The 288,358-nt window shown below is 41.5% G+C and overlaps 1 protein-coding gene across 15 annotated transcripts; it reads right to left on the bottom strand.

Annotated features, from left to right (window-relative positions):
- Positions 1-119,666: 119,666 nt before the first annotated feature.
- BEND7 (BEN domain containing 7) lies at positions 119,667-259,385 on the bottom strand. Of its 15 annotated transcripts, none has more exons than XM_066385415.1 (11): positions 258,769-259,385; positions 256,023-256,106; positions 254,779-254,833; positions 203,432-203,734; positions 200,264-200,386; positions 196,046-196,311; positions 182,524-182,749; positions 142,372-142,491; positions 133,513-133,566; positions 132,294-132,466; positions 119,667-120,671 (listed from the first exon to the last, which is right to left on the bottom strand). In XM_066385415.1, the coding sequence occupies exons 4-11, from the start codon at positions 203,721-203,723 to the stop codon at positions 120,528-120,530; spliced, it is 1,398 nt and encodes a 465-aa protein (XP_066241512.1). In that variant the 5' UTR covers positions 203,724-203,734; positions 254,779-254,833; positions 256,023-256,106; positions 258,769-259,385; the 3' UTR covers positions 119,667-120,527. The 15 variants fall into 15 exon arrangements, with proteins under 15 accessions (XP_066241512.1, XP_066241513.1, XP_066241507.1 ...); XM_066385416.1 differs by having other exon boundaries at positions 258,759-258,778; XM_066385410.1 differs by lacking the exon at positions 254,779-254,833 and having other exon boundaries at positions 258,759-259,384.
- Between the last annotated feature and the right edge of the window lie 28,973 nt (positions 259,386-288,358).

Here is a 288,358-nt window from a genome sequence, read left to right as displayed (position 1 = left end):
GGCTGCGCGCACAGGCCAGGATATCCGGCCAGCAGTCTCACGCTCTGAGTGAAACCCCCAACCGCAGGGAAAAGTTGTAGCGTTGGAATTGAGTCTCGCTCCGTCCCCGTGCGTGGCTTTTGCAAGGCGCTGGGGCGGCCCGAGATTCCGCTTTGGCCCACACAAAGGCCCCTGACTCTGCTCCTCTGTGCGATAACACGGGCGCGCACTGCCGAGGCACTCGGAGGAATCTCTCATTCGCTATCTGCGCGGGCAAACCAGGATATGAGGCCGGCCGCGTTTCCCTCTGAGTGAAACCCACTCCAGCACGGAAAATTTCCACCGTTGGAATTAGTTCTCACTCCCTCCCATGCATGGCTTTCCCAGGGCGCTGGGGCTGCCCAGAGACTCTGCCCTCGGCCCACAGAAAGGCCTCTGACCCTGCCTCTCCGTGGGGCAACACAGTCACCCACTCTCGGGGCCTAGGAAGAAATCTCTCGCCCACTAACTGCGCGCACGCCGACCAGGAGACCGGGTAAAATGGCCGCCCCGCTTGTCTTTCTTTGTTTGGGTTTGGCGCGAGTGTTAGCTTGTATTGCCCGGGTTGCCACAGGATCAGTTTTTCCTCGGCTTGGATCTCCGTGCCACAGCCTGGTTCAGCCGTTTGTGCCGTGGCCTGAATCTATTCACCCCCTTTGCCCACCTCAGTTTCTATATTCACAGTTACCAGAGAAAGCCGCCCTGTTTAGGTTAGTGAGGAAGGCGGAGCATTTCTTACTCCCTATTTCCTTTGGGGTTTGGTTATATATTTAGCCAATTTTTCACTCGACCATACCTTTGGGTGTATTGCGAAGCATCTGGAGGCTCCAAGTATAGGTTTTTCTGTTTCTGGTTGAAGATCTTGTTGAGTTTTGGGGGAGATTTATCGGAATCGCTTCCTACCCCGCCATTACTCTGACGTCATCTCCAAGGCTGGTTTTTTTATGACTGCACACACAAATTGCTAGGTCAATATCTGTTGTCCAATTGGCTGATGACTTGCTAACAGGAATTAGCAGAGAACAGCTTTTTTTTTTAAATTAATTTTAGTCATCGTACAGAATAGTTTAGTACAGAATAGAAGAGGGAGTAGAGACAGTCCGATGTTAAAATGAGACTTGGGAGAAGAGAGGAAAAGCTGTATTTACTGAGAAAAGTTGGAGGTCCAAAGTTATTAGCTTCTTTCATTTTCTATAAGAAAAAAGAAAACTCACCACCAAAGGAAAAAGGGAGTTAGTTATACAAGTTATTGGTTGATTTGAAAAGAACTGATCTCCCAGTCATTTAGAAAGGATGTTTTGTCATCTGAAAAATATTCCGAGACAGGAATTTTGTTTACAGAATCTCTCAACTGCAATCCCAAAAGACATATTTGTGAAATTTTGTTTCCTAGAATAAGTGTGTTGCTAAGCCTTTGGAGAAGGACAATACATAGCACATCTTAAAAACATTTAGGAGTAGAAATGGGAGCCTCTGAATTAATTTTTTCCATTGCACTTCACCAACCAGGATGAAAAACAAATGCTTTTACGTCTTCAGTGAGAAATAACATGGTTACAAAAGATGCTGTTTTAGTAAGAAGAACAAGCAGCTACAATGCCAGCCAAGTGAAATACCGAGGCAGAAGCGGGTGTGGACAGAGGAATGTGATTGCACACTGCAGAGAAATGGTGGAATAATCCTTCCACCTTTGAGAGCACAGCCAGGTTACGGGACTATTGTGCTGAGCCTGGGCAGTGACACAGCCTGCAAACCTATGTTGATTGAGCATTTAAACTGGGGCTCCTGAAACTGACCAGCTCAGTGTGCAGGCTGCTGAGAAGTCCTCCCTCCAGGTGGTGAAATAATCTCTGTACACTGTGGGATTAAAGAACATTGTAGTTTGCCCAGGGTCAGAATAGAAGAGGTGGGTGGGCGAGGTAGCCCACACAATGAAGACCAGAGAGCAATGGGAAAAAAAAAAAATGAAATACTGGATGATGAGTACAGACATAAAGGAAGAAATTTGGTTAGCTGAAAGGAGGGAGAAAACCCAGAAAGAGGAAAATGTGTTGCATCAAGAATCTGTGAAAACTGGTTATTCTTCTCCCTGGGCAGCAGTTCCAGCCAGGCCAAGGAATCCAAGCCGGTAGCCAAAAACCAAAGGAAAAGACTCAAGAAGAGTTCAGAAGTTCAGGAAAATAAAGGAGGATTATCATTCAAGGTCCTGTGAATCAGGAAATGGTGACCGAAGCCCTAGGTGTGGCTGGGGCCTAGGTGGCCAGTGGGCCAGAGGTGTGGGGGCGCTCATTTAGAGGGAGCCCCACTAGTGGGGACAGATAAGGAGAAGGCAGAGGACCTGATGAAGATTGAAGTGGGCCTGCCTTTCTTCTCTCAAAGGGGCTAATCAACCATATAAGACCCTAAAAAAACAGGTTAGAGCACAGTGGAGAACTATTTCTGGGTAGATTCCATTGTTATATTGTACTTTTGCAGAGAAAACTACCGCCAAGGCATTTTAGCTTTTTGGTTAAAAATGTTTAAGTGCAGTGTACGCACACACCTGGACACACACTTCTATTTTCAAGGAAACCACACCAGGTTTGAAAAGGAGCTCAGAGACTGGATGTGAGGAGGGAAGGCAGAGAGGTGGGGAGGCAGCAGGGAGTGCCCAGTGGTCCCCTGTAAAGCCAGTAGCCATAGCCACCATCACAGCCGCCTGGCCCATGCAGATTCACATGGTAATGAAACAACAGAGCCAAGAACTGGTGGGCCATTACCTTTAATCCTAGCTTGCACCCGGCGGGGCAAGTAATACACACAGTGGGCTCCAAAACCTACTCATTCAGTGCTCACAAAGCTACTGACTTATCCGAGTATTCCTAGAATAAAAGGTTTCTACCTCACTAGTCTTATTCACCTCTGTTCCCCATCTCCTTCTCTCTGCACAAACTGGCATCTCCTTTTTCATTCTGCCATCTTGGCTACTTCTCTTCTCCTCCATGTGGCCTTTATCTACTCTCCTCTCTGCTCTCCTCTCTAATGCTAATCTCAGGAACTGAGAGAGCAAGCTCCAGGCCTGTCCCACTTTATAGTGTAGAAATTAAAACCTTTAATCCAATATACAAACAAGGAAGTCTCTGATACAAAGTCACTTATCTGAGGCATAATGGGATTCCTCATGAGAGCATACCACCCACATCATGCAATCAGTCAAGGGTGTGAGGAAAAGCTTAGTCTTAAAACTAAGCCTTAGCCTGACCAGGCGGTGGCACACTGGATAGAGCATCAGACTGGGATGTGGAGAACCCAGGTTTGAAACCCTGAGGTCTCTGGCTTGAGCGTGGGCTCATCTGGCCTCAGCGCAGGGTTGCCGGCTTGAGCGTGGGATCATAGACATGACCCCATAGTCGTGAGCCCAAAGGTCACTGGCCTGAAGCCCAAGGTCACTGGCTTGAGCTCAAGGTCACTGGCTTGAGCAAGGTGTCACTCGCTCTGTGTAGCCCCCCCCCCAAGGCACATATGAGAAAGCAATCAATAAAAAACTAAGATGCCACAACGTAGGATTGATGCTTCTCATCTCTTCCTGTCTGTCTGTCTCTATCTGTCCCTCTCTGTCTTTGTCAAAAAAAAAAAAAAAAAAAAAAAGAGTCAGTTCAGGAAGAGAGGTAAGGCAGGTCCTGCTGAAGGCCTGGAGTTTGAAGGGCTATTGAAAGAGAGGAAGAAAGTTAAAATGTTGATAAAAATGAGAATAAATAAAGTTAATGAAAAAAAGTTTTAAAAGATAAAGTTTTTGGTATACTCAGAGGTTTTAGACTATGTTAAGATGTTACAGATGGGACAGACTTTAGATTTAAAGACCAACATTGGATCTTGAGAGGTAAGAAAAAAGATAAAGAATGTATTTCTTGTTTAAATAGACTCACTATTGTCAGACTTACTATTGATTAATTTTTTTTCAATATTTGGTCAAAGGGTTTTAATGCATTTCAGAAATTTGAAATGATAACAAAATGCAAATTCAGAAGTCATTTTTAAAAAGATATATATGCTCTATTTCTTTCTATTTCTGTGCACACACATATACACCCAAACTCACACATTCTTTTTCTTTTAACGTTTTATTTGTTAATTTTAGACAGAGGTGTGGTAAGGTGCCAAGGAACTGTAAAACTTACTATCGGCAATGCTATTTTAAAGAGGAAAAGTCAGGCTTTCTGTCCTGTCCTTTCTTTGGAAAATGGAGGGAGAAGAATGAAAGTCTCCTGACTTACAAGAATAACTGGATCATTTAGTTTTAGTTCTCTGAAAGGATTAACGTTATTTGAAGAACTTCCTTTCTCTTTCAATAAGAGATAAAATTTACATACCACCCTACACTGATTTTGGCTCTCCCTCCCTTCCTGGAATCCTGAGATTAACGTGTACCTCTAGGCAAAGGAAGGGAGATAGGCACTGAAAGGTTTATGAATGTATTTTGATATGTTAAATGACATCACCATCGTGTTACCTTGAAAGTTTTAACGTTTTTTTAAATCCCCTAGACAAATGTTATAATTTTGTTAATGATTGTGTCATGCTGTCATGCTCTGCCCAATCTGTATGTGGGTCAAAGAGTATATGTATGGCCAGTAGCCACAGCCACCATCACAGTCGCCTGGCCCATGCAGGTTCGCATTTGGTTCGGACAGATGGTAATGAAACAATGGAGCCAAGAACTTGTGGGCCATTAGCTTTAATCCTAGCTTGCACCTGGCAGGCAAGAAATACACACCCTTTCCATTCAGGGCTCCCAAAGCCACTGACTTATCCGAGTTTTCCTAGGATCAAAATTTGTACCTCACCAACCTTATTCACCTCTGTTCCCCATCTTCTCTCTGCACAAACTCTGCACAAACTAGCTTCTCCTTCAGCTCTTCACCATCTTGGCTGCTTCTCCTCTCCTCCACGTGGCCTTTCTCTGCTCTCCTCTCTAATACTAATCTCAGGAACCGAGAGAGAGCAAGCTCCCCATCTTCCACATTTTATAGTGTAGAAATCGAAACCTTTAATCTAATATACAAACAAGGAAGTCCCTGGTACAAAGTCACTTATCTGAAGCATAATGGGATTCCTCATAAGAGTGCACCACCCCTTATCATGCAATAGTCAAGGGTGTAGGGAAAAGCTTAGTCTTAAAACTAAGCCTTAGGCCAGGGGTCCCCAAACTATGGCCCGCGGGCCACATGCGCCCCCCCCCCAGGCCATTTATCCAGCCTCCTCCTCACTTTCGGAAGGGGCACCTCTTTCATTGGTGATCAGAGAGAGGAGCAAAGCACGGCATCAGTCACATACAGTACTACTCCCAGGGACGTGGGACGCACACGTCACGGCTCCAGAAACACGTCGTAACACTTGTTACGGCTAGCAGTGACAAATATGGAACTGGACATTGACCATCTCATTAGCCAAAAGCAGACCCATAGTTCCCACTGAAATACTGGTCAGTTTGTTGATTTAAATTTACTTGTTCTTTATTTTAAATATTGTATTTGTTCCCGTTTTGTTTTTTTTACTTTAAAATAAGATATGTGCAGTGTGCATAGGGATTTGTTCATAGATTTTTTATAGTCCAGCCCTCCAATAGTCTGAGAGACAGTGAACTGGCCCCTTGTGTAAAAGGTTTGGGGACCCCTGCCTTAGGCTATAAGGACCCTGACTGCTTACAGCCTGTCCCCCACACCCAATGCAAACTATAAGCAAGCAAATATATATATCATATTTACAAACTTATTTGACCAACAGTATATAACCAGTCTCTGAGACATATTTGGGGCTGCACGATTTGGGTCTGCAATGCCCCGTGTCAGTCATATGTGGCTGGCATATTTAATAAATCACCTCCTTTAATAAAACCCTTCAAAATTTATCTGGACTTGGTTTCTCTACATAAACCCATGGAAGAGAGGTATGGTACTTTACAACATTTGGGGTATAGTACTTTACAACAGAGGAAGAGAGAGAGAAAGACAGGGACATTAATCTTTCTGTTCCTGTATGTGCCTTGGGATCAAACCAGCATTTTCTATGTTTTGAGACAATGTTCTAACCAACTGAACCATTTGGCCAGGGTAACTCACATATTCTTTTTCCTAAACATTTGCAGCCATCATGATACTTCAGTATGCATTTCCTATGAGTAACAACATTCTATATGCCCCGGAAAACCACATCATGCCTAAGAAAACTAATTCCATAATATCTAATAGGCAGTAATATTTAAATATTAGCAAAGCCAAAAATAGTTTTAGCTGTTTTTGTTTTGTTTGTAAGAATCTAATGGAGATTCGCCCATTGCCTTTGTTTTAGCTCTTGGGAGTCTATAGCCTAACCTCATCTTTTCTGACAAGAGAAAAACCCTGTTGGGATAAGGGGATCTGCCCAAGGCCATTGCAAGGAGCAGCCGCTCCTGTTTTACTTAAGTAGGATTTTATAGTTAAAATGGATTAAAATTTAAGATAATTTGGAAATGCTAAGTATAAAGAAGTGGTCCCCATGCAGGAATGACTGCTCCTCTCTTAGCAATACTGAGCCCTCAGGGTGTGTCAGAAAGTTTTCTAGACAGTTGTACTCCTATAATGAGTATGTCTTCGGGAGCCTTGGCAGTTCCTGTCACTCAGGAGAAGGTCACTGCTGTTAGCCATCCTGTCCTAGGTCTGGTGGCTGGCTCAAGACCCAGAAGGGAGGGACTCTGCTGGGCCTTTTTAACCACTTTACTGCTCTGTGGATGAAAAGGGGGCCACATGCTGAACCTGACAAGCTCAGGGAAAGCCTGCATGGTAGCCTTGCGAACTTAGACCTAATAGGGTAGTCTGAAATTAAAACTTTCTAATTAAAAGCAGTTCATGGTGGGTGGTCATGTCCTAAGGAGGTATCTTTCTCTAACAAAGGTCCATGCTTACCTTAAGAGAGCCTATCTGTTGTCCTTTGCATCTACAATAATGTACCTGATAAAATGCTTTTGAAATGTAAGAGCAATCTTTTTTTCTGTCCCCCCTCAGGGTGTAGCCCTCCCCACCAGAGCAGAAAACACAAATCCCCTCATTGTCATTATAGTGTTAATTAACTTTGAACTATCTTGTTCCTGCCTATTGAAAAGAAATTTCACTATACACATTCTACCCTTTATCCAATCCCAGATTGCTTTCTCCCACCTCCCTGATCTAGCAACAGTCCAACCAATTTCATGTTGTATAAAATAAGTAGTAAAACCATCATTTTTGGAAGCACTTTCTCAATCTGTTGATATTGTGCTTCCAGCAATTGCCAACAGTTTGGCCCAAATTAACTCATTAAAAAATTCTTACGTGGTTTGGAAATTTCTTACGTTGACATTCTGATACTCCAGTGCACTTAAACATGCTGTCTCTGAGTATATTTTGAAACATTATATTTGTAAACTGTAATTTTTTGAAGGAAGTTTTGAAAACAGCTGGTACACGCTCACCTTGCAGTTGTCTGTTTCCCTGTAGGTGTTGGGCGGATAAAATGTATTATGCTCACTTTGTTAAAGAGGCCATTGCCCAGGTGATATTAATGTGTGTTGAGAATTGTTGTAGCCTGGGGCTTGGTTTTGGGATTAAGCCTTTCCTACACTTTTTGCTGTAGGGTGGTACAATCCAATCATGCCTCAGAGAAGTGACTTTGTATTAGAGACTACCCTGTTTTGTATATTGGATTAAGAGTTTGGATTGCTACACTATAAAATGGGGACGAAGTGGGAGCTTGGGCTCTTGGTTCCTGAGGTTAGCATGAGAGAGTGGAGAGAGTAGAGCCAGCAGCTAAAGGAGGCCACGTGGAGGAGGCCAGGAGAAGCAGCCAAGATGGCGGAGTGCTGAGTGAGATGCCAGTTTGTGTAGAGTTTGTATCTGGGATAAGGAAGGAAATGGGGAACTGAGGAGAAGAAGGCTGGTGAGCTAGAAACCTTTGATTCTAGGAAACTCGGATAAGTCAGTGGCTTTGTGAGCACTGAGTGTGACTGGGTTTTGGAGCCCAGTGTATGTTTTTACTTGCCCGCCGGGTGCAAAGTAGGATTAAAGGCTATGGCCCATCAGTTTTTGGCTCCGTTGTTTCTTTACCGACTGTCCGAATCCAATGCGAACCTGCATGGGCCAGGCGGCTGCTGTAGTCGTGGTCCTGGCCTTGGCTCCTGGCTTTACAGTAGGAGAGGCAATCAGATGCCACTTTGGAGAACAGAGAAAGGCTAGGGAAAACCTTCAGCCTTTGATTCTTTGGCCAGCAAATGGATTGGAGTCCTACACCACATTTTTGTCAATAAAGGAAGATCATGCAAATAAGAAATACTGATTGTGCCACTAAGTGAACCTAAATTAAGAGTAACGTTAATAAAAGTGGATCCTTCTCTTCCTGACTTTTTTTTTTTTTTTTTTTTTTTTTTTGGTAAACTATGTGAAGATACTAGAAAGATTGGGTAGATCCAATGCTTAATTTACCTTTGCATTCCAAGGACTTTGCATAATTCACAAATAAGTAGGCATTCGAACAATACATTATTTCCTGAGTGCATCCTCTGTGCCAGGTGCTGTGCAGGTCCCTGCCCAAAGGCAAGGAACAAACAGGTGATTTTCACTCTTCTGGATAAGCATGAGGATGGGGGAAGTCCCTAGAGTCATGAGCATGAAGGGGGTCACCTGACTGAGGGCTAGAAAAGGACAAGACACACTTCCAAGAAGTGGCACTTTAGGGACACTGAAGGTGGAGTAGCATTCGAGTGTGCTGAATTGAATGGGAGACTTTTCTTTTAAGTAGCCTAAAGCCACAAAAAAGAAAGTATTTACACAGCCCTGTTTGAATTGGCAAATGCCATCAATAGTTCATGAGCTGCAAAAAGTGTTAAAATTGTGTTGGGCAGATAAAATGTATTATGCTCACTTTGTTAAAGATGACGCTGCCCACGTGAAGGCCGTTGCCCAGGTGATATTAATGTGTGTTGGGGGCGGGCTGTGGGCAGGCAGAATCCTTGTAGCCTAGGGCTTGGTTTTGGGATTAAGCCTTTCCCACCCTTTTTGCTGTGGGGTGGTACAATCCCATCATGACCCAGATAAGTGACTTTGACTTCCCTATTTTGTATATTGGATTAAAGGTTTGGATTTCTACACTATAAAATAGAGGCAGAACGGGAGCTTGCGCTCTTGGTTCCTGAGATTATCATTAGAGGAGAGAGCAGAGAGGAGTGCAGAAAGAGGCCATGTGGCCAGGAGAAGCAGCCAAGATGGCGGAGTGTTGAGTGAGAAGCCAGTTAGTGCAGAGTTTGTGTAGAGAGAAGGAAGGAAATGGGGAACAGAGGTGAATAAGTCTGGTGAGCTACAAACCTTTGATTCTAGAAAACTTGGATAAGTCAGTAGCTTTGTGAGCACTGAATGTGAGTGGGTTTTGGAGCCCAGTGTGTGTTTTTACTTGCCCGCCGGGTGCAAACTGGAATTAAAGATGACAGCCCATCAGTTTTTGGCTTTGTTGTTTCTTTACCTACTGTCTGAATCCAGTGAGAACCTGCATGGGCCGGGCTACTGTGATTGTGGCCTCGGCCTCTGGCTTTACAGATTGGTAGCCTGTGTGTAGGAAGGCGAGTGGCTGGGACAGAGAGGTGTACCCTGTTACATCTTTTGAATTATCTACTACATATTTTGAGTAATTAAAAATGAATTTATGTTCTAGACAGAAGGTCACTGCAGGGAACAGACAGGGAAAGCCATAAATATATCATCCTTTGGTGTAGCCAAATTTGAGGATGCTGTGAAACTGACAGTGGGCTCAGAGAAAGAGCTGTGCTTTCCAATCTGTGGCCACTCTGTGGGCTGTTGAGAAAGAGGGGATGAAAGTTCATGGATTCACCTAACCTGGGTTGGCACAGTGGATAAGAGCACTGACCTGGAACGCTGAGGTCGCCGGTTCAAAATCCTGGGCTTGCCGGGTCAAGGCACATATGGGAGTTGATGCTTCCTGCTCCTCCTCCCTTTCTCTCTCTCTCTCTCTCTCTCTCTTTCTAGTGCACGTGTGCGCTTTCTCTCTCTCTCTCTAAAATAAATAGTCTTAAAAAATAAATAAAATAAAAATTGTTGGAATTTATGGGAAAAATTAAAACAATAAAGACAGTTGATGGATTCATTAAAAATCATGGCAATTTTAAAAAGAAAACCTCTAGAGACAGAAATGGGAAGAAAATCTGAGAAAACAAGTGGAAAAAAAGACTACAGGAAACATGGCAAATGCATCCCTGAAGCGATACTTTTCAATCCTTGGTTTTTATATATTGTTGGGCAGATAAAATGTATTATGCTCACTTTGTTAAAGATAACACGAGGAAGCCGTCACCCAGGTGATATTAATGTGTGTTGGGGTGGGCTCAAGGCAGGCGGAATCCTTGTAGCCTGGGGCTTGGTTTTGGGATTAAGCCTTTCCTACCCTTTTTGATGTGGGGTGGTGCAATCCAATCATGCCTCAGAAGGTGACTTTGGGTTGGAGACTTCCCTACTTTGTATATTGGATTAAAGGTTGTGAAGCTACACTATAAAATGGGGGCAAAACGGGACTTGGCTCTGGGTTCCTGAGATTATCATTAGAGGAGAGAGCAGAGCAGAGAGCAGAAGGAGGCCACGTGGAGTAGGCCAGGAAAAGCAGCCAAGATGGCGGAGTGCTGAGTGAGATGCCAGTTTGTACAGAGTTTGTATCTGGGATAAGGAAGGAGATGGGGAACTGAGGAGAATAAGTCTGGTGAGCTAGAAACCTTTGATTCTAGGAAACTCAGATAAGTCAGTGGCTTTGTGAGCACTGAATGTGACTGGGTTTTGGAGCCCAGTGTGTATTTTTACTTGCCCGCCGGGTGCAAGCTAGATTAAAGAAAATGGCCCACCAGTTTGTGGCTCCTTTGTTTCTTTACCGACTGTCCGAATCCAATGCGAACCTGCATGGGCCAGAAGGCTGCTGTGATAGTGGCCCTGGCCCTGGCTGCTGGCTTTACATATATTATACTTGTTGCACGTCATGATGCAAACCAAACACAGGGTAGTTTCGACGAGAAATTTCTGTAAAGGCAACACATCTAATATGATTATAAGAAAGCATTCACGGCCTGACCAGGTGGTGACGCAGTGGATAAAGAATCGGACTGGGATGTGGAGGACCCAGGTTCAAGACCCTGAGGTTGCCAGCTTGAGCGCAGGCTCATCTGGTTTGAGCAAAGCTCACCAGCTTGAGCCCGAGGTCGCTGGCTCGAGCAAGGGGTCACTCTGTCTGCTGTAGCCCCCTGGTTGAAGTTTCTCATCTCTCTCCCTTCCTGTCTGTCTGTCCCTATCTGTCCCTCTCTCTGACTCTCTCTGTCTCTACCTCCCCCCCCCAAAAAAAAAAACAAAACAAAATTAAATTACATTTTAAAAAAAGGAAAGCATTCACGTATGACTTTATTTTATGGAGCTATTTATTTTTACTTTTAAAAAATTGTGTCAGGGCGGCACATTAAAGACAATTTACATCTTCTACCCACAGTGTGAAGTATGAAGATGCTCTGTAGCATCTAGAACCACACCTGGAGGAGAGGGGGTTTGAGAGGGGACTTTCAGCTGGCAGAGTGAGATCTTAGAGAGGAAAGGATTGAGTTATGAGAGTAAGAGTTGGTGAAGAAGGCCTGTTGCTGGAGACCTCCTTGCATATTGCAGAACAGTAGTTTATCCTAGTCTTGGCTCAGGTCTAAGTTCATGAAAAATCTGAAGTACGGCTCTACAATGCCTCACTTTGGCCATTACTGCACTAAAGGCAAATTTAGAAGGGACAGAATTGGTGAGGTAACAAATTGCAGGAAGTGTGCAGGACATTCCTTAGCACTCACTGTATTCAAATTTACTAAAAACTATTGCCAATGGAAAAGGCCATGTCCATTTTACTGCAGGTGATGGTGGGTAGAGCTATTAAGCTTTCACTTTGGACTGGTTTTGTTTGCATCGATGAAAAGTTCTGGGGAAAAACGTGTTATGTTTCAGCCCACATTTCTCAACCTATTCTCCAAGAATAAGAGATATATTTATTACATGTCTTGTTAAAGTCATGATCCAGTATGTTTAATACTGTTATTCAAATTTACTGGTTTAGCCATAGAAAGCAATTTAATTAATATTACATTGACGCAATTGTACCTTAGGAAGATTTTTTTAAAAAAGATTTTATATATTCATTATAGAGAGGGGAGGGGGGGTGTAAAGCCAGCAGCCAGGGCTGCCATCACAGCAGCCTGGTCCCTGCAGGTTCATATTGGCTTCGGACAGTCGGTAAAGAAACAATGGAGCCAAAAACTGGTGGGCCATAGTCTTTAATCCTAGCTTGCACCCGGCGGCAAGCAAAAACACACACTGGGCTCCAAAACCCACTCACATTCAGTGCTCATAAAGCTACTGACTTATCCGAGTTTTCTAGAATCAAAGGTTTCTAGCTCACCAGACTTTATTCACCTCTGTTCCCCATCTCTTTCCTTCTCCCTGCACAAACTCTGCACTAACTGGCTTCTCACTCAACACTCCGCCATCTTGGCTGCTGCTTCTGGCCTCCTCCATGTGGCCTTTCTCTGCTCTCTGCTGTGATAATACATTTTATCTGCCCAACAGGGGGGGGGGGAGGAGCAGGAAGCATCAACTCTCATATGTGCCTTGACCAAGCAAACCCAGGGTTTTGAACTGGCAACCTCAGCATTTCCAGGTTGACGCTTTATCCACTGCGCCACCACAGGTCAGGCCACCTTAGGAAGATTAATTTGTCGATGTTGGGCAGATAAAATATATTATTCTCACTTTGTTAAAGATGGCGCTGCCCACGTGGAGGCCGTCGCCCAGGTGATATTAATGTGTGTTGGGGGTGGGCTAAAGGCAGGCAGAATCCTTGTAGCCTGGGGCTTGGTTTTGGGATTAAGCCTTTCCCACCCGTCTTGATGTGGGGTGGTACAATCCAATCATGCCACAGAGAAGTGACTTTGTATTAGAGACTTCCCTATTTTGTATATTGGATTAAAGGTTTAGATTTCTACACTATAAAATAGGGGCAGAATGGGAGCTTGCGCTCTTGGTTCCTGAGATTATCATTAGAGGAGGGAGCAGAGCAGAGAGCAGAAAGAGGCCATGTGGCCAGGAGAAGCAGCCAAGATGGCGGAGTGCTGAGTGAGATGCCAGTTTGTGTAGAGTTTGTGTAGAGAGAAGGAAGGAGATGGGGAACTGAGGAGAATAAGTCTGGTGAGCTAGAAACCTTTGATTCTAGGAAACTCAGATAAGTCAGTGGCTTTGTGAGCACTGAATGTGAGTGGGTTTTGGAGCCCAGTGTGTATTTTTACTTGCCTGCTGGGTGCAAGCTAGAATTAAAGAAAATGGCCTATCAGTTTTTGGCTTCGTTGTTTCTTTACCGACTGTCTGAATCCAATGTGAACCTGCGTGGGCCAGGAGGCCACTGTGATGGTGGCCATGCATACTGGCTTTACAGTTGACAGTGTGTGGCATGTATTAGGAGGGTGAATAGGGAAGTGACAAGGAATTTCAAGGAGACTGTGCTTGTCAGTAGTTGTGCAGTTGACAATAACAGTTGACAGTATAAGATGTTACAGACAGGTACAGTAGGATGAGGTGAGGGAAGGCTTTCAAATAGAGTATATAGAAGTTCACTGGCAGAAACTAGACTAGAGGAGTGTTGCTCAAATAAGTTTGTCAATATGGTGTCTGTGTTTTCTTGCTTGTAGTTTGCATTGGGTGTGGGGGATAGGCTGTAAGCAGGCAGAATCCTTATAGCCTAAGGCTTAGTTTTAAAACTAGGCTTTTCCCACACCCTTGACTGTTGCATGGTGGGGGGTGGTGCACTCTCATGAAGAATCCCATTATGCCTCAGATAAGTGACTTTGTATCAGAGACTTCTGTTGGGCAGATAAAATATATTATGCTCACTTTGTTAAAGATGGCGCTGCCAAGTCAGGGGCCTTTGTGTGGGCTGAAAACAGAATCTCAGGCCGCCCTAGTGCCTTGAAAAAGCCACACACGGGGACGGAGCGAGAGCCAATTCCAACGCTGGAACTTTTCAGTGCTGGCGGGGGGTTTCACTCAGAGGGCGAGACTTCCAGCCTGACATCCTGGTCTGCGCACGCAGATAGTGAGCGAGAGTTTCCTCCAAGCACCCCAGGAGTGGGTGCCCGCCCGTGTTACTGGACAGAGTGGCAGAGCCAGAGGTCTTTGAGTGGGCGGAAGCCCTGGCTGATTATGCTAGCAGCTCTGACTGACTGAGCCTTACCCAGAGCCCTGTGCTGAGTGGGAATAGAGTGGGGAGTGGCCAGCTCTTTGAGCCTCTTACTATCCAGGCAGAGACAGCAGCAACCCCATAGCTGGATTATCAGGCTACTAATTGAGGAAGGAAAGACTAGGAGAGAGGCTCCAGGAACACGGACTCTCTCACTGTCGGAGCCTATAAATGCTAATGAACCTCGACTGCCAACGTGACTAAAGCACAATACATGACATCGCCATAGAGACTTATCAATTGCAAACCTCTACCTGAGCGTGCCAAAGGGGCAGAACCCGGGGTACAGAGTCACCGACCAGGAAGAGGGAAAGAAAAGAAAAAGCAAGAAGATAACCTCTCAAAATCAAGAATAATCCGCAGACTTTATAACCTATCCCATTTTATTATATTTGTTCGTTTCTTTCTCTTATCTTCATCCTTGATTTTTTTTTCCCCTCCTCCAATTTGGTCGTTTAACTCTCTACCGGTCTTACTCTCACCTCTCCTTGAACTACATTACCCATAAGTGTTACATCTCCCATTATCTTGTCTTTCCTCTTCCTTTCTCTCTATGAGGGTTGCACTCCAAAACTCTTAACTCTCTCTCTCTCCTCTTTTTTCTTTTTTCTCTTTTAGTGGTTCCCTCTTTTTTTCTCTCTCTCTCTCTTTCTTTTCTCCCTCTATATTAGTTTCTTCCTTTCTCTTTTACGTCTCCTCTCATTCAAACCTCAATAACGAACAAATTATCTTATCTGGGACTCAAACTTATGTTTGTGGCATTTTGGGGGGTTTTTACTTCACCTTTTTAACTCACTAGCAGTGCTCCCATCTCTGGCTCTCCATCTTATCAAGCTCTTGTTCCACTAAATACAATAGTAATTTTTTAATTTGTCCCCCCATTTTCCTGTTTCCCTCTTATTCCTCTCATCATAACTCTTAGTCAACCAACACCTAAACGCAAATCATTTTATTCTTGATCCAAATTTTTTCATTATTTGCTTTTTGTGGGTCCATACCCCCCTTTTCTGTTTATTTATATATTTATTTATTTATTTATTTTGCCCCTTTCTTACTTTTCCCCATTTCAGGCCCTCCATTACAAGCATTGTTTGTTCTATTAAATACAATATAATTCACAGTTCACCACAAAATTTTCTCAAGAAAGAGAAAGGAGAGGAGAGGAAAAAAAGGAGGGGGGGGGGAATAATTTCCTTTTTTTTAAATTTTTATTTTATTTTTCTTTATTTCATTATTAATTTAAAAAAAACAACTTTTTTGGATTTTTAATTTTTTTAACTTTATTCTTTATTAAATCTCATTAATACTATTTTTTTAAATAAATTTTTATTAATGGTAATGGGATGACATTAATAAATCAGAATACATATATTCAAAGAAAACATGTCTAGGTTATTTTGTCATTAAATTATGTTGCATACCCCTCGCCCAAAGTCAGATTGTCCTTCGCCACCCTCTATCTAGTTCTCTGTGCCCCTCCCCCTCCCCCTAACTCTCCTCCTGTCCTCCCTCCCCTCACCCCTGGTAACCACCACACTCTTGTCCATGTCTCTTAGTCTCATTTATATGTTCCACCAATGTATGGAATCATGTAGTTCTTGTTTTTTTCTGATTTACTTATTTCACTCCTTATAATGTTATCAAGATCCCACCATTTTGCTGTAAATGATCTGATGTCATCATTTCTTATGGCTGAGTAGTATTCCATAGTGTATATGTGCCACATCTTCTTTATCCAGTCTTCTATTGAAGGGCTTTTTGGTTGTTTCCATGTCTTGGCCACTGTGAACAGTGCTGCAATGAACATGGGGCTACATGTGTCTTCACGTATCAATGTTTCTGAGGTTTTGGGGTATATACCCAGTAGAGGGATTGCTGGGTCATAAGGTAGTTCTATTTGCAGTTTTTTGAGGAACCACCATACTTTCCTCCATAATGGTTGTACTACTTTACAGTCCTACCAACAGTGAATGAGGGTTCCTTTTTCTCCACAGCCTCTCCAACATTTGCTATTACTTGTCTTGTTGATCATAGCTAATCTAACAGGGGTGAGATGGTATCTCATTGTAGTTTTGATTTGCATTTCCCTAATAACTAATGAAGCTGAGCATCTTTTCATATATCTGTTGGCCATTTGTATCTCTTCCTGGGAGAAGTGTCTATTCATGTCCTCTTCTCATTTTTTTATTGGATTGTTTGTTTGTTTGTTGTTGAGTTTTATGAGTTCTTTGTATATTTTGGATATTAGGCCCTTATCTGAGCTGTTGTTTGAAAATATCATTTCCCATTTAGTTGGCTGTCTGTTTATTTTTATATCAGTTTTTCTTGCTGAGCAAAAACTTTTTATTCTGATGTAGTCCCATTCATTTATCTTTGCCTTCACTTCTCTTGCCATTGGAGTCAAGTTCATAAAATGTTCTTTAAAACCCAGGTCCATGAGTTTAGTACCTATGTCTTCTTCTATGTACTTTATTGGTTCAGGTCTTATATTTAGGTCTTTGATCCATTTTGAATTAATTTTAGTACACAGGGACAGGCTGTAGTCGAGTTTCATTCTTTTGCATGTGGCTTTCCAGTTTTCCCAACACCATTTGTTGAAGAGGCTTTCTTTTCTCCATTGTGTGTTGTTGGCCCCTTTATCAAAGATTATTTGACCATATATATGTGGTTTTATTTCTGGGCTTTCTATTCTGTTCCATTGGTCTGAGTGTCTATTTTTCTGCCAATACCATGCTGTTTTGATTATCGTGGCCCTATAATATAGTTTAAAGTCAGGTATTGTAATGCCCCCAGCTTCATTCTTTTTCCTTAGGATTGTTTTGGCTATTCGGGGTTTTTTATAGTTCCATATAAATCTGATGATTTTTGTTCCATTTCTTTAAAAAATCTCATAGGGATTTTGATGGGAATTGCATTAAATTTGTATATTGCTTTGGGTAATATGGCCATTTTGATTATATTTATTCTTCCTATCCAAGAACAAGGAATATTTTTCCATCTCATTGTATCTTTTTCGATTTCCCTTAACAATGCTTTGTAATTTTCATTATATAGGTCCTTTACATTCTTTGTTATGTTTATTCCTAGGTATTTTATTTTTTTTGTTGCAATCGTGAAGGGGATTATTTTTTTGAGTTCGTTTTCTAATATTTCATTGTTGGCATAGAGAAAGGCTATGGACTTCTGTATGTTAATTTTGTATCCTGCGACTTTACTGTATTGGTTTATTGTTTCTAATAATCTTTTTGTGGAGTCCTTCGGGTTTTCGATGTATAGGATCATATCATCAGCAAAAAGTGATACCTTTACTTCTTCTTTTCCGATATGAATGCCTTTTATTTCTTTGTCTTGTCTGATTGCTCTGGCCAGAACTTGTAGCACCACGTTAAATAAGAGTGGAGAGAGTGGACAACCCTGTCTTGTTCCTGATTTAAGGTAGAAAGTCCTCAGTTTATGCCATTTAAAATGATGTTGGCTGATGGTTTATCATATATGGCCTTTATCATGTTGAGATATTTTCCTTCTATACCCATTTTGTTGAGAGTCTTAAACATAAAATTGTGTTGTATTTTATCAAAAGCCTTTTCTGCATCTATTGATAAGATCATGTGGTTTTTGTTCTTTGTTTTGTTGATATGGTATATTACGTTAACCGTTTTGCGTATGTTGAACCATCCTTGAGATTCTGGGATGAATCCCACTTGATCATGATGTATTATTTTTTAATATGTTCTTGTATTCGGTTTGCCAGTATTTTGTTTAGAATTTTAGCATCTGCATTCATTAGAGATATTGGTCTGTAGTTTTCTTTCTTTGTGCCATCCTTGCCAGGTTTTGGTATGAGGGTTATGTTGGCCTCATAAAATGTGTTTGGAAGTATTGCTTCTTCTTCAATTTTTTGGAAGACTTTGAGTAGAATAGGAACCAAGTCTTCTTTGAATGTTTGATAGAATTCACTAGTATAACCGTCTGGGCCTGGACTTTTATTTTTGGGGAGGTTTTTAATAGTTTTTTCTATTTCCTCCCTGCTGATTGGTCTGTTTAGGCTTTCTGCTTCTTCATGACTCAGTCTAGGAAGGTTGTATTGTTCTAGGAATTTATCCATTTCTTCTAGATTGTTGTATTTGGTGGCATATAATTTTTCATAGTATTCTACAATAATTCTTTGTATATCTATGATGTCTGTGGTGATCTCTCCTCTTTCATTTTGGATTTTATTTATTTGAGTCCTGTGCCTTTTTTCCTTGGTGAGTCTTGCCAGGGGTTTGTCAATTTTTTTGATCTTTTCAAAGAACCAGCTCCTTGTTTTATTGATTTTTTCTATAGTTTTTCTGTTCTCTATTTCATTTATTTCTGCTCTGATTTTTATTATCTCCTTTCTTCTGCTGGTTTTGGGTTGTCTTTGTTCTTCTTTTTCTAGTTCCTTAAGGTGTGAAGTTAAGTGGTTTACTTCGGCTCTCTCTTGTTTGTTCATATAGACCTGAAGTGATATGAACTTTCCTCTTATTACTGCTTTTGCTGCATCCCAGAGATTCTGATATGTCGTATTTTCATTTTCATTTGTCTGTATATATCTTTTGATCTCTGCACTTATTTCTTCTTTGACCCATTCATTTTTTAGAAGTATGTTGTTTAGTTTCCACATTTTTGTGGGGTTTTCCCCCTCTTTTTTGCAGTTGAATTCTAGTTTCAAGGCTTTATGATCAGAAAATATGCTTGGTACAATTTCAATTTTTCTAAATTTGCTGATATTGTCTTTGTGGCCCAACATATGGTCAATTCTCGAGAATGTTCCATGTACACTAGAGAAAAATGTATACTCTATCGCTTTGGGATGAAGTGTCCTGTAGATGTCTATCATATCCAGGTGTTCTAGTATTTCATTTATGGCCACTATATCTTTATTGATTCTCTGTTTGGATGACCGATCTAGAGCTGTCAGCGGAGTATTGAGGTCTCCAAGTATGATTGTATTTTTGTTAGTTTTTGTTTTAAGGTCAATAAGTAGCTGTCTTATATATTTTGGTGCTCCTTGGTTTGGTGCATATATATTAAGGATTGTTATGTCTTCTTGATTCAGTGTCCCCTTAATCATTATGAAATGACCATTTTTGTCTCTGAGTATTTTTTCTGTCTTGTAGTCAGCATTATCAGATATGAGTATTGCTACACCTGCTTTTTTTTGGGTGTTGTTTGCTTGGAGTATTGTTTTCCAGCCTTTCACTTTGAATTTGTTTTTATCCTTGTTGCTTAGATGTGTTTCTTGTAGGCAGCATATAGTTGGATTTTCTTTTTTAATCCATTCTGCTACTCTGTGTCTTTTTATTGGTAAGTTTAATCCATTTACATTTAGTGTAATTATTGACACTTGTGGGTTCCCTACCGCCATTTTATAAATTGCTTTCTGTTAGTTTTGTATCTAGTTTGATTCTTCTCTTTTTTTTTTCTATTATTTGTTTTTGTTTGTTTGTGTTCCATACTTCTTTCCTCTGTTGCTACCTTTTTTAAGTCAAGTGTTTTTGTGGTGGTTTTTTCTAGGGTGGTTACCATTAAGTAATGAAAAGGGTACCTACCATATTCATTGTAGTACCCTTTCTTGTGAGTATTTCTGCACTTCATCGTCCTTTGCTACTGTTAATCTCCATTCCCTCCCCCTTTTTTTTCCTTTGTTGTCACAGTTTAAGTTTGGTTTTATTGTGTTCTTGGTGGAGCTGTTACTTGTGGTGTTGTTTTCTTTTGTTCTTTGAATCTGGTTGGAAAACCCCCTTTAGTATTTCCTGGAGTGGGGGCTTTCTGTTGATAAATTCTCTCATCTTTTCTGTATTTGTGAATGTTTTTATATCTCCTTCATACTTGAAGGATAGCTTTGATGGGTATAGTATTCTTGGCTGAAAGTTCCCCTCTTTCAGGGCTTTAAATATTGGGGTCCACTCTCTTCTAGCTTGTAGAGTTTCTGCTGAGAAATCTGATGATAATCTAATAGGCCTTCCTTTATATGTTGTACTCTTCTTTTCCCTGGCTGCCTTGAGAATTTTTTCTTTGTCATTGGTTTGTGTCATCTTCATTATGATGTGCCTTGGAGTGGGTTTGTTGGGGTTAAGAAAACTCGGTGCTCTGTTTGCTTCTTGAATTTGAGGCTTTAGTTCTTTCCACAGGCTTGGGAAGTTCTCATCTATTATTTGTTTGAGTATATTCTCCATTCCATTTTCTTTCTCTTCTCCCTCTGATATACCTATTATTCTTATGTTATTCTTTCTGATGGAGTCAGACAATTCCTGTAGGGATTTCTCATTTTTTATTATTTTTGAGTCTCTTTCTTTTTCTCTCTGTTGCGCCTCAAGTTGTTTGTCTTCTATTTCACTAATCCTATCTTCAATCTAGGCTGTTCTGCTAGCTAAGCTTGTTACCTCGTTTTTCAGCTCGTGAATTGAGTTTTTCATTTCTGTTTAATTTGTTTTTATAGTTTCAATTTCCTTGGTAATATATTCTTTGTGTTCATTGAGTTGTTTTCTGATCTCCCTATATTGCCTTTCTGTGTTTTCTTGTATATGTCTGAGTATTTTTAAGATTTCTATTTTAAATTCTCTGTCATTTAGCTCCAAGGCTTCCAATATGTTAAGTCTTTTCTCCATAGATTTTTCCACATCTATTTGTGTTACCTCTCTTTCTTTTGTATCCATAATATTCGATTTCCTCTTTCTTATTGGCATCTGAGGGTGGTCTTGTTGATAGCACTAATTAGAATTAATAAAGAGTAAAAAGTAAAAAAAAAAAAAAAGGTAAAACACCCCACAAAAAAAAAACAAACAGTAATAATTTATTATTTCCCCCTTTTTTTCTTTCTTCTCTTTCCCTCCTCTCCCCTCCTCAGGGAAATGTCGTGTCTATAATGGAGGGCCTGATTTGCGGTGAAGAGTTCAAGGGGCAAAAAAAGGGGAGTAGGGTCCTACTAAATGCAAAAAGAAAAAAAAAAAGGAAGAAAATCTTAGACAAGCATAATATGATTTGCTTGTGAGTGATGGTCAACTAAGAGATATAATGAGAGGGATAAGAGGGAACCAGAAAAAAGGACAAAAAAAGGAATAATAAAGAAGAAAAAAATAAAAATAATAAGTAAAAATCTGTTGTATTAAGTGGAGCGAAGACTAAATACAATGGAGACCTTGGGTTGGGAGGACCCAAAATGCCGCAAAAATAAACAAACAGGAAAAAAAAAAAACAAAAGCGAAAAAGAAAAATAAAGCCAAAAAAAGCCTTGAGTCCCAAATTAACTAATTTGTTCATGATTGAGGATTAAATGGGAGGAAAGTAAAACGAGAAAAGAAAAAATGAATAGAAAGGAAAAAATAAGAAAAAGAGAAAAACGAAGGAAGAAATAAAAAAGGAAGAGAAAAAAACAAAATACAGCTAAACAAAAAAAAAAACAAAAGAGGAGAGAGTGAGAGTTAAGTGTTTTGGAGTATAACCTTAAAGGAGGGTGAGGATGAAGAAGAGAAATAAAATGTAACACTTATGGGTAGTGTAGTTCAAGAAAAGGGAAGCATAAGATGGGCAGAGAATAGAAGGACCGAGGTGGAGGAAATAAAGGCAATAAGATAGAAGAAACAAACAACAACAACAAAAAAAATTAGTGGAACAAGTTGTAAAGTCTGTGGATTTTTCTTGATTTTGAGATGTTAACTTCTTCCTTTTTCTTTTCTCTCCCTCTTCCTGGTTGGTGACTCTGTACCCCAGGCTCTGCCCCTGTGTCACACTTAGGTAGGGATTTGCAGTTGATGGGATTCTATGGCAATGTCATATAATTGGCTTTAGTCTTGCTGGTAGTCAAGGCTTGTTGGCATTTGCAGGGTCCAATGATGAGAGAGTTTGCTTTCCTGGATTCTCTCTCCTAGTCCCCCCTTCCTGAATTAGAAGCCTGGTGATCCAACTATAAGGCTGCCACTGCTTCTGCCTGGGGAGTAAGAGGCTCAAAGAGTTGGGAAATCCCCTCTCTATCCCTACTCAGTGCAAGGCTTTGGGAAAGGTTCTGGCAGTCAGGGCCTCCAGTGTTATCAGGCGGGGGTGGGAGTCAATTGTTGTCAAGGTGACTGTTCAGCGCCTAGCATTCAGTTGGACTTCTCAACCCAGGCTTTCCACACTTTGTAGCCTGTTTTGGCTGGGAAGTAGAGGCACTAGTCTCTGCTTGCGACTAGTGTAGTATAGATCTTATTATCTGCCAAGTCCTTCTTGTTAGCGTTTATCCCTGAATATGGAGGCTCTATCAATCAGAAGTTGCCCCCGCCCCTTTAGCGAGAGGCACTAAAAAATATCACGCCTCTTGTCTTGGGTCGCTGAACTGAGAGAGACCTTATCAATTAGAACCGAGGGTGCGCAGATTTCACGGGTTAAGTTAATTTCAGTAATTGGGTCGCAGCTGTGCTCCCGAAGGTATTTCAGGCTGCCTGCGCGTGCCCCACCCCCAACGCTTGATTGTTAGCTTGAATGGCTGGGTGAGGTACCCCACCCACGGAGAGAATCTCCCAAGTAGGGAATACCGCCCTGGGGCCTCTCCCGCTCCCCCCACTGCTGGCGGCTGGGGCGCTCTGGGCGCGTGGAATGCCCAGGGTACACGCGCGAATGGGATGCTACGGGCACCGGTGGCTGGCGACTCTCACTCACACTGCGCGGGCCGCTGGGAACGTTAGCGGTGCTCAGTCTGTAACCGGACCGGGCGCGTGCCAGTGGCTTCTCGCCGCTCCAGAGTGTGGGCGGTGCTCGCTCTGCAACCGAACCGGGCGCGCGCCTGCCGCTGCTCGCGGCGGCTGCTCTCGGCTCCCAGGTGTGGGCTGACTCACCACCACCACAGGCGCACTTCCTCGAGGCTTGAATGAACGTCCCTGCAGTAGCTTCCTCCACACCCTCGTCTCTCAGATTCAAGTGATAACAGTCCTTTCGCTTTCAGTTTGTGTGGAACTCCGGAATGCTCCGAGGATAAATTTTCCTGTTTCTAGTTGATAAATTTGTTGTGATTTTGGGGAGATCTGTTGGACGCGCTGCTCACGGCGCCATTTCCGTGACGTCACCTCCTCATTAATACTATTAACAAAACCACCCTCAGATGCCATTAAGGAAGAGAAAATCGAATATCATGGATACAAAAGAAAGAGAGGTAACACAGATAGATGAGGAAAAATCTATGGAGAAAAAATTTAATATATTGGAAACCTTGGAGATAAATGACAGAGAATTCAAGATAGAAATCCTAAAAATACTCAGAGGTATACAAGAAAACACAGAAAGGCAATTTAGGGAGCTCAGAAAACAACTCAATGAACACAAAGAATATATGTCCAAGGAAATTGAAACTATAAAAACAAATCAAACAGAGATGAAAAACTCAATTCACGAGCTGAAAAACGAGGTAAGAAGCTTAGCTAATAGAACAGGCCAGATAGAAGAGAGGATTAGTGAAATAGAAGACAAGCAACTTGAGGCACAACAGAGAGAAGAAGAAAGAGACTCAAAAACTTAAAAAAATGAGATAGCCCTACAATAATTATCTGACTCCACCAGAAAGAATAACATAAGAATAACGGGTATATCAGAGAGAGAAGAGAGAGAAAATGGAATGGAGAACATACTCAAACAAATAATAGATGAGAACTTTCCAAGCCTGTAGAAAGAACTAAAACCTCAAATTCAAGAAGCAAACAGAGCACCGAGTTTTCTTAACCCCAACAAACCTACTCCAAGGCACATCATAATGAAATTGGAACAAACCAATGGCAAAGAAAAAATTCTCAAGGCAGCCAGGGAAAAGTAGAATACAACATATAAATAAGGCCCATTAGATTTTCATCAGATTTCTCAGCAGAAACTCTACAAGCTAGAAGAGAGTGGACCCCAATATTTAAAGTCCTGAAAGAGAGGAACTTTCAGCCACGAATACTATACCCATCAAAGCTATCCTTCAATTATGAAGGAGAAATAAAAACATTCACAGATACAGAAAAGATGAGGGAATTTATCATCAGAAAACCCCCACTCCAGGAATTACTAAAGGGGGTTCTCCAATCAGATATAAAGAACAACAATAACAACAAAAAAAACAAAGCCACAAGAAAAAGCTCCAAGAAGAACACAATAAAACCAAATTTAAACTGTGACAACAACAAAAAGAAAGGGGGGAGCATATGGAGATTAACAGTAAAGGACGATGGAGTGCAAAAGTACTCACAAAATAGTGCACTACAATGAACAGGGTAGGAACCCTTTTCATTACTTAAAGGTAACCACCATTGAAAAAACCACCACAGAAGCACATGAGATAAAAAAGATAGCAACAGAGGAAAGATGCATGGAATACAACCAAATAAAAACAAAAGATAGAAAAACGAAAGAGAAGGATCAAACAAGACACAAAACTAACAGAAAGCAAGATATAAAATGGCAATAGGGAACTCACAAGTGTCAATAATTACACTAAATGTAAACAGATTAAACTCATCAATAAAAAGACACAGAATAGCAGAATGGATTAAAAAAGAAAATCCAACTGTATGCTGCCTACAGGAAACTCATCTAAGTAACAAGGATAAAAACAAATTCAAAGTGAAAGGCTGGAAAACAATACTCCAAGCAAATAACATCCAAAAAAAAGCAGGTGTAGCAATACTCATATAGGATAATGCTGACTACAAGACAGCAAAAGTACTCAGAGACAAAAATGGCCATTTCATAATGGCTAAGGGGACACTGAATCAAGAAGACATAACAATTCTTAATATATATGCACCAAACCAAGGAGCACCAAAATATATAAGACAGCTACTTATTGACCTTAAAACAAAAACTGACAAAAATACAATCATACTTGGAAACCTCAATACATCGCTGACGGCTCTAGATTGGTCATCCAAACAGAGAATCAAGAAAGATATAGTGGCCTTAAACAAAACACTAGAACACCTGGATATGATAGACATCTACAGGACATTTCATCCCAAAGTGACTGAGTATACATTTTTCTCCAGTGTACATGGATCATTCTCAAGAATTGACCATATGTTGGGCCACAAAAACAACATCAGCAAATTCAGAAAAATCAAAGTTGTACCAAGCATATTTTCTGATCATAAAGCCTTGAAACTAGAATTCAACAGCAAAAAAGAGGGAAAAAATCCCACAAAAATGTGGAAACTAAACAACATACTTTTAAAGAATGAATGGGTCAAAGAAGAAATAAGTGCAGAGATCAAAAGATATATACAGACTAATGAAAATGACAATACGACATATCAGAATCTCTGGGATGCAGCAAAAGCAGAGGGAAGTTCATATCACTTCAGGCATATATGAACAAACAAGAGAGAGCCCAAGTGAACCACTTAACTTCACACCTTAAGGAACTAGAAAAAGAAGAACAAATACAACCCAAAACCAGCTGAAGAAAGGAGATAATAAAAATCAGAGCAGAAATAAATGAAATAGAGAACAGTAAAACTATAGAAAAAAATAATAAAACAAGGAGCTGGTTCTTTGAAAAGAACAACAAAATTGACAAACCCTTGGCAAGACTTACCAAGGGAAAAAGAGAAAGAACTCATATAAACAAAATCCAAAATGAAAGAGGAGAAATCACCACGGACACCGTAGATATACAAAGAATTATTGTAGAACACTATGAAAAACTTTATGCCAATAAATTCAACAACCTAGAAGAAATGGATAAATTCCTAGAACAATAGACTGAGAACAATAGAACTTCTAGACTGAGTCAAGAAGAAGCAGAAAGCCTAAACAGACCTATTAGTAGAGAAGAAATAGAAAAAAACCATTAAAAACCTCCCCAAAAATAAAAGTCCAGGCCCTGACGGCTATACCAGCGAATTTTATCAAACATTCAAAGAAGACTTGGTTCCTATTCTACTCAGTCTTCCAAAAAATTGAAGAAGAAGCAATACTTCCAAACACATTTTATGAGGCCAACATAACCCTCATACCAAAACCAGGCAAGGATGGCACAAAGAAAGAAAACTACAGACCAATATCTCTAATGAATACAGATGCTAAAATACTAAACAAAATACTAGCAAATCGAATACAACAACATATTAAAAAAATAATGCATCATGATCAAGTGGGATTCATCCCAGAATCTCAAGGATGGTTTAACATACGTAAAACGGTTAACATAATACACCATATCAACAAAACAAAGAACAAAAACCACATGATCTTATCAATAGACGCAGAAAAGGCTTTCGATAAAATACAACACAATTTTATGTTTAAGACTCTCAACAAAATGGGTATAGAAGGAAAATATCTCAACATGATAAAGGCCATATATGATAAACCATCAGCTAACATCATATTAAATGGCACAAAACTGAAGGCTTTCCCCCTTATATCAGGAACAAGACAGGGCTGTCCACTCTCTCCACTCTTATTTAATGTGGTACTAGAGGTTCTAGCCAGAGCAATCAGACAAGACAAAGAAATAAAAGGCATCCATATCAGAAAAGAAGAAGTAAAGGTATCACTTTTTGCAGATGATATGATCCTATACATCGAAAACCCCAAAGAATCCACAAAAAGACTACTAGAAACAATAAGCCAATACAGTAAGGTCGCAGGATACAAAAGTAACATACAGAAGTCAATAGCCTTTCTATATGCCAACAATGAAACATTTGATTACGAACTCAAAAGAATAATCCCCTTCACAATTGCAACAACAAAAAAATAAAATATTTAGGAATAAACATAACAAAGAATGTAATGGACTTATATAATGAAAACTATAAACCATTGTTAAGAGAAATCGAAAAAGATATAATGAGATGGAAGAATATTCCTTGTTCTTGGCTAGGAAGAATAAATATAATTAAAATGGCCATATTACCCAAAGCAATATACAAATTTAATGCAATTCCCATCAAAATTCCATGACATTTTTTAAAGAAATAGTGCAAAAAATCATCAGATTTATATGGAACTATAAAAATCCCCGAATAGCCAAAGCAATCCTAAAGAAAAAGAATGAAGCTGGGGGCATTACAATACCTGACTTCAAACTCTATTATAGGGCCACGACAATCAAAACAGCATGGTATTGGCAGAAAAGTAGACACTCAGACCAATGGAACAGAATAGAAAGTCCAGAAATAAAACCACATATATATAGTCAAATAATTTTTGATAAAGGGGCCAAGAACACACAATGGAGAAAAGAAAGCCTCTTCAATAAATGGTGCTGGGAAAACTGGAAAGCCACATGCAAAAGAATGAAACTGGACTACAGTTTGTCCCCCTGTACTAAAATTAACTCAAAATGGATCAAAGATCTAAACATAAGACCTGAAACAATAAAGTACATAGAAGAAGACATAGGTACTAAACTCATGGACCTGGGTTTTAAGAGCATTTTATTAATTTGACTCCAATGGCAAGAGAAGTGAAGGCAAAAATTAATGAATGGGACTACATCAGACTAAGAAGTTTTTGCTCAGCAAGAGAAACTGATAACAAAATAAACAGAAAGCCAACTAAATGGGAAATGATATTTTCAAACAACAGCTCAGATCGGGGCCTAATATCCAAAATATACAAAGAACTCATAAAACTCAACAACAAACAAACAAACAATCCCATATAAAATGGGAAGAGGACATGAACAGACACTTCTCCCAGGAGGAATTACAAATGGCCAACAGAGATATGAAAAGATGCTTGTAGGGCCAAGATCCTCATCGTGGCCATTCACATGCAGGTTCCCATTGGATTCGGGCAGACGATAAAGAAATGGCGGAGTCAGAGGACGGGGGGCCATCCTTTTATTGGTGTCTCACCAAGACAGGCAAACCACAAAAGAAGACAAGGGAAAAGCAGAAAACCATCTCTTCCCATGAAGGGCAAGGGATCAGGGAAGCCCCTGCAATTGTGATAGCAGGAACTGTGTGTCCAAGCTCCTGGTCTGTCCCACTTTATAGTGTAGAAAACCAAAATCTCTTAATCCAATATACAAACAAGGAAGTCTCTGATACAAAGTCACTTATCCAAGGCATAATTGGATTCCTCATGAGAGTGCACCACCCAGATCATACAATCAGTCAAGGGTGTGGGGAAAAGCTTAGTCCCAAAACCAAACCCTAGGCTACAACGACCTGGCCTGCTCACAGCCTGTCCCCCACACCCAATATAAGTCACAAGCGAGCAAACATATATATCATATTTACAAACTTACTTGACCAACATTCCACCCCTTTTGCTTGCTTTACAATCTAAACCACAGGCATCTTCCATGATGGTCACTGTGCAAGGAGTAGGATACATTGCATAAACAGAAATAGTACCAACTACAGCAATAGGATTAACAGATCAAAAGCTATGGGCGAAATGAGAGAGCTGTCAGTGGCACCAAGAGAGGCAAATCTTTTCCCTCTGGCAGAATACAGGCCAGAGTTTTGTCTGCAGACAGCACCGTAGCTGGCACCAGAGGCCGCCCTGAGCGGGCATACCAAACCTTATTGGCCAATACACCAGCATCTGCTGGTTCTATGTGTAGTAAAATAGGGGAACTCATTATTGGCCATAAAGAAATTACAAAGGTGCCCTTCAAAATGCTGTCCCCTTGAGCACTCAAGGGATAATACACTTCTACCTTAGGTGGCCAGGTGCTGGTTGCCCAAGGAGTTAACTGGAGGTCCACCTCTAACCCCTTTCCCCATGGTGCCAACAAGGCCACCCATCTCAGATGGGGGGCCTGTACAGTCCAGGGCCAAGTCCATTGAAGCCGTTGTCCTTTAAGAAGGGCTGTTGGAGCAGGCAAGAGCACGTTGCCCTGCTGTTCGAAACCTGGCTTGAGTAAAATATCCTTGGTGCGTATCTGCAACTGAATGGGGGCAGCTGTCTGATGCAGGAGGGCCTCTACTGGAGCTGGGCTTCCCCGTCGAGGTCGCTCATTCAAAATCCGAAGTACTGTCCATAAGCGGCGTGTCCATCCAGTAAGAGAGCCGGTGCCCCCATCCTGTCGCAGTACCTGCTTTAAGAGTCCATTATACCGCTCAGTGATACCAGCAGCCTGGGGGTGGTAGGGAACATGGTACTTCCAGTCCACCCCCAGCTTTTGAGCCCATTGCCTCACCGTTGAACCAGTGAAGTGGGTACCATTGTCACTTTCAAGGACCAGCGGTCGCCCGTATGCAGCACTAAGGCGGTCCAGAGCCTGTATGACTGCCCTCTGGTCAGGGATATGAGCGGGGTAAACAGCAAGCAGCCCAGTGGCAGTATCTACACAAGTGACTGCATACTGGTACCCTTCTGACTTTGGTAAGGGTCCAATAATGTCTATCTGCCATCGTGTCAGTGGGACATGACCCCTCTGGATCTGTCCAGGTGACACCAGTGGTCTCCGAGGGTGTTCCTTGGAACATACTGACATTGCTCACAGGCTGCAAGTACCTCTGCATAGGACACAGGCAAGTTCCAAGCCTTAACCGTAGCCCACATAGTTTTCTGTCCTGCATGGAGCAGGCGCCGGTGGAGCCACTGTGCCACATCACCTGCAGGGGCAGTCTCCAACCATCGCACCCTTGCCAACGTATCTGCCTCATCATTCCCAGGATGGGCTAGAGGGGCATGTCCTGTGACATGATATACTGTCACCTGCTTCTGGTGTCCTATTTCCCATAAGTCCTGCCACATGGCCTGACCCCATAATGGACGGTGCATTACCATCCACTGGTTAATGTGCCAAGTAGCAATCCAAAGGGTCAGTCCACGATAGACAGCCCAACTGTCAGTACAGATCACCAGAGGTGAAGGTTCATTATGGGCAACTAGCCAAACAGCTCTTAATTCTGCCCATTGGCTGCTTTGGCCTGTACCCGTGTCCATCCAAATAGTCTCAGTGGCTGGATGGAAGGCAATAGCCGTCCATTTGGCAGGTTGGCCCCTGCTGGAACCATAAGTATACCAGGCATCTTCGGGGATTGGCACCCGCCCCTCCTGGTAGGGACTGACCTCAGATTCTGACTCCTGAGCCCCAGTTGCACCTGACTCTAAGGTCACATAGGTGACTGGACCCAAGACTTCCTGCAGTTCTGCCCTCAATGGGCTGGTGCTAAGAGCACAGCGTTGTTGCAGATAGGCACCCCACTTGGCCAGGGTAGACATTTGGGCCATACCACTACGTGGTTTAGTTGCCCAATCTCTCACCCATCCAGCTATAGGGTATGTTGTTTTGACTGTAACTGGTGTTGTGGTTGTAATACTCTCAGTTGCCAGGAGGGCAGCATACACAGCTGCCAGCTGCTTCTCTACTAATGAGTAATGAACTTCAGCACCTTTCCACAATTGGGACCAAAATCCAATAGGTTGCCGTAGGCACTCTGTCCGCTGCCACAAGCCCCATCCAAACCCCTCCGAGGTTACATGAACATCCAGCTCACAGGGCCTGGCAGGATCAAACACATTCAAGGCCTGTGCCACCTTGACAGCTCTCTTAGCAGCTGCAAATGAACCTTGCGCCTGCTCAGTCCAATTCCAATGAACCCCCTTTCGAATAAGGTTGTACAAGGGGCGTAGTAACTGAGCCAAATGCGGTATAAATGCTCGCCAATACCCCAACAAACCTAAGAATTCCTGTAACTGTTTTACCGTAGTGGGCACGGGGTATGCTTGAATCTTATCTATAACTGCGTCAGGGATAACTTTTGTCTTACCTGACCAGACAACTCCCAAGAATTTAACAGATAACCCAGGTCCTTGTAATTTGTTCTCGTTAACTGCCCAGCCACATGCTTTCAAATGGGATAGCAGGGTAGGGACTGCTTGCTCCAATTCTGAAAGAGAATCACTAGTTAGCATAATATCATCAATATAATGGTACATGCGGACTACCTCTGGCTGTTTCCATTTAGCCAGGTCAGCAGCCACCAGCCCATGGCACAAGGTGGGGCTATGCAAATAGCCCTGGGGTAACACTGTAAAGGTCCATTGTCTCCCTTTCCAACTGAAGGCAAATTGGTCTTGACTCTCTGCGGCTATATCGATAGAGAAAAAAGCATTGGCCAAGTCTGCCACAAAGTGGTATGTCCCCAACTCATGGCTTAGCCGATCCACCATGTTAGCTATTGAGAAAACAGCAGCGTGCAAAGGGGGAACAACTTTATTAAGTTCCCTGTAATCTACTGTCATTCTCCAGGTTCCATCTGCTTTGCGCACAGGCCATACTGGGGAGTTGTAAGGACTGTGTGCAGGCCGGATGATCCCCACCTTTTCTAGTTCGAGGATTGTCCCTGTGACTTCTTCATAACCACCTGGCAGGCGGTACTGCTTGGTGTTAGTCACACGCCGAGGGACGGGTAATTGCAAAGGGGAATGTGATGCGTGTCCCCACAATACTGCCTTCACAACCCTGATCCGCAGCCAGAACTCCCCAGCTGTAGTTTCCAACCACAGTCCTTGCAAGACATCTACCCCCAAAATATATTCAGGAATAGGAGATACATACACCTTATATGGCTTAGGAGGCAGTCTCCCTATCCCCAATGGAATAGTTATTGGCTTCACTTGAACAGTTTGGCCCCCATAACCGTCAATGGCCACTGGGGTCCCAGCAAACCGCTCTGGGTTTCCATAGAGAAGGGAACATTCTGCACCTGTATCCACCAAGGCCAACACCCGTTGTACATTGGAAGGGGACCAGTGGATAGCCAGTTCCACATGTGGCCTCCGGTCCCCGCCCATCCCCGTTAGACGGGTCCCTCGGCCTTTTTCCTATTCAAACTGGTACAATGGGTCTTGGGAGTTCTCCTCTCCCTCGGCCGTCTCTATCATATAATCTTGTAACCGAGCTGTACGTGCACCAAACGTTTTATTGGTAGCTTCTAGGGCCTTTCGTCTCAGTGGCTGGAACTTCTGTTCCGGTTTAAGCTGCCGCCAAAGCTCCAAAAGAATTTTATTAGACTGGCCATCCAGTTTCCCCTTATCTGCTCCAGCCGCAATCAAGTCTACCCACATCTGCGTTCTGGTAACCTTTACAGGCCCGTTTCCCTTGTTAGTTGGGGGGGAAACATAGGCAGCAGCCCTCACTGCTTTATGATCCCGAGCGGCCTCCAGCTCTCCCAAATCTGCTACCATCTGTGTAACTGCATTGATAGGCTACCCCACATAGGGGCCCAATATAGCCACAAGTGACCCAAAAAGGGCTGACGGGGCGCTAGCAAGGACAAATTCCCTCATTTTTGCCGTAAACACTTCCTCGTCTGGCCCACGAGACCCAGGGTTGAAAACAGCATTCTTCATACCTAGTTCCCGAAGGACATTTACTAACTCACTGTAGCACTGCCACCGACTCATTGCCCCCGGCAGTTCTCCAGCATTCTGCCAGACCATACGAATGGCAGCCATCACCCATTCTAATAGGGTATGGTCTCCTGGGTTGCCATGGCAGTTCTGAAGACGCTGCCTCAAGGAAGAGTGTGTGGTAATGGCGGCCAATTTCTCCATCTCTGTTCCGGAGAGCATGATGCCATCCACCCCTATATCCCATAATCGTAGTAACCAGGTTACCAGGGATTCAGTAGGTTTCTGCCTAAATTGTGCCCCCAACTCCATCAGCTCTGCCTGGGTATAGGGCCGGACCACAGAGTGTTCCATTACCTGAGCAGGAGGCTGTGGCTGCCCCTGAGGGACTTTTTGTTGCTGGGTTTTTACCTTCTTGGCGACAACTGGTCGGGCTTTCAGTGTGCATATGGCAGCTTCAGCCTGAGCCTTCTCATCCTCAGAAGAGGAGTTGCAAGCGCCTGCTCCCGCTGACTCAAAGCCAATCCACCGGCACGGATGCTGCTGCTCCTTTGGTGACTGTTTAGGCTCCTGTGTCTGCTGGCTTTTGGCCGGAAGCTGAGACTCGAGCTCTTGAATCTGCAGTTGTTTCTCCAACAACTGCCGGTGAAGACGTTCAGCTTCCAGGGTAAACTGCAACTCGCGAACCCTTAATTCCTTCTCCAGTGCTCGCTCCAATTCTAGCCTTTTCTGCCGTTCTATTTGCAATTCATACTGAAGCTTTTGACCTCGGGCAGTTTCCTCTTGAGTAAAAAACATGTAGCCCATGGCCCCTAATAGGACAGCCATGGGGAGCCAGAGCAGCAACCAGTACTCTATCCCACCCATCAAGGGTGGTGGCTCCATACCAATCTCTGAATCCTGCCGGAAACTACGCCAGTTGTAGGGCCAAGAGCCGCCATCGTGGCCATTCACATGCAGGTTCCCATTGGATTCGGGCAAACGATAAAGAAATGGCGGAGTCAGAGGACGGGGGGCCATCCTATTTATTGGTGTCTCACCAAGACAGGCAAACCACAAAAGAAGACAAGGGAAAAGCAGAAAACCAGCTCTTCCCATGAAGGGCAAGGGATCAGGGAAGCCCCTGCAATTGTGATAGCAGAAACTGTGTGTCCAAGCTCCTGGTCTGTCCCACTTTATAGTGTAGAAATCCAAAATCCCTTAATCCAATATACAAACAAGGAAGTCTCTGATACAAAGTCACTTATCCAAGGCATAATTGGATTCCTCATGAGAGTGCACCACCCAGATCATACAATCAGTCAAGGGTGTGGGGAAAAGCTTAGTCCCAAAACCAAACCTTAGGCTACAACGACCTGGCCTGCTTATAGCCTGTCCCCCACACCCAATATAAGTCACAAGCGAGCAAACATATATATCATATTTACAAACTTATTTGACCAACAATGCTCATCTTCGTTAGTTATTAGAGAAATGCAAATCAAAACTGCAATAGATACCACCTCACACCTCACACCTGTTAGATGAGCTATTATTAACAAGACAGGTAATAGCAAATGTTGGAGAGGCTGTGGAGAAAAAGGAACCCTCATCCACTGTTGGTGGGAATGTAAAGTAGTACAACCATTATGGAGGAAAATATGGTGGTTCCTCAAAAACCTGAAAACCTTATGACCCAGGAATCCCTCTACTGGGTATATACCCCCAAAACTCAGAAACATTGATACGTAAAGACACATGCAGCCCCATGTTCATTCCAGCATTGTTCACAGTGGCCAGGACATGGAAACAACCAAAAAGCCCGTCAATAGATGACTGGATAAAGAAGATGTGGCACATATACACTATGGAATACTACTCAGCCATAATAAATGATGACATCGGATCATTTACAGCAAAATGGTGGGATCTTGATAACATTATACGAAATGAAATAAGTAAATCAGAAAAAAACAGGAACTGCATTATTCCATACGTAGGTGGGACATAAAAGTGAAACTAAGAGACATTGATAAGAGTGTGGTGGTTACGGGGGGGAGGGGGGAAAGGGAGAGGGAAAGGGGGAGAGGGAGGGGCACAAAGAAAACTAGATAGAAGATGACAGAGGACAATCTGACTTTGGGTGATGGGTATGCAACATAATTGAAAGACAAGATAACCTGGACTTGTTATCTTTGAATATATGTATCCTGATTTATTGATGTCACCCCATTAAAAATATAAAATTATTATAAAAAAAAGATGGCGCTGCCCTCGTGGAGGCCATCGCCCAGGTGATATTAATGTGTGTTGGGGGCTGGCTGTAGGCAGGCAGAATTCTTGTAGCCTGGGGCTTAGTTTTGGGATTAAGCCTTTCCCACCCTTTTTGATGTGGGGTGGTACAATCCCATCATGTCTCTGATAAGTGACTTTGTGTTAGAGACTTCCCTATTTTGTATATTGGATTAAAGGTTTGGATTTCTACACTGTAAAATAGGGGCAGAACAGGAGCTTGCTCTCGGTTCCTGAGATTATCATTAGCAGAGACAGCAGAAAGAGGCCATGTGGCCAGGAGAAGCAGCCAAGATGGCAGAGTGCTGAGAGAGAAGCCAGTTTGGGCAGAGTTTGTGCAGGGAGAAGGAAGGAGATGGGGAACAGAGGTGAATAAGTCTGGTGAGCTAGAAACCTTTGATTGTAGGAAACTGGGATAAATCAGTAGCTTTGTGAGCACTGAATGTGAGTGGGTCTTGGAGCCCAGTGTGTGTTTTTACTTGCCCGCCGGGTGCAAGCTAGAATTAAAGATGATGGCCCACCAGTTCTTGTCTTCGTTGTTTCTTTACCGACTATCCGAATCCAATGCAAACATGCATGGGCCAGGCCTCTATGACGGTGGCCCTGGCCGTGGATACTGGCTTTACAACTTCCTTGTTTGTATATTGGATTAAAGGTTTTGATTTCTACACTATAAAATGGGGCAGAGAAGCCCATGCTGGAGGAGAGCAGAGAAAGGCCACCTGGAGGAGAGGAGAAGCAGCCAAGATGGCAGAGTGCTGAAGGAGAAACCAGTTTGTGCAGAGTTTGTGCAGAGAGAAGGAGATGGGGAACAGAGGTGAATAAGGCTGGTGAGGCAGAAACCTTTGATTCTAGGAAACTTGGATAAGTCAGTGGCTTTGGGAGTCCTGAATGGAAAGGGAAGTGTTTTCCCACTGTGTGTATTTCTTGCCTGCCGGGTGCAAACTTGGATTAAAGATTATGGTCCACAGTTCTTGTCTCCATTGTTTCATTACCATCTGTCCGAATCAAACCTGAACCTGCATGGGCCAGGCGGCTGTGATGGTGGCCACAGCTACTGGCTTTACAAGGAGGTTAAGAAAAAAGGATATGGGGAGGAGATGAAATAACAGGTATAAACTTCTCTTTTGATCAGATTGATATGAAGAGAAGGGAAGAGATTGGATAGTGGTGTGAGTGAGAAGGAGGATTTTTAGGTTGGGGTAGTTTGAATACAGTCATAAAGAGAAAGGAAGGGATTAATATATCAGAAAAGACTGAATATATGAATAGAGAAGAGATAACTGATGGAGTAGAATTCTAGGGAGCTTGGAGGGACCACCATTAGGAGCAGAGCACAAGGAGGAAGGAACCCCAAAGGGAAGGAGGATTTTTGTTTCTGAGAAAAGCAAGATGTAAATGAAAATTCACAAATACATTAATGTAAAGTAAAAGTGTGTTGAAATAGGTCACTTCAGATGCTCTCACATTTTTTAAGGCAAGGAAATCTAAGGGTGAAGAATGGAGTGAGCTGAAGCGCCCATTACTTCCCTATTCTGAGGTCTTCATTCTGCACTCACTCTTTGGTGCCCTCACACCCTTGACTCCACTGTGTCCAGTCTGCTGAACTCTCCCTGTGAGTAAATCTAACATTGTATTTATCTGAGTATATGTCAGCAGCTGCATGACACTAAAGGGAAAATTACATAGTCATGCCAAGAATGCCTTTCAAATGCTTCTAGTCCTAGCTGGAATATCAGTAGTAGTGGTGGGATTCAAATGATTTCACAACAGGTTCTCTGCCCCAATGATCGTTTTAAGTACAGTATAAAAAAAATGATATACCGAAAGGTAGTTTGTTACTTCCTGCATTTAATTCTTAAATAAGAACAATAAAAGAGGTACACAAAACCAGATTATGTTATAAGAAAGAGTTTTAAAATATTAAGGAATAAATATTAAATAATACCTGACAAAAAACAAAACTGTTATTTAATATATTTTCATATTGCTTTTTGATTGGCATCCTCATTTGCAATTGTTTTCACCTGTGGACAGAATGAACATTACTCTGGGTCCTTAGAGTATGTTGTTGTGCCTAACCTGTGGTGGTGCAGTGCATAAAGGGTCGATCTGGAATGCTGAGGTCGCTGGTTCGAAACCCTGGGCTTGCCTGATTAAGGCACATATGGGAGTTGATACATGCTGCTCCTCTCCCCTTCTCTCTCTCTCTATTCTCTCTAAAATGAATAAATAAAATCTTAAAAAAAAAAAAGGAATTTCTCAAAAAAAAAAAAAAAAAAAGGAATATGCTGTTGCACAGATAAACATTAAAAAGGAGTAAGAAATGTAAATTTCTGACTTCTGCCCACCTTAGAGAGAATCCTGATTACAAGTGCCATTTGTACAACTGGTTCACTGAACTCAACAAAAAATTCAGTATCGGTTCTGCCGAACCGGTGAGAACCAGCTGAATCCCACCACTGATCAGTAGTGCCCTTCATTTTCCAAGGCCCATTCCCCCAAGTTTCTGCTTTGAAAATTACTAGGGGAAAAATGAGTCTGTGGTTGAGTCAAATGGAGATTAATTTTGAAATCATGAGTGTTTCAGATAGTCTCTTTGGGGGTCTTGTTAATAGAATGCTTTTTACAATAAATAAAAATAATGCTTTTGAAGCATCATATATGTATTATATATTATATATTTAGAAGAAAAGCCTGAAAGATGACACACTGAAGTGTTTACCTATTCATTTAACAAATATATATTGAGCACTGTTCCCTGTGCTCAGGGAAATAAACTCCCTGCCTTCATGGATTTTATGTTCTACTGAGGTAGATAGACAATAAGTAATAATAATAATAATAATAATACAAAGCTATGAACAAAAATAAGGCACAGTAAGAGTATAGAGGGTGTTGGAGAAGGGATAGTGTCTCATCTGAAGACATGATTTATATCTTTTTCTTTGTGTCTTTCTCTGTTTCCAAATTATTTACAGTAAATATGCATCCTTTTTGTAATTAGAAAAAAATGTAAGTGATTTGGAGAAGTGTTCTATTAAGTGGCAAGGACAGATTGCCAGACTGCTTTTACTTTCTACCTAGTTCTAGTTTGTTGTTTACCAAGCTACTGTATATGAGGTGTGATTTTCCTGGGAGAAAAGGAAGAGAAAAGGGCAGGTAGATTTACCACTTTTTCTATATTTATCTTAGCCTGTAAACAAAGTGCAAGAAACCAAAGGCTGACCGGCTAGCTCTTGGGAAGAGATGACTTGGCAAAGTGCTAAATAATACCTCGGGCAGCTGTGGTCCTGCCTGGCCTCACTATTCCTTGGCTATGTGTGTCTCATCACAGTAAAAAAAGGGGGGGGCACCTCTGGGATTGTGGAAAAAACTGCTGCCTCTACCACGCGCCACTGGTTGACAGTCCCTGCCAGCAGAGCTCCTATACCTGCCTGTGTTACTTGCCATCTCTGAAGGACATCTGCAGTCCCTGGCTTGGAGTTCAGGTAACTGAGCCTGCTGCACCTGTCTGTAACCTGATTAGCAGTTATCAAGTTCATGGAGCAAAGTCATGTAAGAGTGATAAATGAATGAGTAAGAAGCAAGTTTGGAATTCAGCATAGAGAATTTTAGGAATTGAAACTAACTGTAGGCTTGTGTTTTCAGAGAAACACCACCTGGATAAGCCTAGGAATAAAGATCTTGATGTTAAGAGAGATGTTGGAGAGAGATACTAGAGCCATCTATGAAAGTTCTGTAGGTTTTTAGAAGTTAATGCTATTGTATCTCTAAATATCAGTTATTAGGATGTGCAGATGTCCTTGGGACATCCTGTTTTGTTTCAGTGTTTTAGGATACTCTTTAGAACACTATCTCCACACCTAGTAGATTATCAGATAGAAGGCTTTTCATTCCATAACTAGAGATAAGGATGAAAATGTAAATTCTGTGTTATGGATCTGGTCCCAGCCCTCAAGGGATTGTTGGTATGATAAAAGGTCTGGCCAGATGCTTTGGAAGAAACAAGACACAGGAGGCAGCAAACACATGAATATGCTCCTTAAATACAGTCCTGCTGTGTCACACAAGAATAATCTTTACAAATTATACAATTCAAGTGATTATACAATTCAAGTGTACATGGATTTGCAGGGTTGTTTTTGGAGGCAGAAAAAGATTCCATGACTTTTTATAAAAGGGCACCACCCTCTGACAGCCCAGGTCACTCAGCGAATTCTAGTCAGATCACAGGGCAGTCACACGCAAAGTGGGCCCCTCCTGCCAGCCATCAGTACTGTACCCAAACTGTGGGGTTCTTTGATGTGAAACTTTAGAAGTCATGTGGAAACTGAAAATGGATTAGTGTATTGTGCTTAGTGAACTATAGTAGTGTAATAAGGTTTTACACCCTTGCACTAGTTTGCTATGGCTGCTATAACAAATTGCCACAATCTTAGTAGCTTAAAACAACCCAAATTTATTATATTATGGTTCTGGAAGTTGAAAGTCCAAAAGGAACCTTAGAGGTAAAATCAAGATGTCATCAAGGTAGCATTTCTGCTGGAAGCTCCAGAGGAGACTCTATTTGTTTACTTCTCTTACCTTCTAGGCTGGCTGCCTGTATTTCTTGGATCCTGGCCCCTTCCTCCATCTCCTTAGTGTGTTACTCCAATCTCTGCTTTCATCCTCGCATCTCTTTTTTTTGTTGTTGGAATCCATGGGAGTCCAAAAAGACCAGAGCAACAGGCTTTATTGAAAGGAAGAAAGGGACCCTGCCGGGCACTTCTCCAGGGAGAAGGGCACCAGTACAAGCTAGGGGGATGAATTTTATAGGGTACAGGAGAGTCTCGAGCAAGTGGGTGTTGAATAAAAAGTCCTGGTATGTCCGGAATGCTCCTACTTGGGGCTGCTTGCCAGCTTCCTGGAATTCCTCTACCTCAGGGGCGATAGTGCAGTGAGTAAGGGTGAGGCTGACAGATAAGTGGAACATCAAGAGGGCAGTCTAGAATTCCTGGTAAATTCATGTATTTATCATTTCTCAACTCTGTGGTATGATAAAAAAGAAAAAGAGGTGGGGGAAGCAGAGGGTATGGGGTTCAGGAAGGAGGTTTGTCTTGGACCGGCCATCTTCTGGAGCTACTTCCTGCTGTTATTCCTATTGGGGGCCTACTTCGTGAACCCCCTTGGGGTAGTTGGAGTAGGGTTTGTAAAAGCATTTGATTGTAAGTAATCCTAGAGATTTCTCTCATTCAAGCTTGCAAGAACTTGGTAAAGAAAGAGGCAAGCATTAAAATTAGGCACAGAATTAGGATTGGTCCTATAATTGGTGCTAGCATTGAGAATAAGAGGTTTTTTCACCATTTTCAGAGTAAGGGTGTATTTATAGGGGTCCAGATTTTTCTGTTTCACAAGGGCAGGTTTCAGGGTTGGTGTGTAGGGTTAGGTAGATTTTCCCACTTTTCTGATTGGCAAAGGTCTGCATGCAGTTCTGTAAGAAACTAGTGAACAAACGTAAGAGGCAGGGTCCAAAAGTGAGAAAAATAAATAGGAGAGTGAGTGGACTAATGAAAGGCAATAGTCAAGACACCCAGAGTGTATGAAACCACTGATTCCATGTTTATGAATTCACTGGGCTTCAGAGAGAGAGAGAGAGAGAGAGAGAGAGAGGATAAGACAGGGCAGTGGCCAATCCCCCTGCCCCTAGACCTATTTTGTCTGAATTCGATCTAGGGTGAGACCTCAGGTGGCCCAGATAGACTCCGGACTAACAGTGAAGTTGAGCCTTAGCAGAGAAGACATGATATCACTTCATAGTGAGGAAGTTAAGAAAAGTGGCGGTGTGTCTCCTTGAGGCAGGCAGGGAGGAGCTGCAGAGGAATAGGTTATTTACATATTGTAAGAGGGTACTAGTTTTGAGATTGCATGCTGCTAAATCTTGAGCTAGTGCCTGACCCAACAGGTGTGGGCTGTTTTTGATCACCTGGGGTAAGATAGTCCATGTAAGTTGCTGGGCTGCATTAGTGTCCAGGTCAGTTTAAATAAAGGTTAACAGAAAGTAAGAGTCAAGGTGTAGAGGAATGGTAAAGAAGGCATTTTTGAGGTCTAGGACTATGAAGTGAGTGGTGTTTGAGGAAATGTGTGACAGTAATGTGTAGGGATTAGAGACTACTGGATGGAGGGGAATTATTGCCTCATTGATTAGGTGTAAATCTTGTATGAAGTGATAAGCCCCTGAAGGTTTTCGAACGGGAAGGATGGGGGGTATTGCAGGGAGAGTCCGTGGGGATGAGTAAGCCTGGTTTAAGAGGTAAGAGGTGGGTAATTATTGGTTTAAGGCCTTAGAAACAGACGCAGTTACACATTAAACAAAGACTTCACAGCCCTGGACGGTTGGCTCAGTGGTGGAACGTCGGCCTGGCGTGCAGAAGACCCGGGTTTGATGTCCAGCCAGGGCACACAGGAGAAGCGCCCATCTGCTTCTCCACCCCTCCTCCTCTCCTTCCTCTCTGTCTCTCTCTTCCCCTCCCGCAGTGAGGCTCCATTGGAGCGAAGATGGCCCAGGCGCTGGGAATGGCTCCTTGGCCTCTGCCCCAGGCACTGGAGTGGCTCTGGTTGCAACAGAGCGATGCCCCGGAGGGGCAGAGCATCGCCCCCTGGTGGGCAGAGCGTCGCCCCTGGTGGGCATGCCGGGTGGATCCCGGTCGGGCGCATGCGGAAGTCTGTCTGACTGTCTCTCCCCGTTTCCAGCTTCAGAAAAATACAAAAAAAAATACAAAATACAAAAACAAAAACAAAAAAACAAAGACTTCATGTACAGATTATGAATTAAGGAATTTAAATGAGCGTGCTTTACTTGTTTCAATTAAAATTATACTAGAGACATTTTCTGACAAACAAAGAGACAAAACAGATTACTCATTCACACTGCTCAATAGACAGCTCTGCTTTTTAAAGTTTTTTGAGATGGCAGGGAGTTGTCAGCATAGAGGGGAGGAAGAGAGAAAGCAGACAGATGGACAGTGTGAGCAGCTGGATGGAAAGAAGGAGGGTCAGAATCCACAGGAGGAGGAGATTAAAGTGCTGGTGGTGACACCACATGGTCAGAGGAGTCAAAAAGATTTAGAGCTCTGAGGAAAGGGGAGGGTAGTGGAAGGCACAGTCAGTCTCTGAGGAGAGGAAAGGATGTGTCAAAGAAAAAAAAGAGACAGCTGAAAGCTGGTGGGGTGGGAGGATGGGTCAAAGAAGAAAAAGAAATAGAGCTGCCAGTGTCTATAAAGAGGGAGGAGGAATTTAAGAGCGCAGTGGAGAAAGGAGGGGCCCCTGGCCAGCAGGGGAGGAGAAAGAGATACTGGTATTTGCAGGTGAATGAGAAACAGGATTTTGCAAAGGGAAGGAGCTTTCTGGAGGGAAGAGACTCAAGTGAAGAGATTTTCAGAAGGACCAGAGAGGGGACCCAAGAGAGGGGTGTCCCCGGGGGTCAGGCAGGAGGGGGAGAGAGTCTGGAGTCCGTGGAGAAGGAAAGATTAGGAGCAGAGGTTTTAGGTGAGGTTTCTCTCACCAAAAACGGCCTGCGTGTAGAACAAGTGGCATGGAAATTAAAGACAGGAGCGAAAGTAAAAGGAAGCCTGCACGTAAGGGGTTTCAGAAGCTCTCTCCTTCCGGTGGCAAAGATTATCAAGGTTTCACAGGATGTTGTAATCAAAGGTCCCGTTTTCAGGCCAGTGGGAGTCTTTGTCTAATTTGTATTGGGGCCACGCCATATTACAGAAGAAAATGAGGATTTTTGGCTTAAGGTCAGAGAGGCCCAACTTAGTGAGGCTTTTTTATGAGACATCCTAGAGGGGTCTGGTCAGAAGGCTTAGACTCTGAAGAGCTGTGGAGACAGGTGAGCAAGAGGGGGCATCTCCACCTTTTGTCACTGTCCCAAGAGGAGAAAATCTCCATGTGGGGGAGTCGTTTCTGATAGAGGTTGTTACCACCTGTCAGGGAGTTCCGAGAGAGAGAGCGGAGAGGTTTGGCTAGGCGCCTAGTCTTCCATGCAGTCTACTGAGACTAAAAGTCAAACCCCTCAAAATCTGAGGCGTGTAAGAGAAAATCATCTGACCAGGAAGGGGTATTTTTAGAGAGAAATTTGGAGGCCACCTGCGGAAGGGGAAGGGAGACAACTCCTTTCCTTCTGGTCCAGCAGGGGTTCAGGACAGGGACAGATCACTGGCCAATCAACCTACAATTACACGTCCAAACAGAATCAGGGAGTAAGCCTGGGATGAGCTGCCACTGTGCATTGCTTCCCTGGTTGTACGTTTGGACAGCAAAGAGGGATTGTCCAGGCAGTTATTACCCTGTCCCAGGTTTCAGCACCAAATGTTGGAATCTATGGGAGTCCGAAAAGACCAGAGTAACAGGCTTTATTGAAAGGAAGAAAGGAACCCTGCCGGGCACTTCTCTGGGGAGAACAGCACCAGTACAAGCTAGAGGGACAAATTTTATAAGGTAAAGGAGAATCTCGAGCAAGTGGATGTTGAGTCAAAAGTTCTGGTATGTCCGGAATGCTTCTTCTTGGGACGGCTTGCCAGCTTCTTGGAATTCCTCTGTCTCAGGGGCGATAGTCCAGTGAGTAAGGGTGAGGTCTGATAGATAAGTGGAACATCAAGAGGGCAGTTTGGAATTCCTGGTAAATTCACGTATCTATCATTTTTCTGATTAGAACTCTTGTCTCCTTTTTTTTAATTGTCATAAAATATATATAACATTAAAGTTGTCAATTACTTTTTAAAATGTACAATTTAGTGGCATTAATTACATTTACAGTGTTGCATAACCATCACCACTATTTCCAAAACCTTTCATTGCCCAAGCATAACTCAGTACCCATTAAGCAGTAACTCCCCATTCTGTCCTCCCCTCAGTTGATAGTAACAGTGAATCTACTTGCTGTCTTTATGATTTATTCTACATATGTCAAGTAAATGGAATCTTGCAATATTTGTCTTTTTGTGTTAGGTTATTTTACTTATGGTAATATTTTTAAGGTCCATCCATGTTGTAGCATATATTAGAACTTAGTTTCTTTTATAGCTAAATAATATTCCAATAAATGTATATATCACATTTTACTTATTTATTCATCTGTTGATGGACACTTGCATTGTTTCTGTTTTTTAGCTATTGTGAAGAATGCTGCCCTGAACATTGAAGTACAATATCTGTTTAAGTTCCTGTTTTTAATTCTTTTGTGTATGAACATAGGAGTGGACTTGTGGGATTATATGGTAATTCTACGTTTAGCTTTATAAGGAACTGCCAAATTGTTTATCATGTTAGTTGCATCAGTTTACATTTCCACCACCAATATGCCTGAGGTCCAATTTCTTCACATCCTTACCAACAATGATTATTGTCTGCTTTCTGATTTATAGTTATCCTAGTGGGTATGAGGTGATTTCTCATTGTGGTTTTGATTTCTCTAATGACTAATGATATTGAGCATCCTTGCTTATTGGACACTGGTGTATCTTCTTTGGAGAAATGTCTACCCAAGCCCTTGGCCCACTTTTCAATTATTTGTCTTTTTTAAGCTGTTTAAGTTATTTATATATATTTTAGATGGTAGTTCTTTATCAGACATATGATCTGCAGATATTTTTTCTCCCATTCTTGGGCTCTTTTCATCCTCATTTTTTGTTTCTTTTCATCCTCTTGATAGAGTTTTTTGACATACACAAGCTTTGCCTCCCTTTTTTAAGGATTCTTGTGATTACACCCAATAATCCAGGATAATCTTCCCATCTCAAAAGTCTTTCTTTTTTTTTTTTTTTTTTAGCAAGAGAGAAACACAGAGAGGGACAGACAGATGAAAAGGGACAGAGATGAGAAGCATCAACTCCTCATTGTGGCACCTTAGTTGTTCATTGATTGTTATCTCATATGTGCCTTGACCCTGGGGGTTCCAGCCAAGCCAGTGACCCTCTGCTCTACCCAGCAACCTTGGGCTCAAGCCACGAACCTTGGGCTGCAAGCCAGTGACCTTTGGGTTCAAGCCAGTGACTATGGGATCATGCCTATGATCCCACGCTCAAGCTGGCGACCTCGGTGTTTCAAACCAAGGCTCTTCAGTGTTCCAGGTCAATGCTCTATTCACTGTACCACTGCCTGGCCAGGCTCCCCATCTCAAGGTTCTTAATCACATCCACAAAGTCTGTTTCATTGCCATGTAAGGTAATATATTCCCAGTTCTGACAATAGAGCATGGATATCTTTGTTATTCTGTCTACCACAGTCCATTTCAAAAATGTCAACAAAGTGAGAAAGTTTGAATGTGTTTATACAAAAAGGTGAAAGCAAGCAACTTTGAAAGAAAGCAACCTGTCCTGTGTGCAGCTTTCAATTAGGGCTTCTTTCCTGAATTTCCCATTTTTTTCTGCAGAGAATGCCCTGTGCTTGGTTACTTAACTTTTTTTATTTGTAAAATGGGACTAGTTGTCCTTCCTTTTTCCTTCTTATGGGTCTTAAGGGTGAGAGAAAAATTGGCCTAGTTTGGTGCTTCTTGTCATTTCCAAGAACCAGAAGTCCCAAATATAAAATCTATTTGAGAAAATGTTTGGAAAATCAGAGCACAGTAAATGCATAAATATAAGCCAACAAATAAGGCTTATGTTTGGGTCTGTATCAGAGGGAAAAATAACAGACCTGTGGAGATTAATGAGACCATGTCTCAAATGACCTTTGAGCTCTTAAGAGAAAAAATGCTTCATAAATGCAAGCATTTTTTAAAATTTATTTATTGATTTATTTTTTATTTTTTGTGACAGAGACAGAGAGTCAAAGAGAGGGACAGGTAGGAACAGACAGACAGGAAGGAGAGAGATGAGAAGCATCAATTCTTCCTTGCGGCACCTTAGTTGTTCATTGATTGCTTTCTCATATGTACCTTGACGGGGGGGGGGGGGGGCTAGAGCAGGCTGAGTAACCCCTTGCTCAAGCCAGCGACCTTGAGCTCAAGCTGGTGAGCTTTGCTCAAACCAGATGAGCCCATGCTCAAGCTGGCGACCTCGGGGTCTTGAACCTGGTTCCTCCGCATCCCAGTCCAATGCTCTATCCACTGCACCACCACCTGGTCAGGCAGTGCCAGCATTTCTAGGCTCCTCTTTACTCTTTTTCCATACTAGTGGCTGTATTGACTTTTTATTCCTTGTACCTGTCATAGTATCCTGCAATTACTGGGAGTAAAAATTGTGCTTGGTTGGAAAGCTGGGCAGAGGGTGAGGATACCCTGGTAAGAATATAAGACCAAATGTTTGCTTAGCATCAGGGGAAGAGCCTGATAGATTATTCCCTGATCCACAAAGCCACAGAACCTGAAAAGACAGCTATTTTCCTGTGTTCCAAAAGCCTTAAAAGCAAATGAGTGTATGTGAGACATAGTCATTTCAAGGAACCTAACCTAAAGAAATCACCAGAAATACAGACAAGGATCTATGCTGAAGATGTTTGTCAGCAATTTCTTGTAATTGTTAAAAACTTTAAACAACCTAAATATCCAACATTGTTAAGCAAATGATGGCATGAAAACCATGTAGTAGGATGCCACCGTTCAACAAGTCAATGAATAATTTTTAAGGATGTTAAGAAATGAGTATGATAAAAAGTGACAGAAAAAAAAAAGGCTCTGCCTGACCTGTGGTGGCTCAGTGGATTAAACATTGACCTGGCACACTGAGGTTGCTGGTTCGAAGCCCTGGGCTTGCCTGGTCAAGGCGCATATGGGAATTGATGCTCCCCACCCCCGCCAAAGTGAATAAAAATAAAATCTTAAAAAAATAAAAATAAAAAATGACTCTGATTTCAATACAAAGGGTGTTCTCAACAATGCAAAACACCAATGCATAGGAATAAACAAGGGTGCACACCTAATGTTACCCACCACTTGTCATTTCCTCTCAGCTGGCATTCTGGGTGATGTGAGTTCACACTCCTGCAAACCTGCATTCCTTGCTTGCTATCTTGCTGTTTGCTGTGGATAATGGTAACAAGTTGGGGTTATTTTTTTATATCTGCCTTGCTTTTGGGGAAGGATTACAGAGCTGAAGTAGTAAAATAATTTTTAGGGAAAACCAATGCTAAGATTTATACTACTGTAAATATTATTTTTGAAATTATATTTAAAAGCTGTGAAAGTAGAATTGAGGATGACAAAGCAATGCAGTTCTCCCCCCCCCCCCCCGCTAAAAATTTAGCTATTTCCACTAATTTAAGCAAAGTTGATTAGGTTTGTGCTAATGCTGTATTCAGCAGATCCTCTTCAGTCATTTACATGCTGGGTGGTATCACCTTGCCCTCAACTTCGTATATTGACACTCTAACCTCCAGTATCTCAGAATGTGACTGTATTTGGAGAGAGTACCTTTACAGAGACAATTTAGGTAAAATCAGGTCATATCAGTGAGATCTAATACAATATTACCAGTGTCTTTATAAAAAGAGAATATTAGGACATAGATACTGCTCTAGATTGAATGTTTGTGTCTCCTCCACCACACCCACAAAATATGTAAAATCCTAACTCCCAAGGTGATGATGTTAGGAGGTTGGGTGCTTGAGAAGGGATAAGATCATGAAGACGAACCTTTGTGAATGGGATTAGTACCTCAATAAGAGAGGCCTGTGAAAGCTCTCTTTCATTTCTACCAAGTGAGGACACAGACAGAAGCCAGCCATCCAGAAACCGGAAAGCCAGTCTTTACCAGACATTGTGATCCTGGACTTCCCAGAATCCAGAATTGTGAGTAAGCAAAATTTCTTCTGTTTACAAGTCACATATTTTATGATAAAGTAGGTGGCTGTACAGCCCAAACTGACCAAGACAGACACCTATTGAGAGGGAAGACCCTGTGGACACAGGGAAAAGGCAGCCATCTGCAAATGAAGCAGAGAGGTCTCAAAAAAACCCAACAATGTACATACCTTGATTTTGGACTTCCAGCCTCCAGAACTATGAAAAAATAAATAAAGTTATGTTGTTTAAGTCCCCTAGTGTGTGGTATATTGTTGTGGTCACTCTAACAAACTCATACATATATCTGTGTCTATTTCTGAGGACCCCAAACACTTCAAGTTAGGAAGAAAGGAGCATGGCATGGTGGCCCACTGAGTGGAGGAATCTATGCCCAAAGCTCTGTGCATAAGATGGTAAAGCAAGGGGAGTTTTTCGTTTTTTTATTTTTATTTTTTATATATTTTTCTGAAGTGAGAAGTGGGGAGGCAGAGAGACAGACTCTAGAATGTGCCCAACCAGGATCCTCCTGGCATGCTCACCAGGGGGCAATGCTCTGCCCATCTGGGGCTGCTGCTCCATTGCAACTGGAAAAATTCTAGTGCCTGAGGTGGAGGCCATGGAGCCATCCTCAGCACCCAGGCCAACTTTGTTCCAATGGAGTCTTGGCTGTAGGAGGGGAAGAGAGAAATAGAAAGAAAGGAGAGGGAGAAGGGTGGAGAAGCAGATGAGTGCTTCTCCTGTGTGCCCTGGCTGAGAATTGAAACCGGGACTTCCATACACTGGGTGGATGCTCCACCACTGAGCCAACCAGCCAGGGCCATCTTTCTTTCTTTTTTAAACTAGAACTTAAATTGCCCTCTTTGGAGTCAGGACTAGAGAAGTGCACCCTGTTGCCACCCCCTTTCTTTTCGTGTGCATGTAGCTAGTTTGGGGCCCACTAACCAAGAGAAGTCTCAGACTTGCTGATCCAGTGCATCTGACCCAGTTCCTGTAACAGATCAAAGGTTTTCCCAACACAGAAAGGGTTCTAAAAGGTAAGGAATACCTCAAAGGCAATGGTGATCGATGAAGTTAAGTTCCGACTCGGGGATGAAGGTATGAGAAGGGGCTGCCTGCTCACGGGCTGTGGGGCCAGCCCCTGCTTGGGCCTTTCTGGGTCTCAGGCAGTCATTTAGATTTTGAATTCTGCCATCTCCTGCCCTCGAGATCAATCTAAGGCCACTCCTGATTTTTTAACTGACTAGAACCTGAACTAGGAAGGCATTTGGCCTTGTCATCTGGCCCTTTCCTGCTTTTCATCTACTTCAGCAACTCAGGCCTGCCCAGAGCCAGGACTGGCTTCTGAATTCCTGATAGTTTGGGATATGTTTCTGAGCAAGAGAATGCTGATCCCTTAACTAAGTCCAAAAGAGTGGTTAGCACCTTCCTTTCTGCCAGCCAGCTCTAACTCTGCTTCACAAAGGAGAACTTTTGCACTTCCTTGGTCATTGACTTTAAAAAAATAGACAGCCATCCATTTCTCCAGCAAAATAGGTTTATTTGGGAACAAAAGAATTGCAATTTTGAACATGCAGTTTAATGGCAAACCATACAAAAGTCCAGAAACAGAGGAGAGGAAGGTTCTTTTGTGGACCTGGAAGGGGCTGTTGAAAACAAAGAGTTCACTGGAGGAAACTGAAAGTTCACAGTATAGTGGCTTCTCATTGGTTGAGCTGTCACTGGGAATCTTTTCTTCCTCCTCCCATTGATGTAGTAGAGTAGTGTCACTTCCTGTCAGAGATGCAGATACCTCTCTTTCTGTTGGGATCTCTTCCTATTGGGGACAATGGTGTTTGCTGAGTGACATATGCATGAGAGTTTCTCTTTTAGCTCCCAACAATGAGATTTCTATTTTAATGTTCACATGGTCCAATCACTGCCTTGTTCCCAGCTGCAGGCCTGGCATTTCCATGGCATTGGCATGCTTCTGTCTTTGAAGTTTAATTGAAAACAACAGGATAACCTAAAAATAAGGTGACCAATTGTCCTCCTTTAGGGAGGACAGTCCTTCTTTTGTAAGTTCCTTCCTCCCTTGAAAAGTGTCCTCCTAAATGTCCTCCTTTTTGATATTGGAAGATTAATCTGTAAATGTTCGTATTTGATCTATGCAGAGTTGATCCATTGTGTGTGAGGTGACGTATTTGTATCTAACTGAGTACTTTTTTTCTTACAATTATTATTAAAAATTAATAGGCATGTAAGCATAATTACAATATAAAATATTGCAAATGTTTTTATTATGCATTTATCATATTACAGTGTATTATTTTTGCAATGAATAAAATGTTTCTTTTATTTATGATATTGTTTTATTAAATTCATTTTTGTCCTCCTTTTCATTGTAAAAAAGTCGGTCACCTTACTAGAAATAGCACAGTGACTCTACTCTCCAATATCAAGGAACTGCAAACCTACTTCCCAGCTCCACCTGCCCTGGGATTGGGGTGCTTTCCTTCAGGCCTTGTGTGCTGGCTGCATCCAGGCCAGATCTTCCTAAGGGCCAAGAACAAACCTGCAGGCAGTCATGTCCTTTTCGTTCACAGCAGGAGGTCCTGTGGAATATATTTCCAGGAGTGGGGGCTGGGCTTCCTCTGGTCATAGAGCAGTTTCTTCAGAGATGATAAAAGGTCTCTTGCCCATAACTCTCCTTCCTCCCTTCACCCCTCACTGGCTGAGTTCTCAGCCCCTCTGAAGCACCAGGCCCTGTGCTAGGACGCCATGTTGGAATATGATAAGAGGCGAGAAACTTGCAGCTTGTGGGCTGTAAATTCAGCCTTTAATCTTAAAAAAACCCACTTTTTTATTGTGAAGCATGCATTCTTGTAATATATGGCATAATCTCTGTTGACAAGTAGTACAGTATGTTTAAAAAAAAAAAAAAACTTGAGCTCTGATACCAGACGACTTGAGTCCAGATACTGGCTCGGCCAGTTTGAAGCTGTGTGTGCTTTAGACGTGTTACTTAACTTTTCTGGTTTGGTCACTAGTTTCCTTGTTTGTAAAATGGAATGGATAACGTTCGTACCGTAAAGATTGTTTTGACGATTATATGAATTATAAATAAGGAAGTACTTAGAATAGCACTGGGCATATAGGAAGCATTCAATAAATAATAATTGCTTTTTTATTGTGGTAAAAATATACATAACATAAACTTTACAATTTTACACATTTAAGTGTATAGTTCAGTGGTATTAAGTACATTCACATTGTTGTGCAACCACACCCACCATCTAGCTCCAGAACTTTTTTAATTTCCCAAACTGAAACTCTATACCTGTTAAGCAATAACTCCCCATTGTCCTCTCCTCCCAGCTTCTAGCATTCACCTTTCTATGAATTTGACTACCCTAGGTTCCTCATACAAGTGGAATCATAGAATACTTGTCCTTTTGTGACTGGCTTATCTCACTTAGCATCATGTCCTCGAGGTTTGTCCATGCTGTAGTGTATGTCAGAATTTCTTTCCTTTTTAAGGCTAAATAATATTCCATTGCACATATATATTATTTTTTGTTTATCTGTTCACCTGTCAGTGGACATGTGAGTTGTTTCCACATTTCAGCTATTGCAAATAATGTTGCTATGCATATGAATGCACAAATATCTGTTCAAGTTTCTGTTTTTACTGCTTTTGGGTATATACCCAGAAGTGAGATTGCAGAATCATATGGTAATTTTCTATGTTTAATTTCTGAGGAACCATCATACTGTCTTTCAGAACAGCTGCACCATCATTCTCATGGCTTTAAACACTACCTACAAGCTGATGAATTCCAGCTTTATACCTACAACATTATACTTTGTCTGAGATTAAACATATCCCATAGTGTATTGTTTACCCAACCCTACTTCTCTCCATTTTTGGTAAATGGCACTAACTAAGCACCTAGTTGCTCAAGCTGGAAAACTTCAAGCAGCGTCAGCTGCATACTTTGCCAGACCCAAGGCAAAATGATGATGTGGAGCCCCAGCTAGGATCATGGAAGGCAGTTCCCCCTGCCCACAGGTCTATTGACCCAACCCACCGTGGAGAGGTCAACCCAGAGGTGCTGTAGCCTCTGTGCTGGAATGTGCTCAGTACCTGGATCCGGGACATCTGAGAACCCCTCACTAATGTCACTGCCAGCTCAGGGTGGGGACAGCTGCTGCACTGGTCACAAATCTATGAAGCTGGCTGTGCCTTCAGCTAATCCTCAATTCCTCTCTTTTCCTCACCTTTCACATTTACTTCGTCTGTAAAAACTGTGAGTTCTACCTCTGAAATATAACTCCTTATGTCTTTATCTCTACTGCTGTCACCTGCATTAATCCCCCATCACCTCTACTATAAAAACCACCCATCTAGTCTTTTTCATTTACCCCCTCCCACCACATTTCACACAAAAGCCAAAGTAATGGTTTCCAAAAGTAAATCAGTCCATGCTTACTACCCATTTATAGGCTCCTTCCCACATTTAGGGTAAGATGCCAGCTCCTTGCCATGGCCTACAAGGTGTGCACAGTCTGGCCTCAGCCTACTTCCCTGACAATTCTTAGCTCTGCCCTCTCTTCTGTTCTTCTCTGGGCTTGATGGCCTCAGGGGAGTGTTTTTCAACACGGCCACCATTAATCTTTTGGATAATTCTTTGCATAGGGGTGAGTCCTCTGCACTGTCGGATGGTTAACAGAATCCCTAGCCTCTATTATTAAATGCCAGTAGCACCACCCTGAACTACCTCCTGTGACCAACAAATCATCTGCAGACATTGCTGAATGTTTGCTGGGGGCAACCCCTTCCTATTCAGAATACTTCCTTGGAGATGTAGGGCACTGGTCCTTCTCTCTGGTAGATCGTTGTCCCCACACACCCTCTACTAGCACTTCTAGCACTTTCTTGTCTTTCATGTATCAGTTCCTGACCACCCAGTATAAAGCCACTCAATCACACTCTTGTCTATTTTAACTTGCAAAATAGACACTCACCAGTTGCTGATATCTCTTGTCTAATTATTTATTTGTTTATCTCCTACCTCCACCAGGACCCAAGCTCTTTGAGGGCAGTAATTTCCTTAGTTTTGTTGAGTACTGTATTCCTAACACCTAGAACAGAACCGACACATAGTATGTGCTCAGCACATACTTGGTGAATGAATAAATTCACAACACTCTGAACTCTGTATCTTGTTTTTGTGTCCTTATTAGGGCATTTTCATTGATTTCTAGATCTTCTTCTTCTTTACTTTTTATAGCCTCCACTTTCTCTTTCTTAGCCCCATTTCTGCTCTCTGTTGCCTTTTTTTCCTCTCTTCATCATACCACAAGTGGTACTTCCTTACATTAATTTTACTTAACATCATTCATAATAGAAACCCAAGCTAGAAAAGCATGACACAGGTAAGTTTTGGTGATGCAGAACCTAACTGGTGGTACCTCATGGTCTGGTCTCTCTGCACTACACAGAACAGGAGGGCCTCCCAGGACATAGGATCCCAGGATTGACTGGAATCAGAAAGGACAGCCCTGGCAGGAGTCCAGGAGGGCTTCTCACTCTGTCTCTTGTCTTTCCTATACTCTGAAAGTTGGTGTCATTCTTCCGTCTTATTACAGACCAGTCCCCATGGCTTACAACCAGTAAAGGGGTTGGTGAGGTGAATCCAGTCAGAGCCCTCACTACAGTATTTCTACAGATGGCTCTGTGGGAAGACAATACAGCTGAAAGAGGAGGTGGAGCAGCTCAAAAGTGGAGGCAAATCTTACAAAGCTTGGGGCTTTTATGGAGCTGCTGTCATCTCTAAGGAGAAGGAAGCTGATCCTTATACACAAGTAGCCCCTCCCACACTACCCAGGCACAGAAAACACAGGCACAAACAGCAAAAAGAGCAATAGCTCCATACAGGTAGACCACAGCACATTACAAAAAATGGCTGATGCCAACCCAAAAAGATCTAGAACCAACACAACTGGTAGTGGGTGGCAGACAGCACCAAACCTTGACTCAGCTAGTTACACAAGCAGCACACTCAAAGGAGGAGTCCAGCAGGCACCAGACACTGTGGGGAATAAATACACCCAACAGGACAGACATTGCACAGTGTGTAATACACATGATCAAGGTTGACCCTTAGAGCCAGCCAGCCTGAAGTAATAACCATACCTATTAAATAACCAACTGCATTCAATACTTACATACAACAGAGGAAAAATCTTAACCTGAAGAGTCATTTCTAAAACAAGGAAAATAGGTGGCCTGGAGGTCACTACCACCCATCTTTCTCATAAAGACACCACAAAGATTTCAAAGTCAGACAGCTATACCTAATACACAGACAAAATGGGCAGACAGAGAAATGTGACCCAAATGAATCAACAAGAGAAACTCCCAGAAAAAGAACGAAATGAAATGGAAGTAACCAAACTACCAGACAAGGAGTTTAAAATAATGATTTTTAGGATGCTCAAGGATCTTAGAGCAACAATGGATGGTCATAATGAGCACCTAAATAGATAGCAAGCATCAAAAAGACATTGAAATCATAAAAAAGAACCAGTTAGAAATGACAAATACAATATCAGAAATGAAGACTGCACTACAAGGAATCAATAGCAGGCTGAATGAAGCAGAGGATAGAATCAGCAATTTAGAAGACAAGTAAACTTAAGCACAGAAACAAAGCAGCAAAATGAAAAGAGGTGCAAAAAGACTGAAGAAATTATAAGCGACCACTGTGGCAACATGAAGAGAATCAACATCCACATTATAGGGGATCCAGAAGGAGAAGAGAATGAACAAGGGATAGAGAACCTGTTTGAAGAAATCATAGCTGAAAATTTCCTTCTAAATTGATGAAGGATAGGGTCACATAAGTTCAAGAAGCGCAGAGAGTTTTATTAAAGAAGAACTCAAAGAGGTCTACACCAAGACACATCATAATTAAAGTGTCAAAGTTAAGAGACAAAGAAAGAATACTAAAAACTGCAAGAGAAAAGCAGTAAATTACCTACAGAGGAGCCTCCATAGGGTGACATCTGACTTCTCAACAGAAACACTTGAGGCCAGAAGGGAATGGGAAGAAATACACAAAGTGATGCAAAACAAGCACCTACAACCAAGGCTACTTTATCCAGCAAGGCTATCATTTAAAATGGAAGGAGAAATAAAATTCTATAAGATCTATATGCCAAAAAATTGGACAACCTAGGTGACATTGATAAATCCCTAGAAACATACAATCTTCCAAAACTCAATCTGGAAGAATCAGAACACCCAAACAGACCGATTCAACAAATGAAATTGAAACAATTATCAAAAACTCTCAGCAAACAAAAGTCCTGTACCAAATGGCTTCACAGGTGAATATTACCAAACATTCAAAGAAGAAATAACACCTATCATTCTCAAGCTATTTCAAAAAATTCAAGAGGAGGAAAGACTTCCAAACTTCTTTTATGAGACAAGGATTACCCTCATTCCAAAACCAGGTAAAGATACTACAAAGAAAGAAAACTATAGGCCAATATCCCTGATGAACACATGCTAAAATTCTTAACAAAATATTAGCAAACTGGATCCAGCAATACAGTGGTTCCTCATCTGTTGAGGGATTAGGTTCCAGAACCACCACCCCCTCCCCCCACGCTATAGGTGAAAATCTGCAAAACAGCAAACTTGTATTTATTTTATTTTTTATATATATACAGAATACAGTGCTATGGCTGGTCAACCCCCATCCATAAGCCAATAGTGTGCAATGTATGATCTCACGTGGCAAACCAGCTCAAGCGGAAGTGGCCATAGCTCTATTTTTCATATGTGTGAGTCTTTGTCTACTCATCTGCTGTACACTATGTATTTTATTTTGATTTAATATTCATTTAATATGTTTTAATTAAAATTTTATGTATTTTTTAATTTTTCAGGCTAGAAAATGCTTATTTTACCAATAAAGTAATTAAAATAATAAATATACAAAAATACCTAAATCCTGAAAAATCCCAAGATATAGTGAAAAAGCTGCAATACAAAATCAGATATATAAAATTTTAAATTCCATGATACAGTGAAACTACGACAAGTGAACTGTGATATGGCGAGGGATGACAGTACATCAAAAAGATCATACACATTAGAAACGATAGTGGAGAAATAACAACTGACATGACAGAAATACAAAATATTGTATGAAAATACTATGAAGAACTGTATGTCAAAAAACTAGACAACCTAGATGAAATGGACAAATTCCTTGAAACATATAATCTTCCAAAAATTAATCTGGAAGAATCAGAAAACCTAAACAGACCAATTACAACAAATGAGATTAAAATAGTTATCAAAAAACTCCCAAAAAAGAAAAGTCCTGGGCCTGATGGCTTCACAAGTGAATTCTACCAAATATTCAAAGAAGAACTAACTCCTATCCTTCTAAAGCTATTTCAAAAAATTCAAGAGGAAGAAAGACTTCCAAGCTCCTTTTATGAGGTGAGCATAATTCTGATTCCAAAATCAGGCAAAGACAACACAAAGAAAGAAAATTATAGGCCAATATCCCTGATGAATTTAGAAACAAAATATTAGGGAACTGGCTCCAGCAATATATGAAAAAAATTATACACCATGATCAAGTGGGATTTATTCTTGGGAGGCAAGGCTGGTACAATATTCACAAATCAATCAATGTGATTCATCACATAAACAAAAGGAAGGAGAAAGACTACATGATAATTTCAATAGATGCAGAAAAAGCATTTGATAAAATCCAGAAGCCATTCATGATCAAAACTCTCAGCAAAGTGGGAATACAAGGAACATACCACAACATGATAAAGGCCATCTATGACAAACACACAGCCAAGATCATACTTAATGGGCAAAAATTAAAAGCAATCCCCTTAAGATCAGGAACAAAGCAGGGGTGCCCCCTTTCACCACTCTTATTTAACATAGTCCTGGAAGTCCTAGCCCCAGCAATCAAACAAGAAAAAGAAATAATAGACATTCAAATTGGAAAAGAAAAAGTAAAACTATCATTGTTTGCAGATGATATGATATTGTATATAGAAAACCCTAAAGTTGCAGTAAAAAAAACTACTAGACCTGATAAATGAATTCAGCAAAATGACAGGATATAAAATTAATACTCAGAAATCAGAGGTATTTTTCTACACTAAAAATGAACTGTCAAAAAGAGAAATTAAGGAATCAATCCCCTTTGCCATTGCAACCAAAAAAATAAAGTACCTAGGAATAAATTTAACCAGGGAGATTAAAGACTTGTACTCAGAAAATTATAAAACATTGATAAAAGAAATCAGGGAAGATACAAACAAGTGGAAGCATATACCATGCTCATGGTTAGGAAGAATAAACATCATTAAAATGTCTATATTACCCAAAGCAATTTATAAATTCAATGCAATACCAATTAAAATACCAATGACTTACTTCAAAGATATAAAACACATATTCCAAAAATTTATATAGAACCAAAAAAGAACACGAATAGCTTCAGCAATCTTGAAAAGAAAGAATAAAGTGGGAGGTATCACACTTCCAGATATCAAGTTATACTATGAGGCCATTGTACTCAAAACAGCCTGGTACTGGCATAAGAACAGGCATATAGATCAATGGAACAGAACTGAGAACCCAGAAATAAACACACACTTATATGGACAACTGATATTTGACAAAGGAGTTAAGAACATACATTGGAGTAAAGACAGCCTCTTCAACAAATGGTGTTGGGAAAATTGAACAGCTACCTGCAAAAAAATGAAACTAGACCACCAACTTATACCATTCACAAAAATGAACTCAAAATGGATAAAAGACTTAAATGTAAGCCGTGAAACCATAAGCATCTTAGAGGAAAACATAGGCAGTAAGCTCTCTGACATTTCTCACAGCAATATATTTGCCGATTTGTCTCCACAGGCAGGTGAAATAAAAGACAGGATAAACAAATGGGATTATATCAAACTAAAAAGCTTCTGCACAGCTAAAAACAATAGGAACAGAATAAAAAGAAAACTACACAATGGGAGAATATATTTGATAATGCTTCTGATAAGGAGTTAATAACCAAAATTTATAAAGAACTTATAAAACTTAATACCAGAAAGACAAACAATCCAATCCAAAAATGGGCAAAAGAAATGAATAGACACTTCTCCAAAGAGGACATACAGATGGCCAATATGCATATGAAAAAATGCTCAACATCACTAATCATTAGAGAAATGCAAATTAAAACCACAATGAGATATCACCTCACACCAGTCAGAATGACGCTCATCAACAAAACAACACAGAATAAGTGGTGGCGAGGATGTGGAGAAAAGGGAACCGTCCTGCATTGCTTATAGGTGGGAATGCAGAATGGTGCAGCCACTGTGGAAAACAGTATGGAGATTCCTCAAAAAATTAAAAATCAAACTGCCTTTTGACCCAGCTATCCCACTTTTAGGAATATACACCAAGAACACCATAACTTGTTTGAAAAGAAGAAATGCTCCCCCATGTTTATGGCAGCATTGTTCACAATAGCGAAGATCTGGAAACAGCTCAGAGGACAAGTGGATTAAAGAGTTCTGGTACATATATACTATGGAATACTACTCAGCCATAAGAAATGATGACATCAGATCATTTACAACAACATGGATGAAACTTGATAACATTGTACTGAGCGAAATAAGTAAATCAGAAAAAACTAAGAACTATATGATTCCTTACATAGGTGGGACATAAAAATGAGACTCAGAGACATGGACAAGAGTGTGGGGGTTATAGGGTGGGGAGGAGGAGAGGGAGGGGGTTGGGGGAGGGGAGGGGCATGAAAAAAACCAGTTTGAAGGTGACGGAAGACAATTGGTTTTTGGGTGATGGGAATGCAGCATAAGCAAATGTCAAAATAACCTAGAGCTGTTTTCTCTGAACATATGTACCCTGATTTATCAATGTCACACCATTAAAATAAAAATAAAAAGAATTTGTCTCACGGCTAATTCACACAGTTAGAAGAATGCTAATTCTGCTTCTCAGGCCACATCATGCAAAAGGGGCCCCAAGAAAATTGGCAATTTGGCTCCTCTGATTTTGTCAATTGGATTAAAAAAAAGAGGTCAGGAACACCCTGAAATGGAACTAACAATACATGGGCATAAATTTAAAGGACTTTTAGATACTGGAGCTAATGTATGTGTTATTACTAAGCGACATTGGCCTCCTTCCCGGCCCACTCATGCAGCAGCCACAGAATTACAAGGTATAGGGCAGAGTAAATCCCCTCAACAAAGTTCTAGTTTTATACATTGGGAAGATTAAGAAGGTCATTCTGGATTTTTTAAGCCTTATGTGCTCCCTGGATGGCCAGTTAATTTGTGGGGTAGAGATGTTTTGAAAAATATGGAAGCATTGCCTGTCAGTCCTAATGGTTTAATCAGTACTCAGATGCTTGATCAGGGATTTTTGCCCACTAAGGGATTAGGGAAAGAACAGCAAGGAATTCTCACCCCCATAGAAATGGCACCCAATATCAGAAGGTGTGGATTAGGATATCAAATTTTAGCATAGGAGCCTTGGTAGCTCCTGCTACCCCAATAATGCATTGTGCAGACCCAATTACTTGGAAATCAGATAATCCTGTATGGGTAGACCAATGGCCCCTTTCTGAGGAGAAAGTTAGGGCAGCTGCTCAATTGGTACAAGAGCAGCTACAGCTTGGGCACATTGAACCATCTAATAGCCCATGGAATACACTTCCATATTTTGATCTTGTTGCCTCCTTGATTATCAAGGGGCATAGGCAACCCTTACAGCTTATAGGTTTTAAGCCTCAAAATTATTGTTGTTCCTTTTTTCAAAGGATCAACAACAATGGCTCTGGGAAACTTCCACTAAATGGGAAATTGCTTTTGCAAATCAATGGACAACTTTATACTGAAACTGTCAACTTAAAATTAGCTCAAAGACTAGAATTATATGCCATTATCATGGCTTTTCAGCATTTGACATATTCCTTCTTTAATCTATATACAGACAGCAAATATTTACTTATGGATGTTTCCACTATAAAGACTGCTGTCTTAGGGACAACTGCGGATGAACTATTTCAGCAGTTTCTCCTTTTTCAAAGACTTGTATGTCAGCATAGAGCTCCATGTTTTATAGGACATACTCGAGTTCACTCCATGCTCCCTGGAACTTTAGCACAAGGGAATGCCCTTGTTGAACAAACTACCCAAAAGAAAATTATTTGGAGCAAACATGACAGATCGAACAATTCAGTCTCATACTATTCATCACCAGAACACTGCAGCCCTGTGTAAACAGCTTCAACTTTCTCTGAAAGCAGCACAGCAGATTGGTAAAGTCTGTCCAAGGTGTCCTATACTACAATCTGTCCCTTCATTTGGAGTTAACCTTCAAGGACTCCTACCAGGACAACTTTGGCAAATGGAGGTTACTTTTATACCTTCATTTGACAAACAGCCCTATGTCCACGATACAGTGGATACTTATTCTGGATTTATATACATAGTAACCTCTTCCAGAACAGGAGAGGATGCTAAGCAGGTTATAGCTCATTTTCTGTATGCATTTTTCTATTATTGGATTTCCTAAACTGGTTAAAACTGACAATGCTCCTGCATATGTAGCAAAAGCATTTACTGTATTTTGTCAAACCTTTCGAATTATGGGTATTTCTTACAATCGTTAAAGTCAAGGTATTATTAAAGCATACCCAGCAAATATTTTAAGGTCAATTTAAAAAAATTTAAAAGGGGAGAGTCAAATCTTGGCACTCCTATGTGTCTACCATATCATGCTTTTTACTTTAAAAATTTTGGGCCTGGCCGGTTGGTTCAGTGGTAGAGCGTCGGCCTGGCGTGCGGAAGTCCCGGGTTTGATTCCTGGCCAGGGCACACAGGAGGGGCGCCAGTCTGCTTCTCCACCCCTCCCCCTCTCCTTCCTCTCTGTCTCTCTCTTCCCCTCCTGCAACCGAGGCTCCATTGGAGCAAAAGATGGCCCGGGCACTGGGGATGGCTTCTTAGCCTCTGCACCAGGCACTGGAATGGCTCTGGTCGTGACAGAGCGACGCCCCAGATGGGCAGAGCATCGCCCCCTGGTGGGCGTGCCGGGTGGATCCCGGTCAGGCGCATGCGGGAGTCTGTCTGACTGCCTCTCCGTTTCCAGCTTCAGAAAAAATTTAAAAAGAAATTTAATTTCTTTTGAATGCTGATGAACAGGAGACACCAAATCTTCTTCTTCTGCAAACTTCTACCTTCTTTTATTTGATCCAACTAATAACACTGTTTTGTCTTTTTCCAAATAGCTCCAGATATACGGAAAAGGTTTATATAGGCGGATGGGGATCCTCATAACCCTCAGTGAGATCTTCTGAGCATGGCTTTTAAGGTACCAAGAGGCAGAAAAAGCCCAATAGAGATCAGGGGGACTACCAGCTTTTAGGATATGCCTTTAAAGGCTCCAACGCCCCAAAGGGGTCTCATAGGATGCCATCTGGGTCCTGCTTTAATAGTGAAAAGGAATGTCATTGAGCTAAAGCCTGCCAGGCTTACATGCCTTTGCTGTGAGGAGAAAGGGACACTGGAAGGTAGGCTCCCCCCCCCCCCACTCTTCTAAGGGAGGGTTCAGTCTCTTCCAGCCTTGCTCCAGCCACCTATGACCTAACCTTGCCCAGAATGCTGGGGTTTGCCACTGAAGGCTGAAGGGGCCCAGGGTCATTGCTGCATCTATGACACGGTGGATGAGCCTAGGGTATTTATTCCATGAAACAGGTAAACTGATCTCATTTGCACAAGGGCCACTTAACTATGTCTTGCCTGAATAGTCAGGTTTTTTATTCTTCCCTCAAAGATCTCTGTTGTGGGTGTTGATAGTCCTATTTTCTGCTGCTTTGTTTAATATATAGTGTTTCCTTTATTCCTCCTACCTCAATGCCCCACTCATATTTCAGGCTGAGACCCACTCCTAATTTAGAGCTCTCTCTCCCCCTTTTGGCAACTTCTATTGTGAATTTACCTTTGCCACCCAGCTTAGTGTATCCCAAGGTTCTCTTTACCACGCCACAGTTGCAGAGCTTCAGGGAAAAGCACCCTGGTCTCATCTTTCCAGGCAGAGGAGAACAGAGGCTCCATCTCCACACATGCTGCAGATGGCTTTTCCAGTCTACTTGAATCATTACCAGCTAGAAGCAGTGGCCATTGGGACTTGGATGTGAGCTGCAAAGTATAGAATTGTGACAAGAATTCCAGTGCCATGCGAACTTTTCCTGGATGTGGACTTTTCCTGGACTCCTTCTCTTTGTGACAGCTCCTAACAGACTGAACTGGGGTTGAATTGCATTCGCAGGGATTTGGAATGGTGTTGGTGCCAACTTGGACTTGGTGAACATGTTAAGGACACTACTCTTTTATAGATTCTTGTTGTATTGGCCAAGAGTTTGCTTAAAGGCTTTAATCATTGTAAAAAATATATATATAGAAGACTGCATAAAGAAGATGTGGCACATATACACTATGGTATACTACTCAGCCATAAGAAATGATGACATTGGATCATTTACAACAAAATGGTGGGATCTTGATAACATTATATGGAGTGAAATAAGTAAATCAGAAAAAACCAAGAACTGCATAATTGCGTACATTGGTGGGACATAAAAATGAGACTAAGGGACATGGACAAGAATGTGGTGGTTATGGGGGGGGGAAGGAATGAGGGAGAGGGAAAGGGTGAGGGCGAGGGGTACAAAGAAAACTAGATAGAAGGTAACGGAGGACAATTTGACTTTGGGTGATGGGTATGTAACAGAATTGAATGACAAGATACCTGGACATGTTTTCTTTGAATATATGTACCCTGATTTATTGATGTCACCCCATTAAAATTAATAAAAGTTAAAAAAATCATACATTATGATCAAGCGGGATTTATTACAAGGCTGGTACAATATGCACAAATCAAGAAACGTGATTTATCACATAAACAGAAAAGAGGGTAAAAATCACAAAATTATATCAATAGATGCAGAAAAAGCATATGATAAAATCCAGCACCCATTTATGATCAAAACTCTCAGTAAACTGGGAATACAGGGAACATACCTCAACATAAGAAAGGCCATCTATGACAAACCCACAGCCAACATCATACTCAATGGGCAAAAATTAAAAGCAATCCCCTTAAGACCAGGAACAAAGCAGGGGTGCCTCCTTTTACCACTCTTATTCAACATAGTTCTGGAAGTCCTAGCCAAAGCAATCAGACAAGAAGAAGAAATAAAAGGCATCCAAATTGGAAAAGGAAGTGAAACTATCATTATTTGCTGATGACATGATACTGTACATAGAAAACCATAAAGTCTCAATCAAAAAATTACTAGAGTTGCATGATTTGGGTAGGAGGATTGAGCTGTGTATGCCACCGGCTTTTTATAATAAAACTCCTCAAAATTCATATTGGACTTGGTGTCTCTACATGAACCCATAGAAATAGGGAATTTTCATCAGAACACTGTTTGCCGCATCCAAGCCAGCTTTAAAGATCAGAGCAGACAGAGCAGCAAAAGAAAATATGGGTGTTGCTGGATGTGTCCCCAGGCCATCTTCCCCAAATCCAATTCATGCCTGGCCTGTGGTGGCGCAGCGGATAGAGCATTACTCTGGAACGCTGAGGTTGCCAGTTCTAAATCCTGGGCTTGCTCATTCAAGGCACATAAGAGAAGCAACTACTATAAACTGATGCTTCCTACTCCTACCATTCATTCTCTCTCTCTCTCTCTCTCTCTCTCTCTCATCAATAAATAAAGTCTTAAAAAAATTAGTAGACCTGATAAATGAATTCAGCAAGGTGGCAGGATATAAAATTAATATTCAGAAATCAGTGGAAGTTTTATACACCAACAGTAAACTGTCTGAAAGAGAAATTAAGGAAACAATCCCCTTCACTATTGCAACAAAAAAATAAAGTACTTAGGAGTGCCTAGGAGGTAAAAGACTTGTACTCGGAAAATTATAAGACATTGAAAAAAGAAATCAAGGAAGATATAAGCAAGTGGAAGCATATACCATGTACATGGATAGAAAAAATAAACGTTATTAAAATGTTTATACTACCCAAAGCAATCTATAAATTCAATGCAATTTCTATTAAAATACTAGTGGCATATTTCAATGATACAAAATAAATATTCCAAAAATTTATATGGAACCAAAAAAGAACCTGAATAGCGTCAGCAATCTTGAAAATAAAAAATAAAGTGGGAAGAATAACACTTCCTGATATAAAGTTAAACTGCAAGGCCATAGTAATCAAAACAGCCTTGTGCTGGCATAAGAACAGGCATATAGATCAAGGAACAGAACAGAGAGCCCAGAAATAAACCCATGCCTTTATGGTCAATTGATATTTGACAAAGGAGGTAAGAGCAAACAATGGAATAAAGTCAGTCTCTTTAATAAATGGTGTTGGGAAGATTGGACAGGTACATGCAAAAAAATGAAACTAGACCATCAACTTACACCATTCACACACACAAAAAAAATCATAATGAATAAAAGACTTACATGTAAGTCGTGAAACCATAAACATGTTGGAAGAAAACATAGGCAGTAAACTCTCCGATATCTCTCATGGCAAAATTTTTTATTGATCTATCTCCACAGCCAAGTTAAATAAAGGACAAGATAAACAAATGGGACTATATCAAACTCAAAAGCTTTTCAACAGCAAAAGACACCATTAACAAAATAAAAAGACAACCCACACACTGGGAGAATATATTTGCCAATATGTCTGATAAGGGGTCAATAACCAAAATTTATAAAGAACTTCTAAAACTCAACATCAGGAAAGTAAACAATCTAATTAAAAATGGGCAAAGGAACTGAATAGACACTTCTCCAAAGAAGACATACAGATGGCCAATAGGCATATGAAAAAATCTTCAATGTCACTAATCATCAGAAAAATGTAAATTAAAACCACAATGAGATACCATCCCATAGCTGTCAGAATGGTGCCCATTAACAAAACAACACATAACAAGTGCTGGCGAGGATGTGGAGAAAAGGGAACCCTCCTGCACTGCTGGTGGAAATGTGGCCTTGTGTAGCCACTTTGGAAAATAGTATGGCTTCTCAAAAAACTAAAAATGGAACTGCCTATATCCTACTTTTAGGAATATAGCCTAAGAATCCCAAAACATTAATTTAAAAGAAGAAATACACCCACATGTTTATTGCAGCATTGTTTACAATAGCCAAGATCTAGAAACAGTGCATGTGTCCATCAGTGGACGAGTGAATTAAAAAGCTGTGGTACATATACACAATGGAATACTATGCGACCATGAAAAAGAAGGAAATCTTACCTTTTGCTATGGCATGGATGGACCTGGGGATTATTATGCTAAGTGAAGTAAGCCAGGCAGAGAAAGACATATATCATATAATCTCACTTATATGTGGAATCTAATGAACAAAGTGAACTGAGGAATGGAATAGAGGCAGAGGCAGAGTCACAGGGAGCAGAGGGACAGCTGTCAGAAGGAAGGGGCATGAGGGGATGGGATAAGAAAAGGCAAAGGGATTAGTGAAATTACATATACATAACACATAGATACAGATAACAGGACAGCTAATCCCAGAGGGAAGGGGTGGAAGGAGTTAGGGGGAGGGGGCTAAGGGTGTGTAATGAGAAACATGAGGTTGAGGGTGAGGGTGTTATATGGAGTGGAACACTTAAATATACGTTAACACATTAAATTAAAATTAATTTAAAAATTTAGAGAAAGAAGCAACATGAAAATAACAGTTTTATTGTTTTTTGACAGCTATTACTTTATATTTATTTATTAATATATTTAATAATAAAATATTATTAAATAATATTTATTATTTTATATAACATAATCTAGTTTTGTGTGCCTCTTTTATTGTTCTTATTTAAGTATTAAATGCATGAAATAATAAACTACCTTTTGGTATATCTCTTTTTATACTTAAAACAGTCATTAGGACAGAGAACCAGTTGTTAAATTATTTGAATCCCACCTGTTGGGCAGATAAAATATATTACGCTCACTTTGTTAAAGATGGTGCTGCCCACATAGAAGTTTGTCGCCCAGGTGATATTAATGTGTGTTGGAGGCAGGCTGTGGGCAAGCAGAATCCTTGTAGCCTGGTGCTTGGTTTTAGGACAAGCCTTTCCCACCCTTTTTGATGTGGGGTGGTGCAATCCCATCATGGCTCAGATAAGTGACTTTGTATTAGAGACTTCCCTATTTTGTATATTGGATTAAAGGTTTTGATTTCTGCACTATAAAGTTGGGCAGACCGGGAGCTTGCTCTCTCTTGGTTCCTGAGATTATCATTAGAGCAGAGAGCAGAGAAAGGCCACGTGGAGGAGAGGAGAGGCAGCCAAGATGGTGGAATGCTGAAAGAGAAGCCAGTTAGTGCAGAGTATGTGCTGAGAGAAGGAGATGGGGAACAAAGGAGAATGAAGTTGGTGAAGTAGACACCTTTGATTCTAGGAAACTTGGATAAGTCCACTGAATAAGTGGGTTTTGGAGCCCAGTGTGTTTTTACTTGTCCTCTGTGTGCAAGCTAGATTTAAGACGATGGCCCACCAGTTTGTGGCTCTGTTGTTTTATTACCATCTCTCTGAATCTAATGTGAACCTGCATGTGAATGGCCACAATGGTGGCTCCTGGCTTTACAGGGGCTTATATACCATTAACAGAGAAAAGGGGGCTTAGGCTTTGTTAGGTTCGGGCAGGTGTGCTGTGGCTGCCAGAGTCTAACTCTTGGAGCAAGAACAGGGAAGTGCTGATAGGGTCCCTGTGAGGCCGAGAACAAAGAGATCAGCACAAAGCTGGGCAAACATCCTGCATTCCATTGGTTAGAGACCCTTATCAGAAGTTTATGTTTGAAATTCACCACTGAGCTAAACCCTTCCCCTGTTGCTATGTTGTGCGCGACCCCCCTAGCAAATAGCGAACTGCCACATCTGCTTCTGTATAATGCTTGCTCCCTTAGGATATATAAGGACCTAGTTGTAAGCGCCAGGTGCGACTCTCGTTTGCAGCCCTTTGTGGGTACAGTATCTCCGAACGCTTTGAGAGTTTGCCCCTGCGCAGGTTAAACTTGGCCAATAAAGCAAGATCTAAACCCCTGAAAGTCTCCAACATTTGTTCTCGTACCCGGTGGATGCAACATTTTGGGGGCTCGTCTGGGATCTCCCTTGGCGGAGTTCTGGTTCGGAGACTGGAGGGACAGCTCAAGCTGAGTAAGTACTCACTGAGGATCCTCTTTTGGTTTGGCTTTTGGGTTCCGGAGCAAGCAATCCTGAGGTAGTAGGTGGGACACTGCTGGCAACCTACCCAGGACTTTCAGAAGTGGGATGCCACTCTCTGAAAATTTGTATTTGTTAACTCTAGAAGTGACTGGTCACATTAGGAATCTCTCTCTTTGCGCCACACTGCGTTCTTTCTGAGTTTGAATGACTGAGTTGAGTGTGAGAGAGGCAAGTGTGTTCCTTGTGTTAATAGTGTGTGTTGCCTGTATCCTGCTCCTCCTCATTATTCCTGAATCATCTAGGATGGGACAACAGGAGTCTGTGCCGGGATCCCCGCTCGAGTGCCTGTTGAAGATTTTTTCCGATTTCCAGAAGAGGACTCAGGGGTACGGAGGTCTGTCACCAAGTCCAGGTTTCCTCCAGACCCTGAGCCAGCTAGAATGGCCTACATTTAATGTAGGCTGGCCCTCAGAGGGCACTTTTGATCTTCCAACTTTATTTGCTGTCAGAGCCACTGTCTATAGGACACCCCACCCAGACCAATACCTATATATAGATGTGTGAGTAAATATAGCCACTGAGTGGCCTGGGTACATTAGAAAGTGTCTGAAGGACAGCCAGTGAGGCAAACGGGTGGTTTGTCTCGCTACAGGAAATAGGAAAATTGGGAGAGTCAAAGAAAAGGAAAAGGGAGAAGCCCATCTCCCGACATGGCCTGGTGAGCTGTCCAGGCTTTACCTTGTTTTGCCTGGGCCACCAGAGGACCACCTAGACCTGGTGAATTCCCCTCCACCCTATCGGCAGCAGGAGGAACCAGATTCCTTGCAGCAGGAAGTGAGCAGGCTCTCAAGCCCACCCCATACCCAAGGAGGGGCGATCTATGGTACGGAAGGCACCGCCATCTTGCCTCCTTCAGCGGGAGGCACTGCCATTTTGCCTCTCCGGGAGGCACCGCCAGCACCAGATGCTGGCCCACGGGCACCTCCTCGCCTCATCTATGTGCCTTTTTCTACTAGTAATTTATACAATTGGAAGCATCAGAATCCCCCATTTTTTGAGAAACCTCAGGGATAAATATCTCTCCTTGAGACCATTTTTAGGACCCATCAGCCTACATGGGATGATTGTCAGCAAATTTTACAAACCCTCTTCTCTTCTGAAGAAGGGGACAGAATAATGAGAGAAACTGCAAAAGCAGTATTGGGAGAAGAGAGGGAAACTCGGGAGGGAAGAAGGGAAATAGAAGATATTCTCCCATCTCAACCTCCTACCTGGGACCCTAATACCGCTGGGGGAAGGGACATGCTCCTCCAGTATCACTGGGCTCTGTTGAGGAGACTCAAGGCAGCAGCTAGAAAGCCAACCAACTTTAGTAAGGTAAGTGAGGTCATCCAGGGAAGGGAACAATCCCCAGCAACCTTTTTAGAAAGACTCATGGAGGCATATAGAGTGTACACCCCCTTAGACCCAGAAGCAGAAGAAAACAGGAGGCCAATAAACATAGCCTTTGTGACTCAAGTCGCTTCTGATATAAGGAAAAAGCTTCAGAAAATTGAGGGATTTGAGGGAGAAATAGGAGTAAGCTATTAGAAATAGCCCAGAAGGTATACATCAATAAGGATGATCCGGAGATTGGCAGAGCAAAGGAGGTGGCCAAAATCCTGATTGCTGCCCAGAAACCTCCCCCCAAAGGAAAAGGGGGACAGCAAAAGGGTCAAGGACAGCGAATAGCCAAAGATCAATGTGCCTAATGTAAGGAGAAAGGGCACTGGAAGAGAGATTGTCCAAGGTTGAAGGCCAACAGCCAAGGGACAAAACAGGGCCCAGAGGGCTTGCTCCAAACCTTAGACTGATGGGGCCAGGGCTCCATTCCCGTCAGCTCCCAGGAGCCCATGGTCACCTTGACAGTTGAAGGAAAGCCAATAGACTTCCTAGTCGACACGGGAGCCACCTACTCAGTCCTAAAGCAACCACAAGGGCAAATTCAGAAGGCAACCACCAAAATAATAGGGGCAATGGGCAAAGCAGAAGCCTATCCATGGGCTACTGCAAGAATTACTAACTTAGGCCGAGGCACCATTACTCACTTTTTCCTAGTCATTCCAGACTTAACCACTACTTGGCAGGGACTTATTGCAGAAACTTCAGGCCACCATTACCTTCTGACGAGAGGAAAGCCCTACAAGGGACAAGGAGGCGAAGGTCAGCTTGGAGATAACTACCCCACTGTCTGAGGAATACTTACTTACCATGATCCAAGGAGGTAAGGAGGAAGGATCAGGGGTTCCTGATGCCCTGTGTGCTCAGGTACCTGAAGTTTGGGCAGAAATCAACCCACCAGGTTTGGCAACCCACCAACTGCCTGTCCTAGTACAGCTGTTGAGCACTGCCACCCCTGTTAGGGTCAGACAATACCCGGTCCCGGCCCGAGCCAAACAGGGCATTGCACAGCACTTGCAGCGCCTGCTGAAAGCAGGCATACTCCGAGAATGCCAATCAGCCTGGAACACCCCGTTACTCCCTGTCCAAAAGCTGGGGACCCATGACTACCACCCGGTGCAGGACTTGCGGGAGGTGAATGTACAGGTAGAGACTATCCATCCCACGATGCCCAACCCGTATACCTTACTGAGTTCATTGCCCCCAACCCATACCTATTATTTGGTCTTGGATTTGAAGGGTGCCTTCTTTTGTATTCCCCTGGCACCTCAGAGCCAAGAGATCTTTGTCTTTGAATAGAATGACCCAGAAAATGGACTGGTGGGGCAGTTCACTTGGACCAGACTACCACAAGGGTTTAAGAATTCCCCCACCATTTTTAATGAGGCCCTCAGCAAAGATCTGCAGGCTTTCCGCTCTTCCCATCCATCAATCGTATAGCTCCAGTATGTGAATGACATCCTCATAGCTGCCAAGAATAAAGGAGAGTATGAGGAAGCTACCTCGGACCTACTACAAGATCTCGGTCGAATGGGGTATCAAGTCTCCACCAAGAAGGCCCAGATTGTGATGCAAACTGTAAGTTATTTGGGGTATAATTTACAGGGCGGGCAAAGGACATTGTCCAGCCAGTGAATCCAGATGGTCTTGCAGATCCCCGAGCCTACCAGCAAGAGGCAGGTACAAGAATTCCTGGGTGCAGTAGGATACTGCCGACTGTGGATATTAGGCTTTTCAGAACTAACTAGACCCCTACATGAACTAACCAGGAGAAAGGAAGAACAATTCATATGGACAGATAAGGAAAAGCAAGCATTCCAAGCACTCAAGGAGGCCCTAGTGACTGCCCCGGCTTTGGCCCTACTGGATATGGCCAAACCCTTTCAGCTATTTATAGCAGAAAAGGGAGGGGTAGCTCTAGGGGTACTGAGTCAGGAGCTCGGGCTGTGGAACAGGCCCGTCGCCTATCTGTCCAAGAAACTTGACCCTGTAGCCTCAGGATGGCCAACATGTCTGAGGGCACTTGCTGCCACCTCAATACTAGTCAAGGAGGCTAGTAAGTTGACTTTGGGTCAGGACATCCAAGTGATTGGAGAACATTATGTAGAGCAAGTGCTATGAGCACCTCCTGAAAGGTGGCTTTCAAAAGCAAGGCTGACACAATATCAGGCTCAGTTGTTGAACCCTCCGTCTGTTCAGTTCCTCAAAACAACCACCCTGAACCCAGCGACCCTGTTGCCAATACCAGAGTCCACAGTGGATCATAGTTGCAAGCAAATCCTTGACACGGTGACTGGCTCCCACCCGGACTTAAGGGATCAGGCCTACGAAAAGGCAGACCTGACTCTCTTTACTGATGGGAGTAGTTTTGTCAAGGATGGACAACGGTATGCAGGGGCAGCAGTGACCATGGGAGATGAGGTCCTATGGCAGAAAGCGCTGTCCTCAGGGACATCTGCACAAAGGGCAGAACTGATAGGACTTTTACTTTTCTTTTTTTTTTATTTTATTTTATTTTATTTATTTTTTTTTTTTTTTGTATTTTTCTGAAGCTGGAAACGGGGAGAGACAGTCAGACAGACTCCCGCATGCGCCCGACCGGGATCCACCCGGCACACCCACCAGGGGCGACGCAGAGCTGATAGGACTAACCAGGGCCTTGCAGATAGCGGAGGGAAAAGTTGCCAACATCTACACTGACAGCTGTTATGCATTTGCCACCGCCCATGTCCACAGAGCCATATACAAGGAGAGAGGCCTCCTGACAGCAGGGGAGAAGGACATTAAGAATCACAGTGAGCCCTGGCTGGTTGGCTCAGTGGTAGAGCGTCGGCCTGGCATGCGGGGGACCCGTGTTCGATTCCCAGCCAGGGCACATGGGAGAAGCACCCATTTGCTTCTCCACCCCCCCCTCCTTCCTCTCTGTCTCTCTCTTCCCCTCCCGCAGCCAAGGCTCCATTGGAGCAAAGATGGCCCAGGCGCTGGGGATGGCTCCTTGGCCTCTGCCCCAGGCACTGGAGTGGCTCTGGTTGTGGCAGAGTGATGCCCCAGAGGGGCAGAGCATTGCCCCCTGGTGAACAGAGCGTCACCCCTGGTGGGTGTGCCAGGTGGATCCCGGTCGGACGCATGTGGGAGTCTGTCTGTCTGTCTCTCCCCGTTTCCAGCTTCAGAAAAATACAAACAACAACAACAACAACAAAAAAAAACTGCAGTGAAATTCTTGTCCTCCTCGATGCTATTTGGCTACCTACTAAAGTTGCCATTATCCATTGCAAAGGACACCAGAAGGGGGATTCTCCTATTATAAGAGGTAACAACCTAGCAGACTCAGCTACAAGAGAAGCAGCCACTAAGCCACAAGAAAGCCTTCTGCCATTGCTGCCTAAGCCAACGCTACCTCCGGATCCTAGATACTCTCCAGAAAAAGAGCAGGAAGGGATACAGTTAAAGGGGAAGAAAAATCAGCAGGGATGGATAGAAATTCCTGACTCCCGGCTCTATTTACCCCAGGGAATAGTAAGGGAAATAGTGAGAGATATTCATACTAGCACTCACCTAGTGCAGAATAAGCTAGAACAACTTGTCAAGAAATATTATTCTGGGCCCAACATCAGGAATATTGTCCACTTCATTGTCTCTAGATGCAGCATCTGTGCCAGGGTAAATGCCCAGAATAAGAAGTTGCCTCCCTTTGTGAGGTATCGGGGGAAAGCTCCTGGAGAGTTATGGGAAGTAGATTTCACAGAGATGACCCCTAGGAAGTTAGGTTATAAATATCTATTAGTATTATTAGACACCTTCTCAGGATGGGTAGAAGCATTCCCCACGCGAGGAGAGGCTGCTTCCACAGTTTGCAAAGTCTTATTAAGGGAAATCATACCTAGATATGGCATTCCTTTAGCCCTAGGATCAGACAATGGACCTGCATTTATCTCTAGAATATTTCAAGAACTAGCCGCTAAGTTAGGCATTAATTGGAAATTGCATTGCATTTATAGGCCCCAAAGTACAGGACAGGTAGAAAGAATGAACAGGACTCTGAAAGAAACTATAATCAAGCTAAGGGAGGAGACCGGTGAAAACTGGGTTGAGCTCCTCCCTTTCACCCTTTTTAAAACCAGATGTACCCCCTATCTCAATAAATGGACCCCTTATGAAATCTTATTTGGGCAACCTGTGCCCCTTGTACCCCGATTAACCAGAGGGGAACTAGAGGTTTCTAATTATAATTTCCTCAAGTCCTTGCAGGCCCTGCAAAACATCAGAAGCAAGGTGCGAGCCCTCCAGAGATCAACCCAACCGGACCAGAAACATGGCTCCCGGTTACCAGAACCACCGGAGCCTGGACAGTGGGTGTGGATTCTTAACCACAAACGGGGAAACCTTGAGCCGCGTTGGAATGGACCATTCCAGGTACTTCTGAGTACACCCATGGCCATTAAAATAACAGAAAAGCCTTACTGGATCCATCTCTCCCACGTGAAACCAGCTCAACTTGACGAGGTAACAGGAGCCCAGCACTCAGACCTGAGGAAATGGAGGGTCCGCGCAGATCCCAAGGACCCCTTAAGATTGCGGTTCACATCTGCATCCAGATAATAGGGGAACTGATGAATCCCAAAAGGAAATTCATCATCCTAGGAGGACTACTGTATTTGTTAAAATTTACAGAGCGTGGATTGGGGCCAACACTAACCGCTGAAGAGCTACTCAAAAGGCTGTATGGCCCCCCTTGTGAGTGCAGAGGAGGAACCTCTTCCATTATACCAAAGCAGTACTCAAGACAGGTTGATTGTTCTAATAAAGTAGCATACCTCACCTCAGAGAAAAGTATAGGGGGAGGTTACACACAAGAGTGGAGATGCCGTAACAAACCTCGCATAATCCCCACTGTATTAGGCAAGCCAGGACCCTGTCCTGCTGAGTGCGCTGACTTTCTATATCAAATGCACTCCTCTTGTTATGAAAGTTTTCAGGAATGCACTAGTGGTGATAATACCTATTTCACTGCCATCCTTCAGAGAACCCAAGCTGGCGTGAGGCCGGAAATAGGATCACATGGCCCAATGCATGCCTCATGCAGAGGGGAGCCCAGAAAGCCTGTATGTTGGTCCAAGGTACCCCCTCTACATGTTTCTGATGGTGGAGGACCCCAAGATACTATCAAGGAATCTGTAGTACAAGAAAGAATTGAACAAATCATTGACCTTATGTATCCAAAAATTAGTTATCATCCTTTAGCTTTGCCAAAGGCACGAGGTATCGACTAAGACACTCAATCCTCTGATATACTCCTAGCTACCCATCGGGCACTAAATGCCACAAATCCTGCCCTAGCTACTGATTGCTGGCTCTGTATGACCCTAGGCACCTCCATGCCAATTGCTTTACCAGCAGCATTCAATGAGTCTTTGCTTACCCCACACCCAAACTGCAGTGCTAGCATTCCTTTTAGAGTTCAGCCCATGGACTTCCTTAATACCTCTTGCATCTCCAGTCAACCACAAAATAACAGCTTCGATATAGACATTTGGGTTTGCAGATTTTGCTAAATGTAGCAAATTCATTAATTTCAGCTCCCCCCTCTGCCCTAGCAGGGGGCAAGTATTGCTATGTGGAGGTAACCTAGCTTTCTCTTATTTGCCCGCTAATTGGACCGGGGTCTGTGTGTTAGCCACTCTACTACCAGACATAGACATTATACCTGAGGAAGAGCCTGTTCCCGTCCCCACTTTGGACTATATCGCAGGACGCTCTAAGAGAGCTGTTACACTCATCCCACTATTAGTAGGCCTAGGTATTACCGGAGCCATAGCTACTGGTACTGCCGGACTAGGGGTTGCCATCCATTCCTATGCCAAGCTTTCTAACCAACTAATAGATGACATCCAAGCTGTATCTAGTACAATTCAAGATATTCAAGATCAATTAGACTCGCTTGCAGAAGTAGTCCTGCAGAATAGGAGGGGTCTAGACTTACTTACAGCAGAGCAGGGAGGCATCTGTTTGGCTCTACAGGAACATTGCTGCTTCTATGCCAACAAATCTGGTATAGTCTGAGACAAAATCAAAAGGCTACAAGAAGATCTAGTAAAAAGAAGAAGAGAGCTTTTTGAAAGCCCCTTATGGAGTAGCCTCAATGGTGTTTTGCCTTACCTTCTCCCTTTACTAGGTCCATGTATTGGTTTCCTGTGCCTCTTGTCCTTAGGGCCCATTTTGTTCAACAAGCTACTCAGTTATTTTAAAGAAAGAATAGAAGTAGTGAAGTTAATGGTTCTGTCCCAACCTTATACCATTCTTCCCACTGATGAAGAATCAAGGGTTTGATTTATGCCCAAAAGAGATGAGGGAATGTTAGGTTCGGGGAGGTGGGCTGTGGCTGCCAGAGTCTAACTCTTTTTTTTTTTTTTTTTTTTTTTGTATTTTTCTGAAGCTGGAAATGGGGAGAGACAGTCAGACAGACTACCACATGTGCCTGACCGGGATCCACCCGGCACGCCCACCAGGGGCGACGCTCTGCCCACCAGGGGGCAATGCTCTTGCCCCTCCGGGGCATCGCTCTGCCGTGACCAGAGCCGCTCTAGCGCCTAGGGCAGAGGCCAAGGAGCCATCCCCCACGCCCGGGCCATCTTTGCTCCAATGGAGCCTTGGCTGCGGGAGGGGAAGAGAGAGACAGAGAAGAAGGAGGCGGTGGGGTGGCGAAACAAATAGGCGCTTCTCCTATGTGCCCTGGCCGGGAATCAAACCCAGGTCCCCCGCACGCCAGGCCGACGCTCTACCGCAGTCTAACTCTTGGAGGAGCAAGAACAGGGAAGTGCTGATAGGGTCCCTGTGAGGCCGAGAACAAAGAGATCAGCACAAAGCTGGGCAAACATCCTGCATTCCATTGGTTAGAGACCCTTATCAGAAGTTTATGTTTGAAATTCGCCACTGAGCTAAACCCTTCCCCTGTTGCTATGTTGTGCGTGACCCCCCTAGCGAATAGCAAACTGCCACATCTGCTTCTGTAAAATGCTTGCTCCCTTAGGATATATAAGGACCTAGTTGTAAATGCCAGGCGCGACTCTCGTTTGCAGCCCCTTGTGGGTACGGTGTCTCCAGACGCCTTGAGAGTTCGCCCCTGCGCAGGTTAAACTTGGCCAATAAAGCAAAATCTAAACCCCTGAAAGTCTCCGACATTTGTTCTTGTACCCGGTGGATGCAACAGCTTCAAGCGTGATACATGGTAGAGAAGTGATGAGGAGATATATGGGAATGCCCTGGCCGGATAGTTTAGTTGGCTGGAGCATTGTCCCGAGTGTGCAGAGGCTGCTCTTTAATTCCTTGGTCAGGGCACATACAGAAATAGATCTACATTTCTGTTTTTCTCTCACTCTTTCCCCCTTCCTCTCTCTCTAAAATCAATAAAATTAACATAAAAATAGTTTTTAAAAAAGAATGTCTATGGAGAACTAATGGAAGATAAGGGCTATTTTGGTAAGGTTTGTTTATGCAAACTCATCTCAGTGATTACTCTTATCTTGGGGATAAGACTCACTCCTCTTCCTAGCACAGGAGAGGGGACTTTCAACTCACTTACTGCTCTTAGGCAGAAAAGGGGCGGGAAGCGAACTGTTTTTTCATTTTTTTGATTCTCTGTTGCCTTCATTTTAAAATAATCTTTAGGCCAAAATGGCATATTTTGGAGTGGCATATCCTGCCCCATTCAACTTGGTCTTTAGAAGGCCAAGCAGCAAGATATTCTTAGACTGAGTTTGTGAGTCACAATGATTACTTGACTCAGTGCTGTGCTTCCTTACCTCTAAGGTGCTTCCTGTGTTCTGGTACCACTCCCCAGAGCCAGTGCAGGGACAGAGTCCAGGGCTTGGAAGCCACGAGGTGGCCTGAGCTCACCAGTATAGCAGCTTTTAAGCCCAGTGCCCAGTTGGTGAGATGACCTACAAGCACAGCGCAAGAGAGTCCCCAGAGCGTATTTCCAGGATCTGTGATCAGGTAAGTAAGGGGCCCTATCAGAGGCTTCTCCAAGATATATGACCTGCCAAACCGGTTTGTAACGCAGCTTCAGCCACCTAAGGGGAACTGCAGTGCATCTGGATGAAAGACATCAGGATGCTCAAACAATTCTCTCAATGTTTGGTTTGCTTTTAACTTAAGAAGGTGTTAAGCCAGTAGCCAGGGCTACAATCACAGCAGCCCAGCCCATGCAGGTTCACATTGGATTTGGACAGTCGGTAAAGAAACAATGGAGCCAAAAACTGATGGGCCATCATCTTTAATCCTAGCTTGCACTCAGCGGGCAACTAAAAACACACACTGGGCTCCAAAATCCACTCACATTCAGTGCTCACAAAGCTACTGACTTATCCAAGTTTCCTAGAATCAAAGGTTTCTAGCTCACCAGACTTATTCATCTCTGTTCCCCATCTCCTTCCTCTCTCTGCACAAACTCTGCACAAACTGGCTTTTCACTCAACACTCCGCCATCTTGGCTGCTTCTCCTGGCCTCCTCCACGTGGCCTTTCTCTGCTCTCTAATGCTAATCTCAGGAACCAAGAGAGCAAGCTCCCATTCTGCCCCCATTTTATAGTGTAGAAATCAAAACCTTTAATCCAATATACAAAATAGGGAAGTCTCTGATACAAAGTCACTTATCAGAGACATGATGGGGTTGTACCACCCCACATCAAAAAGGGTGGGAAAGGCTTAGCCCTAAAACCAAGCCCCAGGATACAAGGATCCTGTCAGCCCACAGCCCGCCCCCAACACACATTAACATCACCTGGGCAACGGCTTCCACGTGGGCAGCGCCATCTTTAACAAAATGAGCATAATATATTTTATCTGCCCAACAGAAGGCTTTCACTTTCCTTCCCTTTTTATCTTTTTTGCAGCTGGTTCTGAGATAGGCTGCAGCCCAGGCTGTTTATCTTGGGAGCTTCAGAGGATGCACTCTCCCCTCCCCTCCCACCTGATTACATCTTTGTTTGGTAGTGGGATTTTCATCGGCCCTTTGTATACTGCTAAGCCATAAGGGGACAAGAATATTTTTTTATTTTTATCAGAGTGTTTATTTCCTAAATTGTTTTTGTAAGTGTGCCTGTCTTTGATTTTGCTCCTGCTCAGGCAAGGAGCCCTGGATTCAGGGAGAAGATTAGATGCCCTGGTGTGGCAATTGGTCTTTAAAAAAAGAAGCAGAAGTTGGTCACATGCTGAAGCTCAGAGCCAATGAGGAATTGCCTCCCAAGAGGCCAATTTCAATTAAGGACATTAAAAGTCGGGAGCATCCAGAAGCCCTGTCACTGGTTCCTGACTGCATGCTCCTCCAGCAGCCTGAAAGCAGGCGGGGGGGCCCAGAAGCGCTGGGCACAGTCAACTGGGCACAGTCAAGTGAGGGAGCAAATGCAAAAGGAGCTGGCTGAAGGGACTCAATGATGCTTCATGGGGCCCTACTGGCATTTGGGGCAGGATTTACCTGTTAGTGACCTCAACCTTTGTAAGTCTCCAGACCCAAGTCACTGGACCAATCCAACCTAACCTGATGCCCCCACATACTTTCTTGGGGCAGAACCAGACTCCTGGCAGCTGCCTCTGATATGCTCTCTAGGGGAAGGGCAGATGTGCTTTTCTATAGCCATTGGGCAGAGAACTGGTTCTCCTGGTCTGTATCCTTCTCTTCACTGGCCTTCACAAAGGTTTCTAGTCCCAGAGCTCAGACCACTGAGGGAAAAGGGTGAGGTCAGAGCAGGAGGCCTGGTGGAGGAGAGGGGCAGTAGCATCACAGAGGTCTGGGACATAGCCCGAGTCAGCATGTAACCACTCTGTGCTTGTTTCTTTCTAAGACTCGTTGACACACAAGGGCCTCTAATTGCACCCAGGCATCCAAGCAAGCCCTGTGTTGGTTAAATAAGTTTTTAAATATTATATATATGTTTGCTCAGGTGTGGGGGACAGGTTGTAAGCAGGCAGAATTCTTATAGCCTAAGGCTTGGTTTTAGGACTAAGCCTTTCTCACCCTTTTTGATGTAGGGTGGTGCACTCTCATGAGGAATCCCATTATGCCTGAGATAAGTGACTTAGTATCATAGACTCCTTGTTTGTATATTGGATTAAAGATTTTGGTTTCTACACTATACAGTGGGGACAGACCAGGAGCTTCTCTCTCGGTTCCTGAAATTAGCATTAGAGAGAAGAGCAGAGAAAGGCCATGTGGAGGAGACCAGGAGAAGCAGCCAAGATGGCAGAGTATTGAAGGAGAAGCCAGTTTGTGCAGAGTTTTTGTAGAGAGAAGGAGATGGGGAACAAAGGAGAATGAGGCTAATGAGCTAGAAACCTTTAATTCTAGGAAACTTGGATAAATCAGTAGCTTTGTGAGTGCTGAATGAGTGGGTTTTGGAGCCCAGTGTGTGTTTTTACTTGCCTGCCAGGTGCAAGCTAGGATTAAAGATGATGGCCCACCAGTTCTTGGCTCTGTTGTTTCATTACCGTCTGTCCAAATCCAATGAGAACCTGCAAAGGCCAAGCTGCTGTGATGGTAACCATGGATACTGGCTTTACACCTTGCTTTACATGTTTATAAAAATGGAGCCACCACCCGCTTCACAGGGCTTGCCAGGCTCAGAGGAGGTACTGTATGAATGTAAAGCATGTGATGGCCCCTAATGTTCTGCTCTGCACTTGGTCATGCTGATGACAGGGGCACTGGAAAGATCTGGTGACTTTTGTTAGTAGCCAATAAATCAATGATATTGTGAGGAGTCAATGAACATGCTTTGTCCACTGTAAATGCTATATAAATATCGAGGATGTGTTCCAGGAGAGGGGAAGGAGCATGGGGCCATTGTAGAAGGAGTATGCAGGGATGCAGGGGAAGGTGGAGGGCAGGAAGGAGGAAGGGCACTCCAGGAAGGGGAGTTGCCTGAGGCTGACTGTAAAGCCAGTAGCCATGGCCACCATCACAGCCGCCTGGCCCATGCAGGTTCGAATTTGATTTGGACAGAGGGTAATGAAACAATGGAGACAAGAACTGGTGAACCATTAGCTTTAATCCTAGCTTGCACCTGGCAGGCAAGAAATATATACAGTGGGAAAACACTTCCCTTTCCATTCAGGGCTCCCAAAGCCACTGACTTATCTGAGTTTCCTAGAATAAAAGGTTTCTACCTCATCAGCCTTATTCACTTCTGTAAAGCCAGTATCTAAGGCCAGAGCCACTATCAGAGCAGCCTTCTGGCCCATGCAGGTTCGCATTGGATTCGGACAGTCGGTAAAGAAACAGCGGAGCCAAAAACTGATGGGCCATAGTCTTTAATTCTAGTTTGCACCTAGCGGGCAAGTAAAAATACACACTGGGCTCCAAAACCCAGTCACATTCAGTGCTCACAAAGCCACTGACTTATCCGAGTTTCCTAGAATCAAAGGTTTCTAGCTCACCAGACTTATTCTCCTCTGTTCCCCATCTCCTTCCTTATCCCAGATACAAACTCTACACAAACTGGCATCTCACTCAGCACTCCGCCATCTTAGCTGCTTCTCCTGGCCTCCTCCACGTGGCCTCCTTCCGCTGCTGGCTCTACTCTCTCATGCTAATCATCCCAGGAACCAAGAGCGCAAGTTCCTGCTTCGTCCCCATTTTATAGTGTAGAAATCCAAACTCTTAATCCAATATACAAAATAGGGAAGTCTCTAATACAGACACTTCTCTGAGGCATGATTGGATTGTACCACCCCACATCAAAAAGGGTGGGAAAGGCTTAATCCCAAAACCAAGCCCCAGGCTACAAGGATTCTCAACACACATTAATATCACCTGGGCGACGGCCTCCATCTTTAACAAAGTGAGCATAATACATTTTATCTGCCCAACAACTTCTGTTCCCCATCTCCTTCTCTCTGCACAAACTGGTTTCTCCTTTTCAGCACTCTGCCATCTTGGCTGCCTCTCCTTTCCTCCACATGATCTTTTTCTGCCCTACCCTCTTCCAGCATGGACTCCTCTGCCCCATTTTATAGTGTAGAAATCAAAACCTTTAATCCAATATACAAACAAGAAAGTCTCTGATACAAAGCCACTTATCTGAGGCATAATTGGATCCCTCATGAGAGTGCACCACCCACGTCATGCAACAGTCAAGGGTGTGGGGAAAAGCTTAGTTTTGAAACTAAGCCTTAGGGTATAATGACCCTGCCTTCTTACAGCCTGTCCCCCACACCCAATGCAAACTATAAGTGAGCAAACATATATATCATATTTACAAACTTATTTGACCAACACTGACAGAAACCAAAGGTACTTGTTGGGCAGGAAAGAAAAGTGGGCCTGGTGGAGGCCAGATGCAGCTTTGTGTGCAGGGCTTCCTGGCAAAGTCCAGGAGGCCAAAGCTGCTGTTCACTTCACTGGTCCTCGGTGGTGGTGGTGTGGGGGGTGGGGTCAGTGAGGTCCTCTCTAGGGACTGGCTGTCAGTCATGGGATATCTTCCTTCTCTCTGCAGCTTATCTTGAGGCTACTTTTCTAATAACAGGACAGCCTGCAGAATGAAGGGGATGGAGGGAGAGGCTCAATTTAGGCCATCTGGCTGCTTGTTCGGTTACCTACGGGACAGGAGGGGCACTGTTGAGTGTGACTGCACCAAGAAGTGTGAGCACACAGAGCTCCAAATATTATGGGGGTCAGGTGTGAGGCTTGCCCAAGGTCACCTTAGTTAGTGGCAGGGCCAGCCTCTTGCTGTCCTACTACATCCTTGCAGGCCTGCCCTCCTCATTGACCTACTTCTCACTGATCTACTTCTCCCAATATAACTGAGAAGGAAGGACCGGAGCTGTAGGATAAAGTTTGTTGTGATGAGCTGGGACGGCTGTGAAACATCTGGACTGTTTTCTAAAACAACAACAAATAGATTGCATTATATAAAAGTAGTGTTTTTCTTGATACAAATTTGTTTATTTATTTAGTGAGAGAGACAGACAGAGAGACAGAGACAGACAGGGACAGACAGACAGGAAAGGAGAGAGATGAGAAGCATCAACTGATAGTTGCAGCACCTTAGTTGTTCATTGACTGTTTTCACATATCTGCCTTGACCTTGGGCTCCTGCTGAGCCAGTGACCCATTGCTCAAGCCAGCAACCTTGGGCTTCAAGCCAGCGACCATGTGGTCATGTCTAGGATCCCATGCTCAAGTCGGTGACCCCGCACATAAGCTGGTGAGCCCATGCTCAAGCTGCCAACCTTGGGGTTTTGAAGCTGGGTCTTCAGCATCCCAGGTTGATGCTCTATTCACTGTGCCACCACCTGGTCAGGCTTAATACAAATTTATTAAATAGCTGTGGAAAAAAGGAACTTATTATATTGAAGAAGAGGAAAACATTGTTATAATGAACTTTAAGTTGCAAAGAAAGGAGTAAGAGTGTCCAGAAGGAACCTCACCTGGAGATGGGCCCAGTTTTGCAGGAGGAAAGGGACCATGAGCATCAGCCTTTCCTTCCTGAGACAGAAATCTGTCGGTGGCTGCGTACAAGGAGGCATGAGGGCATAGTGTGGCCACCACGTTGGGCAGTAGGAGGAGAATGTGGTGTGATGTGCCCTGGGACCTACCTTTAAACCCAGCACCTAGTAAGGGCAGGTGTGTGTCCTGCGGAACTGGCTTTGTCATGTCATGTCACGGGAACTGAGATCAATTTTGATAAAGACTTGGAAGAAACGCTGCCAGTGGAGGCAGCACCATACTCCAGGAGGCTTTGCCTGAGCACTGCCCCTTGGGTTGTCAGAGCAGAGCCAGGGTCTCAGTCCTTTCAGGCTGCCATAACAGAATACTGCAGTCTGAGGGGCTGAAATGATGACATTTATTTCTCAGTTCTGGAGGCTGGACTTCTGCAGTTAGAGTGCTGGCTGATCTCATTCCTGGTGAAGACTATTCCTGGCTGGCAGACAGCCATCTTCTCACTGTGTCCTCGCACGATGGAGAAAGATAGTGCTGGTCTTTTTCCCTCTTCATATAATAACACAAATTCCTTCATGGGGGCATTACCTTCATGACCTCATCTAAATTTAAATTCTTCCCAAAGACCCCACCTCCAAATACCATCACATCAAAGGTTAAGGCTTCAACATATGAATTATTTCTCTTTTGGGGAGGGGAGTGTTGGACAAATATTCAGTCCCTAACGCTAGGGCTCTGTGCCTCTTCATTGCCTTTCTGTCTCCTCAGTCAGTTTATGCTGGACTCTGGGCAGCATTTCTCAAACTGTGGCAAGGGGCCAGTTTGCTATTATTTGTCATGGTTATGATGTGTGAGAAAAATGAAATTACTGTACAAAAATGATGATAAAATATAAGCTCATTTCTTTTTTGGTAATTTGTTTCCCCCAACATAACATTGGCATTAAATTGATATAGATGCTGGAGCTAACTCTCACCTGTCTCTTCATCTTGCTGTGGAGCAGTGACCAAGCCCTTGAGGGTCTCTTGCATAGACCACCCATTGAGTGGTATGATTCTGGAGTCGAAGGAAAGCACTCAGTCATCCAGGTGATGGGACTCTGAAGCTTCCAGAGACAAGATGTTATGAGCACTAGATATGTTCCCAGATGCCCAGTGGATCCTTGAAATTGTGGATAGTACCAAACCCTATCCATACTAGGGTTTTTCCTGTATATAAATACCTATGATAAAGTTTAACTTATACATTAGGCACAGTAAAAGAGCAACAACTACAAATAATAAAATATAACAATAATAATAATAAAACATGGAGACACTGAACAAAGATATGATTCACATCTGGGATGGGACAGAGCAGTACAGCACAAGATTTCATCTTGCTACTCAGAATGACATACAATTGAAAACTGTATGTCATTGAATTGTTTATTTCTGTAGTTTTCCATTTAATATTTTCAGACCACAATTAACTGCAGGTAACTGAAACCACAGAAAGCGAAACCATGAATAAGGGAGGTCTACTTTAATAGCATTATTATTATTATTATCATTATTATTATTTAGAGAGACAGGAAGGGAGAGTGGGGGAGGAGAGAAATAAGAAACATCAACTTGTAGTTATTTCACCTTAGTTGTTCATTGATTGCTTCTCATATATACGTTGACCAGGAGACTCAAGTTGAGCCAATGATCCCTTGCTCAAACCTGCAACCTTGGGCTCAAGCCACAGAACTTGGGATCATGTTGATGATCTCATGTTCAAGCTGGCAACTGCTGAAATGGTGAGACTGCACTCAAGCCAGTGACCGTGGGGTTTCGAACCAGGGCCCTCAGTGTCCCCAGTCAACACTTTATCCACTGCACCACCATTGGTCAGGCTACTTTAATAGCATTCTGTAGCGGCAAAAGCACAGGCCTTAGAATCAGAGACTGGAAGACAAATCTATACCCCCCACTTGGGAGCTGTGTGAATCTGGGGTGAGTTCTTAACGGTCTAGCAAATTGAGAAGATAATATCGTTCTCAGGGAGGCTGTGATGTTTAAAGGAAGCCATGCCTGGCAAACACTTAAACACGTAGCAGGGCACCTTTTTCCTCTTCATTCCTCCTTCAGAAAAAGACTCGAGTCAGAGCCTTGGTGTAGGGGAAGGAATGCTCCCCAGGGGGGAGAGCAGTGTTGTGAGCTCTACAAGGAGAAAAGGGCCTTTTCTACAAAAATCACCAGATGCCATAGCAGAAGATCTGGGTGGGCACAACCTCTGGGAATCTGGGCATGAGAAAAGATTTCTCCAGAGAAGCTTTTCCAGGCAAGAACACTGGAGGGAGAAAAGTAGGATGTCAATCCAACCTTTGACCAATTGACCAAACAGCTCAAATTTCAAATCTTTCATTAATATTTGCTGCGGAGGCCACTACCCTGACTGAGGCGGTTAAAGCTCAGATTTTCCCATTCCTCTGAACTACCCATGATAAGCACGAGGCTTGTGAACAGCAAACAACTGGTGCATCTGTGGTTTCTGGGCTTCAGCGCAGGAAGCCTCATCGGCACCAGCTCGGGCCATGGGGCTGCATGTCCGGAGACCTTGGGTCTCTGACTCATCATCAATAAAGTGGCAGTAAAGGCCCTTGTATTAGTCAGCTCAGGTGGCCATAACAAAGTCCCATAGAATGGGTGGCTTAAAAACCGTAAATTTATTTTCTCACAGTTCTGTGGCTAGAAGTTCAAGATGAAGGTGTGGGGGACTTGGTTCCTTCTGAGGGCTGAGGGAAGGATCTGTTCCAGGTTTCTCTCCTTGGCTTGTAGATGGCACTCTTTTTCCTGTGTTTTTACATCAACTTCCTTCTGCACTTGTCTTCCTCCAAATTTCCCCTTCTTATTAGGACACTAGTCATGTTGGATTAGGGCCCACCCTACTGACCTCATTTTAACTTAATTACCTTTTAAAAAGTTCTACCTCCAAATAAAGTCACATTCTAACATACTAGGAATTAGGGCTGCAACATGAATTTGTTGGGGGAGGGGCAGATACCAATTTAGGCCAGAACAGTCCTTTATCTAATTGGCCTTAGTTTCACAAGCATAGAAATAAAGGGTGAGCAAAAAAACCCCAAATTCCTCTTGATTTTAAGCAGATTAAGGCTCAGTATAGAACTGTGCATCGACCTTCCAAATGTAGTTGAGTGTATGACTGAGGCCATGTAATCATTCCGGATTAAATCTTATTTATAAAGCAGAGATAATAAAAATAACATCTATTTATCTCCTAAAGGTGTTCAGAGCTTTAAGTTATAGTTGCAGGGATGATGCATTGAAAAACCAAACAAATTAGTCCCTAAGACAGACAGCGCAAAGGCAAATCAACCACCACTACAATGAAAAAACAAGCTTTCAAAATAAGAGATGATAAGATTATAATGCCTTCTAATAATGTTGCTCTATGATGCAATGCAAAGAAAATGGACATTAGAGTCTATTGATTCTCTCTGAGATCTAATGCTGGATTCAGTTCTTATTCACATACTACTTTCTCCATGAGTCTTTCTTGGGAGCTGGAATTGGCCAGTTACAAACAGGATTGGTTCTGTGGTCCTTTGAAATCACAGAAACGGATGTGTTTTAGAACACAGAAGATACCAAGCTTTCTTTGGGAAACAAGGAATGACTGGGAAAAGATATCTCAACTCTAAACAAAATTGAAAGCACACCTAACTTTAGATTTATTTGATGACAATCTTTCTTGAGGCTAATCAGTTTTAGATTCCATTCCAATTCGCACCAGTAAACCAATAAAAAATCCAGGAGAGAAGCAGTATAACAACAACTCAGAGAAACAAGGTTGTTCATTTTTTTAAAGCATTGAATTAATGTTTGCACTGCCAAGTCAAATTATTTATACATATGATATTGGTTTTTCATCTCCAGAATTTATTAGCATTCGGAGTATGATAAATAATACCTGATTCGTTTATGAAAATCATCTTGAGAAGAATTTTTTTCCAGTGGGAAAATATGTAGATGACATACAGTAGGGCTTTATTGAAAGTGATTTTCAGGTGTGCAGCCAGGAAAACTCAGTGGGAGAGAGAGGCAGGTCTTTAGTTATTACCATGAATAGTTAAGAATTTTGGTTTTGGCCTGACCAGGTGGTGGCACAGTGGATAGAGCATTGAACTGGGACACAGAGAGCTCAGGTTCAAACCCCAAGGTCGCCAGCTTGAGCACAGGCTCACCAGCTTGAGTGTAGGGTTGCTGGCATGAGCGTGGGATCATAGACATGACCCAATGGTTGCTGGCTTGAGCCCAAGGTCACTGGTTTGAGCAAGGAGTCACTTGCTCTGCTGTAGCCCCCTAGTCAAGGTACATATGAGAAAGTAATCAATGAACAACTAAGGTGCCACAATGAAGAATTGATGCTTTTCATCTCTTTCCCTTTCTGTCTATCCCTGTCTGTCCCTCTTTCTGTCTCTGTCTCAAAAGAAAAAAGAAAAAAAGAAAAGAAAAAGAAAAAGAAATAAAAAGAATTTCAGTTTTGGGGCAGTATTATAATGTTCATCAGATGACTTCACCTCTGTACCTCCTTTTTCAACTCTCGAATTGGTTCCAAACGCAGGATTTTCTGTAAATATTCAATGGGACAATGCATGCAGAAAGATTTACATGAACCCACTCAGGGTTAAGAATTTGGTAAATGTCAGCTTTTGTGTCATTATCATAGAGAATCTTTGCCTGTTTAGACATCATCTGTGGGAAATCACAAAAAGGATTAAATTTATTGAGAAAAAGAAAACAACTAAGTCTTGGGCCCCTTTACATATATATGCTATGCTCTCTGTCCATTCTAAGAAAGGATGTTAGCAAGTTAACAAGCATTAGCAATCATGTGGAGAAACCAGAACCCTCATATATAGCAGGCAGGAAAACTGCTGGGTAGTTCTTTAAAAGTTAAACAAATAATTACTATATGGCCCAGAAATGTACTCATAGGTATATACCTGAGAGAATTGGAAACACACATCCATACAAATCCTGTATATAAGTGTTTGTTGCAGCATTATTCACAATTGCCAAAAAATGGCAACAGCATGTCGGAAATCACCCATCTAACCTTGAACCCTCTATGACTTGGATTGGGAAACTTTAGTTGAAAGCCCTGAGTGAATGTCTCTTGGACACAAACACCAAGAAGCTGTGTGAGTGAGTGACCTTCATGCAGAAACAAAGGAATGCATGTGAACAGTGTGAGGTCGGTTGGCAATGGGGGAAGGTCACGTGAGAAACCAAACCCGGGAACTTTGGCTGGAACCGCCGACGCTCATGCGCGCCAAAAGAAACTTCCCAGGAGTCCTTTGGAAGAGTGACCATCTGTCAGCCAATGGGATTTCACCACGTTGTATCAACTCAACCACCTTAACGACCCTATAAATTACCCCCATGTGGATCCCCCCCACGTGGCTTCTCTGGCCCCTGTCCCCTGGACCAGAGAACATCGTCCGGGAAATGCTCTGAATAAAGCTTTTGCTATTCTACACTTCGTGGCTACACCCCTCCTTCTTCCTGGGGGTGGTGGTGGATACCTTACATTTGGTGCCGAAACCTGGGAGGAGCTGAAGCCTGCTGGGGACACTCCTCTCCCCTTCCCTTCTGAGAAAGAACCAGGACTTCAGACTTTCCACCCACTTCGGCACATGGTGTGGTAAGTCCCCTGCCTCCAGCCTCCCCTCAGTTCTTTCTGCCGAAATTCCCTGTCCGTAATCGCAGCTGTGTCAGGGACCTCTTATTCATTCCAAGTGCGTGTGTGCCTGTGGAGACGTCCTAGACACATGCACTCTACCTAACCATCTGGTGGCCAGAGCTTGAGTTATGGGATGCCAATTCTCATCTCTGATCACTCCGAGGACTGAGAGAAGCCATGGAAGGCACAGGAATCTAAACCAGATCCAAAAACACTCCTGGAGTGCCTTATCTGGAATCTCACCCTCCCTAAAGAAGAAACTGTTCTTCTCCACTGTGGCCAGGCCACAGAACCCACTGGATAACCAGACCAGGTGGCCTCCTGAAAGGACTTTTGATTTTAACACCCTCACCAATTTAACTATTGCCAAAGAACTGGGAAATGTTTGGAGATCCCTTACATTCAGGGCTTCTAGTATTTGCCCTCCTGTCCTAATCTCTGTGCCAACTGCCACACAGCACAGGCCCTTTTTTGCCAGAGAAATCTCATCTAAACCCTCTACTTCTTTTTTTTTATAAATAAATTTTTATTAATGTTAATGGGGTGACATCAATAAATCAGGGTATATATATTCAAAGAAAACATGTCCAGGTTATCTTGCATACCCATCACCCAAAGTCAGAAAGTGTCCTCCGTCACCTTCTATCTAGTTTTCTTTGTGTCCCTCCCCCTCCCCCTTCCCCTCTCCCTGGCCACCCCTGCCCTCCACCCCTGATAACCACCACACTCTTGTCCATGTCTCTTAGTCTCGTTTTTATGTCCCACCAATGTATGAAATCATGTAATTCTTGTTTTTTTCTGATTTAATTATTTCACTCTGTATAATGTTATCAAGATCCCACCATTTTGTTGTAAATGATCCGATGTCATCATTTCTTATGGCTGAGTAGTATTCCATAGTGTATATGTGCCACATCTTCTTTATCCAGTCCTCTATTGAAGGGCTTTTTGGTTGTTTCCATGTTTTGGCCACTGTGAACAATGCTGCAATGAACATGGAGCTACATGTGTCTTTACGTAATAATGTGTCTGAGTTTTGGGAGTATGTACCCAGTAGAGGGATTGCCGGGTAATAAGGTAGTTCTATTTTCAGTTTTTTGAGGAACCACCATACTTTCTTCCATAATGGTTGTACTATTTTACAATCCCAACAGTGAATGAGGGTTCCTTTTTCTCCACAGCCTCTCCAACATTTGCTATTACCTGTCTTGTTGATAATAGCTAATCTAACAGGTATGAGGTGGTATCTCATTTTAGTTTGTTTTTTTTTACACAGACAGAGAGAGAGTCAGAATGAGGGATAGACAGGGACAGACAGACAGGAACGGAGATATGGGAAGCATCAATCATTAGTTTTTTGTTGCGCATTGCGACACCTTAGTTGTTCATTGATTGCTTTCTCATATGTGCCTTGACCACTGGCCTTCAGCAGACCAAGTAACCCCTTGCTTGAGCCAGCGACCTTGGGTCCAAGCTGGTGAGAGTTTGTTTTTTTTTTTTTGCTCAAACCAGATGAGCCCGCGCTCAAGCCGGCGAGCTCGGGGTCTCGAACCTGGGTCCTCAGCATCCCAGTCCGACGCTCTATCAACTGCGCCACCGCCTGGTTAGGCTTATTGTAGTTTTGATTTGCATTTCTCTAATAACTAATGAAGATGAGCATCTTTTCATATACCTGTTGGCCATTTGTATTTCTTCCTGGGAGAAGTGTCTGTTCATGTCCTCTTCCCATTTTTTTATTGGATTCTTTGTTTGTTTGTTGTTGAGTTTTATGAGTTCTTTGTATATTTTGGATATTAGGCCCTTATCTGAGCTGTTGTTTGAAAATATCATTTCCCATTTACTTGGCTGTCTGTTTATTTTGTTGTCATTTTCTCTTGCTGAGAAAAATTTTAGTCTGATATAGTCCTATTCATTTATCTTGCCTTCACTTCTCTTGCCTTTGGAGTCAAATTCATAAAATGCTCTTTAAAACCCAGGTCCATGAGTTTAGTACCTATGTTTTCTTCTATGTACTTTACTGTTTCAGGTCTTATATTTAGGTCTTTGATCCATTTTGAATTAATTTTAGTACAAGGGGACAAGCTGGCTGTAGTCAAGTTTCATTCTTTTGCATGTGGCTTTCCAGTTTTCCCAGCACCATTTGTTGAAGAGGCTTTCTTTTCTCCATTGTGTGTTGTTGGCCCCTTATCGAAAAATTATTTGACCATATATATGTGGTTTTATTTCTATTCTGTTCCATTGGTCTGTCTATTTTTCTGCCAATACCATGCTGTTTTGATTGTCGTGGCCCTATAATATAGTTTGAAGTCAGGTATTGTAATGCCCCCAGCTTCATTCTTTTTCCTTAGGATTGCTTTGGCTATTCAGGGTTTTTTTTTATAGTTCCATATAAATCTGATGATTTTTTGTTCCATTTCCTTAAAAAATGTCATAGAAATTTAGATGGGAATTGCATTAAATTTATAAATTGCTTTGGGTAATATGGCCATTTTGATTATATTTATTCTTCCTAACCAAGAACAAGGAATATTTTTCCATCTCATTTTATCTTTTTTGATTTCCTTTAACAATGCTTTGTAGTTTTCATTACATAGGTCCTTTACATTCTTTGCTATGTTTATTCCTAGGTATTTTATTTTTTTTTGTTGCAATCGTGAAAAGGATTATTTTTTTAGTTCGTTTTCAAATATTTCATTGTTGGCATATAGAAAGGCTATGGACTTTTGTATGTTAATTTTGTATTCTGCGATCTTACCGTATTGGTTTATTGTTTCTAGTAATCTTTTTGTGGAGTCTTTGGGGTTTTCGATGTATAGGATTATATCATCTGCAAAAAGTGATACCTTTGCTTGACCAGGTGGTGGCGCAGTGGATAGAGCGTCGGAATGGGATGCAAAACACCCAGGTTCGAGACCCCAAGGTCGCCAGTTTGAGCATGGGCTAATCTGGTTTAAGCAAAAATTCACCACCTTGGACCCAAGGTCGCTGGCTCAAGCAAAAGGTTGCTCAGTCTGCTGAAGGCCTGTGGTCAAGGCACATATGAGAAACAATCCATGAACAACTAAGGTGTCGCAATGCGCAACAAAAAACTAATGATTGATGCTTCTCATCTCTCTGTTCCTGTCTGTCTGTCCCTGTCTATCCCTCACTCTGACTCTCTCTGTCTCTGTAAAAAAAATAAATTAATTAATTAATTAATTAAAAAAAAGTGATACCTTTACTTCTTCTTTTCCAATATGGATGCCTTTTATTTCTTTCTCTTGTCTGATTGCTCTGGCCAGAACTTCTAGTTCCACATTAAATAAGAGTGGAGAGGGAGGACAACCCTATTTTGTTCCTAATTTAAGGTGGAAAGTCCTCAGTTTTATGCCATTTAATATGATGTTGGCTGATGTTTTATCATATATATCCTTTATCATGTTGAGATATTTTCCTCCTGTACCCATTTTATTGAGTGTCTTAAACATAAAGTTGTGTTTTATTTTATCAAATGCCTTTTCTGCATCTATTGATAAGATCATGTGGTTTTTGTTCTCTGTTTTGTTGATATGGTATATTACATTAACCGTTTTATGTATGTTGAACCATCCTTGAGATTCTGGGATGAATCCCACTTGATCATGATATATTATTTTTTTAATATGTTGTTGTATTTGATTTGCCAGTATTTTGTTTAGCATTTTAGCATCTGTATTTATTAGAGATATTGGTCTGTAGTTTTCTTTTTTTGTGCCATCCTTGCCAGGTTTTGGTATGAGGGTTATGTTGGCCTCATAAAATGTGTTTGGAAGTATTGCTTCTTCTTCAATTTTTTGGAAGACTTTGAGTAGAATAGGAACCAAGTCTTCTTTGAATGTTTGATAGAATTTACTAGTATAACTGTCTGGGCCTGGACTTTTATTTTTGGGGAGAGTTTTGTGTTTTTTTTTTGTTGTTGTTTTTTACAGAGAGAGGGATAGACAGGGACAGACTGGAACGGAGAGATGAGAAGCATCAATCATTAGTTTTTTGTTGCACATTGCGACACCTTAGTTGTTCATTGATTGCTATCTCATATGTGCCTTGACCGTGGGCCTTCAGCAGACTGAGTAAACCCTTGCTCGAGCCAGCAACCTTGGGCTCAAGCTGGTGAGCTTTTGTTCAAACCAGATGAGCCTACGCTCAAGCTGGCTACTTCGGGGTCTCAAACTTGGGTCTTCCGCATCCCAGTCGGACGCTTTATTGACTGCGTCACCGCCTGGTCAGGTTTTTAATAGGTTTTTCTATTTCCTCCCTGCTAATTGGTTTGTTTAGACTTTCTGCTTCTTCATGACTCAGTCTAGGAAGGTTGTATTGTTCTAGGAATTTATCCATTTCTTCTAGATTGTTGAATTTGGTGGCATATAGTTTTTCATAGTATTCTACAATAATTCTTTGTATATCTATGATGTCTGTGGTGATTTCTCCTCTTTCATTTTGGATTTTGTTTATATGAGTCCTTTCTCTTTTTTCCTTGATGAGTCTTGCCAAGGGTTTATCAATTTTGTTGATCTTTTCAAAGAACCAGCTCCTTGTTTTATTAATTTTTTTCTATAGTTTTTCTGTTCTCTATTTCATTTATTTCTGCTCTGCTTTTTATTATTTCCTTTCTTCGGCTGGTTTTGGGTTGTCTTTGTTTTTCTTTTTCTAGTTCCTTAAGGTGTGAAGTTAAGTGGTTCACTTCGGCTCTCTTTTGTTTGTTCATATAGGCCTGAAGTGATATAAACTTCCCTCTTATTACTGCTTTTGCTACATCCCAGAGATTCTGATATGTCGTATTGTCATTTTCATTTGTCTATATATATCTTTTGATCTCTGTGCTTATTTCTTCTTTGACCCATTCATTTTTTAAAAGTATGTTATTTAGTTTCCACATTTTTGTGGGTTTTCCCCCCTCTTTTGTGCAGTTGAATTCTAGTTTCAAGGCTTTATGATCAGAAAATATGCTTGATACAACTTCAATTTTTCTGAATTTGCTGATGTTGTTTTTGTGGCCCAACATATGGTCAATTCTTGAGAATGTTCCATGTACACTAGAAAAAAATGTATACTCTGTCGCTTTGGGATGAAGTGTCCTGTAGATGTCTATCATATCCAGGTGCTCTAGTGTTTCGTTTAAGGCCAGTATATCTTTATTGATTCTCTGTTTGGATGAACGATCTAGAGTCATCAGCGGTGTATTGAGGTCTCCAAATATGATTGTATTTTTGTCAGTTTTTGTTTTTAGGTCAATAAGTAGCTGTCTTATATATTTTGGTGCTCCTTGGTTTAGTGTATATATTTTAAGGATTGTTATGTCTTCTTGATTCAGTATCCCCTTAATCATTATGAAATGATCATTTTTGTCTCTGAGTACTTTTTCTGTCTTGTAGTCAGCATTACTGGATATGAGTATTGCTACACCTGCTTTTATTTGGATGATATTTTCTTGGAGTATTGTTTTCCAGCCTTTCACTTTGAATTTGTTTTTATCCTTGTTGCTTAGATGTGTTTCTTGTAGGCAGCATACTGTTGGATTTTCTTTTTTAGTCCATTCTGCTACTCTGTGTCCTTTTATTGTTGAGTTGAATCCATTTACATTTAGTGTAATTATTGACACTTGTGGGTTCCCTATTGCCATTTTATAAATTGCTTTCTGTTAGTTTTGTATCTTGTTTGATTCTTCTCTTTTGTTTTTCTATCATTTGTTTTTGTTTGTTTGTATTTCATACTTCTTTTCTCTGTTGCTACCTTTTTTAAGTCATGTGCTTCTGTGGTGGTTTTTTCAAGGGTGGTTACCATTAAGTATTGAAAAGGGTACCTACCATATTTATTGTAGTACCCTATCTTATGAGTGTTTCTGCACTTCATCATCCTTTGCTACTGTTAATCTCCATCCTCTCCTCTTTTCTTTTTGCTTTTGTTGTTACAGTTTAAGTTTGGTTTTATTGTGTTCTTGGTGGAGCTTTTACTTGTGGTTTTGTTTTGTTTTGTTCTTTGAATCTGGTTGGAAAACCCCCTTTAGTATTTCCTGGAGTGGGGGTTTTCTGATGATAAATTCCCTCATCTTTTCTATATTTGTGAATGTTTTTATTTCTTCTTCATATTTGAAGGATAGCTTTAATGGGTATAGTATTCTTGGCTGAAAGTTCCTCTCTTTCAGGGCTTTAAACATTGGGGTCCACTCTGTTCTAGCTTGTAGAGTTTCTGCTGAAATTTTTTTTTTATTCATTTTATAGAGGAGAGGGAGAGACAGAGAGAGAGAAGGGGGGGAGGAGCTGGAAGCATCAACTCCCATATGTGCCTTGACCAGGCAAGCCCAGGGTTTCGAACCGGCGACCTCAGCATTTCCAGGTCAACTCTTTATCCTCTGTGCCACCACAGGTCAGGCCTCTGCTGAGAAATTGGATGATAATCTAATAGGCTTTCCTTTATATGTTGTATTCTTCTTTTCCCTGGCTGCCTTGAGAGTTGGTTTTGCCATTTTCTTTGTCGTTGGTTTATGCCATTTTCATTATGATGTGCCTTGGAGTAGGTTTGTTGTGGTTAAGAAAACTTGGTGTTGCCTGACCAGGTGGTGGCGCAGTGGATAGAGCGTCAGACTGGGATGCGGAAGGACCCAGGTTCGAGACCCCGAGGTCGCCAGCTTGAGCACGGGCTCATCTGGCTTGAGCAAAGAGCTCACCAGCTTAGACCCAAGGTCCCTGGCTCCAGCAGGGGGTTACTCGTTCTGCTGAAGGCCCGCGGTCAAGGCACGTGTAAGAAAGCAATCAATGAACAACTAAGAAGTCGCAACGAGAAACTGATGATTGATGCTTCTCATCTCTCTCCGTTCCTGTCTGTCTGTCCCTGTCTATCTCTCCCTCTGTAAAAAAAAAAAAAAAAAAAAAAAAAAAAGAAAACTCAGTGTTCTCTTTGTTTCTTGAATTGGAGGCTTTAGTTCTTTCCACAGGCTTGGGAAGTTCTCGTCTATTATTTGTTTGAATATATTCTCCATTCCATTTTCTCTCTCTTCTCCTTCTGATATACCTATTATTCTTATGTTATTCTTTTTGATGGAGTCAGACAATTCCTGTAGGGCTTTCTCATTTTTTTTAATTTTTGAGTCTCTCTCTTCTTCTCTCTGTTGTGTCTCAAGTTGTTTGTCTTCTATGTCACTAATCCTACCTTCTATCTGGCCTGGTATTTTAGCTAAGCTTGTTACCTCATTTTTCAGTTTATGAATTGAGTTTTTCATCCGTTTGATTTGTTTTTATAGTTTCAATTTCCTTGGTAATATATTCTTTGTTTTCATTGAGTTGTTTTCTGAGCTCCCTAAATTGCCTTTCTGTATTTCTTGTATATCTCTGAGTATTTTTAGAATTTCTATTTTAAATTCTCTGTCATTTAGCTCCAAGTTTTCCAATATATTAAATTTTTTCTCCATAGATTTTTCCACACCTCTGTGTGCTACTTCTCTTTTGTGTTTATGATATTCAATTTTCTTTTTCTTAATGGCATCTGAGTGTGGTCTTGTTAATAGCATTAATGAAAATTAATAAAGAATAAAAAGTAAAAAAAATGGAAAAAAAACACAAAAATACCCAATAATAATTTATTATTCCCCCCCCTTTTTTTCTCTTCCCCTCCTATCCCCTCCTCCTTTGGAAAATATTGTGATGAACTGTGAATTATATTATGCTAAATGAACAAAAACTGCCTATAACGGAGGGCCTGAGTTGGGGGGAAGTGTTCAAAGGGCAAAAAAGGAAGTAGGGACCCACAAAATGCAAAAAAGGAAAGAATTTGGGTCAAGTATAAAATGATTTGCTTGTAAGTGATGATTGACTAAGAGATATAATAAGAGAGATAAGAGGGAAACAGGAAAAAGGAAAAAAAATAACTATTGTATTAAGTGGAGCAAAAACTAAATAGAATGGAGATCCTGGGTTGGGAGGAATGCTAATGAGTTAAAAAGTGAGGTAAAAAGCACCCAAAATGTTACAAAAAAAAACTTGAGTCCCAAATTAAAAAATTTGTTCATGATTGAGGATTGCATGAGAGGAAAAGTAAAAGGAGAATAGAAGAAACTAATAGAGAGGGAGAAATAAGAAAAAGGGGAAAGGAAAAGAAGAAAAAAAACAAAAAGAGGGAGAGAGAGAGAGCGTTAAGGGTTTTGGAGTGTAACCCTCATGGAGAGTAAGGAAGAAGAGAAGAAATAAAATGTGACACTTATGGGTAGTATAGTTCAAGAAGAGGACAGAATAAGATGGGCAGAGAATAAAAGGACCAAGGTGGAGGAAATAGAAATAATAATAATAAAGGCAAGAAGATGAAAGAAACAAAAAAATAGTGGAACAAGTTATAAAGTCTGTGGATTTTTCTTGATTTTGAGAGGTTAACTTCTTCTTCCTTTTTCTTTCCTCTCTCTCTTTCTGGTCGGTGACTCTGTACCCCAGGCTCTGCCCCTGTGCCATGCTTAGGTAGAGATTTGCAGTTGATGAGACTCTATGGCGATGTCATATATTAGGCTTCAGTCTCGTTGGTAGTCAAGGCTTGTTAGCGTTTGCAGGCTCTGACAATGAGAGAGTCCGTTTTCCCGGAGCCTCTCTCCTAGTCTCTCCTTCCTGAATTAGCAGCCTGATGATTTAGCTATGAGGCTGCCACTGCCTCTGCTTGGGGAGTAAGAGGCTCAAAGGGCTGGCAAATCCCCACTCTATCCCCACTCAACACAGGGCTCTCAGTAAGGCTCTGGCAGTCAGAGCCACCAGCGTAATCAGCTGGGCCTGGGAGCCAATTGCTCTCAAGGTGACTTTCTATGAGCCTTCAGGCCTGTTCAGCACGCCTAGCACTCTGTGGGACCACTCTCCCCAGGAGAGAGTGGTCTGCACTTTGTGACCTGTTTTGGCTGGGAAGAAGATACCCTAGTTGCTGCCTGCAGTACAGGAGGTCTTAACATCTGCCAAGTCCCCCTTTTTTATGTATATATCTCTGAGTATAAAAGCTCTGCCAATTAGAAGTTGCCCCCACCCCTTTAGCAAGAAGCACTAAAATATATCATGCCTCTTGTCTTAGATAGCTGAACTGAGAGAGATCTTGTCAACTAGAGTCACGTAGGTCAGTTGGAAGGTGAGCAGACTGTGGGTTAAGCTAATTTCAGCGATTGGATCCACTGATCTACTCCAGAAAGGACTGCAAGCTGCCCGCATGCCCTTCCCCCGATACTTGATTGTTAGCTTGAATGGCTGGGTGAGGCGCCCCACCTGCTCAGAGAAGCTCGGGCATAGGGAAGTTTGCTTTGGCGCACTCTCCGTGCACAGCTGGCAGCTGCTGCTCGTGGCATGGGCGTTTGCTCGCGGCACGTGTGTTTGCTTGCGTGGGCTGATTCGCCACAGGCACACTCTTTCCTCAGCTTGAACAAACATCTGTGCCATAGCCTAGCCTCCTCCCCACCCTTAGCTCCCCCTGCCGACTCTCAGTTCCAAGTGAAAGCAGCCTTTGCTCAGGTTAGTGAGGAAGGCAGAATGTTTTTTTGTCTGACTTATTTCCTTCAGGGTTGATTATATATTTAGACAATTTTTCGCTCGACCCTACCTTCGCCTTCATTGTGTGGAACTCCTGGATGCTCCAAGGATAGATTTTTCTGTCTCTGGTTGATGAACTTGTTGAAATTTTGGGGAGATTTGTCGATTGCGCTCCTCACAGAACCATTTCTCTGACATCACTCTCAAACCCTCCACTTCTGATCTTTCCTTCTTTGCTGACTCCCAACTCTCTCCTTCTCCTGCCTGACCCCTGGGGGCGCCCCTCTCTCGGGACCCCACTCTGGTCCATCTGTGGACCTCTTCCGCTCAGGTCTCTTCCCTCCAGGAAGCCCCCTCCCCTACCTGCCAGGAGCCCCTCCCTTCTCCACTGTGTTCTTAAGCCCCTCCCCTGTCAGGCCACCCTCTACTGGCCATTGGCCCTCATGCTAGTTTTTAGGGCTCCTGACCCCACGGCCCACCCCCAATCTTCTTGCAGGAAGGCCTGGCCCTGTCCTGTCTCTGGCTCTGGTGTTTCCATCTGGATTTGGGTCCAGGCTCCCCAGGATCAACCCCTCCTCTTATTATCAGCCCCCAAATCCCTATCTGAGACCTGTGCTAGTAGGAAAAGGCTGAGGCTGTTCACCAGAGCTGCATGCAGCAGAAGGTAACACTCCAAACCCACCGGGAACCTGCCATCAGAGTGAGCTAAAGCAGGAAGCAATGCTGTTCAATGAGACTGGACCAATGGAAGAAAGTATCAGGATCCTCCCTCATCTGCAAGAGAAACTGCACAAGGATCTCTTCTTCTATAACCTGCTTAACTCCTGGTGGCAGCCACCCATCCTCACCTGGACTGCCCCTATCCTAGATCCTCTTCTAATTATCAGCATATACTCATATTTGCTCCTCTTTTTTTTTAATTCTTTTTTCATTTTTTTTCTTTTTTCTTTTTTACAGGGACAAAGAGAGCATCAGAGAGAGGGATAGATAAGGACAGACAGACAGGAACAGAAAGAGATGAGAAGCATCAATTATCAGTTTTTCGTTGAGACACCTTAGTTGTTCACTGATTGCTTTCTCATATGTGCCTTGACCATGGGCCTTCAGCAGACTGAGTAACCCCTTGCTTGAGCCAGCGACCTTGGGTCCAAGCTGGTGAGCCTTGCTCAAACCAGATGAGCCTGCGCTCAAGCTGGCGATCTCGGGGTCTCGAACCTGGGTCTTCCACATCCCAGTCTGAAGCTCTATCCACTGCACCACTGCCTGGTCAGGCTTTTTTTTTTTTTTTTTTTAATTCTTACAGGACCGCATCCATGAAGTTTTTTGAGTCACAGCCAAACAGATGTTCCTACACCCATATATGGGACTCCTCTCAGAGCCACTGCCTTCCGACCTCCCCTCCCCACAGTGCCCCTAACCAGGAGGAAGTAGCCAGACGAATAGCAGCGCCCCTATCTAACATAGAAGGTCAGAATGTGAGGTCGATTGGCAATGGGGGAAGGTCACATGAGGAACCAGGCCCAGGAACTTTGGCTGGATCTGCCCACATCCATGAGAGCCAAAATAAACTTCCCAGGAGTCCTTTGGAAAAGAGCGACTGTCTGTCAGCCAATGGGATTTGCTACATCATATCAACTCGACCACCTTAACGTCCTTATAAATTACACCCCCCCCCCCCCCCGTGCGACTTCTCTGGCCCCTGTCCCCTGGACCAGAGAACATCATCCGGAAAGTGCTCTGAATAAAGCTTTTGCTATTCCACACTTTGTGGCTATGCCCTTTCTTCCTCAGTGGGGAAAAATACCTTACAAACAGGCTTTAGAAAATTAGCCTAGAGGTTCTAGATTGCCCCTTCCTTTGTGCTTGTTAATTAGCAAAAGAAAAAGAATGTACTGACCCAAATTAGCCCTTTCTTCATGTCAGCAAAACCCATTAGTCATTCTTTCCTCTTATCACTTGGCCTCTCTCCCTTGTAATCCTGTTACCTCTGTTCTGCTTCTGATCAATAAAAGCTGAGGGAGAAGGAGGTTCAGGTCTCTTTGCCTCCCTTGGCAGGCCTCCCCCCCTTCCTCTTGACAGAAGTTTGTGTCTTGAGTAGGTTGAGTATGTGACATTGGTAGTTCCCAGCAGGCTGGAGTACTATAACAGCTCATATCTATCAACTGATGAAAGGATAAACAAATGTGGTATATCCATGCAGTGGAATATTACTTGGTAGCAAGTGGCAATGAATTGCTAATATGTGCTATACTATGGATGAACCTCTTGTCACTGAAAAAAATCAGTGACAGAGGACACATACGTATTGTTTCATTTATATGAAATATCCAGAACAGACAAATCCATAGAGACAAAGGTAAGTAGTGGTTACCTTTGTCTAGAATGGGGAGCTGTAATAGGGACTGACTGCTAATGGGTGCTGGGTTCTTTTTGGAGTAGTGAAAATTCTCTGGAATTAGATAGTGACGATGGTTGTAAAACTTTGTGAATATCCCAACAACCACTAAATGGTACACTTCAAATGTGAATTTTATGGTATATGAATTATACCTGGAAGAAAAAATTAATTGATGCTTAATATGGAAAATAAGAAGGCAACAAAATTACAGTTGTTGCATCTAGAGATAAGCACCATGAATGTCTTGATGTAGATACTTCCAGAATCTTATGCAAATACATACATCTTTAAAAAATAAAATGGAATCATATAGAACATACTGTTTGCTGAAAGCTTTGTTTTCAAATTACTGTTATTCTTTCTTTCTATAATAATTGCCTCTCTATACATCAGTGACATCCAACTATAAGTCTTCTCAAATGTCATGCCTTTCCATATTTCTCTGCCAAACTATGTTACTTTTCTTTCCAAAGATCTTCTCAGGGTCTGACCTGTGCTGGCGCAGTGAATAAAGCGTTGACCTGGAATGCTGAGGTCACTAGTTTGAAACCCTGGGCTTGCCTGGTCAAGGCACATATGGGAGTAGACGTTTATTGCTCCTTGCCCCCCCTTCTCTCTCTCTCTCCTCTCTGAAACAAATAATAAAATCTTTAAAAAAAAAAGTTCTTCTCAGGAGGACTTTTAAATTTTATTTTTTACATTTTTTTATTTATTCATTTTTTTAGAGAGAGGAGACACAGAGAGAGAAAGAGACAGAGAGAGGAAAGAGATAGAAAGAACAGAGGGAGGAGCAGGAAGCATCAACTCCCATATGTGCCTTGACCAGGCAAGCCTGGGGTTTTGAACCGGTGACCTCCGCATTCCAGGTTGACGCTTTTACCCACTGCGCCACCACAGGTCAGGCTCAGGAGGACTTTTGAAGCAAATCTGTCCACCTCAGATCACCAGAGGACTGTCAGTGCCTGATTTCACAACCCAATGGAATGATTCCTAAATCCCTATTTCTACCTTAACCTCTTTTTCTTAGACTAGACTAGGTCACCAAATGCCTACTGAAAATTTCCACTTGAATATTCGTCACCAACATCATCATATGACTAAAATCAAACTCATTATGCTTTCCAATGCCACAGAGGAGGATGTGAAGAATTTTGAATCTTGAAATGGGAATTTATGCCCATATTTAGCCTTAGCTTTCTAATTCAACTCAAGCTTCTTGGAAGCCACAGAAAGCTACTCAGGCTAACTTAGAAAAGGTATGTATGGGGTAGGGGGCATAGGGTAGCTCACACAATGAAAGGAAGGTTGGGAAACAAGATTTGGAAAAGCAGCAATAAGAGTAGCATGGTGGCATTCTAGAGGCCACACAGTGGTTTTCACAGTTCAACCTTAACACAGTGTGGGCAGGACCTGCTGCTGATGCACCTCTCTAGAGGGACATGGGACACTGTCCCACTAGCAATCTCCCAGAGTGAAAAGGGGAGTTGGCTATGGGACAGCACAAAGAAAACAGTATCTGTCCACTTCACTTAGCCCTGGTTTCCTTAAACCAAGAAAGACAGAGTGATAATGTTCTGATCCATCTCATGGGATTGTAAGGAAGACAGAGCTGGTATTTTGAAAAATAACTTTGTAAACCAAGTGTAGGTTGTTCCTCCTATAAAATGAAGTTTTCCTTTCAATATCTGTTTTGTTCCTGACCATTTGTACCTTTGTTCCCAGTGCCTCCATATCCAAGCCATATGGTCTTTTTTTTTTTTTAGAGAGAGAGGTAGAGAGAGAGAGATAAAAAGCATCAACTCATAGTTGTGTCACTTCTGTTGTTCATTGATTGCTTCTCACATGTGCCTTGATAGGTGGTGGGGGGCTCCAGCCAAGCCAGTGACCCCTTGTTCAAGTCGGCGATCTTGGGCTCAAGCCAGCAACCTTGGGTTTCAAGCCAGTGACCTTAGGCTCAAGCCAGCGACCTTTAGGCTTAAGCCAGTTACCATAGGATCATGTCTTTGATTTCATACCCTATCTGGGGACCCTGTGCTCAATCAAGCTGGTGAGCCTGCATTCAAGTCAGATGAGCCTGCATACAAGCCAGTGACCTTGGGGTTTTGAACCTGGGACCTCAGCATCCCAGTCTGATGTTCTATCCACTGTACCATCACTGGTCAGGCCAGCCACATGGTTCATTATTCCTGCACATTTTCCCTCCTATGTTCCCTTCCCATCACCACTGACAACTTAGAAGTCAACTGAAACAATGGAAACCAATCATTCTCAAACTTGATTACACACTGAACTCACTTGGGGCAGTAATTGGGCTTCAAAAGGCATGTAATAAGCCCTCTGAAGCTATATTCTCACTAAGTTACTGAGCAGATCACAACAGGAGCAGGCTTATTGACTGGAATCTATAAACCAAATATGTTATCTGGAGCATAAGCCTTGAAAAAGGGTTCTGTATTGAAATGTTTGGAAAGCACAGCATACAACTTCCACTTGGAGATTCACAATTCAAGAATTCCTGCAGGAAAGAGCCCTATGAATCTGTTCAACCCAGAAGGTCTAAAATTTGTGAGACTGTGAATTCTTTTGTCTTGTGATATTGTGATTTATGATAAGACACACAGGCATACCTTATTTTATTGTGCTTTGCTTATATTGTGTTTTTATAAATTGAAAGTGTTGGAAAAACAGCTGTGTTAGGCTGGCTTGCTTGTATTACTTTGCCTGATTAGTGCGTGAGCACATGGGAGGGCCATGTGTGTATAATCTGTGTAAGGCTATGGGTGCTTGCCCCCAGGGCAGATGGCAGATTGCCTGGTCACCACTGTGAGTGTTCATTTTTGCTGTTTGTTCATCTGCTACTGTGAGAAGAGATTTTTCCCTGCCTGTTTGCTCACCCGCTGTTGTGAGACTAATAAATGGGAATGGCCCAAAGCTTTCTGGCTCTGCAGTTTCTCTACCAACTGCCTGAATCCAATGTGGATCTGCCTAGCCTCAGCCACTCTCATTACAGAAGGTAAGACCCTCCACCAACAAAGAGGTTATAGCTTGCTGAAGTCATCGCTTAGGTGATAGCATTTTTTAGCAATAAAGTTATTTTTAATAGCCTGATGAATTTTTATGTATGTTAAAGGATTTATAATTAAAGTATATTCTTTTTATAGACATATGCTATTGCACACTTAACAAACTATCGTATAGTGTAAATGACTTTTTTTTCTTTTTTCTTTTTTTTAGTGAGAGAAAGACAGACAGATAGGCAGACAGAGACAGACAGGCTAGAAGGGAGAGAGATGATGTAATGCCGGTGGCCTAGGCCAGGCAGGTTCACATTGGATTCAGTCAGATGGTAGACAAACTTCAGAGCTGGAAAGAATTGGGCCATTCAGTTTAATAGTCTCACAATAGGGGACAAGCACACAGGCAGGGGAAACTGTCTCTCAGACAAACAAACAGCAAAATGGCCCCTCACAGTGGCGGGCAGGCAATCCGCCATCCACAATTCCCCAGAGCACAACCACCCATAGCTTTATATAGGGCATATACATGACGCTGCCACATGCTCACACACTAATCAGTAATTAAAGCCTTTAAGCAAACTCTTGGCCAATACAACAAGAATCCATAAAAGAGTAGTGTCCTTAACATGTTCACCGAGTCCAAGTTGGCACCAACACCATTCCAAATCCCTGCAAATGCAATCTAACCCCAGTTTAGTCCATTAGGAGCTGTCACAAGGAGCAGGAGTCCAGGAAAAGTCCACATTCAGGAAATGTCCACATGGCACTGGAATTGTTGTTACAATTCTATACTTTGCATAAAGAGAACCTTGGGATACACTAAGCAGTCTCAGTGTGGCTTCTTCAGTGTTCCTTGGTTGAAGAGTCCTCTTAGTTTAGTCCAAAGTTGGTTTTTCCAGATGATAGTTCTTAAAATTAGTTTGTAATCCACTTTGGTTCCAATAATTTCTAAAATGCCCTTCACGATGTCTCCATGAGCACTCTGCCCAGGGAATTAACTGGAGGCCCGCCTCCAGGTCCCCACCCCACAGTGCCAACAAGGCCCCCCATCTTAGGTATAGTCCAGGGCCATGTCCATTGAAACTGTACAGTGTCCTTGGTGCACCTCTGCAATTAGATGAGAACCAGTGCAGGAGGGTCGCATCCCCCCCATCAGGGTCTCTCATAGTACTGTCCATGAGTGACATGTCCATCCATCAAGGGAGCCAGTGCCCCCCGCTGGTCACAATGCAAGAGTCGGTCCATGATAGACAGCCCAGATGTCTGTGCAAATCACCAAGGTAAAGGTCCATTACAGGCAACTAGCCATACAGCTCTTTATTAATGGACCTCTGCACCTTTCCATAGTGTGCTGTCGATTGCCACAAGCCCCATCCAAACCCCTCGACAAGCTCACAGGACCTGGCAGGGTCAAATACATTCAAGGCCTGTGTTGCCTTAACAGTTCTCTTAGCTGCTGCCGCTGTAAAAAAAAAAAAAAAAAAGCACCTATTACCTTCTAATGCCAACACCTGCTGCACATTAGCAGGGGACCAATGGATAGCCAGTTCCACCTGTGGCCTCCAGTTCCCGCCCATCCCTGTTAGACGGGTCCCTCGGCCTTCCCTCTATTCAAATTGGAACAGCGGGTTTTGGGGGTCCTCCTCTCCTTCAGCGGTCTCCATCATATAATTTTTTTGTGTGTGTGGCAGAGACAGAGAGAGTCAGAGAGAGGGACAGATAGGGACAGACAGACAGGAAGGGAGAGAGATGAGAAACATCAATTCTTCGTTGCGGTTCCTTAGTTGTTCATTGATTGATTTCTCATATGTGCCTTGATGGGGGGGGGGGGGCTACAGCAGACCGAGTTACCCCTTGCTCGAGCCAGCGACCTTGGCTCAAGCTGGTGAGCCTTACTTAAATCAGATGAGCCCGTGCTCAAGCTGGTGACTTCGGGGTCTGAACCTGGGTCCTCCACATCCCAGTCCAATGCTCTATTCACTACGCCACCACTTGGTCAGGCTTCATCATATAATCTTGTAACTGTGCTGCCCACGCACCAAACGTTTTATTGGTAGCTGCTGGGGCCGTTCATCTCAGTGGCTGGAATCTCTGTCCTGGTTTAAGCTGCTGCCAAAGCTCCCAAAGAGCCTTATTAGGCTTGCCACCCAATTTCTCCCTATTAGCCCCAACTGCAATTAAATCTACCCACATCTGTGTTTAGGTAACTTCCTCTTGCTAGTCGGAGGGGCAGCATGGGCAGCAGCCCTCACAGCTTTGTGATTCCGTGCTGCCTCCAGCTCCCCCAAATCTGCTACCATCTGTGTAACTGCATTGATAGGCTGTCCCACATAGGGGCCCAGGATAGCCACTAGTACCCCTAAAATGGCTGATGGGGCACTGCAGAGAATAAGATCCCACATTTCAACCATAAACACTTCCTCATCTGGTCCACGAGACCCCGGGTGGAAAGCAGCATTCTTCATACCTAGTTCCTGAAGGACCCTTACTAACTCACTGTAGCACTGCCACCAACTGACTGCCCCCAGCAAGTCCCAGCATTCTGCCATACGAATGGCGGCCATCACCCATTTTAATAGGGTATGGCTTCCTAGGTTGTCATGGCAGTTCTGAAGACACTGCCTCAAGGAGGAGTGTGTGGTAATGGCGTCCAATTTCTCCATCTCTGTTCCAGAGAGCATGATGCCATCCACCCCCTATGTCCCACAACCGCACCAAGCAGGCTGCCAGTGGCTCCATGGATTTCTGCCTGAATTGTACCCCCAACTCCATCAACTCTGTCTGGGTGTAAGGCCTGACCACAGAGTGCTCCATTATCTGTGGAGGAGGCTGTGGTTTCCCCTTTGCTGCTGGGATTTTACCTTCTTGGCGACCACCAGCCCAGCTCTGAGTCAGGCAGCAGTTGCAGTCAGAGCCTCCCCCTCAGAAGTGGAGGAGTTGAAAACACCTGTTTCTGCTGACTCAGAGCCACTGCACCAGCAGGAATGCAGCTCCATCTTCCACACCCACTTCAGCTCCTGAGGCTGTGAAGCTGACTTTTGAGCTCATGAACCTGCAGTTCTTTCTCCAGCAGCTGTTGCAGCCAATGTTCAGCTTCCAAAGCAAATTGCAACTTGCGAACCCACAATTCCTTCTCCAAAGACCACTCCAGTTCCAGGTGCCATTGGTGCTCAGCCTGCAACTCACACTGCAGCTTTTGGACCCGGTCAGCCTCCCTCTCCAGTGCTGGCTCCAGTTCACAATGTCGCTGGTGCTCAGTATGCAGCTCATTGTGGAGCTTTTGACTTCGCTCAGCTTCTCGCACAGAGCTCTTGGTTTCTTCTTGCAGAATTGTAAAAACACCCAGCCCACAGTCCCCACCAGGAGAGCCACCGGGAACAGCCACTCCTCTATTCCACACCCTCAAGGGTGTTGGTGGCTCCATACCAACATGTTCCAAACCCTACCCACTACACCAGATGTAACATTAGTGGCCAAGGCCAGGCAGGTTCACATTGGATTCAGGCAGACAGTAGAAAAACTGCTGAGCCGGAAAGCATTGGGCCATTCTGTTTAATAAAGTCTCACAAGGGTGGACAAATACACAGGCAGGGGAAAATGTCTCTCAGGCACAAAATAGCCCCTCACGTGGTGGGCAGCCAATCCGCACATCTGCAATCCCTATTCTCTCTTGAGAGCAAACACCCATAGCCTTATACAGGCCATTTACACGTGGTGCAGCCATGCACTCATGTACCAATCAGGAAAAGTGCTTGCAGCTTGTAACCCCGTGAGCAAGCCTAACACAACTGTCTCACAGTGAACGACCCCTTGTTCAAGCCAGCAACCTTGGACTCAAGCCAGTGACCTTGAGCTTCAAGCCAATGACCTTTGGGCTCAAACTGGTGAGCCCATGTTCAAGCCATATGAGCCTGCGCTCAGTCTGGTGACCTCAGGGTTTCGAACCTGGATCTTCAGCATCCCAGTCTGATGCTCTGCACCACCACCTGGTCAGGCTGTAAATGACTTTTATATGTACTGGGAAACCAAAATACCTCCTGTGACTTGCTTTATTGAGATACGTGGTCTTCTGGAACCGAACCTACAGTATCTCTGAGGAATGCCTGTACACTTGGTTTTCATCCATGTTTCTGGCTCATAACTCCCCAAACCCTATGGTATTTTCTAAGTGTTGGGAACAGCTGTAATGCCGGTGGCCAAGGCCAGGCAGGTTCACATTGAATTCAGGCTGTCAGTAAAGTAACTGTGGAGCCAGAAAGCGTCAGGGCCATTCCATTTAATAAAGCCTCACAACGGCGGAAAAGCACACAGGCAGGGGAAAACCTCTTTTCTGGCACACATACAGCAAGAATGGCCCCTCACAGTGGTGGGCAGGCAATCTGCCATCCACAATCCCCCATTTCTCTCAAGCACAAGCACCCATAGCCTCATATAGGCCATACACACGTGGCGCAGCCAGGTGCTTATGCACTAATCAAGCAAAGTGCTTGCAGCTGGTACACCAGCAAGCAAGCCTAATACAGCTGCCCCACAACAACAAAGGTGGTGTTTGCTATGTTAATGAAGTGGGTTTTGGAAAGTACTTAAGAATGGGGACCAGTTGCCTGGAGAACCAGTCACATGGTTAGAGGGTTGGAGCTTTCAGTCTCCCCCCGCCTCATCTTGTGAGAGAAGATGGGCTGAAAATTAAACCAATACCAATGGTCAATGATCCAATCAATCATGCCTATATAAGAAGCTCCCATAAGACCCCAAAAGGGTGGGGTTTGAAGAGCCATCTGCTGTGTTGAGAAATATGTGGTGATTTGGGAGGGGGGTGCACCTGGAGAGAAAAAGGAAGCTCTCCCCCCTCCCCCCATACCTTGCCTGAGACATCTCTTTTCTCTGAGTCTTTCTGAGTTATAACTGGTAATCTAGTAAGGAAAATATTTCTCTGAGGTCTGTGAGCCACTCTAGCAAATTAACTCAACCCGAGGAGGGGGTCTTGGGAATCTCTGATTTATAACCAGTCTGTCAGAAACAACTAGACTTGGAATTGACATCTGAAGTGAAGGGTGGAGGGCCAATCTTGTAGGATTGGGCCCTTAATTCGTGGAATCTGATGCTGTCTCCAGATAGCCAGTGTTAGAATTGAGTTGAATGGTAATTCACCTAGCTGGTATCTGAGAATTTTTTGTTGGTTTGGTGAAGCCCCCTCCCTGTGTTAGAATTGGTGTCAGGCCCCATTTAATCCCATAATATCAAAAGTCTACCAAAAGAATATTCTGAAAAATATACTGCACTTACATTTTAGGAAACCCTGGCCTATAGAATCAATTTTAGAATTCCTACTCCAGTGTTCAGTTTTTGACCACTTGGCTCTAAGCTTCACCTCCTCCCATGCTTCTACACATACTTACAACTTCACTGAAGTTCCTGCCCATTGACATAGCAGACTTCTGAGATTTATGTATGTTGCCCTTTCTCACACCTAGCCTTCTCATACTGCCTGCTTTGCTGGGGTGACTACCACCTCTCTTCTCTATCTGAGCAAGTTTCTCCCTCCTCCAAGTGTCAGCTTGGGTCTCTTCTTTGCCATAAAGCCTTCCAACGCATGTCCATTCTCTGAACTCCTAATAGTGTTGGAGTTATCTGGTACATCCTTTTGGTCAGACACCATGTGGTGCCTTGTGGCCTTTTGTACAGAGTTCCTGAAGCTTATATTGCTGCTGTAATTGTGGTGGGTTTTTGTCTTGTCTCTTCATTGACTCCTTGAAAGCAGTGATCATATGTAGTTTCTTTCAGTCCTGGTGCAAGGCTTTCTGCCCAGTAGGTGCTCAGTAACTAGTTATCGGATTGTTTAATGTCTTTTAGATCTTGTGGTTTTGATTTCTTTTGCAGCTGGTGCTATCTGACCTCCAGGAGCATAATGAACATGGGACTCAAGAGTCACTCTGTAGGGTGAAGTGCTAGTCAAGGCTGCTGACTGGCTTATGTGACTTCTAGGGCAAAAATGCAAAGGAAGGCCCAGGAGGACTTAGGGAAAGGAGTGACAGCCTGATTACATGAAAAAATTCTGGTGTCAGTTTCTGCCTCTAACTCCTCTCTGCCCTGTAGGTCACCTCCCAGCAGCCAAAAAAGAGGAATCTGGGTCTCAACTTTCTCCCATAGCCTACACCAACTGTCCATGTTCCCACACTTGCCCACTTCCACGTGGTCCCTGGGGTCCTGGCACTTCCAGTACTCCTGTAACGTCACCCAGTCCTCTCCACTCAGCATGTAATGGGAAGTGATGCTATCACAGGCAAAATTTTCAATCTGTTCTGATTCATTAAGGAAGTGAATTCAGACGTTGTTCTCATTAGTCACAAGTAACTCGTAATCCACTTCACAGTCGGGGACCTGCCAGATCTCCCAGGTGTTCAAGGGCTGTGGGTCCCAACCTTTGCTGTACATCAGGACAACCTGCAGAGCTTAAAAGACATAGGTCCCACCCCAGGGTATCAGGGCAGGGCTAGAGATTATGCATCTCTAACAAGTTCCCAGGTGACGCTGATGCTGCCGTTCTGGGGACCACACTGAGGACTATTGGGTTTTGGTATCACCTCCTTCCGGGTCTTCCAGCCCTGTTACCTGCAGGAAGTGCCTCCCCACTAAAGTAGGGGGTTCTCAGTAATTTCAATGGCTTTCATCATTCAGAGGACAGTTTGCCTTCCATTTCAGTCTCTAATTCTTTTGGTGAACCAATGGGCAATGGAAAGTGAGAGGGAATCAGGAGTGAAAAGATATCAGAGCTAAGTAAATGGTAGAGCTAGTATTTAAACTCTGGTCATTCAGAATGCAGAACTCTGTCTTTTACCCACTCTGCTATGTTCTCTTGGTAAACTTTTAATAAAAAACCTGTTGTCAGATGAAAGATACCAGCTACTTCCCAGTCTTTTTCTGGCAGTGGTTGGGGGATATTTCAAATGAGATGATTCAAGTAAAACACTTACAAGGCCTGACATAGAACAAGCATCCAGCACATTCACATGGAAGAACATCCTACTGCACAGAGATTAGAAGCACAGGTTCTATCTAGGTCAGGGTTTCTGGGTTTGAGTCCTGGCCCTGCCACTTATTAGCTATGTGATTTTGGGCAAGTTAGTTAAGCTCTCTGTGACTTAACTTCCTCACTTGTCACATGGGGTTGATCATAGTATTTCTAGGGTTATAATGGGGTTCAACTGAAAGTAATTCTGTATAATACTTATGACAGTTCCTGGCTCATAAGAGGCACTCAATAAATATGTTCTATGATTCCTGGTTCAGTGCTTTTGTGCAAACTAAGTAGAAAGAGGCCAAACCCTTACTGAGGTTATTGTGAACACTTCTCTCCACTGAATGTGGGCACTGAGGTCACACTTTCTGGGTTCCAATCTTGTCTAAACACTCCTCCTTAGTTATGTGAGCTAGAACAAGTTGCCTCTTTTTTACATCTGTTAAATGCAGATAATAGTACCTACTTCTTCAGATATTTTAAAGCTGTATGTTAAGGCATTAGGATGGCATGCACGTGTCCCAAATGTGCCCCCAACATGTCAGCAGGTATTCTTAGAGTTGGTGCAGCATCTTGGGCTTGACAGCCACAGATCTGTTTTTCCGAAGCACATCACCTGGTAGGTCAGTGCGGGGTTTCACAGGTGAATAAGCCTGCTAGAGAATAGACTGACTATCATGGCCTAGCTGCTCAGATTCTTGCACTCATTTGTTACAGAAACCCACCTCATGTTTTATGTGTCTTAGGTAGTCATTCTTTTCAAATCCCAGAGGCCTGATGGAATTGTTTTTTGAACTGATGTGTCAGATGCACTATACCTCAGATGGGTTTCTTCTTGTCTTGCAACTAATACATTTTTTATAAAGCATCGTCTTCAGTTTCCTTTCAAGTTATCCTTTTTCTGTCACACTTCAGATGATTTTTTTTCCTTCAAAGTAAAGCATAAACCTCCAGAGTCTTGTGAATAGGTTCAAAGTATGTATTATTGCAGTCACAAGGAGGTACATGCTACTGGAAAAACAAGGAGGTACATGTTATTAGCATATACATAATACTAGAGTAACAAGGAGGTACATGTTATTAGCGTATACACATTACTGGAGTAACAAGGAGGTACATGTTATTAGCGTATACATATTACTGGAGTAACAAGGAGGTACATGTTATTAGCATATACACATTACTGGAGTAACAAGGAGGTACGTTATTAGCATATACATAATACTAGAGTAACAAGGAGGTACATGTTATTAGCATATACACATTACTGGAGTAACAAGGAGGTACATGTTATTAGCATATACATCTTATTGTAGTAACAAGGAGGTACATGTTATTAGCATATACATATTACTGGAGTAACAAGGAGGTACATGTTATTAGCGTATACATATTACTGGAGTAACAAGGAGGTACATGTTATTAGCATATACATCTTATTGGAGTAACAAGGAGGTACGTGGCATTGGAGGAACAAGCTATAGTTTTCACTGGTACTTTGTGATATTTCAAAAGCCTGTATCATAAGAATTTATTTACATTGATATTCCAAGTATTCCTAACTGTATCTAAGTGGAGAGTCTTTTTGGATATAGACCACTGAGCCTTTTTATTCCTTTACTTTTTTATTTTCTTTTTCTTTTTTTTTTTTTCATTTTTCTGAAGCTGGAAACAGGGAGAGACAGTCAGACAGACTCCCGCATGCGCCCGACCGGGATCCACCCGGCACGCCCACCATGGGGCGACGCTCTACCCACCAGGGGGTGATGCTCTGCCCATCCTGGGCGTCGCCATGTTGCGACCAGAGCCACTCTAGCGCCTGAGGCAGAGGCCACAGAGCCATCCCCAGCGCCCGGGCCATCTTTGCTCCAATGGAGCCTTGGCTGCGGGAGGGGAAGAGAGAGACAGAGAGGAAAGCGCGGCGGAGGGGTGGAGAAGCAAATGGGCGCTTCTCCTGTGTGCCCTGGCCGGAATCGAACCCGGGTCCTCCGCACGCTAGGCCGACGCTCTACCGCTGAGCCAACCGGCCAGGGCTTTTTATTTTCTTTTGAAAATGATATATCTTCATTTTAGAAAACTTACATAAATAATCTATTTAAATTACATGTAATTCTGCCACCCCCCAGATAACCACTGTTAACAACTTCTTTCTATTCTTTTTTCTGTGCATGTGTATAAGTATTTCTTTTACAAAACTGATCAGGCTGATAGTTAACACATCATCCATACCTTTTTAAAGCTGTTAGTGGCTGTTGATATATGTTTTTTGGACATTCTAGAATTTGTTGGTGTTTATAATTACTCACAATTAAATCTGACTTTATAAAAATATATGTGTTTCTGAAATAAAAAAATGTGATCAGGTTGAACATCCTATTTAGCAGTAAATACATCATAAGCATTTCTCCATGCAATTAAATATTTTTATGCATTATTAAGAAATTTAATAACTTCCTCATTGCAAAAGCAGCACCTATTCATCACAGAAAAATTAATTTAAGTAAACAACAGGAAAAAATGTAAAAGGATTCATAATCTCATCATCCAGAGCTAGCAATCATCAGACATTTTGGTGTGTGTTCTCTTAGAATTTTTCTATAAGTTTATGTTAGGCAAGTTTTTATTTCTTTCAGATAAATTTCTTTAAGTAGAATGGCTAGATCAAAGGTTTTAAATTTCATCTGTATTGCCAAACTGTCCTCAGAATATTGTATCATTCACATGCCTATCACAAGAAACGATGCTGCTACCTTCCTTTTAGTTTTTGCCAATTGAATAACAAAAATATTTTATACTACTTTTTAAATTAGCATTTTTGGTTTAATTTTAGCATCTTAATGTATATTGGCCATTTGATTTATGAACTGAATATGTACTAAGTACAGTATATGCTTTCTTTTTTTATCTTATTTTTATTAATTTTAATGCAGTGACATTGATAAATCAGGGTACATATGTTCCAAGAAAACATCTCCAGATTATTTTGACCTTTGATTATGCTGCATACCCCTCACTCAAAGTCAAATTGTCCTCCGTCAAGTATATGCTTTCTTAAAAATATTTTTTCCACAAATATTTTCCTCATTTTTTCATTAGCTATTTAGTTTTGTAAGATTTTTGAAGTATAATTTAAAATTTTTAGTTAATAAAATGAATTAATTTTTACTTGATAATCTCTTCCAATGATAATATGTTTGGGAAATCCTTTATCTCCTCAAATTTATTTTAAATATTAATTTAAAACTTCTAGTATTTTTATGACTTGTTTTACTTAAATTCTTTAAACATCTGGAATTGCCACATGTAGAGTAAAGTAGAAGGATCTAACTCTATTATTATTTTTAATAACTACTTTATTGGGATATAATTCATATACTATATACCTGTAAGGCCAGTAGCCATTGCTGTGCAGATACAGGATTCGGGCAGATGGTAAAGGAACTGTGGAGCCAGAAAATGGTGGACCATTCCGTTTATTAAAGTCTCATAATGGCGGCAGATGAGCAAACAAGCAGGGAAGAGCACTTCCCTTTCTTATTCCGGACCCTCCCGGACTCCCAGGCTCCACAAGCAAAGCAGCACTCCCCAGTCAAACAGGCCTGGCCGAAATCTCAGGGCTCCCAAGACCCTCAGCCCTCCCTCTCCCTCTCTGGATTCTCCAGCAAAACAGGCTGGGGGAAAAAACGTCTTCTCCAGAAAACAATAGCAGACAGTAGCCCCTCTCAAGCAGGAAGGCAATCACAATTTTAATCTGTGAGGGCAAGCATCCAGTAGCATTCCATAGACTATACACACAAGGCACTTCGCCATACAAGCGAGCAAACCTACAAACACTGTTTACCCAACAATACCCTTTACAATGTACAGTTCCATGCATTTTAATATCTTCAGAGTTGTGCAGCCATCACCACTATTTAATTTTTGAACATTTTCATCATTTCAGGAACCCTGCACCCAATAGCAGTCACTCCCCATGACTGTTCTTCCTCTTGACCCTCAGCAACTATTAATTACCTTCTGTCTCCATAGATTTGCCTTTCAGTTTCTTTTATTTAGCATAATATCTACAAGGTTCATCCATGTTAGCATGTACCATTCCTTTTTATTGCTGAATAATATTCCATTGCATGACTATACTATATTAATTTATCCATTCATAAGCTGATGGGTATTCAAGTTGTTACCACTTTTTGGCTATTATGAGTAATGCTGCTCTGAACATTTGTGTACAAGTCTTTGTGTGTAGATATATTTTCAGTTCTCTTGGGTACATACCTAGGAGTGTAATTGCTAGGTCATATGGTAACTTTGTTTAACTTTAGGAGGAACTGTCAATTTTTTTCCAAAGAGTCTAGCCATTGTATATTTCCACTAGCAATATCTGAGGGTCTAATTTCTCCATGTTCTCATCAATGCTGCTTACTGTCTGTCATTTTGAGTATAACCATCTTTATAGGTTTTTAAATGGTACCTCATTGTGGTGTTTATTTGGTTTTTGCATTTCCCTAATGACTTATGATGTTGAATGTCTTTTCATATGCTTACCAGCCTATTGGCCATTTATATATTTTTTGGAGAAAAGGCTGTTCCTATATTTTCCTCATTTTTTTATTTTATTTTATTTTTTATTTTATTTATTTATTTATTTTTTACAGAGAGAGAGAGTGAGTCAGAGAGAGGGATAGACAGGGACAGACAGACAGAAATGGAGAGAGATGAGAAGCATCAATCATTAGTTTTTCATTGCACGTTGCAACACCTTAGTTGTTCATTGATTGCTTTCTCATATGTGCCTTGACCGTGGGCCTTCAGCAGACCGAGTAACCCCTTGCTTGAGCCAGCGACCTTGGGTCCAAGCTGGTGAGCTTTGCTCAAACCAGATGAGTCTGCACTCAAGCTGGCGACCTCGGGGTCTCGAACCTGGGTCCTTCCGCATCCCAGTCTGACGCTCTATCCACTGCGCCACCTCCTGGTCAGGCTATATTTTCCTCATTTTTAAGTTATTTATTTTTGACTTATAAAAGTTCTTTATATATTCTGGCTTTTCTCCTGCATTTAGTCTTTCAACTGAATTTAGAGTAATTTTATCAATTTCCAACACCTCCTCCTCTCATCTCCTAAGTTACTGGGTATTTTCCAATTACAAGTAATTTCTTAGTCTTTGAGAGTTTTGTTCATTTTCTAAAGCCGTGTGTTATAATGCAAGCCTAGGCATGATCAAGGTGAATTCTGACTCCTGTCTCTTTGCCTCCTGTATGGTCAGCCAGTGCCCAGGAGTCAGTCTGACATTTAAAATATTCTCACTCCACCATAACTGGTGAGCCAGTCCCACCAGAAAAAGTAAGGAAAAGACCAGCTGTGGTTATTGCTCCCAGGAACACTAACATGGAGGTGGAGAGGGCAAACACACTTGAAAAGTACATGACACAAACTATAGAAATAAACACAGTCTTAACTCCACACAGCTGTAGGTCCATGTTACATGGAGTGTCAATGATAGGTAGGGGTGGAGGAAGGTGGCATTGCTTTATATCAGTGAAACATTTCTCCTTAGAATGGTACAATGTTACTGTGTTTACCACAGATGGTGGTGGGGTTAGCATGGGGTTGTTAATTGAATCACTTCTGATTTTGCCTCTCCAGTGGTTAGAAAGTTGTAACTTTTGGAGGATGCTTAATTCAGTAATATATAGAGTGAGTGCCATTTATTATAATGGATTCTCTTTCTCCCTCTATTGCTAGAGTACAACAGATAGCAGTTTTTCTACCAGAATATGCAATTGGTCTCCCACTTCACTAACCAATTTGGATGCTCAATTCCTTTGTAAAATAGATTTTTCTCTCCATGTTCACATTGAGGGCCCTCCACACTGTCCATCAGTTATGGCATCGTGGCAGAGATTAGGCACAACTGGAAATCATGAGAGCTGTTTTGTGACCAGTTCCCCCATTTAACACACATTAGCTTCATTTTTGGAGTGTTTTAAAGAAACTTATCTGTCCTGGCTGGGTAGCTGGTAGTTGGTCAGAGTGTTGTCTGATACACCAGGTTGCAGGTTTGGTCCCCAGTCAGGGCACATATAAGAATCAACCAATGAATTCATAAATAAGTGGAAAAATGAATCAATGTTTCCCTCATTCCTCTCTCTCTAAAACCAATAAATTTTAAAAAAGGAATTATCTAAGGTTACTTAGTTTCAAAGCTTATGTTAGGCCTAAACTAAAAGCTGTTCCCAGCAGCTGCCAGTTTCAGTTAAGATAACAAAAATAACTGACCCTCACAAAATCACAATAGTCTAGCCCTGAGCCAGTTTCATTCAAGTTGTGAGAGTAAATAACTACACATAAATCATGATAGTTTTTGTAAGCTCTAACCTCAGGCTGAAGGGAAACTTCCATCCGGATGGCACAAAGGAACTGCCATGAAAACGTCTGCCAGACCCATGGACAAGCCTAACCAGATGCCAGCAACCTGTGCCAACCATTCCCCTTTATAATCTCTCCCTATCTTTGTTCGGAGAGGTAGTCCTCCTTAAGAAACAGCCTCAAACTGCTCAAACAATCCTCAAATAAATATTCTTTTGATCAGTCTTGATCCCCCACAACTTCTTTCTGGACCTACCTAATAGTTTAGGTTTAAAATATCCTCCAATTTCTTAGCATTAATAGATGAAAAATTGGCACACTCCCCTCAATTAATAAGGCTCTTGAGTATATCCAGACTGTCTGGAACATCAGTTTCTGTAAAGTACATCTTACTGTGGGTTTTCCTACTGGGCTCCGTTTCTAGATCATTCTTTGGCTTTTCCATTGACTCTTTTACATTCTTATAATTTCACTGATGACAAAATGGACATAAATAAATAATAAATAAATACACACATATGTGTATATAATATCATATTTTGGGGGAATGATCAGTTTCATGCTTTTGAGATTACAAAATACAGAAGGCTTTGATTTGTGTCAATTCAAAGTGTAGTTCTAAAACATTAGTTATCAAATTCTCATCAAGCACACCAAGCATCTCTTTGGTGGGTCTACTGACACAATTTCACCACCATTTACAAAACGTGGCAATACAGGTACAAAGGGAGTGCACGTGATTGAAGACTACAGAACAGGAAATAAGGGAAAACATGCAGTAACTAACGTTCCTCACCTGTCCCAGTGCACTCTCGCTGGAGAAAAAGGAAAGGGGAAGTCCTGCAAATGTATTTTTACCAGGGCCTGAAATCTTAATGGCCTTACAGGTAAGATCCCTGACACCATTCCAGATGAAAAATGGATAAAAAACACATAAATAAGCAAGACAATTTCAGAGTGGCAAGGGACACTGTGACTTGATGGTGGAGACTGGAGGTTACTTGTGAGCTGACAGTCATGAATCCCTCTGTAATTATGAAATTTAGTTGAGACTTGAATATTTTTTATATCGTGAGAGAAACAGAAACAGAGAGACAGATAGGGACAGAAAGGAAGAGAGAGAGAGGGTGAGAAGCATCAATTCTTCTTTATGGCAACTTAGTTATTCATTGATTGCTTTCTCAGATGTGCCTTGATGGGGGAGGGGGGCTACAGCTGAGCCAGTGACCGTTTGCTCAAGCCAGTGACCTTGCGCTTCAAACAGTGACCTTTGGGCACAAGCCAGTGACATGGGCTTATGTCTATGATCCCACGCTCAAGCCAGTGACCCTGCGCTCAAGCTGGTGAGCCCATGCTCAAGCTGGTGAGCCCATGCTCAAGCCAGATAGCCTGTGCTCAAGCTGGAGACCTTGGGGTTTCAAACCTGGGTCCTCTGCATCCCAGGCTGACACTCTATCCCCTGCGTCACTGCCTGGTCAGGCAGTTGAGACTTGAATCATGTGGAATAAACAGTGCTTCAAATCTTGATTGCCTCAAGCTTGGGACAAAGCTATCAAGTTACATTCCCTTTTCTAGTTCAGGAACACAGTGTGCCTTATATGATGGTGTTTACCTGGGTTACATGTCGGGAGTGAGCATCAGAATGAGCTCCATGGCTGCTGTACCCAGCCCTTCCTAGCACAGTGCTTGTCCCTATCTGAAGTGTTCAGCAAATGCTTGTTGAGTGAATGAATGCAACAGCACCTGAACCTGAACTCATGTGTTATCCTTCTCCAAATTTCTCCTCCTAGTGTTTCCAGTCTTAGTCAAAATACCCTTGTGGTCTGTGTCAGCATCCCTTCCCTAAAGCTACATCCCCCTCCTCCACCTTAAGATGGCTTATCACCAAGTCCTATTGGTTCTCTTTCTTTTGCCTGGGCATTTGGAGTTTTGTCCTCTTCAGTCCTCTTCATTCCTAGCTATTCCAACAGCTCTTAATGGGGCTCCTTGCTTAGACTTGGTTCTTTTCAGATGATGTTCCATACTTTGGCAGACAGAGCAATATAGCCTATGAGTCTGATCAAACTTCTCACTTAGGATGTTTCTATGGCCAGTCTCCCATGACTTCCCAGCTTCTTGGGATGGTTCTCAGGGCCTGGTTTAGTGGTGGGATTCAAATAATTTAACAAGTTCTCTGCCCTAATGACTGTTTTAAGTATAAAAAAAAGATATACCAAAAGGTAGTTTATTATTTCATGCATTTAATACTTAAATAAGAATAAGAGAGGTACACAAAACTAGATTGTTACAAGAAAGTTTTAAAATATTAATGAAAAAATATTAAATAATACCCGACAAAAACCAATAAAACTGTTAAGATATTTCTATATTGCTTCTTGCAATTTTTTTTCCCACCTATGGACAGAATGAACATTATTATGGGCACTTAGAATACGCTGTTGCGCAGATGAACATTAAAAAAAGAGTAAGGAATGTAAATTTGTGATTTCCACATCGGGCACTGCCCTGGTGCCCACCTAGAGAGAACCCTAATGGTTACAAGTGCCATTTTAACAAGTGGTTCACCGAACTCAACAAAATATTAGGTACCAGTTTGGCAAACCGGCTGAATCCCACCACTGTCCTAGTGCGGTTGGGAGCAGGCCAACCTCCCCAGCTACTTTCTCTTGCATTCCAATCCCGGTAAGGATGGGAACCTTACTCCCAGGACTGGGCTTATAGAGGGGCGATGAATGAAGCAGATGTATGAGTTTTACTCTATGAGAACACAGGAGGTGGGGCCTCCGGTGGTGGAACTGGGTCCCCTCATACTGGATTAGAAAACCCTTTAGATCTGTCAGTCAGGCAACATATAAAGCACAGATCCTCACCAGCATGTGGGAACAAGGACATCCCAGGGGCCTTGGGCCAAATAACACAACCTGGGCTCTTTACAAATAATTTCATGGTGTATAGGGCCACATGAAGCTGGGGGACATTGTGGCAAGAAGCGCAGGCTGATACCAGGCTCCCAGCTTCCAACAGGTGCAGGTACAAAAAAGACTGGCTGTAGTTTAGATTCTCTTTTTCTGCAAGCAGTCCCCCTGTCCCCTTCTTTCCCACAATCCTGCTGCTTTCTTATGTAGCTGTTACTCCCCTCCACTCCACGCCCACCCACTCCTTGCAGCTGTGAAATAGTTTGGGGCCCTCCAAAATGAGAGCTATGAACTAGACCCTGAGCAGAATGGCGACAGAGCTGACTGCCTGGGGGTGCCTCTAGGTTAGGGGTGTGGCTGAAAAAGCTTGTTGGAGGTAGGAGGGGGCAGGTACCCAGTGAGCAGTAGTGCCCTCCTCTGTTCAGAGAGGAGAATAAAGCAATTATGTTTTAACAGTCACTGCATTAAAAGAAGATTGATTTGTTCTTCTGATGTGTTGTTTCCATAGAAGCAGGGCTTAACCTTTTGAGTAAAGATTATGAAGCTACTTAATTCATTTAAAATTAGGCTTCAAGCATATCAGTGTTTAATGCTTAAGTGTACTGGAGGAGAGGGCTTGCTACAGCCATTGATCTAACTACTAGGCAGAGCCTGTGACTTTCTATGTTTGAAGGTGCTTTTCCTGGTAGCATCTAGTTTATTTATTTTTAAAAATTTATGTCCTTCATAAGAAGATAAAAATTTTTGCAAAAGATCACCAGAGTATTACTAATACCTTTTAATTAATGACTAGCACTGACTCCTCTTCATAAACATGGGAGGACTGGCACACAGACAGGCAGCACGACATAGGCACATTCAATTAAAGTAATTTATTGGGTTCTTCCAGAATGGACATGAAGAGCATCTTGGGGGTTGATATCACAACACAATGTCATACACCATTTTTACAACTAGCCTTGTGTTGAATATTTTTTTAAGAACATAGTAATTTTAAAAAATCTAAATATATACATATCAATAAAACATATATACAGAAGATTGAGATTATTCACAGATATGGAATAATTTGTTTTTGCTAAGAAAGCCTATAGAAAGGATTTCTGAATAGAGTCTGAACAGTAGTCACAGTAAGTAAACACAAGTACAATTTTAATTTACAAAAAAAAATTTCACTCTTGTACTTTTATGATCTGTTTTCCAATTTGGGGATCCACTGCACATCTGTGGGAGAGCGTGCTTTGGGTGTCTGTGGTGTGTGTTTAACAGCTTCCACAGTGGGAAGGCGAGTGTTTCTTCCTTTATCAGTAACATATTCATCTTGCTGTAATAGAGTCAAAAAGTCACTAACTAATCTTTTCAACTCCCTTGAGAAATACTTTCTTCTGAGAGGCAGCAGACAAGTTTTAAAATGTATGTTGCAGAAAAACAAAAGGCCTGGTTCATAGTAGCTCCCCAGACACTTGATGAACAGAGGGAATGGTTTCAGGGGAGGGAGTACTAGCCGGCCTCAAATGTAAAAGGCTAACTCAGGGTGTGATGGAAACAATCACTCTGAACCTTCCTCGTAGTTTCAAAAAGAAGACAACTAAACGGCACACACACATGAGATGTTGTTGCCTAGCAGCTGGATGGATTCCACAAGCCACACCTAGAGCCATCTTCCTGTCACCGTTGGTTGATGAGCTGGTCTTCAGTGGGGAACTGATTCAACCCAGAGCTCTTCTCTTAGCTCAGGCTTAGCTGCTCAGTGTGATGTGGCACAAGTACCTTGGACAGGGGAGTAAAGCATTTAGGTGCTAGGTCTGGCCAGGCCACCGAAGGGTTACCTGGCCCTGGACAGCCATGACCCTCACTCCTCAGCTGCCTCACCTGAAAAAAGGAGGGGGTGGGACTCAGGGATGTCTACAATAATTTCAAGCTCTAACACTCTATGACTGAATACAGTAAGTGCTTGGGGAAAGCGTTAAACATAGCACAACAATTTCCCCCCGGGGTTTGGTGTTTCTAGTCCAAATTTCTTTTAAGCCAAATTTTGGCCTTTGGGTCAAGTGCCAAAGATTAAAGGTAGTTAGCTTTATGCAGTCAATGAGGTGTAAATGGTATTTTGAATTCACCATCTTGCTAGAGAAAGGAATCTAGATGTAAATGTTTCTGTAAAACAAGTATCAGCGTGGCATGATATCTCTTTAAAATGAATCCAGATTTTCATTTGCTGGTTTAATAGAAAGTGTAAGTGTACAAGGAACCAAATAAAATATGTAATGTTAATGAAATACACCTGTGGCTGGTTGCCACACAATTCCAGAACACTGACCCAACCACTCAGTTAACAAAATAGTTTTATTTTGTTATAGTCAAAATAGTTGTTAGATATCATGTAGATAACTTCTTACTCTGAGTTTCTGACCTTTCAATGAGTTTTGTCATTGTGTCGACACAACTGAAGCAAAAGGTTTTACTTTCTTCAGAATCCCTTTGTCATTTGCACTTAGTTACAAATGGTTATTTGGGGGGAACTGATGTCACAGATGATTTCATCTAACAGAGCAGGGCTATCCTGTCTCTCAAAACATCTTTTTCATCTTTTAAGCTGATAAAGGTCTAATTAATTTTGGCCTTAACAACTGCTTCCTCAGTATTGGAAAGTGTCATTCTCCTTTACATAGCATCTCAGCAGTTTATGTTAAAATAAATATACTTCAAAATTCCACATATTCACAATGAGGTTTTGGGGAAAAAAAACAGGGAAGAGAGTTACTTCTTTTAAATGAACAATGAACTAACTTCAATGATGATAAATCAACTCTAAGAATGATTTTTTAAAAAACCTTATACTAAATTGGAGGCTTGCTTATCACAGATGACACAGATAGTACATGAAAACTATTCAGACAGGATGGGTAAACTTCACAGAACACTTGTACTTTGTGGTAAAATGAAACGCTAATGTGGCTCTTTGAGGAAGTTCAAAGGGAAGAGGTGCATATGCTAATGAACGTTGTCACTACATGAAAGTCTAGGTAGTGAAATGTGGCTCTGTGTCTTCAGTGTTTTCTCTCTTGGTGTCAAATATATTACCTAAACAGAGACAAGAAAATGAAGAGGGGACACTTCTCTAAAGAGGAGTTGTAAGCTTTCCTATGACACGGCTAGAGGCAGTCTGCCTACATAAAGAATGTTATTGGTGAGATATCTGTGTTTCATGTTTAAGTCACAAATTTTTAGCCAAGGCTTTAGTTGTGTTAGATGAGCAATGATTATTTTTGCAAGAAAGTCCTTAAATGTGTATTACTATTAGAGTATGTAGAGTATGACCTTATGTTGTCCAGTAAAAGAAAATCGCTAAATAAAGTATAATTTACCTGTAAAACAGACTATCATGCAGCTATTAGAATAATGTCTATGGGGAGATGACGTCAGCGTAATGGCGCGGTAGGAAGCGATACCAATAAATCTCCCCCAAAACTCAACAAGATCTTCAACCAGAAACAGAAAAACCTATCCTTGGAGCCTCCAGATGTTTCGCAATACACCCGAAGGTATGGTCGAGCGAAAAATTGGCTAAATATATAATCAAACCCCGAAGGAAATAGGGAGTAAGAAATGCTCCGCTTTCCTCACTAACCTTAACAGAGTGGCTTTCACTGGGAACTGAGAATATAGAAACTGAGGCCGGTAAAGGGGGTGAATAGATCCAGGCCGCGGCACAAACAGCCGAACCAGGCTGTAACACGGAGATCCAAGCCGAGGAAAAACTGTTCCTATAGCAACCCGGGCAATACAAGCTAAGACTCGCGCCAAACCCAGACAAAGAAAGACAAGTGGGGCAGCAATTCTCCCCGATCTCCTGGTCGGTGTGCGCAGATAGTGGGCGAGAGATTCCTCCGACTGCCTCAGCAGTGGGCGCTCGTGTTATCCCACACAGAGGCAGAGTCAGAGGCCTTTGTGTGGGCTGAAAGCGGAATCTCCGGGCCGCCCCAGTGTCCTGAGGGAGCCGTGCATGGGGAGGAAGCGAGAGCCAATTCCAACACTGGAACTTTTCCGTGCGGGTGGGGGTTTCACTCAGAGGGTGAGGCGGCCGGCTTGATATCCTGGTCTGTGTGCACAGAGAGAGGGCAAGAGATTCCTCCCAGCATCTCAGGAGTGGGAGCCCGTGTTATCCCACAGAGGGGCAGAGTCAGGGGCCTTTGTGTGGGCCAAAAACGGAATCTCGAGCCGCCCCAGCGCCCTGAGGGAGCCGTGCACGGGGAGGAAGCGAGAGCCAATTCCAACACTGGAACTTTTCCGTGTGGGAGGGGGTTTCACTCAGAGGGTGAGACTGCTGGCCTGATATCCTGGTCTGCGCGCGCAGCCAGTGAGTGAGAGTTTCCTCTAAGCGCCCCGGAAGTGGGCGCCCGCATGTGTTACCGGACAGTGTGGCAGAGCCAGAGGTCTTTGAATGGCCGGAAAGCCCGCCTGATTATGCTAGCAGCTCTGACTGACTGAGCCTTACCCAGAGCCCTGTACTGAGTGGAAATAGAGTGGGGAGTTGCCAGCTCTTTGAGCCTCTTACTATCCAGGCAGAGGCAGCAGCAACCCCATAGCTGGATTATCAGGCTACTAATTGAGGAAGGAAAGACTAGGAGAAAGGCTCCAGGAACACGGACTCTCTCACTGTCGGAGCCTATAAATGCTAATAGCCTCGACTGCCAATGAGACTAAAGCACAATACATGACATTGCCATAGAGACTTATCAACTGCAAACCTCTACCTGAGTGTGCCAAAGGGGCAGAACCCGGGGTACAGAGTCACTGACCAGGAAGAGGGAGAGAAAAGAAAAAGCAAGAAGATAACCTCTCAAAATCAATAATAATCCGCAGACTTTATAACCTATCCCATTTTATTATATTTGTTCGTTTCTTTCTCTTATCTTCATTCTTGATTTTTTTTCCTATTTTTCCTCCTCCAATTTGGTCGTTTAACTCTCTGCCAGTCTTACTCTCTCCTCTCCTTGAACTACACTACCCATAAGTGTTACATCTCCCATTATCTTTTCTTTCCTCTTCCTTTCTCTCTATGAGGGTTGCACTCCAAAACCCTTAACTCTCTCTCTCTCTCCTCTTTTTTCTTTCTTCATCTTTTAGTGGTACCCTCTTTTTTTTTCTCTCTCTCTCTCTTTCTTTTCTCCCTCTATATTAGTTTCTTCCTTTCTCTTTACATCTCCTCTCATTCAAACCTCAATAACGAACAAATTATCTTATCTGGGACTCAAACTTATGTTTGTGGATTTTGGGGGGTTTTTACTTCACCTTTTTAACTCACTAGCAGTGCTCCCATCCCTGGCTCTCCATTTTATCTAGTTCTTGTTCCACTAAATACAATAGTAATTTTTTAATTTGCCCCCCCATTTTCCTGTTTCACTCTTATTCTTCTCATCATAACTCTTAGTCAACCAACACCTAAAAGCAAATCATTTTTTTCTTGACCCAAATTTTTTCCTTATTTGCTTTTTGTGGGTCCATACCCCCTTTTTCTTCTTTTTTTCTTTTTTTTCCCCTTTATTACTTCTCCCCAATTCAGGCCCTCCAGTACAGGCATTGTTTGTTCCACTTAGTACAATATAACTCACAGTTCACCACAAGATTTTCTCAAAAAAGAGGGGAGAGGAAAGGAGAGGAAAAAAGGAGGGGGAGAATAATTTCCTTTTTTTAAAATTTTTTATTTTATTTTATTTTTCTTTATTTTTTTTTAAAAAACTCTTTGACTTTTTATTTTTATTTTTTTAACTTTTTATTCTTTATTAAATCTCATTAATACTATCAACAAAACCACCCTCAGATGCCATTAAGGAAGAGAAAATCGAATATCATGGATACAAAAGAAAGAGGGGTAACACAGATAGATGAGAAAAAATCTATGGAGAAAAAATTTAATATATTGGAAACCTTGGAGTTAAATTACAAAGAATTTAAAATATAAATCCTAAAAATACTCCGAGATATACAAGAAAACACAGAAAGGCAATTTAGGGAGCTCAGAAAACAACTCAATGAACACAAAGAATATATGTCCAAGGAAATTGAAACTATAAAAACAAATCAAACAGAGATGAAAAACTCAATACACGAGCTGAAAAATGAGGTAACAAGCTTAGCTAATAGAACAGGCCAGATAGAAGAGAGGATTAGTGAAATAGAAGACAAGCAACTTGAGGCACAACAGAGAGAAGAAGAAAGAGACTCAAAAATTAAAAAAAATGAGATAGCCCTACAAGAATTATCTGACTCCATCAGAAAGAATAACATAAGAATAATAGGTATATCAGAGGGAGAAGAGAGAGAAAATGGAATGGAGAACACACTCAAACAAATAATAGATGAGAACTTCCCAAGCCTGTGGAAAGAACTAAAGCCTCAAATTCAAAAAGCAAACAGAACTCCGAGTTTTCTTAACCCCAACAAGCCTACTCCAAGGCACATCATAATGAAATTGGCACAAACCAACGGCAAAGAAAAATTCTCAAGGCAGCCAGGGAAAAGAAGAATACAACATATAAAGGAAGGCCCATTAGATTATCATCAGATTTCTCAACAGAAACGCTACAAGCTAGAAGAGAGTGGACCCCAATATTTAAAGTCCTAAAAGAGAGGAACTTTCAGCCACAAATACTATACCCATCAAAACTATCCTTCAAATATGAAGGAGAAATAAAAACATTCACAGATACAGAAAAGATGAGGGAATTTATCATCAGAAAACCCCCACTCCAGGAATTACTAAAGGGGGTTCTCCAATCAGATACAAAGAACAAAAAAAAAACAAAGCCACAAGTAAAAGCTCCAATAAGAACAAAATAAAACCAAATTTAAACTGTGACAACAACAAAAAGAAAGGGGGAGGAGAAGATGGAGATTAACAGTAGCAAAGGATAATGGAGTACAAAAGTACTCACAAAATAGTGCACTACAATGAACAGGGTAAGAAGCCCTTTCATTACTTAAAGGTAACCACCATTGAAAAAACCACCACAGAAGCACATGAGATAAAAAAGGTAGCAACAGAGGAAAGATGCATGGAATACAACCAAATAAAAACAAAAAATATAAAGATGAAAGAGAAGAATCAAACAAGACACAAAACTAACAGAAAGCAATCTATAAATTGGCAATAGGGAACTCACAAGTGTCAATAATTACACTAAATGTGAACGGATTAAACTCACCAATAAAAAGGCACAGAGTAGCAGAATGGATTAAAAAAGAAAATCCAACTGTATGCTGCCTACAAGAAACTCATCTAAGTAACAAGGATAAAAACAAATTCAAAGTGAAAGGCTGGAAAACAATACTCCAAGCAAATAACATCCAAAAAAAAGCAGGCGTAGCAATACTCATATCTGATAATGCTGACTACAAGACAGCAAAGGTACTCAGAGACAAAAATGGCCATTTCATAATGGCCAAGGGGACACTGAATCAAGAAGACATAACAATTCTTAATATATATGCACCAAACCAAGGAGCACCAAAATATATAAGACAGCTACTTATTGACCTTAAAACAAAAACTGACAAAAATACAATCATACTTGGAGACCTCAATACACCGCTGATGGCTCTAGATCGGTCATCCAAACAGAGAATCAACAAAGATATAGTGGCCTTAAACAAAACACTAGAGCACCTGGATATGATAGACATCTACAGGACATTTCATCCCAAAGTGACTGAGTATACATTTTTCTCCAGTGTACATGGATCATTCTCAAGAATTGACCACATGTTGGATCACAAAAACAACATCAGCAAATTCAGAAAAATCGAAGTTGTACCAAGCATATTTTCTGATTATAAAGCCTTGAAACTAGAATTTAACTGCAAAAATGAGGAAAAAAATCCCACCAAAATGTGGAAACTAAACAACATACTTTTAAAAAATGAGTGGGTCAAAGAAGAAATAAGTGCAGAGATCAAAAGATATATACAGACAAATGAAAATGACAATACTACATATCAGAATCTATGGGATGCAGCAAAAGCAGTGATAAGAGGGAAGTTCATTTCACTTCAGGTATATATGAACAAACAAGAGAGAGCCCAAGTGAACCACTTAACTTCACACCTTAAGGAACTAGAAAAAGAACAAAGACAACCCAAAACCAGCCGAAGAAAGGAGATAATAAAAATCAGAGCAGAAATAAATGAAATAGAGAACAGAAAAACTATAGAAAAAATTAATAAAACAAGGAGCTGGTTCTTTGAAAAGATCAATAAAATTGACAAACCCTTGGCAAGACTCTCCAAGAAAAAAAGAAAAAGAACTCATATAAACAAAATCCAAAATGAAAGAGGAGAAATCACCATGAACACCGTAGATATACAAAGAATTATTGTAGAATACTATGAAAAACTTTATGCCACTAAATTCAACAACCTAGAAGAAATGGATAAATTCTTAAAACAATACAACCTTCCTAGACTGAGTCAAGAAGAAGCAGAAAGCCTAAACAGACCTATTAGTAGAGAAGAAATAGAAAAAACCATTAAAAACCTCCCCAAAAATAAAAGTCCAGGCCCAGACGGCTATACCAGTGAATTTTATCAAACATTCAAAGAAGACTTGGTTCCTATTCTACTGAAAGTCTTCCAAAAAATTGAAGAAGAAGCAATACTTCCAAACACATTTTATGAGGACAACATAACTCTCATACTAAAACCAGGCAAAGATGGCACAAAAAAAGAAAACTACAGACCAATATCTCTAATGAATACAGATGCTAAAATACTAAACAAAATACTGGCAAATCGAATACAACAACATATTAAAAAAATAATACATCACGATCAAGTGGGATTCATCCCAGAATCTCAAGGATGGTTCAACATACGTAAAACGGTTAACATAATACACCACATCAACAAAACAAAGAACAAAAACCACATGATCTTATCAACAGACGAAGAAAAGGCTTTCGATAAAATACAACACAATTTTATGTTTAAGACTCTCAACAAAATGGGTATAGAAGGAAAATATCTCAACATGATAAAGGCCATATATGATAAACCATCAGCTAACATCATATTAAATGGCACAAAACTGAAGGTTTTCCCCTTAAATCAGGAACAAGACAGGGTTGTCCACTCTCTCCACTCTTATTTAATGAGGTACTAGAGGTTCTGGCCAGAGCAATCAGACAAGACAAAGAAATAAAAGGCATCCATATCGGAAAAGAAGAAGTAAAAGTATCACTTTTTGCAGATGATATGATCCTATACATCGAAAACCCCAAAGAATCCACAAAAAGACTACTAGAAACAATAAGCCAATACAGTAAGGTCGCAGGATACAAAATTAACATACAGAAGTCAATAGCCTTTCTATATGCCAACAATGAAACATTTGAGAATGAACTCAAAAGAATAATCCCCTTCACGATTGCAAAAAAAAAAAAACAAAAAACAAACAAACCTAGGAATAAACATACCAAAGAATGTAAAGGACTTATATAATGAAAACTATAGCCATTGTTAAGGGAAATCGAAAAAGATATAATGAGATGGAAGAATATTCCTTGTTCTTGGTTAGGAAGAATAAATATAATCAAGATGGCCATATTACCCAAAGCAATATACAAATTTAATGCAATTCCCATCAAAATTCCAATGACATTTTTTAAAGAAATGGAACAAAAAATCATCAGATTTATATGGAACTATAAAAAACCCCAAATAGCCAAAGCAATCCTAAAGAAAAAGAATGAAGCTGGGGGTATTACAATACCTGACTTCAAACTATATTATAGGGCCATGACAATCAAAACAGCATGGTATTGGCAGAAAAATAGACACTCAGACCAATGGAACAGAATAGAAAACCCAGAAATAAAACCACATATATATAGTCAAATAATTTTTGATAAAGGGGTCAACAACACACAATGGAGAAAAGAAAGCCTCTTCAATAAATGGTGCTGGGAAAACTGAAAGCCACATGCAAAAGAATGAAACTGGACTACAGTTTGTCCCCCTGTACTAAAATTAACTCAAAATGGATCAAAGATCTAAACTAAGACCTGAAACAATTAAGTACATAGAAGAAGACATAGGTACTAAACTCATGGACCTGGGTTTTAAAGAGCATTTTATGAATTTGACTCCACAGGCAAGAGAAGTGAAGGCAAAAATTAATGAATGGGACTACATCAGACTAAGAAGTTTTTGCTCAGCAAGAGAAACTGATAACAAAATAAACAGACAGCCAACTAAATGGGAAATGATATTTTCAAACAGCAGCTCAGATTAGGGCCTAATATCCAAAATATACAAAGAACTCATAAAACTCAACAACAAACAAACAATCCAATAAAAAAATGGGAAGAGGACATGAACAGACACTTCTCCCAGGAAGAAATACAAATGGCCAACAGATATATGAAAAGATGCTCATCTTCTTTAGTTATTAGAGAAATGCAAATCAAAACTGCAATGAGATACCACCTCACACCTGTTAGATGAGCTATTATTAACAAGACAGGTAATAGCAAATGTTGGAGAGGCTGTGGAGAAAAAGGAACCCTCATACACTGTTGGTGGGAATGTAAAGTAGTACAACCATTATGGAAGAAAGTATGGTGGTTCCTCAAAAAACTGAAAATAGAACTACCTTATGACCCAGCAATCCCTCTACTGGGTATATACCCCAAAAACTCAGAAACATTGATACGCAAAGACACATGCAGCCCCATGTTCATTGCAGCATTGTTCACAGTGGCCAGGACATGGAAACAACCAAAAAGCCCTTCAACAGATGACTGGATAAAGAAGATGTGGCACATATACACTATGGAATACTACTCAGCCATAAGAAATGATGACATCGGATCATTTACAGCAAAATGGTGGGATCTTGATAACTTTATACGAAGTGAAATAAGTAAATCAGAAAAAACCAGGAACTGCATTATTCCATACGTAGGTGGGACATAAAAGTGAGACTAAGAGACATTGATAAGAGTGTGGTGGTTACGGGGGGAGGGGGGAGAGGAAAAGGGAAAGGGGGAGGTGGAGGGGCACAAAGAAAACTAGATAGAAGGTGACAGAGGACAATCTGACTTTGGGTGATGGGTATGCAACATAATTGAACGACAAGATAACCTGGAGTTGTTATCTTTGAATATATGTATCCTGATTTATTGATGTCACCCCATTAAAAAAATAAAATTATATTAAAAAAAAGAATAATGTCTATGAAAATTTATAATAAGATGGAAAGCGCCTGTTAGGTAAAAAAAAGAAAAAAACCCTCAGGAAATAAAATTTTATGTATTTGATCTCCATTGGGTAAATCAAATAAATATAGAGAAAAGTCTGTGGGAAAAACACCCAGTGATGCTTGTCTTGGGTGGTAAAATTAATTTATGTTTTCTTCCTTACACTTTTATTTCTTAATTTTCAAAACTTATGTAAAAGAATGCCAATTAATGACCAAGATTGCTAAACCAAGATGAGCTCAGCACTACTCTATTTCAAATTCAGTAGCCTCCTTATACACTTTGAGAAAGCACTGTTATGAGTTTATTTTCTGTATATTCTTTTTTTTTTCTCCACTAAAAACTGTTTCCCAATCCTGGATGTTCTGTTGTCATTATCAGAGAGCTCTCTCCACACCTGGCTGCACTGTGTCTTGGCCCCTGTCTGTCATACTGCTCCAGGGGCTCTCTGAGGGCGGGCATTTGTTCACCAGAACTAACACAAGTCTGATTCCCGGGAGCTGTTCAACAATGCTCTCTGACAGGGTTGAGAAAAAATAGATAAAAAAAAAAGTTTTTTCCACTATAAAATCTGTATCCATTTTTATTAGGACTAGAAACAGACGTTTGCTTACATGTAATGGATTGAAACAAATGTCACTTGACAGCCAGACAGTAACTCTGACCTGTTCGATTCTGGTTCACAGAAACAGTAAGGAATTCTACCTCTATCCTACCCTCCTCAATATATGTGAATATGGAAGGAAAAAAAACTGCTGGGAGTTAATAAAGGCATTGCTAAATCTTTAAAAAGGACTGTTGCCAGCTCAGAAAAACAAAATAAAGTTCTGGCCAGTGAATCTCAAATCCCAGCACAAAGCCCCTGTATAAGAACAACAAAGTTCTCCTCTTGGACTGTCTCCTTAGGGAACATACAAGGACGGAGGGGTAAGTAGTAGCCTAGTTGTCAGAGAAGCCACCAGCTTGGGGTTTTACTTTGATGGCAATCACGAGACAAGCTATCTAATCAAGATATTAAAAAAAATTGATTTGACAGAAAGAAAGAGGGAGGAGAGAGATGAGATGCATCAACTCATAATTGCTTCACTTTAGCTATTCATTGATTGCTTTTCATACATGCCTTGATTGGGGGGGGGGGGTCACAGGGTGGGACTCAAGCCAAGCTAGTGACCCCTTGCTCAAGCCAGTGACCTTGGGGTCAAGTCAGTGACTTTGGGATTATGTCTCTGATCCCATGCTCAAGCTGGTGACCCCACGCTCAAGCTGGCGAACCATGCTCAAGCCAGCGACCTCGGGATCTTGAACTAGGGACCAGAGCGTCCCAGGTTGACACTCTATCCACTGTGCCATCACTGGTCAGGCTCTAATCAAGATTATTTAATTTCATTACTGCAGATTTGGGGCACCAATCTCGGAACTCCTTTCCCCTTTTCTAAATGATAAACAATATTATTTGTCATGCTGGTTAGTAACTTGTGTCAAATATCAAGAGTCTAGTGAAAAGACCTGCAGGGCCGTTTCTACTCCTGTCTTCATTATGCCCTCATTGCCTTGTGCAACATTTGAGAGAGAACACCATGAGTTTGAAACCACAGTGCATTTCCAGGGGACTTAACAATGGACATTCTAATTGTGGAGATGGTGAGACACTGAGGTGGAATCCTAAAGGGATTAGTACATCCATCAATTCTTGGGATGTTCAGAAACATTCAGAGAAAAGCTGGCTTTGGCTTAGATATAAGAAAGTTATGTGGTCAAGAGGCCTGGGCTCTGGCTAGGCCACCAACCAGCTGTGAGACCTTGAGAAAGTCATTTAGTGTTTCTGGGCCTCAGGATTTTTTACCTGTAAAATAAAAAGACTGGATAAAAAGAAGGTATGGGGAGAGATGATCTCTAATATTCCTTCGTTCTCAGAGTCTTTAAAATTCTTTTCAATTCCATGAAGTTCTACCATGCCCTGTGTTCAATTTTCTCATCTGAAACATCTCTCTGCCTCCATCTTCAGACAGGAAAACGCAAAGGGGAGTGGTTTTCAAGTAATTTTAAAAAGCCCACTGTGTCAGATGACAGTGAAGACAGGCAGTGCAAATGCCCTGGCACAACAGCTGGAGGGGAGGAAACCTGGAAAACACAACCAGAGCGCCATGGTACTCTGCCACGGCGCCTCCTGACTGCACAATTTCATTACTGTCAGTTGTATTTCATGCACATACTGGGAATGGGCCAGGGTGATACGCACATGGCTAATATGAGTTGTCCTGATATTCGGAGGACAGAAGCGGAAGGAACAGTAGAGATCATGCATTTCAATTCTCTTCATTCGTAGCCAAGCAAGAAGAGAAATCCCTTTTATATAATGACTATATATGGTAAGCAGGTCCTTTTTTATTTGTATGTTGATCTGTTGCTTAGCTATTCAATGACAGAAAACACTGTATAATTTACATGCTTGAACTTTCTCACTGCTCTGATGTTCAATAACATGTCTTTCCTACACCTCTGAACTTTGCTTTGACTGCTATCTCAGGATAAGGGGCTATAAACGAACACATAACACAGTACAGTGCCTACACAGACTAGCTAGTTCACACATATTTGCTGATTTCCATTTAAAACTGACCAGCCCAAATCTAGAGGAGAAAACATTGAGTTGAGGTTTTTCACTTAGAGGGCTTTTTGTGCAACAGGGTTTTGTGGGCAGGAAATCTTTGAGTCCTCTTTTAATAGCAGTCAATAAAGAGTCCTGGGGCCAACTGAGGGAATAAACTGTTTGCCACATGGATAGTGATCAGACACCTGTCCCTCCAGCTCTCAGGGATGAGCTGATGCAGAGGCAGGAGACCAGGGTCAGAGGTAGATCACTTGAGAGTTACATAATGTGAAGCTGGAATTATGTCAGCGGCTTGCCATTGTAGCAGATGCTTCAATGAAGTGTTGTGTTCGGAATCTGGTTATAATGTTAGTAGTGTGCCACCCATGCCAGATGAATGGGTTTATTTACTCACTCAATTAAAACACAATATTCATGGGTTGCCCCTGTATGAAAATCAATGACTGCCTCTCAAAGCCCTCTGCAGCAGGCGAGAAAGGACAGAATGGACATGAATTTCATCATAAAACTGGGGATCTCTGTTCCAAAAAGAAACGTCCTATCATGTTAAAATATTTTTTAATATCCAAAGGCTTTGTGAGGCAAAATCTTGTGACACTAAATTCTTAGGACTTTCTGTTCTGAAGTTTTTAAGAATATGAAACTGTATAGAAAAAATGGAGCTTTTCACATTCAAAGTGAAAAATAATATCCAAGCAGAGGGTGCTGAGAACCTCTGCTTACTAGCGCCTGGTCTGTTACAGAAGCGTGTTGCTCAGCATCCTCATCTCTAATGTTAACATTTCCAAAGCAAACATTTTCCCGTGCTGTATTTTCCAGTGGGTGATGGAAATGTGATGTGTGTTACCTGTTGGTGGTAGAGAGATGCTGTCCAGTCTTTCATCACCGTCAGCCACCTCTGCTGGTTACAAACAGAAAACACGAATCTCATCAGTTTGAGGCAGCGCATCCATTGCAGAGTTTTCACCTTTCTTTTCTCTTTTCAGCTCCAGTTGGTTCGCATTACAGATTTTAGTACTAATATTTAAATAAAATATTTTAATGTGATATAAAATCAATTTTCCTATATTAAATTTTTTGTCTTATGAAACGTATTCTACCCATCATTGATGCTGTCCAGTGTGTTTCACTTATCTACATAGGGTTAAGTATCCACTTAGAATTTGGGGTGAACTGTTTAGATATGATCTTTGAAGGCATGGAGGTCGTGAAGTCCTGTGGTAGAATTTTGCTTGTCAATCTCAAGAATCATTCCTGTGGGGAGGGCATAGGAGATCTTGAAAATGAATCTTTCTTTTGAGATGACTGGAAATTCAGATCCTAGAACTGCCAATCTAAGTTGGCATCAATTCAGTCATAAAGAAGATCAGAAGGGATAATCATTTCTTGAAAGGACTCGACCCATCACATCGATGTTTTAAAATGCAAAGTTTTGCTCATCTCTGATACATTCAATTTCCTTAAGAGTTTTCCAAAGGGAGATCTTTCAGTCACAGAAAACCTTCCATTAAATACATAAAAGAAGGTGTCCATATGTTTCCTGAGAACTGACAGGCTTATCTATCTCACCAGCATGCTACAGGACAGGTCAAAACCTGTCATCGTGCCACTGGGATAGTTGCAGCAGTGCTCTATGTCCCAGGGCCCCACTGAAAGTTTCTGCCTGAAGCCACCTTCCCGGTCCTCCATGTACTTACTGAGGGCTGCCTTGGGATCACGTTGTAATGCTTTGTGAAGCAAATCAACACTATTATTGCTGGTGCTCTAAACAAAATCAGGGTTCAAAGGTTTCCCTTCTGTTTATGCTCTCACATTTGTTTTCAGTGTGCTACACTGATAGCAGTGGAGAACTCACTGTCTGCTGACTTGCTCAGTTCACCACAAAGCGAGAACATGGAGAAGAGACAGACTAGTCAAGGTCAATTTTGGTTAGAAAAGAGTAGAAACCACTAAAAATTATGTTGTAGATGAATACTGAACAACAAAAACGTTCAAGTCAAGCAATAAGAAAAAATTTCTGTATGTACATTTATTAAGAAAATACAGGACAACCTAAAATGTTAACAGCGTTTCTCTGGATGAAAGGCTTATGGGTATTTAAAATTTTGTTCTTTGGGTTTTTTAAATTATTCTATATATTTAAAAAATAACAAACATGTTATTTTTATATTTAGAAGACATTATCTTCTTCCAATTGGTTTGAGTGGATTTTAAAAGGCAGATGAACTATATGGTAATTCTTTCATTGTCTAAGATTTAAAAAAATTCCCCAGTAATAACAACAACAGTTATGCTAGCCACTACCATTTACTAGATGCTTTCCATTCACTGAGTACTTTACATGCATTGTATCATCTAACCCTTAGAAAACCCCCAAAGGTCTGTTATTATATCCATTTTAACAAATGAGGAAACTGAGATCGAGGGGTTAAGAAATTTGCCTAAGGTGATACAGCCAGTAAGTACACTGCCAAGGATTTGACTCAGGTTTATGCCTGGGATCTTCATCTCTTTGCTATTACCTGTCCAAACATATATCACATGTGTCATTATGAGCTTGATTTTAAATCTTCAAGTTTTTATTTTTTTCCTCCTTCTCTTCCAAGTGAGAGGAGGGAGACAGTGAGACAGACTTCCACATGTGCCCCGACCAGGGTCATCCTGGCAACCCCCGTTTGGGGTCGATGCTCTCCCATCTGAGGCCATGCTTGCAACAAAGTATTTTTAGTGCCTGAGGCAGAGGCTCTAGGGAGCCATCCTTAGCACCCACGGCCAATGCGCTGGAACCAATTGAGCTATGGCTGCAGGAGAGGAAGAGAGAGAGAGAGAGAGAAGGGGGAGGAGGATGGTGAAGAAGCAGATGGTTGCTTCTCCTGTGTGCCCTGACCAGGAATCAAACCTGGCATCCATATGCCAGGCCAATGCTCTACCACTGAGCCAACTGGTCAGGGCAAGTCTTCAAGTTTTAGTTCATTTTATACTTCAGTAATTTTCTCCCCTTTCCATGTATAATTGCTTTTCATTTAGTATAACAAAAATCTGTTCTGGGTATAAGTTGATCTTCTCTTTGTAATTCATTTATCCTCATTTTTTAAAAGCTGGCTTAGGCAATTTAGTACAACCAGAATTATATAAACCAAAAAAAGTATGTAAACTGATGTATGCCAGGGGTCGGGAACCTATGGCTCGTGAGCCAGATGTGGCTCTTTTGATGGCTGCATCTGGCTCACAGACAAATCTTTAATAAGAAAAATAATAATGTTAAAAATATAAAACATTCTCATCTATTACAATCCATTCATTTCCTACCGCTCATGTTCATGGTTGCGGGTGGCTGGAGCCAATCACAGCTGTCCTCTGGACAACACCAAATTTTTATTGGATAATACGTAATGTATACAGGTCATTGTATGGCTCTCACGAAATTACATTTTAAAATATGTGGTATTCATGCCTCTCTCAGCCAAAAAGGTTCCCAACCCCTGGTGTATACTATCTACATGAACAGCGCCCAGTGCCATGGAGGAAGAACATGACTGTGTTCTTAGTACTTAAATTTAATTATAACATCTGTTTGTAACAAGAAGCTTACTGTCTTTCTTTCCTGGTAACAGTGAAATTGTGAAATTTGGAAAAGATTGAGCAAGTCCGATGAAAATGTAATAGCAGTGACAGCTTCACTCTTAGAACACACCCAAAATTGTGATTTCAGCTCTGAGGAAATAATCTAATGAAAATGATAAAAATCCACACCAGGAAAGGAATCACTCTATTGATAGAAAAAGAAATTATTACATGTAACGAGAGCCCCAAATGAATTCCTATTTGACATGTAACAGTCTTCCAGAGCTGCCTGGGTCACTTTTCCTAGAGGCAGATGAGCCTCCTAAAGTTCTGAGTTGATTAGCTTGCCCAGGTGGAATCTGCATCTCATTCCAGGAATTGAGCCAAATATGATAAATAAGGTTAAAGTCATGGAATATCTATGAGACACTGCTTGGATTATCAGTCAGACAGAAAATAATCAAGACTAAAAGCAGGAGAGAAGGCAATATTATTAAGAGGCCTCTCAGGACCTATCAGCAGAACAACAGAAGTGCAAGTTGTTCTGGCTTCAATTTGCTGGGGTTCCACTTTTGTGTTGCTTGAGAAGAACAAAGTGAATCAGGATGTGAAAAAAGTGGGAGAGAAAAGCTTTATTTGGCAGGTCACTGCTGCTGGCCATTGTTCTGGCTGGTCTGTAAGTCAGAGTTGGTTCTGGAGGCCCCTTCTATTTTTCAGACGCTTACACAACCTGCCAGAGAGGCAGGAAGTGGCCAAGGTGCTGATCCTAAATATCCAGGCAGATAATCTAAACCAGCGGTTCTCAACCTGTGGGGCAGGACCCTGGCGGGGGGTCGAACGACCAAAACACAGGGGTCGCCTAAAGCCATCGGAAATACATATTTTATTTAAAAATGTATTGTATAATAAATATGTATTTTCCAATGGCTTTAGGCGACCCCTGTGTTTTGGTCATTCGACCCCCGCCGGGGTCGCGACCCACAGGTTGAGAACTGCTGATCTAAACCGTGATCAAAGTGAAAATGTCCAAAATCAAATGTGATAACAACATCCCAGCGGAAGGGAAGGGTGGGGAGCAGTCTATAGTTTGGGTTCCGTTCTGTAGAAATAGGCACAGGCACATGGAAAGGAGCCTGTGTCATGTGACAAATGCTGAGCTGGTTAAGAAGTGTGTTCCCTGGCCAGTTGTGGGAAAGAGAAACAGGAATGCGGAAAACAGTCGGTACTGTGTGCAAGTCTGCATGTCTGCTTGTTGGGGGGAAGCGAGGAAGAGTGGAGACCTGAGCTCAAAATAATTGGTCTTAGCATTTGTAATAGAAAAAAAAACCGGGGTGTGTTTATGTATAAAATATAATGTATGAGGAACCTTTTCTATTTCAATCACGTGGCCCATTGCCAGGAAGGTCATTTCTGTGTCTCTGAGAAAAGGTCTCGCCAGTGCTCGGTAGACACTCGACAGTCTTCTCTCCACCATTTGTCTTCAACGTTTCAGGTCTTTCAGGGCTTATAATCATCTCCAGCCAGAGGCGCACGCTCTGTATCACCAAGCCCTCTCCTTCGTTTCTCCGGGTTGTCTCTGCAGCACCGGAATTAGTAACAGCAGCATTCTGAATTTATAGTTCCTTTCCCTCAAGCTCCCAAGGAGCTCCATGCATTCCTCATGTTTTCCACTTCCTCCTAGCAGCCCCTGTGAAGCGGGAAGGCATGGGCATGCATCCGTGGATTCTGAGTGGTGAAATTCGCTAGCCTGTCTCAGGCTAGAAGGTGGTGGCGCAGTGGGACAGTGTGTTGGTAGAGTGTGTGGTGAACCAAAGGGTGGCTGGTTCTTGGTCTGCTTTGGCCTGTTTCCTTTCCTTTGGATGAGTGTTAAATTTGGGTCTCTTCACTATGACAAACTATGAATCTCTCTCAAACCTGAATATTACATTTAGTATCTTTTTTTGGGGAGGGGGGAGTAAACAATTTCCCCCTGCAAATCAATAGGCAAATGGAGGTTCTTACATACCCAGTCAAGAATGTCAAGGCAGAAGTTAGGCAACACAAGACCAACTTAATACCAGCAAGCGCAGCACTAGGCTTCACACTTGAAATTTGGTTTGGGATCTAAAACCAAAGAGATACAGCACCCAAGATGGCACCAGGGCTCAAAATGGCATTACTTACCGTGGAAAACAACGAGGCAATCACTTTTTATAACACCTGCCATTCACTGGAAAACATTTTTTTTTGCCCCAGTCCTTTCCTGAAGCCTGAAGTCTAAAGGAGCTGAAGTGATACAAAGGGCTTTTGTGAGGTGACTGGTGGCTGAGGCAGGAGGTGTTAGCCTAAGAAGGCATGAGACCCTGCCAGACAGGAGTGAATCTTTGTAGGTGGTACTTAGTTAACCTACCCTGAGTGAGGTCAGGCGACATGACACAAGATTCTCAACCTTTAGGGGAGGAAGGGAGAAGAGAGGAAATTGGGAGGCAACTAAGAAGATGAGGGTGCAGAGAAGGAAAGAAGAGAAAGGGTTCGGGAGGAGAAAGAAAGGGCACCTTAGCCTGGCCAAGTGAGCAGCCACAGGCATAGACTAAGGAGCCATGAGCAGCCCAAGCAAGGACCTTTTTCCCGAGGACAGAGCTCAGGGACATTGCTGCCCTGTGGGTTTGGGGATAAGTATTTGAACCTCCAGGAAGGAACTGATGACAGAATATTCTCCAGGATCTCAAATGACCTGGATGAGCTAAACAATAAGACATTTTTGTTGAGGACTATTGCTCCTTCTTTTCCATTGATTGATTTGTTGGTTCATTCATGGGTTCCACTCTGTGCCACACACTGTTCTAGATACTTGGGGTAGAAACATGACTCAGATACCATCTCTGCTCCTGAAGCTCTCCTGGCCATTGGAGTAAACAGGTGGGTAACTATTCCGATGGCAGAAGACTCCAGGAGAAAGAACCTTGATAATGTGACAGGAGGAGGCATTGTTTTCTGGGAAGAGGGAAAGGATGAGTTTGAAAACCTAGAATTTTTCAGAACAGGGAGAGTCTGCAGGAGTTGAGGCTGGTGAAGAGCAGGTGGAGCTGATTGTGCAGAAACTTGCCTGCCACGCTGGGGAAGGGTATGTACTTAGAAGGGAATTTACTTTGAGGGTGAGAGGAAGCTAGCAGGAGTGTTTAGATGGGGAAGGCAAGACCACATTTCATTAGCTGAGGTACAGAGAATGAAGTCTAGGGTCTCAGGCCGTGGCCATGTCTGGGGCTGCACAGCTGACAGCCACTGATGATGGGACTGTTCCAGTCAGGAGTACGGATTTCGAATGGAACCAGTACCAAGGATGAAAACTTGGGAATGCTGGGTTTAGGAGACAGGCGGAGAAGAGAGAGAGCAGTGAAGGAGGCTGAAGGCACTGCAAGAAAATTTGGGGGCGAAACAAAGAGAATGAAGTCATAGAAGCCAAGCAAAGAGAGTTTCAAAAAGAATGAGATTTGACAGAGTAAGAATCAACATGGAGGTTGAGCCAGAGCGTTAATAGAAATAGAAAGTGAAATCTGATCATTGGGGTGTGACTATAGTGAGAGCTCACGTAGAGGAGTGAGGTCAGAGGGCAAGTGCAATAAATTCAATAAAGTCTAAAGTGAACCGGGATGGGAGAGCCCAACATGGATGCAAACCCTTTTGGAAGAATTTCGATCAACAATGTCAGGAGAAAGAGAAGGCAGTGGTTTGAAGCTACGGCAAGGAAAGAGGAGTTGTTTTGCCTTTTGTTGGCAATGAGAAGGAGAATGAGGCTGTGAACAGTTTTTTGAGCATCATTACATGTCAGTTCTCTTTTAGTGGCAATACTTCACATTGTCTAATTCTAACCCTGAAAACAACCCTGAGGTAGCTGTTAGCCTTGTTATATAATGAAGAACTCAAGGCTCACAGAGGCTTAATTTGTCCAAAGTCCTAGGATCTTGTAAATGGCAGCTCAGAGCTGGGAAGTCAGACCAGTTCTTTCCACGCTATCATGCTGTGTTTATCTGTGATGATTTAAAATGAAGGAGAAGAAGGTAGCAGACACTGAGGGACTAGGAGGATGACCAGATCATTTATTCAATCCTGAAAACCTCTGAGAGCGAAAGGGGGTTATTAATGATTATGCTGGGACAACAGTGGTAAAGCAGGATCGCCCAGGTATAACCTGGTGGTCCCCTGACTTAGAACACAGGGGGTTATGAGTTCCTCAGCGACCTCCGCAGCAGCCAGGCCCTGCTGTGTACGACACAGACATTCTTAGAAAGGATACAACTAGCTTCACATATAAATACATTCATATACAACCTGTGTTTGGAGCCTCACAACAACTGAGGCAGGCTTTATGTTTATGTCCACTTCTTGAGAGGGACACTGAGGATTAGAAAGATGGGGTGATACGCCCAAGGCCCAGAGCTAGTAAAGAGCATTCTTAAAGACTTGGGAACCAGACCTTTCAACCTCATTATGACTTATTACCTGCTGTGATAATACATTTTTTACCAATTAAAAATATTAGTTTATTGCTCTTTATAAAAAGAGATTCAATTACGTATAAAAGAAAGCAAAAAGTTAAAATGGACAAAGGGAAGATTTTTAATAAAATATCATCTACAGTTAAATATTTACTTTATTTTTTGGACATGACTTTGGGACCTAGAGCTTTATAAATTACTATGTAATTATATTATAGTTAGGTCAAGGATGCTCAGGTACAGCCTATAAAGATGACCCTATAGCTGAATATTTTAGAGTCCTGAGAGCTACTTTTAGAGAATAGAGCTGTAAGGTTTTCCACATTGAAACCACTGGGTCCCTTGGTGCCCATGTGTCTCACCATTGCAACAAGGGCATTCTCAGCCTGTGCCAGGAGCTCTTCTGGAGGCTGGCACTGTGCTCCTTCGTGCGTCCTGACCCAGTGATGACTACTCACTGTGAATTCACATAAAGGGATCTATCAATGACACAGCCTCATGCGCTTGTACTGCCATTCTCACGGACCCCCAGGACACCCAGGCCTGAAACATTTCAGGACTCCCTGACCTTCACACTCCAGCCACACCAAAGGCTCTGCGCAGGCCAGGTATCCTAAGTTTAATCAGGATTTTAAAAAATCCAGAGGTGTGTGACTTCCTAGAGATGATTATTTTTACATGACAGCAGAAAACTTATCTCAAAGAAATTCCTCACTGCAATAATGAGAAATAATGACCCACTGTCATTTTTGGGAGGTTGAAACTTAAAATGACTAAATAGTCACAATTCAACTAGTGTTTACTTTTCCTGGAAGAAAATCCAGAAACACCAAGCCCAGGTTTAAATAAAAAATAATAAAATAATTATAGGCCCTGGCTGGTGGCTCACTGGATGGAGTGTCGGCCTGGCGTATGAATGTCCCAGGTTCAATTCCCGGTCAGGGCACACAGGAGAGGCGACCATCTGCTTCTACTCCCCTTTTCCTGCCCCTTCTCTCCCACTTCTCCTCCTGCAGCTAGTGGCTTGATTGGTTTGAGCATCACCCCTGGGTGCTGAGGATAGCTCCTTGGAGTGCATTAGCCTCAGGCACTAAAAATAGCCAAGTACTCAAGCATTGGCCCAAGATGGGGTTGCTGTGTGGATCCAGGTACAGCGCATGTGGGAGTCTGCCTATTTCTCATCCTCTCACCAAATAAATAAATAAATAAACAAACAAACAAATAAATATTTGACTTAAAATCCCTCTCTATTTCATGTGATGTTTCATGATGATTATTGTTATTTTTTACCTTAAACAAATAGTACTTTTTATAAAGTCAGGCAGATCCAAACAAACAAAAATCAATAGGTAATGGAAACAAATCATAAGAGAGAGACCCAGTTTCATCCACACAATACATACGCCCACAGATGAGGTTAGCAATCTTTTTCCTTTGTACTATCCAAAGTCAATGGCCTGACATATTTTCACTATTTAATCTTCAGGTGAATTTCAAAATTCATTTGAATTAAGACTTTAAATTACAAAACACAACACATTATATAGCACATCTCCTTCCAAAGGCAAGAGACAATGGAGTACCCTTGTGCAAAGTATTGTGCTTCACAATGTCTTGAGAATTAAATAAAGGGCTTTTGCAATTATTTTCTTGCAGCTTATCCATACCTGAGCCTCTTTTTAACCTTCTTCTGGCCAGTTTAATTTGATCCTGTAGAATCTGCACCCAGTCTCTTGGGCCAGGAAGTTTATCCACATGATTAGCAGTACAGTATTTTTCTGTGAAGACTGAAAGGAAATGTGAAATATTGTTAAATGCTTTAACAAATAATATAGTCAGATCTGAAACAGGAATATTTCCCAAGGAGAAATAAAAAGTATATTGCTAAAAGATATCAGTTCTGCAATAGATATCTTCAATATCCATATAACATCCTTTGGTGAAAAGTGGAGCTTGGCAGGGCCCTCTGACTACAGAAAAGTTCTGTGCTTCAAAATGAAGCCAACTACAAATAGTTAGTAGTTTCTATCTACTTGTTCCATGTCCATGTATATATATGCCTTATGAGCAGGAAAAAAAATCTTCTCATGGGTCCACTGGCTCCATGACAAAATTTAGCAACTGTATAAAAATATTTCACATTTTTTGTTATTAATTCAAAATCTAATATAAAATTACACAAAAAGATGGATGTTCTTATGATGATTCCTACTAAATCAGTTCTCAGCATGAATAGAATGTAATTGTATCTTTTTTTTTAATAATTTTATTTTTAATGGGGCGACATCAATAAATCAGGATACATATATTCAAAGATAACAACTCCAGGTTATCTTGTCGTTCACTTATGTTGCATACCCATCACCCAAAGTCAGATTGTCCTCTGTCACCTTCTATCTAGTTTTCTTTGTGCTCCTCCCCCTCCCCCTTTCCCTCTCCCTCTCCCCCCTCCCCCCGTAACCACCACACTCTTATCAATGTCTCTTAGTTTCACTTTTATGTTCCACCTACGTATGGAATAATGCAGTTCCTGGTTTTTTCTGATTTACTTATTTCACTTCGTATAATGTTATCAAGATCCCACCATTTTGCTGTAAATGATCCGATGTCATCATTTCTTATGGCTGAGTAGTATTCCATAGTGTATATGTGCCACATCTTCTTTATCCAGTCATCTGTTGAAGGGCTTTTTGGTTGTTTCCATGTCCTGGCCACTGTGAACAGTGCTGCAATGAACATGGGGCTGCATGTGTCTTTACATATCAATGTTTCTGAGTTTTTGGGGTATATACCCAGTAGAGGAATTGCTGGGTCATAAGGTAATTCTATTTTCAGTTTTTTGAGGAACCACCATACTTTCTTCCATAATGGTTGTACTACTTTACATTCCCACCAACAGTGGATGAGGGTTCCTTTTTCTCCACAGCCTCTCCAACATTTGCTATTACCTGTCTTGTTAATAATAGCTAATCTAACAGGTGTGAGGTAGTATCTCATTGCAGTTTTGATTTGCATTTCTCTAATAACTAAGCAATTGTATCTTAACAGAAGTTCCAATTCTATGTTGAGTCAACCTCTTGTAATAATCTGTTGGCTTCTAGGAAAGACCTACATATTAAGCATGAAAGAAACTATGGAGAGTCATAGGATGGGACGAGAGGAAGGCCAGACAACTGTCTTACTAAAGCCACACCGTGTGTGAGTGCACATACAGGCACTTGTGCTGACCTTTCTGCTTCACAGGCCACTCCTGAGCACTTCTCAAATCACTCTCCATATGGTCAAGATCAGCTGTGTGCTCACATACATTGCCTTCTTGGCATTTAAAACACTGGCAATATTTAAACATTTAAAAATGTTTTAAAGGCTTCTTTTTAAAAAGAAATGACAAAGGGAAATGTTGACAGATTCAACTACTATGTAAAACTATAAAATTTCTATTGAATGGAAAATAAACATTTCATCAGAATGAGAAAAACTAATTGTTCTAAATATGACGGAAAATGTTCAATATCTGTCACCATATAAAGCACTCATTCAAATAAAAAAGCTACTTCAAAAGTCTCTATAGATAACAAAGTGTATTTAGCAAAAAACATAAGGAAAAATGTTCAGCTAATATGTATGCCCCCAAATTGCAAAAGACACTTTATTCCTACTTAATTAGAAGAACAATATTAAAAAAGCTAATAGTTCATATTGATAAAATTGTGGGGACCTGGCACATTCTAACATGACTGTTGGTTGGCATAAGCTGATAAAACCCTATTGGGGGAGATGACGTCAGAGTAATGGCGGGGTAGGAAGCGATACCGATAAATCTCCCCCAAAACTCAACAAGATCTTCAACCAGAAACAGAAAAACCTATACTTGGAGCTTCCAGATGCTTCGCAATACACCCAAAGGTATGATTGAGTGAAAAATTAGCTAAATATATAACCAAACCCCGAAGGAAATAGGGAGTAAGAAATGCTCCGCCTTCCTCACTAACCTAAACAGGGCGGCTTTCTCTGGTAACTGTGAATATAGAAACTGAGGCGGGCAAAGGGGGTGAATACATCCAGGCCACGACACAAACGGCCGAACCAGGCTGTGGCACGGAGATCCAAGCCAAGGAAAATCTGATCCTGTGGCAACCCGGGCAATACAAGCTAACACTCGCGCCAAACCCAAACAAAGAAAGACAAGCGGCGCGGCCATTTTACCCGGTCTCCTGGTTGGTGCGCAGTTAGTGGGCGAGAGATTTCTTCCTAAGCCCCGGAAGTGGGTGCCCGTGTTGCCCCACGGAGAGGCAGGGTCAGAGGCCTTTCTGTGGGCCGAGGGCAGAGTCTCTGGGCAGCCCCAGCGCCCTGGGAAAGCCACGCACGGGAGGGAGTGAGAACTAATTCCAACGGTGGAGATTTTCCGTACTGGAGGGCGTTTCACTCAGAGGGAAACGCGGCCGGCCTCATATCCTGGTTTGCGCGCGCAGATAAGGAGTGAGCGATTCCTCCGAGTGCCTCGGCAGTGCGCGCCCGTGTTATCGCACAGAGGGGCAGAGTCAGGGGCCTTTGTGTGGGCCAAAGCGGAATCTCGGGCCGCCCCAGCGCCTTGCAAAAGCCACGCACAGGGACGGAGCGAGACTCAATTCCAACGCTGCAACTTTTCCCTGCGGTTGGGGGTTTCACTCAGAGCGTGAGACTGCTGGCCGGATATCCTGGTCTGCGCGCGCAGCCAGTGAGTGAGAGTTTCCTCTAAGCGCCCCGGAAGTGGGCGCCCGCATGTGTTACCGGACAGTGTGGCAGAGCCAGAGGTCTTTGAATGGCCGGAAAGCCCGCCTGATTATGCTAGCAGCTCTGACTGACTGAGCCTTACCCAGAGCCCTGTGCTGAGTGGAAATAGAGTGGGGAGTTGCCAGCTCTTTGAGCCTCTTACTATCCAGGCAGAGGCAGCAGCAACCCCATAGCTGGATTATCAGGCTACTAATTGAGGAAGGAAAGACTAGGAGAAAGGCTCCAGGAACACGGACTCTCTCACTGTCGGAGCCTATAAATGCTAATAGCCTCGACTGCCAATGAGACTAAAGCACAATACATGACATTGCCATAGAGACTTATCAACTGCAAACCTCCACCTGAGCGTGGCAAAGGGGCAAAACCCGGGGTACAGAGTCACCGACCAGGAAGAGGGAGAGAAAAGAAAAAGCAAGAAGATAACCTCTCAAAATCAAGAATAATCTGCAGACTTTATAACCTATCCCATTTTATTATATTTGTTCGTTTGTTTCTCTTATCTTCATTCTTGATACTTTTTTTTTCCTCCTCCAATTTGGCCGATTAACTCTCTGCCGGTCTTACTCTCTCCTCTCCTTGAACTACACTACCCATAAGTGTTACATCTCCCATTATCTTTTCTCTTCTCTTCCTTTCTCTCTATGAGGGTTGCACTCCAAAACCCTTAATTCTCTCTCTCTCGCTCTCCTTTCTTTTTTCTTCTTTTAGTGGTTCCCTCTTTTTTTCTCTCTCTCTCTCTCTTTCTTTTCTCCCTCTATATTAGTTTCTTCCTTTCTCCTTTACATCTCCTCTCATTCAAACCTCAATAACAAACAAATTATCTTATCTAGGACTCAAACTTATGTTTGTGGCATTTTGGGGGGTTTTTACTTCACCTTTTTAACTCACTAGCAGTGCTCCCATCCCTGGCTCTCCATATTATCTAGTTCTTGTTCCACTAAATACAATAGTAATTTTTTAATTTGTCCCCCCATTTTTCCGTTTTCCTCTTAATCCTCTCATCATAACTCTTAGACAACCAACACCTAAAAGCAAATCATTTTATTCTTGACCCAAATTTTTTCTTTATTTGCTTTTTGTGGGTCCATATGCTCTTTTTTTTTTTCTTCTTTTTTCTTTCTTTTTTTTTTGCCCCTTTATTACTTTTCCGCAATTCAGGCCCTCCATCACAGGCATTGTTTGTTATAATTCACAGTCTACCACAAGATTTTATCAAGAAAGAGGGGAGAGGAGAGGAGAGGAAAAAAGGAGGGGGGGAATAATTTCCTTTTTTTTTTTTTTTTTTTTTAAATTTTTATTTTATTTTATTTTTCTTTATTTCATTATTAATTTTTTTTTAAAAAACAACTCTTTTCGATTTTTTTTTTATTATTTTTTTAAACTTTTTATTCTTTATTAAATCTCATTAATACTATCAACAAAACCACCCTCAGATGCCATTAAGGAAGAGAAAATCGAATATCATGGATACAAAAGAAAGAGAGGTAACACAGCTAGATGAGGAAAAATCTATGGAGAAAAAATTTAATATATTGGAAACCTTGGAGCTAAATGACAGAGAATTCAAGATAGAAATCCTAAAAATCCTCCGAGATATACAAGAAAACACAGAAAGGCAATTTAGGGAGCTCAGAAAACAACTCAATGAACACAAAGAATATATGTCCAAGGAAATTGAAACTATAAAAACAAATCAAACAGAGATGAAAAACTCAATTCACGAGCTCAAAAACGAAGTAACAAGCTTAGCTAATAGAACAGGTCAGATAGAAGAGAGGATTAGTGAAATAGAAGACAAGCAACTTGAGGCACAACAGAGAGAAGAAGAAAGAGACTCAAAAATTAAAAAAAATGAGATAGCCCTACAAGAATTATCTGACTCCATCAAAAAGAATAACATAAGAATAATAGGTATATCAGAGGGAGAAGAGAGAGAAAATGGAATGGAGAACATACTCAAACAAATAATAGATGAGAACTTCCCAAGCCTGTGGAAAGAACTAAAGCCTCAAGTTCAAGAAGCAAACAGAACTCCAAGTTTTCTTAACCCCAACAAACCTACTCCAAGGCATATCATAATGAAATTGACACAAACCAACAGCAAAGAAAAAATTCTCAAGGCAGCCAGGGAAAAGAAGAATACAACGTATAAAGGAAGGCCCATTAGATTATCATCAGATTTCTCAGCAGAAACTCTACAAGCTAGAAGAGAGTGGACCCCAATATTTAAAGTCCTGAAAGAGAGGAACTTTCAGCCACGAATACTATACCCATCAAAGCTATCCTTCAAATATGAAGGAGAAATAAAAACATTCACAGATACAGAAAAGATGAGGGAATTTATCATCAGAAAACCCCCACTCCAGGAATTACTAAAGGGGGTTCTCCAATCAGATACAAAGAACAAAAAAAAAAACAGAGCCACAAGTAAAAGCTCCAAGAAGAACACAATAAAACCAAATTTAAACTGTGACAACAACAAAAAGAAAGAGGGGGAGAAGATGGAGATTAACAGTAGCAAAGGACAATGGAGTGCAAAAGTACTCCCAAAATAGTTTGCTACAATGAACAGGGTAGGGACCCTTTTCATTATTCAAAGGTAATCACCATTGAAAAAACCACCACAGAAGCACATGAGATAAAAAAGATAGCAACAGTGGAAAGATGTATGGAATACAACCAAATAAAAACAAAAGATAGAAAAACGAAAGAGAAGGATCAAACAAGACACAAAACTAACAGAAAGCAAGATATAAAATGGCAATAGGGAACTCACAAGTATCAATAATTACACTAAATGTAAACGGATTAAACTCACCAATAAAAAGGCACAGAGTAGCAGAATGGATTAAAAAAGAAAATCCAACTGTATGCTGCCTACAGGAAACTCATCTAAGTAACAAGGATAAAAACAAATTCAAAGTGAAAGGCTGGAAAACAATACTCCAAGCAAATAACATCCAAAAAAAAGCAGGTGTAGCAATACTCATATCGGATAATGCTGACTACAAGACAGCAAAAGTACTCAGAGACAAAAATGGCCATTTCATAATGGCTAAGAGGACACTGAATCAAGAAGACATAACAATTCTTAATATATATGCACCAAACCAAGGAGCACCAAAATATATAAGACAGCTACTTATTGATGTTAAAACAAAAACTGACAAAAATACAATCATACTTGGAGACCTCAATACACCGCTGACGGCTCTAGATCGGTCATCCAAACAGAGAATCAACAAAGACATAGTGGCCTTAAACAAAACACTAGAGAACCTGGATATGATAGACATCTACAGGACATTTCATCCCAAAGTGACTGAGTATACATTTTTCTCCAGTGTACATGGATCATTCTCAAGAATTGACCATATGTTGGGCCACAAAAACAACATCAGCAAATTCAGAAAAATTGAAGTTGTACCAAGCATATTTTCTGATTATAAAGCCTTGAAACTAGAATTCAACTGCAAAAAAGAGGAAAAAAATCCCACAAAAATGTGGAAACTAAACAACATACTTTTAAAAAATGAATGGGTCAAAGAAGAAATAAGTGCAGAGATCAAAAGATATATACAGACTAATGAAAATGACAATACGACATATCAGAATCTATGGGATGCAGCAAAAGCAGTGATAAGAGGGAAGTTCATATCACTTCAGGCATATATGAACAAACAAGAGAGAGCCCAAGTGAACCACTTAACTTCACACCTTAAGGAACTAGAAAAAGAACAAAGACAACCCAAAACCAGCCGAAGAAAGGAGATAATAAAAATCAGAGCAGAAATAAATGAATTAGAGAACAGAAAAACTATAGAAAAAATTAATAGAACAAGGAGCTGGTTCTTTGAAAAGATCAACAAAATTCACAAACCCTTGGCAAGACTTACCAAGGAAAAAAGAGAAAGAACTCATATAAACAAAATCCAAAATGAAAGAGGAGAAATCACCACGGACACCGTAGATATACAAAGAATTATTGTAGAATACTATGAAAAACTTTATGCCACTAAATTCAACAACCTAGAAGAAATGGATAAATTCCTAGAAAAATACAACCTTCCTAGACTGAGTCAAGAAGAAGCAGAAAGCCTAAACAGACCTATTAGTAGAGAAGAAATAGAAAAAAACCATTAAAAACCTCCCCAAAAATAAAAGTCCAGGCCCTGACGGCTATACCAGCGAATTTTATCAAACATTCAAAGAAGACTTGGTTCCTATTCTACTCAAAGTCTTCCAAAAAATTGAAGAAGAAGCAATACTTCCAAACACATTTTACGAAGCCAACATAACCCTCATACCAAAACCAGGCAAGGATGGCACAAAAAAAGAAAACTACAGACCAATATCTCTAATGAATACAGATGCTAAAATACTAAACAAAATACTAGCAAATCGAATACAACAGCATATTAAAAAAATAATACATCATGATCAAGTGGGATTCATCCCAGAATCTCAAGGATGGTTCAACATACGTAAAACGGTTAATGTAATACACCATATCAACAAAACAAAGAACAAAAACCACATGATCTTATCAATAGACGCAGAAAAGGCTTTCGATAAAATACAACACAATTTTATGTTTAAGACTCTCAACAAAATGGGTATAGAAGGAAAATATCTCAACATGATAAAGGCCATATATGATAAACCATCAGCTAACATCATATTAAATGGCACTAAACTGAAGGCTTTCCCCCTTAAATCAGGAACAAGACAGGGTTGTCCACTCTCTCCACTCTTATTTAATGTGGTACTAGAGGTTCTAGCCAGAGCAATCAGACAAGACAAAGAAATAAAAGGCATCCATATCGGAAAAGAAGAAGTAAAGGTATCACTTTTTGCAGATGATATGATACTATACATCGAAAACCCCAAAGAATCCACAAAAAGATTACTAGAAACAATAAGCCAATACAGTAAGGTCGCAGGATACAAAATTAACATACAGAAGTCAATAGCCTTTCTATATGCCAACAATGAAACAACTGAGAAGGAACTCAAAAGAATAATCCCCTTCACGATTGCAACAAAAAAAATAAAATACTTAGGAATAAACATAACAAAGAATGTAAAGGACTTATATAATGAAAACTATAAACCATTGTTAAGGGAAATCGAAAAAGATATAATGAGATGGAAGAATATACCTTGTTCTTGGCTAGGAAGAATAAATATAATCAAGATGGCTATATTACCCAAAGCAATATACAAATTTAATGCAATTCCCATCAAACTTCCAATGACATTTTTTAAAGAAATAGAGCAAAAAATCATCAGATTTATATGGAACTATAAAAACCCCAAATAGCCAAAGCAATCCTAAAGAAAAAGAATGAAGCTTGGGGCATTTCAATACCTGACCTCAAACTCTATTATAGGGCCACGACAATCAAAACAGCATGGTATTGGCAGAAAAATAGACACTCAGACCAATGGAACAGAATAGAAAGTCCAGAAATAAAACCACATATATATAGTCAAATAATTTTTGATAAAGGGGCCAACAACACACAATGGAGAAAAGAAAGCCTCTTCAATAAATGGTGCTGGGAAAACTGGAAAGCCACATGCAAAAGAATGAAACTGGACTACAGTCTCTCCCCTTGTACAAAAATTAACTCAAAATGGATCAAAGATCTAAACATAAGACCTGAAACAATTAAGTACATAGAAGAAGACATAGGTACTCAACTCAGGGACCTGGGTTTTAAAGAGCATTTTATGAATTTGACTCCAATGGCAAGAGAAGTGAAGGCAAAAATTAATGAATGGGACTACATCAGACTAAGAAGTTTTTGCTCAGCAAGAGAAACTGATAACAAAATAAACAGAAAGCCAACTAAATGGGAAATGATTTTTTCAAACGACAGCTCAGATAAGGGCCTAATATCCAAAATATACAAAGAACTCATAAAACTCAACAACAAACAAACAAACAATCCAATAAAAAAATGGGAAGAGGATATGAATAGACACTTCTCCCAGGAAGAAATACAAATGGCCAACAGATATATGAAAAGATGCTCATCTTCTTTAGCTATTAGAGAAATGCAAATCAAAACGGCAATGAGATACCACCTCACACCTGTTCGATTAGCTGTTATTAGCAAGTCAGGTAACAGCAAATGTTGGAGAGGCTGTGGAGAAAAAGGAACCCTCATACACTGTTGGTGGGAATGTAAAGTAGTACAACCATTATGGAAGAAAGTATGGTGGTTCCTCAAAAAACTGAAAATAGAACTACCTTATGACCCAGCAATCCCTCTACTGGGTATATATCCCAAAAACTCAGAAACATTGATACGTAAAGACACATGCAGCCCCATGTTTATTGCAGCATTGTTCACAGTGGCCAGGACATGGAAACAACCAAAAAGCCCATCAATAGATGACTGGATAAAGAAGATGTGGCACATATACACTATGGAATACTACTCAGCCATAAGAAATGATGACACCGGAACATTTACAGCAAAATGGTGGGATCTTGATAACATGATATGAAGCGAAATAAGTAAATCAGAAAAAAACAGGAACTGTATTATTCCATACGTAGGTGGGACATAATAGCGAAACTAAGAGACATTTATAAGAGTGTGGTGGTTACGGAGGGGAGGGGGGAATGGGAGAGGGATAGGGTGTGGGGAGGGGCACAAAGAAAACAAGATGGAAGGTGACAGAGGACAATCTGACTTTGGGTGGTGGGTATGCAACATAATTGAACGACAAGATAACCTGGACTTGTTATCTTTGAATATATGTATCCTGATTTATTGATGTCACCCCATTAAAAAAATAAAATTATATATATAAAAAAAAAAAAACCCTATTGGGAAATGATGTAATATATAATGAGAGGCATAAAACTGTTCTACGTTTGGATTGGAAATCTTACTCCTAGGAATTTATCCTAAAGAAGTAATTTGAAAGAGGGAAACAAACCCACATACAAATATAAGGAGTCGGTCTGTTCAGGGCGAGCTGCATGGCAGCAGTGGGAAGGACGGACCTGAGGAGTCCCTTTGCGGAAGCTACTGTGGTCGTCTGAGTCAGGGCCGTGTTAGTGAAGAGGGAGGGGTGACCAGAACTGTATCTAGAACAAGCATTTCTGCCGAATCACATGACCTGGTAACTACAGAAGGGAAGATTTGTGCAGGGAGAGGCAGATGTACTTGGCTTGGTTTGGGACATGCCGAGTTTGGGGTATCCATGGAGCACCCCTGTGGAAATAGCTAGCAGTTATTTCTGTATAGAAGTCGATAGTTTAGGGAAGGGTCCAGGCTGATACCTGTTGAAGAGTCACAAACATATAAGTGGTAGTTAAAATGAGAGAAAAAAACTGTTAACCAGGGAGAAGGGATTGAGTGAAAACAGTGCTGTTCAAGCAGAGCCGGAGAGAACCCCAGTAGTTGAATGGAGATTAAGGCATAGGAGCCCATGAAGGAGCCCAGGACAGGCCAGAGTCTGGATCACAGAGGGCGTCTGGTAAAGGCTGGAGAGTGGTGCTAATAGAGGAGGGACCCACAGTCTAAGTACAGAAAAAGGGCCAGGAAAGGAGGTGTGGAAAGTGTCCACTGAAGGTCATCAAGGAGTGGTGGGGGTGGCCACAGATGACACTCTCAAAAAAACTGGGTTGACCCTGGCCAAATAGCTCAGTTGTTTAGAGCATCATCCCAATATGCAAAGGTTGTGCATTCGATCCCTGGATGGGGCACATATAGGAACAGATCGATGTTTCTTTCTCTTTTCCTCTCTGTCTAAATCAGTCAGTCAACCAATAAATAAAAAACTGTGTTGAGTTGGGGAAGGAAGGGAAGAAGGGCTGGAAGGAGGAGGGCTGAGGGATGATAGCATCCAGAAAAAAGAAGACAATCAAAGGAACCACCCCAGAGGAACTGGGAGGTGATGGGTTGGGACAGGGGTGGAGAGGTGACCCTCAGATGGGAGGAAATTCTTTCCCTGACCCCAGAGGAAGGGAAGACTCAAGCAGGTTGAGCAGTGGGTACAGGGAGGAGTAATCACTCCTGTGGCCTCACTGAACTTCCTGGGAAGGGAATGGAGTGTGGGGACCATCTGGAAGTGCGTCTGAGAACAGAGAAGTAGGAGCAGCAGACTGGAAATGTGAGGGCACCAAGCAGGACGGTGGTGTTGGCGACAATCTTAAGGGACCAGCTTTTCCTCTCACAGCACCTTGCAGTCCTCCTTGGGAGGGGAGACATGGAATGGTAGGGCTGGTCTTGGGTCAGAATTTTGTTGGATAGTTTTGGCAGAAAGACAGGGATACAAATCACTTGGAGATGCTGGTGAAGATGCCGCCTGGAATGAACTACCCCAATTTTCCTCACTCCTTCTTCCTACCCAAATCTGGGAAGCAAGCGAAACCATGTAAAGGCTCACAGACTGAAAATCTAGAGACCAGGGAGTGGAACTATCAACAGGGTTGGCAAGGAGGTGCCATGGAATAAGGATGTTTGAGAGTACGATGCTGGGGCATAAATGGTGGCAGTGGAGCCATTCTGGATGAGAATGCCAAAGAGTGATGGGGGAGGGGGGGCTGAAAAGTAGTAGAGGTCAATGTCACTGTGGGTGAGGTCCAGGTACTGTGTGGCTGGGGTGTCAGATGGATGTTTCACGTGAAGTTATCCAAGGTGACAGCATGATAGGGGAGTGAGAATAAGACATGTAGCTCTGGTAAGAGCCTTAGCAGAAAGGACCCAAGTAGGCAGACTAGTGCTAGTTAGGAAGCAGAATTGAGGATCGGTGATAATATCAACGAGGCTGCTCAGTACGGTGTATGCTATGTGGGCTGGGCGAGAAAGCAGTCTCCACTCTGGAGACAGGGAAAGGGAATGATACCTCTGGGAGTGGCTGTGCTTTTGAATCTCCCACATCAGGCTGAAGACACCCCCGGTCTTCATTTATTTTTTCTCCCTCAAAGCACCTGCAATAGTACCTTGTACTGAGTAAGAACTCATAAACATTTGATGAATTAACAAACATATTTTCTAGTTTTTTTCCTAATGGAAGCAAATACAAGAGCTCACAAACATAGGCTAAGTCAGGGAGGAAGGCCTATCTGAATTAGTAGAAAATGATATAGTTAAGGAAACAGGTTTTATTACATTCAAATGCCCACAATAGTGTTTACTTATCAGAGAATTGCCAAAAGATTCTCTAAGTCCTGCTTTAATGAATCTAAAAAGTATTTGTATTTAGCACCCTACAGTTTATATGAAAATGTATACTACTGAAAGGATTGTATTAGCAGGTACACATCACCCTCCCTATAATTATATAATAGTACTTATATAGTTAATTTCCATAGCAACCCCTCTTTTCTTTGATTGTGAAATACAGATGTCCAAATTAGCATCTATTAGAAAGTAGTGATTCCAAGTTGACAAGAGTAGATCTGGGTCATGCCCACATCAAAATGACTCCTAGTCACTACGTGTGTCAACAACCAGGTTTAGGAGAACCAAAGGGAAGGTTCTGGAATGTTTCTCCCACTCTGTGAGGAGCTTCCAAGCAGATCTTTTGAATCCAATCTTGAGTTCAGGTATTCTGTTATTAAAAGTCAACAATTTCTGGTTATTTTTGCTCTTTTCAGTTAAAACTTTTTCAATTTCAATGAAATGAAGCCAGGTGAAGTTTCTGTCTCTTGGGTCTGTGTCTGAGACCACTGAAGGCACATCAGGCTTCTCAAAAAAATCTATAGAAACAAATATTTCCACTAGGTCTATTACTGACATTTTATTTCATGAATTACATTCATACTTAAAAGAGACTTTTAACTATACTGCTCACAAAAATTAGAGGATCAGGGAACATGCAGATACTCCAGTACTTTCAGCCTTTTGTATAGTGCATTTTCACCAATGAAATAAAAGCTGGTTTTGCATCTCATTTGTATAATCACAACTTTCTTTGACCTGTCGTTTGCTTTTCTGATGATCTTGTTTAATAAAAAAAATCAAATCCTTCTTTTTTTATTGCTTCATATTCATTTTGAAATATCCACTAATTTTTGTGAGTAGAATAGAATCTATATACTGAAGATGAAATCCTATTCTAATGAACGCGCAGATGAGGCCTTTAGCCAAAATATCGTATTGACCTGAAAATGCTCAGTAGGCTATATGAATAGGGGTATCGAGTAAGCAGAATATCGTTTTGTTTTCTGAATCTACAGTAAAGGTCAAGCTATTATCCTGTAACAGTTCCATTAAGAGTAATGATGTGAAAAGAAGTATTGTATTAATGCACTGGGTCTCCTACTACTTAACAGTGGCTCATTAAGAATCATACTAGAACAATCTGCATTCATCCTTAGATTGTAATGATCTAAAAAAGAAATTTTCTTTTTCTTTTTTACATAGTACGGGGAAGCAAGTGCTACTAAATTTTAAACAATTCCAAGTAATCTGAACAAGTGGATGAAGGCCAAGAATTAAACTAAAAAGGCATCTACACTGTTTAATATATATCATTTGAGATCCCAAGGCACAAATAGTATGTTAAGGTCACTGGAGAAATGACAAATGTTCAATGTGATCTGTACATGAATAATGACTTTTCTCAGATGCTTGCGTTCATTTGTGCTGTGCCCTTTAATTGCATATGAATAATGAATAAGCAAGCTAGCGGTGGCTGAGCAGATCTTTCCTTCCCTCAGAATGCGGCATTTAATATAATCATCAATGAGCACAGCAGTGTGTGGCGTCTCTGACTGCAACCTGCTGAGAACGGAGTGGAGAGGCCAACTTCCCCAAACAGCTGTGTGTTCACACAGTAGTTCCTAGAGACTCTTCATTTGCAGTTTTCTGGCTCTCTATGCTGGGAAATGCAGAGTACAGTATGGAGTTTTAAAGGCAGTCATTGGATCCTACAGATACTCAGAGGGACAGGAGTAGATAGCAGAGCTTTAATTTCACTGTGAAGTCCTCTGATAGGCAAAAACTCTGGCCAGCAGTGAGCCCAACTTCTGATCTGATGACTGAATTTTAACTTCTGGTCTAACAGACAAGTGCAAGTCAGATCGCCGTCAAGTAGAACTAGAAGCTGGGTCCTCATGAGATCTGCCAAACTCCTAGAGCTTGAGGGGGACTGAGCACAAGGGTGAGGAAGAGCTTGCTGTCTGCAGTTGGGTCCTGGGGACAATTTGAGACTGGGTGTGTGTAAAGGAGAGGGAACCCTGGGACCTGCCTGCAGGTGAAGAAGGAGGAGACCAGGTTCCCTGCAGGCTGCTCAAATTCCACCTATCTTCTGAGGGCATGGAAAACCAGCTCCCCTCCCACCTTTCCTCTTCCCTTGAACTCTTAAAGCTGTTATTTAATACTTTCCATCAGCCAATCACTTCATACCTATCTCATTTAATCTGCACAGTAACCTGACGGAGCAGGTATTGTCATCCCTCCCTTTAGACAGATGACAAAATCAGAGAATGGGCAGGTTACATAACTGGTCTAAGATGGCACTGCTAATAGGAGTTATTTTCCACAAAAATGTTTTTAACTTTGCATTGTAAATAAGCACACAGATTCTGTAAAAGAAAAATGACTCCATTCTAAATGTAAGCATATCAATAGCTAAGGTAATACTTGCATGTGAAAGAAAGCTATGAATGTTGGTGTGACTCTCAATTACATGAAGTAGAAGCACATCAGGCAGCAGGAGAGGAAATGGGGTGGGTTTGTGAGGTCACTGCTCACCCCTCCCCTCCAATGAACAGGGCCTGTGGCAAGGAAGAAGAGGGAGACTGGACCTGGGCCAGATGCTGTATAGGTATTTTCAGTTTGAGACTGATGACTCCGATCCAAAATTTTATATGGTTCTAATAGAGTGTATATTTTCTTTGATGATATCACGGTGCTTCATTCCAAATTTCATGGAGAGAACTGAAACTTATAAACCAGGCCTGACATCCAATCTAATAATTTATTAAAATGATAATAAACCTGGCACTTAACTCACTAGGAGAGAAAAGGAAAAAGAACTAGGTCTGGCTACGGTGCAATGCCTTATGGTACTTGGTATCTTGGTGTAGCTGTTACTGATCTAGGGACTGGTTCTCAGCTATGCAGGGTCAGAAATCTGATTTTAGGATTCTAAGATAGCGACAAGTAGGCGGATGTTCGAACTGGCACCTCCCAGGACCAAATTGGACTACAACTTAATTTAAGAACAATCATTTTGAAAAACCAACTTTGGACTAAATGAAAGGACTCTATAACCAAGGACCACAGAAGAAGCCACACAGAGACTGGTAGGAAGGGTGGAGACGCAGAAAGGGCTGCCCCGCTCCCAGGAGTGAGCGGTGGCTGAGGGTCTGGAGGGACTCTCACTGCAGGGAGGGTCACCTGAGAGGTGTGGGTGCTCAGCCCCAGGTCAAGAGCCCCATCCTAGAGCCCCAGAGCCTAGAAGAGGTGCTCAGACAACATTTGGAGGTGAAAAGAGAGGGGTTTCTGTCTGCGAGAAAGAGACGAAGTTCTCTGAGACGCAGGCTCCGTCTTAAAGGGCCTGCACAGAAAATCTCGTTCACAGCCACTTACTCAGGACTCAGATGGAGGGAGAGCTGAGAATACTCGAGTTGTATGAAGAGAATGTAAAGTTGGAGGCTGTAAAGCCAGTAGCCACGTCCACAATCACAGCCACCTGGCCCATGTAGGTTCACATTAGATTCGAACAGACGGTAATGAAAAAACAGAGCCAAGAACTGGTGGGCCATCATCTTTAATCCTAGCTTGCACCCAGCAGGCAAGTAAAACACACACTGGGCTCCAAAACCCACTCATTCAGTGCTCACAAAGCTATTGACTTATCCAAGTTTCCTAGAATCAAAGGTTTTTAGCTCACCAGCCTTATTCACCTCTGTTCCCCGTCTCCTTCTCTCTGCACAAACTGGCTTCTCCTTCAGCATTCCTCCATCTTGGCTGCTTCTCCTCTCCTCCATGTGGCCTTTCTCTGCTCTCTGCTCTCTAATGCTAATCTCAGGAACTGAAAGAGAGCAAGCTCCTGGTCTGCCCCCATTTTATAGTGTAGAAATCAAAACCTTTAATCCAATATACAAAATAGGGAAGTCTCTGATACAAAGTCACTTATCTGAGGCATAATGGGATTTCTCATGAGAGTGAGTGTACCACCCTACATCAAAAAGGGTGGGAAAGGCTTAGTCTTAAAACTAAGCCTTAAGCCAGGGGTTGGGAACCTATGGCTCGCGAGACAGATGTGGCTCTTTTGATGGCTGCATCTGGCTCACAAAAAAATCTTCAATAAAAAAACAATAACATTAAAAATATAAAACATTCTCATGTATTACAATCCATTCATTTCCTACCGCTCATGTTCATGGTTGCAGGTGGCTGGAGCCAATCACAGCTGTCCTCCGGGACAACACCAAATTTTTATTGGATAATGCGTAAGGTACATGGGTCATTGTATGGCTCTCCTGGAATTACATTTTAAAATATGTGGCGTTCATGGCTCTCTCAGCCAAAAAGGTTCCCAACCCCTGCCTTAGGCTATAAGAATCCTGCCTGCTTACAGCCTGTCCCCCCACATCTAATGCAAACTATAAGCTAGCAAACATATACATCATATTTGCAAATTTATTTGACCAACAGAGGCCCAGGGAGAGACACTGTGGGGGACAGCCACTGGAACCCCTGTGCTGAGTCATTCTCCAATACTGCATTCACCATCTTTCTTGGGTGGAGCAGTCCCCTCTGAGAGGCATCAGCCTGGGGAAAAGCAACTGTTCTGCCCTCGGGAGTCTCTCCTACCCCAGTCGTGGTGATGGGTTGTTTCTAAGAGGCCAGGAAGCAGGGGACGCGTCATTGACTCAGCTTTCTGGTGTTGAGGCCGAAGCTTTCCTCCTCACGCTCCTGACTCTAAGACTGGTGCTTCCACCTCATGGGAGACTCAGTGGAAGTTGTCCAGACTGCGGGCAGACCACACCTCTGGGTCTCAGAGGCCACACCGACTGGACTCCTGGAGTGACACCTTACAGAGGTCTGTGAAAAAAGTCTGGACAGACTGACCCCTGGGGCTGAAGGGTGGAGCCACACCCACCACCCTTCCAGAATAATTCCAGAATTGCCGCAGGCCCTAGACTCTAGCAGAGGTTTTTTCAGTGGCCAAGCCCAACAAGCAGCCAGCAGACAGAGGCTGCAGGAGCCAGAACTCAGGGAAACTTGGCCTTTTAGGCAGACCTTCATTCAGGCCCAGAGTGGGTAAAAGCCAGCCTAGGAGTGCAGCTGGTATTTCCATGTGCACCCTGGGCTCAGAAGAGGAGGCCAAAAACTCTGGTTGCTTGTAGCTCCAAGAAGGCTGCTGAGGGCCAGTCACAGGCAGTGTCTCTCACTGGTCTGCGCTGGGTTCCTACCAGGGAGGCCCAGGGATGGCACATCCAGGGGCCAGCTACAGAAAGCTTCAGTTCATGACCTAACAACCCTGCTAGAGTGGTATCCTAAGGAAAGGCTCCTCACACCTGGCCCTGCTGAGGCGAGATCCCCCCTCTGTGATCAGCACCAGCATAATGGCTCATGTGCATTAGATAGGGTGGAGCTTCACAGTCAGCCAGCCTGGTGCTGGATATCATACCCTGCAGGGCTAGATTCCACAGGGGGAGAGAGAGAGGCTTGGAGTATGGACATTTAATGTGTGGGACCCTGGGAGCCTATTGTTGGGTCTGGTCAAGGGGCTTAGCCACTTTTTTGGGGGGCACAGTCAGCCCCAGGAGAGAACTCTCTCAGTCTTCCTCCTTGGGACCAGGGTCTCACCAGCTGTAAGAACTTCTGCAGAGAAACTGTTGGCCATACTTGATCTGAACCTGCTGCTCACTTTGTTGGGGAGAAATAAAATTTTGAGTATCCAGCAGTGGCTGAGAGATTAGGCTCTGGGGTAGGGGACACATTCCCAGTACTGAGCTCCTGACCAAGAGACCCCTAAAGTAGGGGTCCCACTAACATATTCCCAACCTCAGCTGCCCTAACACACCAAGCGTGCAACCTATATAGAGGTTGGTTGGGAGAGGCCAGTCTGAGTACACATTAAAGTTCTTTCTACAGAAGACTTTGTGGGAAGACCAGGCAGCTGCAAGATCAGGAGCAGCTGAAAAGTAGATACAAATCTTATAGGGCTTGGGGCTTTTATGGAGCTGCTGTTATCTCTAAGCAGGAGGAAGCTGATCCTTATACAAAAGTTGGTCCCTCCCACACTAGCCAGGCACAGAAAACACAGACACAGTGAAAAGTGCAGTAGCTGCAGACAGGTAGCCCACAGTGGGTTACAAACAACAGCTGATGCCAACCCAAGAAGATCTAGAGCCAACATAACTGGTAGTGGGTGGCAGACAGCACCAACCCTAGACTCAGCGAGATATATAAGCAGCATGCCAAAAAGAGGAGTCTAGCAGGCACTAGACACTGTGGAGAATAAATATACCCAATGGGACAGACATTGCACAATGTGAATACACATGATCAAGGTTGACCCTTAGAGCCAGCCAGCCTGAAGGGATAACCATTCCCACTAAAGGACTAACTATATTCAATATTCCCATACAAAAAGAGAGAGAACAGTACCTCAAGAAGCATTCCTAGAGCAAGGAAAACAGGTGGCCTTGGAGGTCAGTATCACTGAGCCCATCTTCCTCATAAAGACAACACAAAACTTTCAAAGTCAGATAGTGCTACCTAATACACAGAAAAAATGGGCAGACAGAGAAATGTGACCCAGATGAATCAAGAAGAGAAATCCCCAGACAAAGAACTAAATGAGATGGAAGTAACCAAACTACCAGATGGAGAGTTTAAAATAATGATTTTTAGGATGCTCAAGAACCTTAGAGCAACAATGGATGGTCATAATGAACACCCAAATAAATAGATAGCAAGCATCAAAAAGGACATTGAAATCATAAAAAAAGAATCAGTCAGAAATGACAAATACAATATCAGAAATGAAGATCGCACTAGAAGGAATCAACAACAGGCTGGATGAAGCAGAGGATCACATCAGCAATTTAGAGGACAAGATAAACAAAAGCACAGAAGCAGAGCTGCAAAAAGAAAAAGAACCTCAAAAAGACTGAGGAAATTCTAAGAGACCTCTGTGACAACATGAAGAGAAACAACGTCCGCATCATAGGGATGCCTGAAGAAGAAGAGAATGTACAAGGGAGAGAGAACCTGTTTGAAGAAATCATACGTGAAATTTCCCTAAATTGATGAAGGAAAAAGTCACACAAGTTCAAGAAGCACAGAGAGTCCCTTTAAAAGAAATCCAAGGAGGCCTACACCAAAACGCATCATAATTAAAGTGCCAAAGTTAAGAGGCAAGGAAAGAATACTAAAAGCAGCAAGAGAAAAGCAATTAATTACCTACCAAGGAACCCCCATAAGGATGACATCTGACTTCTCAACAGAAGCACTTGAGACCAGAAGGAATTGGCAAGAAATATTCAAAGTGATGCAAAACAAGAACCTACAACCAAGACTTCTTTATCCAGCAAGGCTATTGTTTAAAATTGAAGGAGAAATAAAAAGTTTCCCAGACCAAAAAAAAAAAGCAAACTCAAGGAATTCATTACAACCAAACCAGTACTGCAAGAAATGTTAAGGGGCCTTCTGTAAAAAGAGCAAAGAAAGAAAAAATCTAGAAAAGAAGGATTGTAGATTTAAAAATAAAATGGCATTAATAAGTACATATCAATAATCTTAAATTTAAATGGATTAAATGCTCCAATCAAAAAACATAGGGTGGCTGCATGGATAAGAAAACAGGGCCCGTACATATGCTGTCTACAAGAGACCCACTTCAGAACAAAAGATGCACACAGACTAAAAGTGAAGGGATGGAAAAAGGTATTTCATGCAAATGAAAATGAAAAAGAAGCTGGGGTAGCAATACTTATATCTGACAAAATAGACTTCAAAGCAAAGGCTATAGCAAGGGATAAAGGAGGTCACTACATAATGATAAAGGGAGGAATCCAACAGGAGGATATAACCATTATAAATATCTAGGTGCCTAATATAGAATCACCAAAATACATAAAGCAGATTTTGATGGACATAAAGGGCGAAATCAACAGCAATACTATAATAGGAGCTTTTAATATCTCACTAACATCAATGAATAGATTCTCCAGACAGAAAATTAACAAAGAAACAGTGGCCTTAAATGACACACCAGACCAACTGGATTTAATAGATATCCTCAGAACCTTCCACCCCAAAGCAGCAGAATATATAGTCTTTTCTAGTGCTCATGGTACATTCTCTAGGATAGATGACATGTTAGGACACAAAAAAAGTCTTAATAAATTTAAGAAGATTGAAATCATATCAAGCATCTTCTCTGATCACAATGGCATGAAACTAGAAATCAACTACAATAGAAAAACAAAAGAAATATGCAAACACTTGGCGGCTAAATAGCACATTATTAAATAGTAAATGGGTTAACAATGAGATCAAGGAAGAAATAAAAAACAAGTGAAAATGAACATAGAACAACTCAAAATTTATGGAACACAGCAGAAGCAGTCCTGAGAGGAAAGTTCAAGTGCATATAAAAGAACTAGAAGAAAACAACAACAAATAAAGCCCAGAGGAACTAGAAGGATGGAAATGATAAAGATCAGAGTAGAAATAAATGACATAGAGGCTAAAATAACAATACATAAGATCAATGAAACCAAGAGCTGGTTCTTTGAAAAGCTAAGTAAGATTAACCAACCTTTAACCAGATGCATCAAGAAAAAAAGAGAGAGGACTCAAATAAATAAAATTAGAAATGAAAATGGAGAAGTTACAACTGACATGACAGAAATACAAAGGATTGTAAGAAAATACTATGAAGATCTATATGCCAAAATATTGAAACCATATCCTGTTTCCCTGAAAATAAGACCTAGTGCAATTTTTTTTTAAGCTTAGAAATATAAGGCCTCCCCTGAAAATAAGACCTAGCACATCTTTAGGAGCAAAAATTAATATAAGACACTGTCTTATTTTTGGGGAAATGGTAGATTTTTGTACATGGAAATAGAGTCACAAGAAACTCTTGATGGAATTGAGAGTTTGGCTGGTTATGCTGATGTTTGTGATGACATGACTACAGTATATTAATAAATGTAGATTTTTTTGTTCAATAATAAATGTGAATTCTTTTTCATGGAAAAATAAGACATCCCCTGAAAATAAGACCCAGAGCATCTTTAAGAGCAAAAATTAATATAAGAAACTGTCTTATTTTCGGAGAAACATGGTAGGCAAAATGGATAAATTCCTAGGGCATACAATCTTCCAAAATACAAAATTCAATCTGGAAGAATCAGAAAACCTAAACAGACCAATTACAACAAATGAAATTGAAACAGCTATCAAAAAAACCACAACAAATGAAGTCCTGGGTCAGATGGCTTCACAGGCGAATTTTACCAAATAGTCAAAGAACTAACACTTATCCTTCTCAAGCTATTTCAAAAAATTCAAGAAGAGGGAAGATTCCCAAGCTCCTTTTATGAGGCGAGCATTATCCTCATTCCAAAACCAGGTAAAGACACTACAAACAAAGAAAACTATAGACCAATATCCCTGATGAACACAGATGCTAAAATTCTCAATAAAATATTAGCAAACCAGATCCAGCAATACATTAAAAAAGTCATACATCATGATCAAGTGGGATTTATTCTGGGGAGGCAAGGCTGGTACAATATTCGCAAATCAATCAATATGATTCATCATATAAACAAAGAGAAGGATATAAATCATAAGATTATATCAATAGATGCAGAAAAAGCATATGATAAAATCCAGCACCCATTTATGATCAAAACTCTCAGCAAACTGGGAATACAGGAAACATACCTCAACATACTAAAGGCCATCTATAACAAACCCACAGTCAACATCATACCCAATGGGCAAAAATTAAAAGCAATCCCCTTAAGATCAGGAACAAGGCAGGGGTGCCCCCTTTCACCACTCTTATTCAACATAGTCTTGAAGTCCTAGCCACAGCATTCAGACAGGAAGAAGAAATAAAAGGCAGCTAAATTAGAAAAGAATAAGTAAAACTATCATTATTTGCTGATGACATGATACTGTACACAGAAAACCCTAAAGTCTCAGTCAAAAACCTACTGGACTTGATAAAGGAATCTGGCAGGGTGGCAGAATATGAAATTAATATTCAGAAATCAGTGGCATTTTTATAAACCAATAATAAACTGTCTGAAAGAGAAATTAAGGAAACAATCCCCTTCACTATTGCAACAACAACAACAAAAGTACCTAGGTGTACTTTCAACCAAGGAGGTAAAAAATTTTACTCAAAAAATTACAAGACATTGAAAAAAGAAATCAAGGAAGATACAAACAAATGGAAGCATATACTGTATTCATGGATAGGAAGAATAAACATCATCGAAATGTCTATATTACCCAAAGTAATCTATAAATTCAATGCAATTCCTATTAAAATACCAATGGCATACTTCAAAGATATAGAACAAAGATTCCCAAAATTTATATGGAACCAAAAAAACAAAACAAAACAAAACAAAACCCCAAAGAGCCATAGCAATCTTGAAAATGAAAAATAAAGTGAAAGATACCACATTTTCTGATATGAAGTTATACTCCAAGGCCATAGTAATCAAAACAGCTTGGTATTGGCAAAGTAACAGGCATATAGATCAATGGAACAGAACAGAGAACACAGAAATAAACCCACGTCTTTATGGTCAACTGATATTTGACAAAGGAGGTAAGAGCATACAATGGAGTATAGACAGTCTCTTTAATAAATGGTGTGGGGAAAATTGGACAGGTACATACAAAATAATGAAACTATTGTAGACCACCAACTTACACCATTTACAAAAATAAACTCAAAATGAATAAAAGACTTATATGTAAGTTGTGAAACCATACACATCTTGGAAGAAAGCATAGGCAGTAAACTCTCCGATATCTCTCATAGTAATATTTTTGCCGATTTATCTCCATGGGCAAGTAAAATAAAGAAGATAAACAAATAGGACTATATTAAACTAAAAAGCTTTTGTACAGCAAGAGACACCATTAACAAAATAAAAAGACAACTCACACAGTGGGAGAACATAGCCACCAATACATCTGACAAGGGGTTAACCCAAATTTATAAAGAACTTCTAAAACTCAACACCAAGAAGGTAAACAATCCAATTTAAAAATGGGCAAAAGAACTGAAGAGACACTTCTCCAAAGAGGACATACAAATGTGCAATAGGCATATGAAAAAATGTTCAACATCAATAATCATCAGAGAAATGAAAATTAAAACCACAATGAAATACCACCTCACACCTGTCAGAATGGTGCTCATCAAGAATTCAACACACAATAAGTGCTGGTGAGGGTGTGGTGAGAAGGGAACCCTCCTGCACTGCTGGTGGGAATGCAGACTGGTGCAGCCACTGTGGAAAATAGCATGGCTTTTCCTTTAAATATTTAAAAATGGAACTGCCTTTTGACCCAGCTATCCCACTTTTAGAAATATATCCTAATACCAAATCACTGATTCAAAAGAAGATATGCATTCCCATGTTTATTGCAACATTGTTTACAACAGCCAAGATCTGGAAACAGCCCAAGTGTCCGTCAGTGGATGAGTCAATAAAAAAGCTGTAGTACAGCCTGACCTGTGGTGGCGCGGTGGATAAAGCATCGACCTGGAAATGCTGAGGTTGCCGGTTCCAAACCCTGGGCTTGCCTGGTCAAGGCACATATGGGAGTTGATGCTTCTAGCTCCTCCCTTCTGTCTCTCTCTCTCTCTCTCTGTCTCTCTCTGTCTCTCTCTCTCTCCTTTCTAAAATGAATAAATAAAATTAAAAAAATTAAAAAAAAAGCTGTAGTACATATACAATGGCACACTACACAGCCTTGAAAAAGAAGGAGATCTTACCTTTTTCAACAACATGGATGGATCTGGAGATTATTATGCTAAGTGAAGTAAGCCAGGCAGAGAAAGATAAATATCATATGATCTCACTTATATGTGGAATCTAATGAACAAAGTGAACTGAGGAGTAAAATAGAGGCAGAGGCGGGGCTACAGGGAGCAGAGGGACAGCTGTCAGAGGGAGGGGGATGAGCGGATGGGATCAGAGAAGGTGAAGGGATTAGTGAAACTACATATACATAACACATAGATACAGATAACGGGACAGCAAATCTCAAAGGGAAGAGGGGAAGGAGTTAATGGCAGGGGGTAAGAGGAGGTAATGGGGAACATTGGGGTGGGGAGTAAGGGAGTTATATTGAGTGGGACACTTGAATCCATATTAATACAATAAATTGAAATTAATAAAAAAAATTTAAAAATCTGAAAGCCATGTTAAGAAGCTTGAACTTTATTCTGCAAGTAATGTAGAACCTTTGCAAGATTTTATGCATGTTGATTTCACCAAGAAAAAAGAAATCTGACTTTATCAAACCATCAGGGCTGAGGCTTAGAAACCAGCTCACAATAACTAAATCTACAAGAGATTGATAAACAAGAATGAGAATTAATTAATGAGTAATGGGGTGATTTTCTAGCATCTGAAACACTTGCTGTCATCACCCAGCACTCCCACTTTTTGGCATCAAGGTGCTAGAATGAAGAACTTAGCAGCAGATTGCTCAGTGAGAACCAGTGGTCGCCAAGTGGTGTGCCGCTGGCCAAGCTTAGGGATGGCTACTGGAAACTGCCCATCCCTGGCCCCTGCTGCCACTGTGGGCAGGTGTGTTTCATACCAATGCCCTCCAAGTCAGAGTTTGACTGCAGCAGAGACAGGCACTTGAGCTAAGGAAAGATAAGCCATTGACTGCCCAACAGGATGAGCAGGACCCTGTGGCATCCTCCTCAGAATAGCAAGCAGTGACAGATGAGCAGGCGAAGTCGTGGCATGAGGACGTGAGTAGCAGCCCTGACACCTTGTGCGAACCAGAACAGTGAGGGGGCAGAAGCTAAGTGGAGGAAGCCAGCTGGTGAAAAGAGGGTGAGGCAGATGTGCGGAGAGCAGCACTGAGCCAGAGAGACCACCAGTGTGGCTGGTGAGGAGGGGGAGGGGAGCAGGGCACAGGCAGCCTGACAGCAGCCTCACAGGACACCAGTTTCCTAAGGGAACTTGAGTGACACCCTGTTCCTTGAAGAAAGCAACTTACGGAGGTTCAAATATAGCTTGAGTCTTTGTTTTTAAAGCTTGATTCTTAATCCACTATTGATGGCCTGTCAATCAACACACTTCAATGCCCCTGACGTCTAGCACCGAGTGGGCACTGACAAGCTCCTGTGCTTTCCTGTCATTGGCCTCTGTGCACACAGATCTTCAGGGCACATTCTGAGACCCACAGTCGTGAATTATATATCAGTGTATGGTTTATCTCACCTGTTTGTGTTGATTCTTATTAAGTGCAAGACAGTGGATGATGTTTTCTGATCTTGTACAGAAATGGAGGTGCTTCACACCTAGCATCTGAACCCTACTTTTAAAACATGCAATTGTTCAAGAAGTATTTACCTAGTACCCAGCAGACTCTGCTAGGAGCCAGTGAACAGCTGGTCCCCTGTTCTCAGAGGCTTTGAGTGAAATGGAGGATGAAGGCAAATGAAAAAAAGAGAAATACAGACCAAAGCTGCTATTATAAAACTGGGTGTGGGACACACAGGGGAGGAGCCCTGAGTCCACTCCTGGTCGGACTGATGTCTGCGAAAAGCTGTTGAATAAAGTGGTGGCTAAGCTGAAACCCAAGAGAGAGTGGAGGTTAGATGAAGAGTAGGGAGAGAAGGAGGAGAATATTCCAGACATATGCAGTTGCCCTAAGGTAGGGGGTATGGAGAGAAGTAGACTCAATAACTGGGAAGCTTAGGCTTCTACACCTGTAAGGAAGGAGGGAAGGAGGTCCTGGGCCTGTATAGGAAGGTTAGAACCAAAGCCTCTGGATGAAGCTGAGAGCCTGGAAGGGTTGCACCACAGAGAAAAGGGGACCATCAACTCACCAGTACACGAAGGGAGCTTCATCCAGTCTTTGGAGAGAGGAAAAAGTGTATCCTTGGAGAATTCTAATGCTTGGCCTGGACCTTACATATGTTTAGAATTTGAAATTATATTACCTACAGAATTGGACATGAGCATTGCTGTTGATACCACTGGGTTCCAGACAAGAGAAAATGCAGAATTACTCCTTTAACCTGGGCCCTATCAAGTTCTCATGGCAAACAAACACAGGCCCACTGCAGGTAAGTCCGTACGTGAAAATAGTGTACTGTAAGCAAGAGTCAGCCAAACCAAGAAAAGCAGGATTAAACACCCCATAAACTAAGGCAATGGGATTACAAGGTAAGTATGTTTAAAATGATGAAATATATTAAAGGACTTAAGTCATTAAGAAAACAATGAGGCTGATTTCAAAAAGAACCAAAAAGAACTTACAGACATTTAAAAAAAATACAGTAACTGAAAATTAAAAAGTCAAAGAACAGGTTAGTCACTAAATTAATATCACTATTCAGAAAAAGAAGACAGATCTAAGGAATAACCCAGAATGTTGTACCAAGAGATGAAGAGATAGAAAACATAACAAATTAAGAGACATGAAGGATAGAATAAAAATGTCCAGTTACCTCTAAAAGATGTTTCAGAAGGAGAGAAGAAATGAAGGAAAGGCAAAATCTGAAGAGACAGTAGATACAAAGTTACCAGAATTGCTAAGTAATTTTACCAGTTTAGGCAAAAGCGAATTCAAGGGGGATGAAAGATCTGAATATGAAAGATAAAACTTTAAAACAGTTGAAAAAAATTTAAGAGATTCAGTAATTCACAAAATAATAGTAGATGTGATTTATATTTAGTGGAATAAATAGTAAAATACAAATGGGAAAGATTCACACCAACTTCAGGCTATCCTGGAGCAGGAAGGAGAAAGGGAATGGACGATACAGAAACATTTGGATTCTTATGAAAAAAGGCAAAGGAAGGTGGGTATGAAGTAAACAGAACATCTGTTTCAAATCCCAGTGTAAGGCAGAGAGAAAATGCACCTTGGAAAATGTCTTACACACTCAAGATGAAAAGGAATATAATTTCTACTTCTGACCTAAAGACAACTACTGATGGGGACAAGTGTCATTCTTCAATCAGTGTCTGAACAAATCACAAAATTTCTTTTAGGAAGATGCTGTGAAAATGAAGATAGTGACCAGATGTCAAGTAGATGCCTCACGTATACACTCTGCTGGGATTAGCACAAGAGCTGTCTGGATCAACAGGGTGAAGACATGAGGCATCATCCTTCAGGGCTCAGCTGAAATGTGGCCTTCTGAGGCAAGGCCTCCTTGAGTTTAACCAGTGGTTTTTAAATAATAACGTCTACTGATAATCTCCCCTGGTCGGCAAACTGCAGCTCACAAGCCACATGCGGCAATTTGGCCCCTTGAGTGTGGCTCTTCCACAAAATACCATGTGTAGCCGCTACCTCGATAAGGAATGTACCTACCTATATAGTTTAAGTTTTAAAAATTTGGATCTCAAAAAGAAATTTCAATTGTTGTACTGTTGATATTTGGTTCTGTTGACTAATAAGTTTGCTGACCACTGGCTAGCTAGACCATAAACTCAACAAGGGCAGAGATCATGGCTCTTTTGTTCCTAGTTGGCACATAATAAGCAGCACAGATACATGGCTTGTGCAAGAATAAACCTGAGAAACTCCTTTGAAGGAAAGCCTTTCTTCAGTAAATAGCCATAGGTCTTGAAATACACTGAGTCCTGAAGTTCATTTCGGCTTTAAATTAACAATAAGATTTAGCAGAGTTTGTCAACTAATGCACCTAAAATGAAACCTTTAAATTAAAAGCAAAGGAAATACAGTAATGCACACAGAACCTATTTGTTGATGAAATTAGACTATCCTACTAAATTATATAGTATTTGGGAGAGCGAAGGGCAATCAGCTGGTCAAGCAGAGTAAAAGCTGACTGTGATGACCACAGAATAAAGTGCCGATCCTTGTAGGGGACTGTCACTTTCAGCTGGTTGCTGTACTGAAAAGGGCCCTAAAGAGCCATAACATTGAGTCCCAGCCATATTTATTTCACTTTGTAGGTTTACTTCTGAGAATCTGAACAAAAATTATTGAACCACAGAATTTCTGAACTGGAAGATACTTTAAAATTTAGCCAAGCCAAGAGATGCTCCTTACACTGTCCCCAAATTGGTGGGACTTTGAGGTTTGAACAATCTTGTTCAATCACAGTGATTCTCAAATATTTGAGGCCAGAGTCATCTGGAGGGAAGGAACAATATCCCTTTCCTCTTTTGTTCAGTTTTTGCTACAATGTCACCTCTGTCTAAAACAAAGTGCCTTTAGTAGTTTCTCAAGTTAAATACAGTTCATTTTAATTTGCTTTGATTTAAGAAAGCCCAAAGCGGAGCTTATTTATAATACAACTATTAGGGAAATGATGGATACTTTCTTTTGGCTAGATGAGTTACTATATATGTTTGTATAAACGTTTGGTATATTTCAAGGCAATCAATTACATCTGCTAAATATTAAGATTTGGGCTACAACAAGCTTTGATGTACTGGTGCCTTACTATTTATCCCTTTTTTGGCAAAGACGCATGTTTCAAAATCATAGGTTTAAAGAAGTTCTACTTGCAAGGCATTTTGGAAATAATACAACTCATTTTACAGATCAGAAACTAGGCTCAAGTGAAATAAAATTTAAAAGACTGGGAATCATCAACTCAAATAGTTAGGCAAGAGGCATAAAACCACACGCACACTAACACTCCTCTTTGCCCAAGCACTGCTTCACAGAACACAGCTATGTTTTTATGTATTCTTTATATAAATAAATAAGTACTGATTTTTCTCTGTTTTTAAAGCTAGAGTTTCTTGGTATACAAACTTTCAAAGTAATCCTGTGAGGTACTGAGTTCACCCACAAGCCCAAAGTCTGGCAGTTATACCCACAGTGCTAGAGTGAGCTATGACACATTCAGAAAGGTCAGCTACCACCCCACCCCTCAGAACCACCTAGTTTAGGGATGGCCAAGGGTGGAAGAGTAAGAATGAGTCAAGAGGGTAGTGGTGGTGACTGGGGTGTTGCCCACGAGGATCAGGTCATTGGGCCAATGCACTTGCCCCATTCCTGCCACCCTCAGCATGAAGATGCTGAGCATTAGGACAAGGCTGATGCCTCAGAGAAAGGATTCTATTTTCTGTTCTTTTTTAATGGTGGTAACCCCCTTCTAGTTGAGATCAGCTGTAGGAAAATATTAGGCTTACATTTTGGGGCTGATAATCAAAAAAGTTGTCAAACATTTCTTTAATACTCTTATCTCTGAGGCAAAAAGTTGCTAGGATGATGAAAGTTTAAAAAACACATGGATGGATAAGACACTGATGTATCCAAGTCTTGAGATGGTAAGAACAGGAAATGGCACACTAAGCCTGCTTGTGGATTTTATTATTGCCTTTATTTAAATCAAAATCCCCCAGTGCAATTATTATACTTTAACCTTTTGAAGATGATTACTTTCTGGCATGAGTAAATGCATGATAAACTATACTTTCCATATTGCATATACTCTAGGTTTCTCCTTGATAATTAACAATAATTAATGTTTTCAGAGCCCCCACTGAATACAAATTGGGTTTATATGTTGGATCCCCTTGATATTTTTAATTGTCAAGATCTGTACCACTCTCTCTGATAAGGTTGTGGCACAGTGGATAGAAAGTTGGCCTGAGATGCTGAAGTTCCAGGTTCGAAACCCCGAGGTCACTGGCTTGAGCACAGGCTCATCAGTGTGAGAGCAGGCTCACCAGGTTGAGCATGGGATCATAGCTGTGACCCTATGGTTTCTGGCTTGAAGCCCAAGGTCCCTGGCTAGAGCAAGGGGTCACTGGCTTGGCTGGAGCCCCCTGATCAAGGCACATATGAGAGGCAATCAATGAAAAACTAAGTGCAGCTACTAGGAGTTGATGTTTCTCATCTCTCTCCCTTCTGGCCTATCTCTCTCGCTAAAAAAAAAAAAAAAAAAAAAAAAAAAAAAAAAGACCTGTACCATCCTTTAATGCTTACACCAATTGATTTGGCTGTTGCTGTTGTCTCTTCAAATCTTCATACTTATATTCTGCCTTCTTGATTTTCAGATGCCTTCTTCCAACTTGTCTTAGAGAAGCTGTGTGGCTATCTTGTTATTTGTGTCCTGAATACATCAACGCAGTGGAGTCGAGTTTTCATTTCTATGAAACTGTCTTCTTCAGTGAAGATAAATTGACTGCCTGATTCTCTCCATCTGTTTTCCTTCCTTCCTGTATTATTGTTAGTCCTGTGAGTGGCAGTGTCTCATGTGCCAATGACTACGCAAATCAAAAAGAGAATGTGGACTCTGCGCCATAGGCACTTACAGTCTTGTTGGGAAGACAAGATGTCCAAACACAACTGGGATGACCGTATATACTGATTTTTTCCCCAGAACAGTTCAGAAGGCCTGTTTTCCCAGTGAAATGATTCACAGCATCATTTTCACTCTCATAGTGTCCCAGTTTGGGAAACAAATGATATAGTCATCTTCCACATAAACCACAAATGGCAAAGCAAAGGGTTAACCAAGCTTTATTTCTGGACTATATAAAGGTAACGTGTTATAGGAATTTGGAGAAAGAAGAAATCAATGTAGGCTAGAGTATCTGGAGAAAGTCTCATGGTAGAGGTGATGAGATTTGGGCTGAACCATCAAGAATGAGTTGGATTTGTCTACTAAGAGAGATGAGCATTAACAGCCATAGGAAACGCAGCAAAATTACCAAATCCAAAATGAGTATGTGATGCCTAAGGAATAGTGTCCACACTGCGCTGGTTCAGTGCACAGCATTTCAGGCACCTTTCCCAGTGTTGACCTTGTATATATTAGGACAGAGAGAGAAATCAAGTTATGGGAAGTCTGGAAAAGGCCAGAGTTTGGACATCATTTAATGGACAAAGACAAGTTAGGTAGGAAAAGGTCTCAAACTTTTGTTTTACAAATGTTACTTGGCTGTTCGTAGACAGTATGAACTGGAAGGGGAAAATGAGGGACAGGGAAGATACTTAAGAGTGTTTTATGGTGATGGATGTCAACTAGACATACTATGGTGATTATTCTGAGATATATACAAATACCAAGTCTTGTTGTACACCTGAAACTAATATATGTTATATGTCGATTATATCTCAGAAAAGAAAAACTATATTGCAGAACTTGAAGGACAAGGTGATGCCCAACTGGACTAGGGTGGTGTGAGAGAAGCTGAAGGGTAATGAGTGAGCCAGGAAGGGCACAGGGTAGATAGGGCTGGGTTATTAAGTGGAATGAGTGGGAAAGGAACAAAAGGCATTGATGCTGATCCCAAGCTTTCAAACCTGTGAAGTGAAAGAACATTGATGCCTTTGTCAAAAATAATGCAGTCGCAAGTGTGTGTTAGGGTCAGAAGGCCCATGCCACCTTCCAGGTGATGCACTGTATGGGTAGGAAGAACCACACCGGATTCTTTAGAAAGAGGGCGGGCCCCAAGCCCTGCAATTAAGTTGGAAAATTCTGCATATCTTAGTCTCCACTGTCAACTACCTCATTTGCTCCTAATTTCTGTCCACATTTCTAATGAGGATTTGTCCCCACTTTATTGTACCTAACAAGCTGATTTAAACTAGTGCATGTGGTGATAAAGAGGTGTGGGGAAGGATGTACTTAAAATAACCAATATTGTATTTACTCTTTGTCAAAGGGCAGCGCTGATGAGGGGATGCTAGAGTTCTAAGTATACCAGGAGTCGGCTATGGAGAAGTGTCAAAATCTAACCAAGAGCCAGATGCAAGCAAGAGCCTGGACACACAGTCAATGCAACACAAGATCTCACGGTAGGAGCAGTCAGTGGAAAGACTTAATTCCGAGAGGCAGCATCTCTCTCTTCTAGGTGCTTTTTTTTTTTTTTTTTTTTTTACAGAGACAGAGAGAGAGTCAGAGAGAGGGATAGACAGGGACAGACAGACAGGAACGGAGAGATGAGAAGCATCAATCATTAGTTTTTCGTTGTGCATTGCGACACCTTAGTTGTTCATTGATTGCTTTCTCATATGTGCCTTGACAGTGGGGCTACAGCAGACCGAGTAACCACTTGCTCAAGCCAGAGACCTTGGGTCCAAGCTGGTGAGCTTTTGCTCTAACCTGATGAGCCCACGCTAAAGCTGGAGACCTTGGGGTCTCGAACCTGGGTCCTCTGCATCCCAGTCAGATGCTCTATCCACTGCGCCACCGCCTGGTCAGGCTCTTCTAGGTGCTTTTAACAGAACAGATGCAGCCACGCTTGCTCTTAAACAAATATGTCTTAAAGGGAGCCAAAATCGATGTAGCTGTCAGTTCAATACTAAAGAAAGGCCTGGGGCTTTAAAAGGGGTTTTTGCCATGGAAGCTGACATATACCTTTTTATTTGTGGGTTTACTACTAGCCCATATTACAACAGTGACTACAAACATTCCCTGGTCATTTGCATATGCCCCTTTAGAGCAAAAATATAAGCAAAGTTTAGTTTTTGAGTTTCAGATTTTTTTTTTTGTATTTTTCTAAAGTTGGAAGCAGGGAGGCAGTCAGAAGACTCCCACATGCGCCCAACCAGGATCCACCCGGCATGCCCACCAGGGGATGATGCTCTGCCCATCTAGGGTGTTGCAACTAGGGCCATTCTAGCACCTGAGGCAGAGGCCATGGAGTCATCCTCAGCGCCCGGGCCAACTTTGCTCCAATGGAGCCTTGGCTGCAGGAGGGGAAGAGAGAGACAGAGGAAGGAGAGGGGGAGGGGTAGAGAAGCAGATGGATGCTTTTCCGGTGTGCCCTAGCTGGGAATTGAACCTGGGACTCCTGCACGCCAGGCCGATGCTCTACCACTAAGCCAACCGGCCAGGGCTGAGTCTCTCAGATTATTGATGCATACCTTGTATGAGATTGTAACTGCTGGTGGAGTTGAAACATTTGCCAGATCACTGGCACTAACTATAGGTCCAGGAGAAAAGCTACGAGGAATGCAATTTGGCCAATTCTGGATGTATTATACAATTCTGCTTCTTTGCACTGGGAGAGAAAATAGGAGAGATGTGGCATTGCCTGAAGATGCTGATGAGCATCTTAGATCAACCACACAATTCAGAGATTTAAATAAAAAGACGGTGGCAAAGCAGCCTTCATCTTTTGACTTGCTGTGGGCCGGACCCCAGGGTTCTGAGTCATTAGGTCTGGGATGAAGCCTAAGAGGCTCTCAGAAGCAACTTTAAAAAGCAAAATTCTGGTTGAAAATCCTTGGGCCTGGACTGTATCTAAGTCCATTTCATTGGCATTTACATTCATGAAGTTAAACATCCAAAGGTAACCAGGTTGCTGAGGACTCAAGCTTCATCACTTAGAATAGACTTTAAACAGTTCTGGAGGCAAGAGGCTTTCACCCAGTGCTTTATTTAATTTCAGCTTCAGTACACTTATTTTGTGGTTAAGCCTCTTCCATTTTTTGCATCCGATACACTGCTCATCCTTCAAGGTGGTTCAGATGCCACTTGTTCCTTGAGGTCTTCTCTTAGAGGGATTTATAGCCTCTGTGGTTCCCCTCCATTTGGTAGTGGGCCCCTGACATTTATTGTTTTCTATTTGGGAGTATGCTTCTGTATTATGGCTCACTGTTTACATGCCTGTAGAACACACATTCCTTAAGGCCGGGGGCTATATCTTACTCATCTTTATGTCACCATGTCCTGACTCACAGTGGGTGGACAAAAAACATTAATGGTATGAACAAAAATTTCAGGACCGCTAATGACTTGTAAGTTTGCAAGGTCGATGAAAATACTGCAAATGCTTTGGTGTTCTCATGACTCATCCAGTATTGGAAAAGCAGCGAAGACCAGGTCTTCTGTATCACCCTGCTTGGAGAGGAAGGTTGGCTCACAACGGTTTCAAGTGTGCAATGAGGAGATGGGCTGAGAGCTGGCCTAGAACAGAGACTACTTTCTTTCAAGGTTGTAATGATGAGGCCATAAAGAAAACGACATGGCACTTGTGTGGCAATCCATCTGTCAAGAGTTGTGCTGATGTCTGGAACTCCTTCCTTCCACCTTGGTGAATGAGGCAGTTATCCAGTAAAGTCCCAGTGAGGCACTGCAGGAGCTACAACCCTTGTGTGACGTGACAGAAAAAATCATGTTATGCCCTGGAGGTTCAAAGGAGGAGGGCCACTGACACATGCTATGTTCCCACTTGTTCCAGCAGAGAAGTAGGGCAACCTTCACAGGTGAGGTAAGGAATAACACAGGGACAATTTCACAGGAGGGCTATCGCATGCTGCCCATGGAGACGGTGACCCATGCCAATGGGCTGCTAGGAACAGGCGCTGGGATGGCCCTGTTTCTCAAGGGTGGCCAAGAACAACCTGTGCCAGCCATCTGCAGTTTCCTGTTCAAAAGTCAGATTTCTGGGGCTACTCTGCACCTATGAAATCCCTCTCTGAGGCTGCAACCCAAAAATCTGAATTTTGAACCAATACCTCAGGTAACTCTGATGCACAACAGAATATGAGAACTGCTACAGAAGGGTTGAACATATAGTGCTCTTCCTATAGAATGGCCAAGTTCAACATCAGCTCTCTGTCACCAGGTCACTATAAAAAGTGGGAAGATAAAAGTAACAACCATTAGGGCAACAGTTACAAACAGAGCTGAGAGACAAGCTATGTATCTGATGTCATTATATAGGTGTTATATATTCTTTTATTGTTATATATTTTGCAGTTCAATCCTGTTTTAAGCTGATATGATATGTAAAAATATGAAAAGATAAGTTGAAAATGATTATTCATCTTCCCAAAGGATTTCTGAATGAAAGCATTTATCATTGGGTTCCAACTGCCAAACAATTAAACTAGGCTTTAATTTACATCCTTTCAAAGACTACTTACATGCAGTGTGCCTTCCAAGCTTTTTCTTTGTGGTTCTATGTCCTCAGAAGTGTCTCCTTCCCAAGGGAGACACTACTCAAGGGTTGGGGTTACATTTCTGTTTTCCTCCCTAGTATGATGGGATTGATTCTCATTGTCTTTAAGGGGAAAACTGACCTTGATGCTAGTAAATAAAGTATAGCTGCACTTTACCCCCAGTCATTTTGAGTGTGCTCTGCATACACAGCAACTGAAACTGGTTATTTTAAATAATTAGTATGACAGCCTTCTAGTGGAATTTATAAAGAATCCAAAATGCTAAATTTTAAGATAGAAATTTAAAATTGGGATACCTTTCTTTCTTTTCAAATGCTCCTTATAAAAGGAATGAAGCCTACTAGAAAGGAGTCACAGGAGCCTGGGGTTAAATGCTGTCTCTACCACTTACTAGCTGTTTAAGTTAATTTAAGTAAGTTTAATTTCTCAAAGCCTTAGTTTCCTCTTTTGTAAATAAAAATAAAATCAACATTGTAAGGATATTCAAATGCAAGATGATATTCCAGCCTTGTTCCTACAGAGAGTTCTGAGAAAAACCCAGAAGTTACTGTCAAGAAATAATAAATTGGATGTAACTTATACCCTGACCAAATTAGATTAAGTCTATGTGAGATTAAAAAAAAACAGATACAGTGGCCCTGGCCGGTTGGCTCAGTGGTAGAGCGTCAGCCTGGCGTGCAGGAGTCCCGGGTTCAATTCCCGGCCAGGGCACACAGGAGAAGCGCCCATCTGCTTCCCCACCCCTCCCTCTCTCCTTCCTCTCTGTCTCTCTCTTCCCCTCCCGCAGCCAAGGCTCCATTGGAGCAAAGATGGCCCGGGCGCTGAGGGTAGCTCTGTGGCCTCTGACTCAGGCACTAGAATGGTTCTGGATGCAACAGAGCAATGCCCCAGATGGGCGGAGCATCGCCCCCTGGTGGGCATGCCGGGTGGATCCCGGTCGGGTGCATGCAGGAGTCTGTCTGACTGCCTCCCCATTTCCAACTTCAGAAAAATACCAAAAACAAACAAACAAACAAAAAAAACAGCTACAGTGTTTGCTTTTCTTGATTAAATCCAAGGAAATACACAATGATAGACAGTAAAACTAGAAAGAAAGGTACTCTAAAATGACAAATATAGACCCTGTATGTCTTGAGAGTTGCTGACATGGAATGAGAGGTTTTGGCAGTCAGTTCAGCAGAGCTGAGAAAGGAGGAAGTCAAATGTAGCCAGACAGACACACTTGTAATCTTGTAAGAAGCACAGTTTGGTTTTTGGAGTACCACCAACCAAGGAGCGCTCCCTTGGGGCTGTCCTGCTCCCTGGCATCTGTCTGGGCAGATCATCACACTGACTGCTTCCCAGGAGAGCAGCGATGGTTATTGCAAGCATGGGTTGCCTAGAGTAAAATTAAGAGCAGTTGAGCAGTTGTTTCACTTGACAAGCATTTGTAATTTCCTTTGAATGCAAGAGGATTCAAGAATCTAGTGTACTTTAATAAGAATAAAACTTTCTCAGCTAATGTCTATGAAGCTGAATTAAAAATCATAACCCAGGTTCTAAAAATGGCTTTGCCACAACTGTATTTTCTGAAGAGCATTCAGAGATCAACTATTTATTTGATCATTATTTAGATGACTCTCATTCAGTCAAGCTCATGATCTGGCATATGATACCAAGAATCAGATGGTGTTCAGCAGGTAGTGAGCACAAAGTGAGCAGAGCGTAACCTCCACTCCATTCTGGATGTAAAATCAATTCTGAATTAAATCCAAGATGCTACACTATCTTCACCACAGACCTCAGACTCCACTTAACAAGAGCACATGTCGCTTCTTCCCAGTTAAACTCAAAGGGTTCAGGTGTGTTTCTAATTAAGGATCCTTGGGTCATACTATAAATGAATTTTTAGTGAATTACCAATAACTGTTAGCTACTATAAAACAGGTAAGACTGTGAAAAATGTGATCACCACAGATGATTACATTTTATTTTCAAGATACTGTCATGGGGGAATATTTTCACTATAGACAACTCTGCATGTATTGCACAATAAACTCTTTTTCAGTTCATTTCTGTTCCTATTTATAAGCATCTTACAGGTTTTCATTCACCGTTTTTTCCATTGTTATCTTAGCCAACTTAATCACTTTGAAACAAAAGCCAGCCTCCACTGTTATTTCTACTTCTGAGATTTTATAAAACTACCAGTCCTTGTGCATTCCTAGATTATAGAACTATTCACACATTAATACTGTATTGGTAAACTCTCTCAAAGGATAGGGAAAGGCTGAACATGTCATATTTACAAAGTCTTTTCAAAGTATATGGTAGACAGCAGTAGTAAGGCGAATAGCCTTGCCACTATTTTGTAGAAAGAAACTATTTTATCAGTTTCCTAGTTTGCTCAGATTCTAAAGACCTGGGCTAGGAAAATAAATGTTTCTTTTTATCTCTACTAATAGCAAGAAAAAAATGAATCTAGTTATTTTTTTAAAAATCTTCAATTAATAGCTACTTCCAAAAAAAACCACTTTATATTGAAATATATGAATTAATAAACTTTTAAGTATGATATGTAAAGGAACAAAGGATTAGGGAATTAAGAGAAGTGTATTCAAATTTGAATTTAATTATGGTCCTGTTCCTCCCCCCCCCCCTTGTTTTGCTTTCATGGCATTTTATTAACTAGTAGAAATTTATAACAATGTTTTGATGTTGATCATTCCAAGTTAGTTGTGAGAGGATATGAGCATACATGTTGAATACTAGACTCATCAGGTCAATAGAGTAAGGCCAACGTCAAGCTGAAAAATAAAAACCTGTCTATTCACTTACCCAACATATATTTACAAAAACCCTACTCTGTATACAGCTCTCAGTGAAGTGCAACAAGTAATAAAAAATATTTAAGACAAAGCTTGTCCTTAAGGTGCTCACAAGAAATTATCAGAATAAATCAGGCAAAACTGTTAGCTGATCAGCACAAAGCAAATGTTCTTGTAAGAAGGACCAACCTGATACCACATTCATGCTTTAAATAAAGACTGTAGGAAAGTGCACAGTAACCTCTGCAGAGTGACATTATAAAAGGCCTTGCAACTTTCTATACTTTTTTTATGATTTGGAATTTTTACAAGCATGTATTATTTTTATAATCAAGAAAAAACAAAATAAAAATGTCTATGAATAAATACTGCAAGGAAACAAGGGAATACACAATATTTATTGACTTAGGTTGTTGGTAGCTTATGTGTAGATTTCTGTCAGTTCTTCAGTTATTCTTTGATTTGAATAATCCATTATATTATGCCTTGGGAGCAGAAGCCTCGCTGCCATATTATTTCTACCTAAAGAGTAGGGCTGTGAAGAAAAGTAAGGCATCTTCTCTATTTCTGTTTGTAATAACTTTTTCAAACTATTGTATGATGTCTAATCTAGATTGAAAATGGTAGAGTAAACCCATATTAGTCTAGTTGTAATAATATATTTTATTACCATCTATTATTAGGGTACTTCTTCTATCATTATTAAATTGGAATATGGTCATTTACAGTTCCCCAATTTCTAAACACTTTTGTAATCTTAATATACTGTCCTGAAAAAAAGAAAATTAAAACAAATCCTAGCTACATTTCAGTGTGTTTAAAAGCTTCAGCAAAGAAAAGCATCATCAGCCCTGACCATATTAAATCAAAAAGGGATCTTCTTCATTTTAGCAAGTTCTAGTTACATCATTGACCATTTTTGAAATTCTGTAATCTTGTTTTTAGTATCACTTCAGGAGGAATCATTCTTTTCAGAAATGACACCAATTGTGATATCTCTGTAGCTTTTCTTAGTTCGTACAACTCAATTGTTGCTTCTAAATGAAAAATTCTGTTGAAGAATGAAAAATTTTCTGTTAATGAAGGTGTAAGTCCTTCTGGCCATGAACAAGGGGTGTCTGGAGCTTGCTGACTCCATTTAAAAATCATACTATTTTGTAAAGTTAATTGTGGGTTTCCAAGTGTCCTTTAAGTACTACTAAATTAATTTATTTTGCAGACTAACTGGGCACAGGGGTGGGACAGGAAGCCTCTGTGCATCCAGTCTCAGACCATAAGCCAAAAATGCAGGAACTGAAGCAGTGATTCTAGTATTAAGGCCTGATACACAATCTCATTTTCATGGTAACTGTGTTTATATTTGAGAATTCATTTGGATTCTTTTAAAAAATAACATTTACATACTTCTATTACCTAAAGTTACATTTACCAGAGGCCTAACTAAGAACATTTTAAAATTAAGAAATGGGTTTAGGATGCGGAACTGGATATAAATGACTATCGACTCATACATGTACCTGCGTGACTTCTGTAATGCAGTGGAATTCAGACACATGTTCACAGGTGTTAAAGGTATTAAAGGTAAGAGGCCTGTGGTCTACTTTGCAGGTAACTGGCATGACTCCATGTCACAAATCCAGAAAAGCAGGAGACCAGAGGTATGTAGAGATGCACAGGTTTGGTTTCACAGTGGGTTCACTTACATTTAAAATGTCTTTAGAAGAAATGACCTTCTAAAAGCAACTTCTGATCTTTGCAGTGAACTGTTTTATTTTCAAAAATAGCATCATAGCTTTATTCTTATGTCCAATTAAAATCTTAGTTGAAATCATATTTGATAAAGTTCTTAGAAATACTGAGAGGAAAACACACCTTCATTTTTAAAATCAATTAAGAAACAACTTGTTTTTGGTTCTGCAGCAGATAGAACTAGCTCTTACATTATAATTTTAACAGATAAACATCATTTTAAATTACCAAATTCTAGTGGTATTTGGAGTGGTGAGTTGCAGAGTTCACACTTAAAAGCCATGACAGTAGGTAAACTCCCAGTGGCCTGTTAAATGAGCCTCTACCTAGTCAACTACAATTTCAGCTCCATCTTTATGGAATGAAGCAAAGCTCAACAAGGAACCCATAAAATGAAATGATGCAGACCAACCTTTTATTGCACCCACAATATTTTGGTCTAGTCCTTTCCGGTTGTCATTGAGTCCTCTTTTCCTCTTCCCATTGGGTAAGGAGTTAGCCAAAGTCTTGTCATCAAAAAATGCACACACCAGTTTTCTAAACAGAAGGCTTCCTGAACGAGTGTAGTTTGACAATATTGAGTCCAGCTGAGATTTAGGCATAAACACATCAAAGCCTTCAGCAAGTTGCACTTCTGGCTACCAAAAGAACATAAATATTTTATTAAAAGCAAGATTTGAAGCATTTGACTTTGGGCACATGTGCAACAACAGAAAAAGAACATTACCAGCTATTGTGACGTCCACAGCTTACACACCTCAGTCTCAGCTTTGTGTGTCAGTATTTGCAATTTACAAAACTAATTACTAGTTTTAAGTCACAAAACAAGATGCTCCAATTTCAATGTTGAGTCTTGTCAAAAGTAATGGAACAGCATACACTGAAAAAGCATTCTTGTCTTTAGAAACAGTTGAGGGAGAGCTGAATAATCACAAAATCACAGCATTCTAGAGCTACAGGGGATGTTAGACTTATGGGTGCAACACCCTCATTTTTTAAATGAAGGTACTCAGGCCCAAATGACTTAAAAATAATTTAAATGTACTCAGCATGTTACAGTTGACAGGATCACTTTCTCCTACATTAAACAATTTCATTTCATTTGCCTAAGGATACAAATATGGGGTTCTCCCACAGGTCCCATGCTCTTTGTTCTAGGCCAGTGGTTTTTAGCTGTGGAACCATATCATTTTCCTCCAATGAAAACTTATGCAAACTAACATATGAAATAAGTGTAAGTGGTAGACAAGTGCCCAAGGCGTTTTAAATCCACCTTGACCCCTCTGCAGAAAAATCTGAAGCCACTGCCCAGAGCATCACATTGGAAAACCAAATGCACCAGCCATACTGCCTCCCTGTCAGGGATTTCATGACTGGGACGTGGGATCAGAAGGTCTGCATGGTGTCTTTCAACTTGGACTCTCTGTTCAGACACTAATAATGCATTCTCTGTCATCATGCCATGGGTGTTTACAACTTGCCTTTTCATCTTTCCACCCAGCTCACATCATTTCCTTTTCAAAGCCTTTCTTACTTCCTTCCTTCCCAAAGAGGCGGCTGTGCACAGTTTGTCTCCACTAATTAGATGACATGCTTATGTGATTGTGTTTCTTATACTGTATTATAATTATTTATTAGATTGCGGCCCTTCCTGTTGCCTGGAACTCTGATTTTGTATCTCTAGGACCTGCCACAATAGTAGACACTCAATAAATTATTGTCCAATAAATAAAAAATCACTAATCATAACCTAAACTACTAACTCATTTACTGGTCATAACATGACATTAAAATAATAACTTTAACATGAAGAAATGCAACTGGTAAACTTTCATTAAGAAAAAGGTCAGCCTGACCGGTGGTGGTGCAGTAAGTAGAGCATCAACTTGGGACACTGAGGTCTCAGGTTTAAAACTCCAAGGTAATCAGCTTGGGCACGAGCTCACCAGCTTGAGTGCAGGATCATCATCATGATCCCATGGTTGCTGGCTTGAGCCCAGAGGTCACTGGCTTGAGCAAGGGGTCACGGGCTTGGCTTGAGTTCCCAGTCAAGTCACGTATGAGAAGCAATCAATAGACAACTAAAGTGATACAACTACGAGTTAATGCTTTTCATCTCTCTCCCTTCCTGTCTCTCTCTCTTTTTCTCTCTGTCTTCCTTCTTCTCTCTCTCTCTCAAAAAAATAAAATAAAATAAAATCAGATCCTTGCTGGGTGGCTCAGCAGACAGAACGTTGTCCTAGCACATCAAGGTCGTGGCTTTGGTCCCTGGTCAGGACCTGTGCGAGAAACAACCGATGAGGGCACAACTAAAAGGAACTAAGTGGAACGAGTTGCTAGCAATCTCTCTCCATTCCCCTATCTCTTTATCTCTTTCTCTCTCTCAAATCAATGGAAAACTAAAAAATAAAAAAAAAAGAGGTCATATAAGGTAAAGGGGGGATAAATGGTGATGAAAGGAGGCTTGACTTGGGGTGAGCACACAATACAGTATAGAAATTACTATACAATACAATATAGAGATGTACTAGAGCAGTGCTTTTCAACCTTTTTACAGTTGGGGACCGATGAAAACAGGATAAATTATTTCAAGGGCCACTAACGCAGAAATCACCCTGAGTAGAAGCAAATATGAGTAAGATTATTGGGCCTATAATGTTCATACAACCTCAGGGTGTTTAACTCTTTTGCAGACTGGCATGAAATTTCTGGCAGACTGGCACCAGTCTATGAACCAATGGTTGAAAAACACTGTACTAGAGAATTGTACATCTGAAACCTATTTAATTTTTTTTATCAATGTCACCTCAATAAATTCAATTAGAAAAGGTCAGAAGGAAACCTCACTTAAGTAAGATATATTATAAAAGCTTATTCCCGCCTGCCCAGGCGGTGGCACAGTGGATAGTGTCGACCTGGGATGCAGAGGACCCAGGCTCGAAGTCCCAAGGTTGCCAGCTTAAGCGTGGGATCACCAGCCTGAGCATGGGAATCATAGACATGACCCCATGGTCATTTGCTTGAGCCCTAAAGTCACTGGCTTTAAGCCCAAGGTCACTGGCTTGAGCAAGGGGTCACTGGCTTGGCTGAAGCCCCCTGGTCAAGGCACATATGAGAGGCAATCACTGAGCAAATAAGGAGCTGCAACAAAGAACTGATGCTTTTCATTTCTCTCCCTTCCTGCTGTCTCTCCCTGTCTGTCTCTATCTTTCTCACTAAAACAAACAAAGAAACTTATCCCCAGTTATCATATTTATCACTTTGTAAACCAGGCACTAGATTTCCTAAATCGTATTAGAAATGTGAGGATTTGGGATTACTTCTTCTCTTGGAGAAGAAAATAGGAATTATAATTTTTGTTTGTCCTATTATTTTTTAAAATGCCTAGCACATTATGGTCAGAGTAAAGAGGGTTCAGAGAAGAGCTTAAATTATACAGCTGATGATATGGGAAGGAGTTTGGACTCTGCCCCTCCCAAATGGAATTCCAGACTGGACGGCCAGAAAAACATCTCATTTCTCTGCTTCATGCGGCCAATCAACTTCTGGTCTCTGAATGTTTAGTAAATATCACTATGAAAACAGAGCTGTCAGACTGTTTCCTGACTTCTGCATCTTGCTTCTGGTAAAGGTTGGTAGAGGAGGCTGATGGAAGCAGGGGGCTGGCCTCTCACTTCCTAGAGCAGAAGCTGGCACACCCCAGGCACTTGGTGTATATTTGCTGAGTGATTCAACATAGAAATATTAGGATTGAGAAAATTTTACCATCAAAATCTCAGACGAAGTTTCATTCATAACTAAAATTTTATTTATGGCTGCATTTAGACCTTTCAGTCTAAATGAACTGATCACAGCTTTTTGCTAATTGCCTCTATATCATTTAAAAGCCATGAAAAGAGAATCCCTATCTACTTTGTAGAAACAGCTACTCACAGCTATTTGAGGGTCTAGGGAGAAACGGAAGCTCTTAAATTTGCAAGAGAAGGAAGGGAAAGGTACCAGCTTGTCTCATTCATACACCTCTGTTGGATTCTGATACCATCACACAGGTTCTGAACACTCAGCCACCTGACCTCTGAAACTCCCAGAACCTCCCCTGGAACTCCTCTTGTTGGACTCATTCCCCTGACCTCAGTGGGCCACCAGGCAGAGCGAGCCACTCACTTCTTCATGCTCTCTCAGTATTTTCCATGAGCTACGTTTATAGCCCTTTCCACACTGCACTCATCTATATAGTTGGGGGCTTGTATTTCTCATCAAAATGTGCACTCTTAGTATTCAAAGTGCCAACCCCCCAGTTAGTATCCAAAACATATTTGTCAGAATACACAAAATGCTATGCTATGTAGGAATTCATTCAACATGACTAGAATTGATTTCATAATTTTTTTAAATCCCTGGATAAATAAGGAAGTGGGTTTGAAAGTCTGAGTGCTGAGGTTCAATGTCCCAGTCTTCTCGTAATAGTACCTGCACTGACTCAGAGACGAGCACCCACAGAACAGACCTGCCTGAGTCAGTTATACTTATTGTCTACTCAGTAGACGAGGCACGTACATAAATACCTTCCCACAAAGTAGAAATGAGCAATGCTACATACAACAGAGGGACAGGGCAGCGGGCAGCATTTGGCCGGTGAGGGGTGAAGGGATTCAGGAGGGGACAGGACAGCATCTCATCAGGGCCCTGGCGGTAGGATTTAGGAGACTGAGATGAGGTTGCTGTTTCTGGCATCTGCTGAGTCCTAAACCTAAATGTCTAGAAGTTTCTTGTGGAGCCAAGAGACTCTGTGAGATCATAATAGTATTTTGATTTCTAAGACACTACCCCAAAACAGAAGTTGTCAATGCTTCCCATTCCATTTGCTATTGCCAGAAAAATATTATTTTGAAACATTCTTTCCAGATCAAACAGTGATCTCGCCCAGTGATGTACCCCGAATAAGGGAGTCAGTTTTGTTAGCTGAGGCAGCAGCCAGCAGCAGGAAGAGCAAAGGGGACACGTCTGCCCCCTTCTTGCCCTTCAAGTTCTCTATGCAGATCTCTCAGCTGGTGGTGAACGGGAATAACATGGTATCTACAAGGGCCACAAAGCAAACCAACTTCTTAAAAAAAAAAAAAAGAGGGTAGCTTTACTTTCTGAGATGTAAAGAAACGATAACAGGTTAATTAATCTCAAATTTTCAAATGAAACCTTTTGTTTCCTCCCTTTTATAAATATAACCACAGTGGATTACTACCATGTAATGATCCACATCTTTGTACATATATTTAAAAACAGGCTAAAACTCTTTAACTGTATCTTTGAATCTCTTTTTTGTTTACTGTCTCTAGTTTTAAATGAGGTCTCTCTGCTTATTAACCATGGCTATGATAGAAACTACCATTCCAAAGGAATATCCTTTTAAGCACTAGACTTCCTCTGACAGAATCGCTATTTGATATTTGTGTGAAGACAGCAAGCAGATTTACAGATTCATTTACAGATTCTATTGATTACTGAAGTAATAATGTATTCAATAAATTCTATTGAATACTTAAGAACTTAGAATGATGACATCCAAAGTATGGGGCAGAATTTATGATACTTACAGTCATCATTTTAAAAGCTAAGAGTCTGAATTCCCACTCTAAATTTGGATTTTCATGTATGTCTTGCTTATGTTAAGGTACCTCAGTCACTTTTAGCTCAATAATGTATCAAATGGCAAATTTTCCTTACATTTTACACTGAGTGAAGTTCTGGGGGCAAGAACTACATGTAATCATAAAGGACTCTTGAAAATGTTCCTAGACTCAGGCCTGTGGACATTAATTATCTTATTTCTCTTTCCATTTCAGCTGGGTCTACCTTCGCTTAGAAGTAAGTTGATCCTTGAATATCGTGGGTTTGAAACTGCACAGGTCAACTTACAAGTGCATTTTTTTCCATAAATACCTGTGCTGTTTTTGATCTATGGTTGGGAGTCCAAGGATGTGGAGGACCCACCATATATATTATTCTATGCCGTTTTACAAAGGGGACGTGAGTATCTGTGGATTTTGGTATCCACGGGGGTTCTGGAACCAAGTCCACTCAGGTTCTGAGGGACAACTGTGTAAATAAGTTCTGGGGGAGTCAAAAGTTGTATGTGGGTTTTTACTGTGTGGAGGGTTGGAACCTCTACCCAGCACTTTAAGGATAAACTGTAGTTGGGGTCAAGATCCAGCTTTGGTGGGAGATCCTCTAACCAGGTAAATTAAAAATTTGTTCCCCTAAGTCTCTATGAGAACATCATGTGACTCCCCTGTATAATCTCAAGAAAAATATGGCCCTGGTTGGCTGGCTCAGTGGATAGAGTATTGGCCCGGCATATGGATGTACTAGGTTCAATTTCTGGTCAGGCACACAGCCAGTAGCTTGACTGGTTTGAGCATTGGCCCCGGGAGCTGAGGATAGCTCGGTTGGTCCGAGCACGTCAGCCTCAGATGTGAAAAATAGCTTGGTTGATCTGAGTATCAGCCCCAGTCAGTGTTCTGGGTGGATCCCAGTGGGGCACATGCAGGAGTTTGTCTATCTCTCCTCCTCTCACTTAAAAAAAATACTTAAAACAACCTGAAAGTGATAATACAAATTAATCACAGAGGGAACATTTCTGATACAGGCCTCTTATACAAGGTATTATCAATACCAAATTTTAGTAAGACATGTAGAAAGCCCTTATTTGGTCAGCGTTTAAAAGAGTCAAAAGAGATGCACGAATATTCTTGTTGGGCACTAGCCTCAGATTTTCAATTGTACATTATAAAATAGACACAATTGTTTGTGTACTTGGCAGGCTAGTCAAATTTCAGACTGGCTCAAGACTGAAACCTAGAAAAAAACTGGATGAAGATGCAGGATTTTGTTGAATAAAACAAACTGATTTTAGACTGAAAACATATAACAGAACATATAATGGCTATAGGCTGTGAATTTCCTCTTTCTGTTGTCAATGCCTCTCTATATATTGATCCTTTACTCTTAATTTAGTATTTATTTAGCACTATATTAGATATATTTCTGGGAAAATAAACATTAGTTTATAAAAAACATTTATTTTGAGTAGCGGTGAGATAGAGAAGTAGACTACTGTGTGTGTCCCGACCAGGATCCACCCAGCAACCTGCATCTGGGGCTGATGTTCTGCTCACCTGAGGAGGCTCCACAGAGCCATCCTCAGTGCTTGGGGCAATGTGCACGAGTCAATCGAGACATGAGCGATGAGCCATGAGCCATGGCTGCAGAAGGGGGAAGAGAGAGAGATGAGCAGAGGAGAAGGTGCAGGGAAGAAGAAGATATTTGCCTCTCCTGTGTGCTCTGACCGGGAATAAGACCTGGAACTTCCACACACCAGGTCAGCCAGGGCGTATAGAAAGAAAATTTTAAGAACAAAAAATCCCCTCACAATTGATTTTATTTTACTCAAAAATGTGACCAGTTTCTGTTCGAAAAAAAAAAAATTGTTTCCTATAACCGAGATCTGCTCCAGGTGGTTTAGCAAGAACTACTGTTACCATTTATTAAATGCTATCCCACGATCATGGCCACAAGCGCATACTAGACTGAAAGGCTTGCTTGCTAGCTGGTCCAGCCAGCACAGCTGTTACCAGCTCAAACAGTGTGATGTGAGTAGGTAGCAGAATGGAGAGTCGTGCTGATGGGCAGAGGCTCCACGCTGGCTGTGCTACATAAAGACTAATACTGTAAGGTGGCTGTGCTATAGTGAGGAAAAATGCTCAGGCAAAAGTTCTGTCAAAATGTACATGTAATCTCTATACAAGCATCTACATATTTAATATTGAGTAAGATAAAAATGACAAGAAGTGAATAAAGAGTCAATCCTTTATAGATTTTTTCCTTTGGAAGAATTTTGGTAGAGCTAAGAATTTAATGTTAGAAAAGACACTACAATTGGGCTCCTTGAAGATTTCTTCATGCACTTGCATAATGAGTCACTCCAAAGTCTTTTAGCTTTTTTTTCTTTCTCAGGTGCTACATTAATCACTCTAAGACTATAGCTTGATTTATGCTAAAGATATTTGAGCCAAGTTTTTAACACATAAGATTTTAAACACTGCAGCCTAATTTCTTCCATCATATCTCCACTGAAATTGCTCCTCCGAGATGTCCACCTTTGAAAGCTGTCCTTGACCCTCCAGGCAGTGGAGAATTCCTGCTCTTCCAGTCTCACTGCTACTCTGACAGCCTATGCTAGAGCTTAGGTCCTGTTATAATGTAATGATTGTTATGTGTTTTTCTCATACCTTCCATGAAGGACAAGAACTATTTTGTTCATTTCAGTGAACAAAAATGGTGTAAATGGTGCTATAACTAACATTCTTTGCTACTTACTGTATTCCAGGCCCCAGTGACACACATCACATAGGTTTTCTAATTTAACTCTAAACCAGGGGTCCCCAAACTTTTTACACAGGGGGCCAGTTCACTATCCCTCAGACCGTTGGAGGGCCGGACTATAAAAAAAAACTATGAACAAATCCCTATGCACACTGTACATATCTTATTTTAAAGTAAAAAACAAAACGGGAACAAATACAATATTTAAAATAAAGAACAAGTAAATTTAAATCAACAAACTGACCAGTATTTCAATGGGAACTATGCTCCTCTCACTGACCACGAATGAAAGAGGTGCCCCCTTGGCCCTGGCCGGTTGGCTCAGTGGTAGAGCATCGGCCTGGTTTGTGGAAGTCCCCAGTTCGATTCCCGGCCAGGGCACACAGGAGAAGCATCCATCTGCTTCTCAACCCCTCCCCCTCTCCTTCCTCTCTGTCTCTCTCTTCCCCTCCCGCAGCCAAGGCTCCATTGGAGCAAAAGATGGCCCGGGTGCTAAGGATGGCTCCATGGCCTCTGCCTCAGGCGCTAGAATGGCTCTGGTTGCGACGCCCCAGATGGGCAGAGCATCACCCCCTAGTGGGCATGCCAGGTGGATCCGGGTCGGGCACATGTGGGAATCTGTCTGACTGCCTCCCCGTTTCTAGCTTCAGAAAAATGCAGAAAAGGAAAAAAAAAAAAAAAAAAAGAGGTGCCCCTTCCGGAAGTGCAGCGGGGGCCAGATAAATGGCCTCAGGGGGCCACATGCGGCCCACGGGCCGTAGTTTGGGGACCCCTGCTCTAAACCTATGAAGTGGCTACTATTATTATCCCCAATTTTCAGATGGGAAAACTAAAGCTTAGCAATACTAGGTAACTTTTTAAGATTTACACTTTTAAGATTACCCAGCTAATAAATAAATGATGAGGTTAGGATTTGAACACAGGTAGTCTATGCTGGAACTTACACTAACAAACATATACTGCCTTAATTCAACATATCAATGAATAAATTTAAAATATTAATAGTTTGCTTGATTGATCTGCTCTACTAATCCCCAACGAATTACTTTACTCATTGGGCTAAGAAGTTAAGAAAACAGATTCTGAATTCAGAAGCTACTTATGTTGAAAGCACCACTGCATTTCAAATGATTTAATGACATGAAAGAAACATTAACAAAAGTATCTTAAATTGATGGATGCCTATAGACTTCTCCTCTGATAACTTTCGTGTAATTTAGTATTACTGGAAAGGATTCAGTCTTTACAACACATAGAAAACTGTTGTTTATGATGTTTTTAAAGAACATTTAAAAATATTCTAAAAAACTGATTTAGTGTTTCACCAAAGCCAAACAAGAAGCAATGACAGTGAAACTAATCTAAGGCATGTATATATGTGCTCTGAAAACACAAACCAGCATATCCAGTAGAAAGAAACAGTAACTGTAAGAACTTCGCAACTGTCTTGTCTGAGTAGTAGCTGGAGTATTGGGTTGGGTGCTCACGAAGAAAGAGTTAACACTGTACCTAAATCTAAAATGTGGTTTTGAGTTTCTCTCTTTGTGTCTGTGTAATTTAGGCTTCAATTTTATTTAATGTGTTAATTTAAAATGGATCAAATAATCCTGCCCCAAAAGAGAAATATTTCTAGCCACTCTTTTAAAAAAACAAAACACACTATTTGTTCATGTATACTTGTTCATTTATATGTACCCCAAATTTACTGAACAAACATTTATATTCATCCCTATAAAGGAACTTATCTAGGACTGCTAAAGTTTGAAAAGAATAAATATTTACTGAGTACTTGAAATTTACCAGGTACTATTCAAAGTACTTTACACAGATTACCTCATTTAACTCTTCCAGTGGCCAACTCGATGAGGGCAGCACTATTGCTATCCCTACTTTATGGAGAGAAAGCTAAGGAAGGCAAAAGTAGGTGCACTTGCTCAAGGTCACACAGCTGAGCTTTTAGCCCAGGCAGCCTGACCTTAGAGCCTGTACCATTACCCATTAAGTTCTCCTATCCAGAAACTTCTAAGTAAAGAGAATACACAGCCATAGTCTAACTGTTTAGTTCTCCTTCTTGCAACAATCACCCCATGAACAGTTACTGAATGTTGGCATGTACAAGAACTGTGCTAGGACAGATAAGGGCTCACTGCAGACAAGTTTCCCTTCTGGCTGTGTGAACTCGTGCTTTAAGCTCTTCATGCCACAGTCTCCTTATCTATAAAATGACAACAATAAACGTGCCTCAGAGTAAGGATGAAATGTGATAAATTATTTAGCAAAGGATAGTAAACACATATTACAAACCAGTATAGAAAGTTCTATAAGGAAGAACTGCAGAAATTATACTGGTGCTGGGGGTGGGAGGAGGTAACAAGGAAAGAACAAGAAAATAGGCGTTAAATTGAGAGGAGGGTTCTAAATCAAAGCTAAGTCCTAGAGCCAAAATTTCATAAGTTTATTTTGTATATTGCACTTAATGCAGATGCAGGTGTTTCACCATTTGCAGACTTAGTAACATTTATTGAGTGCCTTTTATGGACAAGGCACTGCAATAGAATTTTCCCACATACTCTATACTATTTAGTGTTTACAAGAGTCTGACACTGCCATTGGCTATGACTGCAGCTCACTGTTTTTCTGCCTTTGAGCACAGGCAATCATTATTGGTGTTCTACCTACAACCATCTATAGCCCCACACAGGCACTTACGTTTGTTTCTGTGCACAGATACACAAATTTGTATTTGAGTGACTCTAAAAGTCACAGTGTAAAAGGGATAACTTAATACATTGTAAATTTTTTTAAATGTACAGTATTTTTTTACATTTAAAATGTAATAACGCATAGGTTTTGTGTATCATTTTTCATTGCTTCTAGCTCGAATCTTTCTCCTGTGTTCCAAATAGCTAATGAACTTTCCAAGGACACTAAACTTACTTTCACTTCCCATCCAGAGCTGAAGGCTGCTTCTGCTCCTTCTTTCCCTTCTCAGTTAAAGAAGTAGGACCATCTAGCAACCAACCTAGTTTTCCAAGACAGAAATGTAGGGGTTACTTCCTGCTGAGTCACCAAGTCCTCTGTGCAGGGTCCTCCTAAATGGCTCTCATTTCTTCTCTTCAGGCTCACTGCTTGTGAATAGACCCTTCCCATCTCTTGCGTGGCTGACTGTAATTATCTTCCTCTGGTCCCTTTGTCTTTAGTACCATCTGTCCACCTATCATCTCTGGTCTTCCACCAAATGTTTAAAGGGTTCTTGGCTAAGAAATAATAAGACTAAAAGGCCCTAAGTTTGGACGCCTCAGCACCGATGGTCCTGTCACCTAAGGGCATCAATCTCTTCTACCAGGGACTTTGCAGCCCAGCCTCCTTCATGCCAATGAGCACTTCCCGTGGACAAAATTTCTTTATTCAGTAATGGGACTCACTGCACAGTCCTTCAGGTGCAGAGAGTTTCTGTTGAACAGAGGAATCAAATGGCTTATCAGCTGGATAATGTAAAGAAAATATCCATATATATTTTTTGCTTTTCTTTATAAGTGTGTTATTCTTCCATCAAGGTAATAAGCAAATAACTGAGTTTCCATGGGCAATTCTGAATGTGTACTATTATGTTTAATAGCTCTTGTTAGCAAAACAAAATCATGAATAAAAAGCAAATTATATTCATTTCTATATAAATAAAATTATAATACTGATATTAGTAAAGATAAAAATTCTATTTCAGGCCCTGGCCGGTTGGCTCAGCGGTAGAGCGTCGGCCTAGCGTGCGGAGGACCCGGGTTCGATTCCCGGCCAGGGCACACAGGAGAAGCGCCCATTTGCTTCTCCACCCCTCCGCCGCGCTTTCCTCTCTGTCTCTCTCTTCCCCTTCCGCAGTCAAGGCTCCATTGGAGCAAAGATGGCCCGGGCGCTGGGGATGGCTCTGTGGCCTCTGCCTCAGGCGCTAGAGTGGCTCTGGTCGCAACATGGCGACGCCCAGGATGGGCAGAGCATCGCCCCCTGGTGGGCGTGCCGGGTGGATCCTGGTCGGGCGCATGCGGGAGTCTGTCTGACTGTCTCTCCCTGTTTCCAGCTTCAGAAAAATGAAAAAAAAAAAAAAATTCTATTTCACTAACGTACATAAGGCCTTTATCAGCTACCATTCTTCAATTTGTCTTTGAAGTGCACTGGATTTTAAAAATTAGAAAAGGAGCATGTTCAGTGAATAGCATTAGATGAGCCCATTCGCAAGATGATTTATACAACTCAAAAGATAGCTCCTGATACATCAATGCCTAACAGAAAAATATGCTAAGAAAAATATAAAAGTATTAAGAAAACTTTGCTTAAGATTGAATATACTTTGTGGTATGGAATGATTTACCTCTGTTTCCAAATATGTGATCTGCATGTGTTTTGAAACCAGAGCCCTAACTGCAGTAACAATATGACCTACTCCAGGGAGCTGACTGGTCCAAGATAGCACATTATCATTAATGGTGCTTTTAAATTTAGTCTAGAAGAACTTCTTAACAATTATGGCATGTGGTCGTAAATAAAAAACTAAAAAAATTGACATTAAGGCTTGAATAAAAGTTCAAATGATTTTCTAGTCTAAAAAATGTCACAAAATGATTATTTTTGTCACCTTCTTTTATTAAAGATGAAAGTGGATGCATTTGAGCAGTCTTCCTGTGCAATGTGAAAAGGAACACATTTTAAAACCAGCAATTTATTTCTTATTTAAAATATAAGGCCAAACTCCAATCCCATATGGGACTGTGGGACTTCTCAGCAGGATTCTCATTCTATGCAAACTGATAAGATCTCTCATTCTTGTTTATTTTAAGAACTCTCCCAACAAGTTGGAGTTCACATCAGTGTTCTTATACACTGTAGAGAGTATGTAACTGCACATATAGCACACTGTGTACAAAATTAGTTTATGGTTACTGAATATAAAATGGCAAGTCAGACTAGATGTCATCCAACATTTTAACTTGCAACAACATCCTGGCTATGATATGAAAATAGAGAAGCCTTCACAGGGCGTGAACCTATCATCACACAGAGTCCATGACATGGCACTGCAGCCTCATTAGTAGTATAGCTTTCATCTATAAAATAGAATTGGCACTACTGCTCCTTTTTTATTATTCATTTGTGTCGTATTTCTAGAAAGGTGTGACCTTATTGGTAAGGCTCAGTTCATTTATGCCCATCTACAAAAGATTTAATTATGTTCTTTTAGCTCTCTGCACCAAGGAAATTAAATATGGCCACTTCAAAATTAAAAATGTTAAAGAAGTTAGTGAGTAGATTACTTACTCCATTGCCCTTCTTCTCTTAAGAGATACAGAATGGAAACATGTTTAAATAAATAAGGCATAAAGTTTTCAGGAGAGAAATTCTAGGTAAGGAAATTATTCATCGTCTTCTTTGCCCCTTTCCCATGTGTATTCGGCAAGTTTTTCTAGTTTGCCCGGGCATCATGTGTTAAGGAGAAATGTAGAAATATGATAAAATTCCTGACAGTTACATCACATAGTGTCAGCAGCCAGAAAACATCAACTTACATCTGTGGAAGGTGATTCCAGAACAATGCCAAATCCTAGGCCGTGATTCTCCCCCTCGGTGGTGCGCTCAGCCTCCGGGAGGACTGACTGCCCTGAGGCCACAGCTGTCTTCTTCTCTGTCTCTAACCCACTGGACTTCTGTTTCACCGTAAGAGGTTCAACAGTCTTTGGGGGCATTTTTTTCTTTTTGTTTCTCTTGTGTGAGACAGCAGTTCGCTGGGAGCATAGAAGGGAAATTGGGGGTTGTTGTCTGTTTTGGGTTCCAACTGTGAACAATAAACAAAAATATGGTACAGGCAACTGTATCCAACTTAGGGAAACTTATCACCCATCTACCTGCCACGCTCCACAAGCCGAATTTACAATGAGGCTCACTCAGGACAAAGCACACCAAAATAAAAAAAAAGCAGGCTGGACCCAAATTTACCAAAAGCAGGCTCTGTACCACTTTAAAGTTCTACAGGCAGAAAAATACCCAAGAGAGATCTCTGTTGCAGATGCTGGTGAATAATCAGATTGCAGTGCTACTGCCAGTTCAACAAAAGAAAAGGATGATGAGCCTGACCTGTGGTGGCGCAGTGGATAAAGCGTCGACCTGGAACACTGAGGTCGCCGGTTCGAAACCCTGGGCTTGCCTGGTCAAGGCACATATGGGAGTTAATGCTTCCTGCTCCTCCCCCCCTTCTCTTTCTCTCTCCTCTATCTCTCTAAAAATGAATAAAATCTAAAAAAAAAAAAAAAAAAAAAAAAAAAAAAAAAAAAAAAAAGATGATCTATGAGTAAAGATCTGAGCATGATTTTACAAATCACAGGACTTTTCATATAAATGAGAACTTAAATTGAGGTGCATGCCCCTGCTTTCCGGTAAGCCAGTCTCAGAAATATTCCAATTGTCATTTGGAGTTAAACTGATCAGTTGCTAGCACTGAAATGAACAAAACTGGACAAGGATGAGCATCTGGGTAAGACTGAGCAAACCAGTCAGTCTGGAATGACCAGTAAGCATGTGGACAAAGCCTGCTGGTCACTTGTCAGCTCCAGTAACTCCTTCTTCACAAGCCAGTCACTCACATCAACTATCTCCACAGCACCACGCTGCTGGGTCAGACCAGGCCCCCACTCCACACCTCAGTTCTATGTGGCTGAAAATAGAAATAATATAGTTCTACACAAATCAAGCAAATGGGTAAAATCCAGAAATAGCTGGCATTCCAGAGATGAGAGGCACTGAATAAGAACTAAGCACTAATACTGAAAATATACTTGAAGAAACATGGATGGTACAGTTTTCACAGGTGCATTTTGAGAAGTAATGTTTGTTAATCATTTAATGGAAAGTATCACAGGAAAATATAGCAGTGTTAAAATTTTCATGTGTTAATATGGCTTACTAAATGTGACCATAGGCTGTGCCTGTCTTTTCATAGAAACAAACTTATCCATGACAAATGAGAACTGAAAGTCTTTAAATGCAAATAACTATGGATCATTTCCTATCAGTTTGCAAATAAAAATCATTTCTACTTTAACCGTGGTATTTTCATCTCCAGGCTGGAGAGAAACTTATATATAAGTGTTAAAAACAAACTACTTGAACTAAATATAGACTGAAAAGTTTTTAATCAGCCATGCAGAAATTCTTCGAGCTCCTGGTTTCTGGCTGTACCTTAGAATCACCTAGGAGCTTGAAAGAAATGTCAGTGCCTCAGCCTCACCCCAGACTCACTGAATCAGAATTTCCAGGGGCAGCGTCCAGGCACTGAGATTTTTCTAAAGCTTCTCGTTATTCTAATATACAAGGCACGTATGCTTCTCTCTCAGCTTTCCCTCAACACTAGGTCTCTATCTCTAAAGTCAAGTGGATGACTGAAGCAATTATCAACATAGTCTAGAACACACGCCTCTCCAAACCCGCTATTTTAAATTAAAAATGAAAGCTTTTGGTTTCAAGAACACAGGGACTGAGTTTTCTTCTACTTTTGCAAGTCTGGACATAGCCAAAGTTTCTTGCATTCAGATCTTATCATTTGATCCTACTTCTTGTCTTATAGTAAAAGGTAAGACTTTCTAAATATGTATAATTTAAATCTGAGTCTTATAGGCAATAAACCTTAGCCACATAACACAAATTCTTAACTTTAAGAAAATTAAGGAAGAGTAATTTACTCAGTTGATCCTTTCTGCTCTCCTTCCTACACCTTTGGACTCATGTACTGTCCTGCCCTAATCTGTAAAGGTTCAGAAAGGAAAACATGGGGACAAAGTGGCATTTACTTAATAGATTCTAAAACAGCTGCAGTTAGGGATTTCAATGGTTGCAATTTGCAGGTTGCCATTTCAATAGCAAGGAGCTTAGGTAACAAAATAAATCATTACCATTTCCTATGCATATTTTCTTAGGTGCTAACAAATTCTTCCTCTGAGAACAGAATCTGTACACAATAAAGGAACCTTTCTGAGTTCCTTATTTAGGAGATGTTAACCTTTCTCAGTTTAGTAACAACACAGATTATCGTGGTGGAAAAAAGTGAATTAAATGCTTATTGGACTGACCAAAACGTTTTTCTCTCCTTTGGGATAAAACCAAATTCAGCACATAAAATTAGATATTACTTTTTAAAGAGCCTTTTGTCACCTTTCATAGGTAGGATCTTGGGTGACTGAGATGTCTTAACTATTAAGCTTTTTAATATCAAAACCACATTAGTGAATATTAAAACTTAACTGGAATTCACTAATTGGCATGATGTGCCTGAACAACAACCTTCAAGAACAGCACTTATAGAGAAAGGACGGGAATGCTGGCCATACTTGACTGTGCTGTCTATTTCCCGCATTAGGCTAGGGTCAAGTTTTCCCTGACAAGAGCAAAGGCTACTAAAACGATTATTTTCTGTATCTGTGACCAAAAATAGTTCTGGCTTTCCCTTTAATTGTGAAGATTAGAAAACAGAGCCACCATCACGAGGATGCAGACTCCAGACTTCTGTGAAGGGCTCTGTGGTCTTCCTACCACACACTAAAGAATAGCTTATGCTTGTGTCATACCTACAGCACTCATTTTCCATCCCATTCTCCTTTGAAAACAACCCTGCGAGTGAGATATTAATACTACAGTGACAGAAGACAAATCTGATGCTCAGAGAAATCATGTTGGTATAAGAGGAAGCACTGAACTCTGACCCCAAACTTCAAATTCACTGCTCTTCTGTCCTTTGACTTGTCTATAACAGGAGGAGAAAATGTGTCGTGTAAATAAAGAAGACAAAACATGTCTTTGGGCTTTTCTGTCCTGAATGTTAGGGAGAAAAGCCATCAGCAGAGTGTGAGGCCCAGCACTTCTTGTCAGCTTACCCTCTTCACCAGAGGGGCCCATGCTTTCTAAAGGGCTCCTCCACATCTACACAATGCATGACTTCCTTCTGCCATGCCAAGCCCCAAAAGGGCCTTGTGCAGGAGTGGGGGTGGCAAGATGCAGGCAGCCCCCAATCTGAGCACCTATAGGGGCAAGATGAGGCGGCTTCATTTTCTTTCCTGACAGGAACATCTTTGTTGATTTACATTTGGACAATGACCTGAAGAACTTTGAGCACATTCATGTACAACTGTTTCAAATTATAATTGGCCCTGGCCGATTGGCTAAGAGGTAGAGTGTCAGCCCAGAGTATAGATGACCCTGGTTTGATTCCTGGTCAGAGCACATGAGAGAAGCGATCATCTGCTTCGCTGCCTCTCCCCTTCTCCCCCCTTCCTCCCCCTCCTGCAGCTATGGCTCGACTGGTTCAAGTGTATGGGCCCTGGGCTCTGAGGATGGCTCCATGGAGCCTCTGCCTCAGACACTAAAAAAATAGCTCGGTTTTGAGCATGGCCCCAGATGGGCAGAGCACTGGCCCCAGATGGGGTTACAGGGTGGATCCTGGTTGGGGCACATATGGGAGTCTACCTGCTCTTCTCTCACATGGTAAAGAAAAAAAATGGACTGACTTGTGAGGTGCTAGGAGATCAGGGGTGAAGTGTACAGAGCATACATAAATAAATGTAGGAGTATTAACAATAAAAAGTTTAATAGATTTGCTAGAGGGAAAGCATGTTGAAGAAAACAGAGAAAACAGATACTTGAAAAATCATAGCAAGACAGCATGGAGGAAAGACTCAATAAAAGCACCATAAGAATGTATTAAGAATCAGAGGACTTGATCTGAGGTGTAATCTTTGTACCTGCTTGCATTTGCATTAATTTCCGCATGGTTTTGAGTTCTTGAAGAATGGCCTGCAATGTTGACTGGCAGTTACAGGTACAGCAGTTTGATCCAACTGACGGATTCACCACTGGAAGTTCTCCTAAGCACGGAAAAAAAGAATGACACATTCCAAACACCACCAGAATTATAAAGAGAAAATTAAAAATGGTGTCTTGACAGGACTTTGAAGTCTGTGCAATTATTATGAGACTGTGCCTAAGGAAAAGGTACCCAATAATTTTCACAACTTAAATTTGGGGGTCTGACTTTATCTAATTAATCAGGCTTCTGTATTATAAAGTGCTTGCTGTTTTAAGGGGTGGTAGAGCCTGCAGGAACATCCGCACACAATGCACTGTCACGGCAGGTCTCCCTATTGTCACTCCAGTTCATCTCAGATAACAATAGCTTAAAAATTCACTGGAAACACGCTCACACCAGTGTGCACAAAAAACGGGGCCTGAGAACAGCTTTACAAAAAAATTGGTAGCTGCATGTGTTATAAGAGTTCATATTAAGAATTAAATGTGTCAATTAAAAGATAGTTTTAGTATTAAGCATGTTACTTCAAAAATTAAGAACCATCAATACATTAAAACTTTTAGGGCACTCTCTGGGTGTGGTGTGTGGAGCAGGGAAGAGTGAGGAGCCTGTGAATTTGAACTTGAAGGGTAAGAGGGTGCTGATGTCCTGGCTTTTCTCCAACTTCATATAGATGATCGTTCCATGTCTTTTTTTCCATTCTTATTTCTTAAATTTCCCTCATTTTATTCTCTTTTTAAATGTTTAAATCAACATGTTTTCCTTAACTATCCTATTCTGTTTCCCTTATAAGTGAACAACCATCTTCCTACTGTCCTTAAAATAAAATGGAACATTTGAAAAATCCCTCTCTTGGTGGTGTTCCTACTACCATAAAGTGGACTGTCTGAGACACTGCTTAGGTTTTTTCATAGGTGGAAGAGGTAAGTTTTGATCCAGATGTATCTTTTATTAAATAGTACATGTAATTTAAATCTTATATATGCATTGTTTGTGGATACTAGAGAAAAATTCACCACAGCAAAACCATGAAATACTTGAATGGTAACTTAATGTTTGGAGTAGCAAAATTATTTACATTCAAAGTTGTAACAAGCTGAGATGTTAAAATTGCAAATAATTTCAATGAAATACCAGTCACAAATATAAATAATAAATTCTCTTGCAACTATGAAAAAAACACAAAAGAGATTTATTTTCAAGTGAATATGAGAGAATTTATGTTTGTAGCTTTTAACATAACAACCTTTTCCAAAGTCAGCGCCCCTTCCTTGTTATGTACTGGAGAACAAGACTCTGTTCACCTGAACTTCACTGCTGTGGAGCTTCCTAACACCATATCTGGGGGCATCTTATTTCTCTTCTAACTTCTTCCATAGCCCAAGAATCAGGTGGGCCTTGTAGAATATTCCTAGTCATATTCTGAGTACTGTCTTTATCTTTTTCAGAGGACAAACCAACTCTTCTCAGCCTATTATAAATCATTTTCTAATTTGAAAGAGAACTGACATTTTATTTTTATGGAGGAGTCTTTCAAGAGCTGTTTCCCTCTAACCTGGCGGCGTGCCAGCCTGGGAATTTGATATTGACTTATGTAATACTGAGAGAAAGAGAAGACACCAGTGCACCTTTTAGGGTCCCTTGCAGCTCATCAGCAGTGTCACGGATGGCTTTTCATGCATCTGAACTGGTTACTGTAAATTGTGTTTTTTAAAAAAACAATCAAAACGCTCTCTTAATCTTAAAGGATAATAAGTGGGAAAAAACCCTTTACTTTTCAAGGAAACTGAGAATGCATTCTCATTTTTCTCTTGTTCTCTCTATAGGAACTATAGATCTGCATGCACATCTATACATAATTTATAGAACATTAACACAATGTCACTGAATGGAAAATAACGTGGCTGAAAAAAATCTTCCATTTTTTCTTTAAGGTTTGAAAAAAAAAACCCATTTGACTTTTTTCTAAGCAATTAGAAATTTAAGCTAAGAGAAACATTCTTTAAAGAAACACATTTCAACCCTAATAAAGCAAGTTATAAAATATGGATCCTTTGGTTCAGTGGCTATGAGGTGAGGTTAAAATGCAGGTATGAGGGTGCTGGGGTATCAATCCTCCCTTTATATGACTCTTCTGATACTGAAGAAAAGCAACAGTGTGAGCCAGAGGATGTATCAATAATATACCATCTGACCAGGGAACTCTTTCTGCCCAAATGTTCAGTCTTTTGTGACAATATCTGTACATCAGCAAACAATTAGCTTCAACTTCTCAAAGGGCTAACATCTCTACTAAGAAATCATCACTTCTACTATAGAACCCCCAGTCTTGCCTGCTTTACAATTCTGGTATTTTATAGTCTGTAACTTTTCCCTCTATGTCATCTCTGTCTTTTAAAATAACTCAGCTAAGGCAGGTGATTAAGGAAGAGCTTAATGTATAGCAAGTCCTCAAATAATGTCATTTTCTTATAATGATGAGAAAAGAAATTGATTCTTAGAGGCCACTCTCTGTGTGGAGTCAGCACGTTCTCCCAGTGTCTGCGTGGGTTTCTCCAGGGACTCCAGTTTCCTCCCACATCCCAAAGATGTTCACCTGAGGTTCACTGGCATGCCTACATTGTCCCCATCTAGGTGCGGCATGTGTGAGTGGCCCTGTGATGAAAGGGTATCCTATCCAGGGTGGGTACCGCCTGGTGCCCTGAGCCACTCAGAGAGGCCTCTGGCCACCCATGACCCTGTGGATTAGAAAAGAATTCTCTTAGTGATTTTTATTCATCTTTCTTAAACGTATAGATAGCTCACATTTACTTCAATGTTTAACATTAGAAGTGTTTTTGGGTTATTCAGAAGTTTGGTGTTGCTTTTGTGACCAGAAACAGGCCGTAGGAACTGAACTCTGATTTCTATCAATGAGTCTATGGTAAAATTGTTTTCATTTTATGTCATTTCTCTTAAAGTCACAGTTTCCAAGAACCTACTGACAATGTTACATGAGGACTTACTGTCTTGAACTCAAAGAACATAGTGAACATTTAGGAATAAGAACATTGGGACAATAACTCCCCATAAGAGCATTCTGAATGTCTGATAATGACCATACCGTTGGAGCTCCCAGCAGCGTGGGACTGGCTCTGGAAGGTTCTAGAGCGGGAGCCAGACTGCCCTGAGAACTGCCTGCTCTGGGCTGGGAACTCATGCCACACACCCCGGGAAGAAGGGTGGAGGCTCTGTGGGGCCTCAGCAGAGGAGTTCAAACGCTGAGGCCAGATGGAGTCCAAATCCTGGGGTTCTTCTTTCAACTTTTCTCCTTCCTTGCCAACTCGCTGATAGACCCTCCCAGTGCTGTCGTTCAGTAATCTTCTTATTCCTGTAATTTGTTTTTTAATTTCCATGCTTTCACCTCCTAATGGGAACAGGGCCAAAGAGAGCATTGTAAATTAGCAGAAAAGAAAATAATAATTCACTACCAAAAAATATCACCACCTCTTCTCTGGGAATGACAAAGATGACTGATTCCAGATGCAAGCTTCTAGATACTAAGTAATCCATGAAAATTAAAGGCAAGGAAACTGGCTATGGTCTGAAGAAACCAATTATATTCCTGGTGCATCTCAGTTTAATCTCTTTCTGGCCAAATTCTCTTATGATAAAAAAGGTTTCCTGAATGAGTTTCATCTGGGGGCACACTTTAAATTCCTTCCTTGGCAGTGTTTTCTGGGTGAGAGTATCACAGGAAATAGGCTAAGGCAGAAGACGAGTTCGAGATTGGGACGACAAGACTGAAGCCCCTCTGGGAGCTGCTACCACCATTCACTGGCAGTGGCGAAGCCTGCAGGGCAGCTGGCCCCATCTGCAGTCAGGTGCAGACACCAGGAAGAACACATAGCTCTGGTGGGGATGCAGAGCTTTTTGAGGACTGGCTGCAGGCACAGCAGCAGCGCCATTGACAGTGGGTGTATTCCAGTATGACACAGCTGTTGGAAACATCACTCTCAGAGGTAACACTGTAAGAGCAGAGAGACATTGAAACAAGGGAGGTAGGCCTTGTCTTTCTCAGTCCAGCTCACAGAGGAGACACCCCTGGAGCTGTGATTCAGCCAAGTGATGTCCAGGGTCCCTAGCTGCACTAGCACCAGGAGAGGAAGTGCAGCGCCACCCCGCCCTGCCCCCAGCTCCATCCTCCTGACTGCCATACCCTGGACCTACCCAGACAAATCCACTGCCACCTCCACGTGGTAACTACAAAAGGGAACAGGCTGTTCCAAAGCCCAGCTCACCTCTGCATTGACTTTTAAAAAAAATAGTGGTAAAAACCACACACCATAAAATTTACCATCTTAACCATTTCTAAGTGCACAAGTATCTTCACACTGTTATGCAACAGATCTTCAGACCTTTCCCAGTGACTTTTTTTAAAGATTCTTTTTCCATAACAGGACTTCCTTTTTGAACTAAGGTATCGCTGTGCTGCACTGGATGTACATAGTAAATACTACTTAGAGATGCCTGTCAAATTATACAGGTAGGAAATATTTCCTATAAATACGAAAACAGAAGATGCCAATATCTATTAGGAGCTATTTCAAACACACTAACTTCTTAAATTATGTATGAGCCAGTATCTTCACAAAGGTTAAGAAAAGTGGATTTTAGCCCCGGCCGGTTGGCTCAGCGGTAGAGTGTCGGCCTGGCGTGCGGGGGACCCGGGTTCGATTCCCGGCCAGGACACATAGGAGAAGCGCCCATTTGCTTCTCCACCCCATCCTCCTTCCTCTCTGTCTCTCTCTTCCCCTCCCGCAGCCAAGGCTCCATTGGAGCAAAGATGGCCCGGGCGCTGGGGATGGCTCCTTGGCCTCTGCCCCAGGCGCTAGAGTGGCTCTGGTAGCGGCAGAGCGACGCCCCGGAGGGGCAGAGCATCGCCCCCTGGTGGGCAGAGTGTCGCCCCTGGTGGGCGTGCTGGGTGGATCCCGGTCGGGCGCATGCGGGAGTCTGTCTGACTGTCTCTCCCCGTTTCCAGCTTCAGAAAAATACAAAAAAAAAAAAAAAAAGAAAAGAAAAGTGGATTTTTTTCCCCTCTAATCTAGGTGTTAAACTAAAAGTCTTATGCCAGAGGATGTAAACAAATTCATGCAGTCACTCTATTAAATGCCTGACATTTAAACTATGAGAAAAAAAACCCACAGAAAGTATCTGTTGGAAAAAACACCTCCTGGCCCTGACTAGTTAGCTCAGTGGTAGAGCGTCAGCCCAGCGTGTGGAAGTTCCGGTTCGATTTCCAGTCAGGGCACACAGGAGAAGCACCCATCTGCTTCTCCATCCTTCCCCCTCTCCTTCCTCTTTATCTCTCTCCTCCCCTCCCCCAGCCAAGGCTCCATTGGAGCAAAGCTGGCCTGGGCGCTGAGGATGGCTCCATGGCCTGCGCCTCAAGCACTAGAATGACTCCAGCCACAATGGAGCAATACCCCAGATGGGCAGAGCATCTCCCCCTGGTGGGCATGCTGGGTAGATCCAGTCAGGCACATGTGGAGTCTGGCTCTCTGCCTCCCCGCTTCTCACCTAAGGAAAAAACAAACAAACAAAAAATACACCGCCTGCAGATAAATTCAACACGTTTAACATAACAATGATTTAAAGTACCTAGTATCGTGTAAGCCAGATTCTCTGTAGAATCTGTAACTGCACAACAAATCTAGGCATTCTGTGTTGTCTAGTTAGATATTAAGCTAGTTATATATAAATACTGAATAAGAAGACTTTTATATACTATTTTGAAATAAGTATCTTCAATTTTTAAAATGGCAAAAATATTGTTTTAATATCTAATATGGGTGAACCCAGAAATGACAGATTTCCAAATTTACAATACTATAGGTATCATGTGTTGCTATATGCTTGAAAAGAAATAGTTTACTTTGTAATAGAATTATTTTTATATCAAGCACCTGTGAAAATTACAATATAGAAACAGTAAATAATAGTCCAGATTTTATGAGAGTGACTAAGCAGGATTTAAATGATGCAGCCAGAAGAATTCACAACATAATGATGTCTAGAACAATTCTCGAAGATAAAACTGCAGGTGAATGTGGTGTGAGTTTAAGTACCAAACACATATTTTCCTGGTAGTTAACATCACATTTTGGACAAGAAGAAGCTTCCTTCCTACAAGAATCTTACCCTGGATCTCCTAGATCAGGGACGTTATGCACCATCAAGGGTTGCAGCTCACTGATCTACAGTGGCACAAGCTGGTGGCTGTCACTTCTTTCCCTCCTGGCCCCTGGCAAGAGCTGCTCCAGGGAGGCCACACTCGCTGCCGGCTTGAGTCAGTGCCAGCTTGCTTCTCCATGTGAACCCTGTCATGTCCCAGCAAATGGGATATTCTCTTTCCAAAGATTCCACCTCTGCTCTGGAGAGAGAATGCTATGATTAAATGCTTTCTTTAGGGGGATAAAGTCATGAAGATGAGGATTCTGGAACTTTCTAAGAGCAAATCTGCTTTGTCAGGACCTTAGTTTCCTAGTTGCAGAAGTTACAGATGGAAATTATAATGTAAGTTTTGCATACTTTATACTTTCTGTAAGACCAGAATCCTGAGATGCAGGTTGAGTAGAGGGAGAAAAGGGAGAGTAGAAAGGGAGATTCTGGCTGTCAGCTGCCTCTGAGATGTTTAAAATCATTTCTTCCAAAGTCAGAAGAAGAAACAACAAATTGGGACCTGGGGGGGCCATGCAGGAAGAAGGAGTGCTGGGAAGGGGGACCCCAGAGGCCAAGGTACACCTGACTGACTGACTCAGTAGAGAGCCCACAGAGTATCTGACTGCAAGGACATTTTAAAGGACAGAAAAGAGAAAACGGCAGAAGTTGACAAGAGGAAAGTGATGAGACTATGGAGAAGGTTGAAGGTCTGCCTGGGGGACAACTTCTTGGAGGAGACAGGCTGGGCATCCCTGCAGGACAACCGGACATGCACGAATGGTCTCTGGGGTAATTGAATTGTCCTACCTTTAGCCAAAGAAGCAGGGAACAGCTGTAAAAATACCACAGGTGGGGGTGGTCCTGGAGCCTGATTACACAAGTTGGTGACAATGGGCTCTGGCAGAGTGAGGGGAAGTGTTTCCTTTCACATTGGGGACAGATGTCACAGAGAGTCAGAAATGAGACCTGAAGACTAAAAGTAGGGATGACCAAAAAAGCTGACTCAACCCACATGCCCTAGGATGCAGTGGGTGCTGACTGCAGGTAAGGAGGTGAGACCACAGAAGGTCAGCCCCCACGTGCTGCGGTGGAGCATAGGGAGGCCTGGCTGCTATCCCTGACACCTGGACTCACTTCTGAAATGTGCCAACTTGCTCCTTGATATGGGGCAGGCACCCCCACTTCTCAAGACTTCTGCTTCCTGGGTCCTAAAATGAAGGTCTAAGCGAGACCTGTGCTCTGCACCAGCAAGTGCACAGCAGCCATCGGGAAGGGAAGCAGGGCCTGATGCCTCTGAAAGTCACATGTGTCCGTCTCAGAAAAAGTGGGCTTATTCTGTTCACAGTGTGAAGCCCAAGTCATGTGTTTGTTTTTTAACTGAAGGAGCTCAAGTTTTCTGATTTTAAAAAATGGTACAAAATATGTAAGAGATTGAGATTTGAAGTGTTAATTGTCCTCTACTGTCTTTCTGGTTCTCATTAGTCAGTGTCTTCTCCATGGATAAATGCCAGGAAGAGGAAGCTGTGAGGACAATGGGCCATCTAAAGAAGTGCGATTCCATAAGGAAATCTGTGCACATTCCTGATTTCTGTCCAAACCTCTCTATGTTTTCACTTACACTCGACTACTCCAAGAGACAGAATATTTTTAGATAAAACAACAACAAAGAAAACCTTACAAAATGGATCCATGCTATGTGGTTCCCTTATAGGTAAAACACTTTAACTGAAATCCTTTTAAGAGTTCAGTGACGATGCTTCTTGGACAGGTCTAAAAAAATATTGCAGACTGAAATCTACCCTTCGCTAACTTTCAAGACTCTACCAGATCACCTTCCTTCACATCAAGAATTTATATAGTACATCACATCAAGACTCTATATAGTACATATACAGAGTCTTGCAACAGAGAAGTCGTCACACAGGATCTCCCTTCACTAGGCCAGGACAGAAGGATTTACTACACAGAACATGATTGATAACACTGGGAACAAAATTTTTGTTGCATCCAAAAAAACACTTGTTCTTGCCCTGGCCGGTTGGCTCAGCGGTAGAGCATCGGCCTGGCCTGCGGGGGACCCGGGTTCGATTCCCGGCCAGGGTACATAGGAGAAGCGCCCATTTGCTTCTCCACCCCCCTCCTTCCTCTCTGTCTCTCTCTTCCCCTCCCACAGCCAAGGCTCCATTGGAGCAAAGATGGCCCGGGCACTGGGGATGGCTCCTTGGCCTCTGCCCCAGGCACTAGAGTGGCTCTGGTCGCAGCAGAGCGATGCCCCGGAGGGGCAGAGCATCGCCCCTGGTGGGCGTGCCGGGTGGATCCCGGTCGGGCGCATGCAGGAGTCTGTCTGACTGTCTCTCCCCGTTTCCAGCTTCAGAAAAATACAAAAAAAAACAAAAACACTTGTTCTTACCTAATTCGAGTGTGCTGATCTCAAATCTGACATTAGTTTTTCTCTGTAAGCTACAGGTTTTTTTGCAATTCAAGATTTCAGGTTTTCATCTTATTGTAAAATTTTCAACATTTAGTCTAACATAATGAAGTAGAATGTCTTTTGGGCATCATCTTTGTGAAAATATAATAATTTATATAAAGCAGTAAATACACTAATACACTAAAAATATGATTGCATCAGAATTTGTCTACAGTTTCAAAATAGAACATATTAAAACACTTATTTTAATCATAAAATTTACGTATAACTTATTTAAATTCTATTCAGGCAAAAATTTGCGTTTGCTTTTTTTTTTTAATACATTTTTATTTAAATGGGGTGACATCAATAAATCAGGGTACATATATTCAAAGAAAACATTTCCAGGTTATTTTGTCATTTAGTTCTGTTGCGTACCCATCACCCGAAGAGAGATCATCCTCCGTCACCCTCTATCCAGTTTTCTTTGTACCCCTCCCCCTCCCCTCTCCCTCCTTCCCTCCCCCCACCCACCGTAACCACCACACTCCTCTCCATGTCTCTTAGTCTCACTTTTATGTCCCACCAATGTATGGAATCCTTCAGTTCTTGTTTTTTTCTGATTCGCTTATTTCACTCTGCATAATGTTATCAAGATTCCACCAATCTGCTGTAAGTGATCCGATGTCATCATTTCTTCTAGCTGACTAGTATACCATGGTGTATATGTGCCCCATCTTCTTTATCCAGCCTTCTATTTTTTTTTTACAGTGATTAAAAGCCTTTAAGCAAACTCTTGGCCAATACATAAAGAATCCATAAAAGAATAGTGTCCTTAACATGTTCACCAAGTCCAAGTTGGCCCCATCACCATGCCAAATCCCTGAAAAATGCAACCCAACCACAGTTCAGTCTGTTAGAATCTGTCACAGGGAGCAGGAGTCCAGGAAAAGTCCACATCCAGGAAAAGTCCGCATGGCACTGGAATTGTCACCATTCTATACTTTGCAGCTCATGTCCAAGTCCCAGTGACCGCTGCTTCTAGCTGGTAATGATTCAGGTAGACTGGAGAAGCCATTTGCAGCATGCGTGGATATGGAGCTTCTGTTCTCCTCTGCCTGGAGAGATGAGACCAGGTAGCTTTTCCCTGGAGCTCTGCATGGTAAAGAGAACCTTGGGATACACTAAGCAGTCTCGGTGTGGCTTCTTCAGTGTTCCTTGGTTGAAGAGTCCTCTTAGTTTAGTCCAAAGTTGGTTTTTCCAGATGATAGTTCTTAAAATTAGTTTGTATTCCACTTTGGTTCTGGGAGGTAGATGTTGGTACGTCTGCCTACTCCAGCGCCATCTTACCCTCCTCCAAAAATTTGCGTTTGTAGCTCTTGCGTTTGTGTACTTGTTGAGGACAATCTCGTTTGATGCTCCAGCAGTAGTCTGCTCATCACTAAGAGCTCCAAGATTTTTGCGAAACTTATCAAGGTGACTGTTCAGGAAGTGAATCTTAATGCTCATGTTACATTCAATGTCGCAGAAAGCCAACAGCATCCTTTGAACCAGAAGTTCATAGTTTTCTGCCTTTTTGTTGCCAAGGAAGTTCTTTGTAACTGCCACAAAAGAATGCCATGCTGCTTCCTCCTCCTTATTCATCTTCCTGGCACATTCTTCGTCATGTATGAGGGTTCAAATTTGAGGTTCATTGAATACACCTGCTTTTATCTTCTCGAAAAACAAGGCAGGAAAAGCAGAAATAATATGTTGAAAGCATTCACTTTCTCTATTCAAAGTCTGAACAAAATGCTTCATTAAGCCAAGTTTGATGTGAAGTGGGGGAAAAATGATCCTGTCTCGATTAACTACAGGTTCATTCACAATATTTTGCATCCCTACTTCCAGAGCTTCACGTTTCGGCCACTCCTTCTGTGTCCAGTGTTTCTCCCAAGCTCAGCTGTCCCACAAATACAGAAATCAAGGATACTTCGTGAAATCTCTCTGTTGTCCTAGCAGGAAGTTTACCATTTTAAGATCCACACAAATGATCCAGTTATGCTCCCCATACTTCAGAAAGTCGAGAACAATTTTTATGTCATTATAATCTTCTCGCAGATGAGTTGAATAACCAGTTGGAACCGCTGCATAAACATTACCGTTGTGTAGGAGAACACATTTCAGATTCCTTTTAGAGCTGTCAAGGAATAGCTACTGATTCAAGAGAGTGACATCAGAGAAACGGCGCCGTGAGGAGCGCGACTGACAAATCTCCCCAAATTTCAACAAGTTCATCAACCAGAGACAGAAAAACCTATTCTTGGAGTGTCTGGGAGTTCCACACACTGAAGGCGAAGGTAGGATCGAGCAAAAAATGGACTAAATATATAATCAACCCTGAAGGAAATAAGTCGGACAAAGGAACACTCTGCCTTCCTCAATAACCTGAGCAAAGGCTGCTTTCACTTGGAACTGAGAGTCAGGGGGGCTAAGGGTGTGGAGGAAGCTAGGCTGTGGCACTGACGTTCGTTCATGCCGAGGAAAGAGTGTGCCTGCAGTGAATCAGCCCACACAAGCAAACGCCCGCACCACGAGCAGCAGCTGCCAGCGGCACGCAGGGAGTGCACCAAAACGAACTTCCCTATGCCCGAGCTTCTCTGGGCAGGCGGGGCGCCTCACCAAGCCATTTAAGCCAACAATCAAGCATGAGGGGAGGGGCACGTGGACAGCTTATTGTCCTTTCTGGAGCAGATCAGCAGATCCAATCGCTGAAATTAGCTTAACCCACAGTCTGCTCACCTCCCAACTAACCTACGTGGCTCTAATTGACAAGATCTCTCTCAGTTCAGCGATCTAAGACAAGAAGCGTGATACATTTTAGTGCCTCTTGCTAAAGGGATAGGGGCAACTTCTGATTGGCAGAGCTTTCATACTCAGGGATATACACTAAAAAGAGGGACTTGGCAGATGTTAAGACCTCCTGTACTGCAGGCAGCGACTAGGGCATCTTCTTCCCAGCCAAAACAGGTTACAAAGTGCAGAAAGCCTGGGGAGAGTGGTCCCACAGAGTGCTAGGCGTGCTGAACAGGCCTGGAGGCTCATAGAAAGTCACCTCGAGAGCAATTGGTTCCAAGCCCCGCGTGATTACGCTGGTGGCTCTGCCTGCCAGAGCCTTACCCAGAGCCCTAAATTGAGTGGAGATAGAATGAGGATTTGCCAGCTCTTTGAGCCTCTTACTCCCCAGGTAGAGGCAGTAGCAGCCTCATAGCTGGATCATCAGGCTGCTAATTCAGGAAGGAGAGACTAGGAGAGAGGCTCTGGGAAAACGGACTCTCTCATTGTCGGAGCCTGCAAACGCTAACAAGCCTTGACTACCAACGAGACTGAAGCCTAATATAAGACATCGCCGTAGAGTCTCATCAACTACAAATCTCTACCTAAGCGTGCCACAGGGGCAGAGCCTGGGGTACAGAGTCACCCACCAGGAAGAGGGAGAGGAAAGAAAAAGGAAGAAGAAGTTAAATTCTCAAAATCAAGAAAAATCCAGACTTTATAACTTGTTCCACTATTTTTTTGTTTCTTTCCTCTTCTTGCCTTTATTATTATTATTTCTATTTCCTCCACCTTGGTCCTTTTATTCTCTGTCCGTCTTATTCTTTCCTCTTCTTGAACTACACTACCCATAAGTGTTACATTCTATTTCTTTTCTTCTTCCTTACTCTCCATAAGGGTTACACTCCAAAACCCTTAACTCTCTCTCTCTCTCTCTCTCTCTCTCTCTCTCTCTGTTTTCTTTCTTTTTTCTTCTTTTATTTTTCCCCTTTTTCTTATTTCTCCCTCTCTATTAGTTTCTTCTTTTCTCCTTTTATTTTTCCTCTCATTCAATCCTCAATCACAAAAATTTTTTTAATTTGGAACTCAAGGGGTTTTTTTTGTGGCATTTTGGGTGCTTTTTACTTTGCTTTTTAACTCATTATAATTGCTCCCAACCCAGGATCTCCATTCTATTTAGTTTTTGCTCCACTTAATACAATAGTTATTTTTTTTCCTTTTTCCTGTTTCCCTCTTAACCCTCTCATTATATCTCTTAGACGACCATCACTTAAAAGCAAATAATTTTATACTTGACCTAAATTTTTTCCTTTTTTTGCATTTTGTGGGTCCCTACTTCCTTTTTTGCCCTTTGAACACTTCCCCCCTACTCAGGCCCTCCATTATAGGCAGTTTTTGTTCCATTTAGCATAATATAATTCACAGTTCATCACGATATATTCCTAAGGAGGAGGGGAGAGGAGGGGAAGAGAAGAAAGAAAACGAGGGAGGAATAATAAATTTTTATTGGGTTTTTTTGTAGTTTTTTCCCGAAGTTTTTTTCCATTTTTTTTCACTTTTTCTTCTTTATTAATTCTCATTAGTGCTATCAACAAGACCACCCTCAGATGCCATTAAGAAAAAGGAAATCGAATATCATGGATACAAAAGATAGAGAAGTAGCACACAGACATGTGGAAAATCTATGGAGAAAAAATTTAATATATTGGAAACCTTGGAGCTAAATGACAGGGAATTTAAAATAGAAATCCTAAAAATACTCAGAGATATACAAGAAAACACAGAAAGGCAATTTAGGGATCTCAAAAAAACAACTCAACGAAAACAAAGAATATATTACCAAGGAAATTGAAACTATAAAAACAAATCAAACAGAGATGAAAAACTCAATTCATGAACTGAAAAATGAGGTAACAAGCTTAGCTAATAGAACAGGCCAGATAGAAGGTAGGATTAGTGACATAGAAGACAAGCAACTTCAGGCACAACAGAGAGAAGAAGAGAGAGACTCAAAAATTTAAAAAAATGAGAAAGCCCTACAGGAATTGTCTGACTCCATTTAAAAGAATAACATAAGAATAATAGGTATATCAGAGGGAGAAGAGAGAGAAAATGGAATGGAGAATATATTCAAACAAATAATAGGCGAGAACTTCCTAAGCCTGTGGAAAGAACTGAACCCTCAAATTCAAGAAGCAAACAGAACATCGAGTTTTCTTAACCACAACAAACCTACTCCAAGGCACATCATAATGAAAATGGCACAAACCAATGACAAAGAAAAAATTCTCAAGGCAGCCAGGGAAAAGAAGAATACAACATATAAAGGAAGGCCTATTAGATTATCATCAGATTTCTCAGCAGAAACTCTACAAGCTAGAAGAGAGTGGACCCCAATATTTAAAGCCCTGAAAAAGAGGAACGTTCAGTCAAGAATACTATACCCATCAAAGTTGTCTTTCAAGTACGAAGGAGAAAAAAAAACATTCACAAATATAGAAAAGATGAGGGAATTTATCATCAGAAAACCCCCACTCCAGGAAATACTGAATGGGGTTTTCCAACCAGATCCAAAGAACAAAACAAAACAAAACCACAAGTAAAAGCTCCACCAAGAACACAATAAACCAAATTTAAACTGTGACAACAAAAGCAAAAAAAAAAGAGGAGAGGATGGAGATTAACAGTAGCAAAGGACGATGAAGTGCAGAAACACTTATAAGATAGGGTACTACAATGAATATGATAGGTACCCTTTTCATTACTTAATGAAACCACCCTTGAAAAAACCACCACAGAAGCACATGACTTAAAAAAGGTAGAAACAGAGGAAAGAAGTATGGAATACAAACAAACAAAAACAAATGATAGAAAAACAAAAGAATCAAACAAGATACAAAACTAACAGAAAGCACTTTAAAAATGGCAATAGGGAATCCACAAGTGTCAATAATTACAATAAATGTAAATGGATTAAACTTACCAATAAAAAGACACAGAGTAGCACAATGGATTAAAAAAGAAAATCCAACTGTATGCTGCCTACGAGAAACACATCTAGGCAACAAGGATAAAAAAAAATTCAAAGTGAAAGACTGGAAAACAATACTCCAAGCAAATAACATCCAAAAAAAAGCAGGCATAGCAATACTCATATCTAATAATGCTGACTACAAGACAGCAAAAGTACTCAGAGACAAAAATGGTCATTTCAAAATGATTAAGGGGATGCTGAATCAAGAAGACATAACAATCCTTAATATATATGCACCAAACCAAGGAGCACCAAAATATATAAGACAGCTACTTATTGACCTAAAAACAAAAACTGACAAAAATACAATCATACTTGGAGACCTCAATACACCACTGGCTCTAGATCAGTCATCCAAACAGAGAATCAATGAAGATATATTGGCCTTAAACGAAACACTAGAGCACCTGGATATGATAGACATCTACAGGACACTTCATCCCAAAGCGATAGAGTATACATTTTTCTCTAGTGTACATGGAATAATCTCAAGAATTGACCATATGTTGAGCCACAAAAATAACATGAGCAAAATCAGAAAAATTGAAATTGTACCAAGCACATTTTCTGTTCATAAAGCCTTGAAACTAGAATTCAACTGCAAAAAAGGGGGGAAAAACCCACAAAAATGTGGAAACTAAACAACATACTTTTAAAAAATGAATGGGTCAAAGAAGAAATAAGCGCAGAGATTAAAAGATATATACAGACAAATGAAAATGACAACACGACATATCAGAATCTCTGGGATGTAGCAAAAGCAGTAATAAGAGGGAAGTTCATATCACTTCAGGCATATATGAACAAACAAGAGAGAGCTCAAGTGAACCACTTAACTTCACACCTTAAGGAACTAGAAAAAGAAGAACAAAGACAACCCAAAACCAGCCGAAGAAAGGAGATAATAAAAATCAGAGCAGAAATATATGAAATAGAGAACAGAAAAACTATAGAAAAAATTAATAGAACAAGGAGCTGGTTCTTTGAAAAGATCAACAAAATTCACAAACCCTTGGCAAGACTCTCCTAGGAAAAAAGAGATAGGACTCATATAAACAAAATCCAAAATGAAAGAGGAGAAATCAGCACAGACATCATAGATAAACAAAGAATTATTGTAGAATACTGAGAAAAACTATATGCCACCATATTCAACAATCTAGAAGAAATGGATAAATTCCTAGAACAATACAACCTTCCTAGACTGAGTCATGAAGAAGCAGAAAGCCTAAACAGACCAATTAGTAGGGAGGAAATAGAAAAAACTATTAAAAACCTCCCCAAAAATAAAAGCCCAGGCCCAGACAGTTATACTAATGAATTCTATCAAACATTCAAAGAAGACTTCATTCCTATTCTACTCAAAGTCTTCCAAAAAACTGAAGAAGAAGCAATACTTCCAAACACATTTTATGAGGTCAACATTACCCTCATACTGAAACCTGGCAAGGACGACACAAAAAAAGAAAACTACAGACCAATATCTCTAATGAATACAGATGCTAAAATATACTGGCAAATCGAATACAACAACATATTAAAAAAATAATACATCACGATCAAGTGGGATTCATCCCAGAACCTCAAGGATGGTTCAACAGGCCCTGGCCGGTTGGCTCAGCCGTAGAGCGTCGGCCTAGCGTGCAGAGGACCCGGGTTCGATTCCCGGCCAGGGCACACAGGAGAAGCACCCATTTGCTTCTCCACCCCTCCGCCGCGCTTTCCTCTCTGTCTCTCTCTTCCCCTCCCGCAGCCAAGGCTCCATTGGAGCAAAGATGGCCCGGGCGCTGGGGATGGCTCATTGGCCTCTGCCTCAGGCGCTAGAGTGGCTCTGGTCGCAACATGGCGACGCCCAGGATGGGCAGAGCATCGCCCCCTGGTGGGCAGAGCGTCGCCCCTGGTGGGCGTGCCGGGTGGATCCCGGTCGGGCGCATGCGGGAGTCTGTCTGACTGTCTCTCCCTGTTTCCAGCTTCAGAAAAATGAAAAAAAAAAAAAAAAGGATGGTTCAACATACGTAAAACGGTTAACATAATACACCATATCAACAAAACAAAGAACAAAAACCACATGATCTTATCAATAGATGCAGAAAAGGCATTCGATAAAATACAACACAACTTTATGTTTAAGACACTCAACAAAATGGGTATAGAAGGAAAATATCTCAACATGATAAAGGCCATATATGATAAACCATCAGCCAACATCATATTAAATGGCATAAAACTGAGGACTTTCCACCTTAAATCAGGAACAAGACAGGGTTGTCCACTGTCTCCACTCTTATTTAACATGGTGCTAGAAGTTCTGGCCAGAGCAATCAGACAAGACAAAGAAATAAAAGGCATCCATATCGGAAAAGAAGAAGTAAAGGTATAACTTTTTGCAGATGATATGACCCTATACATCGATAACCCCAAAGACTCCACAAAAAGATTACTAGAAACACTAAACCAGCCCTGGCCGGTTGGCTCAGCGGTAGAGCGTCGGCCTAGCGTGCTGGGGACCCGGGTTAGATTCCCGGCCAGGGCACACAGGAGAAGCGCCCATTTGCTTCTCCACCCCTCTGCCGTGCCTTCCTCTCTGTCTCTCTCTTCCCCTCCCGCAGCCAAGGCTCCATTGGAGCAAAGATGGCCCGGGCACTGGGGATGGCTCTGTGGCCTCTGCCTCAGGCGCTAGAGTGGCTCTGGTCGCAACATGGCGACGCCCAGGATGGGCAGAGCATCGCCCCCTGGTGGGCAGAGAGTCGCCCCTGGTGGGCGTGCCGGGTGGATCCCGGACGGGCGCATGCGGGAGTCGGTCTTACTGTCTCTCCCCTTTTCCAGCTTCAGAAAAATGGAAAAAAAAAAAAAAAAAGGAAAAAGAAACAATAAACCAATACAGTAGGGTCGCAGGATACAAAATTAACTTCCAAAAGTCTATAGCCTTTCTATATGCCAACAATGAAATATTAGAAAACGAACTCAAAAAAATAATCTCCTTCACGATTGCAACAAAAAAAAATAAAATACCTAGGAATAAACATAAAAAAGAATGTAAAGAACCTATATAATGAAAACTAGAAAGCATTGTTAAAGGAAATTGAAAAAAATACGAGATGGAAAAATATTCCTTGTTCTTGGATAGGAAGAATAAATATAATCAAAGTCGCCATATTACCCAAAGCAATATATAAATTTAATGCAATTCCCATCTAAATTCCAATGACATTTTTTAAAGAAATGGAACAAAAAATCATCAGATTTATATGGAACTATAAAAAACCCCGAATAGCAAAAGCAATCCTAAAGAAAAAGAATGAAGCTGGGGGAATTACAATACCTAACTTCAAACTATATTATAGAGCCATGACAATCAAAACAGCATGGTATTAGCAGAAAAACAGACACTCAGACCAATGGAACAGAATAGAAATTCCAGAAATAAAACCACATATATATGGTCAAATAATTTTTTGATAAGGGGCCAACAACACACAATGGAGAAAAGAAAGCCTCTTCAACAAATGGTGCTGGGAAAACTGGAAAGCCACATGCAAAAGAATGAAACTCGATTATACCTTGTCCCCTTGTACTAAAATTAATTCAAAATGGATCAAAGACCTAAATATAAGACCTGAAACAATGAAGTACATAGAAGAAGACATAGGTACTAAACTCATGGACCTGGGTTTTAAAGAGCATTTTATGAATTTGACTCCAAAGGCAAGAGAAGTGAAGGCAAAGATAAATGAATGGGACTACATCAGACTAAAAAGTTTTTGCTCAGCAAGAGAAACTGACAACAAAATAAACAGACAGCCAACTAAATGGAAAATGATATTTTCAAACAACAGCCAGATAAGGATCTAATATCCAAAATATACAAAAAACTTATAAAACTCAACAACAAACCAACAAACAATCCAATAAAAAAATGGGAAGAGGACATGAACAGACACTTCTCCCAGTAAGAAATACAAATGGCCAACAGATATATGAAAAGATGCTCATCTTCATTAGTTATTAGAGAAATGCAAATCAAAACTACAATGAGATACCACCTCACACCTGTTAGATTAGCTATTATCAACAAGACAGGTAATAGCAAATGTTGGAGAGGCTGTGGAGAAAAGGAACCCTCATACACTGTTGGTGGGAATGTAAAGTAGTACAACCATTATGGAAGAAAGTATGGTGGTTCCTCAAAAAACTAAAAATAGAACTACCTTATGACCCAGCAATCCCTCTACTGGGTATATACCCCAAAAACTCAGAAACTTTGATACATAAAGACACATGCAGCCCCATGTTCATTGCAGCATTGTTCACAGTGGCCAGGACATGGAAACAACCAAAAAGCCCTTCAATAGAAGACTGGGTAAAGAAGATGTGGCACATATACACTATGGAATACTACTCAGCCGTAAGAAATGATGACATCGGATCATTTACAGCAAAATGGTGGGATCTTGATAACATTACACGGAGTGAAATAAGTAAATCAGAAAAAAAACAGGAACTGCATTATTCCATACGTAGGTGGGACATAAAAGTGAAACCAAGGGACATTGATAAGAGTGTGGTGGTTACGGGGGGAGGGGGGAGAGGGAGAAAGAAAGGGGGAGGGGGAGGGGCACAAAGAAAACTAGATAGAAGGTGACAGAGGACAATCTGACTTTGGGTGATGGGTATGCAACATAAGTGAATGACAAGATAACCTGGACTTGTTATCTTTGAATATATGTATCCTGATTTATTGATGTTGCCCCTTTAAAAAAATAAAATTATTTTAAAAAAATGGTTTTGAAATGGGTATGTATTACATTTTTGTAAGAAAAAAATAAACTAGAAGAATGATGTACACTCTTTCCCCTTTGGTATTCTAAAGCTGGGTGGAAGGCAACTGGTAGTAGAAGCTTTGGATACAAAAGCATCTTCCATTATGTTTCTCAGGAAAGACAAAGTTGGGCAGGAATAAGAAACCAGTGGCTAGAGACAGCAGCCAAAGAAAGATAAGAAAGGAGAGTGCTGGCTGTGGCATATGCTGCAGCCCCTGGGGTTCATACCTAAGTTACTTCCTCTAGAAGCTCATTAGAAGTCAGGTATTTTAAAAAGGAATTTGGACATATGTAGGGGAAAAGGTGAAGTGTTCAGATATCATTTAGGAGTCCTTTCTGTGGACCAGACCATCTGGCAAACACTCCACCTACCTGAATCTTAATAACAAGCTAAGAGGTTCAAATATTGATGAATACATTTTACTTAAGAGAATAGACTTTGGGATTACATGTTTAAACTGGATCTATCAGGCTCCAAGATCTAAGCACTTCATTACTAAACAGCTCAGGGAACTGGATGAGTAGCAGGCAGTGCTCCATTCATAAAACAGTGGAGCTATCTGGTTCCAGGACACTGTCATGACATGTGCTGGGCACTGTGTGAGCTCAGCAGTGTTAGCACACATGGTGGAATCAATGAAGTCACTGAACTGAGGTATCTTTCTGGATTCCAACTCAGCTACACTGTTTCAAACTATGAAGAACAAGGCTCAGCTATTTCCTCTGAAATTGGAAATGTGGCCCATTAGGTCTACAAAAACCAGTATTAAAACTTGGAAAAGTGGTATAAGAATTTCTGTTCATGATACTGTGAAATATATAGCAAAAGTATTTGAATGCTGACAATATACACAGAAAGATATAACAAATTGTAGATTTCAAGAGCTGATTCCATATTCCTGTAGCAGTATAATCAAAATTTTCCCTTCATCCCAAAAGAGAAAAAAATAGATATTCATAACCTACTGTTTAGAAAGAGGCAATCCTTTTTAATATACAGGGGGCCCTTGGGTGATGACAGTCTTGACATATGACATTTCAAGTTTACAATGCTCACTCTCATAAAAACTTTAAAAAATTGAGACATGAGTGTTTCAGCTTATGCCCTTAGTGTTGTACTTACAGACTATGTGGGCAAACTAGTTTGGTTGTACGCAGCAAAGAATATGCAGTAATGCGGTATATGAGTGAGGAAGTTGTTTTTATGTTCTAGATGTTATTTTACAACTGTGTTAGGATAGGTAAGTGACTTAGGCTAGGGTGTGTTTCAACTTACACCAAAATTCGGGTTATGTCACTGTCATCGGAACAGTGTTGTAACCTAAGGATCCCATGAAATTTGAAATGCTGATCCTCTGCTCTCCTTTATGTACAGAAAATTTCTAAAAGAATGCTAACATAGAAGTAAAAATGCCCCCTCCTTACTGAGTGTGATATCTACACTTCGGATCAGTTAAGTTGAAACCTAGTTAACTACTGGCTGTATTACATTTCTTCTGCTGTTTAAAACTTTCAAACATTTCCAGTTAAATACAAGTGCTAGTATATGATTTCATCCTCAATGAAAATAATATTAATGATAAATCGCATTCCCAAGCACCTTTTTCTTCAAATGATCTCAAGAAACTCTAATAACTTTGGGCCCACAGGCACCTGGAGAGTGGCAGTCTTCCCTGAGTGAGACTAATGGGAAATCGCCAAGGGAAAGGCAACCGAAGCTTCAATCAGTGGCTTTCAAACACTCTGACCACAGTTCTTAACACAGCAAGAAATACATTTTTCATGATGACCCAATTACACACTTATGTGTGCCATGCACAAAACTAAAACAAGCTTCATGACTTGATCCTTCCTGCATGTAATGCACTGATATTTACTATTCTATTTCACTATTATTATTATTATTACTGTCAGTGTCAGTGACAATCCACTAAATTGATTTCATGACCCACTTTTTTTTAAATTTTTTTTAAAAATTTTTATTAATGTTAACAAGGTGACATCAATAAATCAGGGTACATATATTCAAAAAAAACATGTCCAGATTTTGTCATTCAATTATGTTGCATACCCAACACCCAAAGTCAGATTGTCCTCCGTCACCTTTTATCTAGTTTTCTTTGTGCCCCTCCACCTCCCTCTACCCCTCTCCTCCTTCCCTCCCGCGCCCCCCATTCCCCCACCCCTGGTAACCACCACACTCTTGTCCATGTCTCGTTTTTATGTCCCACCAATGTATGGAATCATGTAAGTTCTTGGTTTTTTCTGATTTACTAATTTCACTTCGTATAATATTATCAAGATCCCACCATTTTGTTGTAAGTGATCCGATGTCATCATTTCTTATGGCTGAGTAATATTCCATAGTGTATATGTGCCACATCTTCTTTATCCAGTCTTCTATTGAAGGGCTTTTTGGTTGTTTCCATGTCCTGGCCACTGTGAACAATGCTGCAATGAACATGAGGCTACATGTGTCTTTATGAACCAATGTTTCTGAGTTTTGGGGGTATATACCTAGTAGAGGGATTGCTGGGTCATTAGGTAGTTCTATTTGCAGTTTTTTGAGGAACCACCATACTTTCTTCCATAATGGTTGTACTACTTTACATTGCCACCAACAGTGAATGACGGTTCCTTTTTCTCCAAAGCCTCTCCAGCATTTGCTATTACCTGTCTTGTTGATAATAGCTAATTTAACAGGTGTGAGGTGGTATCACATTGTAGTTTTGATTTGCATTTCTCTAATAACTAATGAAGATGAGCATCTCTTCATATATCTGTTGGCCATTTGTATTTCTTCCTGGGAGAAGTGTCTGTTCATGTCCTCTTCCCATTTTTTTATTGGATTGTTTGTTGGTTTGTTGTTGAGTTTTATAAGTTCTTTGTAAATTTTGGATATTATGCCCTTATCGGAGCTGTTGTTTGAAAATATCATTTACCATTTAGATGGCTGTCTGTTTATTTTGTTATCAGTTTCTCTTGCTGAGCAAAAACTTTTTAGTCTGATGTAGTCCCATTCATTTATCTTTGCCTTCACTTCTCTTGCCATTGGAGTCAAATTCATAAAATGCTCTTTAAAACCCAGGTCCATGAGTTGAGTACCTATGTCTTCTTCTATGTACTTTATGGTTTCAGGTCTTATGTTTAGATCTTTGATCCATTTTGAGTTAATTTTAGTACAGGGGGACAAACTGTAGTCCAGTTTCATTCTTTTGTATGTGGCTTTCCAGTTTTCCCAGCACCATTTATTGAAGAGGCTTTCTTTTCTCCATTGTATGTTCTTGGCCCCTTTATCAAAAATTATTTGACTATATATATGTGGTTTTATTTCTGGACTTTCTATTCTGTTCCATTGGTCTGAGTGTCTGTTTTTCTGCCAATACCATGCTGTTTTGATTGTCGTGGCCCTATAATAGAGTTTGAAGTCAGGTATTATAATGCCCCCAGCTTCATTTTCTTTAGGATTGCTTTGGCTATTCGAGGTTTTTTTATAGTTCCATATAAATCTGATTATTTTTTGCTCTATTTCTTTAAAAAATGTCATTGGAATTTTGATGGGAATTGCATTAAATTTGTATATTGCTTGGGGTAATATAGCCATCTTGATTATATTTATTCTTCCTAACCAAGAACAAGGAATATTCTTCCATCTCATTATATCTTTCTCAATTTCTCTTAACAATGGTTTATAGTTTTCATTATATAAGTCCTTTACATTCTTTGTTATGTTTATTCCTAAGTATTTTATTTTTTTTGTTGCAATCGTGAAGGGGATTATTCTTTTGAGTTCCTTCTCAATTGTTTCATTGTTGGCATATAGAAAGGCTATTGACTTCTGTATGTTAATTTTGTATCCTGCGACCTTACTGTATTGGCTTATTGTTTCTAGTAGTCTTTTTGTGGATTCTTTGGGGTTTTCGATGTATAGGATCATATCATCTGCAAAAAGTGATACCTTTACTTCTTCTTTTCCGATATGGATGCCTTTTATTTCTTTGTCTTGTCTGATTGCTCTGGCTAGAACCTCTAGTACCACATTAAATAACAGTGGAGAGAGTGGACAACCCTGTCTTGTTCCTGATTTAAGGGGGAAAGCCTTCAGTTTTGTGCCATTTAATATGATGTTAGCTGATGGTTTATCATATATGGCCTTTATCATGTTGAGATATTTTCCTTCTATACCCATTTGTTGAGAGTCTTAAACATAAAATTGTGTTGTATTTTATTGAAAGCCTTTTCTGCGTCTATTGATAAGATCATGTGGTTTTTGTTCTTTGTTTTGTTGATATGGTGTATTACGTTAACCGTTTTACGTATGTTGAACCATCCTTGAGATTCTGGGATGAATCCCACTTGATCGTGATGTATTATTTTTTTAATATGTTGTTGTATTCGATTTGCTAGTATTTTGTTTAGTATTTTAGCATCTGATTCATTAGAGATATTGGTCTGTAGTTTTCTTTTTTTGTGCCATCCTTGCCTGGTTTTGGTATGAGGGTTTTGTTGGCCTCATAAAATGTGTTTGGAAGTATTGCTTCTTCTTCAATTTTTTGGAAGACTTTCAGTAGAATAGGAACCAAGTCTTCTTTGAATGTTTGATAAAATTCGCTGGAATAGCCGTCAGGTCCTGGACTTTTATTTTTGGGGAGGTTTTAAATGGTTTTTTCTATTTCTTCTCTACTAATAGGTCTGTTTAGGCTTGCTGCTTCTTCTTGACTCAGTCTAGGAAGGTTGTATTGTTCTAGGAATTTATCCATTTCTTCTAGGTTGTTGAATTTAGTGGCATAAAGTTTTTCATAGTATTCTACAATAATTCTTTTTATATCTACGGTGTCCGTGGTGATTTCTCCTCTTTCATTTTGGATTTTGTTTATATGAATTCTTTCTCTTTTTTCCTTGGTAAGTCTTGCCAAGGGTTTGTCAATTTTATTGATCTTTTCAAAGAACCAGCTCTTTGTTCTATTAATTTTTTCTATAGTTTTACTGTTCTCTATTTCATTTATTTCTGCTCTAAGTTTTATTATCTCCTTTCTTCGGCTAGTTTTGGGTTGTTTTTGTTCTTCTTTTTCTAGTTCCTTAAGGTGTGAAGTTAAGTGGTTCACTTGGGCTGTCTCTTGTTTGTTCATATATACCTGAAGTGATATGAACTTCCCTCTTATCACTGCTTTTGCTGCATCCCATAGATTCTGATATGTCGTATTGTCATTTTCATTAGTCTGTATATATCTTTTGATCTCTGCACTTATTTCTTCTTTGACCCATTCATTTTTTAAAAGTATGTTGTTTAGTTTCCACATTTTTGTGGGATTTTTTCCTCCTTTTTGCAGTTGAATTCTAGTTTCAAGGCTTTATGATCAGAAAATATGCTTGGTACAACTTCGATTTTTCTGAATTTGCTGATGTTGTTTTTGTGGCCCAACATATGGTCAATTCTTGAGAATGATCCATGTACACTGGAGAAAAATGTATACTCAGTCACTTTGGGATGAAGTGTCCTGTAGATGTCTATCATATCCAGGTGCTCTAGTGTTTTGTTTAAGGCCACTATGTCTTTGTTGATTCTCTGTTTGGATGACCGATCTAGTGCCGTCAGCGGTGTATTGAGGTCTCCAAGTATGATTGTGTTTTTGTCAGTTTTTGTTTTAAGGTCAATAAGTAGCTGTCTTATATATTTTGGTGCTCCTTAGTTTGGTGCATATATATTAAGGATTGTTATGCCTTCTTGATTCAGCATCCCCTTAGCAATTATGAAATGGCCATTTTTGTCTCTGAGTACTTTTGCTGTCTTGTAGTCAGCATTATCCGATATGAGTATTGCTACACCTGCTTTTATTTGGATGTTATTTGCTTGGATTATTGTTTTCCAGCCTTTCACTTTGAATTTGTTTTTATCCTTGTTACTTAGATGAGTTTCCTGTAGGCAGCATACAGTTGGATTTTCTTTTTTAATCCATTCTGCTACTCTGTGTCTTTTTATTGGTGAGTTTAATCCGTTTACATTTAGTGTAATTATTGACACTTGTGAGTTCCCTATTGCCATTTTATAGATTGCTTTCTGTCAGTTTTGTGTCTTGTTTGATCCTTCTCTTTCATTTTTTTATCTTTTATTTTTGTTTGTTTGTATTCCATACATCTTTCCACTGTTGCTATCTTTTTATCTCATGTGCTTCTGTGGTGGTTTTTTCAATGGTGGTTACCTTTAGGTAATGAAAAGGGTTCCTACCCTGTTCATTGTAGCGCACTATTTTGTGAGTACTTTTGCACTCCATCGTCCTTTGCTACTGTTAATCTCCATCCTCTCCCTCCTTTCTTTTTGTTGTTGTCACAGTTTAAATTTGGTTTTATTGTGTTCTTCTTGGAGCTTTTACTTGTGGCTTTATTTTTTTTGTTCTTTGTATCTGATTGGAGAACCCCCTTTAGTAATTCCTGGAGTGGGGATTTTCTGATGATAAATTCCCTCATCTTTTCTGTATCTGTGAATGTTTTTATTTCTCCTTCATATTTGAAGGATAGCTTTGATGGGTACAGTATTCGTGGCTGAAAGTTCCTCTCTTTCAGGACTTTAAATATTGGGGTCCACTCTCTTCTAGCTTGTAGAGTTTCTGCTGAGAAATCTGATGATAATCTAATGGGCCTTCCTTTATATGTTGTATTCTTCTTTTCCCTGGCTGCCTTGAGAATTTTTTCTTTGCCATTGGTTTGTGCCAATTTCATTATGATGTGCCTTGGAGTAGGTTTGTTGGGGTTAAGAAAACTCGGAGTTCTGTTTGCTTCATGAATTTGAGGCTTTACTTCTTTCCACAGGCTTGGGAAGTTCTCATCTATTATTTGTTTGAGTATGTTCTCCATTCCATTTTCTCTCTCTTCTCCCTCTGATATACCTATTATTCTTATGTTATTCTTTCTGATGGAGTCAGATAATTCTTGTAGGGCTACCTCATTTTTTTTTATTTTTGAGTCTCTTTCTTCCTCTCTCTGTTGTGCCTCAAGTTGCTTGTCTTCTATTTCACTAATCCTCTCTTCTATATGGCCTGTTCTATTAGCTAATCTTGTTACTTCGTTTTTCAGCTCGTGAATTGACTTTTTCATCTCTGTTTGATTTGTTTTTATAGATTCAATTTCCGTGGACATATATTCTTTGTGTTCATTGAGTTGTTTTCTGAGCTCCCTAAATTGCCTTTCTGTGTTTTCTTGTATATCTCTGAGTATTTTTAGGATTTCTATCTTGAATTCTCTGTCATTTAACTCCAAGGTTTCCAATATATTAAATTTTTTCTCCATAGATTTTTCCTCTTCTGTGTTACCTCTCTTTCTTTTGTATCCATGATATTCGATTTACTCTTCCTTAATGGCATCTGAGGGTGGTTTTGTTGATAGTATTAATGAGATTTAATAAAAAATAAAAAGTTAAAAAAATAAAAAATTGAAAAAAGTTTTTTTTTAAAAAAATTAATAATGAAATAAAGAAAAATAAAATAAAAATTTAAAAAAAGGAAATTATTCCCCCCTCCTTTTTTTCTCTCCTCTCCTCTCCCCTCTTTCTTGAGAAAATCTTGTGGTGAACTGTGAATTATATTGTATTTAATAGAACAAACAATGCCTGTAATGGAGGGCCTGAATTGGGGAAAAGTAATAAAGGGGCAAGAAAAATAAATAAATAAATAAATAAAGGGGTGGGGGTATGGACCCACAAAAAGCAAATAATGAAAAAATTTGGATCAAGAATAAAATGATTTGCGTTTAGGTGTTGGTTGACTAAGAGTTATGATGAGAGGAGTAAGAGGGAAACAGGAAAATGGGGGGACAAATTAAAATACTATTGTATTTAGTGGAACAAGAGCTTGATAAAATGGAGAGCCAGGGATGGGAGCACTGCTAGTGAGTTAAAAAGGTGAAGTAAAAAACCCCCAAAATGCCACACACATAAGTTTGAGTCCCAGATAAGATAATTTGTTTGTTATTGAGGTTTGAATGAGAGGAGATGTAAAGGAAAAAGGAAGAAACTAATATAGAGTGAGAAAAGAAGAGAGAGAGAGAAAAAAAGAGGGAACCACTAAAAGAAGAAAAAAGAAAAATGAGAAGAGAGAGAGAGAGAGAGAGAGAGAGGTAAGGGTTTTGGAGTGCAACCCTCATAGAGAGAAAGGAAGAGGAAAGAAAAGATAATGGGAGATGTAACACTTATGGGTAGTGTAGTTCAAGGAGAGGAGAGAGTAAGACCGGTAGGGAGTTAAACGACCAAATTGGAGGAGGAAAAAAAATAGAAAAAAGAAAAAAAATCAAGGATGAAGATAAGAGAAACAAACGAACAAATATAATAAAATGGGATACGTTATAAAGTCTGCGGATTATTCTGATTTTGAGAGGTTATCTTCTTGCTTTTTCTTTTCTCTCCCTCTTCCTGGTCGGTGACTCTGTACCCCGGGTTCTGCCCCTTTGGCACGCTCAGGTAGAGGTTTGCAGTTGATAAGTCTCTATGGCGATGTCATGTATTGTGCTTCAGTCTCGTTGGCAGTCAAGGCTCATTAGCATTTATAGGCTCCGACAGTGATAGAGTCCGTATTCCAGGAGCCTCTCTCCTAGTCTTTCCTTCCTCAACCAGCAGCCTGAGAATCCAGCTATAGGGTTGCTGCTGCCTCTGCCTGGATAGTAAGAGGCTCAAAGAGTGGGCAACTCCCCACTCTTATTTCCACTCAGCACAGGGCTCTGGGTAAGGCTCAGTCAGTCAGAGCTGCTAGCATAATCAGCCGGGGCTTTCGCCTACTCAAAGACCTCTGGCTCTGTCACTCTGTCCGGTAACATGGGCGGGTCTGCGCGAGCAGACCAGGATGTTAGACCGGAAGTCTCGCCCTCTGAGTGAAACCCCCCCGCCCACACTGAAAGTTCCCATGTTGGAACTGGCTCTCGCTCGTCCCCGTGTGCCGCTCTTTCAAGGCGCTGGGGCAGCCCGTGACTCCACCCTCGGCCCACACAAAGGCCCCCGACTCTGCGCCTCCGTGGGACAACACGGGCTCCCACTCCGGAGGTGCTGGGAGGAGTCTCCTTCCCACTCTCCGTGAGTGCAGACCAGGATGTGAGGCCGGAGTCTTGCCCTCTGAGTGAAACCTCCCGCCCACACTGAAAAGTTCCAGTGTTGGAATTAGCTCTCGCTTCCTCCCCGTGTGCGTCTCTCCCTGGGTGCTGGGGCAGCCCGGAGGCTTTCGGCCCACACAAAGGCCTCTGACTCTGCCTCTCTGTGGAGTAACATGGGCGCACCCTCCAGGGGCTTTGGAAGGAATCTCTCGCCCACTATGCGCCTACCAGGGGATCAGGTAAAATGGCTGCCCCACTTGTCTTTCTTTGTCTGGGTTTGGCGCGAGTGTTAGCTGTATTGCCCAGGTTGTCACAGGAACAGTTTTTCCTTGACTTAGATCTCCGTGCCACAGCCTGGTTCAGCCGTTTGTGCCGCGGCCTGGATCTATTCACCCCCTTTGCCCGCCTTAGTTTCTATATTCTCAGTTTCCAGTGAAAATCGCCCTGTTTAGGTTAGTGAGGAAGGCGGAGCATTTCTTACTCCCTATTTCCTTCGGGGTTTGGTTATATATTTAGCCAATTTTTTGCTCGATCATACCTTTGGGTGTATTGCAAAACATCTGGAGGCTCCAAGGATAGGTTTTTCTGTTTCTGGTTGAAGATCTTGTTGAGGTTTGGGGGAGATTTATCGGTATCGCTTCCTACTCCGCCATTACTCTGACGTCATCTCTCTCTGTGGTGGTTTTTTCAAGGGTGGTTCCCATTAAGTAATGAAAAGGGTACCTACCATATTCATTGTAGTACCCTATCTTATAAGTGTTTCTGCATTTCATTGTCTTTTGCTACTGTTAATCTATGTCCTCTCCCCCTCTTTTTTTTTTTTTTTGCTTTTGTTGTCACAGTTTAAATTTGGTTTTATTGTGTTTTTGGTGGAGCTTTTACTTGTGGTTTTGTTTTGTTTTGTTTTGTTCTTTAGATCTGTTTGGAAAACCCTGTTCAGTATTTCCTGGAGTAGGGGTTTTCTGATGATAAATTCCCTCATCTTTTCTATATTTGTGAATGTTTTTTTTTCTCCTTCGTACTTGAAAGACAACTTTGATGGGTATAGTATTCTTGACTGAACGTTCTTCTTTTTCAGGGCTTTAAATATTGGGGTCCACTCTCTTCTAGCTTGTAGAGTTTCTGCTGAGAAATCTGATGATAATCTAATAGGCCTTCCTTTATATGTTGTATTCTTCTTTTCCCTGGCTGCCTTGAGAATTTTTTCTTTGTCATTGGTTTGTGCCAATTTCATTATGATGTGCCTTGGAGTAGGTTTGTTGTGGTTAAGAAAACTCGGTGTTCTGTTTCCTTCTTGAATTTGAGGCTTTAGTTCTTTCCACAGGCTTAGGAAGTTCTCACCTATTATTTGTTTGAATATATTCTCCATTCCATTTTCTCTCTCTTCTCCCTCTGATATACCTGTTATTCTTATGTTATTCTTTTAAATGGAGTCAGACAATTCCTGTAGGGCTTTCTCATTTTTTTTTTAATTTTTGAGTCTCTCTCTTCTTCTCTCTGTTGTGCCTGAAGTTGCTTGTCTTCTATGTCACTAATCCTACCTTCTATCTGGCCTGTTCTATTAGCTAAGCTTGTTACCTCATTTTCAGTTCATGAATTGAGTTTTTCATCTCTGTTTGATTTGTTTTTATAGTTTCAATTTCCTTGGTAATATATTCATTGTGTTCATTGAGTTGTTTTCTGAGCTCCCTAAATTGCCTTTCTGTGTTTTCTTGTATATCTCTGAGTATTTTTAGGATTTCTATTTTAAATTCTCTGTCATTTAGCTCCAAGTTTTCCAATATATTAAATTTTTTCTCCATAGATTTTTCCACATCTATCTGTTACTTCTCTTTCTTTTGTATCCATGATATTTGATTTCCTTTTTCTTAATGGCATCTGAGAGTGGTCTTGTTGTTAGCACTTCACCTTCAGGGTATGAAACTCTCGGATGCTCCAAGGATAGATTTTTCTGCCTCTGGTTGTTGAACTTGTTGAAATTTTGGGGATAATTTTTCGGTCTGTGTCCTCATGGCGCCATTTCTATGACCGAATGTCATGACCCACTTTTCAGTCACAATCACTAGTGTGAAAAGCACTGACTTAAATGTCCAAGTTTCTCAGGACTCTGTCATCTACACTCTCTCGGGATCCACCAGTTCTCTCTTGTGGCTCTAGTCCTGACCTTACCTCAGGGCTCCAGAACCATACATCCAATTGCCTACTGAACAGCCCACTTGGACATTTCAAAAGCAACCTTAAAACCATATCCTAGGCCCTGGCCGGTTGGCTCAGCGGTAGAGCGTCGGCCTGGCGTGCGGGGGACCCGGGTTCGATTCCCGGCCAGGGCACATAGGAGAAGCGCCCATTTGCTTCTCCACCCCCACCCCCTCCTTCCTCTCTGTCTCTCTCTTCCCCTCCCGCAGCCAAGGCTCCATTGGAGCAGAGATGGCCCAGGCGCTGGGGATGGCTCCTTGGCCTCTGCCCCAGGCGCTACAGTGGCTCTGGTCGCAGCAGAGCGACGCCCCGGAGGGGCAGAGCATCGCCCCCTGGTGGGCAGAACGTCGCCCCTGGTGGGCATGCCGGGTGGATCCCGGTTGGGCGCATGTGGGAGTCTGTCTGACTGTCTCTCCCTGTTTCCAGCTTCAGAAAAAGAAAAAAAAAATTCTAAAAAAAAAAAAAAACCATATCCTAAAAAGTAGTTTATGACAACCATTCACAAGCCTTAATAAATAGCACCTACTCTGCTATTCAAGACAGAAACCTGGGATTTATTCCTCTTTCTGTCCCTCTCACAGTTAATCATAAACTCCTGCTTATTATAACTTCAAACTTACTTTGAATCCTTCTACCTCTCTCCACTCCCATTTCCAATATCACATGATGGGGCTACTGCCAGAGGCCTTCAGTGTTGCTCCCCTCCAATCTATATTCCCCCTGAAGCCAGAGTGATCTTTCAAGTATGCAAGTTTCACTATATCCCTTACCTCAGCCGAATGCCAACACCTCAGGATGGAACCCAGACATCTCCCCTCTGGCTTACCTGGGGGTCCTCCATGTCTGGCCTCCCTTGCCTCTTTCTCCAGCCTTGGCTCTGGCCACATCTCACTTGATTCTAAATTAGTGGCTCTCAGGTCTGGCTGCATATCTGGATCCCCAGGGCAACTTTAAAAATACCAGTGCCCAGGCCTTACTTCAGGACAATTAAATCTGAATCTAATTAGTGACTGTAATGGACAGCCAGACAGGCCTCTGCTTTAGATATAATGAAGGTCTCAGAAGTACTATCACTTCCTGGATTCACACAGCCTCAGCCCCAAGCCCACACTTATCATTCAAGACTCAGCTTAAGTGTCTTCTTCTCAAGGGTCATATCCATGAATCCCCAGGCCTGGGGAGACCCCCAATCTCTATACCTGTAGAATCCTAAATTTCCTTTATCACAACCTAGTAGGCTTTAAATTGTCCTAGCCTGACACTAATGGCTATTCAATAAATAAATACCTTCAAAGTGAATATAAGAGTAAGTAAATTCTAGCAACACATGAGACAGGAAGCCAGAGCTGAGGAAAGCTGGGGAAAAAAAAAAGATGTTCAAGATGTAAATCAACACCTGTGACATCTCTGAAAGATTTCTCCTCATTCCGTAGGGTGGGTGGCACTGGCATGCAGAGACCCCTTGGTGGCCATATTCAAATAAGAGCTTTCCCAAAGGAATATATCATCATTGCTCTCCTAGTTCTTCAAAGATGACAGACAGAAAGTTGTTTCTCCCATATGACAAATGAGAAGCCTAAATTGCTTGCCTCAAATGATCAAAGCAGCCCAGAGGAAGACAGCAGATCTGGGCCACACATCTGCTGCTGCCCCAGGCACCAGGCTCTCTCCTCCAGTGCCACCAGCGGAACAGCGGACTTTCTAAGAATGCTGAAGCTCACACTCCTGTAGCAACTCCTGAACCGTATTTCATGCAGTTCTTATTAAGGTGCCCATTAAAGTCTTGCTAGTAATTGAAAAATTATATATATGCAATGAGAATGAGTTAATGGTAACAGAAAACTTTAACTTTTGCATCTCCTGACTTCTTACTTTAATGTTGTACCTTGACCTTGAATTTTTGTGGGGTTCTTTATATTTTATATGTAGGTGTAAAATCATATTTGAGATATAATTCCATTAGCCATACAAGCAACTTCATAGGCCATTATGTTACATCAACTTTTTCTGTAGAAATAAATTGTTGAGGATATTATTCCTGGAACAGAATAAATTCTTGGAATTACTGAGTAACTTATATGCCATACCACTGTTCCAAGAATACATTACTTATTTTATCATGACACACTGAAGTTATTCATCTTCTGGCTTCCATTTCAACAATGAGAAATGCAGGGAGATGCACAGGCACCTGCAATACATTTCAGTTCAACTTTATGTCATCCATAAACATCTCTGTTTCGACACCTCGTCCAAACAAATGCTCACAGAATACCCCATGTAGCACTCAATTTTATGAAACTATAAAAGTTCCTTGCTATTAATTACAGAGACAAATGTTTCATCACACATTTGGTTACCAGATAGCATAATTAGTTTTCTCCATTAACCTTTCAGATATAAAATTTGATTTCTGAGTAAAAAACATTGTAAAATCCTTGGAATTCAAATAACACAGTATATTTGTACATGTTTGAAAAAAAATAGGCAATACTAAGAAAACAATTTTATGGATTATTATTTATAAGAATATTGATTGTTTGGAATACTGAAAAAAAAAGCTGTCTAAACTTCTTAATGATTTTATGATATATGATCAAACGTGCATGTAATAAGCTGTCATTTGTATAGAAAGGAGGCACAATAACCTGACCACAATGGAATGTGTCTTTGATGGCTCTTCTGGGCCTGGTGATGGGCTCAACTGATCCCTCACGGCCTCCCCTCTGTTCCCCAGTCACACAGGCATCTGAGAGTCAGCCCGTGAGGGAAGGGCCTCAGGTCTACAGCAAAGCAAAAAATTCCTCTACTCAACGCTAAATAGCCCCACAGTCTTAGCTTGATAAGGACCATGCTCTAGCTCACACATGTAGGGGTGTTTTTGATTGTCATAGAGATTAAATGGGAGCTCCCAACATTTGTGTATAGTTATGCTGCCAACTTTCAGAGGCTGGACTCAAGACCTCCTGCAATGTGTGGGACAGTCTTGCACAAGACTGCCCCAACTCAAAAGACTGTCCCAATCTGATCAGCTAACTGGTGACAAATTACATTTTAACATGTTTTATATGATCCTCATTCATTTATTCAATATTACTTACTGATGCCAAGTATTGTGCACTAGGAACACAGTAAATTCAAGGACTTGTCCTGTAGGAATTCAAACTGAGACCTGAGGGATATAAAGGATTGTACAGACATGGGTGGTAGGGGTTATTCTAGGCAGAGACCAGAAAAGCAGGTGCCAGGGCCTCAGGACTGCAGTATTCCAGAGGTGTGTTCACATCGTGCAGTGAGTGTGCAAAGCCTCAGCGGGGCTGGTGTACAGAGGGCACAGTGTTGCACCCTATTTTAGAGTTAAACTTTAGAAGGGACCTACCATTAACCTAATGAAAAAGAAAAAATATGCAATGAAAAATAAACATTCCCTTGTCAATGTTGATACATTTTACTCCTGATTTGGGAGGTCCAGTTAACTACTAAGAGAATGTAAAAATTTTCACCTCAAAAGCTAGGGCGGGAGCTTAGAGGTAAAATAATAAGGTTGAATAATCAAGTTTCAAAATGGTTGATTTCCCCACTTAATTTTGTATTTAAAATTGAACTTCTCACTCATTCACTGAGCTTCTATTGAGGTTTGTTACATGACCAGCATGGCTCTGGACCGTGGGAACACACAGATGGTCTTTGGGAGGTCTCCATCCCACTGGCAGAGATACATAACTAGACTTTGATAGAGACATGCTCAGGATGCTGTGGAAGGGCAGGTGAGGGGAATCAGAGAAGACTACCTGGAGGAAGTTATGGCCATTTGGAGTCTCTGGGGATAACAGAGAGCCAAACAGAGAAGAGGGAGAATAGGGCAAGTATGATATGCCAAGCAGAGGAAGTGGCATCATCAGCCATTGAAGTGAGAAAGTGACTGGCCTACAAAGAGAGGGAGTAGGGCCCACTGCAAGTAAGAAAAGGGGTCAGGAGGTAAGAAGGGAAGTGTCAGGAAAAAACTCCAAGTAGACAGGTGGCAGTGCAGACAGGGTCACGACTATGCTTACAAGTCTGAGTCCTAACCTGAAAGCCACAGACAACGAGGAAGTGCAGGCCAGGAGCAACCCGTAGAGCAGGGGTCCCCAAACTTTTTACACAGGGGGCCAGTTCACTGTCCCTCAGATTGTTGGAGGGCCGAACTATAAAAAATGTATGAATAAATCCCTATGCACACTGCACATATCTTATTTTAAAGTTAAAAAACAAAACGGGAACAAATACAATATTTAAAATAAAGAACAAGTAAATTTAAATCAACAAACTGACCAGTATTTCAATGGGAACTATGGGCCTGCTTTTGGCTAATGAGATGGTCAATGTCCGGTTCCATATTTGTCACTGCTAGCCGTAACAAGTGATATGACGCGCTTCCAGAGCCGTGACATGTGCATCCCACGTCACTGGAAGTAGTACTGTACGTGAGCCACATTGCGCTTTGCGGCGCCACCACATACAGTACTCCAGATGCATCCTGTGCTCCTCTCACTGACCACCAATGAAAGAGGTGCACCTTCTGGAAGTGCAGCGGGGGCTGGATAAATGGCCTCAGGAGGCCGCATGCGGCCCTCGGGCTGTAGTTTGGGGACCCCTGCTGTAGAGTCAGGCGCAGTGTCCAAGGAGCTTACAGGCAGCCCCTGCATAACCCATCATAGGCTCCTTTCCCAGCCACAGTGCACCAGCGCACCCCCTGCTGCTGCTGTTACATTCCTTTCCAGGAATCTCTGGCCAATAATCTGTTGATTTGCCCATGAAAACTCCTACATCTATTTTTAACCTTGAGATGCAAACTGCGCTGTTCCAAAATCTTTATTTTATTTTATATATGGCTATATTATTCTCTTCTAAAAGTAAAAATCAACATTCCCATGGGAACCAGAGAAGCTAAATTGTTAATATATCTCCTTAGATTCTGTCCTTTGTGTGGTTTTTTTTTTAATGATTTGGTCACAATCGGTATAGGAAAGCAAACTATTACAACACATCATCACACATGTCAATTACCGGGAGGTGGCTGAACCACAAGAGTCCATGAGAAACAGAAGAGGCAGCTGTCCCTCAAGATGTGGTCTTGTGCTCCTGCATATGGAGCAAAAGCATTTACTGTATATTATCAAACCTTTCAAAGTATGTGGATTTCTTACAATCTTTAAACTCAAGGTATTATTAAAGTGTATCCAGCAAATATTTTAAGGTAAATTTTAAAAAATTTAAAAGGGGGGAGTCATATCCTGGAACTCCTATGGATCTACCATATCATGCTTTTTACTTAAAAATTTTAAAATTTCTTTTGAATGCTGATGAACAGGAGACGCCAAATCTTTTTCTCCTGCAAACTACTACCTTCTTTATTTGATCCAGCTAATAACACTGTTTTGTCTTTTTCTAAATAGCCCCAGATATATGGAAAAGATTTATATAGGCGGATGGGGATCCTCAAACCCCTCAGCGAGATCTTCTGAGCATGGCTTTTAAGATACCAAGAGTTAGGCTTAGTCCTGGAGACAAGATGGCGCTGGAGTAGGCGGACGTACCAGCATCTACCTCCCAGAACCAAAGTGGATTACAAACTAATTTTATGAACTATTATCTGGAAAAACCAACTTTGAACTAAACTAAGAGGACTCTTCAACCAAGGAACATTGAAGAAGCCACACCGAGACTGGCAGGAAAAGCGGAAATGCGGAAACACGGAGAGGGCTGCCCAGCTCCTCGGAGAGAACAGCAGCAGGGAGAGACTCGCGTGGCAGGAAGTGAGTTTAGCAGAGGGGAAAGGGTCCTGAGCCCCAGGAACAAATCCCCAGCCTGAAGCCCCAGAGCCCAGAAGAGCCGTAAGGGCAGTATTTAGCAGGAAACAAGTCAGGATACTGTTTGTGAGAGTGTCTGATTTCTCAGACCCAGGATCCTTCTTAAAGGGACCGCGCAGAACATCTCTCTCAAAAACAATCACCTGGGACTCCTGGGGACGGGGGGAGAGAGGAGAGGACTACAGTAACAGGAAGAGAGTGTAATCTAGGAGGCATAGGGAGAAATATTTTGGGAGATAGCCACCCTAACCCCTGGGACGAGTCAATCCCCAAAGCTGAAGTGAATATTTCCCCTGGAAACAGCAATATCAGCAAAGGGAAGCAGGAGAGCAGCCAAACAAGCTCCCGCGCGGCATTCAGAGCAGAGTCGCATAGAAGGAGGGAGCTTTCGGGTCTACAGTAGTGAGTCTTAGGGTCCGAGCTGCAACACCCCCACCCACGCTGCTGAGGGCGCACCGGAGAGCGGGCAGCAGCGGGAGACAAAAGCGCAGTTCTGCTGGCAGGGGCGGAAGCCGGCTGGCCACCACTGGGCTCAGGTGTGAGCTCAATCTTGCCCGGCTGGGGAGAAGGGGGCGTGCAAAAGCGATCAAGCTCAGCTGCCGGCAGCCTGTAATCCAGCCTCCAGGAGAAGGGCGGGAAACCTGGAAAGGGTGGAGACCAGCCCCAGAGCAAGGGCAGAGGAGCACAGCCCTGCCCCGCCCGTGCAACTCAGGCTTGCGATCTGACTTGGTAGCCGGCTCCTCCCGCGAGGGTGGAGCCAAAAGACCAGAAGAGGTGGAGTTCCGCTACGGAGCTGAGCTTGGGCACGCAGCCCTGCCCAGCGGTAGAGCCAAGGCTAGCAGCTGTTCCTTGAGTGGGATCCTCCTGCAAGGGCAGGGCAAAAGCTCGGAAACAGGCGGAGACCCACAGCTGAGCAAAGATGCTTGCCAGTGCCCTCAGGACTGAGCATAACGTCACACACAGGGGCGGGGCAAAGGCCAAGGCCACCAACCCTTGTGCACCCGAACACGTGATCACAGCCACGCCCGTGAAGAGAAAATGCGGAGGCAGAGAAATACAACACAAATAAACCAAGAGAAATCCCCAGAAAAGGACCTAAGTGAATCAGATATAACCAAATTACCAGATGCAGAGTTTAAAATAACGATTGTTAGGATGCTCGAAGATATTAGAACAACCATAGATGGCCATTACGAAAACCTAAATAAAGAGATAACAAATATAAAAAAGGACATTGAAATAATAAAAAAGAATCAGTCAGAAATGACAAATACAATATCTGAAATAAAGAATACAATGGAAGGAATTAAAAGCAGGATGGATGAAGCAGAGAATCGAATCAGCGAGTTAGAGGAGACAATAAATAAAGGCACGGAAGCAGAGCAGAAAAAAGAAAAGAGACTCAAAAAGTCTGAGGAAATTCTAAGAGAGCTCTGTGACAACATGAAGAGAAATAACATCCACATCATAGGGGTTCCTGAAGAAGAAGAGAAAGAACAAGGGATAGAGACTGTGTTCAAACATATTATAGTGGAAAACTTCCCCCAATTAAGGCAGGAAAACATTTCACATGTTCAGGAAGCACAGAGAACTCCATTAAGGAGAAACCCAAAGAAACCAACACCAAGACACATCATAATTAAAATACCAAAGCTAAATGATTAAGAGAAAATATTAAAAGCTGCTAGACAAAAAATGACTATCACCTACAAAGGAGCCCCCGTAAGGATGACTTCTGACTTCTCAACAGAAACACTTGAGGCCAGAAGGGAATGGCAAGAAATATTCAAAGTAATGCAGAACAAGAGCCTACAACCAAGACTACTTTATCCAGCAAGGCTATCATTTAAAATTGAAGGAGAAATGAAAAGCTTTACAGACAAAAAAAAACTCAAGGATTTCACTGCAACCAAACCAAGGCTGCAAGAAATGCTAAGGGACTTGTTGTAAACAGATCAAAGGAAAAAAAGAATATAGCAAAAGAGAAATACAGTTTTAAAGAAAAAAAATGGCAATAAACAATTACATATCAGTAATAACCTTAAATGTTAATGGATTAAATGATCCGATCAAGAGACATAGGGTAGCTGCGTGGATAAGAAAACAGGACCCATACATATGCTGTCAACAAAAGACACATCTTACATCAAAAGATGCACACAGACTGAAGATAAAAGGATGGAAAAAAATATTTCACGCAAATGGAAATGAAAAAAAAGCTGGGGTAGCAATACTTATATCAGATAAAATGGACTTTACAACAAAGACCACAGTTAGAAATAAAGAAGGTCACTACATAATGATAAAGGGAACAATCCAAAAGGAAGATATAACCATTATAAATATCTACGCACCTAATATAGGAGCACCTAAATATATAAAGCAGACTTTGATGGACTTAAAGGGTGAGATCAACAACAATACTATAATAGTAGGGGATTTCAATACCCCATTAACATCATTAGATAGATCCTCAAGAAAGAAAATTAACAAAGAAACAGCACACTTAAAGGACATATTAGATCAACTCGATTTAATAGATATCTTCAGAACCTTTCACCCTAAAACAGCAGAATATACATTCTTTTCAAGTGCTCATGGTACAATCTCTAGAATAGAGCACATGTTAGGGCACAAAAGCGGGCTCAACAAATTTAAGAAGATTGAAATCATATTGAGCACTTCCTCTGATCACAATGGCATGAAACTAGAAATCAAACACTTGGAAACTAAATAGCACGTTATTAAACAATGAATGGGTTAACACTGAGATAAAAGAAGAAATTAAAAAATTCCTAGAAAGAAATGATAATGAGCATACATCAACTCAAAATTTATGGGACACAGTAAAAGCAGTCCTGAGAGGGAAGTTTATAGCATTACAGGCATACCTCAAGAAGCTAGAAAAATCTCAAATAAACAACTTAACCCTGCATCTAAAAGAACTAGAAAAAGAACAGCAAGTAAAGCCCAGGGCTAGTAGAAGGAAGGAAATAATAAAGATCAGAGCAGAAATAAATGACACAGAGGCTAAAGAAACAATACAGAGGATCAATGAAACCAGGAGCTGGTTCTTTGAAAAGGTAAACAAGATCAATGAACATTTAATGAGACTTACCAAGAAAAAAAGAGAGAGGACTCAAATAAATAAAATTAGAAATGAGAGTGGAGAAATAACAACTGACACAACAGAAATAGAAAATATTGTAAGAAAATACTATGAAGAACTGTACGCCAAAAAACTAGACAACCTAGATGAAATGGACAAATTCCTTGAATCATATAATATTCCAAAAATAAATCTGGAAGAATCAGAAAACCAAAACAGACCAATTACAACAAATGAGATTGAAACAGCTATCAAAAAACTCCCAAAAAAGAAAAGTCCTGGGCCTGATGGCTTCACAAGTGAATTCTACCAAATATTCAAAGAAGAACTCCTATCCTTCTAAAGCTATTTCAAAAAATTCAAGAGGAAGGAAGACTTCCAAACTCCTTTTATGAGGCGAGCATAATTCTGATTCCAAAACCAGGCAAAGACAACACAAAGAAAGAAAATTATAGGCCAATATCCCTGATGAACTTAGATGCAAAAATCCTCAACAAAATATTAGCAAACCGGATCCAGCAATATATGGAAAAAATCATACACCATGATCAAGTAGGATTTATTCTTGGGAGGCAAGGCTGGTACAATATTAGCAAATCAATTAATGTGATTCATCACATAAACAAAAGAAAGGAGAAAAACCACATGATAATTTCAACAGATGCAGAAAAAGCATTTGATAAAGTCCAGCACCCATTCATAATCAAAACTCTCAGCAAAGTGGGAATACAGGGAACATACCTCAACATGATAAAGGCCATCTATGACAAACCCACATCCAACATCATACTCAATGGGCATAAATTAAAAGCAATCCCCTTAAGATCAGGAACAAGGCAGGGGTGCCCCCTTTCACCACTCTTATTCAACGTAGTTCTGGAAGTCCTAGCCACAGCAATCAGACAAGAAAAAGAAATAAAAGGCATCCAAATTGGAAAAGAAAAAGTAAAACTATCATTATTTGCAGGTGACATGATATTGTATATAGAAAACCCTAAAGTCTCAGTCAAAAAACTACTAGACCTGATAAATGAATTTGGCAAGGTGGCAGGATATAAAATCAATACTCAGAAATCAGAGGCATTTTTATACACTAATAATGAACTGTCAGAAAGAGAAATCAAGGAATCAATCCCCTTTACCATTGCAACCAAAAAAATAAAGTACCTAGGAATAAATCTAACCAAGGAGATTAAAGACTTGTACTCAGAAAATTATAAAACATTGATAAAAGAAATCAGGGAAGATACGAATAAGTGGAGGCATATACCGTGCTCATGGTTAGGAAGAATAAACATCATTAAAATGTCTATAGTACCCAAAGCAATTTATAAATTCAATGCAATACCGATTAAAATACCAATGACTTACTTCAAAGATATAGAACACATATTCCAAAAATTTATATGGAACCAAAAAAGAACATGAATAGCCTCAGCAATCTTGAAAAGGAAGAAAAAAGCGGGAGGTATCACACTTCCAGATATCAAGTTATATTATAAGGCCATTTTACTCAAAACAGCATGGTACTGGCATAAGAACAGGCACATAGATCAATGGAACAGAACAGAGAATCCAGAAATAAACCCACAGCTCTATGGACAACTGATATTTGACAAAGGAGGTAAGACAATACATTGGAGTAAAGACAGCCTCTTTAACAAATGGTGTTGGGAAAACTGGACAGCTACCTGCAAAAAAATGAAACTAGACCACTAACTTACACCACTCACAAAAATAAACTCAAAATGGATAAAAGACCTGAATGTAAGCCGTGAAACCATAAGCATCTTAGAAGAAAATATAGGCAGTAAGCTCTCTGACATCTCTCGCAGCAATATATTTGCTGATTTGTCTCCACAGGCAAATGAAATAAAAGACAGGATAAACAAATGGGACTTTATCAAACTAAAATCTTCTGCACAGCTAAAGACAATAAGAACAGAATAAAAAGAAAACTACACAATGGGAGAATATATTTGATAATGCTTCTGATAAGGAGTTAATAACCAAAATTTATAAAGAACTTGTAAAACTTAATACCAGAAAGACAAACAATCCAATCCAAAAATGGGCAAAAGAAATGAATAGACATTTCTCCAAAGAGGACACACAGATGGCTAACAGGCATATGAAAAAATGTTCAACATCACTAATGATTAGAGAAATGCAAATTAAAACCACAATGAGATATCACCTCACACCAGTCAGAATGGCGCTCATCAATAAAACAACACAGAATAAGTGCTGGCGAGGATGTGGAGAAAAGGGAACCCTCCTGCAGTGCTGGTGGGAATGCAGACTGGTGTAGCCACTGTGGAAAACGGTATGGAGATTCCTCAAGAAATTAAAAATCAAACTGCCTTTTGATCCAGCTATACCACTGTTAGGAATATACCCCAAGAACACCATAGCACTGTTTGAAAAGAAGAAATGCACCCCCATGTTTATGGCAGCATTGTTCACAATAGCAAAGATTTGGAAACAGCCCAAGTGTCCATCAGAGGACGAGTGGATTAAAAAGCTTTGGTATATATACACTATGGAATATACTACTCAGCCATAAGAAATGATGACATAGGATCTTTTACAACAACATGGATGGGCCTTGATAACATTATACTGAGTGAAAGAAGTAAATCAGAAAAAACTAAGAACTATATGATTCCATATATAGGTGGGACATAAAGATGAGACTCAGAGACATGAACAACAGTGTTGGGGTTACAGGGTGGGGTGAGGAGAGGGAGGGGGTTGGAGGAGGGGAGGGGCACAAAGATCATGGCTTTTCAGCATTTGCCATATTCCCCCCTTAATCTATAGACAGACAGCAAATATTTACGTATGGTGTTCCCACTATAAAGACTGCTGTCTTAGGGACAAATGCTGATAAACTATTTCAGCAGTTCCTCCTTTTTCAAAGACTTATATGTCAACATAGAGCTCCATGTTTCATAGGACATACTCAAGCTCACTCCATGCTCCCTGGAGCTTTAGCACAAGGGAATGCCCCCCCCCCTTTTTTTTTTTTGGTGGTAGTTTTTCTTTTATTTATTTATTTTTTGTATTTTTCTGAGGATGGAGATGGGGAGGCAGTCAGACAGACTCCTGCATGCGCCTGACTGGGATCCACCTGGCATGCCTACCAGGGGGGAATGCTCTGCCCATCTGCAGTGTTGCTCTGTTACAACCGGAGCCATTCTAGCGACTGGGGCGGAGGCCATGGGGCCATCCTTAGTGCCCGGGGTGGCTTTGCTCCGGTGGAGCCGTGGCTGCGGGCGGGAGGAGAGAGACGAAAAGGAAGGAGAGGGGGAGGGGTGGAGAAGTAGATGGGCGCTTCTGCTGTATGCTCTGGCCAGGAATCGAACCCGGGAATCCTGCACACCAGGCCAATGACTCCGACGGGTCTACCATATCATGCTTTTTACTTAAAAAAAATTTACATTTCTTTTGAATGCTGATGAACAGGAGACACCAAATCTTTTTCGCCTGCAAACTACTACCTTCTTTAATAGATCTAGCTAATAACACTGTATTGTCTTTTCCAAATAGCTCCAGATATATGGAAAAGTTTTATATAGGCGGATGGGGATCCTCAAACCCCTCAGCGAGATCTTCTGAGAATGGCTTTTAAGATACCTAGAGGCAGAAAAAGCCCAATAGAGATCAGGGAAACTACCAGCTTTTAGGATACACCCTTAAAAGCTCCAACGCCCCAAAGGGGTCTCATAGGATGCCATCTGGGTCCTGCTTCAATAGTGGAAAGGAAGGTCATTGAGCTAAAGACTGCCAGACTTACATGCCTCTGCTGTGAGGAAACAGGGACACTGGAAGGAGGGCTTCCCCCTCGCTCCTCTAAGGGAGGGTTCAGTCTCTTCCAGCCCTGCTCCAGCCACCTATGACCTAACCTTGCCCAGAAAGCTGGGGTTTGCCACTGAAGGCTGAAGGTGCCCAAGGCCGTTAGCCCCATCTACGACACTGTGGACCACTGTGGACGAGCCTAGGGTATTTCTTCCAAGAAGCAGGTAAACTGATCTCATTTGCACAAGGGCCACTTAACTATGTTTTGCCTGAATAGTCAGGTTTTTTATTCTTCCCTCAAAGATCTCTGTTGTGGGTGTTGATAGTCCTATTTTCTGCTGCTTTGCTTAATATATAGTGTTTCCTTTATCCCTCCTACCTCAATGCCCCACTCATATTTCAGGCTGGGACCTACTCCTAATTTAGAGCTCTCTTTCCCCCTTTTGCCAACTTCTATTATGAATCTACCAATGCCACCCAGCTTAGTGTATCCCAAGGTTCTCTTTACCAAGCCACAGTCACAGAGCTCCAGGGAAAAGCAACCTGGTCTCATCTCTCCAAGCAGAGGAGAACAGAAGCTCCATCTCCACATATGCTGCAGATGGCTTTTCCAGTCTACCTGAATCATTACCAGCTAGAAGCAGCGGTCATTGGGACTTGGATGTGAGCTGCAAAGTATAGAATTGTGACAACAATTCCAGTGCCATGCGGCCTTTTCCTGGATGTGGACTTTTCCTGGACTCCTCCTGCTCCTTGGGACAGCTCCTAACAGACTGAACTGTGGTTGGGTTGTATTTATCAGGGACTTGGCATGGTGTTGGGGGCCAACTTGGACTTGGTGAACTTGTTAAGGACACTACTCTTTTATGGATTCTTGCTGTATTGGCCAAGAGTTTGCTTAAAGGCTTTAATCACTGTAAAAAAAAATAGAAGACTGGATAAAGAAGATGTGGCACATATACACTATGGTATGCTATTCAGCCATAAGAAATGATGACATCGGATCACTTACAGCAAGATGGTGGGATCTTGATGACATTATACGGAGTGAAATAAGTAAATCAGAAAAAAAACAAGAACTGCAGGATTCTACACATTGGTGGGACATAAGAACGAGACTAAGAGACATGGACAGAGTGTGGTGGTTACGGGGGGTGGGGGGAGGGAAGGAGGGAGAGAGGGAGGAGGAGGGGGAGGGGCACAGGGAAAACTAGATAGAAGGTGACAGAGGACAATCTGACTTTGGGTGATGGGTATGCAGCATGGTTGAATGACAGGATAACCTGGACATGTTTTCTTTGAATATATGTACCCTGATTTATTGATGTCACCCATTAAAATTAATAAAAGTTTATTTATTAAAAAAAAAGATGTGGTCTTGGCTATGCAGTCGCAGGCAGGGTCCATTTGCACAAACCCTATTGTTGTTTAACACATGGCTTTGTTTTCTTAAATTAAGGTGAGAAGAATTGCCTTACGGACCTGAGAACCAGACAATGCCAAAATCAATCTATAAACAGATCAATATTATCTTAAGTGCTTCAATGCTATAGAATTCAAAACTGACAAAGCATATGCTATTTTTCCATTTTGCTTTTCAACATATGGCTGGCTTTCAAAAAAAATTTCAAGTTGAACCACACACATCAACATCAGAAATGCCAAATTTCTGTGCTAGTTTACTATATCAAAAAAGCTTCTCCTAGTTAAATGAGGCACGTTTTAGTTTGGCTCACTGTCTCTAAAAGTCTCAATATAGCAGTATATTTTAAAACAAATATTCAGAGTCCTATACAACAGTGTCCAACATATTCATGCACTTAGATAACAAAGATTTGAACTTTTCCCTGAGAGAGCTTCCAATTCAGAAGAAGAGGGAGAAAGGGATAATAATCATATAGCATTTTCTACTTTGAAAAAGTGTTTTAGCATATAGAATTTCCTATATGCTGTAGGGAAACTTGATGAGGAAATAAGGCCAACATAGAGCTATTCTATCATAGAAGATTAAAACCTCAAGAGTTTTGTCCAAGGTGTTAATAACTGTTCACTTGAGATCCCAGCCAAAGTTGTTGTTTTTTTTACCTTAAACCTGACCTCTCTACTATGCTTTATAACTTAAAAGGCTCTCAGGTAATGTTTGATTTGGACTTTAAAGACGGATAGGACAGACAGGTTTGCAATAGACGGAGTGTGTACTTAGGGTAAGACACAGGAAAAGACTGAAGACTGGCATGGAGAAACGTGGATGGGGAAAGGAACGGGGGTAATAATAGGAAAGATGCTTCAGGAAGGAAGGATGAGCGACCATCTGGACACAAGCCAAGTTTTTAGTAAGGGGGAGGATGAAGAGAGAGATAAGGCTAGAAAGTCAGAAACAATCAGCCAATAGCAAAGGAACAGGAGAGTGGAGCCTCGTCCTTCCTCAGAGGCTGCAGGCAAAGTGCAGAGTGGCAAGCCACTCCAAACTGAGGCTCTTATCTATGAGCTACAAGGCCTTAGGCATAGTGACATTTCCAAAGGCTCATTTATTTTCACCTAAAAATTAACAAAATACCTTCTCAGAACTAGTGGAAAATCAGATATCGGATGGGAAGTGCCCAACATACAGTAGACGTTAAACAACCCTCAGTTCTTTTCTTCCCAAATGAGTCCTGGGCTGTCCATTATTGAAGCTTTTGCACACCCTTCTTCTACCTATGGTCTCCCTTTCCCACCTGAAGCCCCATTCTGCTGGGGAGAGGATGAGAGGTTACTACGACCAGTTCATGAGAGTTGAATTGGAAGAGGTTGACTGCAGGCAGCTTTGACATAGTGAAGAGTGCTGCACTGAATGTAACTACTAATTACTGTGTGACCTTGGGTGAAGCATTTCCATCTCTGAGCTCAGCTTTCCATTTGTGTAACAGATACAATCCAACCTTATGATGGAGTTGTGATATTAACTTAGTGATTAATAGGAAAGTATGAGAAAAAAGTATGAGACAGGCTTAACTGCAAATGCCTCTCAAACTTTGGGTGGTAAGTAATACAGTGTGTCCGTAAAGTCATGGTGCACTTTTGACCAGTCACAGGAAAGCAACAAAAGACGACAGAAATGTGAAATCTGCACCAAATAAAAGGAAAACCCTCCCAGTTTCTGTAGGATGATGTGGCAGCATGTGCGCATGCGCAGATGATGATGTAACACCGTGTATACAGCGGAGCAGCCCATGGCCATGCCAGTCGAGATGTGGATGGTACAGAGGAAAGTTCAGTGTGTTCTGTGGCTCGCTAAATTCGAATCTGTGACCAAAGTGCAAGGTGGGCCCTGGCCGGTTGGCTCAGCGGTAGAGCATCGGCCTGGTGTGCAGGAGTCCCAGGTTCGATTCCCGGCCAGGGCACACAGGAGAAGCGCCCATCTGCTTCTCCACCCCTCCCCCTTTTCTTCCTCTCTGTCTCTCTCTTCCCGTCCTGCAGCCGAGGCTCCATTGGAGCAAAGATGGCCTGGGCACTGGGGATGGCTCTGTGGCCTCTGCCTCAGGTGCTAGAATGGCTCTGGATGCAAAGAGCGACGCCCCAGAGGGGCAGAGCATCACCCCCTGGTGGGCATATGCGCCAGGTGGATCCCGGTCGGGCGCATGCGGGAGTCTGTCTGACTGCCTCCCCGTTTCCAGCTTCGGAAAAATGAAAAAAAAAAAAAAAGTGCAACGTGAATATTGGCACATTTATAACAAAGTGCCACCACATAGGAATAACATTACTCAGTGGGATAAGCAGTTGAAGGAAACCAGCAGTTTGGTGGAGAAACCCCGTTCTGGTAGGCCATCAGTCAGTGATGAGTCTGTAAAGGCTCCACAGGATAGCTACCTAAGGAGCCCTAAAAAACCTGTGCGTGAGCCCACATTGAACTGCACTGAATAGGTATGAAACTGGGAAAGTTTTCCTTTTATTTGGTGCAGATTTCACATTTCTATAGTCTTTTGTTGCTTTCCTGTGACTGGTCACAAGTGCACCATGACTTTACAGACACACCATACTTAAGAATGACTAATATCTATAACAACAGAAACACGTCAATCTGTGCATTTATGTCCAAAGAAGCCAACAGTGCTGAAATGCCCGCAAGATGCTCTCATTTTTTACTTTGTTTGCAAATTGTGTGTGTGAGCTTTATTTTTTATACTACATTGGTTAATATAAAATTTATGAATTAAATGTTTTCCTTTCTCCTGCATCCAAGAAATTCTCAGATAGGAATCCAAAACAATAGCCCCTATTCTTCAAACTAGCTGAAACGAAAAGGGGCCAAACCAGTCTGTTTTTTGGTCTTGAAGGACCTCTAATGCACTTCCAGGTTGTCTTATAATGAAGAGTACTGCAATTTTATGAGATCAGTCAAAATTTAAAAGAACATTGCATACAAAAATCATTCTTGAAGCTCCAAATGCCATTTAAATAATTAAAATAAAAATTTTAAGTAGTTGTCTCATAGTACCAAACTTATAAATCAAAACTAGTTAAAATTCAGTGTTATCATGACTTCTCACTTACAAGGTAACTAGTTGGTAAATTAACAGATGGCATAAAAATTAAGATTTACATCATTTTTTTTAAAGGAGAAAATGTATGCTAACTAGGGAACACAGAAAATTTAATGTATTTTACAATAAAATAACTGTTTATACTTCTACACCTGCAATTGTTTCTTTTTTATTTTTATTGGCTGACTTTAGAGAGGGAAAGGAAGGGAAAGAGAGAGGAAGAGAAAGATACAATGAGTTTTTGTTCCACTTTCCATGCATTCCTTGGTTGATCCTGGTGTGTGTCCTGACCAGGGATCGAAACCACAGCCACAGCACACTGGGATGACACTCCAACCAGCTGAACTACCAGGCCAGGCCACAGTTACTTTTGGAGCCATGTTTTGGATCTACGGTATAACCAGATACACTTGTAGTGCCGCAGGAAAGCCTGGAAACCATAGACGGAGGTTTTTAAATTGTGATAAAAAGTACCCTAAAAGTTTTGCAGAGGCTTGTAGAGGTGGAGAGGCAGAGCAATGTGGGACGTGGTACAAAGTGATCTAGGTTCCTCAACCTGCTTCTGGCAGCCCCATCCCCTTTTACCTGTTAGACATACTGGGGGTTCCACGTGGGACTGCACTGGACAAGGCATTTCCTGGGCTTAAGGGCATGGTTACTAAACAGCCAGATCCTAGTTTTACCCTGCTCTGTCACTGAGTAACTGTGTGAACACCTCAAATTCCTCACCCAGAAAGTGGGAATGATAATACCTTTCTTGGGACAATGAATGAGATAACATACACAGAGTTGGCAGCATAGTGCCTGGCACACAGGCAGCTCCCCATAAATGACACCTGCTATTATTGGCCACATTCCTAACCCTGACAGCCACTCTTAGTGTTCTGTCCCCTTCACTCCACCACCAAAACAGGAGAGAACTGACATGAAAAAGGTTAGAGACAGGAGGACACAATGGACCACAGTGCTGAAGGTGGAGCTTTAGAAAAAAGCAGAAGTGAGGCCTGGCCGGGGTTGGTTCAGTGGTAGAGCATCAGCCCTGCGTGTGGAAGTCCCAGGTTCGACTCTCGGTCAGGGCACACAGGAGAAATGACCATCTGCTTCTTCATCCCTCCCCCTCTCCTTCCTCTCTGTCTCTTTCTTCCCCTCCCACAGCCAAGGCTCCACTGGAGCAGGGTTGGACCTGGGTGCTGAGGACAGCTCATGGCCTCCATCTCAGGCTCCAGAATGGCTCCAAGTGCAACTGAGCAATGCCCCAGATGGGCAGAGCATCGCCCCCTAGTGGGCTTGCTGGGTGGATCCTGGTCAGGTGCATGCGGGAGTCTGTCTCTCTGTCTCCCAGCTTCTCACTTCAGAAAAATACAAAAAAAAAAAAAAAAAAAAAAAGGAAAAGAAAGAAAAAAGCAGAGGTGAAACACTCTTGTTTCCAAACAATGTATTGTTGGGGGGGGGGGGTCTTTCATTTCCTCTCTCTTGGACCTTCATTTTATTTGAGGTTGCTTCTTACTCTTGTACTCCAGCCACAGAAACAGTGAAACATAAGAGTTTGGAAGGAGCCCCAGCTCCCGAACCCTCTGAGGTCAAATAAGAACAGGGCAGGACCCAGGCCACTGGACTCGAGAAGAGCCCTCCCATCTCAAACGTGGACCTGTCCACTTCTCAGGAAGGAGAATTATTCTGCAATTAGGGCCTAACTCCCCCACTTGGTAAAGTAGGAAGGAATTTTTCAAGTGTGTCATCTTCGAGGTGATTCTGAGGACCCTGGTGGGGGCAGCTGTCATTGGGAAAGCCACTGAAAAATAGATTAAAAAACTCAGAGATCTCAACCCTGCTTAATTGGCATGGCTACAACACCTGTGCTTCAACTTCTGAAAGTTGTCTAGCTGAAAAATATTAAAAAGAACAGGACCTGGAACATATTTAGAGTTCAGTAAACACTTGTTAAATGAATAAATGATTGACATTGAATACCTGAAAAATATATGTTTCAAATTTACATACTGTAATAGTAAACCTAAATCAACAGCTAATGTATACAAAGAGATTTTTATTAAGTGTTTGTGTTACTGTTCTGAATAATAAATTCATTAACTGCCTTATAAATACTTTCTAAAAGTGCCTTGCTACCAGCTAAGGTTTCTTTGATGATCCTTGAACTTGCCTGGCTCAATTTTCTAGAGGGAACAACAGATCTTTGCACAGTAGATTTGGGTTTCCTCCAGGTTCTGCTGTTTATGAGCAAGTAACTTATTTCTGAGCTTGTTTTCCCCTCTGGGCAGTAGAATTGATAACACCTGCCCTAACCACTCACAGGAATACTGTAAGTACTAAGAGATGACTGATGTGAAAGCACATTCTGAACAATGAAGCACAGCCTTCACTTTAAGAGTCTAATTACAATGACCCTTATCTTCTGCTGTGGCTCACATCAGCCTTTCCATCTATTGTACAATCTTGTCCAACTCCCACCTATTTATACAAATCTTTCCTAGTTCAAGGTCTAGCCTCTTAGCTCTCCACCAGACCTTGAACTGGATCCTTCCCTTCTGTAAAGCCAGTAGCCATGACCACCATCAAGGCCGCCTGGCCTGTGTAGGTTCACATTTAATCCAGACATCATAAAAAAACTGTGGAGCCAAACCGGTGGTCCATTTTCCTTTACTCTAGACTCGCACTAGGCAACCGAGTAAAAACACACAATGGGAAAACACTTTCCTTTCTATTCAGGGCTCCCAAAGCCACTGACTAATCCAAGTTTTCCTAGATCAAAGGTTTCCACCTCACCAGTCTTATTCACCTCTGTTCCCAGCTCCTTCTCCTGCACAAACTGGCTTCTCCTTCACCATTCCGCCATTTTGGCTGCCTCCTCCACATGGCCTCCCTACCCTGCTACACCATGAATTCTTCCTTTTACAAGGACGTGGTCACTCTGCAAAATGGCCTACTAGCTCCTCCTTTTAAAACTTTTTGGCGCAAAAACCCTCCCCCAACACACATTAGCATAACCATGCCCCTTCCCAAGCAAGAAAGGCAATCAGCCGCCCCACGTGGGCAGCAGCCATCTTTAATGAAGTGAGCAAAAAATAACTTATCTGCCTGACACCTTCCAAATCTGCTTTTGCTCCATTGTCCTAATGGTTCACAACTGTCATTTAATTATGGCAATAAGTGGGGTATTTACAGCTCAGGCAGCCCTGATAAGGAAGGAAGCCTCCCCTCACTTGAACCAAAAAGTTTCAAGGACATTTTATGTTTTAGGCCAGGCATTTAGAGAGATTTTGTAAAGGACACCTTTGTAATTGTATGACTTGTACTGTTACTGTAATGTACTTCATTCCCTGCATTGGAATGCCTGTGGTGTATATAGCAAAGCAAGCAAAAGGGGTAAAATGTTGGCCAAATAACTTTGTAAATATAATTTTTATACTTGTGTGTGATTTACAATGAGGGCTAGGCAACACCAGCTAAAAATGGTCAGTGAAGTTACAGATTGTTTCCTGCTTGGGAAGGGCTATTATTTTGCAAATGGAAAGGTTTTTGTACTAGAAAGTTTGAAAGAAAGAAGGAAGAAGAAATCAGACCCCCCACACACATCTCTCCTATTCACTGAGGAGGAAGAGAAGCAATGAGGAACACAGGGGGAAGAGGAGATCTAAATAGCCCCTTCCTCTCTCCCCTTTTCTTAAAAGTTTTAAGACTTTAATGGGCGATTTCCAACACTTATTCTCCGACATCACTTAAACCTCCTCCCATCCTGAAATCGTGTGATTGATGTGTATACCTCTAGACCAGTGGTTCTCAAAGTGTGTGCCAGGGTGCACTGGTGTGCCCTAGATTTCCAGGTGCACCCTATGGTATTCCAGAGAAATATGTGCCTGTTGGGGACCAAAAAGCCAACAGGGTTTTGGAGTTTAGATTTTTGGGGGACAGAGGTGTGGGGAATTGGCTGTAAGCTGACAGTCTGCCCAACCCCCCACCTCACTTGTCTGATTAGGATGCAAAAGGCTGTTAAGCTGTGGTGCTAGATTGTTTACACTACCCCCATGTTCCCCAGAAAGACTGGAGGCAAGTTTCTTCTATCCTTTGTTTGGTGTAAAGTTAAGATGATATGTATGGTGGGGGTTTTCTGCACTCAACACAATTAATAGTAAAAAAGAGGAATTCTTCAATGTATAGATGAGGAAATGAGTTTGCCTTTCAAATATATGCCCAAACATTGAAGAAATTGTTAGGACACATAAGGCTCATGTTTCTCATAAACACAAGAATGAAATTAGCACATTCGTGCCGGATTTACTAAATCTTACTAAGAATGTATCTATATATATATAAAAATAACTTTTTTGTTGTTTATTTTTTAATCCCTCTTTTTTACGAATTCTAAAAAGCATAACTCAAGAAATGTAACATAAAAATGTTTTTTAATGTCAGAATAAATTTCATTTGTCATATTTATTTCATTTAATTACCATAAAAGCACACTTGTACTTCATTTTTTCTTTAATATTTGACTTAATTATTATAACATATTTCTCAGAAATTTGTATATAGTGTGCCTACAATTACTTGTAGGATTTTAAATGTGCTCCGACTTCAAAAAGTTTGAGAACCACTGCTCTAGACAAAGGGAACACGAGATCCTTGTATGTGAACTTGTATTCTGTAAAAGGTATATAAGATGTAAGAAATCTAATTTTGGGGAGCACATGTCTTTGGAGCCACAAGCTCCGTGTGTTCCGCTGGATTTTTAATAAATTCTCTTTTCCTCTTTTAAGTTATCTGAATGTCTATCCTCTGTTGGGTCACTTTCCTGCAACACTGCAGGGGGTCACAGCTGTGGCACTGCCATTTGAGACCTCTAGCAGACTACCTAGCATCTCTAAGTCTCATCTACAAACCGGGGATAATGATTCTTACAGATTTACTCTCAGAGTAAATATCATTCCCATAAAGTACTCAACTCAAGATTGTGCATACAGTAAGTGCTCAGACAACTGGAGCTGTTATGACTGAGTCTTGTTCCTTCACTGAATCCTGAATTTGTTCTATCTCCCCAACTGGACTTTCATCCTTGAGTGCAGGATCCTGTCCTATCTATTTATTTCATTATCCCCAACCCCACTTCCATTTCAGGAAAGTACTGCACTCATAGTGTTTGCCCTACAAACACCTTTTGACTTGATTAAAAAGAATTAAGTTGTTCTTCTACAAACAGTGCTCAAATCTTCACCATACTCCATCACAGCCAGCTTCACAAAGTCAATGTGTACGGGGTAGTTACGTCTGCTGGCTCTATTATCACAGTAAAATGTGTAACTCCCAAAGCACACAGCCAAGCTGTTCCCACTATTGAGTTGTCCTCCCATGTTGAATGCCCTACATAGTCAACAGCCTAAAAATATTGTGGAGAAATACTAGATTTCCTGTAGGGACACCTGCCAAATTCTGGAGTTCTTCCTTTCCCCAAGACATGAACTTTAATCTTATAGGTGCAGACAGTATCACAGGAAACACTCATATGAACGCAGAAAATCCCGTACAATGACCTGAGGGCCATGTTTTACGGCTGCATTATAGGTGAAACAGTTCTTCTGGTGTTTTGCTAACAAACTTCCTTGGATGTCATAAACCTCACACCAAATTCTACACCATAAGAAGTAATACTATGGATAGAAAATGGTGACTTACAAAACAAATATGATTTAAATCTATGTTTTCAGAAGAGTAATTACAAACTAAAAAATGTTCATTTTATAACATCAACAAAATTCTTAATTTTATATGCTATCCATAACTATTGCCAATTGCCCTAGAATTGTGTCTGCATCATCACTTGCTATTCCACTTAAAAAAACGTTGACCTGGAGATGACAAAGTAAAAATGTTCTTTAGGAATCATATCACATCTTATCCAGAATGAGCAAAACATTGAGAAGTAACCCATGCACACTTTCATGCTGTTCAGTTCTTTATGTCTAAGGCCTTCCTGACCAATTTGAAAAGCTTATCCCAACTGTGGTCTTTCACTGATGTTCTCTTATCTTCCTGGACTCAAGCTAGCAAAAATGAAAGCAGCAATTTCTGTCCCTTCAAGAGTATACATTTTACTGCACTTGGAGCACTAGGTTCTTCCTGTTCTTCATCTTCCATTCTCTCCCACCCAGAATTAACCTACTGTAAAGTATCCTTACTATTTTCCAAGTACACAGCAGAAAATGGGGAAGAGCCTGCTTCACTGGAGAATATACTAAGCCAAAGACATGATGTTCCATTTTTATGACCTATGTAAATTTTCTACTAATAGGCAAATTCTTCATTTAATATGAATAAATCAAGTGGTACCTATATACAGAATCCCAACTAATCAAGTTCAGGGAGCTAAAAATATAGAATTCCAACTGATTAAGTTTAAGGAACTAGAAAGAGTACAATCCAAGAATATTCTCCTTCTGGGTCATAGCATTTCATTTGACTATTAACCTTCTGGTTTTTCATTCTCTTAGCAGTAAACAGGTTCTGAGAGCAATGTTGGCCTCAGTAATATGTTCTCCCTCAACAGAAAAGCCATGTGCTTCAATGACCACTTGTGTAAGAAATATTGGCGTGTCCCTCCTATTTTACCTCTATTAAGCGTCTGTTTGACTTCTCAGTCCTTTGCCACCCTCCCTTTCTCTTCCTGAAAGCAAAATAGAGAGACCCTGGTGAGAGACCATTACACGTGTGGCTTTCCCATTGTTTTTTTATTTGTAAGCACTATTCACCATAGGTCTCAGCAGCAATCTTCTTCCTTAAGCCCTGTCAACCCTCCCCAGGGATAGGCAATTCTGGCCCTTGCTTTTCCTCACTCTTGCCCAGACTTTCTCCCCTTCTCTGCTTCCTTCTGTGCAGCATCCAGCCCTCCTCTTCCAGCGGTAGAGAGGAGTCCAGGATGGGCAGGGTCATAGCCAAATGCCACCATTTCCTCTCCACTCTGATTTTATGGGTCCCTCACTCTTAGAGGCAAAATTCTAACTCTGGGCTCAGGGTATGCAGATAATGAACTGTACATGCAAGGTACCAAAAACTACACATTAGGTGGCAAGGGTGGCAAGATTTTGGGCTACCTAGTCATTCATCATGCAGCCACATTTGCTGGAAGTTCTCAGAGGTGCTGCTTTTCTCTGTGTGTCCCTGACTGAGCTAGAAATGAGGACAGTAAGAGCAAAGCATGGCTAGTCTCTGACCCCAAATGTTGGCATGAAATGAACACAAAGCCAGGAAAATGAGGAGCTGCACAGTGATAACTAGTACTATCAAGAGGGGGTTAGGTGGACAATCACACTTTTATTTTCCTTATGCTTTTTGACTGTAGATTTAATTTCATTTTGTCATGACAGGATTAGCAACAAAGCTGCAAAGGTGAAGGGACATAATAATAAAACAGCATATTAATCCTCTATCCCACCCAAGGCAGAAGCAAAACCAAACAAATAGCAGCTTCCTGGAAATTGAATTTCTATTATCCAGATGTCAAAGATGTAATACCCCAATTATACAAACTATTGCCAGTGAAGCATGCGAGCAAATATGCAATGTAAATGGGGTGAGCACAGAGCCACAAAAGTGCACCATCAGCATCTGGCCCTGGGAGTGAGTGATAATTAGCACTGTGTGTAGACACTAATAAACATTTATGTCTGAAATTATAACTTTTACCACTGTTAATAAGGGCTATAGTGGCAACTGTAAAATAAAAGGTTTTGAAAAGACTGTCATACATTAAGCAATGCAAACATTTCCCATTCTGGCACAATCCACTTTATTATCCCCCTAATTGCAAATAACCATGTTGTTTTGCTGAGAAATTAACTGACATAAGAACCTACCTAAAAAAATGGGTTGTGTCTCTTTGGCCTCCCCATTGACATTGTTGCTGAATTCTGAGATCTTATATACTTCATGGTGATAATCTGGGATGAGAAAACAACCAAAAATCAGAATTCTAAATGACTTACATGATATGAGTGAGCAATAAAGACTAAAACCTCATTTTATATAATATGGATAACCTATATTTTAATAGATAAATGGAATTCCCTAGAACCCGGTCAATCACAGATTTTGTAATTACTAATAATCTCTAAAACTTTGTTTCCTCTGAAGTACACAAACTTGAAAAATTACTATGACTTTAGAAAACAGCTTTGCTTGACCACACAGCCTTCACAGTACATTTGGCCCACAGATGCCAATTACTAGCCTTGTTTTCTTTCAAATGACAAAGATGTTTAGAAGGAAAAGAAAACTTTGCCACTCACAGGCCAGGGGAGGATTCAAAATTTATCTCCTCAACCCATTTTCATAAGCATATGAATAATAGTATGCTTTACAATTTTACCTGGCACTCTCATTTTACCTAGAAAATTCTCCATCTTTAAGGAGCTTACAGGCAATCACATTGAAAAAATACTGACTTGTTATTTCAAATATAGCATAATTTGGATAAGAAAGCAAGATTCCCATCTTTAACACAAGTGAGTCTTCTGCATTAAGCTACTGTACTTTAACATGAAATAGTTTATTTTCTAAAAAAGCGCCTGCAGAGCAGAGAGATTAATCAGACCCATAATTTAGGGGACAAAAGAAAAATAAGAAAAAACTTGCTATGTCAGTCAAACTTTAAAATACAATATTTTACAAGCTTCTCTATACAGGCTACTGTGTCTTGGCAAACTACTTCTAAAAAGCAGGACTGCCTAGGTAAGAAAACAGAAGTTCCAGCCCTGGCAGGTTGGCTCTGCGGTAGAGCGTGGGCCTGGTGTGCGGGGGACCAGGGTTCGATTCCCGGCCAGGGCACATAGGAGAGGCGCCCATTTGCTTCTCCACCCCCCCCCCTCCTTCCTCTCTGTCTCTCTCTTCCCCTCCCGCAGCCAAGGCTCCATTGGAGCAAAGATGGCCCGGGCGCTGGGGATGGCTCCTTGGCCTCTGCCCCAAGCGCTCGAGTGGCTCTGGTCGTGGCAGAGCGACGCCCGGGAGGGGCAGAGCATCACCCTCTGGTGGGCACAGCATCGCCCCTGGTGGGCGTGCCGGGTGGATCTCGTTCGGGCGCATGCGGGAGTCTGTCTGTCTCTCCCCGTTTCCAGCTTCAGAAAAATACAAAAAAAAACAAAAAAACAAAAAAACAGAAGTTCCTTCTTAATAGCTATTCCCCTTTTTTAGTAGGGTTTTTTCTTTTTTTCTTTTTTCTTTTTTTGGCCTTGGCCCTCACAGAACAAGGTCTACAGAAGTACTCTCACTTTTAAGATAAAGTCCTAAGTTCCCTGGGGTCATAAATAAGAAAGCAGCCTACAAATAGGCTAGTCACACATGGAGAGATTTTTAAAGTACAAAAGACAGTAATCAACACTGCTGGGGGGGAGGGGTGTACATAAGAAAGAGGAAAGAGCCAAATTATTTTGAATTCATAAAACTGTTTCAGACCTCTTTCAATAAACAGTGTCAAACTAAAACAGGGAAAACACATACAAGTAGATCTTCAAAATATCTACAAAAACCATTTTCAGACCAACCGAAAGCAGAATCTATTGACTCTACATCATAGCTTAGTTTAGCGTGAAAATCTCTATTACTTGCAATTGCACTTTAATTTTCATCAGCTTATTGTGACTTCTCTGGGCTGTTAAAACAATCACCTTGCTCTTGACTCTGATGCCAAAGCCAGACTAAACAACCAAGGAAAAATGGACAGTTTCTGTCCTTTGGTTTTGACCTCCAGTTGATTCAGAGATATTTAAACCGGGTGGTTCTAAACTCTATATTAGGACTTGTGACATTGCCATGAAAAAAAGTCACCTGCCTCTCATTTAAAGTGACACAACTCATTTCCATATACATTCTTACAACAGTTCTTAAGTTTGGAACTTTTTTTTTTAAGTCAAATGAAAATAAGACTCTAACAAGTAACTGAACACAGGCTGTTCAACTGATGACACTATATAACTTCCCCCCCCCCCCCTGATAAAAATCAACCCAAGCCCAGAAACTGGTATACACCTGTTAAATAATCAGGAACTGGCTGGATTTTTTTTTTTTATTAAATAATACTTACCTGACTGATAAGCGATCTATAGAGACATGTTTGCAACCCAAATAACATTATCTAGAAAAGATTTCGGGTATCAATAATTCTTATATGGGCTTGCAAGGCTCATGAGCTTCTTTCTCGTTCTTAAAAGAACCATCACCCTTTTCCCTTCTCTCTAGGGGGAATAAAACCCAAGCCCACAACCATTGGTGGGGATGGGAGCCCCCGGCCTAATGGAAGGCGGTTCTCCCCCAGCCCCCAACCTGGCCACTGGCGTGGAATACCAAAGAGGGCTCCCAGCTCCCAAGTGTCATTGTTTGTTAATTTCCTTAGTGCCCTCCGACTTGTTTACGCGGAATACAACCTCCTACTTCCCCCACACACAACTTTGCTCGCCTTCCTGCGTGTGCGGCAGCGGCCCCTCGAGAGGGAACTCCGGGTCCCGGCGCCCGGAACGCCGCGCGGGCCGCGCGCGGTGCTGTTTACGCGGCGCCACGTCCTCGCCCGCCGCCTGCCCGCCCGGCCCGGCGCCGCTTACCTCCGCTCACCAGTTTGAAGCTCTGGGATTTCCTGCTCCTCTTCCTCTCGGAGAACTCCATGGTGCGCGGGCAGGGCTGCGGCTGGGGGGCGGCCGAGGCGGCGGCGGCCCCAGCTCTTGTCACCAGCAGCGGACGTGCAGGGACCAAGGTCCGTCTCTGGAATCCGCAGGGGGAGGCCGAGGGAAGGGAAGAACCACCTCCAAGCCGCTCAGGGCTGCGGCGCGCGGGGCTCGGCAGGAGGCGCTTTCGCGAGAGAAGTTGCCGCCTCCCAGCCGCCGCCCGGGTCCCCTTCACACGTCTCCCGACCCCGGCTTCTAGGAAAACCCGGGCGGGGCGAACTTTCCGTTGGGGAGCGAGTTGGGGGCAGGGAAGGCGGGCCGGAGCCGGGGGATGTCGCCGCTGGTCGGCCTGGGCGCAGAACTGGACGCGGCGGTGGCGACGATAGCGCGGCGAGCGCGGCTCCCGGGGACGCGGCGGGCGGGCCGAAGGCGGCAGCGGCGGCGACCGGGTGCTAGCCGGGTCGGGGCGCTGACCGCCCCCGCGGGAGGAGGAGCGCCGGGAGGAGGCGGTGCCGTTGGGACCCCGGGGCCACCTGCTGGCGGAGCGCGGCCGCGGCCATCCCCGAGGGCCCAGCCGCCACCACCCACCAACCTGGCCGCGCGCGCCCCGAGGAGGAGCCGGAGGCCGCGGCGCCCACGGCCCGGACTACCTTCCCCCAGGGGTCCTGAGGCCCGCGCCGCAGGGGTCGAGGAGTCGGGGCGCTGCAACTCTCTGGCTTCTGGCCGCTGGTCCCTGGGGTCGATCTTGTTATAAATAGTCCTAGGTGTCGGGGGACCCTCCTAGCCAGCCCCTCCTTGCCTTGAGATCCAGGATGTCTAAGGGCCAGACTCAATTGGTTTTAGGCAAGTTTTAAGAAAAACGAATACCAAAAACTTACCCATCTGCGCTCCGCAAGGAAACGAAGAGGTTTTTAGAATTTATGGGTGAGAAGAAAGAGTGACCTTCAATTCTTTACCCCAATACAAGGAGGGATGCAAGAATATCGGAGTTACATTTAAGGAGAGATCTTGGAGTGTGGAACTTGGAGCAGGTGGAAGGGTGAGGGGTGGAGAGTCAGTGGGTGCTTGATTGCTCTGCTGACTCAGGGGGAAAAATGGGCAAGGTAGGTGCAGGGGACTCTGCCACTTGATGAAAAGGTGCCAAAATCATTGACATAGCAGAATTCTTTTATTAGTTGTATAGAATATTATTTTAGAGGGAGCTAACAGCATCCCGTTTCTTTCTCACAACATCTTTAAGGTGGGAATGGAAAAGAATTTTACACCAGCTGGAAATAGCAGTACAGAATCTGACATGCTTTAAAATACCTGGCCAAACTGATCGTTTCTAGACCCAAATACAAGGAATAAAGAGGTGGACAACACTTCTATCACTGTGGCAAATTCCTGTGGCCTCAAAAGAGTAGAGAAGAGGGGTTGGGGGAGGGGAGGGGCACAAAGAAAACCAGATAGAAGGTGACAGAAGACAATTTAACTTTGGGGGAGGGGTATACAGCACAATCAAATGTCAAAATAATCTAGAGATATTTTCTCTCAACATATGTACCCTGATTTATCAATGTCACTGCATTAAATTTAATAAATAAATAAAAAAATTTAAAAAAAAGAGTAGAGAAGAACAAGAGAAAGAGATATGTTGATAAATGTGGTAAGTTTCACTGTGAATCTCACTCAGATGAAGAGACAGCCACTTAGGGTCCACTCTTATTGAATAGGGATATTCAGAGGAGGACCACTGGGAGGAAGGGGCAAATTGGAGGCAACTATTATAGCATAAATATACACACACTGGAAAACAAAAGCAAGGAATAAGGTAGCTAACTAAGTAGTGGAAGCAGGGCCTGGTACACATCCTGCAGTCTTAGGTGTTATGCAGCAAGTGGGGTGGGGTTGACGGGGAGGGGAGGCTGTTATACCTAGCCAGGTGTGAGGGGAACTGTTCACTCAGTTTGTTAAAGCAAACCCTTACTTAAACAAGAGGTTCTTAACCCCACTGTCTCCTTTGAGATTATATTCAAAGCTCAAATCCTTTTCCCCAGAAAATAGGTATAGGACAAACACAATTTTGTATAGATTTCTTAGAGTTCTTAGATGCCTTGGAGTTCTAAAATGGGGCAAAGGGGTTAAAGTGACAACAGGAATTAAATCAATTGCCCTGTTTGTTTCTCTTCCATTTTTCTTTCTTCCACTTTCTTTCTTTAAAACCAAGCAGTTAAAAGCTCCAAGAGGTTTTAAATGTTTCTAAAGAAACAAGGCGCCTGACCTGTGGTGGCGCAGTGGATAAAGCGTCGACCTGGAAATGCTGAGGTTGCTGGTTCAAAACCCTGGGCTTGCCCGGTCAAGGCACATATGGGAGTTGATGCTTCCAGCTCCTCCCCCCTTCTCTCTCTCTGTCTCTCCTCTCTCTCTCTCTGTCTCTCCCTCTCCTCTCTAAAATGAATAAATAAATAAAAATTAAAAAAAAAAAAAAAAAAAGAAACAAGGCATAAGATTTTGTTCCCCAGACTGGGACCCTTCCTTATTTTTTTTTAATAATATTTTTTAAATGTTATTCCAAAAGCCACAAGGCTGAGTACTATATTTATTGAGGAACAGTTAGGATCACTCATGCTTTGGAGCGTAAATGAGATTTTATTATGCTTACACTATGATGGAATGATTGAAGGTGCCATATCCCTAAGGGAGATATTAATAACTTAGCATTTTCAGTTCAAGTGTTAATATGAATTCCACTTACTGAAGAAAATATTTTTGATATAGTTAAGAGAATATTTCAAATCAATAATGTTTTTAAGTAATAATTATTTTCCTTGAACTTTTTTGCTGGCTCTTCAGAAATGGTCTATGAGTCAGTTGGTTTCCAGAGGCCACAGGTCCATTTTGTCCTGTTGACATATAGAGAAAATCAACAGATATTTATTTATTCTCCACATTTTGAAAATTACATTACCTTTATATAACAAGATGTATATATTTATAACAAGCATTAAGTAAACATTAATTATGATATTTAATTTTTAAAAGATTTCTTTAAGTGTTTGAGCTGCCATGACAAAGCACAATAGACTGTGGCTTAAACAAGAGAAATTTGTTTTTTTCATGTTCTGAAGGCTGGAAGTATTCAAGCTCTGGCTGTGTCAGTTTCTGGTGAGGGCTCCCAACCTGGCTTGTAGACAGCCACCTTCTTGCAGTGTCTTCACATGGCAGAGAGAGAGTTCTGATGTCTTTCCTTTTTATGAAGACTCGAATCCCATTTTCAGTGTCCCAGCCTCATGACTTCCCAACACATTGGGAATTAGGGTTACAAAGTAAAATTTGGGTGGATACAGTTCAGCCCATATCAGTATTGTTTTTGATTAATTGAATATAGTTTTTGTTTTGGGGTGTCCTGGGAAGTCCTGTAGAAGATGTATTAAGGTCATTTCTCTGCCGCTGTAGTTCAAAGCCCTGAAAAGTTTTAGAACTGCAGGCTTACATGTTATTAAATACTCATGTCAATATATATATGTGAAATATTCTGTGACTTCAAGTAACCCAAATTTCTTGTCATATGACCAATCTAAAACTCAGGTAATTATAGACAGAGATTAAATGTAGATTTTTAACTTGGACAATGACAGGTTATTTGACCAGAAAACATTAAATAATCTTAACTAACTCTTTTTTAAAAATTTTTTAGGCCCTGGCCGGTTGGCTCAGCGGTAGAGCGTCGGCCTGGCATGCGGGGGACCCAGGTTCGATTCCTGGCCAGGGCACACAGGAGAAGCTCCCATTTGCTTCTCCACCCCCCCCCCCCTTCCTCTCTGTCTCTCTCTTCCCCTCCTGCAGCCAAGGCTCCATTGGAGCAAAGATGGCCCGGGCGCTGGGGATGGCTCCTTGGCCTCTGCCCCAGGCGCTAGAGTGGCTCTGGTCGCGGCAGAGCGACGCCCGGAGGGGCAGAGCATCGCCCCCTGGTGGGCAGAGCATCGCCCCTGGTGGGCGTGCCGGGTGGATCTCGTTCGGGCGCATGCGGGAGTCTGTCTGACTGTCTCTCCCCATTTCCAGCTTCAGAAAAATACAAAAAAGAAAAAAAAATTTTTTTTAGTTTGTGTTAACATGGTTTCAAGTGTCCATTCCATATAACAGTCTTAACCTCTGCATTATGCACCCCTGTGCCCCATGCAAAGTCTCTTTTCATTTCCATTTCACCCTCTTTGGCCCCCTTCTCCTACCTCCATCCCCCCTTCTCTCTAGGACTTGCTGCCCTGTTATTTGTATCTGTGTCTTAAGTATATATAATTTGCCTAATTCCTTTACCTTCTTTGATCCCATCCCTCATGCCTGTTTCTTCCCTCTGACAGCTGTCCATCTGTTCCTTGTGACACTGCCTCTGTTTTGTTTGTCAGTTTATTGTATTCATTAGGTTCCACATATAAGTGAGATCATATATTTGTCTTTCTCCGGCTGGCTTATTTCACTTAGCATAATAATCTTCGGGTCCACCCATGCCGGCACAAAAGGCAAGATTTCCTTCTTTTTCATGGCCCCATAGTATTCCATTGTGTATATGTACCACAGCTTTTTAATCCACTCGTCCACTGATGGACACTTGGGCTGTTTCCAGATCTTGGCTATTGTAAACAATGCTGCAATAAACATGGGGGTGCATATCTTCTTTTGAATTAGTGTTTTAGAATTCTTAGGTTATATTCCTAGAAGTGGGATAGCTGGGTCAAAAGGCAGTTCCATTTTTAATTTTTTGAGGAAAAACCATACTGTTTTCCACAGAAGCTGCACCAGTCTGCATTCCCACCCGCAGTGCAGGAGGGTTCCCTTTTCTCCACACCCTCACCAGCACTTACTGTGTGTTGATTGGTTAATGAGAGCCATTCTGACAGGTGAGAGGTGATATCTCATTGTGGTTTTAATTTGCATTTCTCTGATGATTAGTGACCTTGAGCATTTTCTCATATGCCTGTTGCCTTCTATAACATATGTCCTCTTTGGAGAAGTGTCTATTCAGGTCCTTTGCCCATTTTTTAATTGAATTGTTTACCTTCCTGATTAGAAGTTCTTTATAAATTTTAGTTACTCATTATTAGATGTATCAGCAAATATGTTATCCCATTGAGTGGGTTGTCTTTTTAGTTTATTAATGGTGTCTTTTGCTGTGCCAAAGCTTTGTAGTTTGATATAGTCCCATTTGTTTCTTTTGTCCTTTATTTTACTTGCTTGCAGAGCTATACTGGCAAAAATATTGCTACAAGAGATATCAGAGAGTCTATTGCCGTTGTTTTCTTCCAAGATTGTTTGTTATACTTTTACTACTCATATTTAAGTCTTTTATCCATGTTGAGTTTGTTTTTGTGGACGATGTAACTAGGTAGTCTTGTTTTATTTTTTTGCGTGTACCTGTCCAATGTTCCCAGCACCATTTATTGAAGAGACTGTCTTTATTCCATTGTATACTCTTGTTTCCTTTGTCAAATATTAGTTGACCATGAAGACGTGGGTTTATTTCTGGGTTTGCTGTTCTGTTCCATTGATCTGTATGCCTGTTCTTATGCCAGTACCAAGCTGTTTTGATTACAATGGCTTTGTTGCCCTGGCTGGTTGGCTCAGTGGTAGAGCATCGGCCTGGCGTGCAGGAGTCCTGGGTTCAATTCCCGGCTAGGGCACACAGGAGAAGCGCCCATCTGCTTCTCCACCCCTCCCCCTCTCCTTCCTCTCTGTCTCTCTCTTCCCCTCCCGCAGCCAAGGATCCATTGGAGCAAAGTTGGCCCGGGCACTGAGAAGGCTCCATGGCCTCTGCCTCAGGTGCTAGAATAGCCCTGGTTGCAACAGAGCAACGCCCCAGATGGGCAGAGCATCACCCCCTGGTGGGCATGCCGGGTGGATCTTGGTCGGGTGCATGTGGGAGTCTGACTGCCTCCCCGTTTCCAGCTTCAGAAAAATACAAAAAAAACAAACAAAAACAATGGCTTTGTTGTATCACTGGATATCAGGAAGTGTGATACGTCCCACTTTATTCTTCATTTTCAAGATTGCTGAGGCTATTTGTGTTCTTTCTTGGTTCCATATACATTTTTGTAATATTTGTTCTAGATCTATGAAGTATGCTATTGGTATTTTAATAGGAATTGCATTGAATCTATAAATTGCTTTGGGTAATATGGACATTTTAATTATGTTGATTCTTTCAATCAATGAACATGGAATATTTTTCCATTTTATTGTGTCTTTTTCAGTTTCTTTCAATAATACTTTGTAGTTTTTCATTATATAGGCCCTTCACATCCTTTGTTAAGTTTATTCCTAGTTACATTATTTATTTATTTATTTATTTATTTATTTATTTATTTATTTATTTTTGTTGCAGTTGTAAAAGGAATTGTTTTTTGAGTTCATTTTCCGAAGTTTCATCATTGGCATATAGGAAAGCAATAGACTTTTGTGTATTGATTTTGTATCCTACAACTTTCTGTATTGGTTTATTATTTCTAATAATTTTTTGGTGGAGTCCTTGGGGTTTTCTGTATACAGGATCATGTAATCTGCAAAAAGTGATACCTTTACTTCTTTACCAATATAGATGCCTTTTTAAAAAATTTTATACTTTTATTTAGACAACTTTAATGAGGTGACATTGATCAATTAGAGTACATGGATTTAGAAAAAACATCTTCATATCATTTTGACATTTAATTATCTTGTATATCCATCACCCAAAGTCAAAAAGTCCTCCATCACCTTTTATTCGGTTTTCTTTATGCCCCTCCCTCTCTTCCCTTCCTCTTCCCCTGGTAACCACTGTACACTTGTCCATGTCCATGAGTCTCAATTTTGTGTCCTACCTTTGTATGGAATCATACAGTTCTTAGTTTGTTCTGATTTACTTATTTCACTCAGTATAATGTTATCAAGGTCTATCCATGTTGTCATAAATTATACTAAGTCATCATTTCTTGTGACTCAGTAGTATTTATGGATGCCTTTTATTTCTTTCCCTTGCCTGATTGCTGAGGCTAAAACTTCCAGAATTAATGTTGAATAAGAGTGGAGAGTGGGAAGCCTTGTCTTGTTCCTGATTTTAGAGGAAAAGCCTTCATTTATTCAACATTTAGTATGATATTGGTTGATGGTTTGTGATGTTGAGGTACTTTCTATACCATTTTATTTAGTGTTTTAAACATAAGTGGATGTTGTATATATTGAATGCGTTTTCTGCATCCATTGATAGGATTATATGATTTTTGTTTTCTGTTTTGTTGATGTGGTATATTATGTTGATTGATTTCTGTATGTTGAACTATCCTTGTGCTCCTGGAATGAACCCCACTTGATTGTGATGTATTATTTTTTTAACGTGTTGTATTCAATTTGCTAGTATTTTGTTTAGGATTTTTGCATGTGCAATCATTAGAGATACTGGTGTGTAGTTCTCTTTTTTTGTGTTGTCCTTTCCAGGTTTTGGTATTAGGGTTTTTTATGTTGGCCTCATAAAATGTGTTAGGGAGTATTGCTTCTTCAATTTTTTGGAAGACTTTGAGGAAGATAGGTACCAAATCTCCTTTGAATGCTTGGTAGAATTCACAAGTGTAGCTATCTGGTCCCGAACTTTCATTTCGGGGGAGACTTTTGATTGCTGTTTCTGTTTCCTCCCTGCTTATGGATCCATTTAGGTTTTCCATTCTTTGTGACTCAGTCTAGAAAAATTATATAGTCCTAGGAACTTGTCCATTTCTTTTAGATTGTTAAATTTGGTGGCATATAATCTTTCATAATATTCTAGTATGATCCTTTGTATATTATGATGTCTATGCTAATTTCTCCTTTTTCATTCTGGATTTTGTTTATGAGTCTTTTTTTTCCTTAGTGAGTCTAGCAAGGTGTTTGTCAATTGTATTGATCTTTTCAAAGAACCATCTCTTTGTTGTATTAATTTTTTCCATAGTTTTTTTTGTTGTTGTTCTCTGTTTCATTTATTTCTGCTCTAATTTTTACTATTTCCTTCTACTGAGTTTTGGTTGCCTTTGTTCTTACTTTTCTAGTTCTTTTAGATGTGCTGTTAGGTTGTTTACTTGGGATCTGTCTTGTTTCTTGATATAAGCTGGTAATTATAAGCCAGTAATGATAAAACTTCCCTTATTACTGCTTTCACTGTGTCCCAGAAATCTTGATGTTGTCATGTTATTATTCTTTTTTGTCTGTGTATATCTTTTAACTTCTGCTTTTATTTCTTCTTTGAGCTACTCATTTCTTAGAAGTAAGTTGTTTAATTTTGACTTTGTGTTTTTTTTATTTCAACTTTACTTCCTTTTAGCAGTTGAATTCTAATTTCAAAGACTTATGGTTAGAAAATATGTTTGGTATAATTTCAGTCTTCCTGAAATTGTTGGTATTACTTTTGTGGCTCAAAATATGGGCTATCCTTGAAAATGTCCATGCAAACTGGAAAAGAATGTTTAATCTGATGTTCTGGATGAAATGTCCTGAAATGTCTGTTATGTCCATTTGGTCTAGTGTGTCATTTAAGGCCAATATTTCTTCATTGATTTTCTGTTTGGATGATCTAGCTAAAGATGTCAATTGTGTGTTGAGATCTCCAAGTTTGATTATGTTTCTGTCTGCTTCTATTTTTAGATCAGTTAGTAGAAGTTTTACATATTTTGGTGCTCCCTGAGTCAGTGCATACATTAAGAAGTGTTATAGCCCTGGCCGGTTGGCTCAGTGGTAGAGCGTCGGCCTGGCGTGCAGGAGTCCTGGGTTCAATTCCCAGCCAGGGCACACAGGAGAGGCGCCCATCTGTTTCTCCACCCCTCCTCTTCTCCTTCCTCTCTGTCTCTCTCTTCCCCTCCCGCAGCCAAGGATCCATTGGAGCAAGGTTGGCCCGGGCACTGAGGATGGCTCTGTGGCCTCTGCCTCAGGTGCTAGAATGGCTCTGGTTGCGACAGAGCAACGCCCTAGATGGGCAGAGCATCTGACTGCCTCCCCATTTCCAACTTCAGAAAAATACAAAAAAAAAAAAGAAGTGTTAAAGTGTTATGTCTTTCTCTTCTTTTTTATTTTTATTTTAGTGAGATGAGAGGAGGCAGAGACAGACTCCTGCTTGAGCCCCAACTGGGATCCACCTGGCAATCCCACTAGGGGATGATGTTCTGCCCATCTGGGGCCCTTGCTCCATTGAAACCGGAGCCATTTTTTAGCACCTGAGGCAGAAGCCATGGCACCATCATTAGCACCCGGGGCCAACTCACTGTAATCAAGCCATGGCTGCGGGAGGGGAGGAGAAGAAAGAGAGAGAGACAGAGAGAGAGAAGCAAGGTGGGGAGAAGTGGAGAAGCGATGGGCACTTCTGTGTGCCCGGACTGGGAATGGAACCTAGGACATCCCCATGCAAGGCTGATGCTCTACCACTGAGCCAACTGGCCAGGGCCATATCTTCTTGACACAGTGTCCCCTTTATCATTATGAAATGTCCATCTTTGTCTCATCACTGTTGCTTTGAAGTCAGCATTGTCTTATATTAGTATGGCTGCACCTGCTCTTCATTGGATGTTATTCTTGGAGAATCATTTTCCAACATTCCACTCTGAATCTACTTGTGTCCTGGCAGCTTAGATGTGTCTCTTGAAGGTGATATACAGTTGGGTTTTGTATTTTGATCCAATACAATAGGCTACTCTGTGCCTCTTTATTGGTGAGTTCAGTCCATTTATATTTAGGGTAATTATTGATGCTTGAGGATTTCCTATAGCCATTTTTTGTTTTGTTTTCTGGAAGCTTTAGGTCTCTTTTGGTTCTTCTCTTTTGTGTTTCTGTCAGTTGGTTTTGTTTGGTGGTATTCCATAGCACTTTCCTCTGTTTCTTCTTTTTTTATGTGTTTCAGTATTTATTTTGTGGGTAGTTATTAGGTTATTAAGAGAAAATATTTTATATATACAAGAGTCCTTTCTTTATGAATGCTTCTGTACTCCATCCTCCTTTGCTACGTCAGATCTTTATCCTGTCCCTTTTATGTTATTGTTGTCACAGATTATCCTTGTTTTTATTTTAACCTTGTTACAGCTTTTACTTGTAGTTTTGATTTGTTTTGTTCTTTGTATGTGGTAGAATAACCCCCTTGACTATTTCCTGCAGTGGGGTTTTCAGGTGATAAATTCCCTCAGCTTCTGTATGTCTGTAAAAGTTTTTATTTCTCCTTCACATTTGAAAGATACCTTTGATGGATAAAGTATTATTGGCTGGTAATTCCTCTCTTTCAGTACTTTGAATGTTTAGGTACACTGTTCTCTGGCTTGTAGAGTTTCTGCTGAGAAGTCCAATGGTAACCTAATGGGCCTTCCTTTATATGTTATATTCTTCTTTTCCCTAGCTGCCTTGAGGATTCTTTCATGTTGATTTTTGACAGTTTTATTATGATGTGCCTTGGAGAAGGTCTGTTTGGGTTAAGATAACTAGACATTTGTTTGCTTTTTGGATTTGATGATCTAACTCTTTCTGTAGGCTTAGGAAGTTCTCATCAATTATTTGTTTAAATAGAGTCTCCATTCCCTTTTCTCTCTCTTCTTCTTTTGATATAACCATTATCTTTATATTGCTCTTTCCGAGTCAGACAATTCTTGTAGAGCTCTATCATTTTTTAAATTCACAAGTCTCTCTTCTTCTCTCTGTAGCATCTCTAGTTGCCTGTCTTTGATGTCACTGATTCTATACTCTATCTGGTCTGTTCTATTAGCTAAACTTGTTACTTCATTTTTCAGTTCATGTATTTAGTACTTGATCTCTGTTTTGTTCCTTTTTAAAGTTGCAGTCTCCTTGGTGAAGTAATCATTTTGTTCATTAATTTGTTTTTTGAGCTCATTAAATTGCCTGTTAGTTTTTTCTTGCATCTCATTGAGTATTCTTAAATTTTTAATTTTGAATTCTCCAAGGTTTTCATGTGATTGCTTTTTGCAGATTTTTCATTTTCTTTCTGAACTATGTCTCTTTCTAGTGTAACCATGGAATTTGATTTCTTTTTCCTTGATTGCATTTGAGAGCAGTATTGTTAAGAACTCTAACCAAAAAAACCCTAAAATAATAAAAATGAAAAAAATACAGTGAAAAATAAACATTTAAAAATGACAAGTAAAAAATAAAAACCACAAAAGACAAAGAGAAGAAATAAAAAATAGTAAAAAAGACACCCACAAAAAAGAATAAAAAATATGAAAATTAAAGAAAATTAAATTCAAAGGAGAAAAAGAAAAAAAAGATTTGAGTTTTGAGAGATTCTGTTTTTTTTTCAGGAGGTGGCATTGTATTACAAGTTTTAGCTCTTGAATCCCTGGCCTGGCCTCCAGTGAGATGTTGCTGTCTCAATGATGTAAGTGGAGCAGCGATTGCATTGGTGGGTGGGGCTTGTTATGAGGGCTTTACAGCTTTAGGGCTTTAGCAAAGGTATCTCAAGCCTCTAAGTGCTCCTCCCCACATCTCAACAGATCAGAGGACCAGACACAGAGTACCTCTGTTCTTCAGGGGAGAGAGTGACTGGAGAGTTAGCTGTGGGGTCTCTCTCTGCCATTCTCTGTACCCTCGAGGTGAAAGAGGCAGGATCTGGGAGGCTGGGAGGGTGCACTCTGGTTTTCTCTGTCTCTGCACCAAGTGCAGTCTTCAGGCATTCTGCAGGAACACTTGCTATGATCCCTTGTTCTTCCACTGATTTGATATAGTATCTCCACCTGCACCCCTCAATCTCATCACTCCTCCCACAGAAAGAGACCCAGTCACTCTTGGCTTCTCCCCTCTCTGGAGCCCTGGCAGAAAAATCCCCAGACAGTCCAGGCTTCTCCTCTCTCTGGAGCCCCTGCAGACCAAATCCTAGACATTCTAAGCTTTCATCCTCTCTGAATCCCCAGCAGAAAAATGAAACCCAGTCACTCTGGGCTTCTCCCCTCTCTGGAGCCCCTGCAGGCAAAAACTTCAACAATCCAGGCCTCTCCTCTTTTGGGAGCCGACCATGAGTGTGTTTTATCTTCTACTCCCCTTCTTAACCCTTCCCACCTTTAGTTCATTTAGTGCATGAATCTTTCAGGCAAGCCTGCAAGCCCAGCTGGGGTTTCTTCACTGCATTATAGCTATTCAACTTGTTGAAATTTCTAGGGGAGAGATCAGGAGTATTTCTCACACCACCATTACTCTGTCATCATCTAGCTCCATTGATTTCTGAATATTAACTTTATATCCTGTTACCTTGCCAAATTCATTAGGTCTAGTAGTTTTTTAGCTGAGACTTTAGGGTTTTCTATGTACAATATCATGTCATCATCAAATAATGACAGTTTTACTTTTCTTTTGCAATTTGGATGCCTTTTTTTTCTTGCTGTCTAATTGCTGAAATGGGGTACCCCTACCTTGTTCCTAATCTTAAGGAGATTGCTTTTAATTTTTGCCCATTGAGTATGATTTTGGCTGTCAGTTGTCATATTTGCCTTTATTATATTGAGGTATGTTCCCTGTATTCCCACTTTGCTGAGAGTTTTGATTATAAATGGGAGCTGGATTCTATCAAATGCTTTTTCTGCATCTATTGATATTATCATGATTTTTCTCCATCCTTTTGTTTATGTGATGAATCACATTGATTTGCAAATATTGTATCAGCCATGCCTCCCTGGAATAAATCCAACTTGATCATGATATATGATCTTATTAATGTATTGCTGGATCCTGTTAGCTAGTATTTTGTTGAAAATTTTAGCATCTATGTTCATCAGAGATATTGGCCTGGTTTATTTTCTTTGTAGTGTCGTTACCTGGTTTTGGAATTAAGATCTTGTTTGAGCTTGGAAGTCTTCCCTCCTCTTGAATTTTTTGGAATAGCTTGAAAAGAATAGGTGGTAATTCTTCTTTGTATGTTTGGTAAAATTTGCCTGTGAAGCCATCTGGTCCAGAACGTTTGTTTGCTGGGAGTTTTTTGATAGCTCTTTCCATTTCATTTCATGTAATTGGTCTGTTTAGGTTTTCTGATTCTTCGAGATTGAGTTTTTTCAGAAGATTGTATGTTTCTAGCAATTTATCCATTTGACTAGGTTGTCCAATTTTTTGGCATACAGATCTTCATAGTATTTTTTTTATAATCCTCTGTATTGTGTCTATGATAATACAAAGCAGTGGTTACTTCTCTTTCTTTTCTGATCTTATATATTTGGGTCCTCCCTCTCTCTTTCTCTCTCTCTTTATGAGTCTGGTTAAAAGTTTTTAATCTTGGCCCTGGCCAGTTGGCTCAGCAGTAGAGCATCAGCCTGGCGTGCGGGGGACCCGGGTTCGATTCCCGGCCAGGGCACATAGGAGAAGTGCCCATTTGCTTCTCCACCCCCACCCCCTCCTTCCTCTCTGTCTCTCTCTTCCCCTCCCACAGCCAAGGCTCCATTGGAGCAAAGATGGCCTGGGCACTGGGGATGGCTCCTTGGCCTCTGCCCCAGGTGCTAGAGTGGCTCTGGTCACAGCAGAGCGACCCCCCCCGGAGGGGCAGAGCATCGCCCCCTGGCGGGCAGAGCATCGCCCCTGGTGGGCGTGCTGGGTGGATCCCAGTCGGGCGCATGCGGGAGTCTGTCTGACTGTCTCTCCCCGTTTCCACCTTCAGAAAAATACAAAAAAAAAAAAAGTTTTTAATCTTGTTTACCTTTTCAAGGAACCAGCTCTTGGTTTCATTGATCTTTTGTATTGTTTATTCAACCTCTATGTCATTTATTTCCCCTCTGGTCTTCATTATTTCCTTCTTTCTACTTCCTCTGGGCTTTAATTGTTGTTCTTTTTCTAGTTTTTTTAGGTGAAGGGTTAGATTTTTATTTTTTTATTTTATTTATTTATTTTTTTACAGAGACAGAGAGAGTCAGAGAGAGGGATAGATAGAGACAGACAGACAGGAACGAAGATGAGAAGCATCAATCATTAGTTTTTTGTTGTGACACCTTAGTTGTTCATTGATTGCTTTCTCATATGTGTCTTGACTGTGGGCCTTCAGTAGACTGAGTAACCCCTTGCTTGAGCCAGTGACCTTGGGTCCAAGCTGGTGAACTTTGCTCAAACCAGATGAGCCCGCACTCAAGCTTGTGACCTCGGGGTCTCAAACCTGGGTCCTCAGCATCCCAGTCCGACACTCTATCTGCTGCACCGCCACCTGGTCAGGCACAGGGTTAGATTTTTATTTGAGTTTTTTCTAGCTTAAGGCATGCCTATAATGCTATGAACTTCCCTCTAAGGACTACTCTTGCTGTGTTCCATAGATTTTGGGTTGTTGTATGTTCCTTTTCATTTGTTTCAAGGAAATTTTTTATTTCTTCCTTGATCTCATTGTTAACCCATTCATTATTTAAGAACATACTATTTAACCTCCAAGTGTTTGAATGTTTTTCAGTTTTTCCATTGTAGTTGATTTCTAGTTTCATGCCATGTGGTCAGAGAAGATGCTTAATATGATTTCAATCTTCTTAAATTTACTGAGATTTGTTTTGCAACCTAATATGTGATCTATCCTAAAAAAAATGTACCATGAGCACTTGAAAAGAATGTATATTCTGCTGCTTTGGGGTGAAAGGTTCTGAAGTTATCAATTAAATCTCGTTGGTCTGGTGAGTCCTTTAAGGTTACTGTTTCTTTGTTTATTTTCTTTCTGTAGGGTCTATCCATTTATGTTAGTGAGATATTAATATACCCTACTATTATTGTATTGCTGTCGATCTCTCCCTATATGTCCATCAAATTCTTTTTGTATATTTAGATGCTCCTATATTGGGTACATAAATATTTACAATGGTTATATCCTCTTGTTGGATTGCTCATTCTTTATGTAGTAACACACATAGTGACTTTTTTTTGTCACGTACTATATAGCCTTTGTTTTAAAGGTGATTTTGTCAGATATAGTATTACTGCCCCAGCTTTTTTTTCATTTCTATTTGCATGAATTATTTTTTTCATCTCTTTCAGCCTATGTTTATTTTTTGTTCTGAAGTAGATCTCTTGTAGACAGCATATATATAGGTCTTGTTTTCTTATCCATGCAGCTACCCTATGTCTTTTGATTGGAGCATTTAATTCATTTACATTTAAGGTTATTATTGATAAGTACTTCTTTATTGCCATTTTATTCTTTAAACCTATAATCCTTTTTCTCTTGATTTTTTTCCCTCTTCTTATAGTAGGCCCTTTAACATTTTTTTCAGTGTTGGTTTGGTGGTAATACATTTCTTGAGCCCTTTTTGTCTGGGAAGCTCTTTATTTCTCCTTCAATTTTAAAGGATAGTTTTGCTGGATAGAGTAGTCTTGTTTTGCATCACTTTGAATATTTCTTGCCAGTCTCTTCTGGCCTGAAGTGCTTCTATTGAGAAGTCAGATTTCAGGGTGTTTTTTTTTATAGGGGCTTTTTTTTTTATAGGTAATTCATTGCTTTTCTCACATATTTTAGTATTCTTTTTTTGTCTCTTAACTTTAGCATTTTAATTATGATGTGTCTTGGTGTGGGCCTCTTTGGGTTAATCTTTAATGGGACTCTCTGTGCTCTTGAACTTGTGTGACTTTTTCCTTCATCAATTTGGAGAAGCTTTGGCTATGATTTCTTCAGACAAATTCTCTCTCTTATTCATTCTCTTCTCCTTCAAGAATACCTATGATGTGGACATTGTTCCTCTTTATGTTGTCATAGAGGTCTCTTAGAGTTTCCTCAGTATTTGAGCCTCTTTTCTTTTTGCTCTCTGCTTCTGTGTTTATGTTTACCTTGTCCTCTAAATCACTGATTCAGTCCTCCACTTCATCCAGCCTGCTGTTGATTCCTTGTTGTGCAGTCTTCATTTCTTATACTGTATTTATCATTTCTGACAGGTTTTTGTTTATGATTTCAATGTCCTTTTTAATGCTTACTATCTCTGTTTAAGTTCTCATTGTGATCATCCATTCTTACTCTACAGTCCTTGAGCATCCTAATAACAATTTTTTTTTTTTTTACAGAGACAGAGAGAGTCAGAGAGAGGGACAGACAGATAGGAATGGAGAGAGATGAGAAGCATCAATCATTAGTTTTTTGTTGCAACACCTTAGTTGTTCATTGATTGCTTTCTCATATGTGCCTTGACTGTGTGGCTACAGCAGACTGAGTAACCCCTTGCTCAAGCCAGCGACCTTAGTTCCAAGCTGGTGATCTTTGCTCAAACCAGATGAGCCCGTGCTCAAGCTGGTGACCTCAGGTTCTCAAACCTGGGTCCTCAGCATCCCTGTTTGACACTCTATCTACTGCGCCACCACCTGGTCAGGCCTAATAACAATTATTTTAACCTCTGAATCTGGTAGTTTGGTTACTTATATTTTATTTAGTTCTTTTTCTGGAGATTTCTCTTGTTGATTTACTTGGGTCATATTTCTTTGTTGGCCCATTTTGTCTGTGTATTAGGTTGCTCTTCTCTAACTTTGAAATTTGTTGTGCTGTCTTTATGAGAAAGATAGGCTCAGTGGTACTGACCTCCAGGCCATCTGAGTTTTTTGCTGTAGGAATGCTTTTTGAGGGTTATATTTACCCTCCTGTTGTATGTGCATATTGAATGCAGTTGGCCTGTTCATGGAGGGGGTTATCCCTTCAGTCTGGCTCTTAGGGTCAACCTTGATTACGTGTATTAGACTCTGCAGTGTCTGTCCTGTTGAGTGTATTTATTCTTCACAGTGTCCAGTGCCTGGTGGACTCCTCCTTTGAGCATGCTGCTTGTGTAGCTAGCTGAGTCTAGTATTGGTATGGTCAGCCACCCACTACTGATTGTGTTGGTTCTGGGTCCTCTTGGGCAGGATTTTGGTATTGGTTGGTGTCAGCCATTGTTTGTAACACACTGTGGGATATCTGTCTGAAGCCATTGCTCTGTTTGCTGTTTGTGTCTGCCTTTTCTATACCTGGGTAGTATGGGAGGAGACAGCCTGTGTATAAGGGTCAGCTTCTTCCTACTTAGAGCTGATAGCAGCTCCATAAAAGGGCCCAAGCTCTGTAAGATTTTCCTCCACTTTTCAATTGTTCTACCTTCTCTTGAAGCTGCCTGGTCTTCCCACAGAGTTTTCTGTAGAAAGACTATAGTATGGGCTCAGACTGACCTTTCCCCACCAACCCCTCTACAGGTTGCAAGCCTCATGGGTTAGGGCAGCTACATTTGGGATGACAATGTTAGTGGGATCTCATACTTCAGGGTTCTCTTGGTTGGAAGCTCAGTATGGGGAAAGTAGCTTTTACTTTAGAGCCTAATCCCTCAGACCCTGCTGGATACTTCAATTCTATTTCTTTCCAGTGAGGTGAGCAGAAAATTCATATTGGGTGAGGCTGACAGTCCCCTCTGCAGATATTCTTTCAGCTGGGACCCCCTCATCTCAGGAAGGAAGACCAAGAGTGTCCTTCACTGGGGTTGACTATGCCCTCCCCAGCAAGTGGCTAAGCCCCTTAACAGGTTCCAAGGAACCCACACCTTGAATGTCCATGCTTCAAGCCTCTCTCTCTTGCCTTTGTGGAATCTAGCCCAGTGGGGCAGGATATCCAGGATCCAGGCTAGCTGATTGTGAAGCTTCACCCTATTCAATGCCTATGCAAGCCACTGTGCAGGTGTTGACCACAGAAAGCAGAACTTGCCTTAGCTGGGCCTGGTGTCCAACAAGCCCTCCCTTTGGACATGTCACCAGCAAGGGTCATTGGTACTGCTCTTATACTCTTCAGAGCTAGCCACTGGATGGTCTTGGGCCTCCCTGGAGGGACCGCAGTTCAGATCAGTGCAAGACACTTCCCATGACTGGCCCTCAGCAGCCTCCTTGGAGTTACAAGCAAACCAGGGTTTGTGGCTGCCTCTTCTGGATCCAGGTGAACCTGGTAATATCAAGTCACACACATAGGTTGGCTTTTGCCCACACTGGGCCTAGGGGAAAGTTTGCAAAAGGCCCAAGTTTCCCTGAGATTCACCTCCTACAGCCTGTCTCCTGGCTGCTTGATGGGCTCTGGCCCCTTAAAAAAACCTCTACTAGAGTCTAGAGCAGGGGTCCCCAAACTTTTTACACAGGGGGCCAGTTCACTGTCCCTCAGACCGTTGGAGGGCCAGACTATAAAAAAAACTATGAACAAATCCCTATGCACACTGCACATATCTTATTTTAAAGTAAAAAAACAAAACGGGAACAAATACAATATTTACAATAAAGAAAAGTAAATTTAAATCAACAAACTGACCAGTATTTCAATGGGAACTATGGGCCTGCTTTTGGCTAATGAGATGGTCAATGTGCTCCTCTCACTGACCACCAATGAAAGAGGTGCTCCTTCCGGAAGTGTGGCGGGGGCCAGATAAATGGCCTCAGGGGGCCGCATGTGGCCCGCGGGCCGTAGTTTGGGGACCCCTGGTCTAGAGCCTAGGGCAATTCAGAGATTAGGAAAGGTGGTGGGTGTGGCTCCCACACCATGACCCCAGATTTCAGTCTGTCATGACTTCTTTCACGGACCTCAGTTGCATGTGGTCACCAGGAGTTCGGTGGGTGTTGCCTCTGAAACCCAGAGATGTGGTCTGTCCGCTCTCCAGACAGTTTCTACTGAATCTCCCATGAGGCGGAAGCACCAGTCATATTCTTGGGAGAGTGTAGGGCAAGCTCTGGCCTCCACTCCAGAAAACTGAGTCTCTGATGTTCCTCCTGCTTCCTGGCTTACTTGTCAGAATGGCCCAGTCTCCATAAGGTGTGGCAAGGGAGATTCCAAGGGTCGGGGCAGTGCTTTCCCCCAGGCTGATGCCACAGAAGGGACTGCTCCACCCAAGAAAGATGGCAACTGCAGCACTGGAGAATGACTCAGCACAGGGGTTCTAGTAGCCATCCCCTAGTAGCCATCCCCCACAGTGTCTCTCCCTGGGCCACCAACTGCACACTCTCCTCATACAACTCGAGTCCTCTCAGCTCTTCCACACCAGGGCCCTGAGTTAGGAAGGGGCTGTGAATGAGATTTTCTGCATGGGCCCTTTAAGATAGAGTGTATGTCTCTGAGAGTTCCTGTCTCTTTCTTGCAGGTAGGAACCTCAGCTCTTTTGACTGCCAAATGCTCTATGAGTGCCTTTTTCTAGGCTCTGGTGCTCTAGGCTGGGGACCTGGCCCAGGGCTAAGGACCTTCTCCTCTCAGGGCAAACCTCCCCATGGTACGAGTCCCTCTGGAACCTCCACCTTGCTCTCTCCTGAAAGCAGGTAGCCATCTCTCTGTCTCTGCCCTTGCTCCTAGTCTGGGTATGGCTTTTTCTGTGATCCTTGGTTATGGACTCCTCTTCATTTAGTCCAAAGTTGTTTTTTCAAGATGATTGTTCTTAAATTTAGTTGTAACTCCAGTTTGGTCCTGGGAGGTGGCAGTTGGAATTTCCGCCTATTCCATCACCATCTTGGAATCCTTAACTCTAATTCTTAACTTTCTTTCTGAACATTGTCTTGAAAGGAATACCACAGTGGTGGGATTCAGCTGGTTCACACAGGTTCAGCAGGACCGATACCTAATTTTTTGTTGAGTTCAGCAAACTGGTTGTTAAAATGGCACTTGTAATCAGAGTTCTCTCTACGGTGGGTGCCTGGGCAGCTGCCCAATGTGGAAATCACAAATTTACATTTCTTCCTCTTTTTTATTGTTCATCTACTCAACAGCATATTCTAAGCACCTGTAGTAATGTTTATTCCATCCATAGGTGTAAAAAAATTTGACAGAACTGTTTGTTTGTTTTTAACTAAAATTTTTTTTTAATTTGGTGAGAGGAGGGGAGGCAGAGAGACATATTTCTGCATGCACCCTGACTGGGATCCACCTGGCAAGCCCACTAGGGGGTGATGCCCTGCCCATCTGGGACATTGCTTTGTTGCTCAGCAACTGAGCTCTTCTTAGCACCTGAGGTGGAGGTCATCCAGCCATCCTCTGCGCCCAAGGCCAACTTGCTCCATGGAGCCATGGCTGCAGGAGGGGAAGAGAAAGAGAAGTAAAAAGGGAGGGGTGGAGAAGCAGATGGGCACCTCTCCTGTATACCCTAACTGGTAATCGAACCCGGAACATCCACACACCGGGCTGACACTACCACTGAGTGAATCAGCCAGCGCTGGAACTATGCTCGTAATACATATTATACCTTTGATGAAATACTACATTTTAATTCCCTCATGTTTGTTACTTCAGTAAACAAAAATACAATGTAAAGAAAAAGTGCCAGACAACCAGGGTGTGATAGCTGTCATTTGTTTCAGCTTTGTGTTATGCCCAAAATTCCCCCGAGATATTATGAATGCGCTGTGTTCCCTGAATGATGAAACCAATAGGAAGCTAGGACACAATGAACCAATAGAAATACAGATTTTAAAGGTTATCTTATTGCCCATTTCAAAAGCAGTGGAAGAATGTTCACAACTTTCCTGGGACAAACAGGTCTGTTATACACATTATTTGATCGTATTTAATCTGCATAGCCCATGCCATTTATTAATTCAGCCTAGAAATTTTCATTTAGTATCGATAAAATTAAGAAAATGTATGTTACATTAATATTTTAAAACTCTTTCTTATAACATAATTTAGTTTTATGTGCCTCTTTTATTGTTCTTATTCAAGTATAAAATGCATGAAATAATGAACTACCTTTTGGTATATCTTTTTTTATACTTAAAACAGTCATTAGGATAGAGAACCAGTTGTTAAATTACTTGAATCCCACCACTAGAATAACATTATGAAAATTTCCACCTTTATTTAGAGATCTGCTGTCCAATAGAAATATAAGCCAAGTCATATAAGGAATTTAAGGTTTTTTATTAGCCACATTAAAAAGTAAATGTAAACAGGTTAAATTCACTTTAATAATATATTGTTCTTAACCCATTATATTTAAAATATTATTGTTTTGACAATGTAATCTGTATAAAATACTAATGAGATGTTTTACATTTTTTGTTATGGAAGTTTGAAAATAGTGTGTATTTTATACTTAGAGGATACATCAATTCAGATTAGCTATTTTCAAGTGCTCAATAGCCATGTGTAACTAGTGGCTACAATATTGAAAGCTCAGATTCAGAGGAATTCTAGGATTCAAACCATGCTGTACACACAAACATGCTTAAAATCTGATTTGTTTGTTCTATCAATAACTCTCAAAACAGAGGAGATATGCTATAAGGTATTATCGGGCTTGAAGCTGTTTATAAGTCTTTGATTGGAGTCTCTGGAACTGAGTAAAAATCCTGTCATTGAGTAAATTCTGGTATCCTTCAGGAAAATTCAGCAAGTATAAACATTAACTTTTCAGTTTTATGACAGTTGTCCATCATAGGGTCATGGAAAGGGTAGGCAGCCCTACTTTAGCCACAATTTATCAATTTGTTGCTGGCCTAACACAGGTTTTCACTTTCATTTACTGTATGAGTTTTAGTGATTATAATTTAAAAGAAAGGAAGTATTATTTATAATGAGACTACATAAGTGAAAATGAGATCTTAGAGTGCTCCACAAATAATATTACCTTATATTTATATGGCGCTATTCTTAAAGGAACACAAGGGTATTTATACATTACCTAACATTTAATTGATATACGAGCTTGGTAGATATTAATATTACAATTTTGCAAATGAGGACAATCAGTTTTCATAGCAAATTCAAATGGCATGCTAGTTTCCTATCTTAAATGTGATGCATTAACCTTAATATCTTTCTGTCCTTTCATTAACATAAGTTTAATGTTCTTCTTTTACTAATGTCTAACATATACAGTAAAGAACATAAATCTTAAGTGTACAGATCAATCAATTTATTTATTTGCGCATCCATGTAACCTCTTTACCCCAGATTAAAAAAAGAACATTTCTAGCACATCAGCAGAGTCCCCTGTGGTTTCTCCCAGCAGATAACTCCCCAACAAACCACAGTTTTAGCCTCTACCACCATAGCTTGGTTTTGCCTGTTCTTGAACTTCATATCAATGGAATTATACAGTGTGTACTATTTTGTTTCAGGCTTCTTTTGCTCAACATTATGTCTGTGAGATTCATTCATGTTGTTGAGTATGATAATAGTTCACTTTTTCATTGTTGTACATTATTTTATTATAGAAATATACCACAAGCTCTCATTCTGTTGATGGATATTCTTGTACATTTTAATTAATTTCTTCCGTTGGACATAAACACACTTAAACTCACATACATGTTTATGAGTGGAATTTCTGAATTATAGCATATACATATGTTTAGCTTTAGTAGATACTGTCAAGTAGTTTTTCTAAAGTATGTAATTATGCCAATTTACACTCCCACTAGCAGTGTATGAAAGTTCTGGCTATTCCATAGTTTTACTAATACTTGCTGTTATCAGGGATATAGTGGTAGATCACTGTCTCATTGGGATTATATAATGTGACATGCCAGTTCACCAGTGACAGTAAGCACACTTTCATATACCTATTGGTCATTTGAGCATCTTCATTGTAATGGGCCTGTTCAAGTCTTTTGTCCATTTAAACAATTTTGAGTTGTTGGTCTTTCTTATTAATTTGAAGGAGTTCTTTCTATATTCTGGATATAAGTCCTTTGTAGGATTTTTTTATTGCAAATGTCTCTTTTCAGTCTATACTTTGTGCATTCATTCTCAATGTTCTTAAAGTTATGAATTGTTATGAAGCTGGGTTCATAGATCACTTTATGTCATGTAAAATAAGTTATTTTCTATCTATATACTTTTCTCTTAAACTTGAATTTGTCAGTTTAATAGTTTCCTGAGCTGCCATAACAAATGACTGCAAACTTGGTGGTTTAAAATAATTGAAATATATCCTCTGATAGTTCTGGAGGCCACTATCTCTGAAATCAGAGATCACTATCCCTGGGCCAAATTCAGGGTGGCAGTAGAGCTGTGCTACCTCTAGAGGCTCTAGAAAAGAATTCGTTCCTTGCCTCTTTCTGTGCCTTGCTTCATATAGCTTGTGGTGTCTGTAGGCATACCTTGGCTTGTAGCCATAAAACTCTAGTCTCTGCCTTTTTCTTCACAATACCCCTCTTCTTTCTATGAAGACTCCCTCTGCTTCTTTTTTTAAAGAACTCATGATGATATATAGGGCCCACCCCAAACTTTTAGGATAATCTTCCCATCTCAAGATCCACAATCTAATCACATCTACATTGACCCTTTTCCATGTAAGGCCATATACACAGGTTCTAAGGATTAGGATATGGATCTTTTGGAGACCCATTTTTAATTCTGCCAGTCATATTGACTCCAGAGTAACTAAATCTCCAGGCAAGACAGTCATCTATATAAATAAAAATGTAAATGTTTGTTTGTTCAAAATCTTAAATCTCTGAAAGTTCTTCACCAATTGCTTTGAAATTTTGACACAATGTTGCATTAAAATATGCGCTCTTTTTTATATACCTACTATTATATAGAAATAGATGTCACACCTGTGACAGGTAAAAACATACTTTTTTTGAAAAGCAGTGCCATCTGTTGGACATAAAAGCAACACACACTATACTAAATATTTTACAATTCCATTTCAATGTTTCCAATTTACAATCCATTTACATGCAGCCAGACTTGAGGATGCACAGTTGCAAGCACAGCAATCACATTCTGCATCTTCTGATCTTCTTTGTTCTCAACAGAATGAATGCAACAGGCTGAGAGTGCTGAAAGACGTCAACAAGAAACAGCAGATCAGCATCAAACATGACTTTGTGCTCAGCAGTCATGCGATTACAATCGCCTTGCATTCTGGTACAACCCAGCTGATGATTATAGTTTGAGCCGGCATGTTCTCATCAGCACTATGACTGAAGTGTGTCCTTATTGCAAGGCTCTGAAATTTAATAGCAAAATGAAAGGAATGTGTTGCACTGCCAGAAAAATTAAAAGCCTCAACTTGAGCAGTGGTCCCCAACTTTTTTGGGGCCACAGACCAGTTTAATGTCATAAAATATTTTCACGGACTGGCCTTTAGTGTGGGATGGATAAATGTATCATGTGACTGAGACAAGCATCAAGAGTGATCCTTAGACGGATATAACAGAGGAAATATGGTCATTTTTTTTATAAATAAATTTTTATTAATTTTAATGGGGTGACATCAATAAATCAGGGTACATATATTCAAAGAAAACATGTCCAGGTTATCTTGTCATTCAATTATGTTGCATACCCATCACCCAAAGTCAGATTGTCCTTTGTCACCTTCTATCTAGTTTTCTTTGTGCCCCTCCCCCTCTCCCTCCTTCCCTCCCCATGCCCCCCATAACCACCACACTCTGTCCATGTCTCTTAGTCTCGTTTTTATGTCCCACCAATGTGTGGAATCCTGCAGTTCTTGTTTTTTTCTGATTTACTTATTTCACTCTGTATATTGTTATCAAGATCCCACCATTTTGTTGTAAATGATCCGATGTCATCATTTCTTATGGCTGAATAGCATACCATGGTATATATATGCCACATCTTCTTTATCCAGTCTTCTATTTTTTTTTTACAGTAATTAAAGCCTTTAAGCAAACTCTTGGCCAATACAGCAAGAATCCATAAAAGAGTAGTGTCCTTAACAAGTTCACCAAGTCCAAGTTGGCCCCCAACACCATGCCAAGTCCCTGATAAATGCAACCCAACCCCAGTCCAGTCTGTTAGGAGCTGTCCCAAGGAGCAGGAGACCAGGAAAAGTCCACATCCAAGAAAAGTCCGCATGGCACTGGAATTGTTGTCACAATTCTATACTTTGCAGCTCACATCCAAGTCCCAATGTCCTCTGCTTCTAGCTGGTACTGTTTCAGGTAGACTGGAGAAGCCATCTGCAGCATATGTGGAGATGGAGCTTCTGTTCTCCTCTGCTTGGAGAGATGAGACCAGGTTGCTTTTCCTTGGAGCTCTGCAACTGTGGCATGGTAAAGAGAACCTTGGGGTACACTAAGCTGGGTGGCAAAGGTAAATTCATAATAGAAGTTGGCAAAAGGGAGAGAGAGAGCTCTAAATTAGGAGTAGGTCCCAGCCTGAAATATGAGTGGGGCATTGAGGTAGGAGGAATAAAGGAAACACTATATATTAAACAAAGCAGCAGAAAATAGGACTATCAACACCTACAACAGAGATCTTTGAGGGAAGAATTAAATACCTGACTATTCAGGCAAGACATAGTTAGTGGCCCTTGTGCAAATGAGATCAGTTTACCTGCTTCTTGGAATAAATACCCTAGGCTCGTCCACAGTGTCACAGATGGGGCCGACGGCCCTGGGCACCTTCAGCCTTCAGTGGCAAACCCCAGCTTTCTGGGCAAGGTTAGGTCATAGGTGGCTGGAGCAAGGCTGGAAGAGACTGAACCCTCCCTTAGAGGAGCAAGGGGGAAGTCTACCTTCCAGTGTCCCTGTTTCCTCACAGCAAAGGCATGTAAGTCTGGCAGGCTTTAGCTAAATGATCTTCCTTTCCAATATTGAAGCAGGACCCAGATGGCATCCTATGAGACCCCTTTGGGGTGTTGGAGCCTTTAAGGGTATATCCTAAAAGCTGGTAGTTCCCCTGATCTCTATTGGGCTTTTTCTGCCTCTTGGTACCTTAAAAGCCATGTTCAGAAGATCTTGCTGAGGGGTTTGAGGATCCCCACCTGCCTATATAAATCTTTTCCATATATCTGGGGCTATTTGGAGAAAGACAAAACAGTGTTATTAGCTGGATCACATAAAGAAGGTAGTAGTTTACAGGAAAAATGATTTGGCATCTCCTGTTCATCAGCATTCAAAAGAAATTTAAAATTTTTTTAAGTAAAAAGCATGGTATGGTAGACCCGTAGGAGTTCCAGGATATGACTGCCCCCTTTAAAAATTTTTTAAATTGACCTTAAAATATTTGCTGGGTAACTTTAATAATACCTTGACTTTAAAGATTGTAAGTAATACACATAATTCGAAAGGTTTGACAAAATACAGTAAATGCTTTTGCTCCATATGCAGGAGCATTGTCAGTTTAACCAGTTTAGGAAATCCAATAATAGAACAATGAATACAGACAATGAGCTATAACATGCTTAGCAGCCTCTCCTGTTCTGACAGAGGTTACTACAATATAAATCCAGAAAATGTATCCACTGTAACGTAGACATAGGACTGTTTGCCAAATGACGATATATGAGTAACATCCATTTGCCAAAGTTGTCCTGGTAGGGGTCCTTGAGGGTTAACTCCAAATGAAGGGACAGATTGTAGTATAGGACCCCTTGGACAGGATTTCCCAATCTGCCATGCTGCTTCCCAAGAAAGTTGAAACTGTTTACACAGGGCTGCAGCGTTCTGGTGATGAATAGTATGAGACTGAATTGCTCGATCTGTCATGGTAGCTCCAAATAATTTTCTTTTGGGTAGCTTGATCAACAAGGGCATTCCCTTGTGCTAAGCTCCAGGGAAGTCGAGTAAATCCTATAAAACATGGAGCTCTATGTTGACATATAAGTCTTTGAAGAAGGAGGAAGTGCTGAAATAGTTCATCAGCATTTGTCCCTAAGACAGCAGTCTTTATAGTGGAAACACCATAAGTAAATATTTGCTGTCTGTATATAGATTAAAGGGGGAATATGGCAAATGCTGAAAAGCCATGATAATGGCATATAATTCTAGTCTTTGAGCTGATTTTAAGTTGACAGTTTCAGTATAAAGTTGTCCATTGATTTGCAAGAGCGATTTGCCAATTAGTGGAAGTTTCCCAGAGCCATTGTTGTTGATCCTTTGAAAAAAGGAACAACAATAATTTTGAGGCTCAAAACCTATGAGCTGTAAGGGTAGCCTATGTCCCTTGATAATCAAGAAGGCAACAAGATCAAAATATGGAAGTGTATTCCATGGGCTATTAGATGGTTCAGTGTGCCCAAGCTGTAGCTGCTCTTGTACCAATCGAGCAGCTACCCTAAGTTTCTCCTGAGAAAGGGGCCATTGGTCTACCCATACAGGATTATCTGATTTCCAAGTAATTAGTCTGCACAATGCATTATTGAGGTAGCAGGAGCTACCAAGGCCCCTATGCTAAATTTTGATATCCTAATCCACACATTCTGGTATTGGGTGCCACTTCTATGGGGGTAAGAATTCCTCGCTGTTCTTTCCCTAGTCCCTTGGTGGGCAAAAATCTTCAATCAAGCATCTGAGTACTGACTAAACCGTTAGGACTGACAAGCAATGCTCCCATATTTGTCCAAACATCTCTACCCCATAAATTAACTGGCTATCCAGGGAGAACATAAGGCTTAAAAAATCCAGAATGAGCCCTGGCTGGTTGGCTCAGTGGTAGAGCGTCGGCCTGGCGTGCAGAGGTCCCAGGTTCAATTCCCAGCGAGGGCACACAGGAGAAGCGCCCATCTGCTTCTCCACCCCCTCTCCTTCCTCTCTGTCTCTCTCTTCACCTCCCGCAGCCGAGGCTCCATTGGAGCAAAGATGGCCCGGGCACTGGGGATGGCTCCTTGGCCTTTGCCCCAGGTGCTGGAGTGGCTCTGGTCGCAACAGAGCGATGCCTCAGAGGGGCAGAGCATCGCCCCCTGGTGGGCAGAGCGTCACCCCTGGTAGGCGTGCCGGGTGGATCCCGGTCAGGCGCATGCGGGAGTCTGTCTGACTGTCTCTCCCCGTTTCCAGCTTCAGAAAAATACAAAAAAAAAAAAAATCCAGAATGAGCTTCTTAATCATCCCAATTTAGAAAACTAGAACTTTGTTGAGGGGATTTACTCTGCCCTATACCTTGTAATTCTGTGGCTGCTGCATGAGTGGGCCAGGAATGAGGCCAATGTAGCTTAGCAATAACAGATACATCAGCTCCAGTATCTAAAAGTTCTTTAAATTTATGCTTATGTATTGTTAGTTCCATTTCAGGGCGTTCCTGACCTATTTTTTTTTTAAATCCAATTGGCAAAATCAGAGGAGCCAAATCACCAATTTGCTTGGGGCCCCTTTTGCATGATGTGGCCTGAGAAGCAGAATTAACATCCTTATACTATTCTTCTAACTGTGTGAATTAGCCGTGAGACAAATTCTTTTTATTTTGATTAATTTTAATGGGGTGATATTGATAAAATTGTCTTCCATCACCTTCTAACTGGTTTTCTTTGTGCTCCTTCCCTCCCCCAACCCCCTCCCTCCCCCCCCCACCCTGTAACCCCAACACTGTTGTCTATGTCTCTGAGTCTTATTTTTATGTCCCACCTATGTATGGAATGATATAGTTCTTAGTTTTTTCTAATTTACTTATTTCGCTCAGTATAATGTTATCAAGGCCCATCCATGTTGTTGTAAAAGATCCGATGTCATCATTTCTTATGGCTGAGTAGTATTCCATAGTATATATATACCTAAGCTTTTTAATCCACTCGTCCTCTGATGGACACTTGGGCTATTTCCAGATCTTTGCTACTGTGAACAATGCTGCCATAAACATGGGGGTGCATTTCTTCTTTTCAAACAAGTTATGGTGTTCTTGGGGTATATTCCTAACAGTGGTATAGCTGGGTCAAAAGGCAGTTCGATTTTTAATTTTTTGAGGAATCTCCATACTGTTTTCCACAGTGGCTGCACCAGTCTGCATTCCCACCAGTAATGCAGGAGGGTTCCCTTTTCTCCACATTCTCGCCAGCACTCATTCTGTGTTGTTTTATTGATGAGTGCTGTTGTGGACCATAAATGGCAAAAAACCATTATAGATTTCAAGGCTTAGCAAAAGGCTAAGTTCTCCCCCCTCCATCTCCATATTTGGCTATGATGCTGAGTATTTGCACCCACTCCACTTGCTTCCTTGGGCTACTGGAAGCAATATACATGCCCTTCCTCTGACTTTTTGTTTGTTTCAGATGTTGGTAGATTTCACTAATGTATCCTGTTTTTGCCTTTGGAGAGTTTCTGTCTTAGCCTTGGATGTGCAACTTTGTATCAGGGCCCTTGATATGCATATGGCTATTTAATAAAGTGAACTGGGGCTATGGGGCTCTCGGATACTGCCAGGCATGTTGAAGAGTCCTCCTGGTCCCATAGTTTTTGTTTGGATAAGTGTTTCCTTAATTCCGCACCGTTATTAGGAGCCGCGCTGGTCCGTGGCAAGTGGCACTGGAACAGACGACTTGAGTACGAGGAAACTAAAACTGAAGGAAGGTGATGGAACTCCCAAAGTGAAGTGCACACAGTGAGTAAAGAAAGTTTTGGGGGAAAGTGTAGTTGGGAGTAAAAGATTATGGGACAGATAGGGTAAAAAATAAGGAACCGTTATGTAGAAATGTTTCCGTATGAAGACAGATCATTGTCTGAAGAGTATCAGGGTGAGCTGGAAACAGAGGGATGTGAAAAAGAGGATAACTTGGAGTCTGAGGATGACGGGGGATGAAAAATCCGTGGCTATGACTGCCTTAGCCGCGGGGCCTCCGCTGCCCTCAGCTTCTTCCTACATTCAACCCTCTGCTCCTCTGTTCCCTTACTGGGCTGATTGTGGAGTCTATAGCTCAAAATCTGGGAAACCCCTCTCCAACAATCTATAGACCAGGCTCAAAATGTAGGGGAAACAATAA

Source organism: Saccopteryx leptura, chromosome 5, assembly GCF_036850995.1.
Source record: "Saccopteryx leptura isolate mSacLep1 chromosome 5, mSacLep1_pri_phased_curated, whole genome shotgun sequence".
Classification (NCBI taxonomy): domain Eukaryota; kingdom Metazoa; phylum Chordata; class Mammalia; order Chiroptera; family Emballonuridae; genus Saccopteryx; species Saccopteryx leptura.
This window is presented reverse-complemented; position numbering and strand designations above follow the sequence as displayed.

What these genes read in the sequence shown, in the direction of transcription:
- BEND7 (XM_066385410.1), bottom strand. Translation starts at nt 258,819, where the DNA reads ATGGAGTTCTCCGAGAGGAAGAGGAGCAGGAAATCCCAGAGCTTCAAA. An exon ending in CTTCAAACTGGTGAGCGGAG is followed by an intron (nt 256,107 to 258,758) that starts GTAAGCGGCGCC and finishes TTCTCATCCCAG; the next exon opens with ATTATCACCATGAAGTATAT. An exon ending in CGCTGCTGGGAGCTCCAACG is followed by an intron (nt 200,387 to 203,431) that starts GTATGGTCATTA and finishes TTCCGTGCTTAG; the next exon opens with GAGAACTTCCAGTGGTGAAT.